This window comes from Melospiza melodia, chromosome Z, assembly GCF_035770615.1.
Source record: "Melospiza melodia melodia isolate bMelMel2 chromosome Z, bMelMel2.pri, whole genome shotgun sequence".
NCBI classification, from domain to species: domain Eukaryota; kingdom Metazoa; phylum Chordata; class Aves; order Passeriformes; family Passerellidae; genus Melospiza; species Melospiza melodia.
Window position 1 is genome coordinate 43,632,802 of NC_086226.1, and position 242,148 is coordinate 43,874,949.

A 242,148-nucleotide genomic window follows, 5' to 3' on the forward strand; every position below is an offset into this window, starting at 1 on the left:
GATGAGAGAAACACCCTACTCTATCCAGAAATGGCAAAACAAAATCAAGAGCATGGGGAAAGCATTTACAAGATTGTTCCATTATTTTTTGACATAGTGTTCCACAATGAGTCTCATCTCAGACCCTGGGGTGACATATGGCTTCCACCAGCCTCCATTTTGTACTAGCAGTGGCCATAGCCAGATACCCAAGTGGACAGCAATTGCTGAAAGCCACAGCTGGGCTCCTGTCCCTACCACCCAGCTGAGTCTCTTTGGATAGCAGCTCTTCAGAGTTTGCCAGACTGTCATGCTTTGCTGCTGCCCACATGCAGAACAGCCATGTTCTTTTGAATCACTCTCAGAAGCATTGAAAAAGGACTGTGCTGCTGTGATTTCCTTATAATGCATACGCCTTGTCAGGAGCTGGTGCAGGCAATGCTACATTTGCTGTAACATCTCTCATGATTCCATCACTTCAGACAAACATCACCCAGTTTCTCTCTAGCTTCTCCAAAGCACAGGTAGCAGGACTGAGCTGTGCCAGCAGCTCTCATCCAGCCTGAGCAATAGGATGGGGAAAAGGAAAAGCAGCCCTCCCCTTCCTTCCCACCTCTGTACTGGGTCTCTGTCTGCCTCAAGCCCAGTAACAGCCAAATGCTGCTTCTTGGGGTACCCACAGCAAAACTGCTATTTTACATCCATGGGACATGGAACTAAATCAAAGAGCCCAAACCCAGAGCTGAATCCCCCAGGACCATGGTGTGTACTGGTGTGAGGGCTTTCTTCCATGTGCCACCAAGGCTGAAGATGCTCTGCTGCAAGCTAAGCCTAAAAAAATTGGAATTCTTCTTCTAAAATCAGCTAATTTCTCCTCCTTGACTAGAGAAATGAAGGAGATTGCACAATTTTTAGAAAGAGAAAGCAAAAAGGAACTTCAATGCCCCAGGCAGCAATGCTAAAGCAGATGGTAAGATGTGCTGCAGGGAGAGATAACCACAAGGATTATAACAGCAAACCATGAGCCCTGACTGTTATCAAATAACTACTGAAGTAGAAGGATCTGTCTGAAATCCAGTGACATACGGACCAAGGCTGAAATTTATAAAAGCAATGCTTTGTTGATGCTTCCACAAGGAACATAGACAGCAACCACCAGAAAAAACCAAGACTTGGCTGTGTAGATTCAATAGGCTAGATTTAAAAGGATTTTTGGTGTCAGGTTCCAACAATCAGTTTAAAAAACTGGAGACCTATTACCTCAACAGCTTGTGGGAAATTAGCCTGGATAATGGCCACTTATGTTAATACTTGCACAATGCCCTTGTGAGATACAGAGTGCCCACCCAAAACCACCTGGACACTTGCGTGGGGGAGCAGCAGTAGCAGATGCTTTTCCCTTTAAGACCCAAAGGCTCAAAGCATTAGCAGCTAAGCTTCATTTAAATGAAGAGTGAGGGTGATTTTTATGGGAATCGTGCCCTCTGTTGATAAAGGTGAAACACTTTACTGAGATGGTGTTGCTGGCTGAGGTACGGCTGTCTCAGTAAGAGATGTTCATAGCTTGGAAAGGGTTGATTTTGTTTGTTTGTATAGATTTTTAATTATGTTTTTCATATAACCCCTCAGCAGACATCACCTGAAAAGTTCTTCATTGAAATGCATTAATCTGGAAAAGTTTTTCTGGTCACTATGTATGAATTTTCCTCCTGGGATGAGCGTGAGAAGAGAAGGGTCACATGTCCACCTCCCTCTGGTGACTATGCACCTGAGATAAGAATAACAGTGTCTTGAGCAAACAGGAGCACACCATGCACAGCCATGTGAGTGAGTTGCACCATTTGCAGGATTTCAGTGTCTGAGTTAAAAAATAGAGCAAGAATGAGAAGACTAATAACAAATTAAATATATATCACAAATTAAGGCTTCACTAAGTATCTGCATTTCCTTATCTGTTCCTTCAGACATTTGTCTTTTCCAAATCATACTTCTAACAAATATTGTCTCCCCAAAAAGTCAGAGGAGGCAATGAAACTGTTCAAATTTGCCATGTCACATTCAGCATTCTGAATATGCCAATACAGCAATATAGAATACACATAAATTTTTCTTTAAGAGTATTCTTTAAGCAAGGCTTTCTAAGCAAGTGTTTTACCCCCCTGGTGTATAAGACTGTATCACATTAGCTCAGGTTAGACATACAATTAAACCATTGGGGCAGGCCCTCCAAGCACTCTTTTCGGCCTTCTGCTCTGTAGGCTTTTCTAACAATACCCAAGTGTTGTGTTCATTCGGGAGATTTCTAATGACATTCACCCCAAGCCTTTCTGAAGTCTCATTCTTCTGTGCTGGCTTTGGATCCCTTTATTCTACATACCTCTATATCCTTTTTCATGTTTGTCATGCTTGCTGGAGCTGAAAGCCACCCTTCCCAGAAACCAGCCATAGATGCATTATTTAACATCCTATGATATGTATATTTTATATTTTCATTTTTTAAAAAATGCATTACAAGCAGTGATTTCAAACTTTGGTGCAATTCTTGGATGCAAGTTTCAAGCAGATTGGCTGCAGGGTATGTGCACAGACACACACTTGGATGGAAAATATCTGAGGAGTTCTGCAAAGACTTGCTATTTCCATCTGAGAAGTGAATATGTTATTAGAGATCAAGACATAAAGCTTGGGAAACAGCTAGTGTGGTTCAGACTTACAAGCTTAACGCCAGGAAATCTGGCATTTGCCCAACAACAATACTGGCTGATTCTCAACAGGAAGGGAAAAGTCTCATAAGGATCAAGGAAACTTTGGAAATGTTAATTAAATGCTGAAGTTAAGATTTTAAGTCAATGCACTTGGCCTGACCCCCTGTTTGCATTGCTGCCTCTGCCTCGCAAGAGACAGCCATCTGTCATGCAGCTGCCCCGGCTTTCCAGGCCTCACCACTTCTCCGCAGGGAGACAATATTCATCACCCAGTGCCCACACCAAGTGTCCCTGAAAGGGGTGGGGGAGGCAAACACCTTTCCCTCCTTCTTTTCTCACCCATCGTGTCCTGGGACAGCTGTCCCACAGTCTGAGGACAAGTCCTGCTCACCCTGCTCAGGTAAGAAACATTAACATGGAGAGAGTTTCCAGGCTCTGTCATATTCCTCAAGATTTACCATAGACCAAAGGGAAAAGAAATACAGTTCCCAACTCTTAGAGACTCCAATATATACATATGGGGAGACCTTATGGCATTTCAGTGCTTAAAGGGGGGCTGTAAGAAAGAAGAACTCAAACTTTTAGCAGGGTCTGTTGTGACAGGATGAGGGATCATGATTTTAAAATGGCGGTTCAACTTAGATGAAGTTTAAGAAATTTTTTACAATGAGGGAGGTAAAACACTGGCACAGCTTGCCCAGAGAGGTGTCCCTTGTCATGGCAGAGGGTTGGACTAGATGATTTTAAAACATCCATTCCAACCCTAACCCTTCTGTGATTCTATGATTACAGACAAAAATGTATCCTGTGATGACAACTTTGCTGAGCACAAATAATGAAATCCAACTGGAAAAGGATCCTAAAAGTTCACCATTGCAATGAGACACTGCAGTGCCACTGAAAGTCCCATTGCAAATGGATTATCTTGCTCAAACATGACAGGTGTTTTTGGATGTGGTACAGGAACACATTAACAAGAAGACTGCTCACAGAAGACAATAATAGATGCACAATTTCTTGCTTTTTTGCTCAGCTTGTCAAGGTTGTGTACTTTATATAAAAACAGATATAATAAAAGAGTATATTCACCCCCAATTGGTATTACAGAGCCCACTTACATTTGCTTAGGATAGATAATTGTAATATATCATGCTACATTGTGCGCCATTAACCATCTTCACAGCCATTGTCATCATCTTGCAAATACACATGCTGCTTGATTTACAAAAGTTCAACATAAGAGTAATTCTTAAAGGGAGAGTGTGCTAGAGACAAAATAGGCTTCTCTGTTAAGCCTTTGCCTGAGAGGAGTCTAATCAAACATACCTTCCCATGTTCTGTATTAACTGGCTGATTTCTTTTTAACCTTGAATAGTAAGATAGTCTCTGGGAGTCTAAAAATCTCATTGAATAATTAGTCATAATTTATCAACTTACATTATCAGTACATTCATTCATTCCACAGACTGGAAGGAAAATCTGGAAGTTTCTAATCAAAATCTCTGCTTGAAACAGAGTTGATACCAAAATTATATGAGATCTTTCATGGCCGCACCCAAAAAGGTTTTGTATATCTCCAATGGAAGACGCCCCAAAGCATCTCTCAACATCCCTCCCTGTTTTAGTGTAAAGACTGTCAAAATGAGGAACCCTTTGCTAGTACATGATAGAATTTCCCTTGGTGAAAATTGTGTCCTTTTATCCTTATATCTCAAAATAGGCTCTATGTCCATGTCCTGTATAGCTCTCATTAGGTACCTGGAAACAGTGTCTAGATCCCCATCACTAGATCCTCTTTCAGGCTTTTTACTCCCTGGTGAACTCAGTTCACCTCCCAGGAAAGCCAAGTTCAGATGTGCTATGCCGCTCCTGGCCTCTTGCAAAGTGCTTACTGAGGTGAGAGGAAACACATTTTCATTCACCTAAACCATCACTTTCAAACCAACTCCTAATTACAGCTGACTATCAGGAAGATTGATTTTAAACATCAACTTTTTTCGTCAATAGCCAAGATTGCTATTCTGGTCCCACATCAGGAGTGGCAAAACAAGCTGAGCACAAACCACGGTTATTTTTGCTGCTTCTAGCCCGGCCAAGCCCAGGAAACAGGGTTTCTCTAGGGACAGGACCACCCTGTGAGTCTGCCAGGCCAAGGAGTTGTGGTTGCAGATGGAAAAAACAGGAGTCTTCCACGGTTTTCAGAACAGCTTGTGCTTTTTCTATGCCAGTACTGATCTAGTTCTCCTTTTGATTGCCTCACATTAGGAAGACATTGAGAAAAGAAACCTGGGCACTTGATTTATAAGCATTTTGGAGAAAGAACTGCTTTACTTACACTTCCAGTACACCAAGCAAACTGTCAGATCTTAAACAAGGGATTCATAAATCCCTTGTAACTGTGTTACTAGGCACATAGGAAAGCACTACATATATAAAAATCCTAAAACTTGTCTAGCATTTGGAGCCATCGATGGCTCAGCACTCCTCTCAAAAGAAATCTTGTTAATTTTAACATCGGATTATGAACAAGGGCCTCTTCCCTGTTTAACTTAGGACAGATGAGGCATCTCTGCATCAGCTGTTCACAGTGCTGCCTGTGTTATAAATGCCAGGGTGATCAGATTTCTCCTGCTTTTTTAGATATTTCCACTGTAATTTCCTAAAATAATAAAAACATTTAAAAATTATGCAGTAGTATTACCAGAGGTAATCCTTCTTAAAAGGAGATAAAAAACTGACTAAACTGCTTTTGAGACAGCTCTGTTCCAAGCCCTTCTGTTGGCATTGTCTGTACCATTTGCTGACCATGCAAGTGGGTGAGTGCATTGAGAATTACTGGGTGCAGAGAGCCCTGTCCTGCCCCTGCTTGCATGGGGCTGGGCTGGCTTTCTGTGCCTACACACTCCTGGGAGGCATGAGGAATAGCCATATGCCCCTGCTGCACTTACATCAGGGGCTTCCCACCCTCACATTTCTCATATTATTCTTTGCAAAGGAAATAATTTCTTGGAACGACAATAACACACATCTGTGCCTTACTCAGCACATGACAGGCAGAATTAGGCTTTTCAAAATGGGAGCTATTTAATCTTATCTCCTCTGTAGCTCTTTCTTTCACTTGAGCTTTCTCTAAAGCACGGATGAGTGCTAATGGTGCCCACCACACAACAGTGCAGCACGGACAACACTGTAGGTAACCACAGTGTGTACTTGTGGCCAAGAAGGCAGTGGTGTCCTGGGGGGCATTAGGAAGAGCATTGCCAGCAGGTGATAGAAGGTGATCCTGCCCTCCTCTTCAGCCCTGCTGAGGCCACACCTGGAGTGCTGTGTCCACCTCTGGGCTCCTCAGGACACGAGAGACATGGAGCTGCTGGAGCAAGTGCAGTGAAGGACTACAAAGATGATTAAAAAACATGAGCATCTGTCTTAGGACAAAGAGCTGAGGGAACTGGGCATGTTCAGCCTCAAGAGATGTTTGAGAGGGGAAATCATCAAGGTCTATAAGTATCTGATGGGTAGGAGGCAAGAGGATGGAGCCAGGCTCTTCTGAATGGTGCTGAGCAATAGTGCAATAAGCAACAGGCAGAAACTGCTGGACTGGAATTTCCACCTCAACAAGAGAAAGAACTTTATTGTGCAAGTGACCAAACACTGGGACTGATTGCCCGTGGAGGCTGTGGAGTCTCCATTACTAAAGATGCTCCAAAACTGTTTGGACACAATCCTGTGTCATGCATCCTGGGAGGCCCTTCTTGAGCAGGGAGGTCAGAACAGATGACCACGGTGATCTGTTCCAACCTGACCTGCTCCTGGGATTCTAGGATTCTATAACCTTTCAAAAATATTTGTTTTCCAACATCCCCATTCACTTGTGTTTTGTGGTGTAAGCCACCACTTATGGAACAAACAGACACGCTCATCTGTTAATATTTTTACTTAAGCCATGCAGAGGTCTTGAAGAATTAGGCCAATATCTAAATTCTGGTTTCAAAAACCCATGAAGTCACAGGTCTAGTTAGAATTTGGCTTCAGTTTGCACTTGAGATCAGTCTGTATCCTAAGATCTGTTGCGGCTGAAATTTCTGCCTTTCCTCTAACTTGTCCTTATTACTGCACTTTGGTCAACACAGGGGCAGGTTTCTTGATGAGGCTGTGAAATACCCATACCCATCTATGAAAAGGTCTGGAGAAACACATGGTTGGTGTTTGACCACAGACCCCTGGTGTTCTCCAATATGAAGTCTGCTGTGGCTCCCAACACCTCGTTCCGATTTCCCCAGTTCCAGCTTGATGCCCAAGGCAACTTCTGTAGTTTTCTCTGACATGCACTGAAATGAGCATCACTTGTGCTTTTGTGTGGTGTCCCATCGGTATGTGCCCAAACTCTGTGGCAAAGGCACATCAGCAGCTTCTGGAGATGGCAGGGCCCAGTATCGTTGTTGTCAGCTTTCTGGTCAACACAGATGGTGGTCAGGGCCAAGACAACAAGCAGAGCTGTTTGCTTTGGGGCTTTTTTTAAGTGTGGGAGGAACTTCTATTTTAAAAAATAATGGTGTGTTGATGAGTGCATTACACTAGATTTCTAGGAAGAAAAACACCGTCTTCAAGCTGTATCAACCCAGGACCTAATCTTGCTTCTTGCTTTCATTGTGGTCAGAGCTCATCCTGGGGCTGAGGACAGAGACCTCCCCTATCTTCATGCTCTCTGTCTTTGCTTGTCCTTTTACCCTTTATTCATCTTCAGACCCTCACACACACATTACTGAAACTGTTGTGGTTTCCATAATACCCCTTTCCTGCTCAACTACCTCTGCCTTTTCCCCTTTCAAGCCCCCCATTAATAACCATCTCCTTCAGGAACCTACTGTAGTCCCCCATCATCAGAGATACTCCTGAAGGCTGTGCTTTACTATGCAGAAATCAAGGAGATCTTCTTCTCAGGCCCACATGCCACTGTCTCTTGTTATTCCTATTGGTCTTCATTTTCCATGGCCTCCACTGACTTTGCAAAGTTGTCGTGTCAAGAAGTACAGATAGTGTTTGATCTGAAGCTGTGCCACTCAGTCCTGTAATGGAACTAGAGTCTTCTCAACAGTGATATTCGGGGCAAAAAACATCCCCTTATCATTTCCCCTGGACAACCAGAACCTGTAGAGCAGACGTTTCAGTGAGCTACACACAAAGATGCTTAGGTCAGAAAACAGTAATTGCAGTCTAGCTGTATGAAATATGCATAGTAATTAACTATGACAGCTTTTTATGACTGAAGTAACTGCGGCATATTACAGTGCTTTTGATTTGTTTTCTTAATCATCAGTCAAGTCTTGGATAAAGTGAAAAATCAGCTTTCTGTTAAACTATTCAATTCATTTTATGTGCAGGCTTTATTGAGCAACCAGCATTAAAATTGCATTCTTTAATTATGCCTTAGATAAGAGCACAAAAAAAATTCAAAACATTGCATTTTGCAAAAGAACTCTAATGGCTCAAAAAAAAAAATTTGTCACTTAATTTAGCAGCAGCAGAAATACCCACAACTCCATATTATTCCGTTTACTTTACAATTCAAAAAATTAATTTATGTACCCAAATGAACAAGGAAACATTCAAAAGTGGCTTAAAAGGGCCAATTATTAGATATATTTCAAAATGAAATATTAGTCTCCATGGGTCTACATGCTCTGGCAGCCATCTCTTCAGCAACAGCCACCTCTAACGCGCAAGCTAGCTACACGTAAAATGGCAGTAGTGCTTATTTGAAACTCTTCCAACAGTGATGGAAGTGATGAAGTTTCAGTGTGATTCCATACAAGCTAATATTAAAGTTCCTTTTGTCTTCAGAATTTGACAGATGCTGAATTAATTCCATATTGTTTTATCATTTGAAGTCCAAGTAAGGTTTTAGAGATGCTGAGTAGGGCAGTTCCGTTGCAAAAAGCATATCTCCCTAGAATCATAGAATCATTTATGTTGGAAATGATGTTTAAGATCAGCAAATCCAACCATTAAGCCAGCACTGCCAGGTCCACCACTGAATCATTTCCCTAGGTGCCACATCTACATGTCCTTTAAATAACTCTGGGCATAGTGACCCAATCACTTCCCAGGCAGCCTGTTCCAATGTTTGACAGCCCATTCCGTATAGAAATTTTTCTGAATATCTAATCTAAACATTTCCTGGCAGAGATTAAGGCCATTTCTTCTAATCCTGTCACTTGTTACCTGGAAGACACCAAGCCCTGCCTCATACAGCCTCCTTTCAGGCACTTATAGAGAGTGGTAAGGTTCCCCTGAACCTCCTTTTCCCAAGGCTAAACACCCCCAGGTCTCTCAGCCCTCCTCATAGGACTTGTGCTCCAGACCCTTCTCCAGCTCCATGGCCTTTCTCTGGTCTTGTTCCAGAATCTTGATGTTTCACTTGGAATGAGAGGCCTAGGGCTGAGCACAGGATTTGAGGTGTGGCCTCACCAGTGCTGAGCACAGGGGGACAATCCCTGCCCTGCTCCTGCTGGCCACACCATTGCTGGCACAGGCCAGGGTGCCACTGGCATCCTTTGGCTGGCAATATGTTTTACAGAGCACAATGGAGACTAAAGAGGTATTTGGTGCAATGAAGTTATGTTTGATTTTTGGTGTTTTGATAGCAATCTGAGCAGAGGTATCTCAGAGATCTGCTACCCTATCTCATGGTTTCATTTAAGCTAAATGAGAAAGTTGAACAGTTCAAGAGGGCATTAGTGATAACAATGGGGTACTGCATAGAAATTCTTCAGCATAACCATACCAAGACAGATGGGGCTTTCTGCCACCTGGTTTAGTGGAAGTTGTCTCTACCTATGGTGGGTATTTGAAACAGACTATCTTTAAGGTCACTTTTTACCCAAGCCATTCTATGGTTCTTTGATAACCAGAGGTTGTAAACTCTGGCCCCTTATTTTGATTCCCATAAATAGGGACTGTAAAGACATAGATATTTTTCTGCATTGACCACAAATGACCACAAAAGCCCAAGTAAAGTATTGCTGTCATCAACTCTGTGTGCATACTGATCACAAAAATTACTAAGGAATGATGCCTTTTTGTTAAGCTATAAACCACAGACTCCTATGTCTGTTGACATCCTTTTGAAACCTTAATCAAGAAATGTTATCACTGCATTTTCTTCCTCTCTAAATACGGATTATTCTCCTCACTCTAGAAGAGAACTCTTTGCCAAGAAATGTACAGAGTGTGTACTAGAACCACACCACCCCTGTACAAAGGTATCATATATAATCACAGATATGAAGAAGATTAATTCTGTTCACCATAGCACAGACTTGTAAAGCCACCAGTAACAGACCTTATTTAAGGAGAAAGATGTAACTTTCTGATCTGTCTTTGCCTTCTCCAGGCTCACAGCATACATCTGTTGTTCCTATGATATTGAATATACAGGGTGAGTACTATCATTATGGTAATAGGTTACTTCAATCTAACCACAGAACTGTAAATACAACATGTATTTATAAAGTACTGGGAAGGTGTCCAGATTAGCTCAGAGCAGTGCAACATTTAAATGCTGTTATTGTGCACTCTTAATTTAATACCTGACATTTTAGTTGTGCCAGAATTATATGCACAGCCTGCTACTGCCATTCAGTGGGAGTTACTGATATAACACTGGAATAGTGTGCAGAGAAGGACGCCAGGCAGCACTGCCAAACAGAAAGAGTTCCTGAGAGAGGTCCATGTCTATTTCAAGGTCTTGAAAAAGATTTAAAACATACCAAAAACCACCATAGTATGTGACAAAGTCTATTGCAAAGAGAGTGTCCTATCACCAAGAGGTTTTCTCTCTCCCAAGATTTCCTTGCCAGAGGGCTGCTCCCAGACCCTCATTTCTTGAAAGTCAGGAGAGTGCATATTTCTCTGTTGTTATGGTAGCAAGGCCCCACCATTAACCGAACTTGCTTTTTAAACTTTATTGGTCTCAAGAAGATCCTACACCAATGAAAAAAAACTTTCTTTTTCTCTTATCCTCAGCAATGCTGTAGATCAGACACTGCTTATTTCTAAAACACCACAAATGTCACAGAGAAAATGATTTTGAAAATTTGGATTTTCCAGCACATGGCAGAAGCCCCACTACATACTACAGCTTTTTCAAAACCCATTTGGAATAAAGGGTTTGCACATCCAACCTCCTGCACAGCACACAAATCTGTGCAAGAAGGTTGGGGAAGAGGGTATTTCTGTGATTGGGAAAGGCACCCTTGCAGTTAATCCATATCACAACAAATGATTGTCAAATGATTGCCACACTCTTCCTAGGTTTGGCTTCAGCTGGATCTAATGTTACTGCACAACTTTGTGTCAGAGACAAAAATGATCTTGCAAGAGCTGTTGTTTTATCAAGACAGTCAAGACAACCACAGTGTACAAAGGTGAGGAAATAAGAAATGTCTCCTAATGAGCGTGTGCTGTATATCACAGTAAACTGCAAGTGGTGATACATTGCACTGGTGATGAATGCCTCCACTCACTTACTCATTTGATTCCAGCAAGACCTTGGATTCATTGGTGGGAGTGTCAGGATGGTGAGAGATGGTCCTTGCCTTGCCTTGCCCTTCTTTAGTTTGTAATGATTCTACTGTGCTGCCTGTAAATTAATTCCTACTATATTCTTCAAGCACGTGCTCATGTGCTTGGGAAAAAAAAATTGTGTCTTAGGCATCAAAATCATCCTAGTTTAAGGTCAATTTGTCCTAGCTTCATGTGTAAGTTTTCCTACAAGCAGCAGCTTGCCTTCAACAAGACAGTAGCTTTTGTAGAAGTCCTGTAGGTCAGCCTAAGGATTTCTACATGTGCAAATACCAGCAAAATAAACATTTAAAAATTTACCCTGCACGTAAAGGTACATGATTAAAATCATACTTCAGCCCATGCAAATTGTGAGCCTGTGTTAACCTAAGGAGATTTAGGATAGGGTGTTAGCAGTGTTATTGCTATTTCAGCAGCACTTTCAACTGGAGTAGCAATGCAGAGTGTGAAACAGGTACTGTCCCCTCTTCCCATCCCACTGTTCTCCCCATCAGGCAAAACCATCAGCAGGCCAAACCCAGCTTCTGGATGGGCAGTGAAGGCATTCTGCTTTGCATTGATCTTGATCTTGTAAAACACATGGTTAGGTGTGCAGGAAACACATAATTAGCTTTTGCAGAAGGCAAAATCTCTAAATCTCTTTGCATGAATAATTCTCCCTCGGGAAAGAGAGAAAGACTGACAAAACTCAATCTCTCAAGTTAGCATGTGTATCACTACAGCAGTATTATGAACATTTTTACTGACTCCTCAGTTTAAAACTGAGAGAAGATACTATTTTCCAGAATGTTTGAGATCTGAAACTCCTGACTTGCTGAGTATAAAAGCCTGTGTGCAATTCTGCCTTATATCCACAGGTGTCAGTGAAAGACCAGCACTTCTGACATTTATGAGGTAAAAAACCACTGAGTTGGCTCCAAACATAGAAGTTTAACATAGCTTAACTCCATGACTGTAGGTTCATCACCTGGAAAATATACACTTCTAAAAAACCTCAAGAGACATTTCCTGGCAAGTTCAGAAAAAGCATTCCTAGAATGAGGCAAGCTGAACAATTTAGCAGAGCAGTTCCTTTCAACACTGATCTAATCCTTTCCTTTGTAAAGCTTAAAACCCCATCTCTTTTCATTTAATTCTACAGCACAGACATCTCCAATTTCCCCATCCCTTAGTTCCTTCCCTGTGCTAAATACCTACTGTGTTCTACCTTCATTTCCCTGGACTCTGCAAGTCTAGGCTCACATTCTCTGTCAGCACTGGGTAGCTCTGCCTCATTTGTACTTTCCATGCCAATTCCACCCAGCCACCTAGTGCCTCTTGCAGCCCTTCAAATTTAGGCTTCCCAAACTAGTTGATGCTACTCTGGGTGCTGCTGGAGGAGTGAAGGAGATGGGAAGCCCTTAGATATGGTTGTTTGCAGTCCCCACACCCAGCCCAGGCGCATGGCATACACCTGGCTCTTGCAGGTGAGAAGGCAAGATTGGGTCCTAAGGAGAATCGTTGTGACAAAGGGAGGGGACCAGTCCTGGTAGCTGTCCCCAGGGAGATGTGATCAGCTAAACAGCTGCCCTCTCCATGGGGTCTGCCTGTGTAAAATGCTGTGCTATTTGCATCTTTGTGATCTCCATTCAGGCAGGGCTCCTTCAGGGGATGCATCTTAGGCAGGACAGGACATTCCCTTGCAGGAGCTACCTGGCACCATTTGGGGACAAACACCCCCTACACATGAGTGACAGATGTAAATCACCTCTTTACTGTGAGGGAGGAAAAGGTGCATAGTCCTTCCCCAGCAGATCACTGCTCTGTATGTGAGCATACCTCTAGCTGTCTGAGCAAGTATTTCTGACAGGAACACACTGTGGTGTAAAGTCACCCTCCCTTGTCAAAACAGACCCACAGATCAAGCTGGAAGACAGCTACATGGCTTCTCTGGTGATTTCATGAGGCAGCTGAGAGTGACCCTGGCCTCAGATGAGAGCTGGTACCAGCTGCTGAGGCTGGCGCAGTCCCAGCCAAGCCAGGGCAGGAGGGAGCTCCTTGGGCCAGCGCATTCAGCTGCAGGAGGAGGCTGGGCTGCTTTGCCTCTGACAGACATGTCTGGAAGGAACAACGGGGCGCAGCTCTTCCAGATAGGCAGGAGCTAGGATTGCAGGGCTTGCCAGTCTGTGGCCCTTCAGAGGTTTCAGCACTGCAGTTCTACAAAAACTAATAAAAGGCATGTAAGCATCATCACTCATCCTGTGGAAACTCTCACTTCTGTGAGATTCTACTTTCCTTTATTTAACTACTTTTATTTAACTTTTACAAAGAATGCAGAGAAATTGAGAATTAGGAAAGAACTGAGATGGATGTTACCAGTGAGACTCATGAAAAATTGCAACTGTGATGCTGTCAGCATTTTAACTGAGAAGAATAATTATTTATATGGTCATTTCTGATATGTGAAACAGTAGTTTGCAGGAGAAGGGGATAAGATGCAATGCTTCAATCATGCAGGTTGCTTAAAGAAATGAGAAGTCCTATGGAAAACATGGGAAATTTTTCCCTGAATGAAGGAAACAGTGTATTAAGAATATTTCCTGTGGTGCAATGGAAGTTAACATAAATTCTTGAATTAAAAAAATCATAATAAATGAATGTATTTAGAAATGGAAATGTAAATATTATGCCACTGTGAAAAAATAATTTTTAAATCTGAAGCATGGTAAAAGTTTCCCAACAAAAATGACTGTTCATGAGATTTTATGTCATGTGTAAGCAGATGTAGAAATACATTCTGCTAACTACTGCATCTTTTGAAAACTCCACTTAACTTCCAACTGTTCAAAAATCCTTCTGATTAATCCTGTAACTGGAAGAGAAACCAAACCAACATTACAGTCTGCACAGACCTACATTTATCTGCACTATTTACTGTCAGTGAAGTAGTTTCATGCCTAATGATTCACAAAGAGTTCTGATTACTAAAAACCTCTTCAGCTGCCATTCTTCATCAAAATCTCTAGAGCATCTACACAGAATTTGAAGGAAAATCAATAATTAATGTATTGTATTGTCTCATTGAGCTAATTCAAGGTCTAGTGATTTCTTTTATTTGGAAAAATGTTCCATTAGAACTAGCTCCAACCCTGTAAGTCTTGCAGACTACTCCAATCATGTGCTACAAAAGAGAAACAAGTTCCCTGTAACTTCTCTCTGAGGTTGTTTCTGAGTCATGCAGCCCTGGTCCTTCACAATGTCCAAACAGTGGCCACCTGTGCGCAGGTGTTGAAGCCATGAAGCAAATGCCTGAATCCCCAAGCTGTGCATAGCCCTGTCTCACCACCTGGCCAAGCTCTTCTAGGATTTTTAGGGTTCTTTGCACTTATTTTAAATATGCAAAGAATAAACCAACATTTTCATCTGACATGATACATCACCATGTGGTTATCTGTCAATTTGTATGATTTTTATGTCTACAGTCAATCAGATGTTAGGAAACGTTTGCCTTTTTAAGCTGCTCATAAATATCAAAATACAGCTCACACACCACTGCTTGGGCTGGATAGCCAGCTTGGTTTGATGTCAGCTGTGCCCAGGCACATTCAGCACAGACAGCATTGCAGAGGAACAATGCTGTGCACCAGAATGGAGGTACCTGGCAGGGCCACGGCTCGAACTGCCAGCATGGCAAGTCCTGCCTGACCAGTCCAATGGCCTTCCAAGATGCGGTGATAGCATCTGTGGACAAGGGAAGGGCTACAGATGTAATTTATCCGGACTTCCATAAGGCCTTCAACACCATCCCTCACAATATCCTTCACTCTTAAACTGGAGAAAATTTGTGATCATGTTACTCTCACTTATATTCTGTATTTAGTATGACATCTCTTCTGCTCAAAGGGTTTTTTTTAAATTCATGTTTTTGCAGTGCCTCATAATATTCTTATGAGGCCAAATTACCTGGTGAGAAATGGCATGAGATAGAAAGGTGCCAGCAGTATGAGGAACTATGGGTTGAGAAAGGAGGATTTCAGGCTAGTGGGGAAGACAAAGAAATTGATATTTACCCATAAATTTTACTTTTGTGAAGAATATTACAATCTTTTCAGATTGTTATTTAAAAGGCAATGACTAGGAAAGTCATATGTAACCTGAAAATAGACATTTACTTCAATAAAAATGATGGAACTACTTAATTATCCACTTACTTCACTCAGTGCAGAAGATAAAATACTTCTATGATCAAGTTTTTCCAATGCCACAGCTGAAGGCACAGCCTTCTCTTTTTGCCTTGACCTGGAGCATCAATTTCAATATCCATCTTGTTAAGAACAAAATCTTAATTCAGATGAGATGTCTGAGGGCTGGGGAGTGGGGGTGGTGTTACAAAGCCATATTTTGCACACAGATGAGTAATTAGGCTGCAGTGGGTATGGGGGATTCTCCTTTACCACTGCAAGATAACTCCCTTTCATCAGATAAGTTTGCAAACAGAGCACAACAGAGCCTTAACAATAAATTTGTCACTAGGAGTTCAAGATGTTTTGAGTTATATCAAAGGAAATAGCTCCCAGAGTGAGATCACAAGTTGCATGGTCCAAAGCTGTCTTTGCTATTGCACAGCTGGGGGAGAGATCACTGAACTTCCATTGCAAGAAAATAACAATACAAAATTTCATTATTTATGTTCAATCTCTGTAGGTATGCTTAAGACAGTAGAGATGGATACAGATATGGTCTTCTGCAGGGAACAGAAGCACTGACCAATGGCAGAATTTAAATTGTGTATGGACTGACATATTATTAAAAAGCATAAATTTTAATACACTCATATGCCCTTCCCTCCCTTTTGCTCCTGTCTAAGATCTATATGGAAGCCTTCTAGTTTAAGTCCAGACATTCTATGTTTAAGGACAACAAGAAATTCAAAGAGCTGTCTTTTTCCTCTTTAAAAACACTGGTGTTTGCATATATTTGCTGGACATCATGAGTGATGAATAACAGCAGAGTTAAAATGCTGCTTATCAGAACTCTACACATATTGAGGTGTTTTGTACCGGAGAATTCAAAGGAAAGAGCAAAGTTTCCAACAGTCAAACCTCATTAAGTGTGCAGGTATACTTCTTTGTGAGAGTTTTTCTCTGTCATGCTTCATGTAGATCATCTTTGCTGGCCTCAGCATTTCCAGTGGAAACGATCCAGGAGTAAATCAGACATTGAGATTAAATGAAGCAGAAAACAAAACAAATTGCACATGAACAAAGTACTGAAGGGTATGTAGAGACTTCATCAACTTGGTAGTTGCATAGTCTACCAAAGGGTTAGAGATAAAGGGAAGGAGTATTTCCCTTTTCAGTAACAGTGAACAGGACCTGTAGTGTCCAGGAGAGTGGATTGCAAGCAAATAGGATGGAGTCAGTTAGAAACATGGAAAACAGCAAAAAATGTTGAAACCCACTGGATACACTTGAAAACAAGTACTGGATACTTTTCATCTCTAAAATGTATCTGTCTCCTTTGAGGAAATAAGAGGCTGTAAAGGAGGATTAGTCTGCAAGGTATCCAGAGTGAGTTGTCATATAATAAACTCTTTCTTTTCTGTGATCTCCCTCCAAGAGATGGAAGGCTGCTTTAGTTTCCCCACCTCCTCCTGCCCTCACTGGGATGAACAGGAACTCTCTACCTTTTTCTCATAGTTCCTATGCTCCAGCTACAGCTATTTAAGTAATCCTTACTACGAGTCATTAAACTATGATACCTGGTTTATAATCAGGAGTTAAAATTGGACAGTTATGTGCTGCTCAACTTGACATGCTGCATGTCTTAAAGAGAATGCAGCATCTTTAAAGAAAGAAGCTGGCTTTGCAGAAAGGATTGAGTAAGGGGCAGGAAGAAACTGGGAAAAAATGGTGAAGATGAAAAGCAGGAAAGAAGAGAGAGAATGAGAAGCAGAGAGCAGAACTTCAGCCTGAGAAATAAAAAAATCCAATCTGAATATAGGCAGGAACTGTTTCTCCTTTGGGGGTATAATCAACAAGTACACAGTTACCAAAAGGTGAAGTTGTGCCTTTCCTCCTGACCCAGCTGCCCAATTCTAGCTGTTCCTTCTCTTGGTGGAGGAACTGAGCAGCTGCAAATTGAACAAGATGAGTGGAAAAAAAGCCGGGGGAAAGGTATTTTCTCTGATTCAGACTGTAGCCATTTGAATGTAAGTGCTGGATCAAATGGGAAGGGAGCAAAAGAGGGGCTGGGAAGGACAGAAGGCAGTGACCATGAGTTAGGAGACAGGGACATAATCCTTTGGATAGTGGTTTATGCTGACTGAAGGGCTGCAGCATCACTCCAGAAGTTAAATTACATGTGCACCATGTTCAATAGGAGCTGAGAGGTAAATACACAGGACTGCAATTCTGTTCCTCCTTCAAGGTTAGATTATTGAAGGCTTTGAAAGACCCAACCCCAAAAAATTCAGGAGATGAGTCTGGATAAAGAATCTGTTCTGGCCATATTAGAAGATACAGACTCTGTTCAGCAGCTACATTTTTGATGGAAAAATCTCTGCAGCTGTACTTCTAGTATCTTTTTAATAGCATTCTATGGGTTCAGTGTTTGGAATGTGATGGTAAAGACAACAGATATCAGGAACATGGGACATCACACTTATGAGACCTAGCATGGTTCAGGTAGACAGAGTCATTGATCAGGGATGGTCATCTGGGAAGAGGAAGCTGGGAAGGTGTCTCCAAGTGACTTACCTGTGAAAATGAAGCATCAGCCCACAAGCTATCATGAGGTTCCTGCATGTGTGTGACTAAAGGTTCGCATTTTTTTCATTCCCCAGAGAATAATCAGTCAGGAACAGAAGTGAGTTAAGTTGCTGACATGATGAGCTGGAGACCAGGTTCACCTTAAACTTTGCAGGTGAAACACCTCCAGAAATATTTTATGCCTTCTTGTTTTGGAGGCAACAAACTTTTGGACGAGAGAAAGTTTGACATCATTTCTCTAATAGACTACACTATTGTTTTAATTAGAGTATGTTGTATGAGTTCTCAGAACAGTAATGCGGTTCAGATTAATCCACTGAAATGAATTTCTAAGTCCTTACAGTGTCTATATCTTCCTTTTATCAAAATCTGTTTATGCAAGGTATCTCGGGAGTAAAGAGCAGGGAAACATGTCACTATGGATATGTATTCACTGGTATTTATTCTTTCCTATTTAGTTAGTTTCACAGCTATTATATATTTTCAGTCTTTCATTCTGAAAATAATCAGGAATTTCCCTCTTCTAAGTCCACTCGTTTTCAGGCTAAGTTTCTCCTGGTTATTTTGAATAATTTTTTTCTTATGCTTTCATAGTTAATAACTTTAATAGTTCTTTTCCTTCTGACCTTGCTGTTCCCTTGTTGATGTGCTTGTGGACAATAACCATATTGCCTCTCAGCTTTCATTTTGCCCAGTACAGCATGTCCAGCGCCTTCAGTTGCTTCCGGTACAATGGATGTTATTCATTCTTGTCCAAATCCTGGCCTCACAGGACACCCCAAGAATCATGCCATGTGCCTGAGAGCATTGTCCAAACGCTTCCTGAACTCTGGCTGGCTGGCGTATGACCACTTCGCTGGGGAGCCTGTTCCAGTGCCCAGCCACACTCTGGGTGAAGAACCTTTCCCTGATATCCAACCTAAACTTCCCCTGACACAGCTTCATGCAATTGCCAGGTCCTGTCCCTGGTGACCAGAATGGAGAGACCTGTGTCTGCCCCTCCTCTTCCTCCTCTGAGGAAGTTGTAGACTGTGATGAGGCTTCATTGACTCATTTGGACCTCCGTGATGTTGCAGACCAGGCTGCATTTCACGTATGCATACATCAGCCTGCACCATCTCTTCGGCCAGAAACAGGGTCTGCTCTGTCACTCCACACCCATGGAAAGTCTTCAATAGAGACCCCTATTTCCTGCAGAACCTTTGTGACCACCCTAAAAGATTGCTCTTCTTAGGTGGGAAGTGCTCTTTTGTCTTCTCTAAGAGGAAGTCTGGTGATCTACAAAGGAGACAGAGTTTGCACATGTCTTGTGAGGGGCTGAAGATGTTCCTGTATCATGTATAGTAGGGGATCTCTGAATAGTGAGAAGCAGTGCCAGTATAGTGTTCTGTGGCAGCCTGCAAAGAGAATGGAAAGGCTTCCCAGAAGCATGGAATTAGTCAGCTTTTGCAATGGGACTGCCAGCCTCTGCACGCACCTGTGGCTCATGCATTCACATCCCATAGTGGCTGGAGACATTCCTCCTTGAATCATCAGGGAGATACCAGCCTCTTGCACTCCATTTTCCTGTAGGGCAGCAAACTAATTGTAGGTCTCTCTGCTCCATGCATTAATGAGCAGTGCTGTGTAGGTATTTCCTGCCAGTATCAGCAGTCTGGTTTATTAACTGAAAGTTAAAGAGGCCTGGGAGTCTGCCAATATTTCTGGGTCCACTTGTCAAAATGCAGACCTTCATCTCAAACACCCACCTCCTAAGACACTTCTTATTATTCTGGCTTTTTTCGGTTTGCTTGCCTTTTTTTTTGGTTTTTGGTTGGGTTTTTTTGCTTGTTTGTTTTTGGAGGGTTTTTTTATTTTTCTTTTTTTTTTTTTTGGTGCATGTGTGTGTGTTTGGCTGACCAGTTCTCCATCAGTCAGGCCTGTTCATTTGCACAGAAGTGTGCAGACTTTGCACAATGCAAGCTTCACACATGCCACAGGCTGTAGTTCTTGTCCATATGCTTTCCCAGACAATTCATATTTGTGTTAATTGCTCCTTAGGCAAATGTTCTTCATTCTCTCTTTTTAAATTGTTTTGTATTTTCTTGTGATACACACCTTCTTCATTTTCTTTGGCAAACCAGACATGCTGTAAGTGCTGAAAACCTGCCTCTTTACAAACCTGCCTGCTTGACTGTTGACATTTACCTGAGTATTGATTCATTCATTTGGTTCAAATCAGAAATGAGGAGACCTCTGCAGGTAAAATTACATATCAAAGCATGCACTGCATTTATGGGAACAAATACAGATAACTGTAATTTCTAATGCCAGATTCACTCTGAAAATAATTTTGAAAGATATTTTAAGATCTCACTATATGAGATCATTTGTCAATTTTGTGTAAAACTCAAAGGATTCCTCTAACCTAGAGCTGGACTTTTGCATCTATTCCACTTAAAATTCTTAAGTTACACCTATGCTAATTAAGCTCTACTGATGTACAATATTTGATTGCATCGTTCAGCCAGCCTACTGAAATGACGTCAAATAAGAAGAGTTTCAGGAGGTTCAATCTCATTGTGTTACAATATTTAACTGTACTTGAAAGCCAGTAGGAATGCTTGTTTTAATATTAAACAGTCCAGCACAGCCAAACAGCTAGCTCTAAGCTTTTTGTGCTTTGTTAGATCAAGAGCTACCAGCAGCTCCTTCAGGGTTCACTTTTGATCTGCTTTTGATAAAACTGCTCAAATCTTCAAGCCAAGACAGAATGCCTGACTTTGCCCCTGCTGTCGAAGGCAAAAAGGCATCAGTGCCAACAGCACTGTGCTTCAGTGCCTCCCATACCATAAAACTAAAGACAGATTAAAGAAGTGCTCAAGGCAGTCCTTGTCTTTCCTAGAGGAGAACAGTACTGTTCATATGGGCAGTACCCCATGTTCTCATGCTTATCTGAGCCCTACTTGGAGGTATCTATACAGGCTATGTGTCTTTCTTGGGCTCCTTATACAAAATCGTATTTTACTGCTAGACCTCAATTTAAAAATCCTTAGGACAACCATCTTCTGCAGAAAAGATGTAGGAGGAGTAAAAGTTAAAAAGAAGAGTGGCACTTAAATTTTGAATGGAAAATAATACTTGTTCACTCTCTCCCTAAGTAAATCTTCCCCCCAGACATTTTACACTGCCATTAAACCATATAATCAGCTAATTACCTATAATAGCACTACTATTTAACTGGTAATTTTTTTACCAATTTATGATTGGAATTCTGCCAAAATCCTCACACATGAAATGGTGGAATACAAATCTTTCTGTAAAATGAACATTTCGGCTGGCACATCATCTACAGCACTGATGCATGAACAAAAGGGACCTTGTCTCATGTAGAAAGGATCCTCATTCTTTGGGGTCAAAGTTATCCATATTTGCTAAGCAGTGCTGTAAAATTGTTTCCTACTCAGAAATTGTGCAGATACAACTGTGCTGGAGGCAACACACACAGCTGGAACAGAGCAGAGGGGAGGAGATGGCCCTGCACAGCCTCTAATCCACACTGCTCAGCCAGGCTGTGACTCTGTTTACCCACAGCTCTGATCCTTATGCTCAGGTAAACAGACACCAGAGCCTTCTGTTTTGTGGGCTTGGTTATTCTTGTTTGGTTTGGGTTTTCTTTTTATTTTAAAAGCATTCTGTTTCACTGTACACATGATAATTTGCTTAACTCTTAATTCCACAGAAAAAAGCATAATGTCTGATTCAATAGATGTTCATATGCAGTTCATAGCTTTCCCAAGCTCCTGGATATCAGGCAAGACATGGTATTTTAAAATATGTGAACATGAGACAAATAAGTATGCCTGTATTTTCATTGCCAGAGCCTTCCACTATATCTTCTTGCTAAGAGAAAAAGAAGAACACTGGCTACTGTATTTTTTCTTTCCTGACACAGGAACATTCTGGTTTTCACATATATAAACCAAAAGGAAAGGCCTCAGATGTCTTGATAATCCATCATGTTAATTTCAAAGTTTTACAAAAATATACAGTTCAGATAGATATATCAATAAATAGCCTGATAGACCACAGATAATTCCATATTCATAAGGGAACTGTCCCATTTATGTGTAATTTTTTCTGACTAGCCAGTTCACATAATCACTTTAAACTATTTAAAATGTTAAAGATTTAAACTATTAAACTTTGAATTATTGTTAGTTATCACAATTTTTATGAAACTTACTGTATGTCATTCTTTTAGTAAATAAATAAAACAATAAAAATTGGAAAGAATACCTCGGAAAAAAAAGAATATCTGATTAACCAAAAATAAAGTTTAAATATTTGTTACAATATTGTCTGTTAAACATCAAAATTTTATGCTGTGATTTGAAAACTTAGTATCTCAATTCTCCTTATTTTAAGTCTTTATTGCAGTTTTCTGTTACCTGTTTCTAGAATAAACTATTCTCTACCATTTGAGGAAACCTCTCTACAAAAATCCTGCTGTGAACTATTTTCAACCCAGTCAGTTAATTTCTGCTTTTTTCAAGTATTTGTAGAATGACTTATACCCAGTTTCCTTCATGAAATTCAATCATTCATTCTCAAATAGGAGCCACACCTCCTAAAATCTCAATACCTTCAGACACGAAGAGCAGCCCTGGCTGTGCTCATGCACCTTGCTTTGCTTAGACATCATCACATCCCCAGGCTGGAAACCGATCTGTGAAATATCATTTTGATGTTCAGATTGCATTGACTCTCAGTCATTCTTAAACTTTTCTATGCTCTCAACACTGTCACTAATTCAGGTATGATATGGAGAAGAGACTACACCTGCAGAGCTTAAAATAATTTCCCATTAACTCAGTTATATATTTCTAAGGAATACTGGAATTGCTAGAGAAACCCATTGGCAAATCTGCTTTGAATTATTGACAAAAACATAAAAAACCGTTAAAGTGAGTTATTACAATAAATCATGTCAGCTAAGGCTGCTAGAAAGTTACAGAAGAAAAGTCAAAACTGGTGTAAATTTAGTTTTAATTTTATTAAAAATAATTCATTTCAGACCAGAGTAAAACATATAAGCTTCCAATTTCTGGTAAAATATCACTTTTTAGTAGCAAATATGACCTCAAATCTGACATGCATCTTATATCATGCATGTACTGTGATATGATATGCAGCTGGTATTAACACGCCACAATTATTTGCATTAAAAAGTCTATTTTTTAATTTTCTGACTGTCAAATTTTCCATTTTGTTAGTAGTTAAAAAATAAGTTTGTGTTTCACAACTCTCATAAAAATGTGTAAGATATCACAAATTTCTTTTTGAGCAGCAAGCAGCATAATTCCAGAAACTGGTTTGTTGAAGCCTTACATGTTTCAACAGGATACAGGATAAGCAGTGACCTTTCAAAGTGAAAAGCAAATTGCCAAACAATCACAATCGTCAAATCATCCAGTGGAACACCCATTAAGTTCATCTTCAATCAGACTTCCTAAGAATTGCTTTTTCTCCATCTGGACTGCTACCTTTTGACCTTGGTCTGCAGCCAATTCTGCTCAGTAACCTTTACACCATGTTAGTTATTCCTTTTTCCCACCTGATCTCATTAGAAGCAACTTTCTTCCTGTTTTGTAAGAGAAATAGGAAATCTGCTCATCCAGTGTGATGCAGTCCAAGACACTCACTGCCAATAAAACAATCAAGCTGCAAAATGTTAGGGAAATTGGAAAAGGCCAAGAATAACATTACAGAAAATCTGAAATGATGGAAAACAAGAAAAATAATAGAACCCTGATAATTAAGCAGCATTATGGTGCTATTGCCACCTTTTTTTTTTTTTACCTTTCCCTTCATATACCCGCTGGCTGAGGTACAGATGCTGTTTTCAAGGATAATAGACCCATAGTCTGTTTCCACAGATGAAACCAGTCTCTTGGAGAAAACACCGAAATTCTGCAGCCTGCAAAAAACTCTGCAAATCTCCAAGAGAGAATACAATTTCCTGTCCATGTTTTCCTGTAACATTTAACTAATCCTTTATCTCCACAGATATGATGCTATAATGTTCCAGGTATAAATTTCAATGACCACACAGGCAAGTGAGTATATGTCTATACAGAAAACAAGAAGTAAAAATTATTTTTATTGATGTCATTCTTTCATAAATACCATCTCGTAGCAGAAGGAGTAGCATTACAGAAGATGTGAATTACATTAATTAACTGAACTTTAGATAGCAGTCATGAATAACTCAATATTTCTATTTAGGTGAGTTAAGATCTGAAACATCAAAAATCCCAGAAGTAATAAAAAGTATTTTGCAAAATAAAGTATGTTTAACAGATATGCAGAAAGTAGAAATTATACAGAAAAAAGATTATTGTAAATTCAGCTGGATCTGTTAACCTGTGGGAAAACAAATTGAAGGGAGAGCATTCATTAATATTTGAAACAACAGAGCATGAAGCAAAGGAGTCCTGGTGAACAGTTCTGCAGCAGAAAGAAGATGAACTGGTGGACTTCATATTAGGCAAGACAGATGTAAATTACTTGCCTTTTGAAACAGCTTATTTTAATGTGTCTATGTCACAGTACACTTTTGCAGTTACATTTCTGGAAGGGCAGCTGTTGCTGTTGAGTGGACACCCAGCAGCACTGACTACCATTTCACTGTGCTTCACCTGCCTCTCACGTTCTCAGCTCCACTCACACCTTCCCTGCATGAACTCCTACCCCCAACACAGGGCTTTACCCTCCTGGTTTCCAATTTCCTCTGTCGCAACTGGGCCACCTCTTTTAAAGACCTGAATTTGGCAAAGCCAGTGTCTAAAATAACTGTTTTCCCAACACTCCACCTTGTCCCTTAGAAACATGCACCTGCCCACAAGCTGAGTGGCAACTCACATTAGTGGGAATCTGCTCCACTTTATGTCTTTTCCACTGAAGCAGGTCCTTTAAGGGAAGTAATCTATTTGTTGTGTCACCAGTTGGTTTTGCAGTCGAATTTTTTGCTGTTTTTGCAACTTGAAACCTACAAACCAGTATAGGAAGGTGTGAGCTGGCTGTTGTAATACCCATCCAATAATAGCTATGCAAGTTAGGCAGATGGAGAGAAAGCTGAGTGTGCTCTTCAGAGCCCAACATAAGTTTGGGGTAACTCCATGTCTAGGAAACCTGCTCAGTAAGAGATGTGTTGCCTTCTGCTGCTTCTTCTAGGAGCTCACAGACGCCCCTCAAGGCTGCCCTGTGTCCCAGTCTGAGGTGCTGCACTCCTTTATGAACTGCATAGGTCATGCAAGTGCTTCATGGCAGCTTCCTAGGCTCTCAGGACTGCATGGCAACACTTAGTGCTTAGAGAAGTAAATCCTTTGTTGAACCTAGATTGACACCTGTCAGACACTAATATTCTTTATACCTCATCTTGGCAAGTCAGAGAGAAAAGGTGAGATGACATCCCCCCTCAGAGAACAGCAGTTTTTACTGATGCCCCTTCCCCTCCCATGTCAATGTCTGCATTTATATGAAGCATATTTTCCCTCCAAATTTTAATGGGGATTTATGAAGACCATCTTTGCTGGTTGTGGTTTGGTCTTCTTTTAAAGACAAGTAAGTCAAATTTAACAAATACAGGTCTCATTCATTAGCAGTGAAGTGCATAAACCACTGCAAATCATGCAATGAAGGGAGCAGTCCAAGTTTACACTCCAGAGATTACAGCGGCAAAGGGTTGGTTCAGGAAGTTTCTGCTTCCTTCCTAAAGTAGGTAGAAGGTTACAAATTAATCTCAAAAGAGTTTATAAGTCTTCAAAGAGTTAATGAGTAGGTTAAAACTGCCTGCTTCTCTTAATTGTCTACAGGGCGGTTGTAGCATATAAAGTACCCATACATGAATATGAGAAGTACAGCAGAGAGAGCCAGCAAACAAACAGCAGACAGGAACAAAGTGCTGTGTCTTCTGTGGAGGATGCCTAAAGGTCTCTTTACTTTCATTCGTCTTTTTATGCTCTTACTCAGTTTCTCCACTATTTGCCTGGGAGTACTTTGCATGTCCATGAATTCCTCCATGTGCAGATGTGGGAACAACAAGCTAGTGTTTTATTGCCTGTTAGCTTTGGGGCTCTGTCTCCTTGTTACTGGCATTTTTTGGAGCACTTTCCATGAAGTCCTGAAATACAGGGCCCTTGGCATCTTCATTCGAAGTCCCAGCCACAGAGAACCACATGTCTGCACCATAGACAGGTATGTGTTGCAGATTAATTGGGAGGGAGGGATGCTATTTTTTAAACATACAGTCTTTGTGAAAAGAAAGTAGCAATGCAAGGTTTTTACAAAATGCAAATCCTGTAGCTATTTTATTATTTTTCTGCGGAGAGAACTGTAGTCGGAAATTTTATTTGCTAGAGCAAGCAGCAATGTGCAAACAGCCATTCATGAAAACAATACCTAAGGTAAGGTATACTACCTGAAACAGAGAAAATTTCAGACTTCCCAAAGCTTCCAAAGCCATGCATGGAGGCAGCAGGTGCAGCTATTCCGAATTCACGCAGGAGCATACTGAGTTCCATCTCAGCAGACAATTTAGGATGCTGCTGGGGGGTGGGCACTCATGTAGAGAGAAGCTGAGTTATGCAGGGGGCCTCTGCTCATTCATTATATGGCTCCTGCTTAAATTTTATTGTCTGATTGTCCCCCCGATTTAAAAACCTCAGGAAATTCAACCTAAGGCTAAGAACCTTCAGGCTAAGTGCAAGGTTCTGCATCTGGGTTGGTGCAAATTGAAGCACAAACACAAGCTGGGCAGAGAATGGTTTGAGAGCAGTCCTGGGAGAAGAACCTGGGGGGGTTTTGTTGATGAAGTAGGTCACTGTGACCCAGCAATGTGCACCGGCAGCCCAGACAGCCAAATGTGTCCTGCGCTGCATCCAAAGAAGGGTGACCAACAGGTCAAGGGAGGGGATTCTCCTCCTTGGCTGTGTCTTTGTGTGTCCCCACCTGGGGCATCTCATCCAGATCTGGCATCCTTGGCACAGAAAGGGCATGGACCTGCTACAATGGGTCCAGAAGAGCACCATGAAGATGATCAGGGGAATGGAATGCTTCTCCTGTGATGACAGGCTGAGAAATCTGGAATTATTCAGCCCCAAGACGGTTCCAGTGAGTCTACAGCACCCTATGTACATGAAGGGAACTTATAGGAAAGATGGACAGGGACTTCCAAAAAGAATGTGTTGTGACAGTACAAGGGGAATGGTTTCAAATGGAGAAAGGATATGTTTATGTTAGATATTGGCGAAAAATGCCTTACTGTGAAGGTGGTGAGGCACTGGAGCAGGTTGCCCAGGAAAGCTGTGGCTGCCCCATCCCTGGAAGCACTCAAGGCAAGGCTGGATGGACAATCTGGTCTAATGGAAGGTGGCCCTGCCCATGGCAGGAACTGAATGATCATTAAGGTCCCTTCCCAAGTCATTCTGCGACCCTATAACTTTGTCCTTTACAAAGTCTGATGCTTTGAGAGAGACAGTTTCTTAAACTGCACTAGACTTGGCAAGAGTCTTTAACATGTCACTGGATACAAATTTCTTTCCCTGGAGTGTTGTGGAAACCGTACTAGAAACACCGAGAATGGGTGCTCTAAAGGCACTATAAAAGTAACATTCAGTAAATTTTGGTTAGATAAGCAGAAACGTACCAAATTTATTTTTAAACTGTGGAAAACAATGGTTATTGCAATAATAAATAACTTTGAACACTGATCCCATTCTTCTTCCAAATTAAACTTTTCTCTCACTTGTTAAAATACTCACAAGCATGAGCGTTTGTATGCCATGGTTGGGAATTTTCAAGGGGAAGGCTTATCTTTTTAGAGTGCTGTGTTTTAATAAAACATTTTGTACAAAGGCAAGGCAAATTATACCAGTTATGCCTACATTTTACATTAATGTATTTCATTCTTTAAACACACTTAGATATCGGTTTACTGTTAAAACCTCATCTAAATTTTGGAAACATAACAGACGAAGCATCTAACCAAGCTCTGTGAGATAAATCACACTTCACCATAATGTGTTTCTTTTTGGCTTGCTTATTTTAGGCCTGACTTCTATCCTCCCTCTTATGAAGACAGCATAGATCCTGAAAAACTGGTCTCCCCACTGTCAGTTGCCTCCACAATAAAACAGCAAGAATTCATCAATATTCCTCCGCCTCCATACAGTGAAAGCACTGTAGAGTTTGTCAGTGAAACAAATGAGCAGGAACAGCCACCACCATACACATTATCTCTGGAGCAACAGCAAACAGCTGGCCGAGACCCAAACCCCGGAAGGGGGTTAAATTCTCATATATTCACGCAAGAAATCAGTTGCCAACAGGATACAGATTTCCAGATGACCTCAGGAAGAGCAACACCTGTCAAAACATGAGAGACTGGCAGCCAGTAAAATCCTGCATCTGCGAAGCAGGGAAAACTGGAAGAAGACTTGTGTCAGTGATCTAATAGTAACACTACTTAAGGTGAAATTGCACAGAAAAAACATTCATCATTTGTGACTTAGAGTGGAGATGGAGGGGATATGTAAAAGTGCTCAGTATTTCAAATTAGAATAAATCTCCAGAGAGATAGAAATGCTCAGGCTGTGTCTAATAGAAGTCACCATCTCTAGCAATAGGAGTTTCTTATGCTGCAAGATAAATGAAGTAGCATGGTGTTATCAGTCTTGACTTGTGCTTCATAAGGAGTTTCAGAAGAAAGCTCTCATTTTTGGTTTTGAGACATTAACTGACTTGGGAAACCTATTAACTTAGCTTTTGTTTGAGATTTGTAGATTATTTGTTGCAACAGATTATTTTTGTATTGTATGCCTTTCAAGTTATTTGTTTTATGTGAGGGGTGAAAAGAACTGCTATTTTACTAGTGAATTAATTAATATATTTTGTATTTGAAATAAATGCCTTGAGTTTGTTTATATGATACAAGGTGCCTATGATTCACGATAAGGGCACAATAAAATACGCCACCTAGCAGCCAGAGAGCTTTGGTTATGCTTACATCTCCTCAGAGGGAACTATCAATTTCAGGAGGAAAAACCATGCCTGATACTTCTGAGCCAATTCTAAGAGCAGTTGCTTCTGTCACAGCTTACACAAGACTGTGGGAACTGTATGCTGTTTCTGACACAAGTGGCTTCATAATCACACAACAAACACCAGAAAAAGGACAGGTTTGGACTCATCCTTCTTCTGTTACATAGATCCTTCCTCACACAAAATCACTGAGGCAAATTTCAGGCCACTGTCATCTGTAATTCCAGATGGCAAGAAAAATTTCATGAGGGTTCACTCAGATTTGAACTTGTAATATTTATTTTGGATGGAATTTTTCTTTCTGGGTTGGAAGGTTTGTATTGGAGAAGATCATTTAGTCCAAGCCCCTGCAACGAGCAGATACATCTTGAATTAGATCAGGTTGGTCAGAGCACTGTCCAACCTGACCTTGAATTTTTCCAGGAATGGGGCATGAATCACCTCTCTGGGCAACGTGTTCCTGGTTTTGTTACAGTGAGACAGAAAAGCTATCACACTTTCCAGATGTTCACATACTGTAAGACTACAAGTTAAGCATTACAGCTGTACATGTGTGGTAGCCATGGCTAAGGCCAGGGAACTGACAGCTGCATCAGTTTTGTCTTTCAAAGAATTTCATCCTTTATGGAAAGAACACACAGTTCTTCAGTTGTTGTAAGTAGAAAGGAAAGAAGAATAAAAAGGGTTGGACAAGCTACAGAGGTGAAAAATCCTTTCAGGACAAGTTTGGGATGAGAAATGTAGAAAAGTACCCAGAGGGAACAAAAAAGAGTCCCTGAAAGAGACAGAAGATATATTTTTCAAAGTGACTGAGAAGCAGCACACCACAGAGAACAATAAAAATCAGAGGAACACAACACGTTATTTCCAAAACAGTTAAAGAGAGGATCTGCTTGAGTGACCTTATTATGGCTTTACCTCCTAGCATTACCACATCCATCCTGCAAAATCTCCGGCTTCTTTACTCCAGAGTCCCACATTATGAAGGCAGCCAACATCATGCAAGTATTAGTGCAGGCATCAATCACAGCAGGTAAGACTGATTAACCAGGAGACATCCCACAGCAAAATCCTTGTCCTCTGCATGTTTAGCTTCCCCCCCACCCCCATGGAAATCTAAGTTTTACACTAGGTGGTATTAAAGCAAGACTGAGAGAGTGGAAAATGGCTGGGACTACAGTTCTGGGTCATACTAAGAGCAAGAATTGCAGGAGTATCACTGAAGTTTGCTCTTGGAGTGGTTTGCTATTGGAAACATATTCAGAGCATGTCCACACGTATTTATGAATACATGTGGAATTTCTTTCCTTTCTCCCAATTCCACAAGAGTCCTGCAGTGCCCCTTTTTAGTGCCAGCCACTTTCAGATGTTGTGAGGTCATAATGGATCTAGAAATGTGAAACTGAGGATAAATGCATCTTCAACCTGCAGTATGCAATAAAGTATTTGACACAAAATGTTACTGACATAGGGAGAACATTCACATTAATACCTAATATTTTGATACAATCTCGTTTTAAGTTTCTCTTTTCAGCTGATGATTATGAACTCAATGCAAAATGCCATGGGCAAAGAGCTCAAAAAATGTCAACAATCTTAGGGCAGCAAAAGGCTTTAAACACTTTGATTTTGATTGTATTTAATAGCGTGAATTTATCTTTGCCAAGAGTAGCAGCTGGAAATTTCACATTAAAATAAATTTTCTTTGGGCTGAAGGATATGAACTGGTCAAACTAAAGCTTCAGAACACAACAGATTCAGTGCATTGACACACAACTTCCTGACACTGGTGACCGAGAAGCCAATCTTGGCACTCGCAACACCAGAAGAAATGTGTGGGCATGTGGAGGTTTTTTCTGCAGGGATCATGAGACATCATGAGATGGAGAATTCAGAAATTTGAGAGGAGGGAGAATACCAAAGAGTGGAACTGAAGTTTACAGAGCAGACTTTAACATCTTTAGAGTTGCTTGGAAGAATCACATGGGTTCTGGCCCTGGAGAAAAGGGCCAGGACAACTGTTTAATTTTCAAAGATCTCCTCCTTTAAGCTCAGGAATCGTTCAGTCTGATATGCAGAGATCAAACAAAGGCAGCAAAAGGCCTACCTGAATGGTCAGAGAGTTCCTGACTAAGCTCGGATATAAATAGGAAACGTATGGTAAGTGAAAGTGGGGACAGCTGAATTAGGAGGAATGCAGAGCACTGTACAATCATGCAGGGATGAGGAAAGCCAAAGCCCACCTGGAGCTGAATGAAGTGATGCTGTGGTTTAAGATCAGCTGGAAATTAAGGTCCAAACAGCCACTTCCCTTCCCCTGACCTCCTCCAGTGAGAAAGGCACAAAAAGGGAGAGATTATGGGTTGAGACAACAATTTACTGGAAAAATAATAAGATAAGGAAAACAAACAGTAACAGCAACAATACTAATAAGAACAATACATAAACGAGGATGATTACACCCCAAAAATGCTTATGGAAGTCCATCTATCCTGTTGTTACCATGGCCCGTGACATGCAGCTTTTCCTGAGACAAAGGAGAAAAATGGCAGGTGTTACTGCATGCCTGGTGGAAACACGGCTTTTCCAGAGACAAAGGAGAAAAGAGTGGACATTACCACAGCCAGTGCGGGGTTCTTGTCCCACATCTGAGACAGTGGAAAACAATGATGGACAAATCTCCCAATCCAGTCTGCATAGCTTCACCCAGACTACACCACTCTGCTCAGCACTTTGCTTTCACAGGTAAAGAGGGAACAAAAATGTCTGTCCTTCCACTCTGCCTTTTCTTCTACCCAAAGCCATGCCCTACAGCGATGACATGACTAGTATAGAATAAATCACATGTACACATCCATATGGCTCCAGCTTCCTTGACCTTCCCAAACCTCCATCCCAGCAAATGCAAAAATAACTCTGTATAGACTAAAACCAGAACAGACGGGAAATGTGAAGGTTAATGGGGAAAGTTTCTACAGCCATGTGAGTTGGAAGAGGCCATAGAAAAGGCTGAGGTGCTCAATGCCTTCTTTGTGTCCATTTTTACTGGTAAAAGCAGTCTTCAGGAATTTTAGGCCTTTGTGACTACAGGAAAAATATGCAGTGAGGAAGACTTACCTTGGATGGAGCAAGAAAAGGCCAGCAAGTACTTGAAAAAACGGGACACACACACATCCATGGAATGACTTAGGATGACATGCACAGAGCTCAAGAAGCTAAATCATGCTATTGCAAGCTACCCTCTATTGCCTTTGAAAGGTTGTGGGTGACCAGAAGTAGTCCCTGAGGTAAGAGAGCAAATATCACTCCTGTCCCTGAAAGAAGGAGGATCTAGGGAATTATAGGCTGGTCAGCCTCACTTTAGTTCCTGGGGAGGTGATGGAATAGCCAATGATGGAAACCCTTGCCAAGGACAAGATAGGATCAGGAAGGATTTATGAAAGGTAAATTGTGCTTTAACCAACTTGATGACCTTCTAATTGAACACTAACAAAGGGAAGTCCTGCCCCTGTGGAGGAACCAACCCAGACAGCAATACGTGCTGGGGCCAGTGGGCTGGAAAAGAGCTACACAGAGACGGACTGGGGGGTCACGTGCTTAACAAAAAGTTGTCAACTCACCAACAACTCACCTGCACAGCAAAGACAGCAATTGACATCCTGAGCTGCATCAGGAAAAACAGCAGCAGCAGCTGGCTGGAAGAAGGTGATCCTTTCCCACTGCTCAGCACTGGTAGAGTTAAGATACATCTGGAGTGCTGGGTTCAGGTCTGAGTTTCCCCAGCACAAAACAGACATGGACATTCCAGAGTACTTCCAGCAGAGGACCATAAAGGGACTGGAAATTTTGTCATATGATGATACACTGAGAGAGCTGGGAGTGTTTGGTCTGGAGAAGGCTCTTGAAGGATCTTACTGATTTCTAGAAATACTTGGTGGGAAAAAAAGAAATGTACAGACCTAGACTCCTCTCAGTGACAACACAAGAGGCAATGGGCACAAACTGGATGACAGGAAATTCCATCTGAACACTCCAGAAGCTTTTGCTATTCAGTTTTTGGTTTTGGCTTTTTTTTTTTTCCACTATGGGACCAGTCAATCACTTGTACATGTTGCCCACAGAAGTTCTGGCATCTCAGTCCTTGGAGATAATTAAAGCCAACTACACATGGCCCTGAGCAGCCTCCTCTACCTCCTCACCTCCTGTGAGCTGGGACATAGGTGATTTTAGTCCTGATGGCACCTTCCAACCTTGAGGATTCCCTGATCCTCTGGTTCAGGTGAGTAGTATATCACCTTCCAAATTGTCTCTGAACACATAGAAAATATGAGGTTTAGGAAACAGAATGATCCAAATAAATGTTACTGCAATCACAGCTGAATAATACAGGAATCTTGCAACTTCCAGACTTGAGGAAGCTGCTCATTAAACAATAGCACAAAAGGGCGTGGGTCTCTGTCACAGTGCCTAGACATTGTGGTAAGATGAAGAGCATTAATAATAGTTTTCCTTCTGCTAAATGTATGGTCTGGTTTCGGAGCTCTGCATCTTTTTGTAAGTTCATACAACTTGCTTTTTTCCACACATTCCTCTATCATGTTAACAATTAAAAGACCTCAGGAAATGCAGCATACTCCATGTGGCTACAGTCCTCTCCCACATACTTCAGATATAAAAAGTTGTGCTTGACCCTTACAAAGTTTTATTCATCTTCTTGCAGAGAAAATACCAGTAACATTTTATCAGTATCACCCATCACCATAAAAAAAGGGATGGCAATTTCAGGGTAGGCTACTTCTGCAAGTCTGTTGTTTGACAGCTATTTAAAAGCAGACTCAAACAACCCTTTTCTGAAACAGCCCTTTTTCCATTTCCATACACAGGCACAACTAATGTTCCTCCAGCCCAGGACAAAGTCAATACAGAGATTTTAAAACAGGCCCCTTGGTTTATGATTACTGCCTTCATGAAAGTAGACTGCCATCTACTGCAGCTCTAGTGACAGCTTTCTGATAAAAGCACAAGTATATTTCTTCAGTCTTCATCTGTTCTTGAGTCTTCCCACTGCATCCTGAAAGACACGTGGCTGCAATATATTTTACTTTTCAAACTGTATTCTCATTTCAGAAAAGCTTGGCAAATGGGATACTCCATAGTATAAACAGCTAGTTCAAAAATAATTTCATTGTCAGAGAATGTGTATGAGATTTTAAAAATTTTAGTGGACTGACTTACAGAATGTTCCCTCACAAAACCCAATAATTTGAACTGTCATAATTCAGAATGTATCTATGCTTGACCATGTGTGATCTACTATTTAAGAGATTATTGTCCTGCACCTAGAGAAGTTGAACTAAAATATATATATAAATGAAATTATAAATTAATAAATAAATATAACTATAAATATAAATATAAACATAAAACATTATATAAACAAGGTTTTTGTGAAGATGAGCGCTCTTACATTATAAAGTAGATGCCCAAACTGTGTGAAAATGTCTTGGTCATGATCATATAAAAGAAAAATCTTTGTAAAAAGAGCTAAAGTCTTAAAATCTCTTTTGGTTTGTGGGAACATTTAAGGGCAAGGTAGGACACTAAGTGAGAACATACCTCATTTGTTTAGAACCAATTAAGTAATAATGTAATTGTAATAAAGGCGACTTTATTAGGATGCTTGAAAGTGCAGGGTGTCTTGTCCACAATTATGTATTAAGACAGACATACGGCATTACTCTTTATTGTATACTAAGTGTTATAGCCATTTTCTGACAGAAGTGTTCAAAGAAATTTAAACAATTTCCTTTGCTGCGATATTATATAAGTTGTACTAAAGTTTGACAACCACAATGAATTGAAGTACACTGCAAAGAGGCAAGCTGCACAAAGCCATCTTGACGAATGATACAAGTGATCATACCACTTCCAAGGAAGCAAAGCTTTCAAGCAAATTACATGCATAAAGTGTTTGTGTTCTTTTTCAGAGCACAGTATTGTAGCTAGAACTACTGTATCATCTCACAGGCAGAAAAATGCTGATGTCCATATCCCCAACAGCCTTCTCAGATCTATGCCGGGAACATCTCTTGTACTCCCCAAAATTTTATTGCATGATCCACTGTTACCAAGAATCTAATAGAAACCATGTCCAGAGGGTGAGTCAGACTAGTATTTCTATTCAATTGATTAGGGTTCAATTCCCTCTCACTCACTTGCTTTGTGGCAAGTGGAGCATGAATATTCAGAAGACTTAAAAAATCTTCCGTAACTCCTAAACAATTGCTGAACTTGCAGAGATTATCTTTCAAACACAGTAAGCACCAGTATCATCTCCTGACATGAGGAATATTATGGAAGACAGTCAGATTCCATACCCGACATATTGCTGGAAGGACAAAATCAGCTTTATAGAACAAAGGCCTCCTTCTGGAGGAAAACAACCAAAGAGTCAAAAAAAGAGGAAAATCTAAAGGCACAAGTCACATTGATATGTTTTAAAAGCAGGGGTAAAAAAGTATGGAATAATCCCATCTTTTGGAGCAAGTGTAAGTGTGTATACAACACGGCTGTCAGTGTGCATCTGTGAGCAACAGGAGAGGCCTGAGAGGAGGCATGGAGCCAGGGGAGGAAATACACCCCGTGCAAAGCTTAGTATACGGCCCTGTGACTCAGACATGCTCTGTACACCTCTTCAGAAACTTACCAGAACGTGACAAGAATCCCAAACAACACTCACCAAACATGTCTTTGCTTTGCAATTCCTCCCTCTCTCTCCCTTACTGAAATTTCTCCAACTTTTATCATAGCATTCAACACCAAGAAGTTGTCATTTTTGGCTACATTACTGACAACATTTGAATGTTAAGGCCTCCTTCTTTGGTTATACTGTTTTCAGAAATTATGATACTGCAGGTAAAACAAGTCAATACACTATTGCATTTGGAGATCAATGCAAATGATTACGCTTAATGTTATATTGAATTTTTCTTCCCACCTAACTTTTAAAATCATACAAGGCACAAATGGCTAACAAGTTTTAACAAGGTTCTGTCTCTTCCTTGCTGTTCCTCTTTTGGCCCTGGTTTAACAATCTTCCGTAGCTTCAGGTGATGACAGTGGGTCCCTTTCGTCCTGTCCTCTCATGAATCTGAGATATTTTCAGTGCAATTGCAATAAGAGGACTCAGGACGGCCTAAAGATGAAGAAATACATTGAATTACATAAAGCAGAAATATCAAAAAACAACTTACATTTATAAATCCTTCTTTTAACTGCATAATTATACAATAATAATAGTAAATAAGAATATCAAAAACTGACACAGCTATGGTGTCTATTGCTGTTATACTTGACACAATGAAGTATCATGCTTAGCATATGTTTTGTGAAGTGTTACACTGAGTACATCTAAGCTATGCAGAAAAGAGAAACAGTAAATATACACTGTATTGATCACTCTCTGTGAAACAGGAATTGTGGAGCTCTTTGAAATCTGCAGTACAAAACAGCCCAGAAATAACAAGAGGTAGACCAGCTTCTATTCTGATGAGGGAAAATCAAACAGATGATATTTTCTTCTTTCTCTAAATACACTTAATATGTGAAGCTTTGGGTCAGAAGGGACTGTAACAACTAACTACCTTAACAGAATTCAAAGAAGTGTATTTTGACTAATACCACATGTAACTGTATTAACAGGATAAATTCCAAAAGAACAGCATGAACTTTCAAGTTTCGGGCTACAGACCTTATTAAACAGCCATTTATAGGCTTGAATGGGTGAGTACAGATGACAGCTATGATAGTACCACATGAAAATCAAGCAAAACACAACTTTTTAAATGGCAATTGGATAGTCTTTCAGTTAGTTAAATGATTCACAAAGATAAAATGGCAGAACTGAGTTTTGTGTGAAAATTTTCCTTTCAGAGACTCATATATTTGGTTACCAAACTAATTCTTTGATCCTTAGAGATTTTCTACAGCTGTCTCTTTCAAATAAACTAATTCCAGCTTCATATACATTAGGTTTGAGAATCAAATGAAACAGAACAGTAATTCTGGGGAGCTGAAATTTAGAGATATCTTCTTTTATAAGCCTGTATAATCAATATTTTGAATGTGTTTCAGCCACCTGACAGTTTCTGACAGGAGGAGGTGTTTCTTTACTTATGCAAACAGTCAGACAGTTAAATCAAAAAGAGTGAAGAGACTAACTGTGCAAGCAGAGTCATGGAATAACACCATGAATGCCATTGGTGTCAAGTGAGTTTATGATTAAGCTCAGTTATGCACAAGTGTGAGCAGTCTGACATGTTATTGTTAAAAAAGCTCCATATTTGTAGATATCTGTCTTCTGAATAATCACTGAAGCAGAACACAAGTCTATTAAAGTCAAACATACTTAGAGAAGATTAATATGTCGAGCACAAACTCGTATCTGTGAGCAAATGCTGCAAAAGTAAATATTAAAATGTGCCAATTTATAAGGTCTGGATGAGACTAAAGCATTTGAAGTTCTCCAGCACTCCCCTAAGAAACCTCTTCCTTATTTAATCTAAAAAGTACAAGAAAAATCAAAAAGGAACTGTCCTGACCTGCTTTACTGGATCCTGCTTTTTTAGGCAAGAAATGCACTCTGAATTTAAAAAAAAAAATCCACACTCAACACTTTACACAATGCTGGAACAAAACACAGAATCAAATGAGTTTATGTGACACTCATTTACAAAAACAATTTAGCCTGCCAAATGATTCCAATTACTACTAAGTATTCTGCTTGTTGCAATCATGTTTTTCAACAGAGAAAGTTCTTTTTTAATTCTGTCTTTCTACACTTCAATTTAATTTTTATACTTTCTTCACCCACAATATGTAAAAAAGGCAAAAGTGCATAATATATGGAATAGCAAGAACAGGACAGAATAACAAGAAACTAGTACTACATATGTCTTTTAAAAATTCCTTTACATCTGTCATGAATAGTTTACATTACAGCTGCAAGAGATAAATCTTAGCCAACAATCATTTATCACTAATATTCCTCTAGAAAGGCTTCTATATCTCAAGGAGATCTTTTTTAAAAGTATTTTTAATTGGTTCTGTCTACTTGAGAAACTGTAAAACTTTACTATTGACATTTCAATTCTAAGTGACAGTTGAAATTACTCTGGATGTTAAATAGCCCATTTATCTCTTGGCAACTGTTTAGGACATATGGCATGTTACCCTTTAGATAAAATGTAAGAATTGAAAATTACCAGAACTGACTTAATCAGATCTTGCTTTAGTAATCATAGGTAGAAGTTATATCTCTAAAAAATTAGCTAGGAGGAAGGAATGATTACGAGAAAATAAATCAAGATATCTAACATCAGGCACATACAGATTAAAAGCTTTTTCCTTGGGAATAATCTGTAGCAGAGCTGTCAGACACGTATAACTCCTCTTGGCTCGTTAGCAATTTTTCTCTCCGTGATCTTGCAAGAAAATTCCATACAATTTCCTCTCTTCTAATCAAGATCGCGGATAAGATTTTTCCCAATGATGCATCAGGTTTATCAAAAAGTTAGGAAGGGCTGAAATGTACCTGATTGCATGTTAAAAAGCTCAGCATTGTGCCTGTACATCCTGCCATAAGGGCTCAACACAAAGCTCGCCACAGTGTGCTTGCTTTGGCCTTCCATTCCAAAAACACCCAGAAGTCTTTGGAAAGGTTTATGCTACAGCCACCTACCTGCCATAAGGATCTAAGGGGTGAGGCTCATTGTGAAACAAACTGAACTGACTCTGTAATATGCACAGCACTGGTGGTGTTCACTTGATTCAGCTGAGAAGAACAATTTCCACAGAAAAAAAGGAAACTGACCTCTCTAGTCTTGTGCATAGTCTGCCCGTTAACTCAAAGAGAATTACAATAAAGGTCAAGAAACCACTTGTTCTGCCTCTGGCAATAGAGGAGGGCAGGCATGAAAGGTGAAATAAACAGGCGGAAAATGGAAACCAAGTGGAGCATGAAGACATCTATGTTCACAAAAGATTAGTTCTTTTCTAGTATATCCAAAGAGCTTTAAGGGAAAATTAGGTTTGATTAACTAATTTCCTTGATTCATGGAATATTTGATAATTAGTGTCCCATGATTTATTTCCTTTGCAGTCCAAGTTGATTTAAAATTTCTTCACTCTACAGCGTGACTTTGAGAAGAATCTGAAGCTAAATTACTTGAATAGCACAAACATGCTGCATTATCTAAGAGTGTGTTCAAACAGATATAAGTCTCCACATTCCATGTGTCCTCTAAGAAAATCTTATGAATTTTAACAGTTAAGGCAAAACTTTTATTATGGTTCGACTCCAGCCAGCAACTAAGGACCCCACAGCTGTTCACTCACTTCCCTGACCCTGGCAGACTGGTAGAGAATTGTAAAACCCATGGACTGAGATAAGCACAGCTTAATAACTGAAATAAACGAAGATACAATAACAAAACTAATAATAAAAGGAAAAAGAGTAAGGAATAAAATCCAACTAAACTCACACAAATTATGCACAATACAGCACCCACCACCCACTGACTGATGATCAGCCTGACCTGAGCAGCCATCAGCCCCTCACAGCTAACTCCCACACAGTTAATACACCAAACAAGACGTTCTGTGGTATGGAATACCCCTTTGGCCAGTTCAGGTCACCCATCACAGCTATGGTCCCTCCCAGATTCTTGTCCTCACTGAGAGAGCACAGGAGACGGAAAAGTCCTTGACACGGGTTAACTTCTACTTAGCAGCAACTACATCAGCGTGTTATCAGCATTATTCTCATACCAAATCCAAAACAGCACTGCAACACCTAGTAAGAAGAAAATTAATTCTAGCCAGATGAAATCAGAACAATTTCATATAATTTTTATGGACTGTACTGCATGTTCTGATAGCTAAACAGAGTAATGCTAAAAAACCCTCAAAAGTAAACAGAGAGGCAATAATTTTTCATATACCAAACAAGATCCACCTGAAAATCAGAGGGTTTTTCTCTCTGCTTCTCACTTTTCAAAATCCATTTCAGAAACTCATGAAATGAATCTTTGATGATCAAGATGTATTTTTAACCTTTTTTCCTTTTTTTTGTGCTTTCTAATTGGCTTGCCTTTTCCAATAAAAACACAAAGAAGCAACTCCTGCCCTGAAGTCTTTGCTTGGCTACTGCTAATCTTATGATTCCGTAGCTAACTAGTCCATTATTTACTAGTCTACAGCAAAAGTAACTGCAGTATTTGTGATTCACTGCATCCCATTTAAAGAGTACCCAATATAGACTGCATACAACTGAGGGAATTGGTTGATGTAATTGCACAGCCACTCTCCTTGATATTTGAAGTCATGGCAGTCAGGACAAGTCCCAGGTGACTGGAAAAAGGGAAAAATATTGTACCCACCCTTAAGAAGGGTAGAAAGGAGGAGTACTGAGAAACACTGACCCGCCAGCCCCACCCCTGCCTGGGAATATCACAGAACAGATGCCCCTAGAGCTGTGCACATGCAGGACAGGGAGGTGATTCAGGACAGACAACACAACTGCACCAAGGGCAGATCCTGCCTGATCAAGCCAGTGGCCCTCTACAATGGGGTGATGGCATCAGTGGACAAGAGAAGGGTTATGGGTGTCATTTATCTTTATTTTAGTGCAAAGCCTTTGGCACAGTCCCCCACAACATCCTCCTCTCTTGACTGGAGAGAGATGGACTCAGTGGGTGGACTGTTCAGGGGAATTGGTTTGACAGTCACATCCAGAGGCAGGTGGTCAATGGCTCAGAGTCCCAATGGACTTGAGTGAAAAGTGGTGTACCTTGGGGGTCCATAATGGGACTAGTGTTATTCAGTATCTTCATTAATGACATGGACAAAGGGATCAAGTGTACCCTTAGCAGATCTGCAGATGACACCACCCTGAGTGGTGCACTTGACATACCTGAAGGATGGGATGACATTCAGAGTGACTTGGATGTCACTCTGGATGTCATCCCATCCAGAGTGACTTGAGAAGCTTGAGAAGTGGGCCCATGGGAATCTCATGGAATTTTTAAGACCAAGTGCAAGGTGCTGCCCATGGGTCAGAGCAGCCCTGGTGCCAGCACGGGCTGGGCATGAACAGATCCCAGCAGCCCTGCCCAGAAGGAATTGGGGGTGCTGGTGGCTGAGAGGCTGGACATGCCCCAGCCACAGGCACTGCCAGCCCAGAGAGCCACACGTGTCCTGGGCTGCATCCAGAGCAGGGTGGGCAGCAGGGCAGGGAGGGGATTCTGCCCCTCTGCTCTGCTCTGCTGAGACCCCACCTGCAGGGCTGCATCAGCTCTGGGCTCCCAGCACTGGAAGGACAGGGACCTGTGAAGCAAGTCCAAAGGAGTGACACCAAGCTGAACAGGGGCATGGACCACCTGCCCTATGAGGAAAGGCTGATAGAACTGAATACATTCAGCCTGGCAAACAGAAGTGAGTGACCTAACTGCAGCCTTCCAGCACCTAAAGGGAGCCTAAAAGAAAGAGAGGAACTTTTTACATGTAGCGACAGAGCAAGTGGGAATGGATTAAAACTGAAAGAGCACAATTTAGATTAGATACTAGGAAGAAATTCTTTACTGCGAGGCTGCTGAGGCACTTCAAAGTCAGGTGTGGATGGAGCTCTGAGCAACCTGGTTTAGTCAGGAAGGCTGGAGATACATGATCTTTAAGGTCCCTTCCAACCCAAACCATTCTATAATTCTGTGACTCTTTGTCAACCCCTATTTATTGCTGAGAGAACTCACATAATAAATTATAATGTACTGTAAAGAGAGCTAATTAGGTCTTTATCAGAATAATGGGGACTAATGACTACTGACAATCTTTTCAGGACAGTTACCCTGAAACAGCAGCACAACATGTGGTGGAAGAACATGCTGGATTTACAAGTACAATCATGGTGGATCATTTCTTTCTTTGCTTTTGTATATGAAACTTCCTGTTTGGATCTTATCCAAGTTCAATAATACATCCACGTGGCTAAAAAAAGGACAAGACGTGTGGAGATGTACAAATATCAAATATTGAGGTAACATAACAAAGTAAGGCTATAAATGAGATTAAAGGTCAACAAAGTCTTATTTTAGTAGTTCATGCCCATTGAACATCTCTCTCTACTTTTTATAACTGTAATAAATTTAGGAAAACATAACTCTGTTCACTTAGAAAAACATTCATGCCAATGCATAAAAGTCCGATTCATGTAAGATTTCAGAGAGAAGCCTGTTTGTTATAATGAACTGAGCTTTCTGAAATGCTAGTTGGATGCCTATCTGAATAGTTAAAAACAACAAAATAATTTTAAAATATAAATCATCTATGTAAAAACTATCTGGAAAGTACTATTCACAGGAATGCCCAGTGATGAGGGGCATCACTTGTGACAAGCCACACCAATAGAGTGAAGTTTAATTCTAGAGCAGAATATTTCAGTTTTAGAAAAGTGTTGGGCATTGTTTTTAAGACTTTGTTTTAGATCTAGATTGCATCACCACTCTAAGTTATGCAATATTCAAATGAGTAATATTTTGAATTGAATTTGATTTGTTTGAATTGAAAACACTGAGTTGTTTCTGAAACACTTTGGAGAGAGTATGATGTTAATTTTTCTTTATTGCTCCTGATTTTCACTGTAGATACTGGCTTGCAGAAAGAACTGAACAGAAAAAAGTAGCAACCCCTCATTTCCCAGGTGTCCATGAAGCTGCTTCTGCAAATTTCTTTAAATGGATCATTCAACAGCTAGAAGTCATGGCTATTCACATTTGTCCATGACCTCAAACATACATTATTGGCATGTTTTACCACTTTCCTCTGAAGACTTTTCTTGTAAATCAGGAAGTTGTCGATGCTTTATGCTAGGTAGAAAGTACTAGCAATTAATTGTATGAAAGATAGTACTAAAATAAGATTTGGGTGACTCTTACATTCATTAACACCTATGGTTTACAACACATACTGGCCTACATATAAACCAGAACAAAAGGTCAAGAAGGTTCAGTTCAACTCAAAAAGTGCCACAATTAGTGCTCCAGAATAATATGCACATCTCAACATGCACATTGGAAGATGTAGTTCAGACATTTACTTATCTGTGAAAAATTGACCATCAGAAGCTACATTGTCAAAGACTACAGAAGCAAAATAAAAAGAACTTGAACACTACCGTAAAGTTGGATGAATAATTTTGGAAAAGGCTTTGTCTGGAAAAGGAAAGCGGGGGCGGGGGGGGGAAGGATGCTGGTATGAGGCAAAGTCAAGCTAATTACCATAACAATTCCACAAAATGGAACCTCCAACACAACTGAGTTGACTGAGTTTTGTCACGACTGTGACAAAAAGCAAAAGATGTATCAAGGTATTTTTGCCTTTCAAGTCAGGTTTTGACTGGAATTGTCACCAGGCAAAAACATGGAGCAGTGCATTATCTAAAACAAGATGCTGGAAAGACGTGGTGCAATAAACAGGACCATCTGAATATTTACTTAAGCAGCTAATCATCAAATAATGTTGTCTTGGTTTATGACATAAAAGGTATGGAAGGGAGATTTTCTTGATCAGCTGTTTCAGAAAGAGTGCAATAATACAGAAACCACATACAACTGTCTCCTCAGCTACAGAAAAATATAATTCAAAATGTAACAACTTTAGTAAATATCATAAGGTAATACATAAAGTATCCATATATAGTTAATATACTCCTTTATGTCAGTGCTTTTTTCGTAACTGACCACTTACATATATGTTGTGTTCCTGTTACTGACAGCAAATAGGCAACAAAGTTCTTGAAACTACAAATCTGTCACACCTCTTTTAGATGTGTGCCTGTCAATATGAACTTTAAAGCAAACTGAACAATAAAGGAATTACAGTATCAGGGAAACTATGGCACCCCTTTCTAGCAATGCTGTTTTCTGAAAAAGGAGTATTTTATTCACATTCTTTTACATACTTCACTGAAGACTATAAAATGTTCTCCCGTGAAACATTTAGTTATTTTTGTAAATGAGGATCTCCTAAAATTTATGCACTGTCTTGAAGTCTGCCATCTGCCTGTCAGATACAATCTATGACCCTGTTGTTTCTAATGCACTGATGTTGTTGGCAAAGCATGCAGCCAGGGCAAGGAAAGACAAGCAGTGGGAACTGTGCAAGATTAAGCAATGAGAAACCAAATAAAGAATTTATTGTATTAATTGAGATGAAACTTATATTTATTCCAGATGTTATGCACATGGCAGGAGATGAGGAGGGTGTTTACAATACCATGTATTTCCTGAGGCAGTCTGGATATCAAAATGCCTTTCTGCACTGCATAAATGCAGGAAAGTCCCTGTAGCAAGTTTTAAGGCAATGATGTTTCTACCCCTGGGATTATTTGTTCGCTAGTGAATATTCTGATTAAACAGCCAAAAGTCCTGTGATCTGACAGGCTTTGTTACCAATACAGAAAGAGAAATCCCTTCCAACCTTTTTTCTGTCCTTGGGAAAAACAGGCCCTTTTGGTGCGCTGAATAAAAGACCAAACTCTGAAATCCTCGAGGACAGTCATAAGCCCTACTGGCCTGCTTAGGATCCCCTGAGGACTTTCCCCTGCACCCTGGCCAAGGCCCATTACAGCCTGTCCCAGGGGTGTTGGTCCCTGCCTGAGCTAAGCCGTAGGAGTGCCTATCTCCAGCCTTGTCTCTGCCTCTGCTGCCTGGGTGAACCTCAGGCCCAGGAGAAGCTACAGGCAGCTTCTTTCCCTGAAAGACTGCTTGGATATATGCTGTATCTTGTCTCCAGTTTTGACTTTGACCCTGTCTCCTGAGTAGGTCTACTCATCCTTGTCTCCAGCTTTGTCTCTGGCATCATCTTTTCTGCTGCCCCAGATGAACCCTGCCTCTGATCCATCACTTGTTGAGGCAGCTTGCTACCACAGAGCTGCCCTGTCCTCCTCACCTTCCTGCTGCAGGACTGTTCCCTGGACAAGGTGGGCGCTGCCTGTGGTGCAGCAGGATGTCTGGCTTCTACTGCCTTGTGCAGCAGACCCATTCCTGCTGCTCCCTGGACATGGTCTGTATTCTGGAAGACTTCATGCACCTCTCTCAAGCAAATGCAAGCAGAATTTAATAGATCATATCTGCAGGCATGGGATCTGCAACATTTCTGTGACAACGGAAGCACTTTCATGACTGATACCTGACCGTTGAACAGCGTAAGAAGAAACTCACTAAGTTTATGGTCAGAATCTGGTGAAGCATCAAACACTTACTTAGAGTTCAAATTCATTTGACAGCATATATGTTTTCGTAGATTTGCATTTGCATTCCAGTCATGAAGACACAACTACATGAGACTTAATACTAGGGAGTTTTGATTTACTACAAGCCAAATGCTTAACTTCTTTTCCATGAAATATCCTTAGTCCTGCCTTGCATATCACAGCATAAAGAACATTTACTGAGAAGAAGCTAAGAGTGTGGAATGTAATTTATTTTATTAATTGCATAAGGCATCTGCTGGACAATCCAGCAGCTTGCTCTTAAGCTTTACTCTTCTTAGGAAAAAGGTTATGATATGAGATAATTCTGAGACAGTTGCAAGTCTTTCCCTTACAAGGAATCCCTACATTGTTGAGACTCTGGTATCCACATTTCCTAACTGTACTCTGATTGTACAAGAGTCCTTGGAATGCCCTAATTAAGTGGCTCTCAGATAATCTCCTTCAAAAATTGTTATCTTATTTTTAAAATACTGTTCCATAAATCAAATCACAACTCTAAAAAACTTCTGAAAAAAATTCTAACCAGAATGACTTCTCTTAACTTTAATCAGTGAAGTCATTGATTAAAACTGCTGGTCCTTACTCAAAAGGTGTACACTTACAAGACCAGGGAAATCATCTACAAACATAGTACATGGGTCAAAGCATTGAGTGTTGCTTCTGATCAAAGATGAAAACCTGTAGCCACTGCTATACCAAGGCAGTGCTTTACTTACTGACCTACTACAATCCTGTGGCATTACCTGTGGTTCCTTATTGTGTTGGCTAGGATCCTTTTCATAACTCTCTGCATAGATCCGCAGAGTAGCTCTCACATGACTAGAAGCACTCATTCGGAAGATGAGTCTGGAAGCATCTGAAAAAATAATCCGCAGCCCCTAGGAAAGGAGAAGGAACATCATACATGGAACATCATACAGTACCTTAACAAATCACCAGACACTGCTCCAGAATAAAAGTGAAAGGAAGAGTCATCTGAATGCCAATTCTTCTTTCCCCACAACTTTGGACAACGCACTCATTACTCGTTGTTCTAGGTTGACTATATGATGCTTTTATCCCCAATTGTCTTGTTCTGTTTATGCTGAATAAGTTTTGCACCTTTAAGACTTGTTCCAGAGAGTGAAGGGGGGGAGAGAAGAAGCGCGCAGTTTGTTTTCAGACACTGCACTCACTCCTCCACATTCCTGCTCCGGACTGTGATATCTGTGGATTTGCCCTGAACCAGGACCCTCTTTTTTCCCCCTGGAACACTAAAAAAGATGTTGTGCATTCCCTCCCACTCCTAATAACAAATACTCTCTTACTGTGTTTTTTTTATTTCTTTTACTTGATTTGCTCTTACTCTGTGTGGGAAAGCACAAAATCAACAGCCTGAGAAATGAGTATAAGATCACTAAAGGTAAGTGGCTTACAAAACAGCTACAGAATCCTTGGATCAAAAAATAGTTGTCAATACAAGAGACAGGACCAGCTGCTACCCCTCAAATACTACACAGCAATATATGACTGCAAGAATTTCAGTAAGTCTATAGTACAATTTGGAAAACTTAAGGAGTTAATTGGTTTCAAGTACATTACTTCATGCACATTAACTTGTGCATAATAAAGAGGACTGATTGATTAATTAATTAATTAATTCATTAACTAAAAATTTGCTCTTTGCTGCCATCTTCACATTTTTTTTTTTTTATCCCCCCCCCGTTGTACTGCACATATGAACACTTTTTTCTACAGACCACAGGCCACATTCTTGGATCCACAGTTTCTGTACAGAAAGGCCCTTAAAGCCGGAGGACTAAATTGCACAGATAAATTGTTGTAGTGTTGCAATATTCTACCAGCTGTGCACTAATACACATTCTAGTTCCCTTTATGTAAATGGCATCTTTAGACTAAGTACAGCCTCTGATAAGCCACTGAACTTTTCTCCCCCTTTGTCCTTCTGCTGTCAAAGGTCTATGCACAAACTGAGATCCTTGCTACTTCTGTTTAAAGGGCAGTAAGCCATTAAAAAATAAAAGAAGATAATTAAAAGATATGCATTTTATTTTTCCAGTTTTATCAGCAGCTTGACAAGACACTGATGTTGGAAATGCAGTGTGTCAATATTCCAAAGTATAAGTAAAACCTAAGTAAAACCTTTGTTTCCTCTGATATCTGCCAAAACATCTTTAGCACCATATAAGGCATTGTTTGATAATCACAGACTCATAGAATGGTTTGGGTTGGAAAGGACTTCTAAAGGTCATCCAGTCCTGATGTCACCAGGTCATCATGTTCACTGCAGTGGGCAGGGACATCTTCAATCAGATCTGGTTGCTCAGAGCCCCGTTCAACTTGACCTTGAATGATTCCAAGATGGGGCACCCACCATCTCTCTGGACAACCTGTTCCAGTGTCCCATCACTCCCATCGTAAAAAAAAGAGTCTTTCTCACATTTAGTCTAAATTTATTCTTTTAGTTTAAAGGCATTACCCCTTACACTACTGCAGCTCTGCTAAAAGAACTGTCCTCATATTTCTTACAAGCCCTCTTGAAGTACTGAAAGGTCACAATAAGGTCTCCCTGGAGCCTTTTGTCTCTTAGTATAATGGCCTACTTTTACTTCTCATCCTTATAGTTCAAATTTTACCCAAAAATGCCACTGGTCCCATCCTTGGCTTGCTGGACCCTCAGGAGCAGCATTTTTATGTGCTGATATGTGCAAAAACAGAGTACAGCTTTAAAAATTAGAAGTCTTCAAGAACAACAGAATGCTTAATTTGATTTTAAGTCTCATTATTGTGGCACGACAAACAATATTAATGGGTTTCAAGAAACAGAATTAATTAGAAGCAACAGTCTGTGTGTATTGTTTGTCTTCTATTTTCTCGTTGCTGTGTTTTCTGAATATGTTGTTTATTAACACTGAATAACTACCATGGAGCCAGCTTCTCATTCATTGCAGTTACACTGAATATAAATCTCTCTCCCCTGTGTTCTGGGGAATAAGACTTGGCACATGCTCCTGAACACTTAGCTGAAAAATCTACACAAAGCCTATGACAGTCTGAAAGAGATAGCTGCATTCAGATGATGAGCAAGCTACCCAAGGAAAATGGCAGCAGTGAACTGTTGTTTCATTTGCATAGATCAATAACCTCTCTAATTTAGTGTGCTCGGAGAATCCACTGAGGCTGCAGACATATCAAGCTAGGAATGTGTCCTTGCCAAAGGACAAACTGGCTGAACTGTACTCTGAATAAATAGGAGCTACTCCCTATGAAAAAACATGCTTTCTGGTTTTATGGGCTCACTTTCAGAGTCTGTCTGAAAACAAGCCAAGTCATGTTTCTCTCTTTGTGTTACATGGTGATATGATTAGCAATTATATTCCCATACAGAATAAGTGCTTTGGACGAAAAAATTAAGGGAAAGAAAAGTGCAATTAAAATTCACAAGCTGCTTTTTGAACTACAAAGGTCACGAGTTTGCCATGTCTGTAATTTTCCACTAGACTTGGATGTGACAATATCCTCATATCTTATTTCAGTAGTAATATGCAACAAGAAAGTAGCTCAGTGGCAGACACGCTGCTCATATTTTCTGGATGCAATGATGAATGGAAACTGCAAAGACTCTGAGAAGGAAGGCATGAGAATAGTTTTAATGGCTTGTAATATAATTTCCTAGGGTCTGTTTAGGTCAAATAATTTAAAAACCAGAGGAACTACAACCATAAAAATATAAACAGCATAAAATAAGGACAAATTTTAATTGGAGTCACAGCTCCAATTACTTGAATATACATTCAAGTTACTTGAATATACATTTACACCTAGTAAAAGTACATAATGAATTTCGAACACATAATGTTTCCAAACACTGAAGGCTCAGTTGGAACTGCAGCTCTTCATAAGCAAGGAATCTCAGTATAGATGGAGTCCAGAAGGAGCTGGTAATTTGGGCTAGGGATGTCAAATATGCCTGCATAGGCTACAACCTTCTAAAGTCTTCTGCATCCTACTGGCTACAACAGATATTGTAATCAGTGGGATGCAGAAGTATCCTATGCAGAAGACCTCTTACTGTATCTCAGTTATGTAGATCCTGAGGGTCACCACAAACAAGAATCTGATTTTTTGTTTTGTTTTGTTTTGTTTTGTTTGGTTTTGTTTTGTTTTGTTTTGTAAGGTATAGCCAGTGGAGATTTCAGACAGCAAATTGAAAAAGGGAAGACTTTCTTTCTGTATGATATTTTCTGCTGTTCTGGAAAAGGAGCCCTCCCTATTCATGCATTGCTTTCAATAGGGACTTCATCCCATCCTACGCTCACTGTGTCACTATTGTCCCCAGTTATGTAAAGCAAGCACAAAATAAAATAATGGTGGATTATCTTATCCAGACTGAGCAAATCTTAAGTAGGAAATGCAGTATCTATTCATTCATAGCAAAGGAAACACCATCCCACAAATAAATGGACAGTCTTGCCAGCTGAACTTCAGAAACAACACTGTTGGAGACAATATGCCAGCTGCAAAACTTTGCTAATCCATCACTTCAGACATACCTGTCTTTTGGTCACAGTGCCATCCACAGGATCTATGTACTCAAAGCTGTCTGTTCTTTCCACACTGTAGATATTGTTACCCACAGCAAACTGCTGATGACTGAATGATTTGTCAGTGATCAAAGCTTCCAGGTCTCTCATTATGAAATATGCTGTTCTGGGTTCCAGCGCTTCGTAATCAAACCTTGCACATATATAAAAAAAAGGTAGAACCAGAAAGTAAGTCCCCAGAGCTGAGAAGACAGTTCTGCTTTCAGAGAGCTCTATATACTCACAGTTAGCAATTTACTGCTTACTTCAAAAATTAGCAATGTACCTCTGAAATACTGATTGCAAATGAAACCAGCACACACATGCCAATCCTGTGCCGTTACATGTGTGCAACCATAGTTTTACATTGGCCACCTGACTCTAAAATCAACAGAAAGCATCTAGAAAATGCAATTTCTAAAGCCGCATAGAAAATACACAGCTAGCTTTCAAAACTTAATGACACAATCAGTGGAGTGCTCAACAGAAAAGTGAAATAGAGAGAACTTTGCTACAAGTTTTGAGGAACAGCTGTGTGCAAAAGATCTTACAAATGGCAAACCCTGGATTAAGAGAGAGGCAGAAGCAAAAATGAAAATGACAGCTAGAACTTACCATATTGAGGCCTTAATAAAAATTAGTAAATGTTTTTATCTTTGGAAGAGTTATCCTGAATTGGAAGCAGGCATAGGTTTCAGCTCTCAGTAAACAATGTCACATGGAGGCACTTACAGGAAAAAAAATGCAGGAACAAATCTTGCTGGGATTATGTTTCTTTTTCAACATCATTTAACAAGGTGCACCTATATATTCCACAACTAAATAATTCAAATCTTTCTGCCATTCAATATTTTTAAATTACTCATGCTAGCAGTGACATATACATATAGCTCCCTTTTTTTACTCCTCCGAAAAAGCTTGTCTACAAAACAGTCATAATCTGTGGCACATTTTCATTCTGTATGAATGCACACCTAAGTGCAGCTGAACACATCTAAACAAGCAATGATTGTAGCAGAATGCTCCTATCAGCTGCATAAGTGCCTTTTCCTCATTTTACTCACCTGCAGTAGTAGTGCCGGCCAAATTTGGCCCAGTGATCCCTGACAATCTCCTCCACACTCTGCTTTCGAGCTGCTAGGATTGAAAGCCAAACTAGCACAGCCCACAGTCCATCTTTCTCTCGAAGGTGGTCAGACCCTAAAGAAACAGACAACAAGCACATTATTTGGTATCACTGCAAATCAGAAAACAAGGTAAGAAGGCTGGGAAAATGTCTCATTTAACTGTGCATGTCACATAAAAGTAATCAATAGTACTAGCCCTAGCACCTCTGATATGTTCTAGACAGAAAACCAGAAGTAATGCTTAAAATGTGATCTATTTATACATGACAAAGCTCATACTTGCAAAGTTAAATAAAAATTTGTACAAGTATCTGAAGAGAAACAGTAGCAGTATGAAAACATGTGTAGTCATTATTCCTTCTTACTGATATACAGTGTTTTCACGTCTCTGCTGCTGTTTCCCAGAACTGGGCTAGATATGCGAACCCCAGACATGAGCCAGAAGGTTCTCTTTTACAGAGTCAAGCTTAACAGCATCGCCTTATCTCTGCAGATGTTCATCTGCAGATGTCAAACTGCAGAGAAAGAACTTCCCATTCCATAAAAATTGGGAATTTCCAGAATGTTTATGACCTCCAGTCAGGACAACAATCAAGTGCTTGAAATTATTCTTCCGGAGCAAAAAAAACCCAAAACCAAGCAAACCAGAGAGGGGGACTGCTCCCTTTTTTATATTTCTTCATACCTCTCAGGGCTAAGGAAGACTGGATGCTCCTGTCTAGATCCCTGCATAGGTTTATATTTATGAAGAAAGTAATTGTTCCAACAATGAAGACTAGGAACAGTTTTGGAATCCTCCACACAATTCAGCATGTGGTCTCAGACCTCAGATCCGAGACCACTGGCACTCAGTAAATACTGATGGCAATTTTATAAGCTAACACACAAGAAACTTGAAGAGATATCAAACATGTAGCCACTGCTCTGGCATAATACTACTAAATTTGGTTAAAGTTTGTTGGCTGCAGCCTTAGGGTTTTCTGTCTAGTCACACATTATTTAAACCATAAGTACAAAGCAAGTGAAGCAATTCAGAAGTTTTGTTTACTTCATGAAGCACCTACTGATTATGGAGGCAACAATTTAAATTATCTGTCTTTAGAAGATAGTTAACAAAAGAGAGGAATCTAAAAACTCTTATGCTGAAAACCTGTTTTCTGAAATATTCTCCTCCTCAAAGACAGAAATCCTGTTGCAGCAAGACAGCTTTGTACAGCTTGGCTTTACGTAACAGGCTGCAAGGTCCACACAGACAGCCATCTGTCAAAATAGCAGTGTTTTGCTACAGGCAGAGGACAGCTCCCATAATATAAACTGACGAACTGAAGCTGTTAATCCAGTGAAAAACAGTCAATCTATTAAAGGCATATAAGGAAAATAACAAGATGTGCAGAGAGAGACCATGATTCCTAGGTCAATCACTGCTGTTACCTTGAACTTGCAATCCCTCTTCTTGGGAGAAAGCAACAATCAGCAGCCTCTGCTCATATGGATTTTCTAAGAGCCCATTGTCCTGGGTCTGCCACAGATCTGCCTGCCACTTAGGCTTCTTGCATTACATTCAGCCTCAACACTGTTTATTTAACAATAATTGCTCTTAACATTAAGTTAACTACCACGGGGTTAAGTAAATGCAAATTACTATTCAGTACAATATTCAAGCTGTATAGGAATGATTATTGAACACTTGTTGATGAGGATAAAGATTTACATGAAGGTCTGTGTGTTAGGTTTTACAGAAAACAAGAACACTGTGGATGGACTTAAGAGCTGAGACAGTAACATGCCTTCACATTTGCAAAGTAGCCATCATGATAGTAAGAATATCTCTTTTTTGCTACTTGTTCTGTAATCTGCAAGCTCTCTGCAACAACAGCATTGCCCTATTACAACAGCCAGAGTACAGGCCTGGTGCTTGAGGAGCTGCTGGAAGAGGAGACACAGCTCACTCTTATCCCTCCCTGCTCCAGTACCGTGAAAGCATGGAGTGCCAACCAGTCACAGAAAAAGGGCAGGGTTATTTATGAGCTCTCAAAGCTTTGCAAATAGCTTCAGATAAGAAAGGAAAACAAACGTCTCTCTACAGAGTCAGTCTTTCAGACATTCAGGCATAGAATCACAGAATTGTTAGGGCTGGAAGGGACCTTAAAGATCATCTCTCACCTCTTCTACTTCCTCGCTGCAGTAAGGAAGTAGATCAGCTTAAGGATATCTTCTACAGGAACAGCAGCAATATGTCCTATGTATAATAAAGTCAGCTTACTTGTAGGCAAAGCAGGTAGCAGAGTCAAAGCCATTGTCACCAAAGCCAAGAGTCTGTTCCCAGATAACGGTGCAGGCTTCTGCCCCTGACACCAAAAGAGAAATCCAGAACAGAGCTTTCACTTCCCCCCGATATATTGTTCCTCTGGTAACAGCAAGGAAAGTTATCACATCACCACAGGGGCTGGGGATGCTCAAGGGATTGGAAGAGCAGGGCAGGAGCAGCCAGGCCAGCAGCCAGGGCCTGCCCAGTCTCACCAGCCACACAGCAGGGCAGTCGGGGCACCAGGGCAGCCCAGCTCTGGCCATCAGGCACCTCCTGGGAATGGGAATAGGGCAATACCAGGCCAGGAAGTGGGAGCATGGACAGGCCTGGCTCTGGGGAACCCCTGGCCTGGCATGGCATGGCAGGGCTGTGGGGGGCTGGACACTGGCCCTGCTGCAGCATTGCTGGGGTGCTGCACCAACAGCCCTGGCGCTGCTCCTGGGCAGAGTGAGGGAGCCCCAGGGGCCCAGACAAGGCCCTGGTAACAGCAGGCTCACCCATCATGGCTGCTCCTTTCCCTCTTAACCTGCATGCCTCTGCATGTCTCTCCTTTCAGCCACTCATTCTTAACACAGAAAAAATTCTGTTTTGCCTAAAATGTCATCTCTGTGGCTGATTATCACCAGCCATTTAAATGGCTTAAGTGTCTTAACAGACACCAGCAAGAAGTGGAGACATGGAACTGAGCTTAACCCCTCAGCAATTTGCTCCAATACGAATGACCATTTATTCTTCTGCTACATAACATTTGGCAGACTGCAGGCCAGCAAATCACACAGTGAAAAGCACTGCAGTCCTTCAGCAAAACGGTCTATATCATGACAATGGAACAACAGGCTACGCTGAACATTAAAGAGATGAGTTCTGATTTAGCAAACACTTTAGGGATATTTCACTGAACCAAAATGTTATAGTGAAACGTGGACAGAGCATTTCTGAAGAGCTCTTTGCTACATTCTGAACCTTGTTCTAGTATGGCTTAAGTGCATAAATCTATATGAGGAGGACCGAATGTATTATTCTTCATAGACATTTAGCAGATTTGGCATGTTCTCTGTCCTTGCATGCCCCTCAGAGGACATAAATTGTTGCTTCCCTGGAAAGAGAAAGCAATGGGAGAAGGTAACCAAGAGACAAAAGTCTGGATATCTAGGATCTGGATATCCTGACTCTATTTCAGAATCAAAAATCACCAATTAAAAATACCAGCCTGACACAAGGACAAAAATTCTGTGTGCCCAGAAAGTGTTTCAGTTTGTTAGTCTTAATGGAAGTGAAACTAAAAACATTGATCAGCTGCATACATATATGTTGTTGTACTTATTGCCCTTCCTCCTTTCAGCAAATTAAAATCTATTTCTGCAATTTTGTTACTCTGATTTTCACCATCTGTAGGTGTCTTTGCTTGCTCTGTCTTAACTGAGTCCTACTGTCCAGCTCACGTTGTAGAAACTTTCAGGAGGGAGTCTACTCTGCTGCCTCAGTTCAGCTAACACCATTCTTTGCTCTACAGATCCAATGAATTTGCAGAGGCAGACCTGTCCTGAGCAAAGGGAAGAAGGAAAAGGTGCCTTGCAGCTCTGTATTCCTGAAGTTGCAATACTAACACTGCCCCCAGCTTTCTTGGGGCTCTGAGTAAACTCAGGATGATTCTCAGTGCTACTTTTAATTGAAACATCCTGGAATTAATTAATTCCTGATTCTGTTCAATGACCTGAAGCAGAAGGAGACAGCAGAAAAGAGGAGTAAATGAATTTTTTTTTCTGATTAACCCTTTATATTTAACTTGCATTTGTAAGAGAAATTATAATAACCGCAACTGTTTCAACAACTTATTTTTATAAGTTAATTCATTATTTCTCTATATAACAGTAGGAGAAGTTATTTTTTTACTACAGTAAATTGCTATGTCCAGACTCAGAGTAAACAAACTGGGCAAAATTCTCAGAGCATGTTCCCATTCATAGAGAAGTATGCCACTTACACAGTCTGCAATGGAAGAAAAATCTTCAGAGGCAGTACCTTGAGAAACAAAGAAAAATCATGCAAATATGTTCATATTATTTATTATTTTTCTACTATGTGAAAGCTAATTTTGTCTGTATCTGAGACATCCAGTTCTGAGAGGGAAAGCAAAACTTGTGGGTCATATGCATGAATAAAAGGTAATTGCTTTTCCCTAAATTAGTAATCCCAGTCTATCATCCTGCATTCTACAAATGTGATTTTAAAACAAGAAAATCACAGGAGTTCACAAGCTCACACCAAGTAATTTTGTTTGCACATACCCGAGTCTTACAAATTTTTTGTCCTGCTGAAACTTAGCAATATTTTAGGCAAATGGAGATTTAGGGGCATTCTGATCTGATAATTTTTTCAAATTAATAAGATTATTTTAGATTTGTATTACTGCAACAGATAATCAAATAGCTCATTTGTGGCTTTCATTCATGTCAGCAACCACACATTTTTATATTCTCCACTAGCTCTTCTTCCATATAATCTTTCAGGAGAAGGGGGTTGATGTTAATAGAATCTGTGAATTTGGAGATGAAGCAAGCAAATTAATGAAGGTTGTAGCAAGCACTGAAATGGTTTAAACTGCAGTAAGATAAATCAGCCACACAGTTCTCCTAATCCTGATTAATACCTTGCTGATGAGATTTAGAAAGTAATTGCTGCTGCCGAGGCCTTCCTTTGAACTCTGTGCCGGGCATTAGTCATAGAACCAGAAAGCTACTAACCTCATCTGACAAGCTCCCCACACTGCTACAAAAATGGAAGAAGTTTTTAAAGCATTGGTTTAGCTCCAAGATCAGCTGCCAGAAAACAAGTTTGGGAAATACAGCTGTATGGGACGTTTTCAACATCTTTTCTCCTTTTATAGCAGAAAATTTGCTTTTATTTACTTGCCACACCAAAGTCCCTTATGTTATAAAACCAGGGCTCTGTATTACTTGGAAATTTCAGCCGGGCTTTATTACCTGGGTACACAAACAACTGATTTCCAATGCAGTTTGATGAAGAAGGTGGATTTTTAAAACTTCTTTCTCTTACATAGAGCTGTAAATTTCCTATCCTGATCACTATGTAGTACACTTACATAAATATTCCATGCTGAAAGCTAAAGAAGTGCCAAATTTCAGTTCCCTAAATAGGTATGACTGGGCAAAAGCCGTAAAATTGATTCAAATGCCCAATACTGGCAGAAACATGTGAGGGTCACACAGCTTAGGACATTACTAAAAGATTCGCAATAAGGTAAATATTTACTGCTAAAAACAGATCACATTGCTGAAGTACTGGTCATCTACAAACCAGAACATGTCTTAAAAATAAACCCGCCTCCTGGCATATGAGGACACTTTTCAGACATCTGTATTGAAATGAAAGATGATAAGGAAATTGAGGCAGTGAGAAAAACAAACTTTAGACATCACAGCCATTACATAATTTGCCCAAAAAGTGTCACAGGATCACAGAACGGGTCAGGTTGGAAGGGACCACAACAGGGCATCTGGTTCAATCTCCCTGCTCAAGCAGGCTTGTCCCAGAGCACATGGCACAGGATTGAGTACAGACGGTTCTTGAATATCTCCAGTGAAGGAGACCTCACAACATCTTTAGGAAATCGCCTTCTGAATCATACTTTTTTACACAGCAATTACACACAGACTGAGGAATTCAAACCCCACGCTCAAGTTCTCTGGATGCCCATGGAATCGAATCTTGAGTGTCCAGATTTGCCTTTAGATGGAATTGGATAAAACTTGAGGTCAAGAGGCTTTCTGCACTGAAGTGCTGCAGGTAGAACAAAGTTAATCTGATCAGAGCATACTGAGATGCCAATATAATGCTGTAGGCTAGCTCTCCGTGCTGGCCAGCAGTATGTTCTTCAAGCACTCATTTACAAGAGTCAGGATTTATGAGGAATTTGAAGAATTGATGATAGAAGAACCAGACAATGTAAGAACACAGAGTGGTAAGGAATGTAGAGACTAGTCTACAATCAGGTCCTGCAAACTTGGAAGAGAGGCTATAGTACAGAAGTTTTATAGTACAGAATTGTTTTAAGGCCTCACAAGAAAGATACAAGTAAAGAAAAATGTCAATGGCAAGTGAAGAGAGGTCAGGGTAATTTTCTTGCCTATCTAGAACAGTCAAACCCTAGAGGCACTTCCATGACCTCCGTGAGTGTTTCTCTTCCCAAATACAAACACTATCAGATACTCAGGAAAATAAAATTAGACCTACAGAGATCATATTGTCCTCATTATTACAGTAGGTCAAAACACATTTTCATTTCTATATGACTGATCTCCAGGGATAAAATCCACCAGTACTTGGGACACCCTGCTTAGCAATACCTGAATGTGCTTTTGCAATGTGAAAGGGAAATCTGATGTTTGTCTTTTTTTATAACTTCACTTTAAAGTTTAAATGGCAAGTTGCCTCAAAGAAGACATGGCTTCAACTGAGCACAACCAGTAATTCCCCTTTTCTCCCTCAGTCAAAAGCATCTGAAAGAGTCCTACTCAACACCATCAGATGAAGATGGTCTAGGATAATAACGCCTCAAGCAGAGACAGAGCTTTGGCAGTGGTTTTTCATGACATATGGCACATATGTCATGACAAACCACTACCTCTACATATAAGCCTACATGCAGCAGGAGGTGCTGCACTCTGTGGGCTAAGGTACCTAGATATACTTCTAGATATACTTCCACATATGGGAACTCACCACCAAAACTCTTACAAGCTCCTTCTAGTTAAAATCCACACAACTTTCTTCAGCAGGATGATGAAGCCAAGAGCTTTCTTCCATATAATTTGTGGGCTACTGAAGTCATACCAATGTCTTTAAAACTAGACAAATTTCATCAAAGTATCTGGTTTTGTATGTGCAAGAGGAACTTCAGTATTTAGAGGGAAGAGGTACTGAACAGGCCCAGTGAAGAAGTATTAAAAAGCAGTGCGAGTTGAAAACACCCCAGTTCACACTTCAAATGGGTTAATGGAAATGCAGTTCAACAACAAACAACAAATAGTAGCACATTCTGAAAGGTACAAGATCTTCCTGCCCTTCTCTCCCCAAATTACATCTCTCTGAATGACCTCATAGAACACACTGTAGAGGAAGTTTGTATTCAAAAGATATAGTCAAGACCATACAAACCTGTGCCACTCAGTGCAAATAGTGAAGGCATTCAGTTTGCCAATCACGACATAGGTTCCCATTGACAACAAAAAGAAAATTATCATTAATTATAATTTTAAATTCTCTTCCTTTTTACATATAAGACCCCAAAAAATATAAAATATTTTTCATTCTTGCATCATAGCCCATTCAGATCCATACAGTAAACAAGAAGATAAATACATGAAGTGCCACGTCTATGGTTGTTTAAGGTATCATTATTTTTTAAATAGCAACATTCTGCTCTAATTGATCCCAACCAACAAACTTAATTCTGGACATAAATCAATTAAAGCAAAATGAAATTTGTAATCAAGTTTCACTGCATGGTAATTAATTTTCTACAAAGAGCTGCAGCCAAGGTATTACACATTCAAAATAGAGAACTCCATATAACTCACATCAAAATATAGAATAAACTACTAGCCAGGCAAATTATTAAGTTATTCTGGTCTGTGCTTTTTCAGAGACTTGCAATATAACCCTACTGATAAACAAAAAGTAAGAATTTCTGTGCCAGAATCCAGGAAAGAAAAAAATAAACACTCCGAAATTTATTTTATCATTCTCATAAACTAAAACCACATTTATGTACATTTATAGACTACATACTTCAAATTATTTGCTCTATTTCTTACTGTCAATACTATTCTGATGGCTCAAATTTGTCATTCATTCTGCATTCTGTTTGATTGGTTCTTTGGACTGATAAGGCAGAAATAACTAGGGAAAACACAAATACTCACATGCAAGTGAATTTCTTCTAATGATGATTTTATCTGACACTTGAGCAATTGTGATGTTCCAAAAAGGAAAGTCTGAAACAGTTTTCTTAGATGAACCATCAGATATACCAGTCCTTTGTACACCTAACCACATTAGGAAAAAAACATGTGGCTTCCATATAGACAAAATCCCTCCAAATGCTGCTGCAGTCTGTGAAGACTTGCAGAGGAACCAATGAGGCTTTCTTGCATTATGTTCAAGTCAGAAGAGAATGCCAGGCACCTCCAGAAGCTGTCTGGGCAGCAGTAAGGTTGCTTGCCTCTGCTGAATATCCATTTCCCATATTTTTCATGCCTCAAGTGCTGAACACCACACTTACAAGATGGACCTCAAGATGTGAACAACAGAAAGTTCTCTGTTTCAGCACGAGACAGAACTAATCTGCTGATTGTTTTGGGTTTGACTTAATTTCTGATTATGTATTACTTACCAGTACCAAAACTCTCCTCGCCACAAAGGGAACAACGTCCAGAGTCCATGAGATTAGAAAAATACCTCCATCCCGCTGGTGTCTCATACACAGGAACCTTCATTACTTTTGCCACTCTGGGAAACATACAATAAAACATCACATGATTAAGATCATGCTTTTTTTTACATATGATCTGAGGTCAGTTGAGGAATATTCTACGTCTCATTACATCTCCTGACAGCAGGAGTAGAAGTAGAAAAATAAAAACCAAAACCAAGAACAGATCAACACTACCATTCAATACTGATGCTTGTCTCAGCATCTAACGTCAGCCAAAACCCAAGTATGTTTACACATTACGTGTATTATTTTGGAAAATGTAGGACCTCAGTTCCATAGGCTTTACCAGTATCTTTCCCTTCTTACTGACCAAGAAACAGCTAATCTAAGGATGGACAGTTTTGCTGCACTAATATCTTAATGGAAGATAAAATATCATGTTGAAGCATCCTCCTTTACAAAATACAGATAGTCAAATAAGAAAATGCTTGAAAGATACTTTTACTTCTTGTAATGTCTTCAAAGACAAGAAAATACAGGAATGTTTCAGTATCTTCTTTAAAAACCTTTCCTAGTCTCAACCTGAATCTCAACTTATTCTCCCTGTCTCCTATCATGTAATACAAGAAACCCTCTCACTATCTGTGTGATGTGCCAGTGTTTTCAAGAACCAAAATTAACCACCTTGTAAGTTGGATATGCATTCTTTTCCCCAGATTGTTAACTGGTAAATATTCCTGAATGAAAAAACCCTTGCATGGACTAAAAAACAAGAAAGAAAGAAAACCCTACCAACAACTCCAAAGAACTCTTAAGTCTCAAGATGGGGATTTACACAAAATGAGTATTACCAGTCTTCTTTCTAGTTATATTTTCTGGTTTTCATTGTGTGCCTAGGGTTTTCAGAACCAGCTATTTTATAACATGGAAAGTAAGAACTGAGACACAGGGAAGCAATCTGACCAACTACCAATGACCTTATGATTGCTTCAACTATCATACCTAACAATACTTCTTGAAGCAAGAGAGTTTACTTAATTTTAACTGCAGTCAAACCAAAGCAAAGCAAATTAATCAAAGATGGATTCAACACAACACAATCTGTCTAAAAGTGTCAAGGTGAAAGCAATCACCCTTCTGGTCAAAAAAACACCTGTTTTCTGATGGCACATCTCTCTGTCTCACATTAAGTGCATAAAGTAGATGGGATAAAGTGTCAAAATATGCCAGCACTGACCCCTTCAAAACCTGGTACATAAGTATATCTAAATGAGAGAATCACAGAATCGTCAAGGTTGTAAGAGACCTTCAAGATCATCTAGTCCAAACATCAACCTAGCTCCACCACAATCACCCCAGGTGCCACATCCAGACACCTCCTGAATACTTCAGAGAGTTACTCCGCCATTTCCACGGCCAATTTATTACAATGTCTAGCCACTCCTTCAATGAAAAATCCTTCTAATATTGAATCTGAACCTCCCCTTGCAGAACTTAAGACCACTTCATCTTGCCCTTTGACTTGATACATGGCAGAAGAGATTGACCTCCACCTGGTTACAACCTCCATGCAGGCAATTACAAAGTGATAAGGCCTCCCCTTTTCTCCAGGTTAAAATCTTCAGCTCCCTCAGCTGTTCCTCACAGGACTTGTGCTCCAGACTCACCAGCTTCATCGCCCTTCTCTGGACACACTCCAGCACCTCAATATCATTATCCAAGTACAGGGGGACAATCCCTGCCCTGCTCCTGCTGGCCACACCATTGCTGGCACAGGCCAGGATGCCATTGCCCTTCTTGGCCCCCTGGGCACTGCTGGCTCACGCTCAGCTGCTGTCACCAGCACCCCCAGGGCCTTTTCCTGTGGCAGCTTTGCAGCCACTCTGCCCCAGCCTGTGGCACTGCCTGGGGTTGCTGTGCCCCAAGGGCAGGACCAGCACTGGGCCTTGTTGAGCCTCACACCACTGGGCTCGGCCCATGATCCAGCCTGTCCAGATCCCTCTGCAGAGCCTTCCTGCCCTCCAGCAGGTCAGCACTCTGGACTGATGGCGATGCTTGTGAAATGACTGAGCTGAATTATACCCTCTCATCCAAATGATTGACAAAGATGTTAAACAGGACCAGCACCAGTACCGAGCCCTGGGGAACACTACGGGTGACCAGCCACCAACCAGATTTAGTTCCATTCATCACCAAAAGTGATGGCACTACAGTTCAGCCCTTAAGTATTCTCTCTGAAATTTTTTACACTGTTAGCCTGCACTGTAATGTAGTCTCCAAATCAACCTTTCTTTTATGTAAGAATATCCATTCTAGGTGCTCATATTACATCTAAAATCAGTGATTTTTAAACGAGATGGAGTAAGAATTGCTGATATTTATTTGAAAATAGACAAAAATGTACATGAAAAAAAGGGTATTACCAAAACTTTTAATCCTGAACTCAGATTTCATATCTCTAGTTTAGAGGTAGGGGCGAGTATGTACCTTCTCGTGTTTATACAGCACTACATATATTATTAACCCTTAGAAATATTATTCCATAAAGGGAGGTTTCACAGGGCAAAACTGAACAGGTATCTGTCTGGCTCTTCAAAAAGTCAAGAACAAGAAAGAATTTAATCTCTGTGTGACAATAACTTCAGGCTGAAAACAGGACTGTACTGCCAAAAAAAGAGAAAACATTAAACCAGAAGGCAATACCTAACATGCTGGCAGAGCAAAACCAATTCTCTTAAGGTAGCCTAACAACACAGCTGAAATATGTTTGCTTGCAGAAATGTTCCCATATCCTGGTACAGTTTTTGGAGAAGGAAATCCTTTCCCATTTACTTTTCTACATTCCTCTAGCTGGGGAACAAATAGCCTAGGATGGACTTACCCTGACCAGCACTAAAAGCTTCAAGAGGCTGTAGCTGTTTCCAAAGAGTTCTAGGTACTAATGTTGTTTCTGTTGGCATGTGGGCTCACTTTGCACAGAGTTCATAGTACGATTAGTTTGTAGTAGGAATGTGACAGATTGTTCCATGCACCTTCTTTTTTCTTGTTGTTTCTGGCTCTTAATAATTCAACTAAGTAAGTAAATAGAAGTACACTGAAAATCAAGCATACTTCTTCCTTACTGACATTTTTCTGAAATAAAGACTCATCACTGGAAGTCTCAACAAATGCAGAATGTGCCTTTATGCAGCCCATAGACATTCAAGGTGAAAAATTACCCCAGAAAACATGAGGGGTGGGTTCCCACAGAAAGTTGGAAAAATTCTCAAAGCTGCAGACTCTGAGAAATAATATGCTGCATTAGATCAAACACATAATCACACAAAATACAGGAAAACACCCTCAGAGGAAGGAAACTAATATGTGACGGTGAAATTACTAGATCTTCAAAGCCAGGGAAAACAGAGATTAGATGTGGGAAAGGGGAGGGATTTTTAATGCTCCTACATCTACATCTTTCTAAACTAAAAATATGACTGGGTATTCAGGAGAGAAAAATTTTTAAAAAAATCCTCATTTTTCCAATATTTTTTTCACTCTGTATTTACCAATCTGCTTTTTAATATAGACAAAATTCCTAAATCAGAGCTTTCAATCATTGATACAACAAGAAGCCAGATATTTTCTTAAAGAAGTTCCAGTTGAGACTGACAGAATCCCTGTGGATCAAATTTGAAAATAACTTTCTGTGTTCTGCTGAACTGAACATTTGCAGCACTATTTAATGGAGCATATGGCTTCCTGACAGGCTTGATAGATGCTAGGCAAATAAATGCTTAGAATAAGGGTTTCAGGAACTTGCAATTCTGCAAGAACTGCTGATAAGTCATGGTAAGGATTTTTATCTTCAACAAATCATATGTCCATTAATTACATTTTGCAATGTTTTTAGAAATGCACCCTCACAGGACAGTTCAACCAAGACTACATATGTACAGCTTTTTAAGTTTCTCTTCTTTCTGTATACTTACACTAGATCCCCAAATTTGGGGAGTTAGAAATGTAAAGTCAAGGTTAATGTAAAGAGTTTTGTCTGTATGAGCTCTCTTGATGAGAGAGGATACTCCTTCTCTCAGGAAGTGAGTCTTAGAACTGGTACTACAAGTGGTATTTATCTTGAAGAAGTCCAGATAACACAGTAAATTTTATATATACTTAGGTATGTATAATGCATCATCAACAAGATACTGATACAGCAGTGCACCTGTAAGGGTGATACCTCAAGCTCTGAGCTTTCATGTTGTAGGTACTGGCTGTTAAAAGGCCTGATTTAATGGATAGAATATACTTCCAGAGCAATTCAAAATAAAGACTGGGGAAAAATATGCCCTATAAATAGGCTCATTTCCCTAGCCTATTTGAAGTAAAGACATTCTATTTATGTCTAACCACACAGTTGATATACCTGTGTTTATATGTTCCATGAGTATAAACTATGTTGAAAGAAGACAACAAACCATGGACATTCTGGTTCTTGTCATCTTGTACATTTAATGGGACTGACTTCAAACACTACACTTGCTTGCCTTCCTTTAGTGTAAGTGCTGACTACATCAATGAGAGTATACAGTAAAATTTCTTCTGTCCGTGTTTGGCAGTAATTACCCCTTGCTAGACTAGGAAACAGAGTATTTACATTTAGAACCAAACTGTAAGGTAACCTTAGTTATAGCCTTAGAATAACCTTAATTAGTCTGCCCATTTCAGAACTAACAGCATTTATATTCCCAAGATGCTGAAACACTAACTAAGGAGAAAAAAGTTAAATCAAAGAAGAGTGGACTGCACTTTTTGCAATTGCACAATATTTATAATTATACTTTGTGAATTTACAAAAAGTAGGAGCAGATGCTTTTAAATGAGGAGATAACAAAATGAGTGAAAATAAGAATATAAATTATTGTACAGTTCCATTGTTAAATTTACCCTCTTACTGTTTCACAGTTGCACTGTAATTTTTTATTTTGAAGAGCTAGTCCCACGCTACCTATACTGACTGCCCACTTTATTTTCAAAGATAAGAAGAATGTATACAATGCAATGCTGACAATCAGTTTGAGTTTTTTCATCTCTAGAAAACAGAATTATTGGAGAGGTTAGTACCAACACAGAAATGTGAAACCAATTCTTGAACTACACAATAAGGCATGACCACTCACTAAATCATGAGCTGGCCAGCTCATAATAAAGGTAATAATGAACATAATTATAGTCTTCTAATAAAGATTAGAATTTTTAAAAATTTCCTGACAAGAAAAAAAAAATTAACAGCTAGTTCTAACATTACCCCTGAAAGACCTAACAGACTAATGCGCAAAACTTTACCAAGCAACTGGACTACTTATTCTACAGCTTCACATCTGAATATCCCAGGTCTTCTTCCTTACACTTCATAGCCATCTACATGCCACCTAACTAGGAAAACATAAGGTACAGGACTCTTGATAGCCCAGATTACTTTCCTTGGAATTCCAAAAATATTAGCCTGCTAAACTATGTAAAAAAGATTTTCATTTTTCAAACACATGGTTTTTTATTTAAAAGTGTTAAAAATCCTTGTGATAACTTTCTTTCAATTTTTCAGTAGATACAACTGACTATTTTTCACAGATAGACTCATAAAACCAAGTGGTCCTTGATGGCATCTCCCAGACATCGTGGTTTTGCACTAGCAAAACACCTGTGACACCCAAAGAATGACCCTGATTCACATTAACAAGAATCAGAGGGAAGTTTTCTCTAACCTAATCACTACAATGCCACAAAAACATCCTGATGAATATAAATCATTCAAATACAACAGCCTGCAGCAAGCTGAGTTTCTTATGCCAGTGAAACTCTTATAACTTCCAAGAATAGACCAGTCAATCAGACAGAATCATCCTGCCAAAGTTGTGATGCCTGTTCACCACAAAGATAAAGGTCACAACACTGGGGGAAGGGCTTTCTTTGACAGGTCTCATGAACTTGTAAAGATGTAAGAGACTGGCTAGAGATTTGTATTGTAGGTGAAATGCTGTCTAGGGTAAACTGCAGCACCACTTTCATTCTGGAGTCTGAACTTGGAGGAAGAAATAGGTATTAATGAAAGAAACACTAGAGAAGCAGCTATACATGTTCTTGTTTCTCATCTTCCACACATGTAGGTATCAGCTGACATGTGAAAGATGCTAATAGGCACCTGGATGAACAGCCTTCAAAACACTGACTGGTGTTCCATGGATACGCTGATTTTCAATCCTGCTCCTCTCTGTGCCAGCACTGAGGTAGATAGTTCAGAGACAATCCTTCAGCACGTCTTCCTCTGCAGAAGGCTAAGCACTGACAGGCACTAACAATCAGGAATTGAAGGAATTTGTGGGACAGATGTGGGCCACTGAAGGACAGCGTGTTGTTGCAGCACTCCAAAAGAGAACAAACCTCTGTAATGGTTTCTTTCAGAGTTACTATGGCTATAGAAGGAAAAGGTTTCTCACTATGTCTTCTAAATCTCTACTTAGCCACTGAAGTAGTCTTTGTTATCTAATCTCCAGCTGATAAAAGCCTAATTTGATTTTAGGTGTGAAGCATATTTTATTTCAAAGACAAGACTGTTATTTGACTGAAACTGAACTGAAACAGACACTGTTTTTCTTTCCACTTCTGTAGTTTTGCTTCATGCAAAGAATTAAACATATCTTAATAAGGGACCTGCATCTGATTTATCAAGAAGAAAATTTCTCTAGCTGAAAATAAGTCTTCACACACAGTCTAACCTTAACCTACAAACCTTTGTATTTGATATTTTACTGCCTGAGTTGCTTGGATTTTTTTTCCAACACTCTGGACTTTTCTGAGGTCAACACAAGTAATTTCTGTTTGCCTACATCAATTTTGCTATCCTTTTAATAAAGATACTGGGTTGGCTGTTTTCTAACCATATACTACAGAATTTAAGTGTACTTGCAACCAGACCCAAAACTTAATGGTTTCATTCTTTTAGACCACTGGGTCCCATCCCATTCTCACTGCATGGTATTTCCACTTGCTCTCTTTTTGGTCTCTTCTTTCCACTGTTGGAAAGCTCTTTGCTACTTCATTTTTCAACTTCTGAAGTCTAATTAATCTCACCTTTGGTCAGTTCTCTCTTTGTTCCTACTATTTTTCAGGATGCAGGAGTCATGAACCAAATGATTGCAACTTCTGTTTCAGTCCCGTCTCTAAGTCTTCACTTTTTACTTATGCAACTGCAATAGACCGTGAGAAATTCACAGTAGTAGCCATGACAGCAGGAGCACTGGCACCAACTATAACATGAAATAGATGTTCTGCTTCTGGATGTTTTCACTCTGTCTGTGCCACCTTCCCTTAAAAGGCTTCAACTGCATATTGTGCAAGGAGCAGAACTAAAACAGTCACCTCCCTTATATGGTCAAGTATTACAGTGTTACTCCTTCCCAGTCTTTAATTTCTTAAGCAAAAAGCAGTGGAATGCGAAGTCCTCACGCACAACACAGATAACCAGGACATCACTAAGATAAGATGCAAGCTGTCATGTCTGGCAGAGAGGCTGTCAGGACACTGTGGCAGAGAAAAAAATAGACAAGTTCCCTTACTTTTTGCTTTCTACTATGCTACATCTCACAGAGAATAATCCTATAAAATAAATCAATACAGAAAAAGCATCTGGAGACACTTTAACTATGAAGCATCTAAATAAGTTAGGAATTTTTTTTGTTGTTTTCCTTCCTCCCAACCCCTGCAATGTTTTAAGTAAAGTACTTAATACAGGTGGAATAAAAGTATGCTGAACCAAGCTCTAGTGTTCAGGGATAACTTGTGTCTTGAAAACTGGCAACTTCAGGTGGATTTTTTTTTGGCTGACAATAGTCCTAAGTAATGGATTGCTGATAATTGCAGAAATCATCAATATATCTAATCAGTACTAGATGAATTACCTTTCTATCAAAGGAGCTTAGTGGCATTTATGTAACCTAAGTTGTGCCAATAAACTGTTTCAGTATTTTCTCCTGCCTCTCAGTCTCACATTGGCCTTTCTTTGTTTTTGAAATCTTTCAACAGCAAAAGCTAAAAATTGCTCTAGCAGAAAGGCAAAATCATAGAATCACAAAGTCACAGAATCATAGGATGAGCTGGACTGCAAGTGACCTTGAAGATCATCTAGTTCCATGGTAAGGGTGGAACTAGATGCGCCAGGTAAGGATGCTACCCACTACATCACATTGCTCATAGCCCCATCCAACCCGGCCTTGGGCACTTCCAGGGATGGGCTGTCCACAACTTCTCTAGGCAACCTGTTTCAGTGCCTCCCTACCCTCAGAGTGAAGAATGTTTCCTAATTTCTAATGTAAATCTCTCATATTCAATTTGAAAACATTCCCCCTTGTCCTATCACTACGTGTGCAGGTGGAAAGCTGTTCTCCATCTTGTCATAAGCCCTCTTTAGGTATAGAAAGGCTCCCCCAAGGTCTCCCCAGAACCTTCTCTTCTACAGGCTAAACAATCCCAAGTCTCTCAGCCTGTCCTCACAGGAGAGGTGCTTCTGACTTCTGATCACCCTCATGGTCCTCTTTTGGACCTGCGACAAAGGTCCACACTTTTCTCATGCTGAGGACCCCAGAACTGGATGCAGCACTGCAAGTGGGATCTCACAACAGCAGAATCCCCTCCCTGATCCTGCTGGCCACCCCTTTTTATGATGCCATGTGGGACCATGTCAGTGGCATAACACAAACTTAGCTATATGACATCTGTCAGTCTTACCTTGTCAGCCACTCCACTATACAGGGCCATCAGGTTGGTCAGGCACAATTTGTCCTTAGTAAAGCTGTGCTGGCTGCCTTGGATCACCTCTTTGTCTTGCATGTGCCTTAACACTGCTTCCAGGAGGATCTTCCCCATGATCTTCCCAGGCACAGTGGTGAGATCACCAGTCTGTGGTTCCCAGTTTTCCTTTCCTCCCTTTTTAAAAACAGGACTGATGTTTTCCTTTTTCTAGTCTCCAGGGACTTTGCCTGACCAACATAACTCTTCAAATATGATGGAGAATGTCTTGGCAAGAATATCATCCAATTCCCTCAGGAACCTTCAGTGTATCTCATCAGCCTTGGGCCTATTTAGCTTCATCAAGTGGTTTCATACCCACTCTTTGCTGCCAGTGATATGAACTTGACTCCCTCAGCCCCCAGCTGGAGGTTCAGATACTTGAGAGGTGTGGAAAGCCTGACTGCCAGTGAAGACTGAGGCAAAGAATTCATTGAGTACCTCAGACTTTTCCATTTCTGTTTTCACCATTCTTCATTCTCGTTTACCATGGCCTTTATTTTCGGCCCTTCTTTTCCAAGCTATGTACTTACAGAATTCTTTATTGGTATTCTTCACATCCCTTGCCAAGTCCCATTCTATCTGTGCCTTAGTTTTCCTGACCCATCCTTACACATCTAATCCCTATCTCTGTACTCTTCCCAGATCACCTGTCCTGCTTCCATTGTCTATGTACTTTCTTCTTATTCCTCAGTTTGAGAAGCAGATCCTTGCTCCGTCATACCAGTTTCTGTCCCTCTCTCTTTCATTTTCTAAACACTTCAGCTCAAGGAGTTGCCAGGTATGGTCTGCTCTTATATCCTTAAGGACAATTTCCCAGGGGATTACATACACTAATTATTTAAACAACTGGAAGATTGCTTTTCTAAAATTCAGCATCCGGTCTATATTCCTTGCCAGGCCCATGTTCCTTGGGATCATGAACTCAACCCAGGCATGGTCACTACATTCCAGTCAGTCTCTGACCTTAACCACTCTAATGAGCTCATCACTAGCACTAGTCCAGGCCCAGTAATGCTTCTCCTTTGCTCAGTTGAGCTAATAAATCCATTAGTACAATCTACCTGCCTCGTGTCTTGTAATACCAGCAACTGGGCTACATGGAACTCCTGTTCAGCACAATCACCACCATACACAAGGAATATTGTGTGGAAAGTCAGACACTTGGCTTTAAACCTCTACACCAAACACATTTAAAACTTACTATCTCCCTTTGGCCCCTTGAAGTTCACTGGACTTCATCTGTCTTCCTTAGGAGCAGACTTGCACCATCACAAGGATGATTAAAGCACTTATCTCAGGACTCAGGCCCCCAATACCCACAGTGAGGCCTTGCAGTCAGTCATATTCCTTGTTGCCAACTGTAGGTCATGGTGTGAACAGATGGTATTTCACACCATCAAGTTTTCCTATAAAAGTTCTGCAGCACCTCAAGCCAAATGTTACAAGCACCTTGTGCAACACACAAAAAAGACAGCACTCTTGAAAGTACTTGAGACACTTTACAAAATAATGGAAAACCAATCCTCACAGGCAACCTTCTGATTCTATCCCAAAGGGTAAAAGTAAAGTCATTTGCCTAACTGCATACAGAGCCAGGGGAGCACTGCAGAACTGAAATGCATCTGTAAGCAGTAAAGAGCTGCAGCACAGATCTAATCAAACCTCTGAGAAAGGACTGCAGAAAGCCACTGCCTCTTCCTCACTCCTCAGGGAGTTAAGTGGTCAAAGTAAAAATAGCCAGCACAGCTCCTTGCTGAGTCTGCCTTTGCCTTCAAAGCTAATGTGATAAAACCCTGTCCACTAAGGGCAGGAGGTGCAAGGATACTTTTTACGGACACTATACTCTAGCCTAGTCTCACTAATCTGTGATGGAGTGAACTGTCACTGATGCAGAACTCACTGGTGAACAGAATGGTAAATGCACCTTTAAAAAATATATGAAGCAGATAGCACACAAGCTGGGATTTATCACCCTACAATTGCAGGGCTGCAAATAGGTTATTGTTGCAGTGACCAAGGTATGAAATTACTGCCAGGGTTAAAACTATCACATGAATTCAAGTTACACATATGTTGTAGTGAGACTGTTACCATCCCAAATTTGGAAGCACTATGAGCCATTAAAGAATCTGCTTTCTGGAAGTTAAATCACTTTTAGGAAGTTACACTGGTGGAGTCCTCATATGCAGGGCTAGGTTTTAAGGCCTTAAGTACCACTTTGGCTTGTCAGTCCCACTCTGAAATGTGGATAATAATGCAGAGTTCTAACAATGAGACGCCATAAGAGAAAACAGTTCTCTGAAGAGCTGAATGTTTAATTCCATTTAACTGATGTTTGTACATATAGAAACTGAGAGCTATCCCTCGTTTTGAGGAAATTCAGCCTTAAAAATCCTACCATGGATTTTATAAGAAGCCACTCACTTCAGACATGAAATCAGCCAATAAGTCTGAGGCATCTGCTTCTGCTCAGTAAGACTATAATGGTGTGGATACTCCTGTCAGCATGAAAGCAGGGTAGGTCAAACTACAAAACAAACAATTCCTTGCAGTCTCCAGAAAACAAAAAAAATCACAATCTAAACCTATTCTGTCAGCTTCTAATAAAAATCACAGCAGAGATTTTAGCATGGAGCAGATCTTCCAAAAGGAATCAGAAATGGATGCAACTCCTAGACAATAGCCTTTGGTACAGTAATAATAAAATTTCATTGAATAAATACCAACTCGGAGTTTCCTATGAGTAGAGTTGCTAAGGAGCACTGTCTAGTTCACCTGTATTAAATACATTGTTAGGTCAAGAGAAAACCCAACATTCCTGCTTTTTTTAAAGAAAAGTTTATTTAATCATAACGCAAAACGCTTAATTTCAAAGGAAATATTTGTGCTCTCATTACAAACAATTAAATCAGTGAATTAACTTTTAACTGCTAGAAATTACTCTTAGTTACCTTTCACTAGGAATAAGTACATTTTAAAATTATTTTTCCAAACTATTAATAGCCTTTTGAACTTATCACACTACCAACACTGATTTCTTCTTTCCCTTCCAGTGAGTGATAAAATTCAGAACGAATCCACTGTGTTTAGAACTAACTCCGACTGTCAACATGAATGCCTGTATCTGGACTGAGTATCTGTATCTGAGTTTGCAAAGAGCAAGCGTTTATTTTAAGTACGGTATTTATAATAGTGTTCTTTTCTGCTGTGTGAGCAGGAAAACACAGACATGGCAAGATGAGAATAAACAAGAAAGGAGACTAGAAAAAAGTGTGCTGCATTTCTCAGGGGCAGGTCTACAAAGTTCATAGCCAAAACTTTTTGTGGGAGGACTATTGATTTAAGCCCAGCTGCATAATCACCCACTTTTAGGCACCTTTGAAAGTGAATAAAAAATGCCACAGTGACCAACAGAGCATGGCACAGGTACCTGTAAGCTCAGGGTGAAGGAATGATCTGTTAAGCAGGAAGCAGTCTGGCCCATCAGTGTGGCACTGTGTCCCTGCTTGCTAATCCCCTTCACAGGCCAGGTTTGGTGCTTTGTAGGCACAAACAGGCAGTGGGACTCTACAGAATATCATCTGCACTGCCCTGCATAGATACCATGTGACATACAGGCTTGCCCAGGCTTCCATAAAAACACCTCACTGCATGAAGAATGTGTAACTCATGGTTTGATTAATCTGTTACCTTCCTTAACCGCAGCAGTGTTCAGAATGTTCACAAGCTTTACATGATTTCACACTACAGTACTGTCTGTGGACATGCAACCCCATCTTCTGAGTTGTGTTCTTCAGCACTCTTCCCTTTCCATATCCTATGTCCTTCTGGCCCAGCTACAGCATGCCACCCACACTGAGATTTATGAAGAGATGCAATCTAGGAGGTTTGTGCTGGGGGATGCTGACTCAGGCACAGCACAGCTTCAGTTTCTCCTTTACAGAACAACAAGTGTTTTATACAAGGGTTCAGTGCTAGAAAGAAATTAGTAAATAATAAATGGATGAAAATAAAAAACAAATAAGTAATAAAAACCCCAGTACTTTCATAGAGATCTTCTTTTTTCCTATTTTCCATCCATTTATTTTTTTAAATAAACTTCTACAAAAGGATTTCTTATTTCCCTTCAAATCTTTAGGGGTTCTCGTGAGTCCAAAAGTAAATGTGCTTAATTACTTGCTTAACTGGTACCAAGAGGAAAATGTCAACTATTTTGCTTTACTGAGTGTTTAATACTCAATAAAGCAAAATAGTTGACATTTTGCTCTTTTATTATAAAGCAACACTAGCTATGTGGACTGTAAGAGCTGTTTCCAAGAAATCTGTTAACAAATTCAGTACCTTACAGACAGAAATACCACTCCCTGGGAAGAGGGAAAAAAAATTATGCCAAGGTGAACAGGTCTGTGTATAAATAAAAATAAGTTGGAAGGGTTATTGTTTAAAAAGGAGGGAAGAAGCAATTTCAAAGTACAAAATTCAAGTGTTCGTCCTCTTGCTTCTGAATTCTCATAATAATTTTTAATCTACAGAGAAAAACAGGATGCTGTCAGCACACTGTGTAAAGAAGCCAAATGATTCTGTATTTAACTACACCTAGCTGAGAGGTTTATCTGTGCTGAGACTACAGATTGCAAAGGTTCCTACTGCCTAGCCCCTGCAGACTCCTCCCTTGCCTTTAAGCAGAAGTACCAATAGGAAAATTCTATTTTCTAGAGGAAAAACTCTAGCATTCCACTTAAAGCCCATCAAACCAGTTAGCTAGACCAAGTATCAGTCACCACTATTAGGTTAATTGTAGCTGAGAGGGACTTCAAAGCCTGCAGGAGGAAAGCCAATTTGTCAGATCCACACAAGGAAAGGAAACCTCCTAGAATAAACAGCTACTGAATGTTAAGAAATTAATTTCCTTCACTGAGACTCTGCCCATATAGATTCCACTAACTTGGGATCACCTTCCAGCACTCCCGACTCACAGGGTAACATTTAAAAGATTTAAAGATAGTAACTAAATAAGGAACATGTAGAACAGCTCTGGGGCACGAGCAACAGGCACAGAAGAAACACAGTGGACTCCTTGCCCATTTTGCCTCAGGTACGGAAATACTCGTAGCTAATGCTTGGCTAAAGCATTGTCAAGACTCTCATCCATTCATTAGTAACAAATTTTAATGTTCTGAATGATTCATTTGAAGAATTTCTAGAAAAGTTACTGCCAGGCCTTCCACAACTCTTTCCAGTGAAACAAAGAATTGACTGATCTGATTAAAAAAAAAAAAAAAAAAAGAAATATCTATAAAATATGACATGTGGGCCTTGATATATCCTACGTTTAATGGCGACTGTAAAGATAGAAATGGAAGGGTCTGATGGGTTAATTCAAGCTGCAGTTCAGTATCATTACAGTAAATTCAGCAGGACAGTCTACATAATTTCAGTGAGCTACAAGAACCTTGATTAACTCTCTAATTTTGCTGGCTGAGTGATACCCACCACAAAGACAATTTCTGCAAAGCAGCAAAGTCAGATTGACACTGGACAAGGAGCATACAGCTCACAGATTGGTAATGATGTCAGTAAAATTCTCTAATTGGCAAAAGCAAGAATGAATCAATCATCTTAAGCATTTCTAAATGATGGAGGAGAAAAACAAACTTTATTTGTGCAGAGATTTGATCAAAAAAAGCAAACAGAGCTTTAGTTGTACCTGACAGGTAGTTGATTCATTTGAACAAGAGAAAGTACTCTTAGAAATCTATACACAGCAGTGTTCCTGAGACCACATTTTTTGATTTGATTTTGACCACATAATTTGATTTTAGACAACAATTTCTTATATTTCTGAAGAACAATTTACTCAATATTCAATTATCTAGGAGAGGTGTAGAATTAGCTCTTGATTCTGGAAACTTCAAGACCTCCCAGCTGGTGTGGACCAGTGCCCAAGGGCTGACAACCAGTGCTGACTGGCCAACAAAGGAGCTATCCTTACAGTCCCATCATGTTCCATCCTCTCTAAGAAATCAATTTGCACTTGGGAGGAAAGATACTGAGAAAAAATACAACACTGGATGATTGCAGAGTTAAAACAGCCCAGTAGACTACTCCACCACTGAGTGATCAGCCAGTCAGGAGCATATCCTAAAGAACTTAATTCTACAATTTACAAGTAGAGCTCTGACTAAGCTAATTTTCTAATACAATTCAGCAGTAACTTTATGGAGACATTTGCTCTATCTATATTATTCCTCTCTGGAATCAAAGAAAGATTCTGCAAGTCAGTCAAACCATCCATAACTACACATACTACACCTCAGATCCATTGTACCAAATGAAATAAACAAAAATAACAATCTTTTAAGTAAATTTACAGACTATGGCTTAGTTCACTCTGTAATATTCTGGCAACCTCATGATGTTGCACTAGTGCTAATAAATGCTACTTGCACAGTGAAACTATAGTAATTTCCATCAAAAGCAAAGCCATACTTCTCATAAACTCAGACAAATTATACAATTGATAAAAGTGATGAAAACAAAAATTCTCACTGGTTTTCCAGTCAAACCAGTTAGAATAAAAAAACTATTTATGCATTACAGTTGCAAACAATATATATGGGCAACATATCTTCTCTTTAACATAAGTTACACACCCCCTCCATGTATAATACAAAAGTTTGTGAAAATGCCATAATTGCCTTTGAAATGGACCTTTCCACAAACTCAAAACTTACAAGTCTGATAACTTCCAACAAAATGTATTGGAGCAACTAATGTTGTTTCTAACTGTTTCTCTTGGTTACAAACGTACTGTACAAGTCTGCGTAACTCTATCTTATTAGGGGGTTGTTTTCCTCAGTGTATGGGTTGTTAACAGGTGTATTCATCATGATGTTCCACACCAAATGCTGTCTCATGTTGCTTTAGTCATCAGTTTGAGATTCAGATCCAAAATGCATAACTTCTTACCCTCTTTTGCAAATGTTTCAAGAGTCAACTCCCAAAAGAAGTATAGCCTTCAGGACAGTGTGCCTGTGACGCCATGCCTTATGAAAACCTCATTGTCCTTTCCACACAAGCTCTAATAGAATGATTAGAAACAGCTGTTGACATATACAGTATTCAGCTATGGCTGGGCCAGAAGTAAGGATAAAGCAAGAGACAAAAGCTGCTTTGCGACAGACAACTAGCAAATACACACACTTCTGTGAGCATAATGAGAGAGAGGTGTGCTTTGGCAGCAACATACCCCAACAGAATTTTGTCTTTCACGTAATAAAACCAGCTGGCACAGTGCTCAGAGTCCTTTTGAGGTGAAATCAGAATCATAAACTGTCTCAAGTTGGAAAGGACCCATAAGGATCACCAAGTCCAACTCCCTGCCCCTCACACGATGACCTAACAATTAACCATATGACTGAGATCATTGTGCAGATGCTCCTTGAACTCTGACAAACTTGGTGCTGCAACCACTTCCCTGAAAAGCCTGTTCCAGTGACAAATTGCACACATATGTACTACATATCCACAGAGAATGAGGTTTGATTGCAGAGCTCACAGTAGTAATGAAGAAAAGTCCAACCAGCTGGAAAGCATGCAGCCGTGCTCTCCAGATGTACTGCAGTAATCCCTAGGGCTATTCATGCCCTTCCTGGCTGAGATACAAGAACCACTTTTCGTTATTATTTCAGCACTCATGTGCCTATAGAGTAAGTTAACTCCTCATCAGCAGGACAAAGAGAATGCACAGTGATCAGATATGATGACTTCTAGCATTCTGTGAACTTTTACACAACAAATAAAGTTCTGAGTTTATTTTAGCCTTCAAATTCTGCCATGGCTAACCAGCAGGAAGATTATGCCTTGTTCTAGAAAAGACACTGTCCACTTCTTTTATGGCAACAACTGACTCAATATTAGACAGCCTGTCTCTGCCCTATTCCCAATAGCATAGCCTGTGATGAGCTAAACGCTGCGAGCAAAGGCAGGGTTTATTTGAATATAAATACAAAAAACCAGCTGTCATTGCTAGGCTGTAGTATGCTGTGTTAACAGCCTGACTTGTTAATGGTTTCCTGAGTAAGACAGGAAATCTTCTTAATGCATGGAAATAACAGAAACAAACAAAAAGGCTGATTAAAGCAAGCTGGTCCCTGGAAAATGAAACATACCTAAGAATATAAGAAACACCCAAGCATAAAATGACACAAATTAATTTTAGTAGTGGACCTCATCTCATTAAGGAAAAGCTTCGTGTTTAGTGCAACAATGAAATATCAGCCAGGTAATGAACACAACCTACAGAAAAACAAGCAAAATCCCAAAGCATGAACAAGTTCAAAACACTTAAAGCCTTCTCACCTCTCCACCCTTAAACAGGTATCTTTTCTGTTCTAGTCCCAAGTCCTGCACAGTCACCGCTGCATACAGAACCCATGGGTTTTTCAGCAATACAAAGGTCTAAGAAGGCAAGGAGAAATGCTTTGTAAGTTTTCTAATTCTACAAGAACTTTCAGGAAGATTTTACTATACCAGAGAAGAAAAATGGCATGATGAATTGTAAGGTGTAATAAAGAGGTGTAATCCTTTATATTCTTCTGCAGATACTTAGTGGAGGTGAACCTCAATAATGTCATAACTAAAGACTGGCCAGACCCAGGGTCTCTTTCAGGATATGCAATAATCCTATGAACTAAGCACAGGCAAAATACTCTCCACTAACTCAGGAGTACACATCTTATATTCATTAGCCTTTCCTGGCTTTGAGGTCAGCTGGTTCACTGTGCCTATGCTCATTGATGAAGATGAAAACCAGACATGAATATATCCACTACGTATGTTACAAAACTCTGTATTGCTGCCATTCAAATTGGGTTACCAGTACCCTGAATTATCTGAACAACAGAGAAAGAATGGCTTTAGGTACATATCAGAAGTTACTGATTGCCTCCCTAGCTGCTTCTTCACCTCCTGAGTACTATAATACTACTTCCACCCTCTCATTCAGAGACAGCAGGATAGCTCGGAAAATGATCAGGACAGAAACAATGCTGTTTCTCTAGATTGACAATTCCTTGATTTTGAAGAAAATTTAAAACAAATAATATAAGACAACACAATTTTTTTCTATAAACTACCTTGCTGCTACATAGTAACTACAAGAGTGCAAAGGTGCAAGAAGGCTCAGCAATCTTGGTGGTGTAAGGGCTTTCCTGCAAAGGTCTCCTTATAAGGACGCAGTATTATAACTTAGATTGGAAGTGACCATGGAATGTCTCTAGTCCAACATCCTGAACACAAAACTTGCTTCTTTCAAATTTCTTTGCCCCCTGTCCTTCCACCATGCACAGCTGGGAAGTGCCTGGCTCCAGGCAGTGGCTCTCGACAGGCACTCTCTGTAGGTATGGGCGGCTGTTGTTAGGTCCCACCAGAGAAGACATCCTTCTCCAGGCTGAACAGAGCTCCCAGCCTCTCCTCTCAGGGCCTGTGCTCCAGGCCCCATATGTGCTGGTGATCCTATGCTGAACTCACTCCACTTTACTGATGTTTTTCCTATAGTGAGGACCTCAAACCAAACAAAAAGCAAAATCTGGGAGTGGTTTCACACATGATAAGAAGGAAATAATAACTTTCTCCACCCTTTGCACCAATATCTTATTCATATGGCCCAGGATGTCACTGGCCTCTTCTGATTCCAGAGCACACAGCTTCTCAGACAAATATCCCCCAGGATGCTGGCCTGTCTCTGCAGAGCTGCTGCTCAATTCCTCTGCTGCACTCTGCCTTTCTGAGGGCATGGTTTGTCATTGCTGAATTTCATTAGGTCTTTGCCATCCACTCCTGCCAGTCGTCCAGGTTCCCCTGACTGTATCAAGAACAGTGTGGCCAGCAGGGCCAGGGCAGCCATCATCCTCCTGTATTACTCCTGGTGAGGCTGTAGCTGTGCACTATGTCAATTTTTGGGTCATTCACTCCAAAAAGGACTTTGAGGTTCTGGAACATGTCCAGAGAAGGGCAACAAGGTTCATGAAGGATCTAGTAAGATCTAGTAAACATGTAATATAAGGAATTTCCGAGGCATCTGCATTTGTTTAGTCTATAGAAAAGGAGGCTCAGGGGAAACTCTCTACAATTTCTCTGCAAGGAGGCTGTTATTTGGTGGGGGTTGGTCTCTTCTACTGTGGCTACAGTGAGAGGACAAAGGAAATGGCCTTAAGCTAGAAAGGGGATATTCAGATTAGATACTAGAAAAAAAATTTTCACTGTTATAGTGGTCAGGCACTGAAACAGGTTGCCCATGGAAGTGGTGGAGTCAATATCCCGGTGTATGTTCCCGGTGTATCTCCATCTAGATCTGGAGATGGGTTTATTGGTTTAGGCGCAACAGTGGCAGGCAGTGCCAGGTGAGTGGTTGGACTGGATGCTCTTGTAGGTCTCTTCCAACCTTGATAATACCATGACTGCTGGCTCTGCTCTCCAGCAGATCAACAGGCACCACACAATTTGGTGTCATCTACAAACTGGGTTTGAGTGTCCTCCATCTCCCCCTTCAGACCACTGACAAATATGTGGACAGGTCACTGCAGTACCCCACTTTTTACCAGTTAATTAACCAATTGCCTGTGAGTCTGAGCATCAAACCAGACTTTTACCAACCTAGCTCTCCATCCATTGAAACATAAAGTCCCTGGATACAGAAATACCATGGCACTGCTAAAATGGCAGTAAATGACATCTACTATCTTAACACCATCAACAGATTCCATCATTTTATCAGCCAGGCAATCGGTTTGGTTAGATACTATTTATTCTAGTAGCTCCCTAATTATGCCATTTAGATTGGAATTGCCAAGCTCACACTAGTTTTCCTTTGCTCTCTCGCAAACTGTTGTGTATATTTTAAAGACTGAAAATTAATAAGTGCTCTTTTTGGTTGTAGGACTTGTCTGGGAAGGGAAAGGAAAAAAGTAGACAAGTACATGACAGTGCTCATAGAAAAAATACAGAAAGAAGAAGAAAGTATAGTATGCCATAGGTATAGACAGTTACTACAGAATCAAAGAATTGATGTTGGAAAGATTTTCCACCTCTTTCGTTTCCCCCACAAAAGGAAACCGGAGACAATATTTCTTCTCCTTCAAAATCAATACAATAATTCAATTGATTATTACTTAAAATAAGATCTGATCTAACAGGACTCTCAATCTTCTTCAAACAATTTTAAGTTCCCTGGCTCTGCCAGTCTCACAGTGACCTTCAAAACACACAGGATGTAAAAAACAATTTACTGTCCCCTTAATTTCTAAACAACCTAAGAAGATTATACTTCAATATACCCTAGAAGTAGAATTTTAAACACACTGTTTTGAAAATCTGAGCCAGAGAAATTTTCTTTTAAATCAGCATGAAGCATTCTCCATGAAGGTCAACCATTGACATTAAAATCCTTTGATGGGAGAGGCTGCTCTTGGGTTGACACCAGCTGTGCTTTCCAGCCTGGGCAAAACAAAACATGTTCAGACATGCTGATATACCAAAGAGCCTTTCTAAGTTGAAGCATATAATAAGATTGCATAAAACCTGAAAGAAAAGGGGTCTTTAACTTTTAAGTAGTCACAAAATCTTCTGTAACTGACTGGATGCAAAATTCCTCAGATTGTTTTAATTAAAACACTTTTGGACTTTTTACCAGGAGATTTGTAGGAATTCCTGCTGTTTATTCATATCTGTGTACTTTCTGAGATATTAGACACGTGGCACTAGGAATCTGTGACTTTGTGTTACCCGCCATCAATCTATTGCACACTACAAGTCTTGCTCCAGGCATTTTGCAAAACATTTCTTTTTCTCAGGTAGTTTTTCAAATACAGCACATTAAGCTTAGACAAAAGTCTGTTTGTTTGTGAGAACTACAAATACACATACTTCTAAATAGAAGTCAATCAAGGTTACAAAACATATTTATTTCTCACCAAGCACCAAATCTTTATCTCTCTAAGTCTGGCTGACAAACTGACTTCACTCTCAGCCAAAGATTAAGCTGGAAACAGAGCACTGCATAGTTTTCAACTCATATTTTCTCTTACATGAAGAAAGCTTTCAAATCACCTTTATGTATTCAGTCCTGCAAGCTTCACATTGCACAACCAATGAACCTGCTCATTTTAAGCCAAGCAGCTATAGCAGTCCAGTCCATGCACAGGCCAGAATCCAGCTACCTTTGTGTAAAAGTAAGAGCTGTGTGTTGTGTCAGGCTGCTCTGCAGCCTGCCATTCCCAACAGGGAACAGCTGCCCTCAGGCCCAGAACTGGCCATGGAATCCCTCTCAGACCCTAAAGCTAAGTTGTGTGCCAAGTAAAAGCCATGGGACTGCCATATCAGTATTCTACTGATATTTCACAGGACAGGACACCAACATGTTTTCTGTCCTTTTCTTCACGAGCAACCACTGAAAAACACAAGATTCATTCTCTCCTGCAAATGTCAAGAATATGCAATGGATCATATGCTCATTTTTATATTTCACTGAAAAAGCGTTTGAGTATGCAACTGCCATTGTCCTGTAAAGTGTTGAGAATAAACATTTACCCCGTACACATTTAAAATGTAGCCTGTCATGACTACAGCATGTTTGGACCAGTGTGAGCTAGGATAATGAAACACTGGATAGTCAAGCATATGGTGGGTTTGCAACAGTCAAATATGCAACACTATAATAAAGCATAACAAATCCACCATCAAAAACCATAAAGACCAAGACAACTCCCTAAGGATATCTTTGAAAATGTTTGCAATGATAAATCACCTCCACTGCTTAAAAAACATTCAATGACAAAAAGATAGCAGCTAGATTACACATTGTAAAAATCAAACCAAGAGACACAGCTAAAGAAAGAACATCAGTGCCTTGTAATGATAGCTGGTTTTTCCTCCACAAATCTTCTCAAACATGTCATATCTGTGTAAAAAAAACATTTAGCTGTAGAACATATTTGAAAGCTGTTACAGAAAAAACCCTATTGTTTTACTATATATACAAGTATACAAAGGATTTATATGGACATTTTTAATATCACAGTGTTACTCTAGAAGTTACAAATCCTAAACACCTTTCCAATCACAGTGGTCCCCAACTTTATATTACACTTCAAACATGTTAAATTACATTCATGAAGGCTTTATGAAGTTGTCCTTTTGCAGCATTCCAGAACACAAATTGTCCTTCTGCTTTATCTAATTTAAAAACTGCTTATATGTGACATGCACTAAGTTTGACAGACGTGTCTTAAAAAATTCACAGCGAACCTATTTCAGAAAAAAGGGAGTGAGACTGAATTATCATGCTGAAGAAAGATAAAAGGAGGAAGGTTATGGCTGGCATAACTTGAACAAAGCACAGTCACAAAGTGAAGGCAGTATGAACCATGCAGAAAGACATATTTATGACTTGGAGAAGCCTTTATGTTGAAAAAATCCTTCAAACTCAATAGTAAAGGGTGTCCATGCAGTGAAAAAGAAATAGAAAGTACCTATACTGCTTCTGGCACACAATTACTGACAACATAGAAGAAATGCACAAGAAAAGACAGACAAAAAATCCATGCAGGATTTGCATGTTAAGAATTCAAGCAAATAATGACGAAGGCACAAGTGGGATGTGGTGTGTTGTGGCCTGAGGTACATATTTGAAGATAAAGAGGAGACGCTGAATGGGAAGGAAGTGGGATAAGAGGAACAGGGGAAAACATGGAAATGTGAAAGGTAAGAGAGAGCACAAAGATAGATGAAAATAAAGGCAGTGTTTAGAGAAAGAAGAAATCAAAGATGTAAGAACAAGAAGGAGGGAGAGAGGGTTGGACTTCATGATTTTATTGGTCTTTTCCAACCTAAATGTTTCTCTGACATAAGCAAAGCTTCTTGGTCTGCTTCAGACAAAATGGACCACACTCTAAACCGCAACGTTACTTACTATCAGGGGCAGCCTCCTTAAGGCGGATTGGTTAGAGCTCATAGCATCTCTGCCCTCCATGTCAACAGGAGGTAAACAACCCAAAACACTTATTGTCACCACAGCCCCCCTCAGAAGCTGTCTCTAGATGATCAGACAACAAAGACAATCAGCAGACAGAACACTGGAAGTTGCATTAAGAGACAGGCTCCCAGATGTAAAGTGGCAGGGTACAGCACAGTAAGGTGCTTAGCTTTGCCCAGGCCAAGTGTAATGAAAGCACTTACATGCTGTTGAAAGAACCTTGCCGTAGAAACAACCTATCAGATGCTAGTCTAAGAATCCCACATTCTCTCAGAAACCTTTTTCTCTAGTACCATCTTGACTGCTTTTTATACACACACCCAACTTCATATTTCCTGCAGAAACAATTTTTATTCACCCTTGTGATTCTCATTTTGTACACTGTTAGCTAACATCTCAGCATTTAATTTCCTTTCCTGTTATGCAGGCATCAGATAAATCAGAATACAAGGATATGAAACAAGAATAGTTTTTTGAACAGGGAATACAGGTTCCCAAAACAAAAAGAATACCAGCCTGTGAGTACATATTGCCAGAGAATTGAAGTCTGGAGACGTACTGCCACAATCCTGTTGATGTTGGAGCATATTAAAGCAGATGTTTCCTGTAAAGTGTTATCCTCTCCCTACAGTCCATACCAGTATATTCCAGCAGTCACTTCAAGCAAATACAAGCAACACTGGTTAAGTATTTTGAGTGAATTCTCTTGTAATTCACTGCTCCACTTGTTAATGCCATATTTCTAAGCAACATTTAGAGTCTTTTCGATTATTGCTTCCTTCTTTTTAAGTTTAATAATGCCCTTTGAAAAAGTCTTAAGCAACACATCATGCACCTAAGTGGAAAAGGAACAGACTTTCTAAATCCCTAAGTTATTGTGCATAATTTGTTTTTCTCTAATAGAGCTAAGGAAAAGTTCCAGTTCCAGGCTAAACTGTGGCCACACAATATGGACACACCATACAAAGAGGTAGTTTTCCTTTGCTGTCTAGCATAGACTTCAGGAAAGATCTCTGTGACCTCAGAAGATAGAAGCCAAGTAGGCAGGAATTGATCCAGTTCTCCCAGAGGAAAGCCACGCTTATTACCAAGCAGGCCAAAGCTCAGTGACCTCCAAGGAAGTTCCAGGCGTGTGTGATACTTCTTAGACTGTTCTAATCCACGCAGGCAGCCCATACCCACCTACCCAGGGACACATAAGGACCTACTGAGAGCTTAGGGGACAGGATTAAAGGGAGAGCAGTGACTGGAGACATTACAGCCTGAGGGTCTGCCACAGGCCACCTGACCAGGCAGACCAAATGGATAAAGGCCTCTACAAACAGACAGGAGCAGCCTCACCTTCACAGGCCCTGGTGCTCATGGGGGCTTTCAATCACCCTGGTATCTGTTGAAAGGACAACACAGCAGGGCATTGGCAATCCAGGAGTTCCTAGAGTGCATGGATGAATTTAATATTTTTCCTCCAAGTGACAGGGGAGCTCACAAGGAGACATCCTAATGATCTCACCACAACAAGGAGCTGGTGTGGAATGGCACTGACCATGAAATGGTGGAATGCAAGATCCTCAGGGCAGGGAGGAGAGCACACAGCAAGCCCACTGGCCTGGACTTCAGAAGAGCAGGCTTTGGTCTCTTCAAGGATCTGCTCGATAGAGTGCCATGGGACAAAGCCCAGGAGGAAAGAAGGGCCTAAGAAAGCTGGGAAACATTCAAGGATCACCTCCTACAGGCTGGACAGAGATGCATCCCAATGAAGAGGAAGTAATGTGAAAACACCAGGAAGCCTGTGTGAGTGAACAAGTTGTTCCTGGACAAACTTAAACACAAGAAGAAAGCCTAGAGAGGGTAGAAGCAGGGGCAGGTAGTCTGTGAGGAATACAGATTAATTGTCCAAGTAGCTGGAGATAATGCTAGGAAAACTAAAGCCCTGATAGAATTAAATCTGGCCAGGGATGTTAAAAGCAACAAGAATAGTTTCTATAGGTACACTGGTGATGAAAGGAAGACTAGGAAAATGTGAACTCTTTCCAGAAAGAAACAGGAGACCTGGTTACTGAGGACATGGAGAAGGCTGAGGAAGTCAGTGGCAGCTTTGCCTCAGTCCTTAGCAGCTGCAGTGCTCCAGCCACACTGCCTGAGCTGCACAACCAGCGGAAGGCATCCCTGCCCATGGCAGGGGCTTTGGAACCACATGATCTCTGTGAAAACTGCATGGTCTACACTGAACTACATGACAACATGGAACTCCTCAGTCTTCAAGAAAACAAGGAGAACCACAAAACAAAATAAAAAAATAAATAAATTAAGTGTCCTGGACACAGACTAAAATCTTCATAACAATAAATATTTGTAAGAATGGAAGGGAAAATACTTAAGTCCTTCCATCATTATCAGTTGCTCAGTTTTATTTAATAATCAGGCTTAGCTCCACGAAACTACATAAGGCAGTAATCACCATGAAACAATCTTTGTGCCAGAAGGTCAAGTAAACATTGCAAAGAATATAATTCAAACAGTCACAGAGCATTGACAGGGACTTGAGTTCATGCTTTCTGACATATTTATCAAACTTTATGGAAAGCAGATAGAAAAACATGTTTAAATGTCACTGTTTCTTCAGCTCTTACAGAAATGCAGATATGGTGTTTACATACAAAATGAATTCTACTTATATCGTATTTCAATATAACGATAAGGAGATTTTTTGACTACTGAACAGAATAAACGAAACACACCAAACACTGACCTAACAGTATTTCCTTAAACTAGACTATCTACCCACAAGTAAGGAATATATCCCCAAAGCCTCTGTCAATCATTAGAGGAAGCTGCAAGCTCTGAATTTAGTAACACCTCAAAACTTCCTGAATAGGCAAACAGTAGATACAACAATCAACCTTTCCATAAAACCTACCTTTTGCTTTAAAATTACTATTTCCTGATTAGACACATTTAAGGGAAGCAGCAGATCACTCTTGTCATAGTAAAGCTATGCAGCCAAATGAATTGAGACACAATTGATTTAGCCAAATCTTTTCCAAACAGAATATATTAATGCAATAAAAGAAACCATCTTGTCTTGATATTTACAGTAAACTCAGGCCTGGATGAAACTTTTTCAAAATTCAGCTGCTAACACAAGATGCTCATATTTCCTCAGTCTAAGGAGGGTTTTGATTTTTTGTATTGAATTATTATTTCATCATTTTTAAAATTCCACAACTTTCATAAAAAAGGTCTGCCAGATTAGGCTGTAAACCATTATTTACTAATAAAGAAAAATAAAATTTTATGGGAGAATACAGTGAAATATTGGTACATAAGGTTTACCAATTTACTTCCTCTCCAAACTTAATTAAATTCTTTTAATGCAAGTAAAAACAGGAAAAATTAGTCTAGGTTTTGACAACCAAAATCTTGTCAAAACCAGTTTAAAAAATAAAGCACATAAAGATGGGGAAAATTTGAAGCTCTTACCAAAAGACTTCACAATTTTGGAATTTCTATGCAATAAAAAGTAGAGATAACTAATGTAATGACAAGGTGATACAAATAAATATTTCATCTTACTTGTCCAGAGCTGTGCTGGTAGGCATGCTCCTGCCAAATCCTCGGACACCCGTCTGACAAAAGTAGGGAATGCAAGACAGATGGGCAGCAATTATAGCCAGCGAATCTGATGCATTAACAAAGAAACCATTTTGGCCAAGGATCATGTAGCGGTCCTAGAGAAGAAAACAAATTTAAAATAGCATCCTAAATTCCATGTATTGAGGACACTTAATTTTTTTTCCTAGATCCACTGGTGGTAGAGAGAAAAAGGGCAGCCTTTGGGTAATTCACATACCTCTCTGGGCAGAAAAATTTACTGGAATCATCCTGGCATGTTTATAATCTCACTACCACACCATCACTCCCTCCTGCCTTGCAAATCAAAGCTCCAGATCAACTTCCAGCTTCTGCCTCCTACGTGTCACTTCAGCAGCTCTGTTTCTGCCAAGAGAGTGCTTCTGTAGGAGAATCTTTTTGCCAATGGTACACACTATTATGGGAGTAGGAGAGTGTTTTATGTTTACTGAGAATAGAAAACAGCTTTTGTTCTTCAGGACCTTTTAATCTTTCTCCCACCTTGTCATGGCAGAAAGTTCTTTTGTAATACAATGCTTTTTATTATGGTGACAATGCAACATTTAAAAATTAGAATAAGCAGAGGTTATGACTCAGTGCTTTGTTTAGCTAAAAAGCCCTTAATTCATGATGCTAACCAAAAAGGACCTAATGTTATTCCTGTTTACTGTGACAAGATTGCATAATCTATTTGCTGCGTGCTCCTAACCAAGGAAAAAAGTGTTACACCAGCACAAGACAAAACCAGCCTGATACTTAAATAATTCTCATCCTGCCTTCAAATTCTGCTTGATTTTCAGTCATCTGCAGAGAAAAACTACAACATATGTGTCTGATTTATGGGTTGCAAATGTTACCATCTGTACCTGAAAGTAATACCACTTTCAGCTTCAATGGGTTACTGAAAACCAGATAAATTATACTTACACATCCCATATCTGACCCCAGACAAAATAACAACTACGGTGGAACCTCAGGACAGATCTAAATACTTACTCCATCAGCATCAAAAGCTGCTCCAAATCCATACTCGCCACCTTTCATAGCCTCCAGCAAGGCAGTTGCATATGTTAAATTTGGATCAGGAGGCTGTCCACCAAAATCCTCCAGTGGAATACAGTTGATGGCAGAATTTGCAGGAGCTCCCAATTCATCACACAAGATTCTTCTCACATAGGGTCCCATAACTGTGAAAACAGAAATCTGCCATGCAGTCACAAAAGCATATGCTTGACATTCAGATTTTTCACAGCACTGTGGACATTGCATACAAAATATAATTTCAGCAATTCTATGCATCTGTCCTTGCAACAACCCCCAAACTATTATTTCACAGAGGAATATGTGATTGTCCTTAAAGTAAATAACTAATCAGTATGAAAATAGTCTATTTACATGAAAATCAAAATGGTGAAAGACACAGAGGTTTTTTTTTACAGATTATTAAATAAAGAAATTATCATACACATAAAGGAGTTTTTCTCACTAAAATAAATAATAAAAACCCACTATTCTATGTGTTTAAATAACACATAATAGCAAGGAAAGTTAACACTAGGTGAATACCTATGGGAAATACACTTACCTTAAGATTCCAATTCATGTGAAAATTGCAATAGATTTGTCCACTAAAGAATTTTACTACATTTTAGTTGGTACCATGCAGAGAATAAACTAAAATTGTCTCGAAACTAACTCCAAAATACTTCTTTGTTTTGTTAAAGATATGACCAACTAAAACCTCGTGCTGTTACATACCATAATTATTACTTGCATTTGGTGACTGAAAGGTCACTACCTGAACACTCTGCATCCCTGATGCAGGTGTGAACAGGTCACTCAGAGGTAAAAAATGCATGGGTGACTGCTCTCTCTTTCTCCTACCATACTCCTAAATCTTGCTAATTGGAGCAGCAGAGACCTGAGGTAAAACTGTGTGAGTGAAACCTCTTTTCATGAAAATGTTGATGTTAATTCCATAAACTATACCATGATTCAGATTGTTATCTAAAGTGGACTCCTATCAAATTACTCTTTTTTCTGCCAATGTTAAACTACCAGCATGTACAGCTATAAAAAAACATTCCACTTATATACACTTAATCTACACGTTCTTTAAATTGTTGATACCCATCTCTCCACCAAAATGCAAGGTCATAAAGCCAATTCTCTGCCACCTTGCAAATAAAGTAAACAAGCTAAGTCCTTTAAATTGTTTGTGATGCATCAGTTTTTCTAACCCTAAACAGATTATGCATCTTTTTGACAACATGTAAAACTTCTGAACATGAGAGCTCCAAGGTATTTTAGTAACATCTCTCCAGTATAGTACACGACAAGGGGCAGTGCCTTCCTCACTGCTCCCTCTGCACTGCTAAAGGACAGCATCTGCCTTTTTGACACAGTCTGGCAAAACTGGGTGTTCAGAGCTATCACGCTTTACTAAATAAAATGCTTTACAGAAGTTTTCTAAGTCTGTCCAGCTCCTTTTATGGGTCTGTTTTTGTAATCCCATTAAAGAATGAAACCTGGTTTGCTTGACATAATCTGTTTTCCATAAGATAACGCTGAACAGTCTTACTCACGCTCCTATCCTTCACATCATTATCTGCAGCAATCTTTATTTATATATTCATAATGTAGCCTAAAACAGATGTTATCCTGGTTTGTGTTTCCCCAAGTGATACAGCTTATAATTTTTTAATATCAGTACATCATTGATCCCTTTGCTGTCATCTATGACACTTTCACCTTGTCCACAGTACTCTGAAATTCGCTCACTTTTAACATTAGTGAGACAGAGGTCTGAGCTAACTCTTTAATTTATTTATTCAGACTTTACTAGTTTTATACCATTTGTAATTTCCTCTTAGTAGAGACTGCCTTGTAACCTCCTCAGTCACTGGACACTACAGTACACTTCATCACCCTGTCACGGCAAGATTACCTCACCCTGCTTGCTTCCAATGCAGAAAGAAAACTGTTATTGGACACATATGTCCTTACTTATTTATCAAGTAAGATAAATCTCTTTGCTTGGTAAGAAATATAACCCGTAACTAATACTGCCTTTGTTGTTAGTATAAGGTTCAAATCCTTCCTTATTACCCTTAGCTTCTACTACATAAAAGTCCAACATTTATATGCTGTATGTTATTGGGAAACCACTGCAGTGTACAACTTTTATTGGGAAGTTATTTCAGTGTACCTACTGAAATTCTGTCCCAATAGTACTTAAGTCCATACCTCCATTCATGGCATCAATCCTTATTTTAATCTGATTGGGTCCAGTCAGCAAATTTCTGATGGCATTGAAGTCAAAAATACTTCGAAGGAGATTGAGGTAGATTTCCACGGAATCCACAATTTCCACTAGAAAAATCACACCAAAAAAGTGACTACAGTTCACCCAAGTGAAGTTATTTCCTACAGATCTCTTCCGCCCAACAGAACTAAAATCAGGCCACACAATCCCACATCACACAGCTTTGCTTTGAAAAGAGGAAGAGTCTAAGGCTCCCTCTGCCTTCAGTGTGGCTATTATCAAGCTTTAAGCCTTGAAAAGATCAACAGTTTTGCCAGCCAAAAGACTCTAGAGATAATGTAAGTTGACAGCTCCTATTTTACTGAAGACATTCACGAGTGTACCTTACATCAAAGTAAACTCTTAATAGATCATTCATTAAGCCACTGAAAAACTTTGCAAGCTAAATAGGTTTATTTTCAGAGGAAAAGGATGTTCACGGCAAGTTGACACCACTCAACTTCTACCTGACAGAAGTATCTATCTGCATGATTCCTTCAAGAGAGACATGCAATCTATTTTCTAAATTGTGGTACCAGGAATACCTGTGTTCAGTTTGTTGTATATATACTTATATATATATATATATATATATTATATATATATATACTTTTGCATTGTAGATCTCATTGATTTAGGAAAGCAAAGGCTTATTGGTGTTTTTGCTAAGTTCTTGATAACTTGAAATTTAAATTCGTAAAAGGAGAGCACTACATTTTTTCTAGTTCTTTTGGAACATTAAACAAAACATTAAACAAAAATGAACTCATGAAAATAAGTCTGTCATAACGAAAGTAGCAACCAAACAACTGTCAAAAGCCATGCTTCTCAGTCATCTTGGAGTTAATTACTTTTCCTGCTTAAATTTAAAAGCATATGTAATACAAATGTCTTTTCATCTGGTTAAATTAGTATCTTGAAATATCTTACTTATAAGTTAAATTATTACTTAGAATCTCATCCAATTTTGCACAGAAACACTGACCTCACACTAATGCTCTTCTTAAGAGTAACATGAAAATGAGAGACATTTTTTGAGCCTGAGAAAAGCACTTATAATAGATTGTGACAATATGCTTGAAGAAACAAAAAAGGGTTCTCAAGGCTGAAAAATTATCTGTGAAACCTACTTGAAAAAGAGTCAATTCTGTGCTATATGCTGAAAGTTTTAAACACTTACCAGGACTATATTATTGGTCTTCTATGCCCTGTTCCTTACAGCATTTTAGTAAGCCCTAAGCTTTACACAATTGAACAAATGTGGCAACTCTGGTGAAGCTGCTCACACATGTGAATATAAAGCACATGAAGGATTAAAGTCTAGAAATTATTTTAACTCCGGCCAAACCCAACCTCTGTTGTTCCAGCACCTTTTGATTCACAGAGGGTTGGATTCTTGTAGCCTTGATTCACAGAAGTTAGTTCATACAATCGACAAAAAAGCAGAAGTTTCAAATACATAAGAGAGTATCTTGAATTAATTTTTCAATTATTTTCATTCTTTCTGCACCTTCAATCTGCACTGAAATCTGTGTAAACTGTATTTTTTCATGCACTTATAAGCCAGTTGCATTGCTTCAGTAGAGTTCCCTGATAGCTCTACTATCTCAGGTTGATGTATTCTTAGAAGATGTGATTGGAAAATGATTTTTTTTTCTTAGAAAAACATACAGAAAACCTGAAAATATTTGTATGCACTTTTATACATATTTGGGGGAGAGGAGTGTCTCTTTTTGTTTGCCTAAAAAAGCCAAACATGTTCTTTACAATAAAATAAAATACCCCAGTGAAATCCAAATTTAAAGACTTTTTTTTAAATGAAAAATTTTATTTCTCAAAATGTAAATTGTCTCAAAATTTGAAGTTTGGGTGAAAAACAAAATGGCTTTAATTTTAGGGCATCAGGAATGCAGAAAGTTCTTGAGGCTGCATAGAGTTTTACAGTATTTGAAATATATGAAATATACACTAATTTTGAAATACTTATCAGGACCCCTACATTTGTTTTTGACTCCTTCAAGAAAACAGCTTTGTTAAATAATTTTAAATCAATTGTAAGCATAAAAGTATTCACTATGCCTAAAATTAAAAACGTGCTTAAGCAATCCCTTTACATTTGGAGTCGCTGGATGTAGAAATCCCATAACTTTTCAGAAAGTGTGAACAAAAATGAATAAACTGAGAGTCTCACTTACTCTTTTATCAATTAGTCTTCAATAAGGAAACCATTCCTAGACCAAAAAGGTTTGTGTTTTGTGTTTAACTACTAGCAAGCATACATTTAGCAAAGATATTTGGCTGAAAGAGGAGGCTGAATGCACTTAAAAGTCTGTAACTCAGAGTCCTGAAATGCAAAACAAACATAACGCTTACCTATAAATGCACACAGCATTGGAGACAAGCAAAAGGAGCTGGAAACCATGGTGCATTTAGAAAACTACAACCTAACTGCAATCCCGGAAACATGGGACATGAGGTTCATGACTGGAGCACTGCAGCTGAGGGCTGCAAGCCTTTCAGAAGAGACAGGCTGGGTCTTTTCAGACAGACAGGAGGGGTGGTGGGAGGTATTGTGCTCAATGTTAAAGAAGGGTCAGATTGTCAAGAGCTGCCTCTGATAAACAGCCATAAACAGACTGAGACCCTGTGGGTGAAAATCAATGAGCAGATCAACATAGGGCTCTGTGGTTGGCCACCTGACATGGGGAGTCTCTTGATGAGACCTTTTGCTTTATTAAAAAAAACCCAAACTCTACCCCCATTGGCAACCTCAAACTTCACTGCAATCTCTCCTCCAGGTTTCCTAGGACTGTGGCTAGCTGTTAGAATACTTCCAGCAGCTGCTTTGATCTTTCAGATGATATATGATAGACCAGCGTCATCTATCTAGCCTTCTTAAAGGTTTTTGACACTGTACCACATGGCATCACATCCAATATCTCTGAATTGCAGAGACATCTGATGACATCTGATCTGATGGATGGACTATTCAATGGAAAAGCAGTTTGCTGGGTGGACACAGTCAGATTGTTGTGGTCAATGACTCTATGTCCAGGTGGAGACCAGTGAGGAGTGAGTTCCCTCAAGGCTCTTGGTCTTCGGACCAGTCAGTACCCTTCAATAACTTCACCAATGACATCAGCACTGACACTGAGTGATCCTTCAGCAGGTTTGCAGATGACAAAGCTGAGCAGTGCAGCTGACATAACAGAAGAAGGAAAGGAACAAGCTTGAGAAGTGGATTTGTGAGAATCTCCTGAGGCTGCACAAGTCCAAGCAGGAAGCACTGCACCTGGGTCAGGGCAGTTCCAGACACAGGCACAGACTGGGAGAAGAACTCACCAAGAGCAGCCCTGCAGAGAAGGACTTGAGGGCTCTTGGGAATGAAAAGCTGGGCATGATCCACAGCCCAGAGAGCCACACGTGTCCTGGGCTGCATCCAGAGCAGGGTGGGCAGCAGGGCAGGGAGGGGATTCTGCCCCTCTGCTCTGCTGAGACCCCACCTGCAGGGCTGCATCAGCTCTGGGGTTCTCAGTACCAGAAAGACATGGACCTGTTGGAGCAAGCCCAAGGGAGTGCCACAAAGATGATCAGAGGGATGGAGAACCACTCCTAAGAGGACAGGCTGAGAGATCTGGGATTGTTCAGCATGGAGAGGTTCTGAAGAGACTTACCGCTGCCTTCCAGTACCGAAAAGGCAGCTGAGAATTTTGAAACAGGCAAACCATGTTATGACAAGGGGGAGGGTTTTAAAGTGAAGGAGAAGGGATTTAGATTAGACTTTAGGAAAAAATTCTTTACTGTGAGGGTTGTGATGTACTTGAAGAGGTTGCCCAAAGAAGCTGATGGACGCCCCATACCTGGACATGTTCAAGGCAAGGTTGGATGGGACTCTGAGCAACCTGGTCTAATGAAAGGTCTCCCAGCCCATGACAGCACAGTTGGAACAAGATGATTCTGAAGGTACTTTCCACCACAAACCATTTTATGATTCTTTACAGTCTCTTATTTTGGTAACTTTTAGTAAGGTATCTTGAAGAACTGAAGTTCTGCTTATATAATTACCCATTATAATTCTGCAGTAATACTAATATTTAGACTCAATGGATTTAGCATGAGTAAAAGCACACATGGATACCTCGGAAAGGTTTGAATTTGTTCTCCAGATCAAATTCTTGTCTTCCTAGGCGTGATAAATCCACTCTGAGATCAGGACAAATTGCATATTCCTCCAAGGTTTTGCTGATTTGATAGATTTTTTCTGAAACTATATCTGGAGCAGGTCCTATAACAGAAAATAATGTGATGGGTCATTTCTTTTAAATGAGGATTTCCTATTTTAAAAATGACTGCTATAGCAAACATTTTTCTGAATATATTTGAGTTACTGTGGAATAAAAAAACAAAGTACTGCAGTAAATAAAGTCTGTTCTTTCCCTACAACACAGGTTTAAAACATTTTTCAAAAAAATAAAACATGGAAATACACTGCATTACTCACAACATTTTGATTGACATAGAGTAAGTTATCCAGGGGCAAGAAAGATGAGGTAACCACAGTCCTATTTGTTTGGGCTTATTGGTCAAGGACTGCCTTTTTTCACTCTGCAAGGAATCTCAACATAGCTATCAAAGGAAACCTGCTCTTCAGCAGCACGTTCTGGTGTTTCATAGACTTTCTGCAAATGCACACCTGTGAAGATCAGATAGCTTGGTGTTCCGCATTATTTCATTAGAAAAAAATACTGTTTTTAGAAATCTTACCCATTTAACAGTGGTGCTGTGTTACAGTTTTCCTCCACTACCTGAATGAAGCTTATCTTTGTTGGAATTCAAAATGCCTTAATTGCTTAACAATTAGCAATTACGACCTGGATTGGTTATGTCATTCAGAAAGAAGAAACATCTTTTGAGTTACTTTGACTGCTACAGCCTGAAAGATGGCTTTATTTTCAAAGATTTACTGTCAAATAAATTAAAGCTGCCAGCTTGATGTGAAAATTACTAGATGAACTATGCCATATGCAGTGAAAAGGTTGAGTCCGAGCTGCAACTGAGTATGAATTGCAGTAAGTCCCTTTCTGGCTTATCTGACCCTGCACAGCTTATATTAAAGCTACACTTCTACTCTAAAAATTATATGTTTTATTCCCTCTGTTGTGTTCTCTCTCCTCATCCAAAATGTCTTTGAGGGCTTTTTCAGTACGAACTTTCCATTTGTCTTGCAATGCTGCTATATGCAGTGCATTGCCATGTAAAGTAGTGTCTTCCATCTCAGATGCAGTGCACCAGATGGCCCAAATCACTACAACAAAAACCAGCCACTAAACTCTTCATTTAGCTTCCAAAATGACTTCTTACTTGTCTCCATTCATTTAGCTTCCAAAATTGAATATTACTTATCTAATCCAAACCCATCCAAAGGGTGAGGATGTCATTAGCTATAGATCTTCCTTGATAGATGGATGTATTGTCTACTGATATTTCCAGCTAAGGAGATCCCACAGGTCACTCTACATTGTCTTCTACACCTACAGAGACAAGTCATTTCTGCTTGACATGGATCTGCGAAATAGACTGAGCAAGAATATAGAGTAACAATAACCTTCCCTAGGAGCTTGTTGCTGTGCTTAAACACTGTCTTCAAGTTCAAACACCCTGCCTAATACTTAACCCACATTTTCTCAGCTGGAACTTAAACCAACTACTTTTCATTATGGCCCAGCTGATTAACATAAATAATTAAACCTTGTGACGTGTGTTTGAGGACTGTTTCATACATAAAGCTTACTAGTCTTTTTGAATTCTCTTTAAGGCAAAGCACACTAGACTCCAGCTGTTACCCATTTATCAAGCAGATTTTAGATGCATGTGGTGTTTTAAAGTTCATAGAGTGCTAATTCATCTAATGGTTCAGCTCTAGTATATGTATGCTGTGACCCTGGCTTTCCTACTGGCTGACCTGACATAGTCCCTGTAATCCCTCTGGGATTCAAGCCTATTCTGTTTATAAAATCACACTCATTTAACCCTGCATATTTTTCAATTACACAAGAGAGAAGGGAGAAAGCCCCCCATCTCAAGTTCTCCCACCTTCAAAATAGGGAAAGAAACATTATTTAAGCACTTTCAGTTCATTTTTTTTTCAGATGGAAAGCACTCTACATGTGTGAGATATACAAGGTGTCAGCAACCTCACATAATGTTATGTAAGTGTACACAAATCTGTAATGTAAACCATACAGAACCTATAACATATACAGGTAAATTAGAACCCGTAACAACATAATTTGTTAGCTGTCAATTTCGGAAAACAAGACTTTAGCTATACACAAAAATTCCCTTATTCATTGTTGGAATGACAGTGGTAAAATGGTACTACTCCCTACCTGGATAAGTTACTTCCTGGGTAAACATAAGAAGTTTCTCGTGTGCTTTCTTCCACACAAGACAATGAGTCACACTGCTTACAGTACTTCTGAAATTACACGCTTTAAAGTAAATGCCAACACGAGCAACACAGAAATATGAAGAAAACAGAACGCCCTCATAGGCATCTTTACAAAAGGATCAGAATTGTTACAGTAATCTGGATGCCTACATAAATGACTGCAAAAACCAGACAGCAAGTTATTTATAGAAATCTTACAGCTACTCCAAAGGCTTCAATGAACACTTAATGCTTATTTTTCAGACCCATGTACACAAATACACTTATATTATTTAAAGAAAAAGAGATGCCTACATCCTTCACAGTTTTAAGAGAGTAAATAAAAACCACATAATTACAGACAGCTAGTCATCCTCACAAGCCATTTCCAGGATACCAAGATGCAATGTTGTAGTGTCTTTTTTTTAAAAAAACCATACCTCCATTGGAAACTTCAAACTTGACTCCAAATTCTCCTCCAGGTCCCCCAGGACTGTGGCTAGCTGTTAGGATAATTCCACCAGCGGCTTTGATCTTTCGGATGATACATGAAACAGCAGGTGTGGATAAGATCCCATTCTGTCCAATAACCAATCTGCCAATCTACATGGGAAAAACAAGCCAAAGTAGTCTGAGCAGTACTACATTTTTGAAAATTAGTATATAAATACACACACAATAGGAATATATATACAGGATAGAAATGGTAAAGTCTTGGTACAGAACATACTCTTTTGCAGAGAAATATCCATGAGTTGGTTGCATGCTAACCTGGAGCACTGACAAAAAATACTGTAACCTGGCACATTTAACCCCAGTGGCCTGGATGTGACAGTACAGCAAGCAAACAGCAGTGACAAGGATTTGCAAAGCTCCCAAGCACAACACTAGGCTATCATCCTGCTACCAAAACTTGCCAGGCAACCCCACAAGTCAGCAAATCCTCTCAGATATTAGTACAGTTCAGGGCTGACCCCGTGGATGCATTTGCAGGGCTGGGACTTTAACAGAAAGAGAATAGAAAGCAAATTGCCTTTCACAGAGCAGCCTTTCCGTGTAATCACAAGTACCGCTCCACATTAGGACCTACAGAATCTTGTAGTTACACTTCCATTGCATGACAGCCTTGGATGTCCTGCCCCACAGAAAGCATTGCTCCTCCTTCAGCTATCAATGGCTCTTTGGCTATTCCAAATGAATAGTTTCCCAGGGCACAGCTGAGCAGGGGAAGTTCCCACCAGTCTTAAAATAAAAAAAAAAACCCTTTCAGGCGGTGTTATTAAACACTGACTCAATGTGCTTGGTATTATATGCAGTTCCACTGCAAGGTTCCAATTTCAAAACCATGCCTTCATCCCCTACGCAGATACTACAGTTTCAGTTTAACATAAATAACCTAGGAGCCAACAAGAAATGTATTTACAAAGAAATACAAGAGAGTTCCAAATGCTGGGGAACGCAAAAGGAAGATGCAAAAAGCAAGGGTAGAAGGAGAGGTTAAGTGTTACAGATGAGAATTGAGGCAGCTGCACAAGGAGCTTGAAAGGATATTGTTGAAGTCTGGACTTTCTTAATAACATCAATATTGAAAAAAATCAAATAAACCCCTATCATCACCACCACCACTACCGAGCAGTAGTTTGGGAAGGGGCAGGGCTGTTAGAGTCAGCAGAGGGAAAGGCAGAACACCAAATCCCTTTCACTCCCCATCTGAAAGCAGACTGAACTTCAGAGTTCATTCTCTAATTTGAAGGAGATTTGACAGCTCCACAGTCTGTTCAGCAAAGCAACAGCACAGGAGGTGTCACTACCTGCCTCCTGTCCATATGGAGCTGTTCCTTCGTATACAGATGACCTTCTCTGGGCACTCACAAGAGGACCTTAATGGTTACTTAAAAGTGTGGGTTCAAATAATTTCAGAAGAGCAAAGGATTAGGAGATTATTATTAATGATGGTTTTGTACGGTATTTTGATTTCAAAAATAAAGACTACAAAGAACTTATCAACTTGTACCATAAATTACTTTTTTGATAATTCTCACCAATCACAAACTATGTCTAACCGTTCCTCTTTCAGTAAGAACCACAGGATCTGCTTTTGAATTTTAAAAAACGTGCAGAAAATGCACTCTTCTGAGATTTCTACCTCAAGCTCTGATGAAAGAATAATTGTTTGTCTACCTGCTTCTCTTTTCAGAGTTTTTGCAGATAATTCTGAAGCCTATGGAATGTTGCTAGAAAACAGGAGAGCTAATACGTTAAGAAACAAACAAAATATTACTGTGCAAAGAAAACTATTATTTTAAAAACCTTGAAATTATTTGTTTTGAATATTGTTCCTCCCTTTTTTTAAACTATGAAGCACGTAGAAAGCTAGAGCAATGACTCAATCTTCCAAATACAGCTGTCAGAATGGGTTGCCAGCTCTTAAAACAGTATTGTGTATGAGTAAACAAAAGGAATATGACAGCAATAACGCTTTACAAAACGCTTGAAAACCACAATCTGAATCTATCCGGAGGCACTCAAGTATAAACATATTTACACTTGCATGCAGGCTTGTTACAAACATGGTTTTGGTATTTCTAAATCTAAAGTAGTGAGTTTTAAGTTTTTGTCCTCAGGCACATAACTGTATTTTTCAAACTTAGTAGAATCCTTAAATTATTCAGAATGCACAAATTACCTATGACTATCTCTGCTATATTTAATTTCTTCCCATTCAGCAGATGTCGCATAAACCAGTTTTCCCATTTTTCTGGATGCCAAATATTAATATAAATATGAGTCATTTGATTTGCCTTAAGCACTTGTAATGAGGCTACTATTCCTATACTACTTTGAAATATTATTTATTATGCTAATTTCTGTACTATAGAAATATTGCTATATTTAGCATTCTAAATTAAGGATCCTACAAATCAAATTACATAAATGATACAATAGTATTTTATCTGCAGGGACTACAATAAAGTTTCACGTTTTATTAAGGCCATCAGGGCTTCTACAAAACTCCCTCAAGACAGTGCAGACCTTAGAGGTATAAATGTGCTATCCATCTTCCTTTGCTGTTTCAATTTTGGTGGCAGGAATGCACAAAGTCATCTTCTCAGAAACTCTTCATTTTGAATCAAATGCTAAACTAGCATTAAATTATTTCTTTAATTAATTTAATTAATACCTGTTTTTACAGACTTCTCACAATCTGAACTAAAACGGTTACCAAACTGTACCCACATACTGGGTCACAATTAAAGTTCCAGTAATATCCTTCTGAAAATCTTGGACAATTTCATAGTATGGAAAGATTATCTCTGGAATTCAAAAACTTGCATGGCTACAAGATCACAGGCATGTAATATCTCTTCTATTACTGCATCCCTATGCCACATTCTATTTTGTTCCCGTACTTTAGTAACAACAGCAGAAACAAAGATTCTCAGCAAACAGTTACAGCTGAAAGAATAAAGTACCCTAACAAGTACTTTACAGGAACATTTTTATGCAATATTACCACTTGCAGCTGTGCCTTTTCGGACAATTCGGCTGATTACTATGGAGTCACTTAATGTTTTTTTTTAATTATTTTTCCCAGTAATCTCTCACATGCCTCAACCAATTTTACTTCAAAGAACATGAAGCAAGTACGTTATATCCTTTGGGCTGTGCCTTCCTGTATTTTACTAGTATCTTTAGGATACTATAGTAAAATTCAGGAATATGAACCCCACACTCAGTGTAGAAGCAAATAAATATCACACAGACCCAGGGAGGGAGGGAAGATTTGCATGAAAGGCCATGGAAAATAAAACTAACATGGTATTACATAGGAGACAACCAGAAAACTCAACTCTGCCATCTCACACTTCTGCAGCATTACTAGCAATACCCTGCAGTCTCTCTAGCACGTTGTCATGACTTTCCACATTCAGAGTAACGACACTGCCTTCTGATCCACCACTGAGAGTCACAAATAACAGCTTCTTGTTTAAACGTATCCTAAACCTTCCATTAAAAATTAGACACTCCATCCAGTTGGTCTAATGGAATATTTCCATCATACATAGAGGAATTGTATTGCACTGCTACTGGCACGACACAGGTGAAAAGGGAAATAGACCCTCAAATACTCTCCTAGCACCTCTACTTTGTCAAACTGATTGTTGCAGCCCAGAATGGTACAGGCCCTCTGTCTGCCCTTCCTCACAGTCCCCCACCTTCCCATGATGTGCATCCCTTACCCAGCAGTGTTTCTACCATCCCAGCTGTGTGCCCACTGAGGGTAACCCTGGCTGGTCACCCTCAGCTCTGATCAGCAGTTGGTGGCACATGGCAGCTGCAGAGCACGGGCCAGCCTGTAGCTGTGCAGGCTGCAGCAGTGGTGCATGCACCTGCAGCCCGGAGCTGGAGGGCATGAGCCAGCAGCACCAAGGAGGAGTAGAAGGCAGGCCAAGCACTGGCAGCTGACTGAGCAGGGGACCTCATCTCATTCCTTGTACTGGAGCCCATGCCAACCGTGCTAGGCTGTTAGCACACAGGGAATGTGGGATGAGTCACCAAGTTAGAACAAGAGGAACCTAGCAACTCTAAAGGGCAATCCATTTACAGATGATAATAGAAAATCGCCTTTATTTTTGTACTCAGCCAGCACAACTAGCCATGGCTCTCAGTATGTGTCTTCCAGCAAGGAGATTAAAGTTCAGTTTATCAGCACTGCTGGCACTCAGGACAGCTGAACATTTTCAGTGCACCTTTCAAGCCTTCCCCACGTTTCATCTGATCCAGCCTACATCAATTCACTTCTTTCCCTGTGATACCAGCTACATGCTTTCTCATGACATTAACCTCATCCAAAGGGATGGATCTTTGCTCACATGAGTCTCTTCCTCTGCCCCTATTTATATAGCACAGCACTAAACAATGCTATCAAGGAGATTTAGATATTTTCCCAGCAGGTGTATCTTAACAGCCAAAAAATAAAACATACAACTAGTACTAATGAAGTAAATGTGAAACTTATGCATTTACATTGTACTTGAGAGAAACAGAGGTGAAGATGACCAGGGTGAAGATGTTAAAGAGGGAACAGAGCATTAGAACATGGAAATGGGAAGCCTTTTCAATAGCTCCCTACCAGCTAGGCTGCTGAATTTTCGAGGACTGTGTCATTAGCAAGAGAATCATACATGAATTCAGGTATTTGTGAGAACTGTGAGCAGAAGCGTTAGGGGTTTGGCTTCAGAAAGCACTAGGGAGAAACTGTGTTTCTAAGAAACTTGCAGTAACTAAGAAAGGGGAAAGAGCATTACTACAGCAAGGTGTCAGAATCACCTCAAACTGGAAATTTCCTGAGGTCAGAAAGATATTCCAGCACGATGAGGAATGTGACAGAAGCAGTAGGAAGGAGGCAGGCTGACAGGAAAAATTAGTCAGCATAACTTGGACGAGAAGCCCCTGCCCCTCTAAATCCCAAATTTCTTCAGCACCTCAGTTCTTGTGGCCACTCAGCACTGAAACCCATTCTTGTAGTTCCTACCAGCATGTGAGGCCCTCAGCCTCTGCAGGGCAGCTCTTGCTTCAGCTGTTGCTGCACCTTACCCCACCTGGCCAACAGGTGCAATTCCATCCATGACACTGTCTCCACTGGGCCACAAGGGCAATGGGGCTAGGGAGCAGCACTCCTCCATGTGCTTCCCACCTTCCTTGCAACACACCAGTCCCCTCCTCTGCCCTGCACTCACTCCCTGCACGCTCCCTCCCCTGACACTGCAGATGGAACCGCTGTGCTGGTCTCACCACTGTCCCCACTTACAACAGTGTCCCCACAGAGCCCTGCCACACCCTGGGCCACATAAACCCTGGCCTCTCACAAGTCCCTACATAACAGTGATTTTGACAGTAAGTAGGTAGTACAGTATGTAACATAGTCTCTGAAATCTTTAGGCATCACTGAACATCTGGTTGATATTATCACCATGTTGAGAACATACTTTTGAAGTAAATTTAAAATACTCATTATTCATACAAGGCTGGTTGGTCTTGTATGTGACAGCAAATCAGCAGGGAAAATTCAAGCACATATGGAGATTAATTTCAAAATTGAAAGAACTTTTGAAAGGAATGCCTTTTGAATAAAAAAATCCCTATTAAAAAAAAACCCTACAGAATTATATCACTCCTTCTGCCAAACCTAGAGGATCAGTCTAGGCATCATAACAAGAGATAGCAGTTTCAACTCTGCTTTGAAGTAGGAACTTCAAGCCTGGATTATGCAGTGTTTCCAGCTTTCTGTCCATACACATCCACACATGAATGTGTATATACAGAAATATCTCTTCTCCACATGCTCAGAAGAGATAAGTTCTCTCTTCTTCTAGCAAAAGACAAAAGTTCTCTTCGTGGGTTCTTTCCTACATTCAAAACTGCACCAAAAAATTTGTATCCCGTCTGACCAGAGGTTTCTGCCACTGGTGTCCTCCTGCATTTTATAATTTGTCAGCAAGTGACCAAGAGGAGAGAACCGTTCTTTTCCTAAGGCTGCGGGTAAAATGCTGAATTCCTCTTCCTTCAACAGTACCATTTTCCTCTAAAACATCCTGAGCAGCAGGTGCTTGTTCGATACCTTTGTTTCCCGCGTACTTAGTTTTAACTCTGCTACATTTTCTCCTGCAGAGTGCCCCTATGTTTCAGCTCCCATGCCTTCCTCCTTCTAAGAGAAGGGGCGAAACAGCAGGGCACGGCCGGCAGTCTCCAGCGGCTGCCACCCCGCCGATGGAGCCAGCGCCTGTCCCAGGCCGGGCGGCGCAGCCCGGGGCAGGTGCGGGGCTGGCGGCGGCCCCGGCGGCGCGCAGCGCTGGCACACAGCCCCAGGCGGCTCCTCCGCCTTTATCCGTGCCCCGGGCGCTCTCCGGGAGATGGCACCGGCGGGCAGGGCGCGGGCGCCGCTGCCAGGGACGGGGAGCAGGGGCACCCGCGGGGCGGCGGGAAGGGCGAGGGCACAGCTTACCCCGTTGGCCGCGGCCATCTGAACGACGATCTCGATGGCGGTCTTGCTGAAGTACCTGCCGTCGCTGCCCACCACCATGGTGCAGCCCTGCCGGTCGCGGAGGTCCACGGAGGAGAGGAGGCTCTGCACGAAGTTGGGCAGGTAGTTGCGCTGGCCCTCGAAGAGCGCCGTGGGCCGCCGCAGGCCCCCTCCGCCCGTGGGGCGCTGGTCCTCGTAGGGCGCCGTCTGCACGGTGAGCACGGGGATGGGGGTCCGCTCCATGGCGGCTGCGCTGGCCAGCGGCGGCCCCGGCGCACGCTGCCGAGCCGGCCGTGCGGAGCCCAGAGGCGCTCCCGGGCGGCCCCGGCGCGGCGGGGGAGCCGGGGCGGGCTCGGGGGCCGCGCCGCCCCTTCCCCGCCCGCCCCGCCGGGGGCCCCGCCGGCGCCGCGCCGCCCGGCAAGGCGCCCGGGGCTCGCTGCCATCTGCGTGCGGCGGCCCCGGCCAAAAATAACCCTGGAAAGCGAAGCCGAGAGCCGCGGGCTCCTGCCAGCGATGTAACTGGAGGCAGCGAGGAGCGGGCGAGCCAGCGCTGCACACTTGCTCGGGGGGATCACGGTCTGTCAGCGCCGGGGCCCCCGCCGGCACCGGGCACCCTGGGCACGAAGGCAGCGCCTCCCTGGCCACACGGAGCGCAGCATCCCGGCAGGGTGAGGCCGTGGAACTGCCCCAGGCAAGGGAACAGCGCAGCAGGCAATTAGAGAACGAACAAAGAGAATCGAGTTTTTTCTTTCTCTATTGCTCAAAAGCAATGTTTTTGTATAGTAAGTAAACTGAAGGAGGGGCTTGCTTACTAACTGTGCTAGTTTTTCTCTCCATGCTCATTGTAAAGCCAACCATGAAGGTGCCTTTCCCTATGCTAAACCAAGGCATTTCATACAGATGTATGGTAAAGCTTAGTTCATTGGCATGGGTTCATTCTGCTTAAATGAAATGCAGAGGTGGTGGCACTAGCAACTGCAAAGATGCCTGACATTTCCCAGTATAAAGGCTGTGTTTATAGATGCCTGTGACTGTCAAACATCAGCTGAAATTTTCCATCCAAATGCTCTTTTCACACTGGGCCCACACAGCATTGTTTTTTGTCAGGACAACTCTCTTGGTAGGAGAGCTGGGAAAAATAGTCATGTAACCTCGATGCTATTCTTGTGCTTAGGAAATCCCTGCAGACCTGCATCTGAGTAGGCAAATATAGTTTTTTAAGGCATTTTTCTCATTTCTGTGAAAGAGTTTGCTCAAACACCACTCAGAAGCCAGGTGGAGTGTTATGGTTCAACAAAGACACGTGTTTGCTGCAATGACAGGAGATGGCCAGGCAAACATGGGTTGAAATGTTTTTGTCTTCTACAGAGGCTGGGAGTTCATTCAGCAGTTCATTAAGAGTCAGTGAGAGTCACCTGCTGAACAGTAACCAGAGGAACTCAGTCATGGTTTTGAGCCCTATTTCTGCTGGCTTTTTGGTGGTTCATAGCAGATAGAGTGTGACTGGTTTAAGACATAATTTTCTACACGTACATTTCTTTGGCAGGGACAGCTGCCATCACATTAAAACATGCTACATGCTACGGCAGGCAATGCCCAACCGTTTAGTTTAAACAAAGTAAGCCATTTAAGCAGATACAGGAATTCTAGCTCTGTTGGCAGAATACCTTTATAGTGGACCATATACTGCAGCAGAGGGCCAGAGAACACACAGGAGGACAGTAATCTCATTTCTTTCATTAGACCTCCTAGCCTGTAGTCATGATTGTGGCTTCCTATACTGATTCAGAATGCATCTTAAGCAGCAAAAGGGAAAAATCTGCCCTGTGGAAACGCCAGTTCTCATATACCTAGTATAAACAAAGCACAATTTTAATGATGCCACTGTATATTAAATAATTTTGGGCACTGCCAGCAATGAAATCATGACATTGCACTAGTATGCCTTAGTGAAAGCTGAAATAAAATCAGATAACTGGTATCTACCAGAGCAAGGGCTCTACAAGGAAACAGCTGCAAAGGTGGAAAGCATTAGAACAGATGAGATCCCAATAAAGGAAAACGCATGACCAAAGTAAGAAGAAGTGTTCTTTGAAATAAAGAATTGACTGCATTTTTCATATGGATAGAGGGAATGTGTTGAGCATTTAGAAAAAAATATATTAATTTGAATCAATTTTAAACCTCTGCAAACACTGACATTCTCAGAATATATATTTTAAGATGGGCAATCAATGACAATTTCCCAGAATTGCTTGTCTCCACCTATGTAATTTATGTACAGTAATGAAAAAATGTACTTTAAAGTCTTTTCAAGCATTGCCTTGACAAAGGCATTACCAGAAATGTAATGAGCACTGTAAAATTTTTAGTTCAAACTCAAGCTCTGCTTTAGGTAAGTCCATCCAAAAGTTTATGTAACCTCTCTTTCATTATGATTCTTGTAATACTTTGTAAAACTATGTTGTAAAGTCATGCTATTTCAGGGAGACCTCAGGTTTTGTTTTAAAAAATAAAATGCCAGCCTTCACAGGAGGAGTGCAAAGGATGAGGAAATTAATGCAGAGAGCCTGAACGTTTTAGTACAAAAGCTGAAGAAAAGGAACAATTTTTTGCCTTTTTTTAGTTCAGTTCTTCAGTTTTCCAGCACCCAGATTAGCATTATGTGGATACATTTATCCATGGGTAAATGCTTCGATTTCTGTTTTATAGCAATACAGTCCTGTTCTCAGCAGATGTCATTGAGAAGTGGAGATCTCTGTAAATGGCCAATGCTGCAGAGCATTAACTGATCACTGCTGTGTATCTTCAAAGAATGAATAATTATCAGTTTGGGGTGATATTAAAAGTCTGGAATGTCTCCTTGGGAAACAACAGCTAAATTTATTCTTAGTATTACCAAACTGTGTTGCGAGTGAGTTTTTAAAAGGTTGTTAAAATAAAAACCAGCTTAACGGAGTGACAGGAGTGAAAGTTAAATTTGTTCGGTTTCCAACTAAAACAATTAGCTTTCTGAATGCCAATTTTAGAAACTTGGTTTGACATATGCAATCCAGTACAGGAACATTTTCACCCTGTAGTTGGTTTCTTACTCGATTCTTAAAGCTTTTTAACTCCTGAGCCTTAAAATGTTCACCACAATTCGTCTTGTGACAATATGGCAGTGTTAATTACTTTAAGAGCTGTATTGTTGTGGTTGCCCATCGTTTTTTTACCAGCATTGTACTAGTACCTTTGTCATTTTAGACCCAGTTTTTTCATGCACTGAGCTGGGAATTGGGTTGTTGCCTGTGTGGGCTTGAAGGAAAGAAGTCTGTGCCATTGCAACAGAAGCCCTTTATAGCCACACAATTACTTCTAATTCAGTTGACCTGGTGACCTGAAGTGTCCCCTCTGCAAGACGGCAGAAAATACTGACGGATTTTCCTGAAGGTAAATTGTAGAAGCCCAGCCCAGTTCTGATTTTATGCCAACGTACAGGAAATTGCCACGGACATGACACTTCTTTCTGTCAAGGAAAAATATTTTGTATCAGCTTACAAATGTTGCAGGGGAATTGAACCAATTGCCAATAAACTAAGCAAGTTTTGCCTTTAAGTTCACAATTCATCACTAGTATAATACCTGAGTTTTAGATGGAAACACATTTTTACAGTTGTTTCATGCAATATATGTTCCAGATAGAAATGTGGATACTCGAAATTAATTCAGCCATTCCCCATGGTGGCATATTTTGCAGTTCAAATTCTTATCCTCACTGAGCTGGATACTCCAGTTCCTCTTGTGGTGCAGTTATCATATGAGGAATAGCATGCACTTACTGTAAGTTTTTAACTTGAGCTATTGAAACAAAAAAGTTCTGAAAATACAATGACAGTTTATTTAAACCACTCAAAAATTGCAATTCAATTAATATATCGTTTTATTTTTATAAATAAATTTCTATATTTTCATTTGCGTTATTATGTAATAAGAACAAAACTACTTTTAAACCCCAGTGTTTCCAAGTGGGGCATTTTCTACTTCTTTTTTAAAACTTGCAATGATTTTGTTTCAAAATGTAAATTACTTAGAAGTTAAAAGAAATTAAAAGAGAAATTAAAATTGAAAAATTGGTGGATATTTTGACTGACTTTATCTGTCTTGTCTTTCAGTTCAGAAATTAAAGCTTTTCCAGTGAGCATTTCTATTAGGTTAGAAAAGGCAGAGAAAATGTATTTTATATTCTTATAGGAAAATTAGTTCCCTTGTTGCAGAGTTTTATTGAGATGAAGTATTTATGAACTCATGGATATCCATTGAGTTCTTTTCCGGAAATTTTACTTAATCCCCTGAAAGGCTATACTTCACTACAGCTGCAAGTTTGTAATTACTATGAAACAGGGTGATTGTTTTAAGGAACATTTTCACACAAACTTACATGCAAATTGATTTACAAAGCCCAAACGGGAAAAATTCCCTGAAAACATATTTCTCATAACTGATAACTGATTTACTGCTATGCCAGCAACTTACGATTGTTGTGTAAGTCAGGTCTGACTCATAAAATTGCCTGTTACTATCCATCTAATCAGGAGAAACAGGAAGGAAAAGAAGGTTTGAGAGAAGGAACCAGAACAATCATCAGTCATTAACCTAACAGAGGCAGCAATCCTTATAAAAGGAACATCCTCCAAAAAGTCCAAAGGACTCAGAAAGTTTATTAAAATAGTTTTGCCCACTCTCAAGTGAGTGATACTCTCTCTCTCAAACTGAAAATAGGTTAGGTAATCTTACTTTATGTAAAATTAAGTGTGCAGTCACCCCAGTCTTGCTGGACTGTGTGACGGAGATAGATATATTCTGTTTAACAAGCTGTTTGTACTGCCAAGTAAGCACTGTGTTGTCAAGGCCTGATTTAGCAGGAACTTACTTCACAGACACTGTGGAAGCCTTACGCTTCCATTTATGGTTATTTACCAACTATGTCACCAGTTAAGAGTGGAAAATTTATCCGTATGATTGTCATTCCAGCACATGATATGCAAAAAATAAAACACAACTTCCAAACTGTTCCTACTGCTGCAGACCTGCTGATTCCCAGTCTGATTTTCAGAGGTGCAAGAAATAGCCACTGCCACTGCGTCCAATGAGAGTGACATACGACAAGACCCTCCAGGCTGTAATCCTCAGATGACACAATGTTCTACAATGTTCTACATCTTACAGACGCTGCCAACCAAATGGCCTCTTTCACATCATCACCCACTTGAGCACTCTGGGTTCCCAGCAAACAAACTACTTCAGGGTCTGAAATCCCCTCCTTACAAGTAAGCATGTACTCTGTGTATCTCCGTCCTTCTCAGCAGTGGAATTACTGAGTAAAATGAAAACCTCAGCTCTGACACAATTGTTTGATGCTGGGAGCTGGGCAGTGATTACACAGAAATGGGACATTTATTCTCAAATTTATCCTGCCTATCTATCTCCTAGCCCAGGGATGCTAGGTAGTAAAGGTTGCAGAAATATTGCTGGTTTTCTTGCTGTACTAATAGATTAGTACATGAAAGAGAAACCAAATTGATAGCAGAGATCTATTTTTCATCCATTTTAAAAGCCCGTGATTTTTAACATTAAGTCAAAGCACATGAAAAGTTTAAAAACACAGGGAAAGAAATGTTCCCGCAACACCTCTTCACCAACATATCTGAAAGAAGATACACAGTCAACATAATGATTGATACAGGGATTCTTTGCCTTTTATATGTTTGCCTTCTACAACAATAAAGCAAGGGAATAAAAGCAAAATACCATCACTCTGCTCTGAGTCGTAGCATCTCTGACAAGAACTCAAAGCTTAAACTACTCAGGAACACAAACACAGAAACACAAACAAACAAACCCAAAAAAAGGAAGAATGAAGTAGCATAGAAAAACAGCTCCTTCAAAGGGAGAAATATTTTAATAGCAACATTATTTCTGAGTTTTTGGGAAAGACACAATATGTTTAAGTCTCAGTTCAACAAACAAATTCACTGGCCTTTTAGAAAGCACTTTGACACCTAAGGATTAAAAAACCCATTTTAAGGAAGAGCTCCAGACAGAATTCCAGTGATTCTTTAAAAAGTGTCAATGTCATGATATAGATCACTTTGCATAGTTGCTTAACCATTTGCTTTGGGGTTCTTTTGCACCCACTGAAAAATAAATACTTTACCTCACCATCTGTATCTGACTCTGCCATTTAAGGGAATACTATTGGACAAAGCACTTGAGATTTTTTTCTCTTTTTAAGAATTCTTCTCTTCCTCATGTCAAGGGTCAAGTAATTGTCCAGCATATATAGTCTAAATTCTACCTGACAAATTGATTCTGCCAGGGAACTTGTTTTATCTTCTGACAATGGCTTATGAAAGGAAAAAAAATTCTCACAGCAACAACCTGTCTGCTAAACAATCTTTCCATATTCAAGTCACTCTGATTGTTTCTTCTGGAAGATCAGACAGACATGAGAACAGTTCTTTAAAATTATAAAAATAGTCCGGAAGAAACCTTTCACTAAGGTCCAGGGAAAAACCACAGAAAACTAGTCAAAGGCGTAATTTCAGGATACCTCAAGAGATTTGGATCCAAATCCTGACAAGCAGCTGAGGACCCTGGGTGACTGCAGGTGCCGCCGTGAAGTGTGGAAAGTGGTGGAGCAGCGCCTCCTTCTGTGGGCATATCTGTTCTCTCAGCCTCTGCAGAGCTCTGTCCGCAGCCAAAGTCTGATTTATTTTTCTCTTTTGTAACCTACCAAACCTTTTGGTGCATCTCTGAAGAGTTTGCTCTCGGTTCTCACAACCTGCAAGCCAGGAAGCGTGTTTAGTTAGGGATATCCATTAGTACGTATGTAATTTGGAAAACTGTTGTCAGACAAACAAGCTTTCTGTTTTCATGTATCTTCCATTCTTGGTTTTGCCTGACCTTTCATCTGGTTCTGCAGCCTACTACTGCAAAAATGAATCTGTCATTGAACTAATTTGAACAAGTCAGTCTTATTTAGGCCACAGTGCTTTTAGAGAAGTAACATGCTTAGTTACTCTAGAATTACCAGTTATTTTTCCCCAGGATGCTCCTCTTGCACAGAAGGGAAGGGCTGTTTCTACCTACCTATTTAACTGAGGGTGCTGGTTTGACTTGCTCATGTTGATCTTTGTCTGCCAGGTTTTAATTTGGATCAGATTATGTCAAACATGCCAATTCCCATCCAGTCACTTTCATGGCTATATAGTTAATCAGCAACACTGTCCATCCTGTAGCATCAGGAATACCTGAGGGTTCGGGGCAGATAAAAAGAAAATCCCCACCAAACTAAAAAAATTCATGAGCACAGCACTTTGCACTCTGACCACCTCTTTTTTGAAGAACATGATTAAAGTAATCCCTCCTTCTATGACAGTGGGTCAGGAAAGCTAAAACTTACCTTCTCAGGCACTTTTGATATCATAATTCAGTCCTGCAACTGTGTCAGCAAAGTCATCCATCAAAACCATGAAGTCAGTATTCTCTTACTTTTAGAAGAAAGAGGAAAGAATTTGCAGGGGGAAAAAAAACTCACTCTGATTTTAGAGTGCATCAGTCACTAGATTCACACTAGAGTCAATCAGCCTAAAGTGATACAGATTTTTATTTTCCATAATCTCTCTCTTTTACCAACTAGGAAAAAAGACCAAAATCAAACAGAATTTCTGCATCGCTGTACAGCTGACAAAGTTGCTGAAACAAATGTTACCACTAGATGACACCAAATACTCGTTTAATGTGACTTTTCCTATCTGTGAGTAGATCGGCTACTAGAAGGGAAAAACAAAGTGGAGCGGCAGGGATAAATCCTCTTTTGGAACAAATTCGGTTTCCCCTGGAAAAAACAGCAGAGTTCTTCACCAAGTAAAATTTTCTTACTTATTGGATAGTAAAGTCTTTATTTCAGTTCAAGTAATATGCTGCTTTTAACTTTGAGTTGTCCTCTGAAATATGACTTTCTGATATTCCTGTTTGCAAACCAGAACTCCAGCAACTGTGTCAGTTTTCATTTTTACTCACCTTCCTCCAATTCCTCTAAGAGAGACATTGATCCCACAGGCATGTTTTCAGAAACAAGTAGCAGAACATTTACCAAGAAGCAAATAAAAACATTATGATTTTTAAAGTTTTGTTTATTCAAGCTGTGATTTATAAGCAAACCAATCTATTTGAAGATGTCCCTGCTCAGTGCAGGGGTTAGACTAGATGGCCTTTAAAGATCCCATTTGAACCAAACTGTTTTATGATTCCGTGGTTCTATGGTTATGCTTGAAACCTCCTGGAAAGAACAGCATAAATGTCATAGAAATGTCACGCCTTTTACCAGGTAGTCCCCAGCATATTGATAGTAGCCATATCAGTTAACAACAACCAGGCCCTTTCATCTTGTTGTAACATTACTATTATATTGTAATATATTGCTAGCAGGCAATTGTAGTGTATATGTAGGGGTTTTGAATAAACTTTATGAGATCCTATGCCATGGTTCTCACCAGCCTCTTGTTTACTAAAACAAAATTCTGCACTGGTCAAGACAGAGAAATGTAGCCTTTACTGTTGCATTTAAGTGAAATTATAAAAAATACCAATTTTAATAGTATAAGATTATTATTAGCTGCTCATTTTGAGAAAAAAGAAGCTTGAACATTTCAAGAGCAGTACAGAGAAATCAATAAAGAAACCAAATAACAAAGTAATTGTGCTTGTCAATTGAAATTATTAAACTGAAAGAGATGCAACAGATATGAATCCTATTAAGAGAGCAATGTGAAATTAGTAGGTATTTCAGACTAGCTGAGTGAGGACAATAAGATTAGTAAGTCCATTCTGCTCAAAGACTGGAAGCACTACAATGAAAACACAATTTAGACCAGTATTTTAAAGTAAATTCAAGTTACAAGTGCTTTACTCATTTCTCAATGAGCAATACACATCCTAGAATGCTTGGCGCTTGATCTGTTGGAGCTGCACTCTTTTCTGAAAATTTCTGTGGATGTTGGTGTATGTGGTGCACTGGAGCCCTGGTGTCTCTGTGAAGCTGCTGGCCATAGCCAGAATCGGATTTCCTCTTTGTTCCCTTAGCCTGCCCGTACACAGCTGGAAGAGCAAAGGACCATGTGTAGGGCACTGGGATGGGAATGTAGCCTTGTCATCCTGCAGGATGCCACTGCCACTGCCAGTAACAGGCCACAGGCTTTGCAGTACATGTGTAGCACCTCAGGGCTGAGGTTTGGCACACCTGGTCTGGCCAATCTTTTCCTGACCCGCTTGAAGCTCTGACTACTTCAATTTATTTGTGACAGCAGTATCTCTAACTGGCCAGGTGTAAATTGCTAATTTGTTTTACTTTTTTATCCTTGGATGTTACAGCTGGTGTTTTTACAGCTAGTAGTTACAAGCTGCCATTCTGTGTAGGATGAGATATTTATGGCTTTAATGTAAGGATGAAGCATAGGGAAACATCACTGATACAGTATCAGTGGCCTTGAGAAGTGGAGACAAGTATTGTAGAGGAGTACAGGCATTAGGGGTGATAAGAAACGCAGCACAGGCCCAGCACTGGAATCCCACTGCTATAAACAATTCAGCTACAATCAGTTAAAACCATGTAGACCTAGACCTGTATTTAGTGTATATAATGTATATGCAATTTATATAACAGATCTGGAAGCAATGTGAAGCTGTAGAGCAGTGCAAGATGAGAAAATCATGGTTGCTCATGTGGGCTGAGGGAGGAGTAACAAAAAATGGACACTGTTTGGGCCAGTGTTCCTGGTAGCAGAGGAAACGCCCCACAAGGAGAGGCAGATGCTGCTGCTGTGAGCTCTGCAGGGCAGCTGGGCTGATGATGGCAGTAGAGAAACAGAGTGGCTCACAAGGACAGCAGGTGGCTGGGAACCCAACCCTATCCATCCTGTGTCCCCTCTGGTCACATCCTGCCTACAGGAGTTGGAATGGAACATGGAAAACATGTTCCATGCTCCAGCAGGTGGGAGGTTATACATAAGGGTTAAAAAGTAAGAGTCTAGTAAAATACTACCAAACTCAGAACTGCCTAAATTTAAAAGGGCATAATAAATTAAACTGTGATCATCCATTCATCTTCCCAGGTAATTCCTGAAGATTAAACCTAACAGGTGACATAAACAAATGGCACAAGAGTGTAAGGATATAATTTTTGTTAAAGTTTAACAGAGCTCCTAAAAACATGTGTAAAGTATACCTTGGGGAAAAATGCTGCTTTGTAAAGTCTATTTCTGTAGATGTCTGATATTCATGAAGGCACAATGATCAAATCATTGCAATTTCCCTCTAGGACAGAAACTCCTCAGCCTCTGCTAGGGAACAAAATGTGTGGGGTTTGTTGACAAGATCACCTTCTACGTAGTTTTGTGCTCTTGGTGGAGGGACTGAACCACCATTACTGCGAGCTATCTGGCTGGGAAGTAAGGCCAGGTCTAGATAGCCATCATTTCTTCAGGTGTGGCTGTGCCCCTGTTGGAACCTGCACAGGAAGAACTGCTAATGTTTGTCTTCACCAGATCCCTCCTCACCCTAACCTGAGCATCCCCTGGCTTCCCCACCATCCACACCACAACCCCAAGACAGGGCTCAGTGGTGTCTGCCTGTCCATTTCACCCTCCCACACAACCTCACTTCAGCCCAATTGTAGCTCCTTGGAGAAGGCCATCCTTGACATAGCTCCCAGTAACACAAATATTACAGTAATTACACAGCTTTTACAGAGCTGTCATTATTTTTCCTTTTCTTTTGGTTCTGGCATGATGCAAACACAAGACATAGGACCCCAGCCTGTGGGTGTACGAACAGATGAGAAAATATTGGTTAAATAAATGTCCAAGAAATGTAACCAGTGGGCTTCTTGGGAGATGGGGATAAAGATGAGTTGCTTGGCATTTTTCCAGTGTCATTATGCGTGAACAGAATAGAGGACAAAGCACTGGGGCATCCTGACAGCCAGCAAGAGGAGAACAAACTCCAACCCTGCTGAGGAGCTGCTTGCTCTCCATCCCAGGGGATGCCTTGAAATATGCAGGCAGTTTACAGAAGACAAGCAGACAAGATGTGCATACTGCCTAGAGCTTCTCTGACATGAGCATTGCAAGCAGTGCAGGGGAAGTCCTAGCAAGAAGGGTAAGTGATACCAACATGAGCTATAGAGAGTGCAGAGCTTATACTTCCAGGTGCAGCAAAAAAAACCCCAGTATATTGACAGTCATCATGGAAATTTTAGCGTGTGGTGGAGTGTGTGGTGGGTGAACAAATATTTAAACATAAGCACCCAAAAATGACTTTGTGTAAGCCATCCATGCCTTTTTCCCTTATGACTCATGGTTGAATCTCTTTTTATTAGGTCTCTGAACTTTTTTTCAAATTGAAAATTAGCAACACTTCAGAGATTAATTGCTTTAAAGAGAACAGAGTTCCTCCATTACATGAGGCCTTTATAAGAGGCATTTTGATCACTTTTCCTGTGACAAACAGAAGCAAAAGCTTCTATTATAAACTAAAAATTATAAATGTATTATCCACAAATTTAAATTTATGTGATCTTAATACTCAATGAATAACAGTGATGGCAATCATTTGACAAATTTTCATGCAGGACTGTGTGTCATTTATGCAGTCCGAAACAGTGTGAGAACATATACTAGTTTTATAAGAGTTCTAACTGCTAAGGGAAACAGTGTCACTCAGCTATACCAGTTCACTCAGGTGCCACCAAGGTCTGCTAAACACAAAGCAACATTGTCTAAGCAGATTGTTCTCTCTTTATACCTTGCTTCAGAGAAAAAAATAAGTCCTGAAAACTACTTCAAGCTATCTAAAGCTACTTCTAATGTGAGGAATGAAGTCATGCCTGCCGATGTATCTACTGGGAGAATAAAGAGTTCTATCTTACCTAAGAAACATTATTTAAATTAATCAACTGAGACACCAGCTCCAGGCAGTGAAAGATTAATGTCTTCATCCTCAGCTCTTTTGAAAACAAATTCCAAACTCATATACTGCAGTAGAAGCAAAGACTGCTGATACTGCCTGAAGGAGGGACTGAGGGAATGGCCTTCCTTCTTTTCTTTTTAATGTTAGGTGTGAGACAAGTTTCTGCTTACTCAGATACATCACCAAGCATGCACAGCAAGCACTATAGCTAAAAGTCCATCCTTCAGAACTGCATGTCCTAGAATTTCGTTTGCAAACATTTTTAATTCTACATTATCTTCCTGCATTGACTCATTTTGCTTTCACACAGCTGCAGTCAAAATATCCCTCTAAAGCTAAGAGGTGAACGAAGAGTACTGGAGAATGTACAGGGCAAGAAGTTCAACTCTAAATTGTAATGAGCAGACTGAAGCATAAAAGCTTCAGACTGTGTTTTCAAAGTAGTGTCACACAACCCCATTAGAAATCATGCAGAGCAGCCTGAACATAGTGGAAAGGTGCAGTCCCCAGTTCCCCAGATCCTGAACTGGCAGGGTGATGGCCTATAAGATTGAAGTGTTCAGTTACCTCTTTCAAACTGCTGACTATGTGACCAAACACTGCATGCACAGCATTTGTGTAGACAGCAATTACTCCACATGATCTTGTGCCTCTGCTACCTGTGTATTTTTAGTTTCATTACACAACAGGTTTACAGGTAGAACAGTACCTGGGATGGGTGCATACACTCAAAAATCACAAAGCACGTGGAAAGAGATGGAAGACAGTTTAATAGTAAACACTAAACACTTTGTACTGTGATTATACCACTGGCAATAATCACTATTGCTTCATTCCCAGTGGAAGAGAGTTAACAAGAGAAAGCACTAGGCTTCAAACATGTTCCCCATATCCCCACAGTAACGTTTCACGTAGAACATAACAGCCTTTTGCCTCTCTCCATTTCTGCACAGTTCCATGATGTTGCTGACACAGCTTCAGCCAAATCTAAAATAGGAGAATTGTGTTTGATTCTAGACCATAAGAGCTAATCTTAAAGCAGTAGGTCAGCTGGAATTCTTAGGAAGACTTCAGGGTTCAACTGTTGCATAAACTGCAAGAGGATATAGAAACTACTATAGTCCATGCCATTCAGTCTTTTCTGCCATAAAATCCTTGCAGTATTAAAACAGACATTTAATCTTTCTTATAGCTTTATGTCAACTGTTTCCTCGTTCTTCTCTCACAGTGGCTATGAATACTTCTTTGATGATCTCCTTGTCCAGGTTCCTGCCTGTAAAGAGAAATAAAATATCTAACTGTATTTTAAAGTGCATTAAAACACATACAAGTAGCTTCTTCTAACCTAAGGAAATATTTATTATAACAATCAGTGACAATAGCAGCATTAAAATTAAGGCAACAACAGACTTCAAGCACAAATAAGGGAAAGGGAAAAAAGTAGGTTATTTTTGGTAATAAAACACTTTGCACAGCAAACAAATAAACAGAAAATAGAAACATAGAACTTCAGCACTGCAAACTTTTCAGAAACAAAACTGATTTTAAACATTTTAAAGCTATAATAACCTTCCTTACAGTTACTAAATATTTGATCAACCATTCAAACTATCCCCATCACCCAATTTATAATTACAGACTTTAGAAACAAGATTAAATATGCCAACACAATTTATGAAAGTTTAGTATTTTATTGATTTGGTTTGATTTGGTTTGATTTTGGTGGCACTAATGGGGATAGTGTAGACTCCTCTTAGCTGCAATTTTGAACTTCAGGAGGTTTGATGGATAAGCCTTAAAAAGAGGGTTAAGCTGAACAGACTGACTGCACTAATTCTGGCCAGTTTAGCCTGATTGCTTTTCACTGGCCAAGTCTGTGAGACTGTCTGTGAGAAAACAGCTTTTTAAACTCAAACAAGGAGATGCATAATTTCCTCTTACCAATTAGGACCAGCCTGTTTGTTCTCTTTTCATCTTCTTTCCAGGCTACTGAAGTCTCTTCTAGGTCATAGAGTTCATGGACACCTTGGACTATCACTTGATGAGATTTGCCTTGAATAGATACCAGTCCCTTATCAGAAAAATAACTGTTAGGGTATATAAACAAAACTTTAAAAATAAAATATGTAAGAGGGGAAACAAAACTTCCAATCTAGTTCAAGCAGGGAACAGTACTTCTGGCACCTGTGAACTTGTTAGTTAAAATAAACATATATTATCAATCAACACATGTACTCATAACATTCATTTTCACATCTCCTTATTTTGTTAAAGGCTAAGAATTACATTTTACCATACTTTGCCTTCTGTTCCTCATTTGTCAGTACCTAGGCTGCCCAAGCAAAAATTAAATGTCATCGTCTACTATGCCTCTTTGAATGCGTATATGGTGTTTGACATGGGAGTCCATGAAAGCCTGCGTGCCAAAAAAATGATGTAAAATGAACAAAAATGTCTGATTTCAGATTAGTCTAATTAAGCTCTTATGCTCAGTATATTTACTTTTCTGAAACAGCATCTCTGAATATTGGGGAAAGAATAAACATTTGTGAAGTAGAACAACTAGCAACAGAATTAGAAGAGATGACAGTCAGCATGAGTCCATTAACTCACATATCAAAAGCTCTATTAAAACAGTTTTCATCACTTCATAGCACAATGTTCTAAAATATTTTAGTGGAACACATTCTGTAAAACATGTCTTATACTTCCTGGAAGTTCCTCCCAGAATTTGCCCGAAACCAGGACTTCTCTAAAGAAAGAAAGTTTAAAATATTTCATAAATAGGTCTTCCTTTGACCTATTAGTTGGAATTCTGTAACTATTACTGCCAAAAGGGTTATGACTGCAGATAAAATATAAATATAAAAGCAACAAACTTTGGAACCTGTTCTGTAATTAGTTGCCTGAGGTTCATTTGCTTTGGTGTATTTGTCTGTGACTGAGGGACAGCACACATCTTACCACAGGCTTCACATCTCATAAAGAATTAATTTGATTCCAGTGCTCAATACACCAAAAACACACTTGTGCACGGCATTACTGCTTTTCAGGCAGCTTCAGATACATCAGTGGCTACTCTCTTCTATTTGTTACGAAGGAGAAGACCAGGATGCTCTAATTTTGTTGCTGAGAAAGCAAGAAAGCAACTTTCCTTCCTACAAGACTAGAATAATTATGTTTCTATCTATGATAGTCAAGGGTTCTCAGGAAACAAACCAGTGCTTTACTTTCTTATATTTCTTACAGCCTCACAAATGACTGACTGGATTCTTATTTTTTCCTTATTTACTGGGCTGCTTGGCATAAGGTAAATGAAAGTAGATCCTGAATTGTCACCTCTACTCTTCTCCAAACAAAGCAAGTGAAGAACATATGAAGTGCCCATGAAGATGAATACTTATGAGCTGCATCTTTAAAACTTGTTAATTGTAGACCACAACTACTATTGCATTCCTATGTTACACCAAACTGAATTTCTGCATATTATGGCAACAATTTTAAGTACACTTGGCTATCTATAGGATCCAATCTACAGTATCCCAACCCTAGATATGTGAGATGAATAGTATCTCTCAAAGAAATGGAGGTAGAAAATTAAAAGTGATTTAACTATAGCTTGATTTTTAACCCTGCCACTGATGTATGGGGACTGTACATCTGCCCTCCCCATTTAAAACAAGTAGGATCAATGTTTGCTCCTCTGCCAGCTATCTCTCTCTGAGTCATTCATGGAATGGCAACTTGCTACTCTCCATTTCATCTGCTCTCCTACAGTGACCAGCAGCACCTTTGATAGGTCCATAACTGACAGCACAATGCAGTTTTTTAGGTGTAAAGACGAAAAACACAAAACAAAGAAACTGATAATTTCTGACTAACCTTCAGTCTTATGACATCCATGGTGCATCCGGTCTTATCTTTCACATTCTTCTCCCACAGAAGATTCTATGAAAAGAAAAAGTTGTTTTCATAAAAAAAGTGTCATGGGATGAGTTTCTATAAAATTTACAATGATTTTTTGAGTTGACAGTGATGTATTACTTACCTGAATAAAGAGATTTAAGTTTTCTTCTTTTATATTTCCTGGAACTTCAAATGTTACTGTAATTATAGCCTGCAAAAGGCAAAACATTTATTATTACCACACTGAATTAACAGCCCGTAACAGTAATTTCAAAAAGTGTTTTTTATAACTTGGCCTCATAAAAAGGCAAGTATATGACAACATCAACTTTAATAAAAAAACCAAAACTCTATTTCTGTTCTGCTCTAATTTGCTAAATTAAGATCTACTTTTTGTTTCTGTTTGGGTGTGCACTTATAGGGCAGATACAATGCCTTGAAGAGTTTAGTGCCATTAGCTGCTACCATGTAATTCTTTGCTGTAGAGACTATTATGATCAAGCTTTCAAATATGGTTAACAATGCTATTTTTTTTGCTTACTGATCTTGATGACAATACTATCAGACAAAACATACAACATAATTTTCATAAAAGGCAATCTGTACTTGCCTTGTAAAAAAAGCTGTTTATAAACAGACTATGTAGGAATAGATTCAGAAAATCAAGATGTCTCCAGTTAAGTTTTGCGCCAAAGCAACTGCCAGCTAGCTGCTCAGGATCAATTACCAAAAGAAAATATGAAAATAAAACATGTAGTTTAAAATTAACAATTTATTTAAAGACTAAATAATGTCTTATTTTTGTCACTATAACTGCTCCATGGTTTGGAAGAACAGAGAGAGAATTACTTCCTGTAATACTTTCAAATTACTACCTTCTGATCACTAGTCTAAACTTAAGGAAAAAAAAATTAAAGCAACAAGCAGCAAATGTTTGTCTAATGATAAGTAAACTTATCTAAACAACCAAGAGCTAACACTCTGAGCAGCTTCAAAAGACGTCAGACCGAAGTTCACTGTGCTCCAAGCACAGTGCAGTTTGTTTCTGCTGACCTTCAACATGAAGATAATAAGCACACTTTGTCTTACAACAAGGACTTGCAGCCTACTGTGAGAAGTGTTCTGCCCTCATTACGCCTCAAATGTCTCAACAATCATCTTAAATATGTGGGTGCTAAACTAAACACAGATACTAACAATGAGTTCTGTCGAATGGCTACACACTACAAAACTAACATTAATCTCCTTAATAAAACACACAAGGATACTATAACTCATAACATTCAGGAAGGATTCTATTCAACATTTCCATCTGCTTTAGGGATCTATTAAGATTCTATAACTGAGCATATTTAAGAATTTTGATTAAACAAAAACTATCAGTATTGTCATTGTAATTAAGCATGAACTGATTTTGCATTTAATCTGTAGTTCCAAAATTAAGTTATTATTGCCTTTTCCTGTTCCCAAGACTAGCAACTTCACTGTTAAATTATGCAGTTTAAAAATAAAAATACAGGCATTTCAGGTAAAAATACATCATATTTTAACCTGAAAATTCAATTATAGAAACCTTCTGCAGAAAGCTCACTTCTCCAAGACGCCTTAAAAAATTAGAAATTTTTACTTTTTTGCAGCCTCTGAGGGGACTCGTGGCCTATGGGTGAACTCCACCCACCTACAGACACCCCAAGGAAGGACTGTGACCCACAATTCAACTAGAGAGATTTTGTTTTGGATAGAAAACCTATAGGACAGAGTGGCTACAAATTTAGGACTTGTTCCTGCAAATACCTAAAAAAATAAAAAGTGGTTCTATTTGGTTCACTAATACTCTCCATGTGAATCAACAAATGATATAACTGTCCGGAGCACTGGAAGCCTATAAGCTATTTTTAAAAGTGAGACTTAACATAGCCATTTAGAATCTATCTACAATAAAGCACATTCCTTTTGTGCAATCTAGGTCATCTTCCAAATACCTTAGAACACATTACTCCCTAACTGAAACCTTCTGAAATGGTAACAAAATTAGCATGCAATATTGAACAGCCCTGTTGTTGCAAAAACATCAAAGCAGTATTTTTGGTAATTACCTTATCTAGATGTGCATGTGTTGTCTTTACATGCTCAAGCTTTTTCTGCAAACTGAAAATAAGTAAAGTTAAATGTCGCATTTGAGTAGGATTGGCAAAATGTCATTATTACAAAATTTTTAAAATTCCAGTATTGCAGAGCAAAGCTGAAATATCAAAGATAGACTATATATTCAGAATAAACTTCAACAGTTAATTAATTTTTAATCTCAAAATAGAAACGTTTAACTATATTTGTGTGCTATAGTTGTTTGTGTTAGAAAATTATGCTTTTTAAAACATAAAGAGAATTATAGTCCTGATTTGCAATATCTTCAGCATTAAAAACATTTATACTTCAATGAACACAAGGCCCTTGATACTGCTTTCTGCAAAAAAGGCAAACTACATCATTAAAACAAGCAAGAAAAAATAAACCACTAGAATTTATCAAGTTAATAGATGTTCATATTTTTAAAAACTTTACAATTATTTGAAAATGAAGAAGAAAAGAATGTACAAAGCTGTTGCTTGAGAGAATGAAATCTGTAACACTTATTGAAATACTGTATACCAGCTTCCACTTCTCAGCTGTACAGCTCACTTCTACTATGCAGTGTGCCTGCTAACTTAAAACAGATATTCTCTACTCACTAAGACCCTAAGTTCAAGCTCTACTTGGGAACCTCTTTTGTAAACTAATATTTAGGGTCTTACTCCATCTTTTCGTGTGAAACTTGTATTGCAACTTTAGATTTCACATCCACATCTGTCTCAATTAATCAAGATAGCACAGAATTTCTTCAAATACCTTCTTCTGCACTGTTTCTGTTTTCTCTCTATATTGTGAATAACAGAGAAGAAATACTGTAGCACAAGTTACTATGATGCCCTCTGCCACTACATAGAAGATTGCCCATTAAAGTCCCTCCTCCTAATTTGATGACTGTAAAATTTTAAGAAGCCTTTATGGTGGGGGAAAAAAGGCACTATCTGCTACAGAAGTAGTTCCTACTTCTCCTACTTCCTTTGCTTTGCTGTCTTATTCTCATACTGCCCTTCACAGAATCTAGAATTCATTATGTGCTTCCTGTGACTTCAGGGTATATCCAGACTACAAGGCTCTATCGCACAGTCACACCAAACAGATGACACATCTGTCTGCTGACAGAAATCCCTCCTGCAGTGTGCCATCAAAAGAAAAAAATTATTTATGTACTGGTGTGTATTTGTGTTCAAGTGGGTGTTGGATGCAAAGTTTTTCTACTCAGGTGATGGCACTGAAACCACTACTATTTTATGTAACAATTTCTGTGTCTAGGAACTAAAAACAGGGTAAGCAATTTTGCTGTGCTGAGTTTAAACATAAACAAAATAAACTGTCTACAATCTTCTTGGTAATTTAGAATTTGTCTTTAAATGCTGACAAATGTTTTAGAGTGCTTCCTCTGTTTTAATACCGAATATTAAGAAGCTCAAAGCAACTGAGTGAGATAAGAGAGAACACTACATTGAGGAAAGCAATAAAGATTTTTTTGTCAGTTCCTAAAGAACTTTCTCAGATCTGTGGAGTGCAGCAAACTAGTAAACTTCACAGAACACCACCTAATATTACAAGTAATCAGATCTAACTGTGAACTGCTGTTAACAGGAACAATCTTTTTCTGGTTCACATCTTTTTACTGCTTTATCTCTGCTGTGTGGCTCCAGGATGAGTCAATTCAGTTAGCTGATCCATTATAAGAACTTGGAACATGGATTTATGATCTGGCTTACAAACTAATAGTTATCTATTGCCTCAAAAGGATATACCAGTCTCCTTCCTTCCTTAACTTTGTTTTGGATGCCTAGTTTATTATTTTGCTGATGCTGCCATTGGTAGAAATCTTGAAACAAACACTACAGTATTTCACAGATTAGACAAAGCCAGTGCCAGCAAAAAGAGACAAAACCTATCATTTTTTGATAGTACTGTACCAGTTCAGAGGGAAATCTCACAAGAACATGTTATCTAATAGATGTTACTAATTTGCATGTCTGCAATTTCTCCCTGCTGAAGAATGAAGATGATATTACCCTCCTTTTCCCTCCTTTACTTTATGATTGCTCCAGTACTCCTCACTCCCTTTGCTGTTCTTCAGGTCTTTCTGTTCACACAATGAACCATACGACCTTTCTCCCTTCCTTCTCATTTTACTCCTGCATCCATCCAGGATGCTGAATCATGCATTCAGCATTTAAAAACCCCAGGAATGACAAACACAGTTAGCAGAATTTGTAGAACCTTGTTTGCTGTGGAACCTCAGTCCCTCATTCTTTTGTGTGAAATCTACAGAGGCCTCCATTTCATCACAATACAAAGGAGAAAAAATTTTGAAATGCTCTGAAAGAACCAGAGAAGTGTACAAATCTACTCTGATACTAAACCAAAACTTGCATTTTGGGGAAAAACCCAACCAACCACACAAACTCTGGCTCACTTAACTTTATAAGGTCAAAAAGGTTTTTGCAGGCATTTGAAGAAGAAAGGAATCCCATCTAGTATTACCACTTATAAAGCAGTAATTTTTAAAATGGGACTGTCCTCGTCTAGACAGGACAGACTAAACTAGAAATTCTAAGAGAAACTTTGATGCAAATTTAAACCAGGATTTCAGTGTATCTGTTTCATACACTGGTATTTTTTTTCTAATAGAAGAGAAGAAAATTATCACCATACCTTACTCCAGATAAACTGTCAAAAGCATGTAGGTCCAATACATTAGAGAGATCAACTCTAAAGAGAGGGGAAAAAAGCAAGCTTTGTGTTTTTCATGTATTTTCATGTATTTAAAGGTTTTAAAGGTGTTTACTGAAGCATATATTTCTTTTCTTGTCTATAAGACTAATGCCATTAATACTTAACCTTATTTTTGCATATCAGTGGTTGGTACTGTCTTCTACAATAAAATGCTGTGTTTAGTTACACAATAACATGTAAGCACAGAAAAAAACTTTTAAAATTTTACTGTTATACAGTAAAATACAAGGTATTTCCAAAAGTATGATAAAATCCCTTATTCATTTTGTCTGAATAAAAAATTATTTTCCCTGAAGGGGTAAAGGAGCTTTGAGCCTCTCAATACAGACACAAACTCCCAGAATACATGTACCTTATATTGACACACTGTTAGCAAACAAAACTGAAACAACTTTACGAGGGAAGCACTACTACTAGGAATTTCAACTCTACAATTTGAAACAGACAAATAAAAAATGCAATACAGAATAGGCAGTACCAATCATATCTGCTTACAAGAATGGTCACCTATAAACTTGCATAAGAAACTTTTCTTCACAAAGCAATACAGACTACAGATTTCACTGCTAATAGCAACTGACAGCTTTTCAGATACAGTTAATGACATGGGCTAAAGAAAAAGAACATGACAGGTAAAAAGCCCCACCTCTGGAATACAAGCAGAATCATTAAACTTTTACATTCAACAGTAGTTGTACCAAGCAGTTTCTAAGATGAAAGATTTATAATGGAATACACAAACAATTCCTGTGTAAAACGGATGACCAGCTCAGTGTCAGTTCTCAGCAGTGTTCTAAAAAACCACATAGCAACCCTCCCTTTTGAATGTGGGGTTTTGAGGAACAAACCCCTCTTAAAAAGGGTATGTCCTCAAATAACATGCCAATAAATCAATTTTGTGCTGATTTCACATTTGGAATGTTTAATAATGGAAGAGACTGTATGTATCATTTGCAGAAGAATATTTACAAGTAACAAAGAGTTGTCATTGAGGACTGAATCTGAGGCCCACTTTATCTCATATCCAAAACATAGTGCTAGCTGGCATCAGACACCATAAAATACGCAAAGAGACCACATGTTGGATCTCCCCCTAATGGACATTTAAAACACAAATAAGGTAGTTCAGTATCTTCTTCAAAATTGGTCCAATATGATCACCCAAAAACAGCAAGTATTTTTCTCTACAATTTCCAACTATATTTGACAACAACTTTAAAAAGCCAAGTATACTTTATTATGAATATAACCTTTCCTTTAAATTTGCTTAAATCAAAAACCTCTATTTCACAAACACTGACCACAATAATCCAATAATTGATGTAAAAGTTCACAAATCAGTCCTAGCAGTCTGGAAGATCTACTGCTGTCCTAACTCTCCTGGGAATACAGAATCCATTTAAGTCCTTACTAAAGAAAAAATCTGAGTCAGAATTTCAATTATAATTGGCAAAAACCAGTACAATGATTTTTTTTTTTTTTTTTTGGTCTTTTAACTTCCTTCCACTGCTTTCAAAGTCATTTTGTAGTAACAACTTATTTGCAGCAGCAATGAGAATAATATTTAGGGTGACACAACTGAAGGAAAACACGGTAGCGCACATACCAAATTATCAGCTCAAACCAACCTGGCTGTGCAAACTGCTCTTCAGTCACAAGGTTGATTGACTGTGTATCTTTGTGGCCAAGAAGGCCAAGGGTGGCCTGAGATGCCTGAGGAAGAGCACTGCCAGCAGTTCATGGAAGGTAATGCTGCCCCTCCAGTCAATCTAGTAAGGCTGTACCTGGAGTTCTGTGCCCAGTTCTGGGCTCCTCAGCACAGGGAGACACGGAGCTCCTGGAGGGAGTCCAGGGTATAGCAAGAAAGATGTTTAAAGGACTGAAGCACCTCACTGATGAGGAAAGGCTGAGGGAGCTGGGCCTGTTCAGACTCAAAAAGATGACTGAGAGGGGACCTTCTAAGTGTATAGAAGTATCTGAAGGGAGGGTGGACCAGGCTCTCAGTGCTGCCAGACAACAGGACAAGAGGGAACAGGCAGAAACTGACATACAGTAAGTTCCACTTGAACATAAGCAAGTACTTTACTGTGTGGGTGATAGGAACAGATTGCCCAGAGAGGCTGTGGGGTCTCCTTCATGTGGGATATTAAAAAAACATCTGGACACAATCCTGTGCCATGTGCTCTGGGATGACGCTGCTTGGCAAGAGGGTTGGACAAGAGGGTTGGACACTGTGCTCTCTTCCAACCTCACTCATTCTGGTATTCTGTGACATGAAGACTAATGAAGAAAAATACAAACTAGAAATATATTTTTACTTCCTAAAAAAAATTTTAGATGCTTATTCATAAAGTAAATATTGGATCAAATATTTCTAATTCAATAATTTTCCATTAATAAAACTGATTCAATAGAACACTTTAAACTGACACAAAAGAAGCAGGATCTAGTACCTAGTAATAGTGGCCATTTAATACCTTGATCTTTGTGTCTCTAGAATTTTAACAAGTCCATTTATTGACCTAAAATAAAACAGAAAAATCATTAGTTAGATGAAAATATAATGGTGATATATTGTTTGAATATGTTAACCATGGACAGCATCATGCGAAATAGCATCCCAACTCCGTTATCAGCTTGTTAAATAACTATCAGGTATGGGTTGAGATATTTGGTTTCCACTAACAGCTGGCGAACTTCACAAGTTTTGACAAGATGCCACAATGAGAACAGCATTTTCCTATCCAAAGCTATTCACAATACACTCTGCTCAGTCTAAGCTCTTTTATTTTCATATTTCAAAAAACTAATACAGTTATTAAATATTTTAAAATGTTAATGCTTCATTTGGTTTATCATGGTACTGATAGAAAAGAGTAATATCTTCAATCATTAATTTGATTCAGACCATTGGTTCATCTGCTTCCACGACAATTGTTTGGGACTTCCTCGATATATATTTCCATTTGCTAGTGAACTCATATTTACCAGCAGGTTTTTTTCCACTTCTGCTAATTCTCAAAAAATGGCATCAGCTGCTCAGCAATGTAAAAACATAAACACTTAAGACAAAGGTCTGTCCTTACTAAAGAACATCAAATCTTAGCAAGATAGACAAAATGCTAAGATTGCCTCTTGTGAAAGATACTTCAGTACTTCTATATACTTATACAGTCTCTTTTCTCTTATAAAGCTTATCAATTTTGTCCATCTAATAATGAGATCTAATTTCTATTTTAACAGCAGTAAAGAAGTAACTGTATTTAAATTAATTTTTGAGGAAGTAGTGTTACAGTCATGCCAAAATTTCATACCTCACAGACGTTCTGACTTTATTCAGTTCTTCTTCTGAAACCAAATCTGTTTTATTGATGATTATAAGATCAGCTAATGCAACCTGCCTATATATTAAGAAAAGAAGGAGAGAAAAGACATCACTAACAAACAAGTACTTTATCTGTAAGGCAGAAACATTATCTCTCCCATGGCTCCAAAAGGTATATGAACATTGTTAGCACAGAAGGGCAAGCATTAATCAAACTAGAACATGATGGAGAATGATTAAAACACAACTGACTTCTCAGTATGTTCTTCTGTGCCCTAACAGATCAAATCAAGGCTTGCTAGATTCTTTTATTTCAGGGTTGTTTTGTTTATTTGTTTGTTTGGGTTTTTTATGTAATCTAATCCAAAGTGCTTAGTGATTTAACAACTTTACAAATCCCTATTTGCCAATGAGATTATATCCTTATGTGATCCTTGTAATGCAATACTTGAAGTTTCTTTGCTTTATGAAGACTTCAACTGTTACAATAACCCTTTAATTTGTGGCTCTCTATTTATTAAAAAGTATTCTTCTATCTCCAGTTCTGCTTCAAGCATGACATTTTTAATTCCACCAAAAAGGGTGCTTCTCATTCATTTAAATAAAATCCCATCACTATTAAAATAGAACAGTTCGTTGTTGGCAGAAAGATCAAATGAACCATGATGTTACTTTTCCACATTTTACCTCATTACACCAATCTACCTCTGTTTAAGCAAAGCAGGAGAAAAAAGCCCTATAAAAGAACCCACTTCCAATGAACTTTTATACAGTGCAATTCCCAACTTGATATATAAAATTAATTTCTACATCCATACCGAGATGCTTCATTAATAAGGCCTTCTGGTTTCTCCTCTGTCAAGTGCTAAACAAAAATTAAAAGAATTGGATTAAACATCTTCAAATTACATTTAAATTGATTTGCAATTAAAGAAAGCCAAATCCAATTCAGTTGAAGTCTGTTTTTTGACAAAGCATTGAGGAAGATGACATCCAGAATCTTTTTGTTAAATGATAGTGAAAAAGTACATTTATATATTCATCACTACAGGGATTTTTAATTAGCTTAAAGCAAATTCTCCTAATTGATTTTATTATTAGGATGCTAAAGGGTTGAAAAACCTTATAATATTTAATTACTTTTCAGCTTTACAATGAAGTAAAAAAGTTACCATAACATAGAGTAACAATGAAAAAATATATCTGGAAGAAAATTAGGGTTCAGTTATTTTACAAAGGAGTGCGAACTCAACTAACAAACAAAACACAGGCTAGGCTTGCAATACAACATTTCTTATATGTAACTTCACATTCTTTTTCTCTGAAGACTCAAAGACAAACTGTACTTTCATAGTAAAAACTGGTAACTTTTTCCAGGTTTGCATGAATAAACCACTGCTCTTTGGCAAGTCTGTCCAAAATCAGAAGCCACAGGAGTTTCAGGATCATCTCCATTTGTCTGCCCAAGCTAGGGTCCTCACAAAAGAATTAGTGAAAGGGAAGAAAATACCTGCATCTCAAGCAGCAGCATAACATTTAGCAAGACAAAGGCTTACTTAACTTAGGCACAGCAACACTGTGCCTTCAGACTACACTGAAGCAGCAAAGGTCTAGCTATAAGTTATTTTCAGCCCACTCTGCCATGGAGGTAGCAATCTCCAGGATAGAAATGTCACAGACATCTGGAGGAAGAAAAACTTCAAACTGGTGCTGTAATATTAATAAGAACTTGCCGCTTACACTTACATCTCTAGGAAAGTTAGAGTCCTGTGCACTCCTTCATCAGTTCTAAATCTACCAGTAATATTACTTTAAAATCTCAGTTTCCAGTTAGAGAAATAACAAATTAAAAGTGGAATCAATTGTCATGGGAAATATACAGCTTTTTAAAAACCTTGAAAACTTTTTTTCTTTATTGGAATCACCAGGCATTTAACAGTATTTTACTTGTAGAAAAGCAAAAATAGGTTATTGCATACTGGGAGTCTATTATGCAAAAAGAAACAAAACTATTTCCTGCTTGTGCACAACCTAAACAGAAAATAACAACAAGATGACTCTCGGAACCTCTCCTCTAACCTCTTCTTTGCAATCCTCTGTGTATTGATTCTATTCAATTACTGTTTAGGTTTGTTGCCTGAAAAGATCAAATGTCAGTAGTGCAGATGTCAGGTCCTGGAAGTTGAGGACTGCAACTTCAAGCTGTCCAACTGTTCACCCTCCATTAAAGAAATTAGTATTTCAGATTGCTGTGTGACAAACCTATTAGACTGGTAATCCATGGTATTAATTAGCATGGGGATGGTGGTATGGTTGGTCACAGGGGATGTTTGTCAGCTTTTCTGCGATGGGTTGGTTCTTTGAAGCATGACATACTTAAATTGCTACACATTATCTAAATGCCATTACCTGTATGGCTTTCAAAGTTCTTTGAATAATAAGCAGCTGTTGAGGTCAGGCTTTGCAATCAGAGGAACTAAACAAGTTAGCAAGTCCTTCTATACCAAAGTTTACTTAGTACACAACTAAGAAAGTCTGAAGTTCCTGCTATTCTGTGTAGATGTCAGTGTTTTACAGGCTTACTGATTACATTATGTATGTTTTCACTGAGGTCCCAAAGGTAATAGCAGATAGAAAATTTAAATGTTTCAAAACATTCTTGTGTTGTTTCTGTTATATTACTTGATAGTCTAGCATTTTAAAACTCATTTCCATTAACAATGTAGTGCTGTTGTGTGCAACACAATTATATTTTATCTGAGACTATTTCAACATTGCATGAAGAAAAAGATAAACAGAACAACATTTTTGCAAGCAATATATAATATAAAACACATCTGAATTAATATGAGGGAACCCAGCTGAAAAGGGGCTGACCAAAAACAAGACATGATTTCTTGTGATAGTTGAGGCAATTTAGAAGACGGTGACTGCTTGGAAGGGCAAATCACCCCCTTCCCCTCACTATTCTACCAACTTCTCCACAAAAGTTCTTGCAGAACACAATGAACTTAACTTTCCAAATTGCTATGAGGTTCCATTTTCTCTGTTCCAGTCCAAGACAAATCTATGAGAGAACAGGACTGCTAACCTGATTTACCCTTTTGTTAAATCTAATCTGATATCCTTTTTAGGTTTTTTTAGCAAATTTACCCTTTTGGTAAATCAGCTATCAGATAAGCACAAATGAAAGGAGAAACCCAAGTAATCCAAACAAAAAAAATGTTACACGGGATGAACTACTCTCTTATTCTTAAACCATTATTCTTCAGTTCTCTGAGCTATCTGCAGCCATTGTAGATGCAGAAATATTACAAACACTTTCACAGCCTGGAATTTCTATATGATTACTATAGATGGGTAATGTAGTGGCTGGCTCCTGCAATTAAAGGATGAATATTATGTGTGTGTAAGAGAAGTTTCTATTAATGTATAGTCACCTTATTGTGATTTGTTGTTTGGACATTCTCTGTTTTCCTCATAGTCCCCCTTTCCCCTAAGGTCTTTCTCCTTATTCAATCCTTTTGTTGTATTTTGTTAAGGTTTAAACATTTAAATAAACATTTGAAATTTTAAAAGTGAGCAGCATTTCTCAAATGATGAAGGTATTTTTTCATATGCTCACTTTTTTTTAAATCCTGCAAATTCAATACCCAATCAAAGCAGTAACCTCCTAAGTTATTAAGTTGCAAATAGTTATATTTACACTCTATTACCGAAAAAAAAAAGAAAAAAAAGCTGAACTATTTGAATTAATCACAATCTTTGCCGACCTAAGGTCACTGTTCTATATGTCTGTTCTTACATTATACTTTATATACAGATTAATACCTGCTCTTTTTGTCTGCTTCCATGTAACATGTTAATGTGAAGCAGTACCAGGACACCTGTGCTCTCATTTCTCCCTGCCACACCTGCCACTACATTAGTACCCTTCCCAGGTGGAGCCCTAACTCACTTGTTACCACACTGGTATAAGACATCTGTTCTTAGTCCTCTCCTTTCAAGTAACACAGACCAGTGACCAATTTCTCCATTGTTTTTACAGCAATCCAAATGCCTATTTGGATTAAAAGCCACATTCCTGAGTGAAGAGTTAGAACTAGAAGAAACCAAGAAACCAAACCTTAGCAACCTGGCATCTCTTGTCACACCTGTTGCTGTGTCTGTAAGAATGTGAATTCCTGCAAATATCAGCACTTCCTCATGCCATCCAAAAGACAGTAATAATGAAATATGTTCTCATTCAAAGAACTACAGCTATTGGTAAAATTAATTAATCTGCATGAACATTACTGCAATAGCTGTTCTAATGCTGCAGTTTTAAGCGATGTAACAAATCTAGTAACTTACCTGCAATCCATGCTTTGCATCAACAACTGACACAATACCTAAAAGAAAGCATTAAAATAGAATAGAAATGTGCTAAATGCAGCTGACAGTTTAACAACTTGCAAACCTCCTGCACAAAGGTAACAATATCAGCACATTTACAACTAGTTATAATAAACTGGAAGCACTGAAAGTATGTGAACATTAAACTTGCTACCTAAGTATTTTTTTAGTCATTGTCCTATCTGTCATTGTAAAATGTCTACAGAACCAGGTGAGGTAAATTCTTACAAAGTAGATGCCTCATCTTCCACAAGAGGAAACTGGCTGAGGTATGCTTTTACAGAATATTGAAACAAATTAAAGGACTGACTGATGTATGCAGCCATTCTGATGGTAAATGACCAGGAATTTGCAAGTCTCTGGCAGAAACTCAGGAAGCTCCTTCTTACTCAATGTTTCCTTCCTTGGTTAGATGGGTATTTTACAGACTGAACAAAATGTTAGTAGGGCATTTTTTTAAGCCAAAAAGTAAATTTTTTTCCTACATTAAAAAAAATGCTCTTTAACTACATATAGTGATGACTTGTCTTTCAGTAATCTCAGGTTTTTATTAGAACACAGCAAATATTAGCGCCAATGAATACAATAGGTGAAGAAAGCAGAAAACAAAAGGCAGAAACATCCAGGTGTTGACAGTTTGTGAATTCAGAAAAATAGGAAACCCTTTAGGAAACACTGCACTTCAGTAGAAGGGGAGGAAGGAAGAAAGAAAAAAAAGCATGCTGTAATATTACTCCTAAATGAGGTTTTATAACAGCTGGCTAATGAGATTTTCCCCTTACATCACTGTCAAGAGATGTCCATATCTGATCCCTTAGAAAAGCATTAAAAAACTTTTCCTGGCTTTTGCAAGACTGAGCACCTCCCCAAGTAAATAAACAAGCATCAGAATAAGCAGGGACACCTCTGTGATCAAATCTGCCAGTGTGAAAACCAAGTTCATACATTTCAAACATGTTCTCAAACCTTGCCTTAAAACACCAATAATACATTACTCTAAAGGCAGATATGAAATGCCAATACACAGGAAAATAAGCCTGCACTTACCATCAAGATAGATGTCACTTCCCAGCTCAGAATCAACCCAAAACATGGAGGCCACAGCTCCTAAGAAGCGTAGTATATATACAGTTGCAAAATTGAGATTTTTCCAGTAAACTACCAACTGAGGTATTTCATAGAAAAACTCTATTTGCAGTGCTAACAATAAGATCAGTGACTAAAGTCATTGCAACACCTAAAACTGTCCACCTGAAGTGATACGACGCAGCCCTTCAAACACCACTCTGTACCAGACCCAAATACCTGTCAGCTGTTCTAGTGCTTACTCAGGCAAGATATAGCAGGGACCACAACATGAAATCATTTGCTGGTATCTATTGATTTTTTTCCAAAAATCTTAATAGTTTTCCAATTTGACTCAAACAGAATTTGTGTGTAACAGAGGCCAAATCAATGTCCTGTCTTTTGAAGAAAATTACTTTATAATGACAACTATTTAGCTTTGAGCTGGAAAGCACCAGTCTCCTAAAGGGGAAACAATTGAATTTCTGATAAGAATTTCCTTCCCTCTCCATCTACAACAGATTTTTAATGTGGATGGTTTAGAGAAAACTGTTTTGGATAGCTATTTCTAACATGAGATCAAGTTTAATGACCTTTTTTATAATAAATACTACTAAAGAGCACAGAAGGATTTTGTAAAATCTATTATTGCTCTTTAAGAATGTGCTAGTCTGTTTCACAGTATATTTTACAACTTCACAAAATATAAGGTCTATCACAATCAGCGAAACAATATAACAGATGCTAACTATTTAGACTTTAAAAGGAGGAATGCAGAATATCAAAAGTGTATTGAAAACTACTAGTTTTACAGTATGCTTCTCTTTGCTAAGCCCAGTGTCTCTTCTAAATGGAAATATATTTTAGCCGGATTTCTACTAAGCTTTAGATTCAATTTAGACTAAGGTCAGCAAACAGAACTCAACAAAGACAACATCATACCTGCACCTTGAATCAGTTCATTGGAGTCTGTACCACCACCATAGCATAGGCACCTGACAAATCACCACTTTATATTACAACTGTCAAAGTGAACTAACTGGTGAGCTAATAAGCACTTCATAAAAACAGAATTATCATGGTTATGAAAATCGTAATGTGAACTACCTGGATCTGCCAAACCAGTTGTTTCTAACAATATATAGTCAAATTTTCCTCTCCTTTGCATCAGGTTCTCAATTGCTTTCACACCATTGTCCCTGTAAGAAGAAACAATTAAACCTGAGAACAGAGAAAACAAGCTGAAGCATGTATTTAAATGTATCTTCTGATAGAAGAACACAGTGTCAGTATCATCAAAGCAAAAGTTCTGAGACAGGACATTTGCAGACTTACAGTCTGCAACAAAAATTTAGTTATCTGCTGGCACATTATTAGGCAAATTTTAGTTTTCTGCTTCGTTTTAGTCTAAAAATAGCATTTGCCTAATCCCACCAGGTTTGTTTTCAAACACTGAACAACCTGTAAAGGAGAGTAGGGCTGTGTAGATATGGAACTATTTGGTTTGGCAGCTGATATTACAGGAATAAGGGGTGATATAGAAGTGAAGCATGCTGACCTGCCTTTCTACCTCACCTACACCAAGATTAATGTGCCATTTACTTAAATTAGAGCCGATGAAGTCAGCCTAAAGCAGAAAAGTATATCATTTTTTAAAGAAATCATTGTATATAAAACACAGTAGCATATAAAACAGCATACAAAAACAATAAAAAATGTATATAAAACTTTTATGCTTCTCTTAAGACAGCATTCCTTACACCCCAGAACAACGGAATCCAGTAAGATCCTCTGTTTTCCACTTACTACCTATTACTATTTAAGACATAAGATCAGTTCTCCCAAATTTTTAGGACAAACAGGCCATGACCCTTATTTACAAACTTAGCACAAACAATTCAGCATTGCAACAAACAAAAATGGTAAAAAGACATGTCAAAGGAACAAATACTCTCTTGCTTTTTACCATGACCATCAGCTTACAGATTTGGATACTGTGTTTCATTAGGTCACAAAAAGTTTTCCATTCATCCTTTCTGATGGATACTATATTGAAGTAGTAACCAATGTACAAAGAAAGAAGCAGACTAAGCGTTTTGTGAGGAAATTGGGAAACCTGAGTCCTAGTTCCAGCCTACCTGAATCTTCAGCTCTCTACATGAAAGCACATTATACTAACAATAGAGGGATAGATCCCTACTCTAGAACATCCCCATGCTCTATAAGTCGGTATTTAGAGTACTTTTCTGAAAGACACCAAGTCCAAATCCAGTAGGGCAGCAATAGGAAATAAATTTCTACTTCCCAAATTCCAATTGTTTCATTCAACGAAAGAAGTCTCAATCAATTCTACCATCAGTTTCAGGAATCAAATCCTGGATGTCTTCTCCCTTCCTCAATTCCCCACAATATCCACTGGAAGAACTTGCACAGAATTTGCACTCACTTTACGGAACAGCACAAGCAGCCATTTCTGAGCTCCAGCCATTCTTCATAGAGTTCTCCCCCTTGACTGATTGCCAGAGATTTCTCCAAGGCACTTCCTGAAAACACAAGTAGTGCTATATTTTTAATCTACAATCTTGCATGACAATGCCTGTAAGAGAGAGATATGTGGATTACATTATTTTCTCCTGAGACCACATTTCTGACATGTTCTTAAGATATTTGTATTTTCTATTTTATGAGAAATTTAAAAGCCAAGACAAAGCTCATTCCACAAAGATCAAACCCCACTGGATGATGGTACATCATAAGTGCCACAAACTTTGCTAAAAGAAAGGGATGCCAGCCTGTGCCTCCCTGTCAAATAAAGGCTCTGTCTGTACGTTTTCTTTTAGGCTCTGTGACCAGAAAAGCTACACACACCTTTATTGATGAAAACAAACAAACTGAGAGACTCCCACCAACACAGTATAAACTGTAAACAACGTAAGCTTCTGACTATGCTACAGATATGAAATTACAGCTAGAGCAATTAAAAGTTCTGAAAGCAAAGAGTTCAAAGAATCACAGCCATCAAGCACACATCTCCCCATTTTCTTGGTCCATGACAACTTGTGATTTGCAAATGGCTGAGGGGAAAGGAAATTTAAAAAAATATTATCTACCAACATATTATTTCAATTTCCATTTGCTTGAAACTGAGTGAGACAAATGGAGGTATAGCACTTCCAACAGGGCGATGTATTTATTTACTTTACTCTGAGGGCCTACACTTATGTGCAAAGTAGATTAATGCACGTCACTATTTTATGAAAACCGGCAAAAAGACTTTCTGCCCTTCTGAAGACTGTGACGTATGTTAATAATTTCAGTAATGGATTCAAAGTTACAACAGCCTCAGTTTCCAGCAGTTTTATGTACTTGTCATTTTGTGGCAAAAAGAAAGGCTTCCGCACGTTTACATACCTTCTCCAAATTCATTCAGAATAACTGCTATTCTTTTATTATGCTGTTCTGTCAGTATGTAATTTAGAAGAGTTGTTTTTCCAGCTCCTAGAACACAGACCATATTTTTATTAAAATGTTAAAAAGAACACATAACATTTCAAATAAAAACTAAATACTGTTATGCATGCACACGCACACTTCATGCATTTCTCTTCTAAATAGAAGTTTTCATTCTAATGTCCTACATTCTATTCTAATGATGTAGAAATTAATTTGTACATATATTTCTATCAGGACATTAAATTGCAGCCTTAAATGACTCACATTTTTTCCATTCATTAATTGTCAGTACTTAATAAGCTTACAAGTTCCCTACTAGCTGGGCAGTTTTTTCCTACAACACTAATTTTTATGCTTCTTTTAACAAAAGGCTCACCTAATCTTCTCCCTCTTTAGGGCCTTTTCTGACCCGTTCTGCCATCAGTAACCACTGATGTGCCTTTAAACGGGGCATTGTTAAAAAACATGTTACAAAACGTGTTCTGAGGAGCCTTAGGACCAGTTTCATCTCATGCACAAGATCACAAAATTGTCAAGGCTGGAAGGAATCTCTGGAGATCATCCAGCCCAAGGCAGGTGACCACTACAACTAGGGAACCTTCCTTACTTGTCCTTAAGAGATTTTTCTCTGTAACAGTGTGATGCAGTACAAAGTTACAATTTTCAGGACAGTGACCGCGATCCTAAATTTAACCAGATTCTTGCAGTCCATAACTGCGTGTAGCACACAGTAACTCTGCTGGTCGAGAGGTACGGGAAAAACGCCGAACCTCGCGTTTTTCGGACTGCAACGCAGTCTGCATTTAACTGAGCCACATATGTTGCACTATTCTGACGCTAAGTGACCAAGAGCCATTTGTCAATCGTGACCTGAACGAGGCGGCTCCTGAAAGCAGGGTGGTGGAAGCAGCAACGCTTTGGGTGCTCACACCGCTCCTCCGAGCGGCCCTGCAAACCCACGGGAGCGGCCGGAGGGCCCCGCGCTGCTCGCCCGGCCCGTGGGGTGCAGGCCCCCGCCCGCCCGCAGCCCTGGCCCCGCGCTGCTCGCCCGGCCCGCCCGGGCCTTCCCTGCCCGCACGCAGTCCCTGCCGAGAGCCGCTCCCGCTCCTCACCCAAGTACCCCGTGATGATCGTCACGGGGATCTTCCGGTCGGGGCCGGCATCGGCCAGCTCCGCGCCGCCGGCGCCGATGGGGACCAGGTCCGGGCAGTCCTCGTCCTCCATAAGCGCGGACGGCCCCGCCCAGGCACCCCCACCTCCGGCGCCCCCCTGCCGTCACACTCCTGACGTCGCTCGGGTGGGGTCATCGGAGGGACGTCACCGGGTGGCGTCACGTCCCGCCGCGCCTCGGCCCCAAGGGCACCTCCCCCGCGCGGGGCTCTGCGCAGGCGCAGCTCGGGGAGCGGGGCGGAGCGGGGCGGAGGGAGGCGGAGGGGGGCGGAGGGAGGCGGAGGGGGGCGGAGCGGGGCGGAGGGAGGCGGAGCGGGGCGGAGGGAGGCGGAGCGGGGCGGAGGGAGGCGGAGCGGGGCGGAGGGAGGCGGAGCGGGGCGGAGGGGGGCGGAGGGGGGCGGAGGGAGGCGGGGCGGGGCGGAGGGAGGCGGAGCGGGGCGGAGGGAGGCGGAGCGGGGCGGAGGGGGGCGGAGCGGGGCGGAGGGAGGCGGGGCGGAGCGGGGCGCTCTCCGTGAGGGGAATGTTGGTCCGGGGGTTCGCGGCGGGGCCCCTTGCTCCTGCAGGGACAGCGCAGGGCACATGGCACAAGCGTGTGTCAGGCGGTTCTTGAACATCTCCAGTGTGGGACACTCGGCACCCGCTCGGGAAGTGTGTTCCAGTGCTCAGTCACCTGGACAGTAAAAATTCTTCCTCACGTTCAGGTGGAACGTGATCCGCTTCTGCCTGTTGCCTCTTGTCCTATAGCCTGGCGCTGCTGAGAGGAGCCTGGCTCCACCCTCTCACACCCTCTTTCAGACGCTGTTAGACGCCGATGAGGTCCTCTCTTCTCAAGGGGGTGTTTCTTCTTTTTCTTGAGTGTGAACAGGCCCAGCTCCCTCAGCCTTTCTTTGTAAGACAAACGCTGTCCTTTACTCACACCTCTCTTTCTCTCCGTTGGACCCAGGAGCTCCAGGAGCTCCATGTCTCTCGTGTCCTGAGGAGCCCAGAACTGGACCCAGCACTGCAGGTGTGGCCTCAGCAGGGCTGAGTACTGGATCGCCTCCCATGACCTGCTGGCAGGGCTCTTCCTAATGCCCCCCAGGATACCACTGGCATTCTTGGTGGTCAGAAGGACACACTGCTGGCTCATGGACAGCATGTTGTCCACCAGGACCGCCAAGTCCTTCTCAGCAGAGCTGCTTCCCAGCAGGGCAGCCCCCGGCCTGGTTCAGACGCACCGGAGCACTGAAGGAGTCCCAGTGTGAATAACAAACATGGTGCAGGGTGCATTTGCTGTCATCTATCTATAACCAAATACTCAGCAAGATGAATGTTGGCTTTCTCTGCTCTCCATTAGGGACTGTGAGGGGGCACATACCATGTGTAAGACACAACTACAGTTAATTTTAACAGTATTATGTGCTCCCCAGCTTTTTGTGGGACAGAGGTTTAGCAAATAGGTAACACATTTCTCCATGTCAGAAGGTGTAAATGTAACAGCACTGGGGAGGCACAGATTGGCCTGATGCATGCTGATACATGCACTCGCCCAAAACCCAAGTGGGGTTCTCTGCTGTCAAAATAAGGTTCAGTAGCACTGGTTGGAGTACTGTTATGGTAACATATACTGGGCTTCATCTTTGTACATCTTGTATGGCATGTATGGTATTGGTAATAAATGTACTTGTTATTTATTCTTGACTCTTCCTATACTTGTGTAGGTTAAAATATTTAATACTCATAATATTTGATAATATTCTGCTCTAAATAGTTGGCATCTCCTTTAGTCACTCTAATTTTAACAAGCATGTGAAATGCTTGTTAAAATTAGTGTGACTAAGAAATGATAAAAGAATTCATTTAATCCATTGATTCAGCTTGTCCTTGGAGATACAACCATATTTATTCCAACAACAAATTCCAATAGCATATACAGGCTGTTGATTTCTAGAATTTTAAAACCAATGCATTATGCAGTGCATCTTTTTGCATTCTTGTTTCAGTAACTCATGTTACCTTGTATGATGCATCCTATTTCAGAGGAAAAATCTGATCAGCCTTTCAAAGCTGTATCTGGTAGAACCCTGCCTGATGGTAGGTGTTTTTGCTGTCCTGGGACTGCACAGCTTTATAAAATTTTGTTATTAAAGCATTGATTAAAAAAAATTACAAGATTGTGTAAAAGAGGAGAAGGTCAGAAAGGCATTGGGAATTAGCAGTTTTGCATTGCAGCACAAACTAAAAAATGGAAGTAAGTTGTCTTTCCAAATGAGACTATTTGTAATACTGGAATTTCAGTTACATGTCAGCGAGATATTTGGTATGGGGAAAGAAAGGTGATTAAGCCAGTGTCATGGTTCCTTAAGTGGTTCTGCTTTTCATCAGCTCACATGACACTGCTTATTATTTTTTTCTTTTGAACAAAATTACCTGAAACAAATACTATGGTTTCTGGGTTTCTTTTTGGTTTCTTTAAAGTTAATATTCAAATACTAGAATTTTGCTATAAGTGTTAGCTGTTCTTTCTTTTCTGCTGAACCATGTAATGAAGTCTACTTCGTACAGACAGATGTAAAACCTGTACATTTTAGTGTGGTGGCAGCCAAATGAGCGTTGCAAACTTAAATCTGGGTGGCACAATTGAAGCATTTTATTCTAAGATATTTGTAGACAAAACATACAACATCAGAAAGCAATAAAGTGTTGCTGGGTACCAGGAGGTTGTGTTTAATTATTACTTTAGTTGACTACACTTGAAATTATTAATTCCCTTTCCTAATGCTGAAGATCTCAGTGCAAGCCAGGCCATTTTAATGATGAACCAAAGACTGATTTTAATGATTAAGGCTTTAGCGGAGAATTAGGGAAGAAGACTGTAACAGGAAAATAAGGAAGAGCATTGCAATTTTTTAATTCCTGATCCAGTAGCAAGGGGAGCATGATCTGAGCAAAACAGCAGGAGAAGAAAATCATTGGTGTTTCAGTATTATGTTGAATATGAGTCTTAAAGCACAATAGCCCTGTGAGGTTTCTACATGACTACTAGTCAGTAGTATAGTAGTACTATATAATAAAACTACAGTAGTGTATATAGTACTATAGTAGAACTATAATACAATATAGTTCAACAGCTCAGAGAAAGGGATTGAAAATTCATACAATGATATCAGTTAACCTGCAAAACAATAAGGAAATAGATATTAAGTTCAGTTTTGTGAACTCAAAATATAAGTTAGTAGGCCGATGCATAACTTCAGTCAGTATGATTTGCATATTCCCCAGGGTACATTTACTTCTTTCCTGTCTGTTACCTGTTAAGTTATTCCTATATTAAGTTATTTTTATTTTCTTATCTGGACTTGCATTGACAGTTTCTCCTGACAAGACAACTTTATTTTTCTTTGAAGAATGCAGATTACTCACATGTCATTTAAGAGAAAGAAGTTCTTACTGAAGTAAGTGCATCTGCTTTTTAACACTACTACTTTTTATGGCTTATGTTCTCAATATGCTTTTATAATCTGAAACTTAGTGAAACTAGGAGCATTAGAAAAAAGGTTTGGTTTACAATCAGAATTTAAATATCAGCCTCATCGAGCAAGTTGCCTTGTTGTATCTAAGAAAATTATGTCAGCAAGGAAAAATTTTGTGAGTGTTGTTTCTGCTAGAGTTTTGTTCACTGTGAAAGTGAGCAAATGTTTCTTTGAGAAACTCAGATGTGAATTTGGCCAGTAGAATTTGTATTCCTCCAGAAGAATTTGCACAGACAAGGGGAAAAAGAGGATATGCTTTTGCATAGGCTAGTTTCTTCTTTTAGACTCAAGGGTTTCATAAAAAAAAAAAAAAAAGGCTGCAAAGTGATCTAAGTTCTCTTTCTTCTGCTTTACCAACACAAAACTGAAATTTAAACCTAGGAGTAACTTTAATTTTATTTTTAAGGGAGTTCAGCATTTCATTGTCAATTTATTTAAAACATAAACAGAAATAATGGAAAATTACACTCATTTTTCTGAGGTTTAGTCTACTAAGTTTCATATAATATTTTTTGTTTAAACCATTTTTGACTAAATTACTTATATTTTACTGGATACAGTTGAGATATGTGACAGAAAAACCACTGAAGTTGATGGCATGTCATCTTCCTTTAAGGAAGGAGTGTCTGCCTGCACTGGCTACATTACACTCTTCTGATGCAGTAGGAAGGTGTAATATGAGCAAATATTAACAGGAATTGTGTTCTCCTGACAGGTTGCAAACTGAGGTCATCACAGTTTTCCTCTTGGTGTGAACCTCCAGATATTTGATGGGGTCATCAAATCACATAAATTAATTAACAAATTCAGCATACCACTGGTGTTTTTTGCCAAGAATGCAAACTTAACATTGTGAAAGATATTGAGAAAACTCCCATGGATCTAGCTCAGTTGCTGGTCAATCAGCAAAGGTACATCCTCTACAAAACAGCAGATGACACTTAAGCAGGGCTTTGTTGGGATATAGGCCATGCCTGTGGTGGGATATGAAGTTGTGTTTAGCAATGTTCATGGTGCCTTGATACTCAATCATGCAGTAGCATTCCTTACAGGGATACTGCTGCCAGTGAAGAAGAAAAAAGATGTTTGGAAATGTGTGCCTTACAAGAAAAAAAAATGCCTTGGTAGGTGACATGTGGACATGCCAACATGCCAATCATTGTTTCTTCCAGTGTTTCTTTAATCCCAGCCTGCAAACTCCTTCAAAACAATTTGCAGCAGTATCCATTCTTCCCAGACACCTACACAGAACCTGTGCTGACATTACCACCACTCAGCTGTTCTTTGTGGCTGGGTCTGCCTCTCCTTAGCCTGCCCAGTTACAGCACCCAGCCAGCCATGGACCCAACACCACCCAGTGAGGTGCAGGAGGAAGACCAAGTTACAGTGAGAGCATTTGAAACCCAAGAAAAATTACAAGAAAGCATAAGTTATGATTGATTCTAGGGCTGAGGTGGTGAAGCAATGATTAGGACTACCACTTGGGATGCATGTGTGTGTGACAGAAGGATGGGGATAAGGAATGGGGAATGCAAGTGTGGTTTCCATTGTATCTAATACAACACCTAATAGCAGCTACTGACACAAAAGAAAGCTAGGTATGGAACACAATGATCTGTTCTGAATTGCACTGTTTTCTTTAATTTTGATTTTTTGATGCCTTCACTGGAACCTGTTTTGATGAATTTTTTTTAATCCTCTGACTGGAAAGATCTTGTTCTACTTCATGTTATAAAGGAGTGCTTAGACTTCATTACCTTGTATTGGTAGGTTGGTTTGTTGCAAGAATTCAAACAGTAGTACTGGTTAATCAAAAAACTGGAGCACTCACTCATACTGACCATATTGAATTGGATAAGATATCTTAAAAATATCACTTCACTAACTTCTCATCTGGTAGTGCTCCAATGAGTTACAACCTTGTAAACTTTCCTAATAAAAGTCCATATTTTTTCTTTTTTTTTCCCCTTTCAAAAAAGGCAATGTAACTGCTGACATAATAGATGAAATGAGTATTTGATGAGTTTTGCTGCTCCTATGCCACAGTAGGGTTCCAATAATTCAGTTCATCATAAATTATCTAAGTGTTTGTTCTGTATCTGCTGAATATGTGGTTTTGACTGGTTTGGCTGGGTTTTGGTAGAATAAATTTTCTTCATGGTATGGGGCTGTGTTTTGGATTTGTGCTGGAAGAAGTGTTGATAACACAGAACATTCTTGTTATTGCTGAGGTGCACTTGCGTAGCATCAGGGCCTTTTCCACCTCTCACCCCAAACCACCAGTGAGGAGGCTGGGGGGGCACATGGAGTTGTGAGGGGACACAGCCAGGACAGCTGACCCCAAATGACCACAGGAATATCCCAGACCACATGGCATCATGCTCAGCATAGAAAGCTGGAGGGAAGAGGAAAGAAGAGGGGCCTTTCAGACTGATGAAATTTGCCTCCCCAAGTCACATTACCCATGCTGGAGCCCTGTTCCTGGAGATGGCTGAACAGCCACCTGCCTGTGGGAAAGAAACAGTGACTGATTTCCTTGTTTTGCTTTGCTTGTGTTCGCAGCCTTTGTTTCGCTATTAAACCAGCTTTGTCTAGACCTACAATTTTCTCACTTTTATCCTTCCAATTCTGTCTTCCCTATCCTACTGGATCAGAGTGTGAGACATAGTTGCAAGCTGGGGTTAAACCATGATAGCACCCTCTCTCTCAATGTATATACATACTAGCCAAAACTTTAAAGTTTTGGAAACTTTAATTTTTTGTGTCTCCTCAGGAATTTTTTTCCTGCATGTGGCAAAATATTTTAGAGCAATCCTTTTGTCCATGTTTAACAAGAATACATGAAGCTGCAAAATAAACTGTTGTATCATTAATAAATGGATGTATTTGTGCACATTGGTACATTGCTTATTTGTGCTGCATTTCTGCTAACTCTATTTCTATAGCAAAATTTAACAATCAAGGAAGGCCCCTACTTTATGCCACATGAGCTATTAAAATGAAGCCTGGCCTCTTTTTTGTAGTTTCAATGAGTTAGTGTCTTGCCAGACTAAGTATCTATGGGATTCAAAAGTTTTTCTTGTCACCAATACATGTTGAACTACAGCTACATATCAGTAATTTGTAACTAAGTGATATTTAAGTTCAAGTTACATGTAGGTAGGTAGCTTTAGCTTTATCTTGGTGAGATAAAGACAGGATGGGTGTGGTGGGTAAGTTCCAATAAAGTGTCTAATTTATTCTTCCCAAAGCAAATATTTGTTAGGTAACAACATCCTATTAATAATAGATTTTAATATTTTCACTCATAAGTTTCTCTGAACTATTTCAGGTCTTGTTCTGCTGTAGATCCTTGTAGGTTTTTTTCCAAAAACATGTTTCGGTTTTTAAATTTTTATTTACCTCTATTTTCTTTTTCTTAAACCTCTTTGGTATTTCTACATTTCCCTAGGGGCCCTTAGCCAGAAGCTAACCTAGAGATTAACATTCATATTTGAGACCATACATATTTAACAGCACTCTAAAGAATGGTGAATCCTACAGATAAAAAGATAATTGTTAGTAGAACAATTTTAAGCCCTCAGTGTTTGACAGTCTTCTGTTTCATGCCTCATATCCCACTGTTTTCCTCTAGACTCCCTCCAGGTTACTGGGAATGGAAAGATAAGCTATGACTGCCTTCACTGGGTGAATCCTAATGTTTTTGCCATCAAAGCACAGATTTTACAAAAACAAGGCAATCTAACTGAACGGGCTCTACTACCTCAAAATTCATCTGTAGAAACCATGTTTGGCTTTTGTTTCCCCTTTCAAATGAAGGGTGAGTTCTCCTTATCTGCAGAAGCAGTGAAAACTACATCAAGGCAGAAAGAAAAATACCAGTCAGGAAACATAATTTTGTAACAAAACCACAAGATACTTAATAGAAATGGCCTTTTAAAAAAGCTGAGCAGTAAGTACTGGTGAATAGAACAATGGAACAGCAGTGCCAAGCTTTGTGCCAAGCTGAGCTGCTATCTGGTGTTGGTACCTGTGAGTTTTTCTTACACACACGGTTTAGATGTAAGAAAAACACAGATCTAAGTGCACAGGTGTACTGGCAAAATATTGTCCCAGGTAAGGAGTTGACATGTATTTTCCTCTCATAACTTGCTGTCCCTAATTGCCCGGACAGGTTCACCCATGCGCTAGTGAGGCAGAAGGAAGGTCCGTGGCTATCTCTGATCCCTGCGGGGCGGTGGGCGCGGTTCTGCCCTGCTCCGGGCTGCCCTTCTCCGGCCTGCTCCGCCCGATCCTGCCCTGCCCTGCCCTGCCCTGCCCTGCCCGGCCCGGCCCGGCGGCCCCGCCTGCCCCGCCTGGCGGCTCGGGCTGGATCCTCGGTGCCCGCTGCTTCCTCGCCCGGCCCCGCAGAGCAGCCCCGGACCCCCGGCGGGTGTGCATATGTGTGTGGGGTGTGCTGGGGCGGAGACGGAGGTGTCTGACACTCGCACCGCAGTTTCCAAAAGAAATAGGGTCGTAAGGGATGCGCACGGATTCCCGCAACTGTGCGTGTTCAGATAGATGTACACGGTGCCTTCCCCTCATGTCCGTGCCTAAGCGCTTGCCTTCCCTGCTGCTTTCCTCCAAAGTGCTCCCGCGGGGCTCGGGGTTAGCCTTTGTAAAAGAGGGAGGGGAATTCCTGCTCGCCCCCGGTGCCTGCGGGCGCCCTGGCCGAGGCGGACGGCTGGTGGAAGCCGCCGGGAAGGCGCAGGACGCCGCGCTGGACGCTGCCGGCGGTGGGGAACACGGGGCAGGGTGAGCAGCCTGCTGTGCACTAGGGCAGATCCCTCCCACTCCGGCCAATTTCAGTGAGGAAGGTAAAATGCGGAAGTTGCCACCCAGAACTGTCAGTGGATCGTCGGGTTTTTAGCCCGGAGCATGCAATTAAGAAAAACAAATAAATGAAATAAATCCGCCCTTCGTGCGTACAGCCCGTCTCGGTCCTCGTCGGCAGCCGACATTCACGGCTGCTAGCCCGTATGGCGACGCTACCTGCCGCAGACAGGAGGGCGTTCGCCCTGAAAATCAACAGGTAAGCGGCTTTCCTCATACCCGGCAACGACCCCTCGCCAGTCTCAGCCTGGCCAAGACAAGGGGCGGGCGGCGAGCAGGGCGGCACGGCTCCTCCCCTGGAGACCCCCGGGGCGGAGAGCGATCTGACCGCTCCCGATAGCCGCGCTAGCCAGCCTTGGACGGGCGCCGCTCCGCCCGCTGCTCCGGAGCTGCGGGAGCTGGGGACCCGGGCTGCACTTCTGCTGTAAGGTTTGCTCTGATGAAGGGGGCTCAGACAAAGCCGGCTGTGGGTCCGTGTCCTCTGGCAGGAAGGTGACGTCCAGTCGCACGCCGGGAGTTCGTTCCCCATCTATCCTGTCCGAAGAAGTCCCGAGTTCTTTGGAGGGGCTGCTCGCTGCCGATGGGGGTTCCCCTTCACAAGAAGTGGCAAAATTACCTGCTCCCTCTAAATTAGCACTGCTGACAAATAAGGAGTTTATGTAGGGCATCAATACTGCAATGACATACATCCCTGGGTTTTGTTTTTTTTTTTTTCATTCTTTCATCTATGAGAAAAAAAGTCCCCCGATGACTGAAAATATATCTCCCGCATTCCCTCCCTAAACCAAATAAATTAGAGTTCAGTTGTTGGAACTCCATACTCTTGAGACTAAACTTGCTGTCTAATGGACTTTGGTGTCTTTTCCCAGGGAAGTGCTGACTCTTAATTTGTCTGTGCTCTGTGGTGGCAGTAAGAAACCAAGACAATTATTTTCATATTGTTAGGTTAAAGGAAAAAAACAGGCCTCCTTTTCAAGAGTCTTGTCATCTGAAGCAAAAACTGTTTCCAGGGTGTTGATGTAAGTAACAGGTATCTGAGTTTGCTGACACATAAAAGAACAAATAGCATAATGGTAATATAAACTGAGGATAAGTTTCTGTGCCAGAGAGAAAAGTATGCAGAGAAACTCCGCCTCCTCAGTAACTTGTTGGAAGACATGGGGTTTGCAGTCAGGGAGGATAAAATTAGCTCCTCTGTGATGTGCCGTTCTCATGGCAGAATATGCATCAGCGTACCTTTCTGTATCCTTTGGGAATTTATTTTAAATTTATGGTGGAATATTCACAGGAGTGAGGCACCATATTTGGAAGCCATCAGATGAGGAGCTCATGAGAAGATCAGGCCACAATTCCTGATCATTTGGAGACTTGCTTAAACAGAAATCAGAACTAGCTGATATTTACAGATTTTGAGTTATTTTCTTTCTTCCTATTTTAGGGTCAGCTTTTTGGCAGCTTTCCCTAGCTTTAGTGATGGTCACTGTTCATCTCTATGACTAAAGTCTTACAAAGTAGCAGAGTCATAACAAGGTTCACAAAAGTTTTTCTCTTAAAAACTGTTGTGAAATTAAATTACTGTTCATTTTTTTAAAATTTCTTTTTCTTTTGAATCAATTGTGAAATAGTATTTTGTAGCAAGTTAAATGTTGAAATATAGTATAAAAATATACTGAATATTATTTCAACTTAAGAGTGGACATGGATATTCTCTTCTATACTTATATTTTATTCTCTTTTATCAGTATAGTAGGTGTTTTTTAGAAGCATATTTTGTTTCCCTTTCTTCAAAAGCAGCAGAACATTTTTACATGCCTCCAATGCAGTTTTTAGTGCTGGCAGAAGAGTGATAGATCTTTGCAAGAAGCATTTTTAATGTGGTAGTTTGGATTTTTTTTAAAGTAATTTTAAAAATCAGAGGAATAATAGGTTAGTGTGTTAGGTTTCTTGACTGTACACAAAAGGCTAATCTACAGCTGTAAAATTTTGTTTCTTCTTTTCAGAGTTCATGACTTCTTCAAAATGCAACTTGTATTGAAAGTTGAACATTACTGACAAGGCAACATTTTCAGGAGTTAGTACATTGCCTCTATAATCACTTTGCATCCACTACAAATTTGCATGCAAAACCCTGCCCTTTTTTGTTCACTCTTTCTCTTGCCAGTGATTTATGTAAGCTATATACTGTTTTCATGAGGACCAGCAGAATTTTAGGCTCTGTTCTGCCTAAACTTCAGCCACCTCGCTGCAAACATAAGGTGTACCCTGGTGTGTTTGGTGAGCCATGGCAGATATCTGACCAACCTGTGACCTCTGTTCTGTAAAAAATCAGCAATAACATGATACAAAATGTCTTAGTGGTCTCATTATGATTTAAATTTAGTGCAAGTTCATGAGCACTGAATTTGCAGATGTTTCAGGAACAGCTATTACATGACAAGCAACACATTTGTTTAAAGCTAAGTCAAACTTTAAAAACAGGCCTTCAAATGCCTTCAAACTCTTGTATGCAACCTGCCCACGTAACCATGTTTTCCTATCACTTTATTCTTCCTTCCACCCATCTGGTGTCTGTTGCCCCAACCTGTTGCTTCCTGCCTTTTTTAATCCTGCAAAGACTTGCACATAAGTTTTTAATGCATGAATGTAAGTAGTTCCTTCTGCTTTAATAGGATAGGTTTTATGAATAATCATGTTCATTTCCAATTAGAAGTGAAGGAACAAATTTTTACTGTCCCTCAATTCAGGCAGCCAGAAATCAGCATGGGACACAAAAAGCCAGATCATCCTTGCTGAGTTTAATTCAAGATGGTAATTAGAAGATATCTGGATTGTGCTGTATGTGTCTACTTTCCACAGTATTTATACCCAGGAATCAAGGAAGTTAAAAAATAATTTTGTAAATCACTGAGGGGAAAGCAATTTGCCATTGCTAGAGGTGTGGGCTCTAATATGTACCAGCTGAGCAGTGTAGGTTTGAGAGACCAGAAAAACTGAATTTTAATCAGTTTGTCACAGCAGTGTGTTAGGATAAACACAATATTAACTGAAAAGATATTTTACTTTTATTATTTCTGTTTAGCTAGTGTAATTTATTGTCTTATCTTTCACACAGGTCTTGCAGTAGTGATTGTTTGTTTTGACTTCAAGTGAAGAAAATTGTGCTTCAAGCACTAGCTGGTGCACTGGCCACCAATGCTCCACATTTGAGACATTTCGACACACAAATTACAAAACAGAAAGTTGTCAGTAATACACGTCCCTAACATGTCACCTAACTTTCAGTCGTATGTCTCTTGCAATTAAAAACTCACCCAATAAGCATATTCGTCAACTGCCTCTGCAGACAGCTGTTGTCTGAATTTCACAAGTATTACATAAGAAATTTTCAACATTCATTTCTGTAATTTTATTTCCTTGTCCCTGAAATTGCCCAGTTGGGCAACAAACTTAGCTTTTCCTATTCTAGTTTTAAGATGTGTACTTCAGGATGAGTTTACATGCTTAGATTTATATTAAAGAATAACAAACCCACACCACCAATATTAAAGGAAACATTTGATACCAATATTAAAGGAAACAGCTAAAGATTTCAATTTTTAGGAGCTTACATTAAAAGTCATACTCATATGAAATTTCCAGTTGTACCAGGAATTCCATTTTACATTAATGATGAAAATAATTTTTTTTTTACCTGAAATGAAAAGGTCAGCTTAAATCATATATTGTACAGAGCGTCAGGTCTGAACATTCACGAGAATTTACCCTAAATGACAAAGGCTGTTGTGGAAGAGTCAAGTGCAGTGCAAAAATTGTCTTCATTTCCTATATGCTCTGAGTAGATTGCTGTTCACTGCAACCCCTTCATGGGGTTGAGGCTATCATCTTTGGATTGAATTTCAATAAAACCCTTGTTATATGGATATAATAAGATGTTAATTATTTAAAAGCATTGACCAGACTCCATTGTATACCCTAAGCTCTTTATTTTCATTATTTTTTCTTTTCAAACTCTTAAATATATAAAAGAAGCTCCAGAGAGGACCTCAGTCTTTTGTATGTACAATAGATTTATGTAGTTAGTATAAAAATCTAGTGTATACATGCATACATGTGTGAAATGGTAGTTATTTTGTATTTGGTACACAGAACATTAAATGTAACAGATTAAAGAGAAAAAATAACATGAATGTATTTCATATGTGAGGTATAGCAATGCAAGATAACAATTTATAGTAAATGGGCATTTTTCTAAGACTTCCACAAAAATAAATGAGATTATTCTTTTAAAAACTTGGGGCAATTGCATGGAGTTCACATGCAAGGCTATACAAATCAGGTTTGCACCTTATACCCCTAAAAAGGTTTGCATTGGAAGGGACCTACAAAGATCATGTAGTTCCAAACCCCCTGTTATTGGCAGAGACATCTTTCACCAAATCAGGCCCTTCAGAGCCCCAACAAACCTGGCTTAGAACATTTCCAGCAATGGGGCATCCACAGCTTCTCCAGACAGACTGTTCCAATGTGTCACCATCTTCACAGTAAAAAATGTCTTCTTAATATCCAGCCTAACCTCTCCTCTTTCACTTAAAAGTGAGAGGATTCACTTTCTCCCTTGTCCTGTCACTACAGGCTCTTTTAAAAAGTCCTTCCCCATAGTTCCTGCAGGTCTCCTTTAGGTACTGGAAGGTTGATACTGGGTCTTCCCAGTACCTTTTCTTCTCTAGGCTGAACAAATCCAACTTCTCCAGGCTTCCATCTTCACAGGAGAGCTGCTTCAGCTCTTCTCTGAACTCAGTCCAAGGGGTCTGTTTCCTTGCTGTGCTGGGAGCCCAGAGCTGATGCAGCCCTGCAGGTGGGGTCTCAGCAGAGCAGAGCAGAGCAGAGGGGCAGAATCCCCTCCCTGCCCTGCTGCCCACCCTGCTCTGGATGCAGCCCAGGACACGTGTGGCTCTCTGGGCCTTAAGCACACATTGCTGGGTCACGTCCAGCTTTTCATTCATCAGTACCCTCAGTTCCTACTCTGGACGACTGTTCTCAGTCTCAACCACAGGTCTTGGTGGTTGCCTTAAACATGTTCAATGCCTTGCACTTGGCCTTTTTGAACTTCATCAGGTTCATATGAGCTCACTTCTCAAATCTGTCAGGGTCCCTTCCCTCTGGACAGATTCCTTCCATCAAGTGAATCAAGTGAAATACTCAGCTGGCTGGTGCACTCAGTCCCACCATGTATGTCATTAAGGAAGTTATTAAATAGAATTACTCCCTCCACCTACCCTCAAGGAACAGCTCTTATTACTTATTTCTGTTCTCTGGACATTGCACATTCACTGGAGCTCAAGCAAGGAAGCTCTCAAGCTAGTTCCTTTTCCAGCTAAGACTCCATCCAATTGGAGTAAGAGTCTCTTCAGTTTGGAGTAAGAAAACTGTGGGACACCATACAGAAACTCATGTGGGTAACACCAGTTGCTCTTCCCATGTCCACTGGTGTAGTCACTCCATTGTAGAAGGCCTCTAGATGGGTACAGCACAATCTGCCCTAGGTGAAGTCATGTTGGCTGTCTTTAATCACCTATCTGTATTCTATGTACAGTATAGCTTTCAGAAGAATCTGTTGCATGACCTTACCAAGCACTGAGGTAAGGCTGACTAGCACTATTCCTGGATACCAGTTCTGTTTGCAAATCCTTTAATCTGGCTATAGAAAATAAATACTGGAGTATACAGAAATATCACTATACTTTTTTCATCTTTCATTCAATTTTTTCCATTTTTTCAGCTGACTACAACATGTGTTTCCTTTCAATTGTCCACAGCATTTATCTCCCATTTCTGGTTTACAGGGATAGATTACAAACTGATCAAAGTATCTGCTCAATTCTTTCACAGAATCACACAATAATTGATGTTGGAAAGGACCTGAGACTATCTTGTTCAGCTCTTCTGTTCAAGAAGGGCCATTTAGATGTAGCTGCCTATGATCACGTCCAGTTGGACTTTGAAGTCCTCCAAGGAGGCAGACTCCACAATTTCTTTGAGCAACGTGTGCCAGGGCCCAGTCACCCTCATGGGAAAATTCAGGGCATGCCCATTGCCTCTAGTTCTGTCACTGAGAACCACTGAGAAAAGCCTGGCTCTGTGTTCTTTATTCTGTCCCCTTAGATATTTGTATAAATTTATAAGATCCACTCAAGCCTTCCCTTCTCTGAACAGTCCCAGCTGTCTCAGTCTTTCCCCACTGTAGAGACACTGTGGTGCCTTCGTCAGGTCAGTCACCCTTGGCTAGTCTCTCTGCCATATATCCATGTCTCTCTTGTCCTGAGGTGCCCAGACTTGGGCAGAGAACTTAGGCATGTCTCACCAGCGTCGAGCAGAGGGCCAAGGATCAGCTCCTTCAACCTGCTGGCAATACTCTGCCCAGTGCACCCAGCATAACATCTGGCTTTTTTGCAACCAGGACATATTGCTAACTCATGTTCAACTCTGTGGAAGTCTTAGTCTCCTAGAACCAATGTAGTCATGGTCCTCTAGGACCTCTGATGCTTTTCTGCAAAGCTGTTTTCCAGCTAAGTACCTTCCAGCATATATAGGCGGATGAAAGCGATCCAGGTGCAGGGCTTTGCACTTCTTGAACTTCACAACATTTCCATCAGTCCATTTCTCCAGCCCACTGAGTTCCCTCTGAATGGCATGATCCTGTGCTGCATCAAGAATGTCATGCCACTGTCCTCCCACTTCTGTGTCATCAGTAAACTTGCTGAGGGTACATTCTGCCCTGTCATCCATATCATTAATGAAGATGTTAATCACGATTGGATCGAGTATTGACCCCTGAGTTTTACTGCTAGTTTATTCGCTCTAGCTAGACTTGCCATTGATCATCACCAACTGTTCAGGAAGTTTTCAGTCCAACACACTGTCTGCTCATCCAACTTATACTTCACCAGCTTTAGACATTATTCCTTTAGACAGATGAAGAACCCCCATGTCTTTACTCCAAGCTGTTTTTTCCTAGCTTGTGGCATCATGCTTTTGGTGTCTTCTGGATTTTTATTCAGCATAAGGAATATATTGTACATGGCTCTAAAGCAGGTGAAGAGAGGAGAGAGAAGAGAGTGCTCTGCAACTTCATGTGCTACTCATAAAGACTAGTCCCCACTGCAGCCTCTGCAGACAGATGCTTTACCTTCTACCTTCCCAATGTTTGAAATCAAGGCAGTTTGAGGGGGCAGAAAAGATAAAAAGTATTCGATACCATGGTTTCATCCCTGCTCTATCAGTTACAAGTGCTCACAGCATGTGAACAACTAAATAGTTACTAAAAGCCCCAGATGGCTCTTTCCCTAGGTATATTGACCTGTGTGTCATATTCTGGGACATTTTTACAAGTACTCCTCCACTAAAAGGGAGAGATGTAAACTAGCAAAGGTGGATTGTAAATCGGTTACAGGAGTAAGCTGAAGAAAAAAGCAACATCATAGGCCTACATTGTGCCATAGGGTAATAATTGATATTTTTGTTTAAAATTCCTGTAACAATCTCCTCATTTTTTAAAGGTAAGATTATTCAGGATGATGTCTTTACTACATTTGGTAGCATAGTGTCCATCACAAAGACTAAAAGCCCCTTCCTCTGGCATACAAAAATTGCAACATTTCATGCCTAAAATATATGTAACTTTTAGGAAGTAGAGAAAAAATAGCAAGGAAATGTCCTCATAACTACTTTTCAGAGGGTACTGGTGCCTTTGGTTATTCATAGTGACTCTTGGTCACTATGGGTAATCTTATTGATTACCCTTTCTGGAATCATCTGCTTGCCATACAATGAAGGTGATAGTAGCCACTTAAGTAGGAGGTTGATAGCAAACATAGGCCCGCCCAGCCATATCTCTGTGAAAAATTACAAGTACAGGAAAGATAGGCTCCATAATACAAGTGTACACTTTATCAGCTATTAGGCAGCTGTAGAAACTGTGTCTTTTGCATGAACAGTTGGTCATGCAAGCAGAATACTGTTGTTACAGTTGAGACAGATGTTATTGACAGCTAGGAAACTCTCTAACTGCAGACTTGATACTCAAATAGAGTTTAAAATATAGCCATCTATTTTCTGTTATGGTTGCTTAAGCATAGTATTATACAGCACTTACATATCTGTGCAATCACTGAACTCAGGTGTAACAATCCCTGTTACATAATTAGAGTAATGGGATTTTTGCTTTTTCCCTCGGAGATGACTGCTCGGCTTGAAAGAGACTTTAAGCTCTGAGCAGAAAAGCTCAGGAAAGCATTTTAACATGATTTTTTCAGATCTTATGTCCCTCAAGACTTCAGACATATACATGCAAGGTGAAGCCTAGCCCAGAATTTACGATGAGGTTCTTTTTTATATATATATTGTCAAGGAATTCCTAAGCTTACCAAAGGAAAATGTAGATGCAAATAAGAAACATCTTTATGTCCACCAAGTGCTGTGTGTGAATATTTCTTATTCACTCTTCCAAACAATTGTCACTTTCAAACATGAAGTGAAAACTAGCAAAAAATATTTTATACCTTCTACCATTTTCAGGTTTTATGGTCATTAAAACTTACAGTTAATGAGCATGATTCTATATGATTGTCCTTTTTTTCCTGTTCTGACTTGACTATTTTTTAAATTTGATTTGAGGAACCCATACCAGACTTTACCATTGTCTGTAGCAGTAGAAAAAAGGGTAGTCTGTGAATGTGCTCATCTGATAACACAATTACACTAAAAGTTTGGCACTGTAAATGCAGTTACAGAAAAATAGGCCCAGGTCTAACCAGCTCTTGGGCCAAGTTCACACAAAAAGTCCCTAATACCTTTCCTCATAGTTTTGTAGAATTATACTTGCACATGATAAATCACAGTTTTCTTAGCCTTGGTAATAATGGAGATCTTTTAGAAGGGAGTCAGCAGACCTGGACTCAATATTATTATTTTTCCCTAAAGTCGAGCAAACTGAATTAGATAAAAGCATGTATTATTTCAGTTTTTACATTATCTGATCCTTACAAAGATAATAGTAGCAAGATGTCATGTTTAGAACATTGAGTAAAATGTAACATTTCTCCAGCTTGAAATTTTCCAGATATTTTGGTTTGTAATTTATTGAATGAAATGTCTTGCATAATCCACATATGTTTGTAAGAGTGTGTAATAATGAAATTTGTACATGTAAAGACAACCAGCAGATACAAAAATATATTAATTTTAACAATAGCTTTTAATATATGCCAAATTCTGTGAACACTTTTATTTTTAAGAGTGTGAGCAAAAGATCCAGCTTTCAAACATATCTTAGATACTGCTTTGGTTCCTGCTGAAATCGAATCAAAATTCCCTGTTCTAGAAATAGCAGTACCTCTTCATGTGCTTGTAAGTTGGCCAATGTTTTTTTTTAGGCATTTTAGTAAATATCCTACTTTTTCTAGTTCAACTTAGCTCTAAAGAAAACAAAGTTGCTCTAAGAAGTAACTGGGCAAAAAACCCCTCATGTTTTTCCATAACAGAAAAGTCACACTGAAACTCCACAAATCTCTGTTCTTAGGAAATGAGGGGCCAAAATATTAATGCAAATTATTTTCCAGTTCTGTCCAGTTAGCCTTATTTCCTCCTCTGGCCTTTCCTATACTCAGTACGAAAGACCCTTTTATGAATATATTATGAATTTATTTGAAGTTGATAGCAACATTTATTATGAATTTATTTGAAGTTGATAGCAACATTTTCTGCTGGTTGATAAAAAATATAAACTTTGACCTTGATACATAAAATAAAAACCACCCTATAGGATCACAAAGAAAATTTTGCCTTGAATAAGATGTACATAGTCTTTATTTTAATATTATTTGTTATTGTTGTTAATGTCTGACTTTTTCACTTAGTATCAATAATTGTTTTTTAGTAAAAAGGTGAAAACAAAGCACAATCTTGGTACAGGATTTACAAAATTATTAGTATTACAGTAGCATTTTCTTAGTGAAGCCTTTTGGATACTCAGATAATACACATTAGCTGGACTATAGGTCTTGCACTTATTTCATAATTACTTTGTCATGAATTGGTGGAGCAATGTGCAGACAAAACAAAAATCTAGAGGAGTAAACTAACATTATTATATTACTTTTAAATCACATTATAAGGAGATGATGGCTTATACATTATCATTCTTATTGTAAAGAATGTAAGCTTTCGGAAGACTTCTAAACAGTTTAGCAAAAAAAAGGAAAAAAAGAAAAAAAAAGAAAAATAAAAAGAAATAAAGCTATGCCCTAGCTACAGTTTTGTAATGTAATATAGATCTGTGTGTCTCTTGGAGGCTGTAGGGGCATATTTGTTAAAATGTGTCCTTAGACAAACTGAGGTTAATCCATTCAGAATGAAAACTTTGTGTACATATTGCTGTGTGCTGGTGGATATTAAGGCAATGGGGACAACAAAAAAATTCTGGTGTTTACACACATATTTATCTTCTGTCAGCATCATTATTTAGCATCAAATGAGATATTCATTACAAATTCTCTATTGCATATATAAAATACCACAACCAGTCTAAGTCTACAATAGGATGGCAGATGACATTGAATTATACGTTCTGCTCTCCAGGAGGTACCACTAAACTATCACGTAAAACCTCACACCTAAAACCATTTTCATTGGAAGAGTCAGCCAGTCAACAATGTATACACATGGTCTTCTCAAAAGTTATTTCATAGCTATTCCTATTATCCATGCAGCAATTAAAAACTGTATAAAAACATTGTTCATCAGGAGCAAATCATGGTTTTTTGGTTTATTTGCATGGCCAGGATTAGAAAATTATTTTTATCAGTGCTCATGTCTCTTCCCGAGGGAGAAGCAGCAAAACAGAAAGGCAGAGAAAAATCTTCACTGAATAAATATCATACATGACCTGGGAAAGAAATAAAAATTGAACTCTTGCCCATTTTGTAATAAGCTGACAGCATAGTGAAGTTAACAGTTTCCTCGTCTAGATTTTTTTCTTTCTTCCCACACCATCCCTTGTAAGAAGATTGTTGTTAAGCTTCAACCATCTTGAATAGGATCTTTATTGCTTTAGCTGATATAGAGTCTTAATGTGGTAGACCCCAATGTGGGTGTGTGCCAGAGGGTGTAGAGCCTACCTTGGTGTAGTGTTGGGAATTTGACTAGAGACTGGAAAAGTACAAGGCCGTGGCTAATTCCAAGTCCTGCATCTGCAAGATAGCGTGTCCTTGGGCCTAGCTGGGTATGATAACAACAGTGGACAGAGAGACGTGGGAAAGAGAGAATGCAGGCCCAAAGGAATGAGGAAGAGCTGATGTTGTGGTGTGGCCAATGGGCGGTGTAAATTACAGAATATTCATGAGCTTATTACTTGCTGTATAAGTGTCTGATGCTCTCTTCAATAAACGGAACTTGCTTATCACTCATATTGAGTGTCTGAGTCTCCCCTCACCGACAAATGGCTCGACCCCGACAAAGGCCTCATTCTGCGACAGTGTAGAGCCAGCAAGGAAGGAGCAGCAGTTCAGATCGACCACTGCTGTAAACAGTGACTAACAAAGTGGAGCTCTGGTGCCTTAAGGACTAATTAGAAACTTAGAAGAAAAACAGGCAGTGCCACTTGCACTAAGAACAGGAGATCCAAGTGAGATTCCCATATTTGCTAGTTAAAGATCTGGATCATTGCCCAAAACTTTGTGTGTCTTTGCGTGTGGGAGTGAAAGACAGCGGTAGGTATTTGTTACATTTTTCTCTTCTAGAGCTTTTTAGTTGCTTGTTTTCAGTTGTAACTAGAGTAGTTTCATCTTAGGCTCAGAAAAGAACAAAAGCTAGCTGTGAATTTTCTTTTTCAGTGTCAGATGAAAGGGATTCTTCTTCAGGGTAACCAAGACTGAATATTTAACCGGTTGAGTAAAAGTTGTCACTATTTTTTCAATGATTCTGCTATTCATATACTTTAAGTGTGAATGTGTCTGTCTTTGGGGATAGTTCTTGTACTTTCTATTTATTTATTTATTTTCATATTTCCCTGCTGTCTAATTGCATACGCAGCTCTTGCAAAAGACAACTTCAGTCTGCTGGAAGGGATTGTAAGGTTGTTAAGGATTACCCTTTCTCCTTCCCTTCTAATAGTAAGTAACTTTGGAGAACTTCAACCAGTAGGCATGTGAAGCATAATTTTAAAATTAGGTCTTTTCTTAGGAGGTTTCTGATTTTCAGTTAATAGGTGATCTTTAAAGCTGTTCTCTTTCACTTTTATTTTTCATTTGTTTTTCTCTGTTTAAATTTTCATATTATATACATACTAAAAAATACCCATTGTACCTGCTTTTAAATTACATATTTCAAAGACATATGTCATTGAGCAGAATTTACAGTGAAACTGCAAAACCTGCTTTATGCATTATAAGCATTAATATAATTTTAATTATAGAACCAGCAATGTTCAGCCATAGATCTCACATATGTTAGAGGAAGAAAATAAATGCCTGGTTTATCTTCCTTTCCTTTCTTTCCTGGGCCCTTATCTGGGCCCAACTAATAACCCAAATCTCCAAGCTTACAATCCTTCAAGGAGCTCTGTCCTGAGAAACATTCCAGAATCTGACCTCCAAGATTAATTTAATTTTAAGAACCTCCCGGTGTAGTCTGTTACTTTGGTTACACTGTTAATATATTATGCAAACAATGCTTTGCACTGGAGAGTATTTGTGAAATACAGACTATGTCTCAGCTGTTTGCTAGCAATTGCTGGAGGTTTATATCTACCTGTGGGACTGACACTGCTGAAATTGAGATTGAGAAGCACCAGTTTGGGGTTTGGGTTTTGTTTTGGTTGGTTGTTTCTGTTTGGCTACCCTGTAGTCCTGTCTGGGTGGATCAGGAAGTCTGGTGAGTTCCAGCCTTTTCAAGAATTGCACCAGATTGTATGATTGTATGCCATCATCATTCAGGGCCCAAGACATCACAGAGTGGAAAAATTAGTTCCAATTTATATTATTTTGCTCTGATGCTGTGGTTCAGCCAAGGACCTAAAATCCAGAAAATCCATAGTATGTTGTCATCTGCCATCTTTGTTGTTGACCTTTGCAGACACTTCATCATACAGGGCCACCAGGCTGGTCAGGCACAATTTGTCCTTAGTAAAGCTGTGCTGGCTGCCTTGGATCACCTCCTTGTCTTTCATGTGCCTTAACACTGAGGATGAGGATGTGCCCCATGATTTCCCAGCCACAGAGGTGATGCTCAACAGTCTGTGCTCTGTTGCCTCTGTGCTCCTTCTTTCTCCTCTTTTTAAAAATGAGAACGTTTTCCTTTTTTCAGTTAACCAGGATTTTACCTGACCACCAGGACTTTTCAAATATAATGGAGAATGGCTTGGCCACAACACCAGCCAGCTTCTCAGGCCACTTTTAGTGTCCTGCTGCTGTTGCAGTGGGAATTTTCATCCAAATACTTTACTAGAGCTTTCTTGTTTCAATTTAGGCACATTACTTATTCTTCTTCCCTCTAGGGACATGAACTGTTCACCATTTTCTTTACTTATTGCTATCTTCTATGTAGTCAAGGACAACTGCTGTCTCCTGTCAATCTCCCTTTTTGTGATACAACCAGTTTTTTCAGTCTTTTCTCCTGGGTCATCCTTGCAATATTTTTAGCCATCTGATGGCTCTCTTTTGAAGCCTATTAAAATTGATTGCATCTTACTCTGTGTTGTTATAAGTGTGTACATCAGCCCAAATATGTCTCATTGACTTCTATTAACAGAAATAGGATCTGTTTCTCCTCACTGTGGTAGTTTTATTGGTAAGTGTCCCAGTATACTATGTATACTATCTCAGTGTCTCTTCTGTGATATGGCTTTTTTTTTTGACAGTTAATTTCATTTTTTGTATTTCTGCAGTTGTTTTTTTTTTTTTTCCTAAGTTTAGAGGTTTGCATTCATTTTCTTGACTCTAGCTCTGTGTGTGCTGATTTCAGACTGTTTCTAAAATACGTATATTCCTCCTGGGTTGATGCAATCCCCAGATTTTAGTCCTATGTTACCCTATATCCATGTTGTAAAATAAAGTATTGACTGGAATTAGATTGAGGAAAAATTAAATTGCTTCTCATAGTAAAATTTCCTTGCAATTGTCTTTTGAACCAATGATGACTATGCCTTGAATATGCTGTATTAACCAGCTGTGAGCTCTTTTGGAAACAGCTGTGATGATTCCATCCAGCTGCTCTCTCTGCTTATGGGAATATCATGAGGGACAGTATCAAGAGCCTCACTGAGCCAGTTAAACCATCACAGAAGAGCATAAGATTGGTTTTATGTGACTGCCCTTAGATAAATCCATATTGTCTGTTCATCATCTCCTAATAATCGCCAATAACATACCAATAATTGTGAAACATTTTGGACCAGAATTTACTGCAGTCCATATTTTCTAGTTGCCCTCCATACACTTCATCATCAGACTGTTAATAAACAGGCATGTCTAAGGTGATGCACATTTTAAAGTTAAGTCCAATTTCATGGTTCTCTTGCTTCAACTGAATGGAAACCACAGAACTTTTTCTCAGATTTGTCAGTGACTGCTTTGCATTTATCCTTAACAACTTGCCTTCTTTCCTTCTTTTTAACACATAGATAGACCATTGTTGCTGTCAAGTATGACTGTAAAGCTCTCCTCAGAATCACACAGGCCTGCTGTACAGACAAGGATGGTAAAAGTAAGCCAGGCATAGATTGACTGCAGCCTCTATGAAAGCTAAGACATGACATGTACTAAATGACTGTTAATAGCATTTTCCTGAGGGTCCACCAGTAGTGCCCAAGGCAGATCTTTGATCAGGAAACAGGCATGTCTCAGACAACAGCCATTCTGGCATTATCAAAGAGCCGTCTAGTAGTACCTCTGTTTCCACCTTAGTTCTCAAGTTTTCAAGTGTCTTTGTGCAGATCCCTGACTGTTACACCCACCTTTCCTCCACACTGGCCTGATTAACTTGTGCTTTTGGTTCTTTTAGCAATTGGGACTCTCCTTAATCTAATCCTAGCAATTCTAGGCAATAATTTCTGAGTTGGTTCAAACAAATTTTGCTGTCTTCTCTTCTTCTTACTGTACTTTCTCCTTTTAGTCACTGCAAAACTGTGAAGTCAGTCAAATGAACTATTCTTACCTGATAGTTGCCATTACAGATTACAAGGTTTGTCATCCATTGGACTGATTTAGTTTGCAAGTTCTTTCTATTGGTGAGACACTGGAACTAATTGATGACAATGATCTTGAGAACTATATTTGCTCTCAATTAGCTACATTTGCCCAGGCTTTTATAAGACAGCAAATTTGGCCCCTCATACATATGTGTGCTTCCTCTTGTACTGAAAATTCATATAATTTCCTCTTTGAAGCATATGATAACCCTATATGGGATGTAATTTTCATGATAACCCTATATGGGATGTCTTATATCATTGTTTACTGCAGCAACTTCTGCTATAGACTGTAACAGTCTGCCTCTGCTGCTACCTCTACTATTTCCATCAGTAACAGATACTTTGGCATAGGGTAGAAACTGACTTAGTCTGCAGTAAAATGATAATTTTGGATAATTTAAGTTTTGTACATGCATTCATTATCAGAGATTATTTGTAGTGGGAAATTGAGTAACAATAACCCTGATATACAAGAAGCTTTTGTGGAGAGACACAGCTGTTCCAGGATTTTCCTGGGAAACTGTGAAGAGCTGTGAGAAAGCTCAGAGAAAGGATTAAAACAATTATTATCTCTGAAACTGCTGTTTATAGATATGGTTCTTCGGAGTGTGCTATTCATAGTTCACCAATAGTGTGAGAGAAGATTCCTAAAGGCCAATCAAGTCTTAGGTCCACCATTGTTTCTATAAGAACTGTAGATTTCTAATAAATAAGTGCCTTTTCATACCTTCTGATGATGGTGTGTCTGTATCATCTTTGTGTGTCCCTAATACACCGTCGTTGATATCTTTTCTTTCTAAAATAGATCAAAGATAATCTACAAAGTGCACAGACTGTCACTTTCCCTACATGGCTTCTTGCTTATGTAATCATTAAATAACCTTTAAAAGGTCTTGGTTTTCAGTTTTGGAGTACCACTGATGAGTAGGAAACCCTCTTCCAAATGAATCTCTTCACTTTCTCTATAATGATGGCTTTGTTCTGTCTGTGATTGCTGCTGACCTAAGATTGGAGCAGCATTACACTCATACTGTCAAGGCCTTTTGACCTAAAAACAACTACTCTCATGCATGCAACTTCTATTTTCTAAATCTAATCCAATACGTTGAATACCTTCTGTCAGGTGCCTGTTGCTTTACATGAACAGAAACCTATTAAGTGAAATTCAGGGTTTCATCATGCTCAAAAAAGCTGTAGTAAGTGTCACAGAATAGGTACAGTAGTCATAGGCATCAAGAGGCCACAAAGGAGAAAAAGTGCAGGCAAAACTGTCCTGTGGAATTTGTTAATTCTAAGATGCCTATTAATGCTTACTTAAGTTAAAAGAGTCTCATGTGGAAGGGAGTGCCTTCTTGCCTCTGTGTTTTCTTTGTTCCCATTTGACTGCCCTGGTGGGCTGCAAGCTATTATTTTTACTTGGAATCTGCTCTACTGCTTCTTGTTTTAAAAATATTGTCCTGAACCCTTATGGTGAAATATAGTGTAGGTGTTTTGTGACCATTTCATGGCTGATTATTCTTAAACTGATTCTGATTATTCTAAGTCATATTATTCTAAGCTGATTATTCTAAGTCATATTAACTATTAATTGATTATTTTCCATGAAAAATCACCAAGCTACTCTGCCATATTTTCAGACTGTGTGCATTATCACCCTGAGACTTCTGAAGAATTCAGTTCTGAGGTCTCTCTACTTCCATAGCAATCAGTTACTTAGCACTTACTAAGTTTTTTCCTTAAATGTTTAGCTGATACAGTAAGCAGATTTTTTAATTCCCTCTTTGGTTTGCCTTGGACTTTTTACAACAAATTGCATTAGTAGTGTAAGTATCCCTTGATCAATAAAGTATTTGCTTATGTAACGTTCATTTTTCTTTCTCTACTTTATTAATGTATTTTTGCTTTGCAGATGTGAATCTGCAAGTAATGCTATGAAGGTTGCAGTCACACTTTACTTCAGGCCAAGGTTATTCTTTCTTGCACAGCATTTCCCAGTGGTGAGGGTTGCCAAATAATGATAAAAATCTGTTGGAAGAGTGACAGAATCTTAGTTATATAGGACTGCAAATGTTTTATGAGATTTGCATCAACTGCAAACCAAGAGGAGCCTAGATCATTATAAATATATATTTCTAAACACCAAGACTGGAGACCAAATCGACTAAATGCTGGCATTTGGAATTTTGTAAAGGGATAATTGTAATTATAAGGATTTTTCTCTGCTTAATTAAAGGCACTCGTCTGCAGAAATAAGAAAGCAATTTACTGTTCAACCAGGATTTGCACAGTCCTGTCAACGAAGCTTAAGTACCCCTGGCTTTTCTACATTTAATCTGGTAAGTTCTGTGTTTATTCTCTTTACACAGGTTTGGTATGTACATTGCTTAATTGTTTTAGGGTAAATTAAATGATCTTTTAAGTTGTCTTGCATTTCACTGGTTTCTACCTGAAACTGTTAAAAATACTCTCTGGTGAGCTGAGGAAATTATGCCTTTGAGAAACATGAGAATGTTCCTTGGAGCCTGAAATAGACAATCCTTCTACATATTAATATGAATCAAAGTTAATTAGTAAGTGCTGGAGTATATTACATTCTTTCCCTGATGGAAACATTCAACAATTTCTTCAAGTAAATGCTTTGAGTGGTAGTCCTTCTTCCCCCAGTTTTATATACCGAACATGATTTCGTGTGCCTGATATATCCTGTGGTCAGATGTGGTCACCTGTTCTGGCTGTGTCCTCTCCCAGCCTCTTGTGCATCCCGTCCCTTTGCTGCTGGGGTGGTATGAGGAGCAGAAAAGGCCTTGGATTCTTGTAAGCATTGCTCACCAATAATGAAAACAAACTTCATTATCAACACTGTTTCCAGCACAAATCCAAAACATAGCCCCATAATATTTACTATGAAGAAAAATCAACTGTATCCATGACAAAACCACCACAGATCAATGAATAAAGACAAAAAATACCCAGAAAAGTACAGGCTCAAAAAGCTCAACTTAATACAGTTTCCAGAGCCAGCAGCAGGGGCAACACGCCGACTGTTTTTCAGTGCTGTAGAATGTGTGTGTTAAGTGAGAAATGCTGAAGCATGTCCCAATTGACATAGACATAATTGAGTCAACTGTTGTGTGTCTCCAAATCATCTTCAGCCTTCCATATGTAATCACCCTCTAAAGAAGTCAGATCATATGACAGTGCCCTTATGACAAAGGGAAAAAATGCCAGATCTTTTTATTGCCTTTCAGGAAGATGAGTATTCTGCAAACATACTATACCATAAAAGAAACTGATTATGATTTTGGCCCCTCTCCTTTTAATTTCTGATTATTTTTGTGACATCTGATAAGTAGAAGCAGGAAGTCTTTGTGCACCAGTGATTGTGAAAATCTAGATGCAAGCGGTTGCTTCCTGTGTGAGGGCCTCCTGCCACTACTCACTTCCTCAATTTGAGGCACTGTGATCTTTAACTTGTTCCTTGTGGTTACTCAGCCTGACGAGGCCAGGTCCTTTCTTCTGCACGCAGACAGCCGCTTCTGCTACCAAAAACCTTGGTAGCATTTCAGTTACCAAGTGTTACGCCGTAGCTGCCATTTTGTGTGTGCTGTCACAATCTACATGCCTCTAATTCATCATCCTTAAAAAAGGTATGTTTGCAGTAATGGTTTCTGGCATTTTCTGTCGAAAATCGTTTTGCACGTTTTTATGATATGCAAAAAGGAGTGCCGGCTTCTTATTTAAGCCATTTTCTGTGTTTGCTTTGAAAAGCTGCACCAGTTGTTAAGGAGATCATTTCCCTCCACCTGCATTTACTTTTTACACTACCTTTTTTTACATTTGTGTTGTCTAATTTACAATAGTCAAAAGCGCATATTTCTAATAATTAAAGGTTATTGTTACTTCTGAAAGGAAGTATAATGGTTAACTAAAAATTAGATTGAATTAGGCAAAACTATTTTGCATGCAAAACATTGTATCTTCAGCAACTGAAAAGATGTAGTGCACCTTTATATACTTTAAACTGTGTTTTACTTTAATCTTCTATGAATTACTTTTTCTATAAGATCGAAATATATGTTATATATATTTATATTTATTACATATTATTTCTTTATTTAGATGTAAAAATTGCTATACAGACCTATTTATATATCTATATATTAACATGCTATGATTTACCCACTGACAGTACAGTAAATGACCTTCAACCATATTATGCCAGTAATTAATAAAAAAAAATAGCAAATAAGGTTTACTGTTTACTCATCACTTTTGATCTCGCATTTTCAGCACTACACTGGGTGCAAACCAGAGATAGTGCTTAAACGAAAAGCCAGCAGAGTATTTTTTTTCCACTGACTGCCTTATAATTTGATGGACTTGCTGGAAATGTTAAGTTTTCTTTTTGGCTAAAAAGAGCAAAGACAGGGAAAGACTTTTCCCAGAGAAATTTTTGGTAATTTAGTCGATGCCTTAAATATACAGGCAGAGGAGTGTTTATGCATAAACCAATATAGTTTCCCTTTAAAAGAGGAACCTGAGGTAGAGGGTGGTACTTGGTTGGGTTCAAAGGTCTCTACTAAAATATTTGCAGGAGTATTTAGCAAAATCACATATGTGATTTTTTTCAGAAGTTTAAACTGGTTAGCAGCTCCTAGATGTTTCCAGCACATTTCTTCCAAATATGCTTAACTTTCTGCAAGATATTTCTGGATTTTTTTAATCTGAAAAACTTCCTCAAGTATATGTCCAGAACTAAAATGGTTCCAAAGCTTGCATTTACTAATTATTGTTTTTACCACATCTTCTTTTCTACTGGGGCTGATGCAGCATATTAAGTTCAGAGCCATTTTAGTTCAAAGTTACTGGAGCTTTGCCATTTTTGAGTCTCAATGTGTGTTTCATAAATTGAGAAATTTCTCATTGTCCCATTGAGCTAAAATCCCTGATGTTGTAGAGACAATGATGGTGTCACTGGAGTCACTTCATGCTCTGGTGAAATTCCAGTTGACTTCCATGAAAGCCTTGCATGAGCAGGCCTCAGCATTAATGAGGGAAGACTTGCTTATTTTGACACACAGGTTTTTACACTGGAGTATAAGGAGGATAGCTTAAGAACACATTGGATGAGACAATAGGCAGAATAACATGGAATATAAAGGCGTGTTGATACCAGGGACATTGGAAGCCTTCTTTTCCCCACAATGCATCAGCAGCACCACAGATGTATTTTTTGCTGGCAGCTTCAGAAGACAGCCTTGTGAAACATATCTGGGCTAATCAGTGCAATGCAATCCTTGGCCTTTACAGAAAGGAGGATTTATTAGCTGGTTTTTCTAGAATTCTTCCTCGCAGTAAATAAGTTATTCCAGTGCTATTATTCTAATGCTGCAACTAATTTTCTTCACTTTTACAGTGATGAGGTGTCACCAGCCTTTCTGGAACACACAGAAAATAAACTATATATTTTTCTAAAGCTGTAGTTTTTAGATCTACTTTTTACTTGTCAAGAAAATCAATGATAAAAGATTCTAGTCTCTGTACTTAACTGGACAAATATTGCATTTCCCAAAGACATACAGGGTATTTTTATTTGTTACACGACAAGTAAAATAATTTTCAGTTTTAATACATGAAGTTACATTTATTTGTATGTAGAACATCTCTAGGTGCCAAATCAAACTAGTTTCTGCCTCTGTTTTTGACACTAAACAGATAAAAAGCATGCATAAGTCATACAGCTTGTAGTTGTTTAACTTTTTTCTGAGTGGACCTTCTGTTTAAGAATGGCTAATTAAATATAATGAGATACAACTGCTGTCTATCAAGGTGCAATGCAGTGCACTGTAGAAATGGGAAATATCTATGGTTTGCAGTAATAACTTTAGTAGTTCCATGTAATCTTTTGCAAAAGCACTGTACAAACCCTTGAAAAGTACAATAAATTAAGAACTCCAATAATACAGAATCCAGAAATATTCAGAGATGAAAAATAGTAATTTTTTATGATTTTGAGTATATATTGTCCTCAATTTTGTTTGCAGTTGAAAGCACAGAGCATTTCTATTAGTGTTTTTCAGACACAGTGCCTCAAATGAGTGCATCTTCATGATGGCAGCAACTACAGCACTAACTGCAGTCCTTAGCTCTGTAACTTGGAGTAACTTCCAAGACTTGGTCTTGTTATTCCTAGTGTGTTTTGTCTGCTGTCTCCTGCCCATTGGCATTGCCTGTCACTGCTGTTTTGTTCATCTCCCTTATATCCTTGTTTCTAGATTAGAAGTTTAGATGTTTGTTTCTGATGTGTAATAAAGAATGGGAATTACAATAGGCAAATAAATAAGCCAAAATTACACTATCAAGAAGAACCTTCTGTTGCTAAAATAAATGCTTCTTTATTTCTCATTAGCCTTCATTTTATGATGCAGTAGACCCAGTAGATTTTGAAGGCTTCCTGATGACGCAGCTGAACAACTCGAACTTAGATCTAGCACAAGAACTTGGGGATTTTCCAGAAGATGATTTGGATGTTGTCTTTACACCCAAAGAGTGCAGGACTTTGCAACCCTCTATGCCAGAAGATGGGTAAGGAAAGTTTCTCTCCCTCCAAAATGCTGCAAAAATATTAAACTTAGTTTTGAATTGTTAAAAATGGTTTTGAAGATGTTGATCCAACATCACTCTGCCACCCATCCAACCAGTACACAGTTGAACTTCAAATGTTTGAACTTTGCCACTGGCTCTATTAGGCTTGTCTGCACACTTAAAATTATGCAAGTTTTTACACAACTTCCTTGGTAGCGGCAAGTGAGGTAGGCATCGACAGGAAGACGAGTAAAGAAGGACAGGAGGATGGTATGAAACATAATTTTTGTAGCTGCAATGCCAGAGATAAAAGTTTATTCTGATCATGTAACAACAACAGTATTGAGTTTTTTGGGTTTTTTGCTAGCTGTGTGTTACGTGGCATTGATCAGATCACTAAGAATCTCTTTCTCAGTACCTGTCTTGCATAAATGGGAGGAAATGGTTCATACTTCACAAGGTTTGGGAAGGGGAATAAGTGTTAATTTCCAGTGTAGAAGTCACATGTGATTTTAGGCTGATATTGAAGAAATAATTACCCTGTTTTAAACAGCTTATATAGGTAGCTTGTGGTGACACTGGTGCTCAATGGTCCTGCAAATATTTAAGCCGGTTTGAAAAACAGGCATGCTATGAACAAAAGCATTTTTCAGAATGAGAAAATTCATCGGGGAGTTCTCTGATGTGTTATTAGAAAGGCTATGCAATGTATACAAAATACACCTCAGGGACTGTTTCACTATAAATGGTACCTTTAGGTAGAACTCCAAAGACCTGTTGAGTTTTGCAAGGAATAATGGTGAGATAATATGAAGTCAGCACCATTTAGCCCCAAACTGCTACATCAGCAGAGATGGCTAACTATATAGTGTGTCTGGCATGGGGGCTGGCTCCTTACAGCGTATCCAGGAAATGAACAGCACAGACTATATTCAGTGCTGTGCTGAACTGCCATGCTGAGGGACAAATTGGCTTCATTTATGTTGTCTTTGCTCACAGGGTAGACCTGCATCCCTCCCTGTTCCTGCAAAAGTTGATACATGCTGCTCTAATTTTTACCAGCCAGCTGTTCAAACTAGAGCCCTATGTAACAGAAATATTTGTTCAGTGTTTTCTGCCCGACACACCAAATACAATGAGGCTAAGAGGGAAGCACAGCTTGTGCGATTTTTGCCAGCTGTAGACTAGTTGAGAATCCTCTCTCTAAGCAAGGTTTCAGTCAGCAAGATTCTTCTTGGCCCAGTGCTTTTCTCAAGAAGGAGAATAAAGACAGATGTAGAGATGAGATGCCATGCTAGGTTACCTGAGAACTCTTTGAATCACACAGCTTCTAATATTTTCACAACACATGATTTTCAATTGAAGTTATTTATAGAAAAGTCCCAATCTTTACAAGGTATTCTTGTTTTTTCTGTGGATTTGAGAGAGAATCGACGTGGGAGACAATGAATGGGATTTTTTGCTTGAAGTAACCTTTTATTTAAAAAATGGACAAAAATATTGAAATAATTATTCAACGTTTGAAATTACATCTAAAATAAAGCCATTTCTTACCTATTTCCACGCTTACTTCCCACCATGCCTGATGTTTAAAACAGCAGTTACTTATTTGTTTTTCCAGTAGAAGACCATGCAGGCTCATGCTGTAGAATCAGTTTTAAGCCTGATTTGCACCACAAAGTTATTATGTTATATATCATGTTCTATAAGGAGTCTGTGACAAAGCTCAAATAGTCAATACCAACAAATGTGCTTTCAGCAGATTTTTTTACAGCAGCTTGCCACTTAGCCATTCACATTGATATAATTGATATTGGTGTTTTTATAGAAAATCCTGATCAAGAGTGCCAGGATGTGTTAGGGACGAGAACACAGCAGGGGCATGAACCAAGGATGGGCCTGCAGGCAGTGCAGTCTTTGATCTTTCTGTGTGCAGAGAGCAGGAAACAGGTACCACCGACCAAACTGGGTTAATGTGCTGCCTGCCAGCAAACACACCTCCCACCTGATGCAGAGGCAGGAGCCACCAGAGGCAGGGGCACTCGACAGCCTGGCATCAGCCAAGGCTCTGTCCCACCGTGCACACACAAACCCAAAAAAGCTGTTAGCCAGCCTCGGTAACCAGCTGCAAATCTCTCAGGAGTTCTATGTGGAGAGTGCTAAAAATCATCATACCTTTCACTTGTTCCTGTATTGAATGTGTATCCTACCTACTCTTTTACTCACTTGGATTGGAGAATGCTACAAATTATTTTGGAACAGGTCATTAAAAATTTTAAGAATGGGCACAGGGGAATTATGCCATAGCATCATGATGTGAAGTTCATGGGACATTGGCTGAAAGACCTGTAGTTCCAAATAGTATCCAGGCTATCAAGGAGCACTGACAACCCCCTTCATTAAAGGAGACTTATTTGAAAAAGAGAAAATGAAATTATAAGGTATTCTTAGAACTTAAAGTTTTATTATCCTATCTGATTAGAAGCTTTTTAAGCTTCAAGTTCTAAACTTTAAGTTCTAAAGGGGGTCCCTTTTTAAGATTTTCTTTGTTTCTGTGAGAAGAGAAAATTGCACATACATAAAAACTCGGTATTTGCAAGAATCCAGGAGCTGAGGCCTCTAAAAAATATTTCTATATCTTGAGACTTGTTATCAAGTTTTGAAAATCACTAGGTTGGTTATGTTGTGTAATTTATTTAATTTTACTGTATTTTATAGCAATGTCACTCTTATATTTATAAATAGATAGTGTAGGAAGTGGTTACCTCTTCTCTGTTAAATGTATGCTTGTATGTTTATCAGCACAGTACCAAAAACCTGCATAAGGGAATTCATGCAGTACAGAGGATTTTTTTTTTTTGAACCCCAAACAATAGTTTAGCAGTAAAATAAATACACAGGAGAGGACTAACAGAGAAGCCTTTATCTGACTAGCATGTTTAGATAAATTTGTTTGTCCTGAAAGTATGACTTAGGAGCTGAAATATGTTGCTTTTTCCACAGGGTTGAACTGGACTCACACGTCAAAGACTGTGTTCAGACTTACATCCGTGAGTGGCTGATTGTGAATCGAAAGTAAGCAAGATAAAACTAAATAAAATAAAAAGTACATTTCATCTTACTTATCAGAGAGGAGATGCTTGCTCTTACAAGTAATCCTAAATTACTATGATTTTAGTCAGTGATTGAAGATAAGAACTGACTTTTCAGTAGTATAAATAACCATATTGTTTTGTTTGAGATGGTGTGCATTGCCAAATACTGTAGCATCTGCTTCTTAATTCAGGCTGTAAATGGATGAGAAGTTGATGGGAAGAAATTCACATCAACCCTCTGTAGTGATGACTTCTCTTAGTCAGGAAAACTAATACTGTTTGATCCCACTAAAAGGAAAGATAACAGGTATAAAGATTATATTTGCATGCTTTTAACCTATTCATGCCCTGAAAATTCAATATGATTTGATTTCCAAATGTGTCTGAAAACTCAAGGATTATGGCCTTTCCCAGCAGTGACTGAGTGTCTTCATAGGATTATCCGTGTTATACCCAAATTTACTATTTTATATCAGTAAATGATTTCTGCACTTGAGCTCAGTGTAATTCAACACAGAGAGCTGGGCTTGTAGTCATTATAAGTGCTTCATTTCCTTTAGTCTAATTCATTCTATTTTAATTTTATTTTATTTTATTCTGTCCTATACTGTTTCATATGTAAAATGTGAAGGGGACTCTCAGCCAGTGCTCTCTGTTGCAGGATGTCTGTTCCCAGACTCTTAGGGGAGTCTGTGGGATGTCTTGCCTCCTTCCCCATCACCTCATGCTGTTCTTCAGAAAGAGGTTTTTGGAACCCTCTTTTGTCCATAGCACTTCCTCTCCATCCACTCCTGCACTCATGCCCAGCTCTTGAAAAGCAGAAAGAGCAGCAGGTGGTGGAGTGCTGACCCATTTGCTGCAATTTTGTTGTGCCTCTTCATTCGCCCTTGTTACTCTCTGTTTTTCTGATTTACATCAACAGCCAGTGCCTTATGGGTTTACAGTGGTGATTGCAGAGGAATTTGCACAGTTTAACTGTGCAGCTTGTGCTCCTCAGTGGTGCAGCTGCTGGGGCTTATTAAGAGACTTCCTCCAGGGGTGCTGATGAAACTGATTGAATTCTCAGAACTGCTCTGCAGTGAGTCACTAAAAGTAGGCTAGTGGGTTTTGTTGGCTCTCCTCCCTCACCACTCAGAGCAGAGGCACTAGCTCTTTCACACAGTGCTGTTCTGTATGCTGTAAAGAGCCAGTGTGCAGCTTTGTTTGAGCACAGGAGAAGGGAGTAAGCAGTAAAGTAGGTGAAGTGAAAAATAGAACATGGCTATTTTTGCATTTCTGTGTGCTGGTAGAAGTGTGAATGGAGCCATAGAAACATACATATGTGGAAAGTTTTGCTGAGTGTTTTACTGTTTCATTGATTCGGGTGAGGTAAATTTGCATTCAAAATCTTTATTGAGCAGTTGACTCTGTGGTAAACATGATGGTGGACTCTGCCAGAGAGCTGAGCTTTGGTAGATTTGGCTAACAATGCAAGCAAATTATTAAAAATTGCAAAGAACAAACCACTACCAAATATGCTGCAGTGTCACATAATCCAGTGATAGACTGATATTGGGAATCTCATGTTATGCTTGGACAGTTTTTTTTTTCTTTTAAAAAAAGTGTGAGCAGAAGAAAAGATGTCAAGAGAAAAATGAGAAAAAAGTAATTGTTTCCATTGTTTTGAGGAAGGCTGGAAAAACTGTAGCTGCCTACTTGAGAGATGTTATAGAAGAGGTTGCTAAATACATTGTCTGGTGAGCTATGGGTGAGACAAGTGTGTGACTTTGATCCAGTCATGAATGCGAAGGTTCAGAACAGGAGATTGAGGAGTCTGCAGTGGGTGGCATGAGCAGAGGTTATTCTCAGGCCCCAGGGTAGAGAGGTATGTGGCAGAAAAGCTGAGCACAGCTGGAGTCCATGTGGCCTTGCAGGAGGCTGAATGGGTAGCTTGTTCCTGTGCCTATTTCTCCTTTCAGTTGTCCTTTGGGTTTTTTCCTCATCTCATTTTCTTAATTCAGTGTGTGCCCATTAAATTGACATGTGTATTAAAACCATGGTTTGCCACTTGGTGAGCTTTAATTGCTATAATGCTTTTCAAAATAAATAAGTGGTATAAATAAATATTCCGGGAGTAGTTACGGGGAAAGGCATCTTTAGGGTAGTTTTCACACCACAGGGAAAATGTGAACTCAGGTACATAAATTTCCTCCATTAATCATTTGTTTGCCACCAGAGGCAGTGAAAAAAAAATCTATACAACAAGATTCTTACACATCTTAAAGTCATGCAGAATTTCTGCCTTCCATTCTGGATAATTACAGTGGTTCGAAAACAAGGTCATATCCAAGGAGAGCTGGGATTGTCTTTTTATGACCAGTTTTCATTGCAGTGAACTGGCAAACGATTAAAATGCAAACAATTAAAATTAAAACACATCAGAGCATATAATTCAGTTACTCCCAAAATGTAATAAAAAGGTGTCTCCCTGATCAATAATTGCTTATTGTGTCTTCTTTATGAAAGTATTCAGATGCTCAGTCATTTCTTTGGAAGTATCACAGAAAGGAAAATGAATGAAGCAGGATGTTGTAAATAAGGAGATTGATTACATAAAAGACCATCACAGGATTTAGCAAATTGCATACTAAAGTGAAAGAAACAGAGCTCTGGATGCATCTAACACCTTTTTTTCAGGGTACCTGCTGGTTTTTTTTCAAGCTGCCTCAAAAAAAAGTAACTTGAAATTTGAGAAGAATTTTTCAAGGCTGCCAACCTGAAGGGTTACATTGGCGCACAGAAATAGCCCTCTTCAAAACCAGGCGTTTTTCTAGAAGCTGTAGATTGTTGCATGGAAATAGCTTGGGATACTAGTTAGGTCCAGGATAAGAGCAGCAAAAGATTTGATGTATATAATTGAAGAGGCCAGCCAAGAGATAAGTGATCCTGATCCGTGTTCTTAAGGTCACTGAAATAATCACCATGTCTGATGAGGAGATCAGACCAGATTTTGTACCTAGGTCAGGTTTTCCTGCTGTCTCAGACCTATACTCTGTAGAAAAATTATCTGAATTATCTTTTTTTCCTTTTAAACTGTTCTTAATATACATTATAGAGTCACAATGGTACATAAAAACATGTTAAAGTTGTGAAAGTTGTCAGGTTTTACATAAAAACTGTGCTACACTGCTTTATGCAGAACAATCTTTTCAGTTTTTAAATAATTTTTAATTTGTCTTTTCTGTTTTATTTTCCCTTAACACCTCCTCATGTTATCCTGACCTTCTTGGGCTTCTCCATAAAAGAAATCAAGGGAATTCAGATACTTGTAGCCTGAAAAACAAGGGATCCCGAAAAGATTTTCACAAAACGCTTCAGAAACAAACATTTGAATCAGAAACATTGGATTCTGGCGATGCAACTTTTCAGGTACATTTTCTTCACTTTGGAAAAGTAATCAAATACAGCAGCTTCACTCAAAAGAAGCATGTGGTGTAACCTCCTCCTGAGTGTTGTGTACACTTTTGGTCACTGCCGAATAAGAGAGACAGAAAGCTATGGGAGAGCATCCAAAGGATGGACACAAAGCCGGTGAAGGGCCTTGTTGTGGAGCCGTATGAAAAGGGTCTGAGGTCGTTTGGTCTGTTCAGCCTGAAGAAGAGGACACTGAGGGGACACCTCATTGCAGTTCACCTTTTCCTTGCAAGGGGAAGAGGGGCAGGTACTGATCACTCTGTGGTGACCAGTGACAGGACACACAGGAATGGCCTGAAGTTGTGCCAGGGGAGGTTTAGGCTGGATATCAGGAAAAGGTTCTTCACTCAGAGAGTAACTGAGCACTGGAACAGCTCCCCAGGGAAGCGGCCACAGCACCAAGCCTGACAGAGTTCAAGAAGCGTTTGGTCAATGGTCTCAGGCACATGGTGTGATTCTTGGGGATGGTCCTGTGCATGGCCAGGAGCTGGACTCTGATCCTAGTGGATCCCTTCCAACTCAGCATATTCTGTGATTCTGTGATCTGTGATGGCATCAAGCAGAGCACCATGCTGGCCATTAGGCTTCATGGCAGAGGAGGCATTAAAATCCCCTCTGCCAGCTCACCAAGAGCCATTCTGTGACACCCTGATGCCCAAGCCACACCTTGCCATTTTCCTGTTTTCCAGCAGGTGGGACCCCAGCACGTTCCTGCTGTCCCGGAGGAGGCCTCGAGGACGAGCGCGGCCTGCTCGGACCCCGAGCTGCGCAGCCTGCAGCCGGACCCGCGGCTGGAGCACCTGCTGCGGCACGCCAGCGCCGAGGAGTTCGAGCGGCTGAACGAGGAGGCGCGCCGCACCAACAGGCACGCCGAGCTCCTCGCCCTCTACCCCGCCGTGGATGAGGTGAGCCGGAGCCCGGCTGCCCTGCTCCTCTCTCCCAGCTGGCTGTCCCAGCGTGCCCGAGGTTAAAGCCGCACCACAGCAGATAAACACTACACTGCTCTCAGAGTGGCCCAAGCTATATGATGGTGATACGGCTATGTCAGGGTGTCGGCTTTCATAGCAGCTTGTACTTGGGGTCCACAGCTGTAAATATTTGGTGTAAATGCCATTTAGTGGTCAGGGATGCAAATATTCAGAAATAATAAATCTGTTTCCTTTTATCTCTGGGGACATTAACTGCCCACTGAGGGGGGAAGATGCTAGTCTGTAGCAGTGGCTTAGCTACTGTCATGTAAGTGTTTTATGCAAGTGTGTAAATTTACAGTTGTTTTAATTGAGTATGACTGTTTAATGATAGGAAGATGTAGTGGAGATACGACCAGTGCCAGATCGCCCAAAGGAACATCTGGGCAACAGGATTTTGCTGAAGCTCCACACTCTGAAGTAAGTAAACCTTCACAAGCACTGCTCACTATTTCTGAGTTCACAACAGTGTGCAGCGCACACCTTGTTGCACCACCGAAGCTGTCCCCTACAACAGCATTCACTGCTCAAGTGTTCTTTCTTAGTGTAGCAGAGAATTTTTTCTATATCCATCTTTGCAGAAGTCTTTAACATGCCAGGATGAAAAAGTGTTGGGAGTGAACCCAGATTATGTACTTAAAAAAAAAAAAAAAAATGGTGATTGCTGTCCTGGACTTCCGTTGTGGCTTAACCCCAACCACCATCCAAGCCCCACACAACCACTCGCTCATTCCTCATTCCTCCATCATCAGAACAGTAAATCTAGAGAACTCATGGTTTGAGACACAGACATTTTAATAGGGAAAGCAAGTGGCACAAAGACAAGCAAAGGAAAACAAGGAATTAACTCACAGGTTCCCAATGGCAGGCAGGTGTTCATCCATCTCCAGGAGGGCAAGTCCACATGTAATATTACTTGGGAAGACAAACACCATCAGTCCAGATTTCCCCCCCTTGCTCCTTTTACCCCCTATTTGTATTCTGGGCATGGTGCCACATGATCTGGAATATCCCTTTGGTTATTTGGGGTCACCTGTCCTACCTTTGTCTTCTCCCAGTCTCCCACACACCCTAGTCTCCTCTCCAGCTGGAGGAGTACCAAAAGCAGAAAAGGCCTTAGTTTTCGGCAAGCCCTGCTCAGTAACAGCAGAAACATCTTTATATTATTAACCCTGTGTTCAGCACAAATCCAGAACCCTAGCCTAACTCTGAAGAAAATCAATTCTCCCCCAGCTAAAGCCAGCACAACTTAATAAACAGGGAAAAAAAAAAGCATGCTCTTTTTTATTATGCACCGCCATATGACTGCAGTGTCAATCAGTGTCTTGTGTGTCTTTCCCTAACAGGTTTGATATAGAGATAGAACCTTTGTTTGCGTGCATAGCTCTCTATGACATAAAGGAAAGAAAAAAGGTAAATGTATATATAATATTTTTGTTCACTTGGCCTGGGTTTTTATCTTCAGAGTAGTAACCTAGGAAAAATTAACACAAAACGTGCTACTTTTTTACACACGCAGTCTGATCCAGGATTCTTGCTATTTAGTAAGTCACATGCTTGCAATTGCTTATTTTATAGTTGTAGTTACAACTTTTGACTTGTTTTAAAATAAAGTTTTAGGCATTTTTGCTTTACAACATATTTTAACCCCTTTTTTCTTTTCAAGATCTCAGAAAATTTTCATTGTGACCTCAATTCTGATTCATTAAGAGGATTCTTGCGTTCTCATACACCCTGCATTGACTTGTCTACTCAGGCAAGATCAGCAATATTTTCTGTCACTTATCCCTCACCAGATATATATCTGGTAATAAAGGTATGTTAGAGTACTACTTTGATACCATTCTGCCTATTCCTGTTGTCTGAGCTCATGGAACTGACAAACATGGCTTTTGTCTAGATGAGATGAATTATGACAGTTTTTAATACTACTGTGTGAGCAGGTGTCCAGTGGTATATCTCATTTCAAGCTACAAAGTTATATTATTATCCCATGTGCCAGTTCTACTAAGTACGTAGAATTTCCTATCTCTGCATAAGGGAAATCAAAAATATAGTGAAATAAGGCAGTTCCAAAAATTTTATTCACATTCTGTGGAGGTTTTTTGGCATTGGTTTAGTGAACTTTGCATAATTTTATTTGCTTAATTCTGAGTTAGCCTGAACCACTTCATTTGGAATGTGTTAATTATCCTTATTTCAGTGAAAATGCGGTAGTAAGTGATTGTCTGTGTTGTCACATATATATTTTCTGCTTTCTAACAGATGGAAAACTAGAAGGTTTAGCATCAGTTACTCCATAAAGACAGTTTTAAGAAATTATATACAGTTATATATTAGGCGAACTCTTTCAAATTGCTAGAGAAACAACGTTACTATTTGGATGACATTTTTTTTCTTTAATCATCTGATTGTATTGCTTTTTGTAGATAGAAAAAGTGCTTCAGCAAGGAGAAATTGGAGATTGTGCAGAACCCTACATGGTTCTTAAAGAAAGTGATGCTGGCAAGGTAAATAAATAACTGTAAAGAATATTTAAATCAAAAAATGCATGCTAAAACCAGCCAACCAAACAAACAAAAACAACAGGCTCTTTGAAATAGGATGAAATAGCAAAAACACTGGAGGAAAAGCTGGTTAGTCATCCATGGTGCAAGAAGTTTGATGTGTGTGGCTGACAGAAAGAAATCAGGAGAAGACCAGGTGCATTATTGTTACTGACCCCTTTGGAAATCAATATTGACACAGTCTTGAGTCATGAAGCAGATGGGGGTGAGCAAAAGAAATGACTGAAATGTAGAATTAGCAGAAATATTTGTACCTCAGAGACATGCTGTTGGTTTGGATGGGCAGATGGCTTGTTTTAGTGTGCAGCTCTCCCATTCAGTGCTGTCGTCCATAGATAATGTGAGTTCTGTTCAAGGAATTCATGGTCATTTACGTCCCTGGAACGCACTGACAGTGTTTGCCAGGCTTCCACATGTCTCACGTTTAGAATATGGCTTTCAATAGAATTTTTTTTCTGTATCTGATGAAAGAAGTAGAACCTGCTAACATTTCATGGTGATTGTTCATTCTGAATTTGAATATTATTGTGGAAAGCCATTGATTTGGCTTTTTACATTTCTATAATACAAATGAACTCATTAAAAAGGAATTGAAGTGAATGTGCAAATCAAAACAGCTACAGTTCTGTCTGTGATGTAGCAAGAAAATATGAGATACCAATGCAAATTATTTACTGAACCGTGGGTATCTAACTTAGATTTTTGTGTATGGTAGCATTGGAATAACTGATTGCTTTTGAAACAGCCAATATTTTCTTTGTTTCAGACAAAAGAAAAGATTGAAAAACTGAAAGCACAAGCGGAATCCTTTTGTCAGAGGTTGGGGAAATACAGAATGCCATTTGCCTGGATTCCCATAAGCCTAGCTAGTTATTTCAACTTTTCAACATTTGAACGAGAAATGCAAGAAGCTGAAGGTTTAAATGGTACTTGTCTAACTTTTTTAAGTAAGGCAAAATGGCTCTGCCGTGGGACTGGGTATAGGAAACAATGTTACTCACTCTGGCATCAAAAGTGAATCACAGATTCAAACTCATGTCTTGACAGCTTTCCTTTGCACTCCTATAGACACTTACAAATTAATTGTGCTCACCATGTTGTCTCTGTATATTTATTTTTATGTCTGCTAAATATTCTTTCATGGTTTAGACCCACTTTTCATTGAACACTGGCTTTGTAGAAGTAAAATTTCCTTTGCCTATGGAGTTAGCTAGCAATACTGAGCAATCAAGATACCAAACGTATCAGTTTGGTAGGCAGGACCATTGTTCAATAAGCTTTGTAACCCATGAACTAAAAATTTAAATAAACATTTGCTCTGTAACAGAAATAATGTCACTTCAATAGGTGTGTCCTAGTATTCCACTATTTCACTTAGCTGGAAATAATAGAAGCAGAATGTTTTAGGTGCTCTATCCTCTGATGCTGGTGAGATTTTTCTGCAGTTTTCTAGTGTATTCTGGGAATCTTTGTACTCTAGCAAAAAGCAAAAAACAAGGTGATGATACATTTAATTTCTCTTTGAAGGGAAAGGTTCCAGTAGTGACAAGAAGGCAACACTGCTGCAGGCAAGAAGGCTTTCTGAGAGAGGTTTCAGCTCAGAGGATAACTATCCAGCATCAAACTTCAGAGCAATGCCTCTGAACAGTAACACCTTCTTTAAACAAGTACTGTATTCTCTTTACATCTGATCTCATAAGACATTTTTTTATCAATGTACTATGAATTGTGTTGGGAAAAGCTACCAGATATATTTGTGTGGGGACAGAGGACAACCCCAGTCAAGTAAATAGTAATCCACTTGCTTTGGATGCCTTAAGGACATGGTTCACTCCTGAACATTTTGTCCATGTTATGAAGTATTGTTACAAAGGTTCTGATTTTTGTCTTTCTCTTGGTAGGAAGGAGACAGGCTCAGTGATGAAGATCTGTTTAAATTTTTAGCTGATTTCAAAAGATCATCTTCCTTACAAAGAAGAATTAAGACTGTACCAGGTACGTAATTAGTTTTGGATGGAAGTTGTTACATGTATTTTTCTCCCCTAAACTGTTCTGAAAAGTCCGAACCCAAAACCTATTAGACTTGGGTTAAAAGCCTATAATGTGTGCTGTTGTGGAACTTCCTGGGTTTCTGGTGTCTACCTGAACACAAATGCTTTTGAATTATTTTTTTTTTCTGCATGAATGAGTATGGAAATTTAGATTTAGTTTAATATTTCAAAATTATTTCTTTTTCTCCCTAATTTACAGTGTACCTACTGGATATATTTTATTATTCAAACCATTTGAAGACAGCTCTTTAAAGCAAATTTCAAGGATCCTTCCTGCTTCCCTGCAATGTTTTGAAATGCTTCATATTTTATAGAGAAAGATTAAAATGTGTACACAGTTCATCTTAGCTTGATATTAGAGTCAGAATTAGTTAACAAAGAAGAGAAGTACAGGCAGTGTTTAGCTACTGTCAAACACCTGACCAGCTTAATTTTTCTTTTCAAGTAAATTACAGTTCAACCTCTTCTGCATTGTGAAGGAAAGTTAAAAAATATGAACTGAGGACAAAGCTGTTTTTCCTTTTTAGCTGTTTTCCAGAAATGACAAGTCTGAGCTACCCAAACGGTTTTAACTTACCATAGCAGAGAATTTAAATTGAAAGTCTGTTTATAGTGGGGTAAATGTTATCAGTACTAACTGTGTAACTGCTCACCACAGAAAGCCTAGCTTTCCTGATGGGTGGTGTCGACTTTGCCAGAGATTAATCCCAGCAGAATCTGAGGGGAGGGGGAGTAAGAGAGAGGTGTATTAGACAGCACACCTTTTCTTAGTCTCCCAGACAAACGTTATGTTACTTGTGTGTGAAAGACATTAGAGCATCAGCCAGCATACAGTATTCCTTCTTTCTTTCCATTTTCTTTGAAGCAGTACAGAGTACGCTTAAGAAGCTCTGTGTTGCCCTGATTGTGACTGGGTTGTGTGTAGGCTACTTCCTCTGTATCTTTCTGTACCTATGATTTTCTTCTCATGCAGCCCAAGAGCCAGTTCTTTTTTCTGAGCCGTTGCTATGTAACCTTACATATTGTTTTAATTTTTCTTTTATTATAGACTGGGGATTTTTTAATATTTTTGTTAATATTTTGTGATTTGATTTTAAAGGAACCCTTAAAGGGGAAATTGCCCCAGCTCCAGAAAACATTGGTTATTGTCTGACACCAGAACTACTCCCACTAAAGCCATTTTCAGAAAACCGTAATCGCCCTCACAAAGAAATTTTGGAATTCCCAATTAGAGAAGTGTATGTTCCCCACACCATTTATAGGTAAGAAATAACATATATTTTTGACATTTCTTTGAAAAATGTGATTCATATGATTTTTCAGAAGTAGAAACTAAAAATATTTTTTTAAAAAGGCTAAAGACAATGTGTTGGGCTGATGATTTCATCTTCCTAGCCCTTACAAGATAAAATACCTGCACGATAGTCTATAATGAGTTTACTAATCTAATTGTGTTGTCTTTTGATAAATTTTCTATAACATTTAAAATAAACTCCTTTAACAATTGTCATTGATTTGGTATCTATCTATCTATCTATCTATCTATCTATCTATCTATCTATCTATCTATCTATCTATTCTCCTATGTGTTTGTTTGGTTTTAGGCTTTTTTTTCCAGTAGATTTTATTGTAGTTTATCACTTCTGGTAAATTTTTATGCTCAGTTGTTTCTATTGTTAATTTGAGTCATCTGAATATCTGAGGAAATAATGTGTTGCTCTATGAACTTTTTAATTATGAATGAGCACTTTACGCTATGTAATATAATTTCTTTGAATCTGTTCTGTTATGATTGTTTCAAGGTGATCACAGTACTCAGTAGCATGCAAGTGAGCAATTCCAATAATTTATTTCTTAATAATTTGGAACATGTGAATGTCTTATAAGAAATTAACAGCAGAAGAATATGTTTCAAGATGTTTGTGCCGTATTTCATTGCTAGTGAGTGGTGTTATGGTAATAGCTGACAGTAATTCTGATGGGGTGCATTGCAATATTATAGATACAGAAATAACTTCATATAATGACTTTCATCAGACCATTGTGTTAGTCAAGACAAGGGAGCTTCTGACAATAGTAGTAGATGATGCTATGCTAAGGAGGATTTCTGTTCCCTAAAACAGTAGCTAGATACTGTATTGTGTTAGTGGCAAAAATGAAACTACCAATAAGGAATCACAGAATGAAGGCACAGAATAAAGCTTACTCATTTCTTGCAGTGGAAATTAGCAAACAGCCATCTCTCCCACCTGCTCACCTGATCCAACCCAGGAGGAGAGAAGAACGAGACTTGTGGTTCTGTACAACTCAGAACTGCACCATGGCAAACTAATTTATTCTGGGGAGATAGTCCACACCTTCACAGTAAACTAGGGATCCGTTTTGCTGTTGGTGACACCTGGATTTGTGTCTCAGTTTTAAAGGAAAGCAAAAAGGAAGTGGCAAAACTTATCTTAGAATAACAGCTTGCAGTGTGGTGTCTGCAGGAAATAAGTAAGCCAGTTTGGCTATAGCCTCATTAGAAGTTTTGGAGGAGTTACTCCTGAGCTCTGCCATAATGCAATCTCCCGAGGGCAGCTCACAGCACTAGTACACTAAAATGCAGAGAGTTGTGGTACTTTTGTCTTCTCTGTGTATCAAGATGGAATTAGATAGTGGTAGAACTTTAATGCAGACATTTCTATAGGGAAAGTAGTTTTTATAGAATTGAAAGTCGAAATGTAAATGAATGTGAGACAAGATGCCTTTTTTTAGTTTAATGAAAAAATAAGACAGAATTTTAACTTTCCTACTCGTTGTCTGGCCCCAGTAAGTGTGCAGTCTTGCAGTGTCTAAAGGTTTGGTTTTGACAAAAACCATTAGCAACTACTGTGTTTCTGAGCTGTAACAACAGTAGAGTCTGCCCAGAATATTCTCCCTTTAGCTCTCATCAGGTTCTCACTTCTGCAACCAGACATAATAAGTATCAAAGCCACCATGCCAACCATTAATTTGTGCTTCTCCTAAAACAAATTTGAGTGTCTTCACACTATCCTTCTATTGCCAGGGTGTCTGTATTGAATACATACATCCACATTAGAGGAAATGCTTGCTATCACTCAACATTCATTCTTTCAGCACGAGTTCATACCTTACGTGCTTAACCTTTTCTTTTAAATCTCCATTTTGATTTTCACCCTAAGTAAAAGTCATGGCAACAAGAGAAAGTAGGATTTGTTCAGTCTAACTTGTAATAATGAAGACAGTGTCTATAAAGAATAGTTGCCTTTGTTAATCTTTACATTAATTAGTGAACGAATGGTAATGACACAGCTCACATACCTAGGTGATGTAGGCCAATGAACATCAAGTCCAACTGTAACCTGGCCTTGCCAAGTCCACCCCTAAACCATGTCCCTCAAGCAGCACATCTACCTGTGACTGCACAACTTCCCTGGATAGCCTGCCAATGCTTGACAGCCCTTTTGGTGAAGAAATACACCTTAATTTGTATTCTGTTGTACATCTTTAAAGCCCACTGAGCCCTCCTTTTCTCCAAGTTAGACCCTCCCCGCTCCCTCAGCAGCTCATCACAGGACTTGTGCTCCCGACCCTTCCCCAGCTCTGTTGACCTTCTTTGCACACACTCCAGCAGTTCTGTATCCTTCTCAGAGTCAGGGGCTCAGAAATGCACACAGGATTTGAGGTGTGGCCCCGCCAGCACTGAGTACAGGGGGACAATCCCTGCCCTGCTCCTGCTGGCCACACCATTGCTGGCACAGGCCAGGATGCCATTGGCCTTCTTGGCCCCCTGGGCACTGCTGGCTCACGCTCAGCTGCTGTCACCAGCACCCCCAGGGCCTTTTCCTGTGGCAGCTTTGCAGCCACTCTGCCCCAGCCTGTGGCACTGCCTGGGGTTGCTGTGACCCAAGGGCAGGGCCCAGCACTGGGCCTTGCTGAGCCTCACACCACTGGGCTCGGCCCATGATCCAGCCTGTCCAGATCCCTCCATGGAGCCCTATGACCCTTTGCTTAATTTAACTGTCATGTTAAACTCGGAGCTTAGTTTTCCACATGGTGAATGCCATTTTGAGTCTGACATTAAACTAACCCATGAGGGTTAGTTTATACTCTCCTTTGTATTTGTAATAGAGCCAAATACAAAGTGTTTCATGTTATTTTATTCCCTTTCTTCTAATCTGAAAAGTAAAACCATCCTGTCTTACTTAAGCAATTTGATAGCATTTAGTCAGAGATGTGAGTCATGGCTTGCTAGGGCCTTAAAGGTGATTTAATGTTTTCTAATTTTTGGATATAAGTCTGCAAACCTTTTTTTTTTTTTTGCCAGTGCTATACATGTAGACACTGGGTGGGGGGGAGGTTGTCAAAGGTATTTCAGAGGAATGAATTGTTGATTTTTTTGCTTTGGTTTGGGGTGGGGTTTGTTTTTTTTTTTTTTTTTTTGTTTGTTTTTTTTGTTGTTGTTTTTTTGTTTGTTTGTTTGTTTTTTGGTTGTTTAGGGTTTTTTTTTGTTTCTGGGTTTTTTTAAAATAGATTTTTCCTTTGTGAAAGGAAAAGTGGAGCCTTCTGTTATAGTCTTTGAACTCAGGTCTTGCAAGCTTTTTTTTTTACTGGTGTAATGCCATTATTTTAAATGATGCTATTTCTGATTTATGGCAGAGAGATCAGCCAGCCCACTTTCTTTGTGCACTGTGAAATTGAGCACTTCTTTTTGTTGTGTACTTACATTTCTTTAATAAAAATATTTCCCTGAATTTGTCAAAACATTCCAAGATTTATTTCTTTCATACCCCTCTATTTTTAATAGGAAAAATCATATAATTTAAAGTTTGTTTGTCATTTTATTTTCTCATTAAATATAAATGAAAATTATGCTGTTTACTGCCACTATGAAATGTTGGTGGTGAGGAAGAGGGATTTGTCACATCACTTCAGCAGTAACTCAGCTTAACCAGGCACAGGAAGTTCTGTCTGTGATAGGGGCACTACCTAACGCTTTGGGGATTTTTGAAGGAAGAGGAAAAAAACGCCTTTTCTTTGCGGTTTCATTTTCATTTAATTGCAAACCACTTAGTAATGTTCTCAGACTTGCTGTAGTCGGTAGTGTGAGCTGGAGGCCTATGCTTTGGGGGTAATCATTCCACCCCATCCTTGACTTAGTTTGGGTGAGGAAAGGTTATTCATCCATAATGAATAACAGTGTCTCACTCCTGTTATTGCTCTCACAGCACTATTTACTCCTCTCTGCCTCTCTGCCTGTGAAATCCAGAGAGAGCATGTCTGCTACATGTGAGTCTTCTAAGGGCCCTTTAGTCTCGTTTTACATCTGTCCACCAGCTCTTCAGATGATTCAAAATTTTAGCAACATGAGAAAAATCAAACTATTTTCCAAATTACCCATCCTAAAATACGGAATTTATGACTCATACACATCCTCTTGTTGAAGTTCTGTCACTGTTCTATTTTCCTAGTTAATGGCTGACTAGAATGGGTTTCCATGTTTGGTTAAGCATTTATGAGGTGCTTTTTAATTTTTAACCATTTTTTTTCCTGAAGACTCCCCACCAAAATTGTCAAAGAATCAACAAATATTGAAAAGTTTAACTAATGGGTTCATGAGCTTTTGTGTCTAGTACCATAAGTTTTAAATGTCAGTGTTAATTCATCCATCACTCCTCACCTACAGAACATTCCTGGTTTGTATCAGTAGGGAATACTTGCACATATGTTGAGTTTTGCTCTGTATGGAATTCTCATCACAGTCATCAGTGAAGAAGCCTAATATTCATAAGAAGGTTGAGAATGTTCATAAGAAGTTTATGACAAGTTGAGATGCACTTGTTGACACCTCACACGAGGTGTAATCTAACAAACAGAAGGACTCTTTTATGTGCACATATGCACAAGCAATATTTACAAACACTAAATAAGAATGTCACAGATTTGAAACTCTGAATAGATTTTATTTTGGCACAGGATAGGTCTGTCTTGCTTTGCCCATGGGAAGTGATTAAATCGCTGCTAAGCCACATGAAAACGTAGGAAGATCAGCAGATTTGTATGAGAATTGCCACTTGGTGTCCTGTGCCAGGTTAGGGGGATGCTTAGCTTTCCCAGCATGTAACTGATTCCAAAATAGTCTCTTATCACTCTTCTGGGTAATTCTCCGACCCACAGAAGCTGTTGGCATCTGTGCCTCACCCAGGACTCTGCTGGCCTTTGGGACTGTATTCTCAGGGTGTTCTGTATTCTGGGTGTTCTGCCATGGCTTTTGTAGACTCATGCTGTCCCTTGAATAGCTCTTCTGTTTTTTAAGCACATCTGATTGTATCTGGAGGTAGAGTGCTGCACTTTCTGAAGGGAGAGTGAGGGGAGAAATTTCATCACACTGACCAGAAGTATTTGCTGCGACATGTTGCTATAATAGTTCTGCTCAATGCAGAGCCTTGGGGGAGATGCAATGCTTCCTGGAGCCCACCACATCCTTATGTGCATCCTATTTGTCTGATTATCTAAAAGGCAGCAGTATTTGCTGCCCCAATGCCCCTGCTAATGGCCATGTGAGAATGCTCCTTGTCTTTGCTTCCCCTCAGGCTTTTGGAGTGTATGGATGGAGTGCAGGCAGTAGAACAAAGGCAGGAATCAGCAGTGGGTTTACAATTCACACGTGTGTGAGGGAACATTTTTTGATCATCATCGCACCTTCCTGCTTTAGATGTCAGCCATCACTTTCATCTCTGCAGGATATCCAGAGTCAGCATTTGTGTCTGTTCTTCCTCGGTGCTGATGGGTTTAATACACATGTAAGCAAGATCCCTAAAACTGGTTCAGCATAAATGGCACAAGCTTTAGCTCTTCAGTCCAGTAGTTGCTGGAATAATGCTTCCTCCGTTGTGTAGTCAGCAGAGAGCTCTCTGTGATTTTACATATCTTTCATCTAAAGTGACTTCTAAAAGTAAAATCCAGTGCTCAGGTACATTATATAGATTTGTGACATCTTGTCCTAGGCTGCAGATTAATGAAGCAATGGCTGTATTATTCAGCCTTCCCTACATGTATTTCTTCACTTCTGGCAGATGTAGTATTGACAATATCCTTCATTTAATATGTCAGTCCCCCAAGTATAATTCAGTGGAGGTTACCAATATATTCACTTAGCTCATTCACTTAGCTTTCCTTAACATGATCTGGGAGAGAATTTGGCAAAGCAAAACTTGTAGATAAGGTGGTAAGGAAGGGAGTGCGCCAGTGTGACAGGCAGAAGCACCATTCTGAGTGAAGGGAAAGGCAAGTTAAAAGCAATTTCTTTTACTAAGGCATGCCATGTAGCACATGTTGGTTGAAAAGAGTAGCTTGGCCTGTGTAATTGAACAGTACTGTCATGTTGCGACATATGGAAATCGGAAGAATAAACCACAGTTTTCCTGGTCTTGGGATACAGTATATGGAAGATGGACTATCTGACTTAATGACAATATTCTCCAAGGGGGCTTGACTTTTTCAGCTGGCAGTGGTACTGAGGAGACATCTGTGATAAGGAGAGTGCAATTCTGTGTGCAGCTTCTGACTGCCACAGACAAAAAGAAATCATGAAAGTTCATGAGTAGTCTTCATATTTTCTCACTGAAAGCCAGCATGCTTCTTTCAACACTACTCATTCCGTACACTCAGAGGACAAGCAGTGAGAAACCTATATCAGACTGGGAAAACAAGACAGTAAATTGACATAATCATGATTCCAGAATCTGTGTATAATCCATACCTACCTGAAATCTCAGATTTGCCATAAATTTCACCAAAGAAAAATATATTAATTTTTTTTGCTCTTCTACTGGAATTATACATCACAAGACCACCTATGCTGTCACATTCCCCACAGAAATTAAAGGTGCTTTTTGTTTAGTGATACGTTCGTGTACAGAAGTTAGTAAACAGCAAAGTATGCTATATTTCAAAGCATTATTACTAATAAGAGGTAGCTTATAGAATTATTGTTTCAAATTTTCCTATTTATATTTACTCAGGTTCATTGATACTGCTTTTTAGTTTGTATAATCCAGAAATAGATGCCTTCCTTTTTTGCTACAATCTGTATGTTTGAATGTATGAACTTCAATTGTTGATTTCCTTGTTTTTATCACTCTGAGTGATTCTTTCCCCTTTCCAATATCTGATTATTCACATCTGAGAAAGAAATTGCATTCTCAAGAGATTCCTGCTTTTCATTACATCAAGCAAAGATAATAGTTTGTAACAGAACATAGCTTAGTGTAGGTGAGACCTTAAATACAGGATGTTCTATGTGTCACACCAAGAAATTATATTTTATTTGTGGACTTCTGAAATTGAGTTCTCACAGGTCTTTCAATATGTAGGTGGAGTTGAAGGACAGGGAGAGGAGTGAGCAAGATGCAATATGTGCACTTAATTTTCAAACAGGAATGCTTGCCATTTACCAATTCTTCCTTATCTTTGTTCCAGAAATCTCCTCTATGTTTACCCTCAGAGGCTGAATTTTGCTAACCGACTGGCTTCTGCAAGGAACATTACCATCAAGATCCAATTTATGTGTGGTGAAGACCCATCCTGTGCAATGCCGGTAATAAATGCTGAGATTTCTTAGCAGGCTTTTGTTTACATGCATTCCTGAGAAACTTAATAGTCATTATTTACTTCCCATCACCACAGTTTCTAGTGGGGCCTTGGGAAGCCTAACACAGAGAGCTTGAGGAGCTTTCATTCTCTTACTAAAGCAGGGCTGTACTCCTTACTCACAACAAAAAAAGACTTTTTTGTGATTCTAGTGGAACCAGAAGCACGTAGCTTTCTCTTATCTAAATTTTCCTACCCTATTTTCAGAAGAATGACATAATATCAGATAATATCATGCTGGAATTTCTAAGGGTAAAATTCACAGAGCTTCAGAGACCTTTTAAGAATGATGTAGTGTGTTTTGCAGAGTAACTCCTCTGTATGCACTATGTTTACACAAGTGCCAGAAGATATTATGCTGGAAGGTAAAAATTGGGATCTTCATTCCTGAGCATGAATGGATGCACAATTATGCAGTGTAGGTAGAGCTTTCCATGTTTGAAGCACACTGTGTATTAGGGTATACATGTACACTCCTAGCAGAGCAGGCAGTCCTATCTATGTTCAGGTTATTCAACATCTCTCACTCTAAGATCTCTATTCAGCTTTACCAAGCTTCAGAGACTCAGTTTGATGTGTTCCAACCCAGATGCCTGCTTCAGCCTGAATTTTTTTTATGTTTTCAAGACATTGCTGTTGGCTCCTTGAGAATGACATTGAGATTAAAATCTGTGATTTTATGTATTGGAGAAGGAAAACAATGAGTGGAAACATTATGTTGAGGAAACTTTATTCCAACAATCTGTTGGACCAAGGACTATCACTCAACCAGCCTTTATCAGTGTGCTGACATTGTTTAATATATACTTCACAGCCTTTCTCCACATAACCTGTGGACCTGAAATCAGAGCATCAGTAGTGTTTCCCAAGCTACATTTCTTCTGGAGCTAGAGCTGTGCCATGTGACTGTAACACAGAATGTTCTTTTACACAACATTGCATTGTTGGTTTCCTTAAACTCTGCCTGTGTTATGATTAGGTTTTGACAAATGGTTAGGACAGACACAGTTCATCTGTCTTCTCTCTCCACTGTAAATTATCTGCCTCTAAATACATATATAACAGCTTGCACAATGCAGAGATTCTTGTCTAAGCTCATCTCCCAGGGCTCCCTTTAAATTATTTGGTTTCAAGGCCTTACCATAGACATGTATCTTAGGAAAGCAAATGTAGCACCAGAAATGCCCATTTTTCTTCATTGATTTTAAAGGGACTTTGGACCTCCAAGGTAAGGTGAGATATATCTCACCTTGAATGTGCCGGTTACAACTGGAAAACAAAACTCCTAAAAATACTTTTTATTTCACTTTTTAGCACTTAGATAAAGGCAGTGTGACAACGTGTAAGTGGCTAACCATAACTTTTTTTCCTATGATTCCTAAGCCTTTAGTTCATGACTAAAGAATGTGATGTGAGGTAGTCAGTGACTTAGAAATAAGTCTGCTCCATTTTCCTGGTGTTTTACCCTGAATGGAATGTGGGGAAGGTGCTTGGTAAGAAGACATTTATGCCAACAAGCTAAGATAAAACTGAGTAGTCATTTCAAATTTTTAGGTACTGTCTCAAAATTCACACAAGATGATGGCAAATAAGTGCTGTAGTCCTGATTTTCTCTTCTTCTTAATGTAGGTAATTTTTGGGAAATCTTCAGGTCCAGAATTTGTCCAAGAAATATACACAGCTGTCACATATCATAATAAGTAAGTGTTGTTACTATCTATTCAAATAACTTAAGAAGTATTAACCGTGATCTCTCTACGTTATAGTTACCCTACATAGTTCATCAAGGAATGCCATTTTAAACATTTATGTTTTGTGCAATTTATGGTATCTAATTTGGATTGCTACATTCATTTGCATAAGTGGCTGTTGTAGAAGCGACCTTCACTTTTCTGGTTTGAAGCTTTTTAGTAGTTGAGAATATTCCGACTATGATGATTCAGGAGCAGGAACAAGAAGCAGCACAACTTTTAAGATCATTCACTTCAATGAATTCATAGATCCAAAAGAGCTGAAGGAATGTTCTCATGCTCATAAATGAAAACTTGGGATTTAGGATTTGCAGAATACTTATGCAAAAATCCAAAACAGAGATTGAACCTGGAGATAGGTGGAAGCTGAATCTGTTCAGCTGATCCTGTCTGTTTTCTTCTGATCCAAAGCTGTAGATTGTTCACAAATATAACTTCCAGATTCATAATGCATAAAAATATTTCAAGTTCATAAAAATGTGTGTGTATATATATGTATACTTTGTTTAATTCAGCTCTGTTTTCAGAATTTATCTGGTTTTATAACCATAGCACCTAAAAGCCAACTGGCAAATTTATCTCTTGTTCATTCTTACACTTACGTTGGGAATGTGCTTGGCTTTTTTTTTAACAGATCCCCTGACTTTTACGAAGAAGTGAAAATTAAGCTGCCAGCAAAACTCACAGAGAAACACCATCTACTGTTCACATTCTATCACATCAGCTGCCAACCAAAGCAAGGAGCATCTGTTGAAACCCTCCTGGGGTATTCAGTAAGTTCCATGTGATACATAAGAGTGGGTGTGTGTGGGTGTGTGTTTGTGCATGTCTATGTGTCTCCCATGCAAGCTCTCTGCTTGTCAAGAATTTGGTCATTTATTCCATTTCTGGTTATGGCAATACATCAAAACCAGTGGAAGATCTTAGTGTGAATTCATAGAAACGATATGCCACCTGACACGTGTTACATTCCCATCCTATAACTTTACTGTTTTAACTGTCTTTGAACTTATTAAATTCACTTGAATCAACTGAAATATGCACCTAAATATTTGCAACAACAATGCCTTATAGCATGTAGTCTCATTCTGTTGGATCCTATTTATTGAAAAATAAAAAACCTAAACCATACATAATTACAATTATTACTGTTACCATGTCCACACATGAGGTAATAGCTAATGTAATATTTTCATTTAGGTTTTACATGGCACTTCATTTCTGCTCTAAATTGTCTTTTATCCACATAAAAATTCAAAAACCAGAAAGACTCTAAAAGCTAAAATTTAATTCTCTTGCCTTCTTTATCTTCATGTTGAGACTAGAATGTCTTAGATTAAGAAATACATGTTGTAGCATAGTCTCTCTGACCTTTTTCTTTATCAAACAGTATTTTTTACTAGAGAAATTTTCATATAAAAGGAAAGAATTGAGGATGACATTTTCAGATTTGAAAACATCCTACAGCTTTGGTCAGCAATTGAGATGTGGAGCCAGACAAGTACTTTCCATGAAGTACTTTTCTATGAAGTTTGGGAGGCCATTTTGTTTGTGTATTTTTGGTTGTTTGCTTATTTGTTTCGTTGTTAGCTTTTGGAGTTTTCAAACCACAGTACTGAGAATCCTTTCAAATGGGCTTTCTTTTATGGGCAGTTATAGTCCCACCAATGTCAGTGAGATTGTTAAGTAAATTAGCTCAGGACCAAGATTTGACCTAGGTGAGGACTTAATTTTCAAGTTTCTGTTCATCTAATTACAAAATGTTTCTGCCCTGTGATATTCAAACGCCCAGCCTCTTTCAGACTTGAATAAAAAATTAAATGTGTCCAAATGTCAGTGCAGGGGTATGAAAAGTCAGACTAGCATGGTAACCACAAGGAAGATGTTCAATTTAATTCCAGCAAAAGTTTAGCTGTTGATTTGCTTCAATACTGAGAATCAGTGTATTCAAGATACATGAATTTTTAAATCAGAACATGGATTCCACTAAATCCTTCTGATAGGATTTATTAGAAAAATGTGTGTCACACATGAGAAGCTTTGAGTTTGTTTTCTTCAAAAGAGATGGTTTGTAAAGTAGTCTTGTACATTTTTCTACAGTAGCTATCAGCTATCTTTGAATTTAAAATACAAAGAAATTACTGTTGAAAGGGTTAGATCAGAGAAGCTTAGGTCAATATCTCATTTGTTGTTTTGTTGACTGTATCTAACAAATTAAATAAATGGGTCTAATCATATATCATCAGGAATATTGCTGTGTTTTCTCTTCATTTGTTTCAGTGGCTGCCAATTCTATTAAATGATCGTCTTCAAACTGGACATTATAGTCTTCCTGTTGCATTGGATAAACTGCCTTTACACTATTCAATTCACTCGCCTGAGGTAACAAACAAAATTATTAAAAGATAGTATTTTCCTATTGTAGGAGAACAGCATAACTGTTTTACAAACTAACATTGCTGTCTGCTGGTAAGCAGTGCCTCCTTTTTGTTCTTTAGAAGGGGAAAGTCAAGAAAAGTGTTGTTGTTATTGTCAGTGGTGTTAATATTTTATATAATTATACTGTTTTTTAGAAGTTAGCTATGCAAGAAAATTCTTGTGAATTGTCTAATCAGGGATACATTTGTTTCAAGAGTGTCAAGGCAATAATTTGATCTTTCCACAGGATAATTTGGTTTGGTTTTTTTTTTTTTCCTGTGATTTGTGGGAAGGGGAGTAGAAATGGAATCAGGTATTACTGGAGGAGAAAACTGCTCCCAGTAAACATGGCATGTAGGAAATTTGCCCCACATCGCCACAGAATGCCTTTGGCAATGCTTTGACCAGGAAATTTTAGCCTTAACAATATCCCATCAGAAGATGTATATTTACGTGGTCTGTGCTAGACATCCAGCTGAAATTGTCTAAATTTCCCTGTTCAGTGCATCAGCTTCTGTACAAATGTCCATGAGAACAAGGAGATGCTTAGCTGTCATCCTCTGTGTGGCACTGAATTTGGATGTCTAAAATGAAGTGATTAGTGGGAATACCCTATAGATCCTCATGTAAACACACTTTCTGTTTGAGCATTAAAAGAAAGATGATTCCCATTTTTTTTCCATCACAGAAAATTCCATCTCAGACACCCCCTATAAAGTGGGTTGAAGGACACAAGGGCGTTTTCATTGTTGAAGTTCAAGCTGTGTCATCTGTTCACACGCAGGTAATGCATCAGAAGCAACACACAGCTCTAGTTTCATTTCAAAGAAAATTCAGATGTCCAGACCAATTTACTGGGTTTATGAAACTGAGGTGTTTAAATCCACACAGTTAAAAAAAAAATAAATTAGGAGCTATGGAAATAACCTGATATCCTCTGTGAATGAAATCCTTTGGTGAAATTAAATCTGTTGGTGAAATGAACAAATGAGCACTCCTGGCAGCAAGTCAGATGGAGCAATAGGGAGCCTGGTGTCCTCTCAGCTCAGCAGGAGTCTGCTCAGGCTGTGACTGAAAGGTGCTGGTAGGCACAGTGCCAGCTTCTGCATCTTCTGTTCTTCAAGGCTAGTTCAGACTGTGTGTCCACACCTCCAAAGACATAGCTCCTCCCCACCTCCATTGACAGGTCATACGCTGCCAATATGTGTTAAGCAGCTCACTTAATGCCATGCGCTCTGGGGACAGAAGCTTAGTGCTGGGTGAGACCTCAATGATTCCCATCATTTAAATGCCGCAGGAAATTGGATCTTTGCCCATATTACTTAGATGCTGGTTTGAGACAGATCAGCTTTGTTTTGTTTCTGCTGCTTTTCAGTGGCTCTTATCCCTTATCCCATTCGAGTTAATCCTGGTAAATAGGTCCTAACAGCTGAAGGCCCTGTGTTTGAAGCAGGTCCACCACCCCTTTGCAGCATGTTTTTTAAATACAAGGGCGTAATCATATGGCACATAACTTGTAGGTAGCTGGAATTCGGGCATGAGTGGCAGAGGGACTATGATGTGACAGAGTGTTATCAAATAGAAGGAAAAGTCTTTTCATTAAATCAAGTGATCAGTAGTGAGGGCAATAACTTTCCTGCCTTTAAGCTGATCTCACCACAGTCTGAATTTGAACCAGGTGAATAGGAGCAAACAAAGCACTGTGACGGCTACTTTACAAGTTGATCACTCAGAACAGCCACTACTAAAAACCAGAAGGGCAAAAATCTTTCCTTTTATCCCATGAGATGGTATGATCAGGCTTTTCTTAGGTAGAGCTAGCCTGAAATATATCAACTTTGTTAACTGTGAGCGCACTGTATTTGCAGGACAACCATCTGGAGAAGTTCTTCACCTTGTGCCATTCTCTGGAAAGCCAAGTGACATTCCCCTTTCGAGTTATGGATCAAAAGATTACAGAGGCTTCATTGGAGCATGAATTGAAACTCAGCATTATCTGTTTGAATTCTTCACGCCTGGAACCTCTTGTCTTATTTTTGCATTTGGTACTAGATAAACTTTTCCAGCTGGCTGTACAGCCTATGATCATAGCTGGGCAGACAGGTATTTCCTGGTTCATGGTCTTTAAGAGGCTTTGCAAGCAACCTAGATATGTGGGGGGGAATGCTTGCTGAAATATTCAGGCTTGGACTTAGTATTTAGGGTAGCCCACTTCAGAAAGAGTTGTGCTGCTCAAGACAGAGTTTTACTGCACAATTTAATCAGGCTTAATGGAGTTGCTGCCTTTCCTCCTTTCCCCCTGCATTTGAGACTCAGTCTCTGGTTGGAAGGTACATTAAACTGTAGTAATTTTCTTATCTGAAAATATAGGTCAGAAAGTGGGTTGTTGATCAACTTTGTTTAGAATTAAGTTGTTTTGCAAGTAAAACACCAGCAAAATCATTATCCTACAGCTGACACTGCTGTCTGCATCATATCCTCTGCCCAAAGATCTTTAGACAGAGTTGAGTGAGCACAAACCGAGAGAATATAATAGTGAACACTGATTTTTGTTTTACTGAGATGCCAGTTGCCCATAACATATGTTAAGTCTGGAAAAATGGCATACTTGCATGCAGTGGTGTAGGTAATTTCCTATCTCATTCAGATAATCAACATCTGTCATCCACTACAATATCTGTGCTAAAGCCTGCTAGCTTGGATGTGTCTGTCAGCTGGAGAGTAATGAGTCTTAGTATTCTGCAAGAAGATAGTTTCTAGGAAATGTGTGAAAGCTGCTAGAAATGTAATTAACAGTTTTATGTAGCACAAAGTGAGAGAATACCAGTGATTTGGTTGCAAGTCAGTGGGTCTGCTAAAGAGTGTTTATTGGCCTATGTAGACTTTGGGTGTGGTCGGGCATAGCAATTGCTGTCTAAAACTCTGAATTTGTTAAGGACTGAATTGAACCTTGCAAGATTGGTTGTTGATTCAAATAATGACCTCACTTAATTATGTTACACCCTTCAGTGCTGACTTTAATTCTTGCCTTTGTTTCACAGCCAACTTCTCACAGTTTGCCTTTGAGTCTGTGGTTGCAATAGTGAATAGTCTCCACAACAGCAAAGAGCTGAGCAAGGATCAGCATGGAAGGAACTGTCTCCTGGCATCTTATGTGTACTATGTATTTCGTCTGCCAGACCCACAAAGAGAAGCGGTCAAACCAGGTATTGTTGGTGAAAGGGTTGCAGGAGTATTTTTTTTCTTGATATATGCTGTTCAGCGTGGCACTTTTGAGAGAAGGGCTAAAGGCATTGATCTTTAAGATAGCAAACGCAACTTCTTGGACCCAGACTGTGTACCATTTAAGCACTAAGAGGTAGGTCAGGAATATCAGCACTGCAAAGAGCAATATGAATTTGGCCCTGATAATCTCCATCCCTCAGTTATTAATTTAAGATGAAGGGTTGAGGTGAGAGGTTCTCATAGCTACAAACTGTTGTAACTTCATGAAGATGAATGCAAGAGAGATTGCCTAAACAGAAACTTTTTCTAGAATGATTTCATTTTCATAAGTTAAAATGGCCTTAAGATGCCAATGTTTTACTGACCTGTACATAAATAAATGACTTTCCATGCAAAGTAACCTACTGCCAAGTGGTATAGGGCCGAGCTCACGCAATATCTACTTTGCATTAAGTAGATTTTACTTGTCATTGAAGGATAAAATATTGTAAGACCAGCAGGTTTAAACAGGTGATCTTTCTCCTCTTCTCAACCTGGGTGAGGCCATCCCTGGAGTACTTTGTCCATCTCTGAACTCCCAGTACAAGAGAGACATGAACTTGTTGGACAGAGACGGGCCAAAGGCTGCAAAAATAGCAAGGGTCTGGAATGTCTCTTCAACAAAGATAGGCTGAAGGAGCTGGGCTCTTCAGCCTGAAGAAAAGAAGCCTCAGGGAGGATCTTCGATGTACACAAAGAGCTGAAAGGAGAGTGCAAAGACAGAGCCTGGCTGTTTCCAGTGGCACCCAGTGACAAGATCAGAGGCAATGGGCACACACTGAAACAGAGAGAGAACATGAGGAAACACTTCCTCTGAGGGTGACTGAGCACTGGTACAGGTTGCCCCAAGGTTGCCCATGCCTCTCACCTTGGAGATGGTAGAAAGCCACCTGGTTGTAGTCCCAGGCAGCTGACTCAAGGTGACCCTGCTTGAGCAGAGATGTTGGACTAGATGGCCTCCAGTGGGCCCTTCCAGCCTCAACCATTCTGGTATTCTGTTGCAATCATTATCCTAAAGCCTATAGGATTAATTTGATTAATTGATATATGTTCAATGATTTATCACAAGCAGCTGTGCTGTGGGAGCTAGAGGTATGTAGGCCTTTTTCTCTTTTGAATATTAATTTAAATCCCCCTTGAGGCACATCTAGAGTGATGTTGGGATATGTGAAAATCTGTGAGCTCACATACACTTGGGCATTTTTTGTCCTGGAGAAATAAGGTGCGTGGTGAAACTGAAAACTAGATGTCATTTAGTGAAATTCCTGATGGCAATGCTCCCTGCTTCCTTGGATACATCAAAGATGGTATTAAATAATGTATTGAAGGTGGTATTTTGTGTTTAGGCCTGTGAATATTGTCTTAATCTACAGCAAATTAAAAAGAGCTGATGGGAAGAAAGAGCTATTGTAATAGTGCTGCTGCTTAGGTAGCCTTATTAATCTTGTGGTACTGCTTGTGCAATCACCCTGTTGACTGGGATAATATCTGTAACTTCTCTTTCAATGCCTGTGTAGATTGCTAATGAAGCAGCTGTAGTGGGTTTTTAAGGATCTTTATTCTTTTCAAAATGCTGATGTTATACAGCCACTGAGCAAAACCAGCTTGAACCTGATGTTTGTCTCATGTACATGTCCTTTAGTCTTAATTCAAGCATCTCGCTGTGGCAGGTGGAGGCAGCAGTGCCCTTTCGACAGAATCGCGTTATTACACCTTTGGACGCACTTCCGCAGTGTCTGTGGGGAGCAAACTCCTGCAGAGCCGAGTGATAAGCTGCAGCAATCCTGACATCACTGTTACACCAGCTGCCAATGATGAGGAGGTCAAAAACATCATGTCATCCAAGGTAAGAGAACAACGACAAATATCTGAAGAATGGTATGGCACCAAACCTAATAATCTTAATTTTGTCTTTGAGGGTTGGATTTGCTCCTTGTAAATGAACTGTATGTATCACCAGGAGCATTTTCTGTTTATCTGGTTTGGCTTAAGCACATGTTAAATCCCATTGCTAAATTCTGAGGTCTCTTTCCAGAGGAGAGCAAGACATGAGAACTCTGTCTCTTGTTTGTGGCTTAGACACCTCACAGAGGCATTTGCTTTTTTTTGGCTTGCCTCACTCTCTTGTTTTTCTAGATATTCAAGTTCTCTTCACAGCTGGTGACCTGGTCTGGTCCCAGTCACAGAGTCAGTGTAGCCACAGACCTTTGTTCCTCGTTTTGTTTGGTGTCATATAGTTTCCTATTAAAAAAAAAAAAAAAAAAAAAACCAAAAAAAAACCAAAAAAAAAAAAAAAACCCCCCCAAAAAAACCAACAAAACCTCAAAAAAAAAAGCCCAAACAAACTAACAAAAAAAAACCCCAGACCAAAACATAAAAAACCAACCACCAAAACAAAACGTAAGTAGTCAATTATATGACAGCAGCCCCATAGCTTTATATCAGCATCAGTGCAGATGCCATGTGCATAATTTCCACCTGGGTCTTTCCAATACTTCATGCAACCACAGAGTGAAATACAACCTTCCTCTGCATTCTTATCCACTGCTACATATACCACCAATGGCTTGCAGGACAGAGCAGTCGAGAACATCCAAGAGGAAGGATTTTGTTTCCCTGATTGGCACTGGGAGCTTGCTCACCTACAGCATCCCAGCTCATCTCAGAGCTTTATGAGGATGGTTGTGTGCAGCTGTCTGAGGAAACTAAAACCTTGAGTTTACCACTCAGCTGGAGCTGGGAAGCTATGCCTCTGGAAAAAGCAGGGTTTTTTCTCCTGTGCAAGGAGCCTGTTGCTAGTTGCAGCCCTGGCAGAGCTCTACAGCAATACATCTGATGAGGTCTGAACTGTATCCACCCTCATTTTTCTCTGAGTGTTATATATGTAAAATATTGGTTCTCAAGTAGGTTATTTTCAGAAATATTTTGAAGTCTTTTTTCTGTTGAATGAGCTTGTGCCTCTCCATCTAAAATGAATAGGTGCTGGTCTTCAGCTAATTAAATCAGAACTGGTAAGATACACAGGCTTTGACAATTTATTTGATTTGTTCATATGCGCATATATATCCATCATACCAGTTTTTAATCATGCAGATTTGAATTTTATAACTTTTAGTCTAATGTACTGTGTCCTAGGTGGGGGGAAAAAGCAAATCAGACCTCTAGGCATTTTTCCAAATTAATACAAAATTTAAATGTTTGATATTACAGCTTCATCACATTGATAAATGTAGAAATTTATAATTGGTTACTGCTGTTTCACTGCATCTTAAATTGTCATAACTTTTAATGGAAGGAAGAACTTCAAGGGGCTAATGATTTTCGATGTAGAGCTGGGAATAAACTCACATCTTTAAAGGGTGAATCATATCCTCCTAAGTACAGCTGCAGTGCTGCCATTGGGCACGCGATGGCAGTGCATTTGCACCCTGCTGCTGCTCCTGCTCCTGCTGCTGTCAGGTGGTTTTCGGCCTTGAGTGGGAAGGGGGATGGGAACAAGGAAAAAGAATAACTGTTTAAATGAATGTATGTGCATACCTTAAAAAAAACCCAAAGAAATCCCCAACTGCAGTTGATTTCTTCTCTGTTAATTAGAATAAATTAGTCATGGATTTACTGTTACGTATTTCTTCCATCTGTGTCCCCCAGCCTGTGGATCACAGCTCCAGTCGGATGTCTTACTATGTTGAAGGAACAAATGACATGTCAGGCCTTTGTGCAAGCACAAGACCATCCAATAAAAAGGTAGGCTATGGCTATGCATGAGGGAGCTGCTTGCAGTACCTGGAGCATCCTGAGGTAGTGCTGGCAATTGGCCCTTCTAAATGTGGAGAGGGAAGCAACAGAGCAAAATATCAACCAGTTTTATCAAACAAGGAATTAATGATGAGATACTGAATCTGTGGGTAAACATTACTCAAACTTTTTTGCTTCTGTTCCAGAGTCTTTAGATTCTTTATCCAGGACAGATTTAGACAAGTATCAGCCTGTCTAAATCCTCCCTTTGCTCTCTTTCTCAAGGTCTTAGAGCCTCTGTCGTTTTCCACTGCTGTTTACCTTTGGATACATGTCTTTACATGCTACAGTAAACTCCATTCAGAAATATTTGCCTCTTCTTTCTTCGGTAAAGAACTATTTTCTTTGTTCCTTTTTGTAGCTTTTAGAACAAAGCTTTTTGTAGTCCAGATTAGAATTTCCTAGAAGTTTAGATAATTGGGTTTGTGTGTCTTGTGTTCAGATTTCACTGTAAAACGTATTGTCTCCAATTACAAATGTCTGTACCAAGTCTGCTGTGCTTATTGCTCTGTCTTTCTCTTCCACCACAAAGTCAATCTTACTTTTACCTTCTCTCAGAAAAACATGGATGTGCTAAACAAAAATGCTTAGCAGGGAGTGGGAAACATGAGTTCTCCCCATTGTGCACATGGACAATGACCTGAGAATGGTCCAAAGGCATTTCCCTCTTCAGTTATGTATAGTTCTGGATCCACAGAAAAATGGGTCCCAAGGTCTGTTTGCCAACAGCATTCATTTTGGTGAAATCTGCCTTCTGATCTTGCAAGGATGCCCATACATCCCCATCTGGCTGCTCACCCTCCAGTATGGAAAAGTTTCCCACAGGGAAGATGTTGAAAATGAAGGATGAGTTGATTAAAAGCCATTTTCCAACAGTCTGTCTTTATTATGTAGCATTTCCACGAGGAACTGGCATTGCAGATGGTGGTCAGCACGGGCATGGTGAGAGAAGCAGTCTTCAAGTATGCCTGGTTCTTCTTTGAGCTCCTGGTAAGAGTTGACAGTGGTATTTTACAGTTGGTTAATGGTGACATGTAGTAGATGTTCCAGGCACAGATTCAGCTGGGGGGTGACCTCTTCAGTTATTCTGCTCTGTATAAAGGAGAGGTCTCAAATAATGAAAGTACAGAGAGTACAAAATAAAGAGTTCTTCGTATTCACCCTCCTTCCTCACTATGGCAGTGATGGCAAAGTTCTGCATGAACTGCATGAGCAATAGTTTGTAAGCTACACAGCTTGCAAAAGACACACTCATCAACCAAATCCTTCCTTTTTGGTAAATATCTGTTCCTGTCTTTTCCATTTTGTTTACATCATGGGAGCAGTGATAAAGCTCCACAAACTCAGTTCTCCAGAGCCCTGTGGTGATGCATGTCAGGGGAAAAAATATAGTGATTTCCACTATCAGCATGTAAGTAATGCAACATTAGGTCAAGAAATAAGAATTCCACAAGTGTCATTGTAAAGGGCTGAAGTGGCAAGCAGCAGCATTTCAGAAGTCCATATGCAAGGGGTTGGGGGAGGGTGTTTCTGATTTCAGGTCCTGAGAGTAGTCATCTATATGAATATGAACAGGAATCTATGTCTGTTTTTTTTTTGAGTCTTAAACTCTCTGTTGTCATTGCCATGTAGGCTCTATCAGAGCAGCTCTGAGAAAACAAGTGATTAAATTCAGGGAAAAGAAATTAGGAAATCTTACTTTTACTGACAAACTTAAAGCAGTATTTTACCTACAGTCTGGGCATTTTTTAGTGTTCTTTTTTCTGCTTTGCAGATAAAGAGTATGGCTCAGTATGTTCATAACACAGAGAAGCAAGATAATTCACGAAGAAGCCGGTTCTCTGATCGTTTCAAAGATGATATTACCACTATTGTTAGTGTGATTACTTCAGAGATTGCTGCACTTGTAGTCAAACCACCCAAGGTAAGTGGATGAAATAAGCACTATGGATCCTTGCTGCTCATCTTGTGTTACACTGAGCTACATTTAATCTCATTTCAAAATCAGCAGTGTTGCTAGAATTAGGCCAATATTCTCACATGCACCTTAAGCGAGAGTTGTGGCACTGTAAAAGGCAGCCTTGTGCTCTCTTAGCAGACTGTTTTTGTTCAGCTCAGTTCCTCAGCCTGCTTCTCAATGTGGCTGCAGTGTGCAAGAAGATAATTCCCTTTTCTATTGATGGAAAAGGCTGGTCATCCATTTTCAGTTGTAGTAATTCTTTATGTGTTAGCCAGCATATCAGACTGCAGGCCCAGTAGCGCTTCTTCCTTTACCCCCCTTTGCAGTTACCCTCTATCCTAATGAATTGTGTTTAATTCCTCATTTGAGTTCTCTGTAGCAGTAGAATATGCCATAGGAAGGCAGTGCTCCTTGTGAATGTTGCAAAGGCCAACCAAAAGTGATCTAACCCTTGATCTACACTGGGTGCTTGAAAACTGATGACCAGAAATAAGACTTAAGTCCCATAAAATTCTTTCTACTTTTAACAAATTGCACTGATAAAACAGATTATAAAGTTGAAAAGATCACAAACTGTAATTTATATTTTAGCATTGCTACTGTAGGCCGGTATCCTTGATACCTCTTTGGACTGGTCAGTAGAAAAAGCTAGGGCCAGAGATAGGCACTGTTGTTTGTTCAGTTGTTGTAACCAGCTTGTTTTCATGCCCCAGAGCTGCCAAATGCAGCTAGCCCAGCAGGGCAGGCCAGAGCAGCTGGGAGAGCTGGCCTGCCAGGTCACTTTTCAACGAGCTCAGTTTTGTAATCCACTTCTTCAAAGTGCTCTGGGGATCAGAAACTGGGAAAGGGCAAGACCAGAAAAATTTGAGGAGAGAATCACAGAAGCGATTGTCACTGTTCACCAAAAGGCTGTTCTTGAAGCTCAGTCCACTGGTGTGCTTCTCTGGTAGCCACATACAGAGAAATAATTTCCACAGAAATGTTAACCTAAGCAATCAGTGACTTTTTTTATATACATTGGGAAATAAAAATTTGTTACAATAAAAATGCTTTAACAGGATTATAGGCTTTGCAAGGAAATTAGTATTTATGGCTTCCTCACAAGAAATACACAGTTTTTTGTGGACTGTTAATTTAATTCTCATTTTGATAGAATGAGCATATAGAACCTGATCATGTGTGAAAATTCCAGTGTTGTGTTTTTGGAATTAGGGCCATTGGTTAGATGTACACAGTAGTAGGCAATATGTGTCTGATTTTTAAATCCAAGAAGTGATAATTGATGTTTCAATACGTAGTTGAGCATGTCAGATTGCCCTGGATTTTTACAGCGGTATGTCTGGCATATGCTTGCCTGCCCTAAAGGTAATAGAAAACCAGGTTTTTCTTCACCATAGAAAAATCTTTTCATGTGCAAATTCCAGATTGCAGGGAAAATATATATTCCCGAACAGCAACAAAAAGCTTGAAAAATGAAAAAGTGAATTGTAGCCACCCTGAGGTGCTGCACACCTGTTCTCACTAGCCAGAGGTGCCAGTACAGGCAATATTTTTCTCAGTCATCTACTTTGTCATTTTTGAGCATTAAATATGTGCAGATCCCTCAGGCATCTTCACTAATTCCTCTTGGTGAGCTACATAGGCTACTGAGAGTTTATGATTTAAATTGGTATGTTTGAAGTATCTGTAGCCTCATTTTAGAGGGTACATGAAGTTCTTTGTGATTCTTACTTGAGGCTGTGTATCTCTGGTAATCTGGCCAATTCCAAGCATACAAGAGCTTAGCTGCTGGATGGTGAACTCCACAGATTTATCTTACCACTATTTTGTTACTATCAGTCTTACACTTAAAATTTCTAAACAAAATACTTAGCATTCCATCAGTAAAGCCAGTCCAGGTTTTTCTTAATATTTTATATGTTTTAAGTTCCTAAACCAGCGTTCTATTATGTTCAATAGGAAAAAAAAGTCATGTGCAATACTGCAGCCAATAGGCAATTCAGAACAGTTCTCAAATTCATTGTTGTCAGCCCAAAGGGGTGCAAAATGTCACAAAGGGACATTTTGCTGTGAAACAGTTGAAATAATTTACAGAAGTGATTCTGTGCAATTTTAAGAAGATCATGTGAACTGGAGAACTGAAACAATTTTGTCCTATATTTTCCCCAGGATGGTTCTGGGAGGTGACCCCTGCACTATTTTTCATGATTCTAAAAAGTCTTTCACCTTTATGTAAGTTCTATACATCATAACTGGAGTGTTTTCTTTTTTTAAGGAAAGTGAACAAGCAGAAAAAATTAATATCAGCCTGGCATTTTTCTTGTATGATCTTCTTTCTTTAATGGATCGAGGATTTGTGTTTAATCTCATCAAACATTACTGTAATCAGGTAGGCACCATGTATGATTGGGATTGCCTTTGGCTTATGTGTTTTGTTCTGTTTGATTAGTTTATCCATCAAGATCCTTTGAGTTGTGTTAAAGGTCCAGGTAAATTTCCTATTTCCTATTGCATATGCAATGATTTTAAAACCTCTTTTGATTTGTGATCTGCAAGAAAAAAATTGAGTGTACGTAAAGACTCTTTTGGAAATGTCATACTTTGCACTGCTGCAAAACATACATGGAACCATTTTTCTTCCCTTATTTTTTTACTGCCCTTAGCAGCAGGGTCTGCAGATAATACAGATCAACTTTCTGACTCCTCCTGCTGAGTGCTGTGAGGACAGATGTATTAATTTAAGTAGTCACTCAAATTAATACATCTGTCTTCTTGCTTCACAAGTCTCTGAAAATTAAAAATAAATGGTGATGCAGGATGTTGTTATGGAATTATTTGTTGTATTTGACAGGGAGCATTTTCCTTCTTTTTTGTGACCTGTATTGGTGCAGGTTCATCAGATACCTCCATAAATTCCTTCACTGATGTCATTTTTGATAAGAAGGGAAATGATGAGACCACCGGTGTCCTGTGTTGCTTAGCAGGACATTTTATGAGTTTGCCACAGACTCAGAAAAGTCCAGTTTGTTTTTCTTTTTTGCCTTATGCAAAAGACAAAAATAATGTATATTTTTGTTTGGGGAGAAAAGAAGAAAGAAACAATTTGTTATCTCTTGGGAAGATGATAAGTCATCTGGGGAGCAGGGAGAGAGACACCATCGTTGTCAAACAAAGAGCAGCTAATGTATGGAAACTAGGTACAGTGAGCATTTTAATGCACACAGGGCTAGATGTCTATGTCTTTTCAGGGAGCAGGATATTTCACTACATGGTAATTCAAATAATACTAGCCCATCACTTGACACTTTTTTGTTTGTTTTTCCTAGCTTTCAAACAAGGTGAATTCACTCTCCACCCTGATTTCCATGAGACTTGAGTTCCTGAGAATTCTGTGCAGCCATGAGCATTACCTCAATCTGAACCTCTTCTTCATGACATCTGCATCTGCTCCAGCATCTCCCTCTCCCTCCTTGTCCTCCCAGGTGTTTGTCCATTAGATAGATATTGCATGACTGTCACATGAAGCACATGTAGAAAAATACGTTGTTCTGTACTCAAATACTTAAGTTAGAATCAGCCACTGTTGGATCAGGGAGAAAAATTTCCCACTTGAGAAAAAGGGACAGAAGACATCTTCAGGAGTTAAAGCTGAATGTGACACAGACACATGCTTCCCTGGAAACATGCACATGCACGTTCACAGAGAATGACTGTTGGGGTAGACACATAAGGTCTAAAAGGAACACAGCTCTGAAGGCCAGGTTACAGGCACACCCTTATCCCATCCACACAACCACAAATATGTATTTCAATATCTGTTTTGGAGAATTATGCCATGAAGCACTGCATTCTTTCCATGTGTTTGCCTTCTAATGGAACATCTTACTTCCCAGGTGAAAATAGATTGTACCACTCTCTAAGTTAGTGACTAACACACTGCAATTTTCAATATCCTGGAATAGTGAATTTTTGTTGAGCCTTCATGCTGCTTAAAATAGGATTATCATGCTTTCTTTTTCTGGTATTCTTTCTTCTGGGTTTCTCCCCCACAGTAGCACAGTAGCTATATCTTTGTCCATGATTCCCTGTGGTTTTTTGAACAGTGTTCTCCTTTTTATTTGAACTTTAAGACTTTCTGTGTGGAAACACTTAGGTGTCCTGAGTAGACCAAGCAATCTGCATCATATCTCATTTCTCCAGGAATTTTTCCAGACTTGGTCTGATACTGACACAGCTCTGCCTTCTTTAATGTCAGGACCTCCCGTGATCTTCCTGACCACAGACTTCACAAACACTTCAGAAAAAGAAATTGTTGATTGGCACAGGACACACTATTTTGCCAGTCTTGTGCTCTCCTCTGCATTCTATGGAAATGCTTTTCTACAATGGGGCAAACCCCCTATAAAGACTGCTCACATGTCTGTTTTCTACCTCAGGGGTCTTGCAGAGGTCAGGACCGGGTTGAAGCATTTCAGTGCAATGCTCCTTAATTGCCACAATGCTTGGAGACAAGGGGATGGAATTGAAGCTAAAAATGATGGGAGGTACAAAAACAGTCTGAGTAATGAACAGCAGTTCAAATTCATGGTTTCTTTTTTGAGTGTCATTGCCAAAGAATTGGTTGGATGCTAAGATGTGCTACATCTCATACTTTAATAATCTGTTGTCATAGGTTCGTAATAGTAAATAATATTTTCCTGAAGTTTTTCCTGGTCCTAAAAACAAAGCATCACAGTGCATTTGGTTAATACTAATCCTGGATGCCAAAGAGCTAGAAATATGGCTCTTCTGCTTATTGGGATAAAAAAATATCAGCATGGTTCTTGTAACTAGTCTAGCAAGTCAGAGCTTGGCCAAATCAGTTCAATTGATCTTTCCTTCAAGCAACATCATCAGCTCTTTTCTCCTTCAGGAGTAACCTACAGTGTGCAACCTGTACAAATCAATAAGGCTTTTGTGGCCCTTGCACAATTTAATGCACTAGCTGACCACCCTTGCAGTAATTTTGATCTGTCTACAGGAGTGCTGCCCACTTGAGTTAGACTTGCAGTAGAAATATGGTCTTGTGAATAAATCTTTTGAAATTTTTTAGAGATGCCAAACTCACTTAACTGGGTGCTCTACACTTGGACATTATTTCACACAAACATAGTACAGCCAATTCCTGTTTGTTTGGGGTTGAATGGGAGTGGGCCTAAGCATATGGATCCAAAATATGGGGCTGCTAAGAGACATGTGGTTCATTTGACCCAATATACTGGAAGATACCACAGTGTGGTATACTGATACTTCATGTGTTTGGGCTCTGTGGCTATTCCCAGGTCACTGACAGAAATATTGGAAGGAATACTGAAGAGTATAGATTAAAAACAAAATTTGAACTCATAAAACCCAGTAGCTGCAGTGGGAGTAGAGTTGAAGACTTATGCTTACCTGAGCAAGGGACACGAACATTCCAGGTGACCTGTGGCACATACCTGTGATTGGAGAAGCTAAGAAGTTCACAGCACATATATAGCAGCAACTTTCCATTCCTGGTCTGGCTGTATATCAGTCACAGCCATAAGTCAGAGCAGTTTGAAGGCTGGAGTAAATTATGCCAGCTGCCAGCAAGCTCAGCCAAGGAGTTCCAGGGCAAAAGGAAGCATGGTTCACATGTCTTTCTTGACCTTACTTTCATACTAGACATCATGGATGCTGAAGAACACACGGTGAGCAGCTTCTGACACCTAAGTCCCTCTTAATGTAGAGGCGCTTTCTCTGTGATAGCTAATGGCTGCCCAATAAGAACACGAATGGAGAAAATTCTGACTTTGTGTCCTGTCCAAACTAACGAATACAGGGTAGGAATTTTATATCTCAAAAGGTGTAAAATGTGTTGCTTGCATAGAACGGAAAGGATGAGATTGCATCCTAGCAAGCTTTTCATTTCACACACAGATGTCTTCCTCCAAAATGTCCAGCCTACTTTCGAAGTCTATGGTTTTCCTCTGGTAGAGATTTTCTATTTGTTACATTGACTGTGACTGTGATCTCTTTAAGAAACCTTCATTTCAGTGATCATTCTTTAATACTTCTAATATATTTCCGCAGAACTCCAGCTCCTGCTCTAGTTTCCAGGACCAGAAAATCACTGGTATGTTTGACCTCTCAGCTGAGTACCGTCAGCAGCACTTCCTGACCGGCTTACTTTTCACTGAATTGGCAGCAGCACTGGATGCTGACAGCGAGGGGTGTGTATCCTAATTTGCAGATTTCAGAACAGGTCACGCTGTTACTCTTGGCAAGGGCATAGTTTGACTCCAGGACAGTCCTGGTTCCCCCATGCTTTTCAGTGAGTCACTCTGTAACATAGAATGACCCAGTCATGGTTTTATCTGCAGTATGTTCCTCTCAATTAATAAAAATATACTATTTGTGGTGGTAGTATTGGTTGAATACAGAAATTGAGAAGACAAAATTTCAGTTGCTCTTCCCTCTAAAACACCTCTGTCTTTGTCTGAACTTTAGCGTTTAGCTAAAATTTGGCCAGAGTCTGATACTTTTCCTCAAGCATCTCTCTTTACCACAATGAAGTTTTATGAGAAATTTGAAAGATATGTATGCCCTTTGATTCTGGTAAAGTATCTTGGAGATTTAAGATACCTATCATTTGCAGGGAACAGGAATCTCTGCTCAGAATGAAAGAGATTATCAAGTGCATACTGGTGTTTATTATTTGTTTCTTTCACCTCCTTTCTATTTATTAAATCTTTGATTTATAAGTGATTTGTGCATGATCCATGAATGGAACTCATGGATGGTTTCTGTGTTAACAGGATTAGCAAGGTGCAAAGAAAAGCAGTCAGTGCTATCCTTAGCCTGCTGAGTTCCCATGACCTAGACCCACGTTGCTCCAAAAAGGAGGTGAAGATTAAAATTGCAGCTCTTTACCTCCCTTTGGTTGGTATCATTTTGGATTCTCTGCCACAACTCCATGATTTTACAAGTAAGACCTTTTTGCCTTTGAATTTTTCAACTCCTAAGAGAGACTTGTCTAAATAATTTATCAAACATGAGATTCATCTAGTAAGATAGAATATTTCTTTACATAGAAGTAAACTGGATTTTTACAGACAGGAAAAACTTCAGTGTCCTCACTTCATGAGAAAGTGATAGACCAGAGATACATCTGTAAGTGCTCCTGCATATCTCTTAGCTGAAGTTTTCTGACCTGCCAAATAAAGCCTGCAAGTTCTGCAAGAAATATTTAGCTCTACATACACGTAACAGTAGTGAAAATATTGATAGTGATACTGACATCATGTGACACTACAGTTATAGAAATTAGATCGTATTCTCTTTTTCTGTTGCTTTTCTGCTGCTATTAACATTATACCAAAATTAATTAATTAAAGGTTTATACTTTGAAGAGTATATTTTTGCCACTGATTCTGACAAATTTCACATTTAAATGCCTTAACAAAAGACTTACTAGTATGAAAGTGTTATTTGCCACTTTCAATTGGGTAAGGTGAAAGTATTTACTATACATTCATACATATAATACAGAAATATAAATAAATACATAAATAAATTGGCTAATTAGATCTCACACCATTCTTTTAATCTAAGTATTATCCTTATACCATAGATGAAAAAAGTTATTATGAAGAAGTCCAGATGTACCAATGTGCCTAGTTTTAGAGTGTCTTCCTTTGAGAATCTGTTACAAGAGGCTGTGATCACATTCTGAACATGTGTGGTCCAGCTGATCACTCAGCTTCTCTGAAAAACAGAACTTTCAAAACACAAAATGGATGCTCAGAATCAGACGAGATTTTTACAAAACTTTAGTATAAATAACTTCATTTGCTAAAAGTGATGTCAAGAACTAGCAGGGAATAGAAGCAGTTAGGTGCCTGAAATAAAACTTGTCTTTAAGTCAGAAGGCAATACTAGATCTGTCAGCTCTTAAGAGATTTACATACTTTGTTGAATATTACCAAATCCATGTCTAGTTTCTGTGCATATCCTCTTGACTGAAATTAACTAGAACTGGATGGTTCCAAGTCTTACAAAGTACTGGCTTGGCTTTGAACTTCAGAGATAATCTCATGCGTGCTACCACCTTTTATGTATTTTATGTGTTTGAATAATTTGGCAGACTTTGCAGATGGCTCAGATGGCTGCAATTCCACTTGCTAATGCTGTGCCTCTTTCACTACTTGGTACATCAGCCAGGCAAACAGTCTCAGGGATGGAAGTGCCAGCTTTTTTGCTCAGTCACAGACCAAAGTTAAACTGTGACACATGAGCAGAAGCAACTGGATTATCCCTGAAGTTCCAATGGAATATTTCAAATTTAGTTTCAGATATCCGCAGTGGAAAGGGTCGCACAGGAAACCCAGAAGAAGAACAAGAGGCTTCAGGGGCAATCAACCAAAACGTGGCCCTTGCCATTGCAGGGAGTCAGTTCAACATCAGGAACTCTGGAATACCTCTGGTGTCACTGGTATGTTCACCGCTCTGCCAATCTCCTTTCTTCTATCTGTTTTCATCTTCCTTCTTTCCTCCTTTTATCCTTTTTTGCCACTGACAGCTACAGTCAAGAGAAACTGCATTTCTGTTTTTTTCCAGCCCTGCCAGAGCCCTCATAGTCCTTCTGTCATCTCCTATTCTCTTCTAGTTAGTTAATTGCTATTTTACCATACATTGTTCACTTTTTTCTCCCACATGCCTATTTCCATTTCCAAACCAAATCTAGACTCATTTCCAGATCAGCAAATGCCACTATGGCAGCCCCACAGTTCCAGTCTTACCTGAATCCATGGATCTAGGATTCAGATGTTTCTTTCTCTCTATGTATGGTCTTTCCTTATATGTTTTGGTTTGTTTAATCTACTATGCAATTTGGCTGATGCAACTGCATGGCAGGGTGGAAGCAAATGATTACAGAATCTTTTTCCTACATTTTTATATGGAAATTATGATACAAGCATGTAGCAAACTGGAGCTTCTCTCCAGTTGTATTCAACTCTCTTTCACTTGTATTCAACTGGGCCTTTCACTAATTACACATACAGTCAAAATTACGATAACTATCACCTGGAAGAGGTCAAATTTACTGAAGTCCAATCCTGAGATTTGATTCCAATGAAATTTAAATAAGATTACTTTGCCCAAATGACCTTCCTCTACTTTTTCTTCTTTCAATTGACAATTACTTTATGTGTTCATAGCCCTACAGACAGACTGCCACATTAGGTCCTGATACTACTCGCAACCTTTTGATCTGTTTCCTCTGGATTATGAAAAATGCTGATCAGAACCTAATACAGAAATGGATTGCAGACCTTCCATCCATGCAACTTAACAAGATTTTAGACCTCCTCTTCATTTGTGTTTCATGCTTTGAGTATAAGGTAAGTGAAACAAGGCATAGTTTTGTTGTCCTGGTTTGGATCAATTTTTTTTCTTTAAATTCCAGCTGTCCGGGGGAAATCTGTTATTGACAATAGTTAAATTAGTACTTACCTAACATAGACAAATTACTTCAGACAAATAACTGACAATAGCCTTCAAGCAAAATGCTGCTGAAACTTTTGAGGAAGTCCTATGAAGGTATCCTAAGTAGTTTAATTCTTTTCTTTTATCTGGGTATTTGAGGGCTATTTTTGGTGGGACTTATACCGACAGCTCCTGTAAGAACTAGACAGGACACTAAGGATGACCCTTTAGTTATGAGCAGGACTTGATGTCAGCACTCTTCTCTCTGAGAGGGTCTGTCTGAAATGGACCAAATAACCTTCTCTCTGAACTTTAATTTCTTTCTCTGTAGCACAGAACTACATCTTTGTTTCTATTAGCAGTGCATCTTGTACCTCGTTCCTCATTTGCAGCATTTATTAGACTTTATATATAAATCAATCAAATTCACTGCTTTCTGCCCCCTCTACAGGCCTCTCCTGTTGTATCTCATTCTGGAGATATAATTTGGTCTTATGATCAAAAATGGAGGCACTGGTGATGATTACTTTAACTTTACTTCCAGGGCAAGCAGAGCTCAGATAAAGTTAGCACCCAAGCACTCCAGAAGTCACGCGATGTGAAAGCTCGATTAGAAGAGGCTTTACTGAGAGGAGAAGGAGCCAGAGGAGAAATGATGAAGCGCTGCAGAATACCAGCTGGTACTTCATGCCATTGCCCCCCATGCCTTTTGAGAGGAACTCAAGTGTCTGTAAACATAAATGAGTTTGTTGGGTTTGTGCACACTATCCATTTTCATCCTTGTCCATTTCACCCCCTTTTCACCCACAGTCCATTCCTTTGCAGACCATTCTTGGTTTTGCATGGATGAAAATATCATTAGGTTTCAACTGTCCAAGTTGTAGCTAGGACTGAGTTCCTCTCATGTGAAGAGTATGAAGCCAAGAAAGAAGTTTCAAGATGTTCTAAAAAGTTATGTTAGTATCTAATTAAGAACTAAGAAATGTTATCAAACCTATCACTAAAAACAAACTGTTCATAGCAAAAAAGGTTGCTTCATTTAATAAATGGAAAATCTGTGCAGCTTTTTTGTAGACATTAAGCAATTTAATGCTCTAAAAATCCTAAGTAAAAAAAAAAGTGATGAGTCTTTTTACTAGAGCCCTGAACCTGTAAATTGAATGGTTTTAGTTCTGATAGACTACTACAGAAATATATCTCTTTCTTTTGGCAAGCTGTCAGACTTCAGATGTCCCCTTTGTTTTAATCTCTCTGACATATGTTACACTCTTAGGGAATGACAGATCAGCAGGGGTAAATGAAAATTTGCGCTGGAGAAAGGAGCAGACACAGTGGCGGCAGGCAAATGAGAGACAAGACAAGTAAGTAATTTAATTAATGAATATTGCTTTTATTAGAACCAAGCTGCTTGGGGTTTTTATGTTTTGTTCTTGCTCCTAGGATGTTTTATTAAAAAATCAGTAGTTTCATTCCTTTCCCTCTTTTGTCAAAGAGAAAGAAAAATAAAATGTTTCTGTAGCAGAAATATTCAGCTGTTACTATGACACAACAAAGAGGCCACAAGAATGGAGAGAAGGAGAAGTTTAAATTGCTATCTACACATTTTTTCCCTTCTTATTAACAGTGTGGCAAACATTAGTTAGTGTAAGGGTCCTATAAGAGGCTTGCTACATTTATTTTTTTGTTGCTCTTGGCTCCACAGTACATACAGTACTGTGGTATATGTTTTGCCATATTAAATCAGCTAAGCTGGGTTTGACATGCTATATTAATATTGAGAAGCTCTGCTAGCAGGAGTCAGGGAAGATAATGCTTTGGGATTGTAGCAGCAGTCATAAGATATGTGTCATACCAGAGAGGAACCCTTCAGCATGTGGATCAGAGCTCAGTGGTTGCTGGAAATAGCCCAAACACCTGTAAAGTTCACTAAATTTGTTCGGTTCTTACTCTTATTGGGATTTCTGCCCTTATTATAGCACTAAAGTTTTGGCAGTCCCTTTTTTTTGTTGTTGTTGCTTTGAGTCATTGTTATTAACCATATGACCTCCCTGATTTCCTTTCTTAGCTCTCCTCAGAATTATATGTTTGTGCACTAAAGGATGGCTCTTTGCTCCTCTGGTTTTATTTTTGGGTAAACATATGTAGCAGAGCAGCTACACACTTTGAAGTCACTCAGAAGCATGATTGTGAGGGTGTTGCTCCAGCCGTAGATTTACACCTTAGGAACTTTGGCCGAAGTCACAGGATCTTTAATCTCAAGCTCTAGAGAGCAGCCTCTAGCCAGGCAACAGCACTTTTTGAGCAGCTTAGGAAAAAGAAAAATGCCTCTTTGCATTTCTGACCTGGATGTGTGAAAATGCAGTTTTGTTAGTAGCTGCTCCTATGTTTATTCAGCTCCAGAGGAACTGTGTTCCAAACCTTGTTCTTAAGTCTCAGCTAAGAAGGTATTTGTGTAGCCTCACCACTATCTCCTGTCTTTCATCATTATTTCAGTTGTCTCTTAAATGTCCTGGGACTCTGCTGTAGGGACCTGCTGTTTTTTCTTGTCAACAGTCTCAGTCTCTATAAATTGCCTACATTAAACGATGCTTCTATGGCACTGAAGCTATTTCGACTTTGGTCTAGTCTACTTTTTACTTTTTGTTTTTACTTTTTTTAATGGAATTGTCAGATCAGTTATCTATTACCCCATTTCGGAGTTTTGTGCCCTGTTACAGGCAATGCATTCAGAAATTACAACACAGTTTACTGAACAACTGAAAGACACTAAGTAGCCATTATGCAGATGACTATTAAGGAAGAAAAGCATCTATCCCAACTGTCTAGAGGCCTAGTTTTCAGAAGTCCCCTTTGTGACTGCTCTTCTATGATAGCAGCTTTCCTAATTTCATTCCACAGTTTTTCAGAAACGTTTCTGAACACTATTGTCATTATGGGATCATTCAGAATGGTATGCATTTGTATTCTGGCTTTCCTTAAACACGAAGTAATCTAACTCTTGGAATACACTCTGCTTGCTTTAACTAGAACTCCTTTTGCAGGACAAAAGCTGAGCTAGACCAAGAAGCTCTGATCAGCGGAAACCTGGCAACTGAAGCTAACCTGATCATTCTTGATATGCAAGAGAACATCATTCAGGTGAAAAATAGTAGAGGTGGCTTAGTTCCAATCCCTGGTCTCTCAGAAGCCAGTGGAAGAAAGATTAATTTTTCCTTTTGTTTCTTAGTGCAAATACTTTGAGATCATCTGTAAACTTGTATAGTGTTGAATAGAAAAAAAAATCACAGGTAGGGTGGAGAAAACTTCATGCTTGAAAACCTGTTAGTAGAAATTCTGAACTCCTAGATTTCTCATGGGTTCTCAAGAGCAGAACTTCAGTTCCTGTGTGCCAGTTCATTGCAGAATTACCTCATACAGTAATTGTTTTTCTCCTTCCTATGTAGGCCAGCTTTGCAGCAGAATGCAGAGATAATCTCTTGGGAGGAGTTTTGAAGGTCCTGGTAAATTCTCTTGGCTATGATCAGAGCACAACTTACCTGACTCATTGCTTTGCTACACTCAGAGCACTCATTGCCAAGGTATGCTCTTGATAAACTTTTGTTTTCATGCTTACAATCAAATTAATAGAAAAGCACGTGTAGAGCAGGGCTGTGTCCATTACTTTTCTCTGACATTTATTAAATATATTTTGCATATGTAAATACAAATTAGTATCTATAGGGTTGTTGCAGGATTTCTGCATCTGTTATAAGGTTATTTCACTGACCACACAAGATGGAATAATTAAATCTGAATAATCTTGTAGGTTTAGCAGCCTACTTTTAAATATATAAGATTTACCAATAAAAAAGTAAGCAATTCCACATGCTTTATTTCAAATACATTCTGATTTTAGTTAGGAATCTTAATGCCACGAACTGCACAAGAATTCCGTAAAATCAAATTTAAGTTGTTACATCAGCAAGGCTAGTTTCCAGTCAGATGGGCAGCAGAGAAATCAAAACTCATGAGACATTGAGGGCACCATTTTAGATTTCCATTTCTAGGATGAGTTTCAAAATGCTAAGTAGATTCTAAGACATTGACAGTTTTCATCTTTGTTCTGCCTGAAAACTAAGCCAAATCCTCATCTCTCTTCCACTTCTGTATCACCAATTAAAAAACTTCAGATCAGAAAAGGCAGCAACAATAAAGAAAAAAAAAACCTAACAAAACAAATAAAACCTCACAAATTTCAAAACATACATGAGGACAGAAATTGACCCAAAGTATTTTTTTTCATAATAGGGGTCATAAGGAGCTGGGTGCTTCATACGGACTCTAAAACCTTTTTCAGATTCATTCTCCTACAAAGAAAAACAGCTCCACTAAGGAAGAATGCATTAAATGTTTATTTTCCCTAAACTATTCTAAAATACAAATAAGAAACAGGATACTCCTGTCCAGTTAATGCCTGTCTGCTCTTAAATGCAGATTGGCTGACAAAGCCTAATTACAGGGTAGATACCTGAATAGTTATGAAACTAATAATTATGTTTCATTTTACTTTATCTTTAAAAGCTAACTTCCAATTACAGTAATGAATTTTGTGAAGCAATTCTTATTCTCATTGAAATAGATCTTGTAGTTAAGCTGACTCTGTTCTGTATTTCATGAAGCAATCAGTCCAATTACTTCTATTACACTGTAGGCATATAGATGTTATTTTACAAGTAAAAGTGATAAAACCATCTGCCAGCAGGCTTGCAATATAAATTAGACACAAAACAGTGAGCGAATGGACTGAAGAAAGGCCAAGAACTGGGAAATTGGTCTGCAGATTGGAAGCAATATCTTGTGTTCACTCAGACAGCTTTATCAGTCCTGTGTATGTAGATGTGGTACTGGTGCATCTGTGCTGTCTCTGCTGAGAGTTTCTTTGGACAGACATCCTGCCCCCTGAGTTTGCTGCCTGCACAGTGTGTGCATTGTGTACACACTGTAAAGGAGTGTCTGGCATGAAAGCTTGGCAGTGCAAGTTTTTTCATACGCCATAGGAGGAAGAACGTATTGGAGGCCTGGGGAAGGGTAGGGCATTGGTGCAAAGAGCTAAAAATTGCTCCATATATTTAAGGAAGTATTTGCATGCTTCATCAATCATTATGTATTCTGAAAATAGCAAATCTCCATGCTTCTAAGAATTTTGCAACATTTTATGTTTTCAAAAATTCCTGGAGCCATCATACTCTGAGTTCATTCTGTCACTTTCTCTTTTCTCCAAAACACAAACCCTTCTTTTCAAATCCTTCTTTCTTGTAAAAAATCTTAGAAATGGAATCTGCAACATCACAGGAATCAGAAATGTGAATAAAAATATGTATAAAATGTAGTTTTTGAAAACTTTGGACTTTTTGTGAATCCTGTCACTTTTGTGCATTAAGATGTTTTATGATGTTTTAATGGCTATAAATAAGAGTAATAAATGTTTTCTTCCCTTTCCCTTAGTTTGGAGATTTGCTGTTTGAAGAGGAGGTTGAACAGTGTGCTGACCTGTGTCAAAGAGTTCTCCATCACTGCAGCAGCAGCATAGATATTACACGGACTCAAGCTTGTGCCACTCTTTATCTCCTCATGAGATACAGCTTCAGCTCTACCAGTGTAAGATTTTGAGAGCAGCAGTATATTTTGTGCCACCTTTTTTTGTGATCAGTTGAAACAAAGACTGAAGTTGCAACAGCAAGTAGAATGCATCTGCAGTCACCTGGTCTGCTGTTTCACACATTTGAACCAAGAGAAGTGCTAGAAGTGCAGGGTGAAAGTGGCTTTAATTATTGTTCATTGCATTGATTCAGGAAACGTGACTCAATATCATCCTCCAATATCAAACAGAGCAGCATTAGGCCTCTGACAGCAAAGACCATAAAATGCATAAGCAATACCCTTCACCTTGTCTTTTTTCTTTCATTCCTGTGTCAGAACGACTCACTCTAGTTCTATTCTAATGTAATTGCAACTTCTGTATACTGCTGTACACTTGTATTATTAGGAATTCTTCACCAGCACCTTGGTCTTAGGACTAGGCTCTGATTTTTACCACACAAGTGGAGCAAAATACACACACTATGCATGTAGATTAATAATGTTCTAGCATAAAAGCATTTGCATTAGCATTTTGGATAGCATCTGATCTTGCACAGAATTTTCTTCACTAGTTATTACGTTAAAAGCCTTGGATATGTAAAAAGTGTAAGCTCTGCAGAAGGAAAATATACTGCAGGCACACCATGATCATCAGGGTGTAATGCATTACTAATTGAAGCTCCCAGAGGCCTTTTGCCTCCGAGATTTGTTTCCAGAATGTTTTTCCAGTCATTCTTCCTCATCTGTTCCTGTGTGTGGTCTGATCCACACACTCACTGGCCTGTGCAAAGGGGGAAAGGGGCGCTTCTGGCTTTCTCCTGTCTCAAAATGCGTGCATATTTCAAGGAACATTCTAGCTCCAAAGTACAGACATGCCAGATTACGGATCTTTGGCTTAAGTGGGTAAAACATGATTAGGTCTGATGCACCAGGGGCCAGTTATGTGAGCAGTGAGTCTACTGCACTCAATCTGGACAGGAGAAAGTGGGTTTGCTTCATAGAGGAGGTAGATGTGTGAACTGCAGTGCAGCCATCATTCTCTCATGCTTTTGTTTTTTTCTTCTGGAAGAATTTTTCAAGAGTGAAGATGCAGGTGACCATGTCGCTAGCTTCTCTGGTTGGAAAATCACCTGAGTTCAATGAGGAATTCCTTCGACGATCCTTGCGAACCATCCTGGCCTATGCAGAGGAAGACACAGAGATGCAGGCAACGCCATTTCCCATTCAGGTTAAATCTTTTATGGCATCTGTGGCTTTTATCAGGAGCTTTCACATAGGACAATGCTTGAAGCAAGTTCTAGGTCTTGGTCTTCCAAAGCAATGAAAAGGATGAAGACATTATTGCATGAGTTTATGTCTAGCCCAACAATAAGGGGGGAAGAAGTGAATATTATTTCATAAAATAAACTGAAAAGAATTTCCCCTGAAATCACATTACAGGAGAATCATCACTTGGTTTTGAGTACAGCTTTCTCCTAGACCTCAGCAGGAACTATGCCCTCTAAGAGTTTCCCAAAATGGAATTTGATTCATTGTTTTCAGACAAGTACCATCTGGGAAACTTCTCTCTCTTTGTCAGCTTGTAACGTGTCAGCAGCAATAATGAAAAACATGTCAGACAACTATCAAACACTTTGTTAAAATTCTTAGAGTAACTCAGGTTGTACCGAAAAACATCTGGTTTCAGATGTAAAATCAACTAAAGCTAAACTCCATTAGCACATTTGACTTATTCAGAAATAAATAGATCAAAGGATTTCAGCTAATTTTGATTAATTAAAATATGTGTGTGTAAGATTTGCTATGTATGCAGCCTTTGCTGCATTACATAGAGCTGAAGAAAACATCCTGACATTTTCTTGGGTAAAAGAGGCTTAAGGAGATTAACATCATCTGGTGCAGATATGGTTGTTTTTCCAGAGGAAAAAATAAACACCTGAGAATTTCACATTGATCTTTGCATTGCTTCAGGTAGAGGAGCTACTGTGTAATCTGAACGGCATCCTGTCAGATACAGTGAAAATGAGGGAATTTCAGGAAGATCCAGAGATGCTGATGGACCTCATGTACAGGTGAATCCATTTAGAATTGCTACTGAGAAAATTCTGGAGTGAGGTGAGCTGAACTATGCATTTTAGGGACATAGCTGTGACAAAGTCTCTATCTGTTCTGTTTGTGCACATTTCCTTTTTATCAGAGCTGGTCTTTAGCAGGGTGCCCAGGCTGCAGTAGTGAGCACATTGCAGTGCAGCCTCTGGGAGGTGGACATAGATTTGGGCAAGGATAAGAGTAAGGAGCATTGAAGAGTCTTGGATGCAACAGTTTTACTTTCCTCATAGCTCCTCTGTCTCCTGCCCAGCACCGCCTAACCATTTCTTTTGCTTTCTGTTTAATGAATCATACAGAGCAAAGACAGAAATGTCTTCTTCCATTGAACCCAGGGGAAGAATTATAAGGGTATTTTTGTTATTTGAGAAGTGATCATTCACACCTGTTTTCTGGCCTGTGTTTTCAGAATTGCAAAAGGATACCAGACATCTCCGGACTTGAGGCTGACTTGGCTGCAGAACATGGCAGAGAAGCACACCAAGAGGAAGTGCTACACAGAAGCAGCCATGTGCCTGGTCCATGCTGCAGCACTGGTGTCAGAGTACCTCAGCATGCTCGAGGATCGGAACTATCTCCCTGTGGGCAGTGTCAGTTTTCAGGTAAAAGGCTTTGCTGGCATAAGGCAGTTCTGGTCTGTGTGTTTGTTCTTGTGCTAAGCAAAGCAGAGGTGCGTGCATGGGGCAGATGTTACAATGGCAGTTTCCAGTTTCTATTTCCAGCAGTTTGATACTGTAATCTCTCTCTAAATTTGCTAAGTAGAACCCCTCTATTATCACATGCTTTTTCTAGGGCTGTTACTTATCAACTGTGACAGATGCATTTTTCAAACTTCTTTCTCATAATCTAGATAATTGGAGCTGCTCAGCTCTTTCAAGCGTGTTTTCCAATCCTTTGACTGCCCTCAAGTTACTAATCAAACCCTTTTGACTGATGAATGACACAATCACTGCAGTCAATCCAGTATATCCAAGTCTAGTAAAAATGTCCCATAAGTTCTTCCAGCATGAGCTGTAGCTCTCACATTATCTCTCTGAAGATTTCACTGGTTCTTTTGGTGTTGTTGAGTTCTTTACTCAGTAATAAACTGATCTTTTCCAGACAGTTTTCTTGGGTTCAGTTTTCCACCTTACTTTTCATCGCATAGGTGAAAACATAAGTCTTTGTGATTAAAGTTTTTAAAATGCATATATATATCCGCTTAGTTTATCAGTTTATGCAGTTTTAGATGCCCTTACCTGAACTGACTTCATATGCAAATTCAATTATTTTAGTGCTTCTTGTCTCCACATTATTAAAAACAAAAAAGGCCAAACCCTTAATTTATTGCCATGTGTTGAAAATTTCTCTTATGTCATTGTTCCCTGAAACCAGTGAATTGTTGGCTGCAATGATTAAAGTAAATTATAAATAATTTCAACTTATTAGTGGAAATATTTTGTAGGATCATCTTAGATGTTATATAGACATCCACTGTTGAGACATTATTATGTTTATTGGACTGTAATTCCTTTCTTTAAAAAGTATCAGGCTTGTGTAGTCTGCTGTTGATTAGGTCTAAGTACAATACTTTTAAGGTTTTCTTTATTAATTTTGTATCGGTATTTCCACCATTTTGTCCTGCTGCAGTCTGATAAACCTATTCACCATCTCCTCATATTGTACACTTTAAAGTAGATGATTCCCAAAGCATATTTCCTCTTCTGGAGCTTCCCCAGTTTTCTAAAACAAATGGCAGCTCAGAATTCACTGCTTGAATACTCCTTTGCTTAGTTTTGTTGATCTGTTGCAGAGCACATTTTATTGTCAAAGTGAGTTTGAAATACCTAACTAATACTAATACTTGGTGCCTTCATCATCCCTTGATAAAACCACACCACCTGGGGCTTTCCCCTTCAAAGTAGTAAATGTGAACATGATTGAGCCACTTGGCATTTTCCACTGAATTGTTGGGCATTAGTATATTCAATACCACCTCAGCAATTAGGTGATGGATAAGTGTTTATTCTTGATTTTCTTTAGAATAAAGATAGCTTTATGATAGTTCTTTTTAATGGCTAAACTTCCGGCCATGGATTTATTCTTCTGCCATTTTGCATCCCTTATCAGTTTTGTATATCTTCAAACTTCTAACTTCCATGCATTACTTCTATTTACCATTCTTTTCTTTCTACTTGTTAGATGCTATCATCATTTGGATATAAGTGAAATCTGCACTCCCTCTCCAATGTCATCTTGCTCCCAGGCTGCCTTGAGTGCTTGTAAGCTCACACACTTGACCCTAATGCAATTCCTCCCTCCATTGCTCCTAGATTATGCAGGTTGCTATAAATGGATATGTTTTCATTTATGTTAAAGAATTGAAGTCTATCGTGCAAGGTAGTAGGCAGGCAAAAACTTAGGAGTTTAAAAGCATCAAATCAATTTCTCTCATCAAAATGCTTGTGTAAATACAAGTTTTCCAAAGACACAGTTGCCCCATAGGAGAGAGGTAATAAAATGCCCTAATGACAAGAACCCAGTTACATAACTCTTTATCTGACAGTGCAATTTTCAATTTCATAACAGTAATTAACTATAATAACCCTTTGCATTTTTATATAGGCTTTCAAGAAAAGTTTTCCCATTCTTTACAAACAAGTTTATGTTTTTTAGCACCTGTGGAGATCTTATTCAGATGACTTTGTTAACAGAGGGAAACACTCTGCAGACTAGCTCAGCTTCAAGTGTGGTTACAGGTCTCACTCACTGACTCTTTCTGTGATCATTTCTTCATTTGGCTCAGATATGAGATCAACTAATAGTGGTGATGCATTTAGATGTGAGATTGAGGGTGATAATAATGTGAATAAAAATATTATTCTTCATGAGCAGAAGTATTATCTCCTCTTTACAGATTAGCAAAGGATCAAATCAGTTCTGAATTTGATATTCTGCAGTATGTCTGTTAGCATCCAGAAAACTGACTGTCAGTAAAGTAATACATTTCCTTATATTGTACCAGACAAAATGCTTCCCTCCATGCAAACAAAACTATCTCTCAAAATCAAAGTGAGGTCACTTTCAGTGGAATTCCATTTGATTTAATTCATGCTTACGCTAAATTTCCTTCACAAGCAGTAAAGCAGAATTAGTGAGAGTGTGAAATGCATAGGGACTGACTTTAAAGCACTTTCTATTAACACAGACAAGTACCTAGTGTGTGTCTTTACCTGCTGAGGTACACGGCTCAGCAGGTAGAGCCTGGGCTCTTTGGGCATCTAGGTTGCAGGCTACCCTGGCCTTATTTAACATGGTGATAAGGGCTGGGGATCAGAGGGATTTTTGAGTTCACAGAAGTGCTTATTTTCCTTAATGAAAACTATGCTTGTGAAATTCAATATAATTGCTGATAAAATACATTGTGATTTATGTATTGCCTTTATTATACAAGGGATATGTAAAATTCTCCAATATGAAAGGTAGATCAAGGCTTAAGTTGGTTGAGGCATGTCCACTTTGCAGAAGATCATGCAAGCCCCAGAAGTATGTCGTGCAGGCTCTCTTCTCCTAGAGTACATGGACTGTAAAACATGGAAATACATTCCTGACATTAGTTATTAGAGGCTTAAAGGTGCAGAAGGGATAATTGGTGTCTGTGACTTTCCTGTTACTTTTGTATATAAATCACTTCTCTAGACTGTCTTCTCTTTGCTACAAAAGGAAAATAAAAAATAATAAAACTTTTTTAAAAGTCACCAGAGTCACATGAAAACAGTCCTTAATAGCTACTGTTACAGAAAAGGAAAACCTGAAATTAATCTGCATGGCTTATGAGTTTCTGCAGGTATGTGCCAGTGAACCTAAGTCTGGTTGAAGTCACTCTCCTCAATGAGACTGTAAAAAGTGGCATAGGTGTGCTAAATGTGCTGTGGTTCTTCCTTTGGCCAAAATTCAGATGTATTCTGAACTCCTGTGAATGCTGTTCTGAGGCTGTGCTCACCCTTCCAGTGGCGCTGATGTGATGTGCAGACTAGGCAGTGTGATGGCAGCATGGCTGGAGTAAATTTCACCCATGGAGTAATAAGTACATCCATAAAACCCACGGGGAAAGCCCAATGCTGCTAGTGGTGTGTGGTGCCAATTCTTTATCTGAAATCTGATCAATAGTAGCAGCCCTCAGTGTCTCTGCTGTTTTATAAAGATGTCTTTAAGGACTCAGCTAGCTAGCCAGCTGGCATCCATCCTCCACTCAGACAGATTGTCATTGCCAGTTTCTGCTGAAGTGAGACACTATGACACTAATTTAACTCCTTTTAATTAATAGAAAATCGAAGCTTAGCCTTTCTGCTGCTGCTGAAAGTTACATATGCCAGTCCTATACTATATGTACACATATTTTGCTGTTACTTTTTACATATTTCTATATATTATAAAAATTTTTATGTTGATGCCACACAGTGTCATATATTCAAAGGAGTCCTGAAGAACTGTAGACATGTTATTTCATGGTCTACGGTCTCAAGAGAGTGACTTCATCTAGTTTTATTTAAATGCACAGTGAGATCACATTAACAAGAAACTGAATAAATCCTGGAAGTTTGAAGTGTAGTATGGCAGAGGATGAACCAGGAAGAAGCAATCAATTATTGTGGTTTTTTGAGTGATATCGTCTGTGTCCTACTTCTCCTCTGCTTGGAAAAGGTGAATAAAAATATGAAAGTTCAATTTATTCAAGCAGATGGCAGAAGGTCTGGTGCTGTTTGGAATTTCCCACTCCTCCATGCCAGCACTAGGAAGGGCACATTGCTTGTGACTCTTGTAGTATTGGGGGTTGAGCTCACTGCAAGCTCCATGGAAATCCAGCCACCAGAGAAGAGCTAGTTTGACACCTACAGGAGTCTGCATTTTAAACCTGAGGCTAGAAAGAAAATTCATTATTCTTACAGCAAAACTCCTGATCTGCCATCTATAGAGATTTATGAATGTTACTTTCACTTCTAAAAATGAATGTAACTATGTGTCACCTGGTTGCAACTGAAAAAACTCATTCCTCTTCCCATCATGTAAATATGTTGAAACAATTTCTTCCTCAATCCTTGTTATGTACTGTTGATTTAGGTTTTTTATTTGTGTGTTCTGATGTATTTTAGAACATTTCGTCCAATGTGCTGGAGGAATCTGCTGTTTCAGATGATGTTTTATCTCCAGATGAAGATGGCATATGTTCTGGGAGGTATTTTTCAGAAAGTGGACTGATAGGGCTGCTGGAACAAGCTGCAGAGCTCTTCAGCACGGTGAGTGACTACCAGAATCCCCAGGAGGGAATGGATAGTGGGCTACCTAAGTCAGATCTACAGCTTCCTTTCCTGCACATGAGGAAACAATGTAGTACTCCTAAACCAGGCATCACAGACCTGCCACAGTCCAAATAACAAGAGGACACATCTTTGGCTGTCCCATTACTGCCTCAGTCAGATTGATTAACCTAGGCTTTTTCTGCCTAACTCAGCCACATACCCACCTCTACTGTGCAGACCACGGGCAACATCAACAGAAAGAGATTGTCTCAGGCAGGAGCCAAGACTTTCAGTTGATATTATCATGGGATAATACATTTAAGAAAAAGATTTTGCATAAAATATAAATTTTGGGAGGCATGTGAGAGTTACTCCTATACTTTCACAAAGCATACAACCACAATCCTCATAATCTACACTTACTACATAAGGACTTGTGATTTAGCATCTCCAAAGGTACCACTTGGGTCCCTTTGTCCAGACATAGCTCTGTTTGCCTTGAACGATACATGACAAACAAATCCATTTCCTGCTGCTAGCCTGAATTTCTAGTTCTTGTAGCCTGAGGCAGAAACCAGGGCTTTAAACAGGAGTTTGATCAGAGATCTAAATTACACCCAGTTCATTGTTTTCTGTTCAGAATGGCCCATTTACTATTACTAGTTTTCAGAACACCAAAACAAGCAACATAGGAGATTAACAGATGAGTCCTTTTCAGCCAAGCCATTGATGGAAATATAATTTTTTTTCAGAGTGCATGAAGACTTCATTTCTTCCTCTTTTTTTTTTTTTTTTTTTTTTTTTTTTCTTATTCAAAGGGAGGTTTGTATGAAACTGTGAATGAAGTATACAAAATTGTCATCCCCATACTGGAAGCACATCGAGACTTCAGGAAGCTTACCTTGACACACAGCAAGCTACAGAAGGCCTTTGACAGCATTATTAATAAGGTACTTTTGAGGCAAGGCACTGCTAGCAAGACACATTGCTGGGTTGCACTATTTGTTTGAGACTGCTGTTAATGGAACTGTGCATGTGTGTACTGGGTTTGTGTGGCCAGGTTTTGATAGTGGAGGGGGAGATTTTAAAGAGGGATGTCAATGAGAAGCTGCTAGAAACTTTATCCATGTCCAACAGAGCCAATGCCAGCTGCTGACCAAGGCTGGCCAGGACTGAGCCCATCACTGACAGTGGCAGCACCTCTGGGATAATATATTCTAAAAGGGAAAAAAGTTACTGGCCAGATGTAATTGTGCTCAGAGGAGAGACAACAGCTAAGAGCAACAGGTCTGCAGACACCAAGATCAGTGGAGAAGGAGGGGCAGGAGGTGCTACAGGTGCCAGAGAGAGATTCCCCTGCAGCCCAGGGTGAGACAGCTGTGGCCTTGCAGCCCATGGAGATCCACAGGGGAGCAGAGACCCACCTGCAGCCCATGTAGAACCCCATGCCAGAGCAGGTGGATGCCTGACAGAGGGCTGTGACCCCATGTAAGGCTGGCAGGGAGGAAGGGAGGAACCACAGGCTGGAGCAGAAGGACTCCTATCCCTGAGCAGTGGGAGAAACAACATATGGTGAACTGACCATGCCCGCCATTTCCCATCTCCCTGTGCCACTGGGAGAGAAGATGTAGAGCCTAAGGAGAAACGGGGAAAAGGTGTTTTTAAATTTTGTTTTACTTCTTGTTATCCTGTTCTGAGTTTGATTGGTAATAAATTCAGTTAGTTTTCCCAAGTCAACTGTGTTTTGCCCATGATGGTAACTAATTTGTGATCACTCCCTATCCTTATGTCAACCTATTCATTATCTCTCTCCTGTCTAGTTGCAGGGAGGGATAATACAGTGGCTTTGGTGGGTACCTGGCATCTTGCCATGATCAACCCACCAGAATTTGAAATAATTTCCCTTCCTTTTTTCAAATAAAAGCTTCCATGTGCTTGGGTCTATCTGCATAGTCTACAGTGTAAAAAGGCTCTCCATACCAAAAAAGCAGAAATTAATATAAAATGGTCTTAGCTGAACATGTCTGTGTCCACCTGGCCACATCTGTTTAACAAAAATAACTTTATTCTTAATTCACTAGTGCTTTCAGTTATAAAACTGATGAGTGTTTATATTTATAAAACATATTTCATAAATGTGAAAACCCATCTAAATTCTCAGCACTCATACTCTCTTCTCTTTCTTCAGAAGAACCTTATTGCTGAGCCTAATCAGTTTCAAATTCATATCAATTTTCATTGCACATTTGCAAAATTTTAATTTTCTTACATGTATTCAAAGGAATTTAAAATTAATAAGTTTTTTTGTTCTATGCAACCTCCTTCATGATCAGTTTAAATTTTAAATTAGATTGCAGTCAAAAGTTCACTTAGTTCTATGCTTTCTCTCCTGTGCTTCTATTGCATCAGCACTAGATGGTATACAGAAGTGGCTTTGAAATGATGAAGATATAGGACTAGTGGATTCTCCTATACATCAGTTGAGGGGAAAAAGAAGGCTTCCAAATACTGCAATGTCCACATAAAGCAGTTGTAAATTTCTTCTTCTCTTTATCAATTAGGGACAGAAACGAATGTTTGGAACTTACTTCCGTGTTGGTTTCTATGGATCAAAATTTGGGGACTTGGATGAACAGGAATTTATTTATAAGGAGCCTGCAATTACAAAACTCCCTGAGATTTCTCATAGATTAGAGGTAAGGAAAAATTTTATGTTAACAGGATCTCAAGTGGTATATTTTTCAATTAATCCACACAGTCCTAATATTGTCATTGCTATATAAAAAATCAGTAACAAACTGATTTGTACCATAGATTATTTTCTTAGTGCATATCCTTTCCACAGTATCCTTTTATAAGCATAATTATGTAAGTGATCCATTCTTTTGCGGCTATGTCTCTTACAAGCAGGCCTGTAAAACATTGAGTGATTTTAAGCATGCCAGATATTTGCTTTGGTATTTTTTCAGCTTTTTTAATAGCATTCCTATGTTCATTTCTGATTGTTTAACCTCAAGTTCTGTGATTGTCTGAGCAACTCACTCTGATGTTTGTCAGAAGATGCCTTACCCTGGCCAGCTGTGGTTTGTGGAGCAGTATACTGACTGTACAAAGCCCAGAAATCGTCATGGGTGTCACTCCTTTCTCCTAGAATTGCATTAGCATTGCATTAAGGACTAAAATTTTGGGATAATTCTGTTTCCTTTCTAGGGATTTTATGGCCAGTGTTTCGGGGAGGATGCTGTGGAAGTGATTAAGGACTCTGCTCCTGTAGACAAAAGAAAGCTGGATTCCAATAAGGTAGGGAAAGTACTACCAAGAGGGTTGAGTGCTTTGTCACACAAGAGAAATGGGAAGAGAAGGACCCTTTGCAACTTTTATGCTCAAACATTAAGGCACTAAAAGAAACCACCTAGCTTGGTATCTCTGTGCCCACGGGTATTAAAGCCTCTGTGACAGGCTTAGCATGGTAGCCTGTCACAGAGTATAGAAATTAGAAGTTCTGATCTCTGGTCCCTGCCCTGGTTCTGATCCCCAGGGTTAAGCTGTGCCTTCCTAGATGCAAGTTTTGTTAGCTCTGAATAAGAAAATGACCCCTGAAGGATTTTCAGCTCTTTGTTTTTCCAGACCTTCCTTAGGAAATGTGTAGTATGGGATACTTCACATGTGCCATTGCTTTTACATTGCTTGGGTTGTAAAGTACTGTAATGGTTCTTCCCTCTTTTCTTAGGCATACATACAAATTACTTTTGTGGAGCCCTATTTTGATGAGTATGAGATGAAGGACAGAGTTACTTACTTTGAGAAGAACTTCAACATCTGCCGGTTCATGTACACTACGCCTTTCACTATGGATGGGCGTCCCAGAGGAGAACTCAGTGAGCAGTACAAGAGGAACACCATCCTAACCACAATGCATGCTTTCCCCTACGTCAAAACTAGAATCAACGTCATCCAAAGAGAAGAGGTAATTGGGTTTTGAAGACAGATCTAATTTCTCAAGGACTGAAGGAGTCGTCTCTGGGTGGGAAGATTTCTAAATTTATGCTTGGCAGAAAAAAAGAATGCTGAATTTCTCAGACATTGCTCTTGTAAACAGGACTATCACAGCAGGGACAGACAAGGCAAGATAGAGATATACTGTGGAGAAGAGACAAGAGCCAATGTACATTCTTCTTTTGACCTCCTAGCTCTAATGCTGTGTAGGAGGATATGTGGAGCCCTGTTTGTAGCTATACTTCTAGCTGATAAAGCAGAAGTAGGATAGGAGTATAGTCAGAGGACTAGATTGGTCTTAGGGCTAGTTTAGAGACAGGGAAGCTTTGTACTGTAGAAAGTACAACACCATTTCAGGCATGAAGTAACTTAGGATAAGAATGAATTTATGTGAACAGTAGGTCTCATTCACACCCTATTTCTGCAAATGGTAAGATGTCTAAGATCAGCTGCACTGTCTACCAAGATGACCATCTATCAAGTTAGACTGAACAGTGTTTCTGGGTTTCACAACTACTGCTTTTGAAACAGGAGAATGATATTGTTGTATTTAGAGCAGGTCAGCTGCACACATAATTCAGGTAATGAACCATCTTTTCTTCCCTTTCCCTTAGTTTATTTTGACACCAATTGAAGTTGCTATTGAAGATATGCGTAAAAAAACGCAGGAACTAACTGCGGCCACCAACCAAGAACCACCAGATGCCAAAATGCTCCAGATGGTTTTGCAGGGCTCAGTTGGAGCCACTGTAAATCAGGTAAGGGATCCAAATAAGCCAGATGAAGTGTTCTTTTCTCACTGTGCATTCTTTTTTGCACTCCTTCTTCTTGCATTGGAAGAAGTACATCTAGTCAGACACATTTAGTCACTGTGTGTATTTAAGCTTCATCCCTTGATATTTAGTCACTATATACTGTTCATTCCTATGCTTTTGGTGAAAGTGTTCATGGGAAGCACTGTTCTAGCTGTAGGTGAAGAAGCTCATAGAAGTCTAGTGAATGCATCCAGGGATTTTTCATTTCTAACATGCCAGCCATCTCAGCCATTTTGTTCATTCCAGATTTATCCTTGGGGAATGGGAATAATGATAACAATTTTCCTGTAGAACCACCACAAACTCAGTCTTACGGAAATCGAGTCAATATATGAAGTCAAGACTGAAGTGCCCCAAAGTAAAGCTGAGATGTGATAGGTATGACATAAACATTCTAAAAAAAAGCCTAGGCAATTAAAAGAAATTAAAATGGAATGCTGAAGCCATGGCTGAGCAAAAATGGTGTTATGCACAATTTCACAGAGTTTGGAGATTTTTCCTGAAAGCCTAAATGTTTTCCATTTCCAACCAATGCATCTATTATGAAATAATGTTTTGTTGTAAGCCTTGCAAAGAGTGATCGTTTCCAGCACTGGGTTTATTGCCTGAAGGTCTTTTAATACACACACAGGAGCTGTGTTTCTCTAATATAACCAGGTTTGTCACTAGAGTGTCTCAGCTCCTCTTTGCTGAGCAGAATTTGTTCCCTTTGTTGTGGAACTGGAGGAGGAATAACAACGAGAGAGGATAAGATATGATGGGCAAAAATTCTGCTTGCCAAAGGAAATATTATGGGGGAAAGGGAGCTTAAATCCATCCTGTTATGGTAACTGTGCATAGTTTTATTTTCTTTCATAATTGCACTCATGAAATAACAAACAGCTTTAAACAAATGTGCGTTCTATTTTCAGTCTAAGCAGGTGGGTTTAACATTTTCCTGTGTTATTTCCATAAGGGACCACTAGAGGTAGCGCAAGTGTTCCTGGCTGAAATTCCAGCAGACCCCAAACTTTATCGACATCACAACAAGCTGAGGTTGTGCTTCAAAGAGTTTATAATGAGGTCAGTAAAGCAAAATTGAAATGCTGAATTGCATCAATACATTCAATATCAGCAATACTGCAACGATAATATGACTGAGTAATTGCCTATGCAAGTTAGCATCATGAATCCTGGTATCTCACACCTGGAGCACTCGGTCCACACTTGTTATTTCTGCTTCACATGAATGCTTAGGTAGGCGTTGTGTTCTCAAAGGGAAGAAATGTTAACACTCTAAACTAATAATGTATAAATTAAGATCTTCCATTTGTTTTCTCTTTCAACATCTTATAGAAATCAAACATTTCAGACTATTGCCTTGATTTGATTTTTAATAAAATGACATTCTTATTTAGAAAGCTGTTCATAAGAAAACCACATCTGTCAAGCAGACACAGTGATAGTGGCAGACACATGTCCTTTGCCTTAGATACATTTGTAAATCTCAACAAGAATGTTCACATAGGAGGATACTCATCTCCTTAGTCCCAACTATCCTCCTTGCTGAAGGATAAGTTTGAGTTAAATAAAAACAAGTCTTATGCAGAAGAGACAGCTTCTAAGTATTGCTATTGCCAATTTATCTCTTTGTGCAGTAAGTAGGCAGCTAGCTCAGTATTCTGCAGCCATCAAATTTGCTTTTTATTAGTTCACTCATGCTTTACTAGTTTCTTTAAAATATCATCTCAGTTTATTTACTTGGGAAAAACAGAACTTTCTTATTAGTTCATTATCACTTAAGTCTTGACCAGAGGAATGCCTAGACTAGCCTAGACTAAAGGAATTGGATTCTTGTCCATTTAAATTATCTAACACAAAACAAGGGAGTTTAACAGAAGTAGATTATATATATATCATGTATTTTTTTTTCTTTCCTTTTCTCTAGGTGTGGTGAAGCAGTGGAGAAAAACAAGCACCTTATTACTGCTGATCAACGGGAATATCATCAGGAGCTCAAAAGAAACTACATAAAACTGAAGGAGAACCTTAGACCCATGATTGAGAGGAAGATCCCAGAGCTGTACAAACCTATAGTGAAAGTCCCTAGCATAAGGTATAGTTAAAGCATAGGGCAGGTTATCTGTTGTGGCTATAAAAAATATGCCATTTTTGCAAGGAAGAAAGGGAGTTGTACTGGCAGCTAAAACCAAGCTGGAATGTACACTGCCAACTCTATTACTGATTAAAGAAATCTGCTGACTTTCACTGGAGATCATTGTAGTGTTAGCTGCGTTTCTCAAGTTCTGCATTGCAGGGGTAGAGGATTTATGTAATTTCAATGCATTGTTAGATAAGACTTCCCTCTCACCCTAACAAATTTACTGGAAATATCTTGTGATTTTTCAACCTTTGAAGCCAGAAAGGAGATAGAACAAGTATGGCACCATGTGATGTTGGGCAGCATGAAGTCATCCTTTCACTGCAAAAAGCATAATCCTTTTTAGTCATGTGACTGACACAGAAGAGTCTAATATTCTTTGATTATGACTATATGTTTCTTCACAAAGCCACTGTGTCTAGCTTGGGGCGGGAGAAGAAGAAATGACAACTCTGACCTGCCAACACATAGCATATTTCAGCTGAGCTCCTTTTCACAAGACAAGTATTTCTGCGATTGTTTTTCATTTGCCAACTCTATTTATGAATCTGTTTCATTGCAGGGAATCTTTTCGTAACCACAGTTTTAGGAAATACGATGCCCAGACTTCTTCCCAAAGTACCTAAGAACTAGCTTCTTTGGCCAAGGAAGAGCTTCATGCTGCAAGACAGAAGTGATGGAGGATTTTTTCCACATCTATGAAATCAGAAATCTCTTACAAAACATCATGTGCACTTTCTGGACAGCATGCAGAAAAGCATTTACACAAGATCACCAAATGAAAAATAGGGGATAAATCCTAACCAAGCACATATCACAAGGGCTTGGAAAGGAAGGGGATGCTTTTAGATACTTTTGTATATATTGTACAATAATGGCCTAATGCAGAGGGGTGGACCTTGGAGTGCTCAGTGGCATGAAGCCATGACTAGGTAACAGACATAGAACTGTATAGCTTGATTGAGATGAATCCAAATAACATGTCTGGGGAATAACAACAAATTATATATGTTTATAGTCCTTTGTCAAGACAGCATTTATCCATGTGTTTTTGGCAATGAAGCACATTCTGCAAGTTAATCACATGCTTGAATTTTGTCTTAATGAGAAGGGACATGGTTACCTGCTCAGTGTTTGCTGAGCTGGTGCTCTAGGGAAGGATAATTTCCTGAGTCAGTTTCTGAATAGGTTCTTGGTCATGGCCCTTAACTGCAGGGAATTCTGCACAAGTTTTCTCAACCAAAGCATGAAAATTAAGAAGTAGTAATAGATAGTTCATATAGATCTTCTAATTTTTTTTCTAAGTATAGGGACATGCAGTATAGTGACTTGACATGCAGCTGGTAATTTGTGACATACTTAGCAGAACTAACAAGTAATAGTTTAAAAAGAAGATGCTAAGCTATGAGCGATTCTTTATTACATAAAGCTGTTACGTAGATAACCTTATCCAAAATTAACTACAGAAGCTCACAATGGGGATTTCTTGCAAATCACTTGACTCAGGCTTTATTGCAGCTTAAGAGAAATTAGCACATAATTTATAATTACTGAGTGCTTGGTATTTTTTGAGTACTAAGCAAATATCTTACCAAGTAATCTTTATAGCACTTCTCTGAATTGTGGAAATGTTATTACAATTTTGCAGATGAGGATGCAAAGAGAGAAGATAAATTAGGACTTTGGAACTCATTTAGGACTTTTGGAACTCCTTTAGTGAGGCATGGAAGAGCTACAATTTTTATTGTGACTATGCTTGCCACATAATGTTTGTATTTTGAAACAAAGATATGTGAAAGCATCCTAAATATTACTTACTCTCCTGCAGCTCTTCTATGTAATGCTGATTAAAGTAACCAATTCCATTTGCCCAAGCACGGAATTTAATGTTCAAGGAATTTAACAATTCAAGGAAATGGTCAGATTTTTTCCTTTATGCTTCTTTTTAGAAAATTACAGTGAACTTTCTCAGAGCTGATGCCATATGTTTCCAAAGTGAAGGCCTCTTTAATCCAAAAGTGTAATGGAGATTGAGGCTGTTGCTTTTAGTGGAAAGAAACATTTTGACTTTTTATGGTCACCTGCAGCCTTGCCATTTGATGATATGAAAAGCACTTAATTGGCATTTGTATCATATTTTGAATGTGCTTCATAGAAGATTAGCACAGATGATCAAACAAGATGAGATGTGGAAATACATGAAATAAACCCTGTAGTTACACAGCACCTGGAGTGTAAGAAAATAATTTCCATCCTCATTCATAGTATTGTTAAATGTAATAAAATAATCAGGAATAAGAACTCCCTGACTTTGAAGTAAGCATATCCAAAGTACATAAGCAAATGGTATAAAAAGCTCAAAGCAAAAGATGCCTCTATGTCAGAGTGGCTTCTCTATATTCAAGTTGATTTGAAACAGTTCTAGATTGAAAAATTACTGATTTCCCAAAGTTTGACGCTATGAGATCTCTGCCTTTTCTCTATTGTTTTTAACTTCCAGTTGAGGAGAAAGGTCAGAATATTGTTATCTATCAAACCCACAATTCAGCATCGCTGTTTACAAGATACTTATCCTTTACAGACTAACTAACAGAAGTCTCAGGTAAATAAAACCCCTTATAAGTGTACAGTATACTAGATAAAAGTAATGAAGTGGTTCCTTGAACTGAAATAACACTCAGGATAATAGGAATACTGACAGACGCTTCACTCTCATTTTACAAGTTGAGCACGTCGCAATCAGATGGCCAGTCTTCCCCTCAGCTCGCATTTCATGTTGTCCCTTCTGCAAATGGAACATGGCTTGTATATTTCTTTCAAGAGCTGAACTATGTGAAACAAATTTTCTATCTTACAATATACATTTTGCAATAAAGTGACTGTTACACAGCATATTTAAAAGTTCCTTTGTGTTGCATCTTATCTCTTATCTATTGAGGTATCTTATACCTAAATAGAATGCAGCTGGAAAGAAAATTTCAGTGGGAAGAACATTTTCTTTTAGAAGCATCATTTAACAAAAGTACATTTATTTGGGCAGAGAATGAGTCGATCTGTTTTTAGGATAAATTGTGCTTATTGTAGGGATTACAAGCAAGAAGTTGCTTCCCAACTTCTGTTTTTCATTCAGTGTACGTGAAAAATGTTAGTGAAAAATGTTAGTGGGAAGTTCAGTGACAGTAGTTCCCTCCTTTCTTCCTCTGGTCTGTAGCTGTAGAGCAGAAACATGCCTGATTCCTGAATTCAGCATCTGCACAATTCTAGACTAGGAGAGTTTTTTGTGCCCAAACTAGGTAGATCCAGGGCTAAACTGCTGAGGCTGTCAAAGGGGTACCAGCAAATAAGCACTACACCATCCTAGACATTTAGCTGGGAGTTCACCAGAGCTCACTCACCCCTTGCAATTACCGCTAGCAAGCGCCAGCTTTAGGGAGCACGGTGCTGAATTTGGCACAAGAATCCTCTAGCTCAGCACCAGCATCTCTCTGTTGACACGTCAGCTGTGCCCTGTCCTGTGGCATCACATGGGTAGCAAGGTCTGTGCACAGCCCCAGGTGTTAGCACACATTTGCACATCTGGCAGATGTAAGGAGTCCTTGCCGGGTATGAGAGGGCCAGCAGTAATGCCCAGAAGTATAAATGTCAGTACATTTTGAAAACATTTTTGAACAGTCAAGGTAGCTGCGTTTGGTCAGCACAACAAACCCTACATAGGCAGCCCTAACACTGGATTTCCTGGTTTGCAGGACAGTATCTATACAGGCAGCACACCTTTCATGCTACATGAAAGAATCCACAACATCAGGAAGCGATGGACTGAACTGGCATGAGTAGGAGTAGCCACATTTGTGCTGGGTACAGAGAAAAGCGGTGTTGTCACTTAAAATTGGCAGACGTGGGTTATTTGACCTCTCCTGGGAAGCTGAATGCTTTCTCGTTATGTTTCCCACCAATTGTGAAGGCTTGGGAAAGTGAAAGCAAACATTTAAACTCTTTTTTGTTGTTTCTCTTTTTGTCTGTTGGAAGTATCATTGTCTCAAGTATTTCAGAAAGGGTAATTAAAGCTTAGTAGAGAGCCTGACACAGAGCCAGCTGGGATTCTTCTAGGTGCTTCAATCTCTCAAAGCAATGCTTGTTATGAAAATTAAGCACACAATAATGGTGTTTTACTGGGGTTTACTGCACTACTCTGATGATGCCTTCTGATAGAGAGGAACACGTACAAGGAGTGCTCACAGCGTGTTGCCATTAGAAAAAGTCCCTTTTGATTACACGAATACAGACAATGCACTCTCCCAGTAGAACTCAGTTTGTATTTTGGAAAGCTACAGTAAATTCTGGCATTCATTGAGCACTTCACGTAGTGACTATGTTCTGTCACTCTTTATGTTCTTACAGAGGGATTAGTTTAAATTTCTCATTTTCATTCAAAACCAGACTGTTCAATAATTTAAAAACTAACCTTGAAACAAATAATGTTATCACTCAATATTGGTCAGTAAAAGATCCTGAAAACATCAAACAAGTGTTTAGCTGACCAAACCAAGCAAACTGAACCCATGAAGATGCTCAATAATAACTTTTATAAGAATAATTTAGAAAGCCTTGAAAGCTGTAACATTTTGTTCTTCCTGTCCTAAGCAATTTGATGCTTTGCACCCTTAAAAAAATTTTTTCTCTTTAGAAAAAAAGTACAGAGTTGAATTTTACTTCTTTTTTTAATTTTCTCTTCATTATTTTAGAAGATACCTAAATCATTACATACCATTTTGCTATCTTCTTTTAAAATTATGTCTTGTTACAGAAATATGGGTTTTCACTATCAGCCTCTATTCATGGAATATTTCTAAACATGCAGCTACTGGTAGGATGCAAATTACAAAAGTAAATGAAATACCCAAAGGGACAAGGTGTTTCATCTGGATGGCAAGAGGACAAGTCTTGTGCATTTAATAAATGTGTAAAACAACTGGAAGGAAAGATTTCCTATCACACATTTCCAACTTTCCCAAATGTGAACATCTATGCAAATTTCTTTTCCCCAAGAAGAGCTCAGTGGAAATAAACAAACAAACAAAAGTTTGGACTACAAGTTTAGCACTACTGCGTCTAGAATTTGAAAGTGCCGGAAAACCATCTTAAAACCTTAAGAACCTCAAACAAGTGTTTCTGGACTTAACACATAGTGAAGAAAGGAAGTATGCATAAAACCCTGTCCCTTCCTTTATTTGCAGTTGGCTTTTCAAGAGATGAACAGTCCCTTCTCAGGTATCAAAAAAAGTTTGTAAGTGCTCCAAAAGGAGTGTGTTCCTTTTTGACTTAAGACATAAAATCCTGGGCTCAAATCTAAACCCTTGAGGAGACATTTTTCCCAGAGGAAGAAAGGGAAGGGGAAGGGAGAAGGGGAAGAGGCTGTAAGCAAGAGCAACTTTAGAAAAACTAAGTTGATAGCACTTGTCTCAGAGGCTGGAGATTTGTTAGCAGCCCGGAAGAATGGCATCTTCACTGTACTTCATACGGCCAGCTTTTAACATTGGGAAAACAATATTAAATCAACACTGTCCAAAATATTTCAAATAAATTGGTTTATATAAGAGGCTTCCATCAGTGATTAAATTAGGAAGAGCAAAACTCTTGTAATCTGTGGCAGATTAAAGAGCATATAGGATTTGTAAAAAGGATTGCTCAGCTCAGGTTGTAGGGAAGCCCAGCTGCCCCCAAGGCCTGCTGTAGCCTAGGACAAAGGCTGCAGCTGAGTGAAAGAAATCCATCAATTAATAAGCAATCAGAAAGGAAAGATCAAAACACCAACACTGCTGGGAACAAAGGGAGCGGTACTTTAAATGGGCAGGGTAAATTGCTGAATGCATCTCACTTTCTAGACCATGTGGGGCACTCAGCACCAAAGTGAGGACTATTATGCACTAATGGCAGCTGTCAGGCAAAAAGTAATCACAAAATATTGAAACAAATAAAATAGAGAAAAATCTATTTTTTCCTAACAAAAACAATCTTTTCTTTTTTTTTTTTTTTTTTTTTTTTTTTTTTTGTGGGGCTTCTGTGGATTTGGTGGGCTGCGTTTTTTTCTTTGGTTGTTAATTTCATTGGTTTTGTTTCATTTTGTCCTAATTTTTTTTAAATAATGCTGACTTCCTGGATTTTGCTAGTTTACACGTTTACACAAAGATCTGGGAAATTGCAAAAGCAGCAAACAAAAGGCACACTGCTTTCACAACCCTCCTTTGAAGGAGGCAGAACAAACTTAGGAATTTAGGATTGCTGCTTTCAGGAGAGGACTCAGGCTGTTTAGGAGGAGTGACACAGCCCTGCACATCTCCTGCAGTAATGGGTGTCAGGAGGGACCACTGGTTGCATATACTATGCACAAAAGGGGTGCTATGGATGGAAATTACACAGCTTGGAAATAATGTCAGACAGGCATAGTTTGAGGAAACAGAGGGCATTGCAGCATGTCCCATTATTTCCACTGGGTTTGGTTCACTGATAATTTTCTGTATTGCTAACTGGTAGAGGGGGCACCCAGATGTACCCCGCCATTGGCTTTGCAGCTCTGGGATCTGGCTCACAAGGTAGGCACTGGCCCTGCAGCACCAGCTGCTGTGAGAGCACTCAGAGTTTCCATGGTGAAGAAAATCTTCCTAGAAAGGCTACCTGAGCCTTCCTACAGGGCTGATCATCCCCACCGCCTGGTAAGGAAAAGCATAAAATGTAAAGTACTTGTGGTTGCAAAACTGGAGCTTGTTTAATCCTGCTAAACTTCAGCAGTTCTCTTTCAGACAGTTCCCATCCCTGCTCTCCCTGGCACTGCTGTAACTCACTGCCTGCCCAAGGTCCCTTTGCCTGATTCCTGTGAACCTGTGTGTGATTTGAGTTGGACACTTCAGCAGAGAAGGGAGTGCCCACAAAAATGGTGGAGTGGCTCACAGCTCCACAGGCACACCTGCAGGAGCACACTACAGGGACCATGCAGCAGAGCTGGGACACAAAAAACTGGGACTCTTCATGTGTTCCAGTGTGGTCTGAGACAGAGAGAGGATACCTGTGTCCACACAACAACTGCCAGGCCCCAGGTGAAGCATCTGGCCACCAAAATAAAGCAATGGCTTAGTTCAATGGATTAATCTGTATTTACTGTCTGTAGCAGCTAGTGTTGGCAGTAGGTACATCTGAGGGTTGAAGCCTTACACTGTTAGTCATGAGTTCATTGAAACACAAACACAGTATTTTCACACCAGGCATGTTGTACCCCTGTTGGTGCAAAAGCCAGTATTGGATGCTTCAGGATGAAAAATCTTTGTGAGTTATGAGAGAGGATCTACACCCACAACCAGTGTTATAAAGCACAGATTAATCAGCATGGCATGCATTTGGAGAACAAATAAACTGTCCCCAGCCTCTGCAAAGCAGCTTCACACTGATGTCTTCCAAACAGGAGCAAAAGGCCTGTCTTCTTCAGCCTAATGTCTAGTCAAGATGAGACCTTCAGTGTTGAGAGTCATCTTCAAATGACCATCAGATGGGCCCTTACTTGTTAAATCAGTCAGCAGGTCAGAAGAACAGAATATGGGTCCACCACCCTTCTCAACAAAACAAATACATCAATTTTTTCTTGCCTTTTTTACAGTTAAGGCCCTTAATATGCTAGTCATATTTCTTTAAAAAAAGATAACGTGCCTCTAATTTAAAATACTCTCATGAAATTGTAACTAGAATGAAGGTTGAAAAACACCGTTCTAAGAGGACAGTTGTCTAATGAATTTGATGACCCCAAACAATCATTTGTACAAAGTAAACAAATTTGTCTATGCAGGAGAAAATAGGACCTATCTATATCCTACCTCTCTCCACAATGAAGGAGAAACTCCTCCAATGAACTATGCATGATGGAAAAAATTGCCGGGGTCAGTAGCTTTCTCATTCTGCTATTCCTTGGCATGAACATGCATAAATTTAGGATTACATCCAATGAGTCTAACTTTGGGAGTTGATTTTATCAATTTCTTGTTCCAGCAAGAAATTGCCAATGTTTTTTTTGTCCTGAGTTCTCCCTGTAGATGTTGTTTTGCCTATTACTATGGGTCTCATGTTTGCTTCTGGGGTGCTGTAAAATATTTCCTCCCTGCCCTGGCATGTAAGACAAGCATCCTGTGAATATCCAACCTTATTCAGGCCACCTCTGCCTCTCACAAGCTGTCATGCAGATATGCTCTTCTTCCCCAGCTCAGGTGTCCAAAGAGACCTTTGGTGATAATTTCAGGTTTCAGCATGATTCTCCAATGTAGTTCAAAACCCCCGCTGCTGTATGCACATATCCATTAAGGAAATTATTCTATTAATCTCTCAGGTGAATCATGACAGGCATCAAGTCCAAGTAAGGCCTTTTGCAGAGATTGAGCTTGGTTGTACAACTTCATTATGCTGATGATAGAACTACATTAAACTGCAGTGGCCTCCTCATCCTGCTCAAAAATAAAGGTCTGGGAGCTCTGGGGAATCAAGCATTCTTTAAAATATTTCCCGGACATAAGTTTGGTGGCAACTTTTTCCTCAGTCATATTAGAATTGCTCAAACCTTGGGGAGCACATTTTGACACTGCTTCTCCAGGCAAGTGCTACATTTCATCTAGTAAATGATTTCTGGAGTTGCATTCTTGTGCATTCATGCACAAATCAAGAACACTGTTCTGCCTCAAATATCCATAGGCCTAATGGTGAGATCCAGGACAATGTGTGGCAAACAGAAACATTTACCCTCCAGCATTGAAAACTCTGATGATGGAAAATCAGGTGCCCTGCTGCATTCTTTCATCTCACCATGGACTCTCAGGAAAGCATATGGTATTTTTTCCCTGCTGCCACTGGTGTGAGCCATGAACCAGGGTGGAAAAAATACCCTGCCTTCTTTTGTGTTTGTGTAATATCCTTCCTTTGCAGATGGGGCTCTGCAGAAACCAGCCACGCAGTGTGACTTGCCTGTGGTGTCCTGGGCTGAGAAGAGACACAACGTGCATCTACTGAAACTGCTGCATCCCTAAAAGTAAGGACAGCAGATGCACAAGAGAGAAAAAGCTGGGCTTTTACAGGCTTGCAGTGGAGAGGATTACTCTGCCTCTCAGCTGCCATGCCCACTGAGCGGGGTCATTCACACCAGTGAAACATGTTACTCCTGCTCTCACTGTGGTGCGCAGAATACTCCCAACAGCAAACGTTCAGTATTTTAAAAATAGTGTTTTATTCAATTCCTTAGGCTGATATCCAGATTTGGCATTGGCAGCTGCTTTGCAATAATCAGCACTTCACAGTGTCCTTGAGAGGCAGAGGTGCCTTTGGATGTGGGATACTCAGCAGCACAGCCCTGCCTTGCTTAGCCCCTCTCTGTTCAACAGACAAAGGCAGCGAGCCAAGGGTGGGAGGGTCACTCTGTTCTGGTCATTCTTAGGTGGGTGCCTGAACACCACTTCCCACATGCCAAATCTTCCTTTTGGATAAAAAAGAAATATGTGTTTTTTTCAGGTAAGTGATATTTCTAGAATGGATAAAATAAGGCACAGGAAAATATTACCATTTCCTATGGAAAGAACATTTCAATTTTTTGTTTGGCAAAATCAGAATTATTCTTCTTATAAAATTTTCATAGGATTTGTTTTTTTAACACATCTACCCCTACAAATCAGGTGACGTTTGCTGTGGCTTAAGGGGTTTCCCCGAACCTGTGAGCCTTGTGGAACTGTCAGCATCCTATTTTCTGAGGTCACAGAAATGTGGGAGAAGAGAAAATATGCAATTTATGAGTTAGGGTAAGTTAGGGTGCTGGGGAGCTGCTTGCTGTGGAGCCACAGATGTACACTGCAGTTTGAGGAAGACCTAAGGCAACTCGTCTAAGATAACTATGGCCTCTCGTGCTTCTCTACAGTGGCAGCAAAGCAAAAAATGCAGCAAAGCCAAATACAGCAGCAGGGGAAATGTCTGATGCCCCTCCTCTCCACATTTTATAAAAGTGGGCTACAGATGTGAACAGGGTTAATGCAACCTGCCTCTAAATTTAGCCCGCAGATCACCTGTACTCAGGTGCACTGGCAGCACAGAGGATGCTGAGGTGACTGACCCAGTGGCTCCTGATAAGCTGTGAGGGATGTCCAACAAAAAACAGGTTACAGGCATAGGAAGTGTTAAAATCCAGAAGGATGTGGCCTGAAAATCCATGAGAGCTCACTCTGCCTGAGCCTCTACTCAACCCACTGCAGAAGGGCAGGATGATTTCTCTGAAATCCTCCTTGTTTATAACACGTGTTCTATGAGTGCAGAAGGCTTATCTGTATTGTGAGCAATCTGAAATGTCTGTCAAAGCATACAACAATATTTATTGGACCAGATAATGAAAAAATACAATGTGTTACCTCTCTTCAAAGTATTACTTTTACTTACTTCCAGACATGCCCTTACAATTTCCTACTCACGGACATGGGCATCTGGCTTTTTGAAGGAAATAGGTGGGTTTGGGATTTTTTGGGGTGGTAGGGACTTTCTCTCTAAATGTTTAATAGCCCAGACTTCCTACCTGTCAGAGCAGATCACAAATGAAAAACACCCAAAAAGAGCTAGAGAAGCCCTGCAAAATCATGTATTCCCAGCCCAGTGTCTCCTGGTGGTGCTTAGGCTGAGCAAGGCAAACACTCACTCCCACAACCCCAGGTGGGAGCTGCACAGGCACCTCTGGGGTGACAAAGCCAGTGCCAGTGCCCAGCTGGGAAGGAGGAACCTGCTCCTCATGGCTCACACTGAGAAAGAGTAGCAACACATTCACATCTTCATCCCCCTTTCTCCTGGAGACTTTGGCTGGATTAATTTGGACAGAGACAAGTTTCCCTCTTTGGTGCTCGACAGGGTGGGGTCTCTGTGCTCTCTCCAAGCCTTCCCTACAGGCATGTGCAGGGCAGAGGGAGCAGACTGGAGGTACTTACTGGCTCCCCTCACTTCGAGTTCGCCTGTACACCCCTCTGCCCCATTTGGCAGATCCCCAGTGCTCCCATTTAGTGCACTCTGCAACTCCTCTGCAGGGCCAGACAAGCTCCAAGGACCTGAAGGGTGAACCAAGACCTTTTAATTGCATCATCAAAGGAAAAAGCCCATCCACTGCACGACCATGCTGAAA

General features: G+C 39.5%; 4 protein-coding genes across 11 annotated transcripts; 2 read left to right on the plus strand and 2 right to left on the minus strand.

Annotated features, from left to right (window-relative positions):
• Positions 1–25,844: 25,844 nt before the first annotated feature.
• Positions 25,845–28,982, plus strand: TMEM252 (transmembrane protein 252). Its single transcript, XM_063181333.1, has 2 exons — positions 25,845–26,254; positions 28,107–28,982. The coding sequence occupies exons 1-2, from the start codon at positions 25,902–25,904 to the stop codon at positions 28,435–28,437; spliced, it is 684 nt and encodes a 227-aa protein (XP_063037403.1). The 5' UTR covers positions 25,845–25,901; the 3' UTR covers positions 28,438–28,982.
• A 5,764-nt stretch (positions 28,983–34,746) lies between these two features.
• On the minus strand, positions 34,747–103,389 carry PGM5 (phosphoglucomutase 5). The gene is made up of 11 exons (XM_063181332.1): positions 103,129–103,389; positions 96,563–96,725; positions 93,831–93,977; positions 89,635–89,760; positions 87,385–87,575; positions 86,332–86,486; positions 59,859–59,974; positions 51,073–51,208; positions 49,979–50,162; positions 46,169–46,303; positions 34,747–36,293 (listed from the first exon to the last, which is right to left on the minus strand). The coding sequence occupies exons 1-11, from the start codon at positions 103,387–103,389 to the stop codon at positions 36,204–36,206; spliced, it is 1,704 nt and encodes a 567-aa protein (XP_063037402.1). The 3' UTR covers positions 34,747–36,203.
• Positions 103,390–115,902: 12,513 nt separating this feature from the next.
• LOC134432478 (zinc-regulated GTPase metalloprotein activator 1A-like) lies at positions 115,903–137,432 on the minus strand. Of its 4 annotated transcripts, none has more exons than XM_063181269.1 (15): positions 137,287–137,431; positions 136,133–136,219; positions 135,168–135,264; positions 133,829–133,920; positions 132,704–132,763; positions 131,615–131,652; positions 128,080–128,126; positions 127,251–127,337; positions 126,414–126,458; positions 123,856–123,912; positions 121,158–121,209; positions 119,204–119,272; positions 119,038–119,103; positions 117,097–117,226; positions 115,903–116,428 (listed from the first exon to the last, which is right to left on the minus strand). In XM_063181269.1, the coding sequence occupies exons 1-15, from the start codon at positions 137,396–137,398 to the stop codon at positions 116,355–116,357; spliced, it is 1,113 nt and encodes a 370-aa protein (XP_063037339.1). In that variant the 5' UTR covers positions 137,399–137,431; the 3' UTR covers positions 115,903–116,354. The 4 variants fall into 4 exon arrangements, 3 of the variants coding, with proteins under 3 accessions (XP_063037339.1, XP_063037341.1, XP_063037340.1); XM_063181271.1 differs by having other exon boundaries at positions 135,168–135,317; positions 137,287–137,306; XR_010031353.1 differs by having other exon boundaries at positions 116,338–116,428; positions 117,097–117,207; positions 137,287–137,432.
• Positions 137,433–145,749: 8,317 nt separating this feature from the next.
• Positions 145,750–233,866, plus strand: DOCK8 (dedicator of cytokinesis 8). 5 transcript variants are annotated; one of them, XM_063180017.1, is made up of 48 exons: positions 145,750–145,927; positions 163,206–163,308; positions 167,382–167,557; positions 170,561–170,632; positions 173,937–174,060; positions 174,795–175,010; positions 175,408–175,493; positions 176,420–176,486; positions 176,740–176,889; positions 177,503–177,583; positions 178,407–178,566; positions 179,168–179,307; positions 179,542–179,635; positions 180,791–180,953; positions 188,173–188,290; positions 189,973–190,043; positions 190,729–190,867; positions 192,375–192,476; positions 193,201–193,296; positions 194,381–194,615; positions 195,554–195,718; positions 197,447–197,622; positions 199,425–199,520; positions 200,466–200,561; positions 201,346–201,495; positions 203,807–203,920; positions 204,858–205,013; positions 207,625–207,764; positions 208,350–208,519; positions 209,880–210,025; positions 210,753–210,935; positions 211,565–211,700; positions 212,294–212,381; positions 214,062–214,158; positions 214,464–214,598; positions 216,505–216,657; positions 217,709–217,867; positions 218,611–218,711; positions 219,155–219,347; positions 223,878–224,021; positions 224,843–224,974; positions 226,586–226,720; positions 227,235–227,324; positions 227,755–227,991; positions 228,635–228,778; positions 229,791–229,897; positions 230,763–230,930; positions 231,538–233,866. In XM_063180017.1, the coding sequence occupies exons 1-48, from the start codon at positions 145,875–145,877 to the stop codon at positions 231,599–231,601; spliced, it is 6,321 nt and encodes a 2,106-aa protein (XP_063036087.1). In that variant the 5' UTR covers positions 145,750–145,874; the 3' UTR covers positions 231,602–233,866. The 5 variants fall into 5 exon arrangements, with proteins under 5 accessions (XP_063036087.1, XP_063036088.1, XP_063036090.1 ...); XM_063180018.1 differs by having other exon boundaries at positions 174,798–175,010; XM_063180020.1 differs by lacking the exon at positions 145,750–145,927 and adding an exon at positions 157,379–157,493.
• Positions 233,867–242,148: the final 8,282 nt, after the last annotated feature.

Bases quoted from the DNA above. Each gene is read 5' to 3' on its own strand.
- TMEM252 (XM_063181333.1), top strand. From the start codon at position 25,902: ATGAATATGAGAAGTACAGCAGAGAGAGCCAGCAAACAAACAGCAGAC. The intron at 26,255-28,106 runs GTATGTGTTGCA...TGCTTATTTTAG, and splicing joins CATGTCTGCACCATAGACAG to GCCTGACTTCTATCCTCCCT.
- PGM5 (XM_063181332.1), bottom strand. From the start codon at position 103,389: ATGGAGCGGACCCCCATCCCCGTGCTCACCGTGCAGACGGCGCCCTAC. The intron at 93,978-96,562 runs GTATGGTTTTTT...TTTCTGTTATAG, and splicing joins GTTTGAAGTTTCCAATGGAG to GACCTGCTCCAGATATAGTT. The intron at 46,304-49,978 runs GTATGTCTGAAG...CTCCTTTCCTAG, and splicing joins GCACTGTGACCAAAAGACAG to GGGCTGCGGATTATTTTTTC.
- DOCK8 (XM_063180017.1), top strand. From the start codon at position 145,875: ATGGCGACGCTACCTGCCGCAGACAGGAGGGCGTTCGCCCTGAAAATC. The intron at 177,584-178,406 runs GTAAATAAATAA...TCTTTGTTTCAG, and splicing joins AAGAAAGTGATGCTGGCAAG to ACAAAAGAAAAGATTGAAAA. The intron at 210,026-210,752 runs GTATGTTCACCG...ATGTGTTCATAG, and splicing joins GAATACCTCTGGTGTCACTG to CCCTACAGACAGACTGCCAC.
- LOC134432478 (XM_063181269.1), bottom strand. From the start codon at position 137,398: ATGGAGGACGAGGACTGCCCGGACCTGGTCCCCATCGGCGCCGGCGGC. The intron at 131,653-132,703 runs GTAAGTGCAGGC...GCTTTCTTTTAG, and splicing joins AAGTGACATCTATCTTGATG to GTATTGTGTCAGTTGTTGAT. The intron at 127,338-128,079 runs GTATGGATGTAG...CTTAATATATAG, and splicing joins CTTATTAATGAAGCATCTCG to GCAGGTTGCATTAGCTGATC.